The 285,943-nt window shown below is 39.4% G+C and overlaps 13 protein-coding genes across 27 annotated transcripts; 12 read left to right on the top strand and 1 right to left on the bottom strand.

Moving 5' to 3' along the window:
- Window positions 1-481: 481 nt before the first annotated feature.
- On the top strand, window positions 482-19,347 carry LOC137128841 (alpha-2-macroglobulin-like). Its single transcript, XM_067507458.1, has 36 exons — window positions 482-585; window positions 720-900; window positions 1,033-1,189; window positions 1,667-1,719; window positions 2,315-2,335; window positions 2,581-2,746; window positions 2,865-2,949; window positions 3,324-3,465; window positions 3,707-3,824; window positions 3,911-4,020; window positions 4,127-4,294; window positions 4,525-4,752; window positions 5,306-5,369; window positions 5,487-5,632; window positions 7,665-7,814; window positions 10,947-11,093; window positions 11,195-11,285; window positions 11,395-11,554; window positions 11,778-12,003; window positions 12,183-12,309; window positions 12,383-12,504; window positions 12,632-12,683; window positions 13,147-13,230; window positions 13,684-13,860; window positions 14,147-14,222; window positions 14,307-14,463; window positions 14,918-14,992; window positions 15,521-15,683; window positions 15,775-15,962; window positions 17,459-17,671; window positions 18,166-18,290; window positions 18,384-18,474; window positions 18,572-18,640; window positions 18,729-18,834; window positions 18,966-19,007; window positions 19,134-19,347. The coding sequence occupies exons 1-36, from the start codon at window positions 500-502 to the stop codon at window positions 19,136-19,138; spliced, it is 4,371 nt and encodes a 1,456-aa protein (XP_067363559.1). The 5' UTR covers window positions 482-499; the 3' UTR covers window positions 19,139-19,347.
- A 6,348-nt stretch (window positions 19,348-25,695) lies between these two features.
- Window positions 25,696-69,891, top strand: LOC137128839 (uncharacterized). Its single transcript, XM_067507453.1, has 69 exons — window positions 25,696-25,799; window positions 25,934-26,114; window positions 26,247-26,403; window positions 26,881-26,933; window positions 27,529-27,549; window positions 27,795-27,960; window positions 28,079-28,163; window positions 28,538-28,679; window positions 28,921-29,038; window positions 29,125-29,234; window positions 29,341-29,508; window positions 29,739-29,966; window positions 30,520-30,583; window positions 30,701-30,846; window positions 32,879-33,028; window positions 36,161-36,307; window positions 36,409-36,499; window positions 36,609-36,768; window positions 36,992-37,217; window positions 37,397-37,523; window positions 37,597-37,718; window positions 37,846-37,897; window positions 38,361-38,444; window positions 38,898-39,074; window positions 39,361-39,436; window positions 39,521-39,677; window positions 40,132-40,206; window positions 40,735-40,897; window positions 40,989-41,176; window positions 42,673-42,885; window positions 43,380-43,504; window positions 43,598-43,688; window positions 49,263-49,331; window positions 50,971-51,074; window positions 51,209-51,389; window positions 51,522-51,678; window positions 52,156-52,208; window positions 55,927-55,947; window positions 56,193-56,358; window positions 56,477-56,561; window positions 56,936-57,077; window positions 57,366-57,483; window positions 57,570-57,679; window positions 57,786-57,953; window positions 58,192-58,419; window positions 58,868-58,931; window positions 59,049-59,194; window positions 59,629-59,778; window positions 59,871-60,014; window positions 60,115-60,205; window positions 60,305-60,482; window positions 60,710-60,935; window positions 61,978-62,104; window positions 62,178-62,299; window positions 62,427-62,478; window positions 63,696-63,779; window positions 64,241-64,417; window positions 64,696-64,771; window positions 64,856-65,012; window positions 65,467-65,541; window positions 66,070-66,232; window positions 66,324-66,511; window positions 68,003-68,215; window positions 68,710-68,834; window positions 68,928-69,018; window positions 69,116-69,184; window positions 69,273-69,378; window positions 69,510-69,551; window positions 69,678-69,891. The coding sequence occupies exons 1-69, from the start codon at window positions 25,714-25,716 to the stop codon at window positions 69,680-69,682; spliced, it is 8,622 nt and encodes a 2,873-aa protein (XP_067363554.1). The 5' UTR covers window positions 25,696-25,713; the 3' UTR covers window positions 69,683-69,891.
- A 9,279-nt stretch (window positions 69,892-79,170) lies between these two features.
- On the top strand, window positions 79,171-95,563 carry LOC137128843 (alpha-2-macroglobulin-like). Its single transcript, XM_067507459.1, has 36 exons — window positions 79,171-79,274; window positions 79,408-79,588; window positions 79,721-79,877; window positions 80,355-80,407; window positions 81,000-81,020; window positions 81,266-81,431; window positions 81,550-81,634; window positions 82,016-82,157; window positions 82,431-82,548; window positions 82,635-82,744; window positions 82,851-83,018; window positions 83,245-83,472; window positions 83,763-83,826; window positions 83,944-84,089; window positions 84,606-84,755; window positions 86,039-86,185; window positions 86,286-86,376; window positions 86,486-86,663; window positions 86,875-87,100; window positions 88,310-88,436; window positions 88,512-88,633; window positions 88,761-88,812; window positions 89,266-89,349; window positions 89,810-89,986; window positions 90,365-90,440; window positions 90,525-90,681; window positions 91,137-91,211; window positions 91,738-91,900; window positions 91,992-92,179; window positions 93,673-93,885; window positions 94,380-94,504; window positions 94,598-94,688; window positions 94,786-94,854; window positions 94,943-95,048; window positions 95,180-95,221; window positions 95,348-95,563. Exons 1-36 carry the CDS (start codon window positions 79,189-79,191, stop codon window positions 95,350-95,352), a joined length of 4,389 nt encoding a protein of 1,462 aa, XP_067363560.1. The 5' UTR covers window positions 79,171-79,188; the 3' UTR covers window positions 95,353-95,563.
- Window positions 95,564-102,572: 7,009 nt separating this feature from the next.
- Window positions 102,573-119,803, top strand: LOC137128844 (alpha-2-macroglobulin-like). 3 transcript variants are annotated; one of them, XM_067507460.1, is made up of 36 exons: window positions 102,573-102,676; window positions 102,800-102,980; window positions 103,113-103,269; window positions 103,747-103,799; window positions 104,392-104,412; window positions 104,658-104,823; window positions 104,920-105,004; window positions 105,386-105,527; window positions 105,813-105,930; window positions 106,017-106,126; window positions 106,233-106,400; window positions 106,627-106,854; window positions 107,298-107,361; window positions 107,487-107,632; window positions 107,954-108,103; window positions 109,308-109,454; window positions 109,555-109,645; window positions 109,755-109,932; window positions 110,144-110,369; window positions 111,885-112,011; window positions 112,085-112,206; window positions 112,334-112,385; window positions 113,618-113,701; window positions 114,162-114,338; window positions 114,617-114,692; window positions 114,777-114,933; window positions 115,388-115,462; window positions 115,990-116,152; window positions 116,244-116,431; window positions 117,915-118,127; window positions 118,622-118,746; window positions 118,840-118,930; window positions 119,028-119,096; window positions 119,185-119,290; window positions 119,422-119,463; window positions 119,590-119,803. In XM_067507460.1, the coding sequence occupies exons 1-36, from the start codon at window positions 102,591-102,593 to the stop codon at window positions 119,592-119,594; spliced, it is 4,389 nt and encodes a 1,462-aa protein (XP_067363561.1). In that variant the 5' UTR covers window positions 102,573-102,590; the 3' UTR covers window positions 119,595-119,803. The 3 variants fall into 3 exon arrangements, with proteins under 3 accessions (XP_067363561.1, XP_067363564.1, XP_067363562.1); XM_067507463.1 differs by lacking the exons at window positions 102,573-102,676; window positions 102,800-102,980; window positions 103,113-103,269; ... (1 more) ...; window positions 104,392-104,412; window positions 104,658-104,823 and having other exon boundaries at window positions 105,386-105,571; XM_067507461.1 differs by lacking the exons at window positions 102,573-102,676; window positions 102,800-102,980; window positions 103,113-103,269; ... (1 more) ...; window positions 104,392-104,412; window positions 104,658-104,823 and having other exon boundaries at window positions 105,386-105,574.
- A 7,723-nt stretch (window positions 119,804-127,526) lies between these two features.
- LOC137128846 (alpha-2-macroglobulin-like) lies at window positions 127,527-142,829 on the top strand. The gene is made up of 36 exons (XM_067507465.1): window positions 127,527-127,645; window positions 127,769-127,949; window positions 128,082-128,238; window positions 128,716-128,768; window positions 129,355-129,375; window positions 129,621-129,786; window positions 129,905-129,989; window positions 130,364-130,505; window positions 130,700-130,817; window positions 130,904-131,013; window positions 131,120-131,287; window positions 131,514-131,741; window positions 132,032-132,095; window positions 132,213-132,358; window positions 132,790-132,939; window positions 133,030-133,176; window positions 133,278-133,362; window positions 133,472-133,643; window positions 133,855-134,080; window positions 135,495-135,621; window positions 135,693-135,814; window positions 135,942-135,993; window positions 136,456-136,539; window positions 137,167-137,343; window positions 137,622-137,697; window positions 137,782-137,938; window positions 138,393-138,467; window positions 138,996-139,158; window positions 139,250-139,437; window positions 140,937-141,149; window positions 141,645-141,769; window positions 141,863-141,953; window positions 142,051-142,119; window positions 142,208-142,313; window positions 142,445-142,486; window positions 142,616-142,829. The coding sequence occupies exons 1-36, from the start codon at window positions 127,560-127,562 to the stop codon at window positions 142,618-142,620; spliced, it is 4,377 nt and encodes a 1,458-aa protein (XP_067363566.1). The 5' UTR covers window positions 127,527-127,559; the 3' UTR covers window positions 142,621-142,829.
- A 2,079-nt stretch (window positions 142,830-144,908) lies between these two features.
- LOC137128845 (alpha-2-macroglobulin-like) lies at window positions 144,909-160,072 on the top strand. Its single transcript, XM_067507464.1, has 36 exons — window positions 144,909-145,067; window positions 145,191-145,371; window positions 145,504-145,660; window positions 146,138-146,190; window positions 146,788-146,808; window positions 147,054-147,219; window positions 147,316-147,400; window positions 147,775-147,916; window positions 148,137-148,254; window positions 148,341-148,450; window positions 148,557-148,724; window positions 148,955-149,182; window positions 149,628-149,691; window positions 149,809-149,954; window positions 150,251-150,400; window positions 151,589-151,735; window positions 151,940-152,030; window positions 152,140-152,305; window positions 152,523-152,748; window positions 153,958-154,084; window positions 154,160-154,281; window positions 154,409-154,460; window positions 154,914-154,997; window positions 155,443-155,619; window positions 155,907-155,982; window positions 156,067-156,223; window positions 156,678-156,752; window positions 157,281-157,443; window positions 157,535-157,722; window positions 158,184-158,396; window positions 158,891-159,015; window positions 159,109-159,199; window positions 159,297-159,365; window positions 159,454-159,559; window positions 159,691-159,732; window positions 159,859-160,072. The coding sequence occupies exons 1-36, from the start codon at window positions 144,982-144,984 to the stop codon at window positions 159,861-159,863; spliced, it is 4,377 nt and encodes a 1,458-aa protein (XP_067363565.1). The 5' UTR covers window positions 144,909-144,981; the 3' UTR covers window positions 159,864-160,072.
- Window positions 160,073-163,319: 3,247 nt separating this feature from the next.
- LOC137128849 (alpha-2-macroglobulin-like) lies at window positions 163,320-184,916 on the top strand. Of its 3 annotated transcripts, XM_067507467.1 has the most exons (36): window positions 163,320-163,474; window positions 163,616-163,796; window positions 163,993-164,149; window positions 164,344-164,396; window positions 165,731-165,751; window positions 165,941-166,106; window positions 166,206-166,290; window positions 166,409-166,559; window positions 167,162-167,279; window positions 167,355-167,464; window positions 167,565-167,732; window positions 167,913-168,140; window positions 168,592-168,655; window positions 170,431-170,576; window positions 171,807-171,956; window positions 172,307-172,447; window positions 172,547-172,598; window positions 173,158-173,323; window positions 173,515-173,740; window positions 177,388-177,514; window positions 177,664-177,785; window positions 177,927-177,978; window positions 178,287-178,370; window positions 178,823-178,999; window positions 179,302-179,377; window positions 179,462-179,618; window positions 180,073-180,147; window positions 180,678-180,840; window positions 180,932-181,119; window positions 182,410-182,622; window positions 183,652-183,776; window positions 183,861-183,951; window positions 184,063-184,134; window positions 184,219-184,324; window positions 184,505-184,546; window positions 184,779-184,916. In XM_067507467.1, exons 1-36 carry the CDS (start codon window positions 163,389-163,391, stop codon window positions 184,781-184,783), a joined length of 4,344 nt encoding a protein of 1,447 aa, XP_067363568.1. In that variant the 5' UTR covers window positions 163,320-163,388; the 3' UTR covers window positions 184,784-184,916. The 3 variants fall into 3 exon arrangements, with proteins under 3 accessions (XP_067363568.1, XP_067363569.1, XP_067363570.1); XM_067507468.1 differs by lacking the exons at window positions 163,616-163,796; window positions 163,993-164,149; window positions 164,344-164,396 and having other exon boundaries at window positions 163,403-163,474; XM_067507469.1 differs by lacking the exons at window positions 163,320-163,474; window positions 163,616-163,796; window positions 163,993-164,149; ... (1 more) ...; window positions 165,731-165,751; window positions 166,409-166,559 and having other exon boundaries at window positions 166,075-166,106.
- Window positions 184,917-185,888: 972 nt separating this feature from the next.
- On the top strand, window positions 185,889-204,766 carry LOC137128854 (alpha-2-macroglobulin-like). Its single transcript, XM_067507477.1, has 37 exons — window positions 185,889-185,919; window positions 187,142-187,242; window positions 187,387-187,567; window positions 188,506-188,662; window positions 188,987-189,039; window positions 189,727-189,747; window positions 190,517-190,682; window positions 190,771-190,855; window positions 190,948-191,053; window positions 191,656-191,773; window positions 191,903-192,012; window positions 192,099-192,266; window positions 192,490-192,717; window positions 192,936-192,999; window positions 193,415-193,560; window positions 194,317-194,466; window positions 194,626-194,769; window positions 194,864-194,954; window positions 195,065-195,221; window positions 195,564-195,789; window positions 196,474-196,600; window positions 196,749-196,870; window positions 197,449-197,500; window positions 197,586-197,669; window positions 198,150-198,326; window positions 199,417-199,492; window positions 199,693-199,849; window positions 199,981-200,055; window positions 200,552-200,714; window positions 200,792-200,979; window positions 201,570-201,782; window positions 203,067-203,191; window positions 203,606-203,696; window positions 203,776-203,844; window positions 203,934-204,039; window positions 204,262-204,303; window positions 204,471-204,766. The coding sequence occupies exons 2-37, from the start codon at window positions 187,160-187,162 to the stop codon at window positions 204,473-204,475; spliced, it is 4,326 nt and encodes a 1,441-aa protein (XP_067363578.1). The 5' UTR covers window positions 185,889-185,919; window positions 187,142-187,159; the 3' UTR covers window positions 204,476-204,766.
- A 1,151-nt stretch (window positions 204,767-205,917) lies between these two features.
- On the top strand, window positions 205,918-218,915 carry LOC137128851 (tubulin-specific chaperone cofactor E-like protein). Of its 3 annotated transcripts, none has more exons than XM_067507472.1 (11): window positions 205,918-205,998; window positions 207,229-207,306; window positions 207,407-207,477; window positions 209,292-209,471; window positions 211,252-211,391; window positions 211,893-212,074; window positions 214,034-214,290; window positions 215,695-215,821; window positions 215,983-216,099; window positions 216,510-216,621; window positions 217,086-218,915. In XM_067507472.1, exons 4-11 carry the CDS (start codon window positions 209,324-209,326, stop codon window positions 217,290-217,292), a joined length of 1,290 nt encoding a protein of 429 aa, XP_067363573.1. In that variant the 5' UTR covers window positions 205,918-205,998; window positions 207,229-207,306; window positions 207,407-207,477; window positions 209,292-209,323; the 3' UTR covers window positions 217,293-218,915. The 3 variants fall into 3 exon arrangements, with proteins under 3 accessions (XP_067363573.1, XP_067363574.1, XP_067363575.1); XM_067507473.1 differs by lacking the exon at window positions 205,918-205,998 and adding an exon at window positions 206,061-206,284; XM_067507474.1 differs by lacking the exons at window positions 205,918-205,998; window positions 207,229-207,306; window positions 207,407-207,477 and having other exon boundaries at window positions 209,289-209,471.
- A 4,889-nt stretch (window positions 218,916-223,804) lies between these two features.
- Window positions 223,805-261,257, top strand: usp2a (ubiquitin specific peptidase 2a). 7 transcript variants are annotated; one of them, XM_067506794.1, is made up of 14 exons: window positions 223,805-224,022; window positions 226,370-226,489; window positions 233,574-234,408; window positions 254,047-254,097; window positions 255,429-255,552; window positions 255,843-255,954; window positions 256,102-256,212; window positions 256,825-256,889; window positions 256,968-257,071; window positions 257,296-257,376; window positions 257,490-257,568; window positions 257,966-258,070; window positions 258,286-258,406; window positions 259,909-261,257. In XM_067506794.1, the coding sequence occupies exons 3-14, from the start codon at window positions 233,641-233,643 to the stop codon at window positions 259,991-259,993; spliced, it is 1,806 nt and encodes a 601-aa protein (XP_067362895.1). In that variant the 5' UTR covers window positions 223,805-224,022; window positions 226,370-226,489; window positions 233,574-233,640; the 3' UTR covers window positions 259,994-261,257. The 7 variants fall into 7 exon arrangements, with proteins under 7 accessions (XP_067362895.1, XP_067362898.1, XP_067362894.1 ...); XM_067506797.1 differs by lacking the exon at window positions 223,805-224,022 and adding an exon at window positions 225,568-225,654 and having other exon boundaries at window positions 257,299-257,376; XM_067506793.1 differs by lacking the exon at window positions 223,805-224,022 and adding an exon at window positions 225,568-225,654.
- A 135-nt stretch (window positions 261,258-261,392) lies between these two features.
- LOC137128567 (GTPase IMAP family member 8-like) lies at window positions 261,393-266,379 on the top strand. The gene is made up of 5 exons (XM_067506800.1): window positions 261,393-262,327; window positions 262,404-262,558; window positions 262,639-262,879; window positions 264,865-265,206; window positions 265,300-266,379. Exons 1-5 carry the CDS (start codon window positions 262,312-262,314, stop codon window positions 265,860-265,862), a joined length of 1,317 nt encoding a protein of 438 aa, XP_067362901.1. The 5' UTR covers window positions 261,393-262,311; the 3' UTR covers window positions 265,863-266,379.
- A 50-nt stretch (window positions 266,380-266,429) lies between these two features.
- On the bottom strand, window positions 266,430-272,949 carry gemin4 (gem (nuclear organelle) associated protein 4). Of its 3 annotated transcripts, none has more exons than XM_067506789.1 (6): window positions 272,816-272,949; window positions 269,809-271,851; window positions 268,915-269,071; window positions 268,516-268,786; window positions 266,929-267,654; window positions 266,430-266,828 (listed from the first exon to the last, which is right to left on the bottom strand). In XM_067506789.1, the coding sequence occupies exons 1-6, from the start codon at window positions 272,841-272,843 to the stop codon at window positions 266,607-266,609; spliced, it is 3,447 nt and encodes a 1,148-aa protein (XP_067362890.1). In that variant the 5' UTR covers window positions 272,844-272,949; the 3' UTR covers window positions 266,430-266,606. The 3 variants fall into 3 exon arrangements, with proteins under 3 accessions (XP_067362890.1, XP_067362892.1, XP_067362893.1); XM_067506791.1 differs by having other exon boundaries at window positions 266,929-267,651; XM_067506792.1 differs by lacking the exon at window positions 272,816-272,949 and adding an exon at window positions 272,221-272,493.
- A 3-nt stretch (window positions 272,950-272,952) lies between these two features.
- Window positions 272,953-278,612, top strand: dhrs13b.2 (dehydrogenase/reductase (SDR family) member 13b.2). The gene is made up of 8 exons (XM_067506801.1): window positions 272,953-273,093; window positions 274,926-275,102; window positions 275,184-275,459; window positions 275,619-275,948; window positions 276,064-276,411; window positions 277,310-277,402; window positions 277,536-277,552; window positions 277,705-278,612. The coding sequence occupies exons 1-8, from the start codon at window positions 273,048-273,050 to the stop codon at window positions 277,717-277,719; spliced, it is 1,302 nt and encodes a 433-aa protein (XP_067362902.1). The 5' UTR covers window positions 272,953-273,047; the 3' UTR covers window positions 277,720-278,612.
- Window positions 278,613-285,943: the final 7,331 nt, after the last annotated feature.

The following is a 285,943-nucleotide window of genomic DNA, read 5'->3' as shown; positions in this document are numbered from 1 at the left end:
ATACAGCTGCCCAACACTCACCTGGAGCCACTAAGTTGGGATTTAGTGTCTTGCTCAAGGACACTTTGACATGTGACTGAAGGAACCGGGGATTGAAACAACAACTGTGAGATTGGTTGACTACCTTCCTGCGTCCGTGTGTCTGTGTGCTGGTGTTTGTATGAACAGAATAAAAAAGACCAGTGTGAATTTTCTATCACAAGGACATTTCGAGAAAGTGAGGGCAGTTCTCACATTCTTACACCGCTTCAAAGAGCTGTTTGAAGGTTAACACCTGTTTTTAGTGTTAGTATTAGGTTTAGGTGAGGCACTGAGGGCGGCTCAAAAAACTGAGTTGGCACAGTTAAGTTAATTGATAGGAATTGCATTATGTCAGGAAATGTCCTTAGTTTCATGGCTAAAAAACGTCTGTGTTTGTGTTGGGGCGGGTCGGGGGTCGGTTTCTGTATTTGTGACTATTTAAATGTTGTTGACTCCCAAGGTTTCATGGCAATCAGCCATGGGTCTCAATGGGATTCAGATGTGCACGTGGACACTGTGTGTCTTTTTGAGCTGGATGTCTGTTTATCAAGTGCTGGCAGGACCGTAAGTTTGGCAGTACTGACTGAAAATACTACTTTTTAAAAAAGCTTTTTTTATGTTAACATTGAGTTTGCAGTTCTCCTGTCAGATTCTGTGAGGATAATATTAAACATGTGTTTATATGTTTCTGTCTGTAGACACTACATGGTTGCAGTTCCTGCTGTTATTCAAGCTGGAGCTGAAACCAAATTCTGTGCGAGTCTCCTGGAGCCAAGCGAGACTCTGGTCATGACTGTCACTTTATTGTCTGCGGAGAAAAGCAAAATTCTCCTCCAGAAGACATCGGACACAGCGTTTCATACCTGCACTGAGTTACAGGTCAGCTCTACAGGCTTAGTAATAAAATATTAATTATGTTGATTTCAGAACACATTAATAGAACATAACAAAGGCCAAATCATTTTACAATGCAATGTGCTTTTGTGTTTCAATAATAATTTTCTGTCACAGGCTCCTTCAGTGCAGCAAGAAGTGGTTCTGAACTTTGAGGTGGAGGTACGAGGTGACACGTTTTACTCAAAACAAAACAGGAAAGTTATGATCAAACCCTATCAACCAAAGACGTTTGTCCAAACGGATAAACCAATCTACCTCCCTGGACAAACAGGTAACCTTGACATAGAACATGCAGTCGCTTTCGAAAATTTCCAGAAACTTTTTAACATTTTGACAAACTGACATTCACTCGTTTACATAATTATTCAGGCGTTGAATCAATAGTTTGTAGAAGTCCCTCACAGCTCCAAATGTCAGAGTAAGTTGAGTAAGTGTCTACAGACGTCCCACACATGGGTTTGGGCAGTTTATCCCATTCTTCCTGACAGATCCTTGCATTTCTACAGTGTTTTATCTTTACACCACAGTGACACATATCTGACAGTTCTAGTTAGCTAACGTGGAAATTAAGACGGAGACATCGGCTGTTTACAGTAAAAAACCCAAACTACACAAAGTTAGCGGTACAAGGGGGCTGAATTGAAATGCATGTGTCCCAGTAATTAGTCAGTTGTTCTAGTAATCTGAGAGGATGTTTAACACTACTATAGATTCAATGTAAAAACTTATCCATTTGAATTTATCTCAGTGCATTTCAGGGCTGTCACACTGGACACCAAATTCAGACCTGTCAATCAGCCAGTGAGTATCTCTCCTTTCTTATGCATCTCCTATGTATTAGTATAACATTAGTTATGTAATACATGCCCCAGTGAAATAGGATACATAGACCAGCATGTTCAAAGCAAAGAGAGGTTATGCAATGAAGAGATGGACTTGTGTGTGTCCTGTTTAAACACAGTTACGTCACTAATCACTCAGCTCCTAAAGAAGGGTCAATAGTACAACCAGGGCTTCTAGTCAGACCATCTGTGCTGAGTTGACACATTTTTTATTCTTTTTTAAAAATGGAAAGGATGAAACCATACAAAAATATTAAATAGATGTATGTGTTTCCAGTCACTAATTTATAATGAATACAGATTCTCACAATGGCATTTTGTTTGTTGTGTGTTACATGCTTCATATTTTCATAAAGATAAGAGCTGAAGTCTAAACTGAGTGTGTTGGAGTCAGCAGTATATGTCTGTACAGTGATTGTAAAACACCTGAACACCTGCTGATTTTCACCAGTATCTGATTCCTTGGAAAAATGTTTTGTAAAAATGTTTAACCCAAATTGAGTAAACACTGTATGATGACAACTTGTCCTTCTCTCTGCCTTTTTCTTTTACAGTACAAGATCATTGAAATTGAGGTAAGAAAATGTCCTCACACAATTATTTCTCTTATAAATTCAGCATGTTAATCTTTTCGACACATGGAGAGCCCAAGACTTCTGAGTATGATGCTACTCTACAATTTATTTATGTTTTTGTTAATTCAGAGTAAATTTACAGTGAAGTAGTATTATTAGTTACAATACAATACAATCCTATTATTACTACTATTTCTTATTCAAACCATGAATACATGTTCCTTTCCATTTATTTCTTTAAACAGGATCCTAACAATAACCGGATTGGACGGTGGCTCAATGAAACATCCAACAGTAAAATATTGCAGCTTTCTTACTCCTTAAACTCTGAGGCTCGTGAAGGAATGTATGGAATTATTGTGTCAGTCGGTGAAGATAAAGTATATCATAACTTCAAAGTGGAGAAATATGGTATGTTAGAATTAATCTCTTCCTATTAATTTTCAACAATTTTAGATGAAAACTGAATTAAGTAAACCAAGTTGTCTCTAATGAAGCAAGAATGCTAATGACCATGTTTTGTCCACAGTTTTGCCTAAATTTGATGTTAAAATAGATGCACCTGATGCAGTGAGTATTGGGCAGGATGAAATCAAAGCTGAAATATGTGCAAAGTAAGAAAAATTTCTTTCTTCATAAATTCTAAATCACACTTTCAGAAGATCAGGAAACAGTTCCCTCACAAAGTATTGCAATGTCAGGCCGGTTTTTAGTATTGTATTTGCAGGCAATTGGGTTTAAGATCAAAATGAGACGTGAGCTAAGAATGTCAGCTTTCATTTGATACTATTTTCACATACTGTAGATTCATAAAACAATGTAGCAGCATTTGACTCAAATGACCAAAGATGTTAAACCCAAATGTCTTCAGTGCACAGCAAACACTATTGAATTGGCCTTGTCTTTTCAATACTTCTGGACAGGACTGTAGGTCATGTTTAGTGAGGGGATGACTTTTCAACAAAAATGATTGTCTTTATCTAATTAGATATACATATGGACAGTCTGTGCCTGGAAGTGTAAAAGTTGAGCTGTGCCGACCTCTTCAACATTATCCATTTATAATGTCCACTGAACATTCTGGGGAAGTCGATATTGTAACTGCCCCATGCCACAAGGAGACAAAGCAGGTACAGGTTTCTGCAAAGAGATTTAGGCTTTGACAGATCCAACATTCATGTTTTTAGATTGCACATATCTAAGATAATGTCCTTGTGTAGTTGTCAAGTCACAACCATCTAGTTTTCCTTAAACAGAAACTTTTCTTCAGAAATGTCCAGCAAAATATTAACATTTTAAATCAAATCTGTTTTTATGTTTTTCTATTTATTAATTCATGTACTTTATTTTTCTTTTTATTGTATTTTCTAGATGGACAAGAAAGGCTGTGCCACTTTTATTTTTGAGATGTCAACGTTTACAAAAATAGACCAAAAGTTACTTTTTGATGAACTGGTTCTCCTTGCTAATGTGGAAGAGGAGGGGACAGGCAAGTCTTATGTTATATTTATATATGAGTATTAATTAAAATACAGAACAGAAGCATGTATTTAAACAACATTTCCTCCCATACAGGTATTTCACACCCACAACAGAAGAAAATAACGATCTCATTTGTTGTTGGAAAGCTGTCTTTTATTGATACACCCAAGGTTTATCACCAAGGAACAAATGTGGAGGGAAAAGTGAGTTGGAAAATGTTAAATTGTTGTTCTGACTTTTCCAGTGTCACTCTGTAAACAAGGCAACTTTGTGGATCCCCTGATGACACAAACTTTGTGTTTTCAACAGGTTAAAGCAGTTTATTTCAATAATACACCCACCGCTGACATGGCAGTGTATCTGTTTGAGGGTGAGACGTGGTCATCACGTCTTTTACAAAATCTGACAACTGACAGCGATGGTGTTGCCACGTTCTCATTTAGCACAGCTAACTATAGTAGGGACATTGTGCTCGTGGTGAGTAAAGATTACACATAAAATGACTTTTTCACCATTATATGTCAGTGCCATGAAATTGCCTGCATGAATACCGGAGCCACAGCAGCTGGTGAACTGTTTGCTTTTTAACATTTTAAATAGCTTAATCTTACCCTGCTTGTATCTGAGCTCACTTTGCAGTATTTAGTTCACATCAACCACAATGACCTTGTGTATAATTTTTTATTTCTACATCTGTATCTGTGCAGATTAGCAACACACCAACATTTCAACACCATGGTTATAGAGTTGCAGATTATGAACGTGGAAATCACATACTTTCTCTGGCACAACAAGTCTCTCCTGATACTAAAACAGTCAGCTCCCTGGAGGTGAAGCAGAAAGATGAACCACTTTCCTGTGATGCAGAGGAAGAAATCTTCATTCAGTACACTATAGTTGGAGAGTCTCAAGGCTCTGTGGATGTGATGTATCTGGTGAGTGAATGGTTTTCATCAGTTCTATCTCAAACACTTGGATAATTTAAACATTATCCGAATTATTAAGGAATTGACACAACTAATCTAGATGAGTCAGGCTGGAGACACATAGGCCTAATATTTTCATAAAATTATGTTCAATGAGTATATTTAAAACATTTTTAGCATGACTTTGTTCATGTGTGAGAACAGGATCATGTACTTGTTGGTCAGATTGCTGAAGTTCACACTGAGTTCAGCTGTTGTGGTAACTAAAGCAGCAAAGAACTAGTTTTGTTTAGGATTTCAGTTTTTAGTATTTCAAAGGACTAGATCTTCATCAGTCATGTGTAAACTGTAGACAAGACTGAACTTGTTGCAAAGCAGTACAAAGACTTTGCATTTCATATTTATGTGCTATATGATATTTTATGCACTTTTTGAACCTTGGTTGAAGAGCAAAGAAGTAACATTCAACATACAACTATGTTTCATGGTGTATCCTGTTGAATGGACTGAAGGTTTAGTGTTACATTACTCATTATTTCTTATTATCTCTCAATTTCTCCAGGTTTTATCCAGAGGAGCCATAGCTTTGCAAGGACATACACATATTGAAGTGCAGGATAAATCAGGTGGGAACAGACTGGTTTTAATCATAAATTCGGGGTATTACATTTTTAAAGTGTTCTTTACATTAGCAGCGCCGTTGATCTATGGATGCATAAAAATGATCTGGTTTGTTGTTTTAGTGAATGAAGGTGAGGTGTCTTTCAAGCTGAAAGTGTCTCCAGACATGGCACCAGAAGTCCAGGTTGTAGTTTATGCCATTCTCCCCAGCGAGAGAGTCGTCGCAAAGAGTGCTGACTTCTCCACTGAGAAGTGCTTTGGTCACAAGGTCAGTGAGGCAAGAAGACTTTTGGCAACAACAGCTCATCAGATGTAGCTGTGGAATTAGTGTATGTTCTGTATTAGCTGCTTCAGAGTTAACACGTCAAACTGTTGATGTTCAGCACGTCACCATCATGTACCATGGAACATTTCTATAAATGCTTACTCTCAACTGTTGATTGTGTGAAAGTACAGGCACATGCAACTTTTCAATTCTACCATATTATTCCATCCATTCATATCAAAGTATGATCAAGACTTAAGAAACAGAGATACAGATATTGATTTTACTAATGTACACACGCCATCAGCATTGCTATAATTTGTTATTGGTAAAGATGTAAAGAGTAAAATTATTTTTTGATTCATGCTAATCTTATAACAAACACCAATTCAATTCAATTCAACTTTATTTATATAGCGCCAATTCACAACAATGTAATCTCAAGGCACTTTACAGAATAAAGTCAAGACTATAAAAATGTATAGAGAGAACCCATCATTTCCCCTTGAGCAAGCCCCAGGCTTCCTGGAAAGGAAAAACTCCCTTTAACAGAAGAAACCTCAAGCAGAACCAGACTCAGGGTGGACGGCCATCTGCCTTGACCGGTAAGGGAGAATGGAAAGTGAAGAGAGAAAATAAAAGAGCAACAAAATCAACAACAAAACATCGGGCGGGTTTGGTGGGACCAGTAGCTGCATGCTGTAAAACATCCAGCCTCAAAGCCGGGGACACCTGCAGAAAGGGACAGAGAGTGGGGGACAGCGAGGTCATTCTGTCATCACTAGTGTGGAGAGCTGGTTCTAGCTTGACAGATAGCTAACAGGTCCCTTCAGTAAACACCCAGCATGTAGTTTTTGAGTTTAGAACTTTACTGAAAAAAGCACTGTGAAACTGCAATACAAAATAAATATGAGTCACAAATAGTTTCATTTTTACACACATGCGAAGTCATTAAAAGAAAAAAATTAGGCTGGTTACAAATCAAAACTTATAACAGAAGTGCACTTAGCAGTTAAAGTCAACTCATAATTAGCCCGATGCTAACATACATGGAAAATCCCTTAGACATGCGACTGCAATTAGCAGCGTAACGTTTTATCATAATTGCAGATAAACCACAAAATAACCATCTTAATACGAGCATATGATATGAGTGTTAAACTTAACAGACTTCGTACTTACAGACATATGTTCTTTAGATTGTCTGCTGACTGTTGAACTAATCTTTTGAACTTCCGGTTACAATGTCAACTACAGTAAGCCAGATAAGACAATTTTAAGCAACCCATTCCCTCCTTATGAGTGGCAGCACAGAGGTAGAAAGACAACTACGGGAGAAAACACACAGAGTTAATGTCATACATTGGGGAGTTGGTCCCCCACAGTCTAAGCCTATAGCAGCATAACTGTAACTAACTAAGCCTTATTAAAGAAGAAGGTTTAGAGAGGGTGTCTGCTTCCTGAATTTGAACTAGGAGCTGGTTCCACAGGAGAGGAGCTTGATAGCTAAAGGCTCTGCCTCCCATTCTACCTTTGGAAATTCTGGGAACCACAAGTAGGCCTGCATTCTGAGATCGAAGTGGTCTACTGGGATGATATGGTGCTATGAGGTCTTCTATATATGATGGAGCCTGACCGTTAAGAGCTTTATATGTAAGAAGCAGGGTTTTAAATTCTATTATAGATTTAATGGGAAGCCAATGGAGAGAAGCTAGTGAAGGTGAAATATGATCTCTCTTGTTAGTTCCAGTCAGCACTCTTGCTGCAGCATTTTGCATTATTGCAGGCTCTTTAGGGAGTTACTGAGGCATCCTGAAAGTAGGGAATTACAGTAGTCCAACCTAGAAGTAACAAATGCATGGACCAGTTTTTTCCCCAACACTTTGAGATAGGATGCTCCTAATTTCTTTCCTAATCTGTCCCCTAATTTTACCAGTGTTCCATAGGTGGAAGAAGGCTATTCTAGAGATTTGTTTTATGTGTGAGGTAAAGGACACCACAATACTGAAATTTGTGTTATGTGTGTGTGTGTCAGGTGTCCTTGGAGTTTTCTCCATCCTCAGCTGTCCCAGGAGAGGAGACCACCATGCAGGTGACAGCTGAGCCCGACTCTCTGTGTGGTGTCAGTGCTGTCGACCAGAGTGTCCTCATCAAGGAACCATGGAAGATTCTGGATGCAGATAAGGTATCTCTACAATCAAACACAAACAGATGTTTACATACTTTAGGTTTAGTGTCCTCTACTTATTTTTATTTATATAATGCAACCGCAAGGGGGCACAAGCCAGTGTCTTCTTGTGCCAGTCCCAAGTCTGGATAAATGCAGAGGGTTGTGGCAGGAAGGGCATCCGACGTAAAACACATGTTTTACCATGGGTCAGATAGGAAGAGAAATGGAGTAGGAGTTATATTGAAAGAGGATTTTGTGAGGAATGTTTTAGAGGTGAAAAGAGTATCAGACAGGTTGATGAGTTTAAAGCTGGAAGTTGAAGGGGTGATGTTCAATGTTGTGAGTGGTTATGCCCCACAGGTAGGATGTGAGTTAGAAGAGAAGGAGAAATTCTGGAGTGAGTTAGATGAAGTGATGCAGAGCATCCCCAGAGGTGAGAGAGTTGTCATTGGTGCAGATTTCAATGGGCATGTAGGTGAAGGGAACAGAGGTGATGAGACTGTTATGGGCAGGACAAGAACGCAGAAGGTCAGATGGTGGTTGACTTTGCAAAGAGGATGGAAATGGCTGTAGTAAACACTTTCTTTCAGAAGAGGCAGGAACATAGGGTGACGTACAAGAGCGGAGGGAGAAGCACTCAGGTAGACTACATCTTGTGTAGACGTTGTAATCTGAAAGACATCAGTGACTGTAAAGCATTGGTAGGGGAGAGTGTAGCCAGACAACACAGGATGGTGGTGTGTAAAATGATGCTGGTGGTGAGGAAGATAAGGAGGACTAAGGCAGAGCAGAGGACGAAGTGGTGGAAGTTGAAAAAGGAAGAATGTCGTTTAGTTTTCAGGGAGGAGCTGAGACAGACTCTGGGTGGTTTGGAGGTGCTTCCAGATGACTGGACTACTACAGCTAATTTGATCAGGGAGACAGGTAGGAGGGTACTCGGTGTGTCATCTGGAAAGAGGAAAGCGGACAAGGAGACTTGGTGGTGGAACGAGGAAGTTCAGGAGTGTATACAGAGAAAGAGGTTAGCTAAGAAGAAGTGGGACACTGAGAGGACTGAAGAGAGTAGACAGGAGTACAGGGAGATACAGCGTAAGGTGAAGGTAGAGGTGGCAAAGGCCAAACGAAGAGCATATGAGGACTTGTATGCTAGGTTGGACACTAAAGAGGGAGAGGTGGATTTGTACAGGTTGGCCAGACAAAGAGATAGAGATGGAAAGGATGTGCAGCAGGTTAGGGTGATTAAAGATAAGGATGGAAATGTATTGACAGGTGCCAGGAGTGTGATGGGAAGATGGAAGGAGTACTTTGAAGAGTTGATGAACGAGGAAAATGAAAGGGAACGAAGAGTAGAAGAGGTGACTGGTGTGGAGCAGGAAGTAGCAAAGATTAGTAAGAGTGAAGTGAGGAGGACATTGAAGAGGATGAAGAGCAGAAAGGCAGTTGGTCCTGATGACATACCTGTGGAGGTATGGAAGTGTCTAGGAGAGGTGGCAGTAGAGTTTTTGACTAGTTTGTTTAACAAGATCTTGGAGAGTGAGAGGATGCCAGAGGACTGGAGGAAAAGTGTACTGGTACCAATTTTTAAGAACAAGGGAGATGTGCAGAGCTGTGGCAACTACAGAGGAATAAAGCTGATGAGTCACACAATGAAGTTGTGGGAAAGAGTAGTGGAAGCTCGGCTAAGGGCAGAGGTGAACATTTGTGAGCAGCAATATGGTATCATGCCAAGAAAGAGTCCAACAGATGCAGTATTTGCTTTGAGGACGCTGATGGAGAAGTACAGAGAGGGTCATAGGGAGTTGCATTGTGTCTTCGTAGATTTAGAAAAAGCGTATGACAGGGTGCCGAGAGAGGAGCTGTGGTATTGTATGAGGACGTCTGGAGTGGCAGAGAAGTATGTTAGAGTGGTGCAGGACATGTATGAGAGCTGTAGGACAGTGGTGAGGTGCTGTAGGTGTGACAGAGGAGTTCAAGGTGGAGGTGGGTCTGCATCAAGGATCGGCTTTGAGCCCCTTCTTGTTTGCTCTGGTGATGGACAGACTGACAGATGAGGTTAGACAAGAATCTCCATGGACTATGATGTTTGCAGATGACATTGTTATTTGTAGTGAGAGCAGGGAGCAGGTGGAGGAAAATCTAGAGAGGTGGAGGTTTGCTCTGGAAAACAGAGGAATGAAGCTAAGCCGCAGCAAGACAGAATACATGTGTGTCAATGAGAGGGACCCAGGTGGAATGGTGAGGTTACAGGGAGCAGAGGTGAAGAAGGTGCAGGACTTTAAGTACTCAGGGTCAACGGTTCAGAGCAACGGTGAGTGTGGAAAAGAGGTGAAGAGGCGAGTGCAGGCAGGTTGGAACGGGTGGAGAAAAGTTTCAGGTGTGTTGTGTGATAAAAGAGTATCAGCGAGAATGAAAGGAAAGGTGTTCAAGACGGTGGTGAGACCAGCAATGTTGTTCGGCTTAGAGACTGTTGCACTGAAGAAAAGACAGGAGGCAGAGCTGGAGGTAGCAGAGCTTAAGATGTTGAGGTTCTCTTTGGGAGTGACGAGGATGGACAGGATCAGGAATGAGGACATCAGAGGGACAGCTCATGTTAGATGTTTTGGAGATAAAGTCAGAGAGGCCAGATTGAGGTGGTTTGGACATGTTCAGAGGAGAAACTGTGAATATATCGGTAGAAGGATGCTGAGGTTGGAGCTGCCAGGCAGGAGGTCTAGAGGAAGACCAAAGAGGAGATGTATGGATGTAGTGAGGGAGGACATGAAGTTAGTTGGTGTGAGTGAAGAGGATGCAGAGGATAGAGTTAGATGGAGGCACATGATTCGCTGTGGCGACCCCTGAAAGGGAGCAGCCGAAAGGAAAAGAAGAAGACTTATTTTTTTTATATAGGTATTTTTTGTATTGGTAACATCAGTTCCTTAAAAAAAATGTTTTATTGTGCTTCTTGTTCTGTGACCCAGTTTTTTTGCCTGAACTTTTTTTTTACGATCATGTTACTGTAATTATAATGCTATAGAGAAGTTATTATTATGTATTTTTCTGATAGGCACTACACCGGTGGTAAATGATTAGGATTAAAAGATGTACTTATCAATCAGATCTTCTGACTGAGAAAGAGTTAAAATCCTTGGACTGTGTTTACATTTTCAGATCTTTAACTTGCTGCCTGTCAGGAAAGTTTCCCATATTCCATATGAGGTTAAAGATCCCGAAGAATGTTTGACTGTGAGAACAAGAAGATACATTATACCCTATGCTAGATATCGCCAGAGAAACGATGCTCAGACAATTTTCGAGGTATTTCTTTCACAAAAATCCATTTACAATATCAAGAATATTACCTTTATGTTTTACATTACAAGAGATAACTGATGTTTGTATATGGTTGGATTATCTAGAACATCGGACTGAAGATGGCAACAAACTTATTGATTCGAATGCCTTCATGTCTAAAGTACAAAGGAATCCATTACCACCGGGGACACTATGGTGACCTTTTTTGAGCTTTTTCACACACTCAATACCTACAAACATTAAAACAGTCGAATATGTTTTTGCTGTTCTCTGTTTGTGACTCAAAACTATTGATTTGTTTCAGGAATTCCAAACAGAGGTGACATAGCTGGAGGGGCAGTGGCAATGTTGGTTCCTGGTTTTGTTGCAGGAAGGATGGCACCATTTGTCCCTATTTCTACACCAGTAGTGACAGTTCGCACTTTCTTCCCTGAGACTTGGATATGGGACCTGGTGGAAGTTGGGTAAGATTTCTGAGTTTCTATCTGTCTGAGATCTCAAGAAATCTTTATATGAAATAATTTAATATTTAGATATTTTACATCAGATTAACTACGATATGTTAGTATTATCAGTGCATTTAATCCAAACCATTGAAAATATATACATACTGTGCTCTATTGATCTCAGTTAATAAAGTATGTTTTTCTAGCTAATAGATGTGATTCTGTGTAATTGCTGGTCCAGAGAGTCTGGAACAAAGGATGTGTCCCTCACTGTCCCAGACACCATCACTACATGGGAGACAGAGGCTTTCTGTTTGTCCCCTCAAGGATTTGGTTTGGCTCCGCGTAAAGAAATCAAGGTCTTCCAGCCGTTCTTCCTGGAGCTCACCCTGCCCTACTCCATCATCCGGGGGGAGCACTTTGAGCTGAAGGCGACTGTCTTCAACTACCTGACCAGCTGCATCATGGTAATCAGTGCTTGTGTTTCAATGTGAATATCAACATGTTAACATGCTCGTAACACCTGGCCATGTGATCTATGAACCTCACCTAGGGCTGCTGACATCTGGCTTTAGTACTGATCATTCTGAATCGTATTTAGCACAAGTCTCAAATTTGTAATCACATGATTGTGTCTTGTGAACAGGTCAGTGTGACTCCAGCACCCTCCTCAGATTACACCCTCACCCCTCTCTCTGCTGACCAGTACACATCCTGTCTGTGCGGCAATGAACGCAAGACTCTCAGCTGGAAAATGGCTCCCTCAGTCTTAGGTGAGAGTCAAACAGTCATTCACACCCACACTGAAATTTTCCAGATCTACAAGAGTGATTTTACTTTTTCTAGGGACCGTGAATGTGTCTGTGACTGCTGAGGCTGTGACTTCCCATGTTTCATGTGACAACGAGGTTGTGAGTGTGCCAGAAAGAGGTCGTGTTGATGTGGTCTCAAAATCTCTCATTGTAAAGGTTGGTGACATACAAACAATGATAAAGTCAGTTATAAACAATAAAACATTTTATTTAATTGGATTTAAAATATTTTTATTAATGGAACTGATACTTCAACTCCATTTCCAATCTTCTTCCATTGCAGGCTGAGGGAACAGAGATAACAAAGAACTACAACTGGCTCCTCTGTCCAAAAGGTCAGGATGGTTTATACCAGAAATGATCCCTCAAACTAAAATACATTAGGAAAAATAGACTCTTGCAGTATTATAAGATTATTTGAATTACACACTTATTTTAGCACATTTCATGAGTCCACTTTGGTAAAACAAGCCTGGAAATGGTGCTGTTAAGGTTATTGTTGGACACTTAAAGCACAAAGAGGTGGATTTGGTCTAACAGTACCACAGCTGACGTGGTGTGAAGAAACAGCATGTCAGGATAGAAGAAAACTAGTCATAAAGGAGACTCAGGGGCAAGAAGAGGCTGCTAGATTTTAAAGCACAGCAGGATGACTGGATAAAGTGGGGAAGTGTAGAAAAGAAACTTGCAGGGACACGTGATAAAAGAACATTTGTACTAGCTTGAATGTGCATTGTCATTAAGTTACATTAATTGAGTTTCCCATCTGTAAGGTGATTTTTTTATTTCTGTCCACAGAAGAAGTTTTGACAGAGGAAATTGACATACAACTCCCAGAGAATGTGATTGATGGATCTGCGCATGCTTCACTATCTGTTCTGGGTAAACCCATGTACACATTTTAATTGAGGGCTTTAACAAAAAGAAATAATGCAAGTTAACAGGATTCTCATTAAAAGGAGAATCAATATCTGCAAATTACTTCTGTAACTCGTTTGTTCTTCTGTGGATATCATGCTTTGCTTACCATGGTTGTTAAACATTTTTAAATTGTTGCACTTTCATACGATACAGAAAGCAAATTTATAAAGTAACAAATGTACTTGTCCTGTGCACATGTATAGAAACATCCAACTACTATCATGTAGCAGGACTGAATGTACTGGACAAAATTGTTATGCAAAATGTATCACAATTTTAACAATCAGATTTTAATTGAATTACTTGATTGATAACTCCACTTATTAAATTAGATTTTGAGGGAAAAAAAATGTCTTTTAGTGGTGTAACCGTGTAAAAACATAAACTTTGGTATGATCAAGTGTTTTCGTGCAGGTGACATCCTGGGTCGAGCCCTGCAGAACCTGGATGGACTGCTGCAGATGCCGTATGGATGTGGGGAGCAGAACATGGCGCTCCTAGCCCCCAACATCTACATCCTGCAGTACCTGAAAGGCACACAGCAGCTGACACCAGCCATCAGGGAAAAGGCCACTAACTTCCTCACTAGTGGTGAGTTAAACACTAAAGGCACATGAGAACCTGAAGCAGCCAGATCAGAATAAGAATGCATTGTGCATGTTGTGGTCCATATGCAGTCATACAAAAGTTGCATTAATGTGATGCATCATCATCACATCATCTTGACAAAAGGGAAGATTGTCAGAAGGTTTCTCTGTCAACTCCAATAAATGTATAAAATCCCCTAAACGATTACGTCTGAATCAAATTCCTTTCAAATTTGACAGTGAAGATAGTAATTAATTAATTAAGTTAATAAGCTTGTTTTTTTACACAGGCTACCAGAGACAACTGAACTACAAACATCCTGATGGTGCTTACAGCACATTTGGATCAGGAACAGGGAACACTTGGTGAGAACATCGCTGACCAATATATTTATACAATGTGTCTTAGTTTGTCACTTTATATATGAATTTAGTTTTACTTTTCCTCAGGTTGACCGCTTTTGTGCTGAGATCTTTTGCCAAAGCTCAGTCTTTCATCTACATTGACCCAACAAAGATTGAAGAGTCTAAAACTTGGCTGGAGGTTAAACAACAAGAAAATGGCTGTTTTGAACAGTCAGGCAAACTCTTTAACAACAGAATGAAGGTAAACTGACAGTACAGTTTGTAGACTAATGACTGATGCTACTTCAGACTAAGAACAAGTTAGAGATGTTTATTTTCATCTAGAGTTAAATGCAGATGCATCATCATGGCTTAAATCTACAACATAGTCATAACTAATGCCGGGGCAGCAGTGGCTCAGTTGTAGGCTCAATTGGTAGGGTGGCCCCCCACTGACCATAGGGTTGGAGGTTCCCGCCCTGCTCTTCCCAACCACATCTGAAAGGGTCCCTGGGCAAGACACTAAACCCCCAACAGCCCATCCCCATCCTCAACTGCAAAGTGCAGGTCCAACCCCAGTAGAAACATTTACATGCAGGCTAATAATTTGTGATCTGTGGTGACCCTAAACGATAAGACACAAGGACAAAAAATTCCATCCAGTATGTTGGAGGTCGAGTCATGATAAAGTCTGAATGGTGCCTTTCTCTCTACAGGGTGGTGTGTCTGATGAAGTGACTCTCAGTGCTTATATCACTGCTGCCTTCTTGGAGATGAACGTGTCAGCAAACGTGAGTAGACCCTGTAACCACATTACTAATCTTATTACAACAGCACATGCTGCATGTATAAACAGATTTTCAGTAACCATGTGTCTTAAGTGCTTGTAAACTGATTCCCTGCTTACCTGGTTAGCTGCAACTGGTAAAGACAGTAAAACTCTGTTCAGAACTGATGACATATTTTAAGAACTATATATAAAAAAAGTTGTTACTGGAATCAGGGCCTGTATCCACATTAACCAGTCCCTACAGGATTTCACTAACCTTTTTCTTATTGTTGGGACCTAAAATTCCAGATGTTATAAAATTGTGATGCTTTTTGCAATGTGTTTATGATGTTTTTAATGGGAAGGTTGCACAGAATCAGGGATCACAGTGTTACAGACAAAGAAGACTGCTACTGCTTAGTCGTGGTAACATTGATTCTTTTAAAATATATATTTGCCTTTGGTCCTTGAAAGGTAATAATGGATTATACAGTAATATTCAGGATAAGTTCACAGTTTAATAACCATATGATGGTTAAATCTATTACAGAGTCCTGTTATGACAAAGAGCCTGTTGTGCCTCAAGAAGTCCATCAATGACCTCAGCAACACCTACACTACAGCTCTGCTGGCGTACGTCTTCACCCTGGCAGGAGACATGGAGACGCGAGCTCATCTTCTGCAGCACCTAGACTCAGTAGCATTGGATGAAGGTGAGACATCACATTAAAGGAAATCATGGTGACTTCATTACTGTGACTGTGAGGGACATGACACCTGTTTGTCTGTGGGTGGTTGTTTTAGGAGGATTCCTGCACTGGTCTCAGACTGCAACAGAAACATCAGCCTCTCTGTCTGTGGAGATCAGCTCCTATGTGCTACTCGCCAAACTCAGTGCCTCCCCTACAGCTGAAGACTTGGGCTACAGCTCCCGTATCGTCAGGTGGCTGACGGGGCAGCAGAACCATTACGGAGGCTTCTCCTCCACACAGGTACAGGCCAAACAGTGAATTAAAAAGGCAATATTCTACAATTAAAGCAGGGCTAAAGAGTGAATTGGAAAATTTTTTCACACCTGTGATCTAAAGTTCAAGTTTAGCCACATCATTGTTTTGTGAACATCATGCACAGTGGCAGGAAAAATAACTGAAACATTTGAAATTTTGTGTAAATTGATCATAAAATGTGATCCGATCTGCAGCAAAGTTAGAAAAAATTACAGTAAACTCAATATTTCTAATCTGATAAGACAACTAGTCATCATCTATAATGGCTTTATTAAACACAGCCAATAAACAAAGAAAGTGGAAAGAGAAACAGCAATAGTGTTGTAACTACTGGTTGAATCAGCTTTGGCAGCAATAACCTCATGCAAGCACTTGCTGTAGCTGTGGATTAGACCTGCACAATGTTCAGGAGCAATTTTGGACTATTCTTCCGTAAAGACCTGCTTCAGTTCAGTCAAATCCTGGTGTGAACGGTTCTCTTGAGGTCATTCAATAGCAATCCACGCTCCTCCAGTGCTGCAGCCCTGCTCGTTTTGCAATATCCCTGCACTACTAGTCAATCAGAGGCTGGGGGAGCTGTGGGAGCACTGGTTTAGGGTATTTGTCCTGCTGCACCACGCAGCTCCTTCTTCTGAGCTTCTGTTACATTATCTGTGTTTTGTGTATCTTTAACTCATGAACAGAGGTGTCAACTAACTGAGTCTTTGAAGTCTTTAGCTGTTTCTCTGTGGCTCTTTTTACCTCATCGAAGATTCTGCTTTGTACGTCTGGAATGATCTTGGCTGGGTGGGCACTTATATAGAGAGACCCATACTACCAAATCATATCCAATGTGACAATGAGACAATGTGTCTGACACACTGACATTGAGCGTTTTTATGAGACACGTGACTCCAGTTGATATTTAGTGACATCAGAAGACTAGTGTCAGCATTACTTTATGTTTAGTGGGAATTTTTAAAAAAACACATGAAAGATCATCAACCTAGAAATATTGTGTTTGTTTACAGTAAATCAGTGACTGAAGATCTGATCACATTTTATAATCAATCGGGCAGAAAATTGTGAAGTGTTCACTTACTTTTTCTTGCCATTTTCTCTAAAATTGCAGCTTATTAAAACCGCCTCCATTTCATTGTAGTATTTTCAATTTCAGCCACTTTAAATGGATATAAAATGTTTCATTAAAATTCCCTACTTCATAATCGTAATCAAACTATAAAACAATGAATAAATCCTTTTCTTTTTGGAAAGACAAGAGACAGTTTAGACATATAAAGTTTCTGTAGAGCAAACGTTCTCCTGCTTTTCCCAGTGTCCATGAATGTTTCCACCCAAAACACAACTACACTGTGAGAAATAAGGGTCAGTGCTATACAGCTGTAGAAGTTTCTATTAAGAACTATTATTTATTTAACGTTTATATAGTTTCAGCCACATATTTTGTGTGTGTGTGTGTGTGTGTGTGTGTGTGTGTGTAGGACACAGTGGTGGCTCTCCAGGCTCTGGCTCTCTACTCCACTCTGGTGTTCAGTCCAGAAGGTTCCAGCACAGTGACGGTCCAGTCTCCCAGTGGCCAGCTGACATTTGATGTGAACCAGGACAACAAACTGCTCTACCAGGAGAAGATGCTGCAAGATGTGACAGGAAAGTACAGCCTGGAGGTGAAGGGCAGTGCATGTGCTTCAATGCAGGTCAGTCAACACTGGAAGTTTTCCTGTTTCTTTTTCTTTAATATACAGCACATACAATTATTTCAAACAAGGGATTAGCAACAAACCATATGTTTTATTTACATTCATTTTCTTACTACATTGTAATTTCAGGGCTGTGATACAAAGGGTGCCATGTTCTATGTTGTTTAATAATTTATAAATTGGAAAAATAATAATAATATATGTAAATAGGAGGAAATAGCTTAAAATATTCTTCACTCTTTTTGACTTGGCTTCCTGCATCATTCTTCATTTTCTCTCTGGTACATGAAACAACACATGCTCACCAACCCATAGCAAATTTCATGCAACATCCTGAAACAAGTATATGAAAAACGGAACACTTGTAAAAAAAAAAGGTGGTGCTTAAAGGAAACGTCATTAATCTGGTCATAAAACAATCTAATCAAAGATTATTATTGACATACTTGTTTTTATGAATATAAAACTTTGCTTGTGAACCTGTTTCCCAGCTTTCTCTTCACTATAACATCCCAACTCCTACTGATGTCACCACTCTGAGTGTGGAGGTCAAACCAAATGCCGACTGCACCAGTGAATCTCACAGACCTAGACTCACTCTGACTCTAAAATCCCTGTAAGATTCAAGTTACAGCAAACAAGTATCAGAACCATGAAAAACAAGGTGAAATCTCACTGAGTAACATCATTCTTTTATGGCTCATTACAGATACAGTGGAGAGGAGAACAGTACAAACATGGTGATCCTGGACATCAAAATGCTGTCTGGGTTTGTCCCACACCCAGACTCTTTGAAGAGTGTGAGTTAATACAGATACCTTTACTGGATGTTCTGGGAAAGTCATTGATGTTGATAAAGTTGATAAAAACCTAATATACTCATTGTAATATCATCAGCTCCAACGTGCCCTGCTGGTGGATCGTGTTGAACAAAAGGAAGATCATGTTCTGGTGTACATACGAGAGGTGAGAGGCATTTACAGCGAGGCTCAAAAGATGATGATCTGCAAATCTGTCTCTGATGTTGTCTGTCTTTTTTGTTTTTAACCAACAGTTACCAAAGGACATACCAATCAACCACAGCTTAGAGCTCGTACAGGAGGTCCCAGTGCAGAGCCTGAAGCCAGCTGTGGTCCAGATTTATGACTACTACCAGCCAAGTAAAGCAGACACTGTGATCTCCTATACAACCCTGAATCTTTTTACTGACAACAAAACACACAATGTGAATTCATTTGAAATGTTGGAAACACACACAAAACTTAACTTTTTGATTTTCTTTTTCTCTCAGGTGATCAGGCAGAGACAGAATACATCTACCCATGTGCTGCAGGTAAGAGTCCAAAATAACGTTTCTGATATGAATTTAAAGGCCAAAAGAGCACAAACAGCACGTTATCTACTGAATATATCATAAATTAGTCAGAACAACAGTTTTGATTTTTCTTTTCTTTTGCAGCTTAAAGAGGGACGTGTGGTCAGTCCTCATCAATGATTCACATATTTAAAAAGTCCATTTTACTAAAGCAATGTGCTTTGTGACTCCATGTCTGTTTGTGTAAACGTATACAGTTACTGTGTATTTCACAACAAACCTTTCAGCTGTGTGGCTATTTTTTTCTAGAATTACATTTATGCATATTGGACAATTAAACAATGTGAATCCCCCACTACACATGGTGTTGGTTGTTTTCTACAGGTTGGTGTTTCTTTGTATTTATCCCAGTATTTCATCCACTGATCAGAAACAAAGTTGTGCAGGTCAGCTTAGTCTGAGAAGTATAAATATATTCAAAAGTGTTCATATGACTTTTTAAGGAATAATTAATTTTGAATTTTAGACTTGGAGTTTAGTTATTAAAAGAAATGCATTTCTCACTGTTAGCTAACACACATGCAGTGGATACAAGAAGTCTACACACCGCTGTTAAAATGCCAGTATTTTGAGATGCAAAAAAATTGGTACAATATAAATCACTCCAGAATTATTTTCTAATTAATCTGTGCAATTCATATAAAAACAGACTAATAACGTTGGGTAAAGTGGTCAAAAAATATAAAATAAAACTATGTTTATGCTCTAGTATAAATATCCACTATAAACTAGCACCTTTTGATTTATGACAATATTCAGTCTTTTGAGACACATTTTGCTTTCGGGATCTTTTCCCACTTTACTAATAAAAGGATTCGAAAATATGTCAGACTGAATAATAATAATAATGGAATAATAATTTTATGGTTCCATTGCAAATACAGTGGACAGGAGAACAGTACAAACATGGTGATCCTTAACATCCAAATGCTCTCTGGGTTTGTCCCAAATGCAGAGTCTTTAAAAAGCGTGAGATAAAACCTGAAATATTAGGTATATTTAGGAATTTTGTGGTCTTTACAGTCTTTAGTGCAGCTGTACAAAAAATGAGATGAGACTTTATGAAAAAATTACCACAAACCCTAAACGTGTTGGACAAATGAATAAGCTTTGACTTTTTCATTGTGTTTTCCTTTCAGTTGTTTAGGCAGAGACACAATACATCTATCCTTGTGCTGCAGGTACATTAATGTAGGGAAATTATAGTTTCTCATTAATTTATCTTGATGAAAAAGAGCTGTAACACAGTGTATTATAATACAATAGTATTGTATATTTGCAATAGTCAGAATCTCACAATAACTAAACCAGCTTGGAAGTCACAACACTCATATGGTTAGTATTCTGCCACAAACCTTTTACAGGTGTGTATCTACTGCATGTTTTCAAGAAGAAAAGTCATGCATATTTGACAGAAAAATGTGTTTTCCACTACATAGTGGATTTGTTTCAACTATTGTTTCCCTCTGTTTTTCCGTTTACTTGCAGTACTCTGTGTACTGTATTTCATCCCCAGGCAAGAAACAAAGTTGTGCAAGTCAGCTTAGAGCTTCACGTAAGAATAATTCACAAATACTTTTTTTTTCTAATTTTGTCAGAAGAAGCTAATTCATCCCTCAGAATTCCAGTTTAAAACAAGTGGTAACCCTTACCTTACCATACAAACTTATAACGTGCATTTTGGAATTATGCTGTAAATTCCATACATCTTTGTAGCTACAGAGGAGTAATGTGCAAAGTTTGAGGAATAAGACGGGAATAAAATCGGACGGTTCTTCGTCGTTCTGTATTCAAAAACTTTAATGCGATTTCTCTAATGACATTTGGATTATTGTGGAAAATAAGCTCAGCGACCTACGTTCATTTATTTATGGTTTGGTTATCAAAATGATCTTTACAGCATAACACCACGTTTCCGATTTTCAAAGCTTAAATACAATCGCAGTAAGTAAAACGCTATAGACAAAAAGCGAACTACACCACGGTGCCATGACTCAAACGTCACTAATGTCCCCACCACTAAATTTTCGATCTGTAATTTGATTAAATGCGCTTATTCCTACAGAAGCTTTTCTTGTAGGGATCTGATAAACTTCCTGTCAACTGGGTTTTGTGTTGTGGTGGTTTAGCTGCAGTTGCCGAGTTTCAACAGCAGAGGGCAAAGTCTCACTGGGTGCACAGCGGTGCATTGCGCTAAGGTGGAGGGTTGGCGGGAAAAATACAGGAAGTGAATCCTTACGCGCTCAACGAGTGGGAATGACTTCAGTTGGAGACGGAGTGTAAATGCTTGTGGATCAAAAACACGCCACGCAGCGTGATATCAGTGAGTCAGCATAAACTAATGTTTTCAGAGTGTTTTTAGTATTTCATATACACTGTTTTGAAGAAATGGGAAATGTAAATGTTAATGAGCACCATACTATGTAGAGTTGTGAATGTTTTCTATTTCTTCTACAGAGATGCCACTGTTTTATTTGCACCTTATTTGTGTGAAGTTTTGAATCTAGTTGTCCTACAATTTGGATTAAATTCTTCTTTTTGAGGGTTGTTATCCTACTGTATCAGCCCTAGAACTTGCACTGGGCTTCTAGTGTTTTTTTTTTTCTTTTGAAATTTCTAATTTTATTAAAGTTCAGTCACTGTCCATCAGTGGGAAGAAAATGTTACACTTTTAAGAGATAAAGCTACATAGAAATAGTTATTTGAAGTGTGGAGTGTCATTTGCCCCGAATTCATTCAAGTATCCACCCGTCAGCCTCTTGTACATGGATCACTGTATCAGGTTTACCGCCACTCATCCCAAATGCACTTTTGGAGAACTGCAAGACTTCAGGAGATTCTGGGAACAGTGGAGGCTTCAGAAACCAAACTTTAGCTCTCTGAGGCAGTGGTGGGAGGTTGGAAAGGCACAAATACACGTGCATTGCCAACTGTACACGCCTCACTCCATCGCTAAGATTAAAACCGCAATCAGGGAGCTTGAGGCAGACATGACAAACTTTGAGAAAGAGCTAAGGCTGAGACTACAAGTGGATTGTAAGGGCTTAACCTCCTTCTGCTGCTCTGTACAGGCTTGGCAGGTTTTTAACATAACAGCGTGTCAGCAGTGATACCCCGGGTATGTGGGTGTTTGAGGAACCCTTATTTTTTAACAACTTCATAAGGATTCAAATGCTGCAGTCCACTAGCCTTCGAACCAGTTTCCAGGAGGCCGGCTGTACCAAGGTGGGACACCTTATCAAGATGTCAAGACCTTCTGTGGACAGTCTGAAAGAGGCCACCATAGTCCGATCAATCCGGTTACTATTAAAAGTCGTGGAGGACGTTTTGGCTGCTCTGCCACAATCCTTGAGAGTGTTCCTGGAACACAGTAAACCAGTGGAACGATGACTGCGAGTACAGTTTTCCTCCTCTACTGATCGTTCCAGCTGTGGGGGAGTGGCAGGAAGGAGAGGACCAGCTTCTGTCATTCAAGATCCCTCAACTGAGTACTTTTCAGAGCACAGGAAAGAAGGTGATTTATCAGATCTGCGTAAAAGTCTCGAACTTGCAGTTCCTGACAGGAGCAAAAGAGTCAAGGTGGACTTGGTTTTAGGGCATAGATGATTCCCTGAAAGGCAGCTGGTGGTGCCTGTACAAGTTGCCTTTTGAAAAGCGGACAGCAGACCTCCAGTGGAGGGTTATACATGGGGCAACAGCCACGAACAGATACAGAGCGCGGCTGGACTCTAGCTTAGCGAATCAGTGTGTCTTCTGTTCCCAGATGGAGACACTAGAACACATTTTTATCGAGTGTCCTTGGAGGAAAACGACCAGTTGATAGTGAACTTCTGACAAAACACTTAATAATATGTGTTAATAATTGTGTTGAATGTGTTGTTAGTGTTTTTGTTTGTATCTCTGTAATTTTGTTTTAAACTTGAGGATTTGACTGAGATTAGCTGTTGTATTGTAATGTCCAATAAAGGGACCTTAAAAATCAAATCTCATTGCCAGCTCTTCTGATAAGACCCTTTGCTCGGTGACTGTTTACTACGTCCATGTCTTAGACCTTGAACCTCATGTTTGCCAATTCATGTAAGGACGTTGTAATTGAAGTATTTTCTTGATTTTAACAGTCTGGCTTGTTAGAACATTTACTACTCTGCATTTGTTTTGTGTGAACTTTTTTGCTATTGTTTATGAGACTCAGCATCTACTTGAGGATTACTGAGAGGACGTTTGTTTTAATGAACCATTTTGCACTACCATCACCTGTCCAAGTCTTCTCCTTTTACAGTTTGCACTTGTCCTTGAGGGTTCTGGTGTTTTGTGTTTGTTTTTTACGGCTTCCCTTTCAGTTAATGCGAATTGTATCAACTACATTTCATCTTTTGTATTTTACCCAGTATTCTTTCATCTTCGTACATGATTGGGAGACACTGGAACAGCAGAGGGATGAGCAGCCTTGTAAAGAGACGAAAAGAAAGTACAGAGTTTGTTGACATTGTTTACCATTGCTTCAAATGTGTTTGGGAATTTCCTACATTATAAGAGTGGGACTCAATAATTGTGAGCAATTTCTGCAATCCGCCACTGAAATTCAGGACATGGAAATAAGTATTTAAATAACAAGACATAATAGCTTTGGGGCTGGATTATGGATTAATCTACTAGAAATATTAATATGGAGAACATCTTGCTGTGTGACACTAGGACTAACTTAACTTTTAACGTAGCCTTAAATGCAGCATTTAGAATCTACCATAGGTAAATGAGAAGCCCCTGAAAACAATTAGTACATCTCAAAAGATGCATCGCAAATTAATTAAGATAAAACTTTCTTTGTGAACCTGTTTTCCAAATTTCTCTTCACTATAACATCCCGACTCCTACTGATATCGACACTCAGTGTGAAGGTGATAATAACCTAATATACTGAATCTAATCTGCTCGCAGCTCCAACATGCCCTGCTGGTGGATCGTGTTGAACAAAAGGAAGATCATGTTCTGGTGCACATACGAGAGGTGAGAAAACTTTACAGCGAGGCACAAAAGATGATGATCCGCACATTTGTCTCTGATGTTTTCTGTCTTTTTGGACTTTCAGCCAAGTAAAGCAGACACCCTGAATCTTTTTACAGACACCACAACAAATAATGAATTCACTTTTCAAATGCAACAGTTATGAGAAAAGTACCACAAAGCCTAGAAGTGTTGGACAAATAAAGAAAGTTTGACTTTTCTTTTTCTCTCAGGTGATCAGGCAGAGACAGAATACATCTACCTAAATATGTAGGTGTTGTCTTGGATGAGTATCTCAGTTTTAAAAGTGGCATCGGTGTCCCAGTAAAATCTGTGGTACAGCAATGGTATCACTGCTGAACATTATCATACTCTGACTTTTGAGAGGGAACCCTCAGTGTGGCTGGTTTTATTTGTTAAGGATGCAACATAAAAGGTGATAATGCTGTGTTTTAGTTTGTTTTTTTGTATTTCCCCACTACAATTGTATTGGCTAACTGTAACCAGAAGGCTGTTTGAGAAGTTCATCAGTTTGCTGATGTTTACTTATTCGAAAAACTCTTTACTTTGGCTCCAGTAATCAGGACAAGAGCTGTTTGCAGGACAAAATCAAACACCCCACGCTGGGTAAAGGGCGATGTTGCAGCACTCAGTTTACTGTAACACTGAAACCTCCACTGACTTAAGAAAAACCTGTATCCTGCCATTGTAACCATAGAAGGAAAGGACAGGACAAAATGCTTAAATAGAAAATCACAGTTGGTAAAGCAGGACTTTTGACCAAAACACTAAACAAACCACAGAATTACCTTCAAATTATAGTGAAATAACCATAGACGATCTACACATAGTTATTTGCATACAAAGTTACATTATTTTTGAGACAGTGTCAGAAAGAGCTGGAGGCTCATATTATTTTGCATTCATTGCTGCTTTGACAATTAGGTGAAACAGTAAACTTTGAACCATCCCTGAACAAACAATGGATTGTTCAATATGCAATTTGTAAATGTTTTACATATGGTAAATGGTAAATGGGCTGCACTTATATAGTGCTTTTCTACCTGTTGGCAATCAAAGCGCTTTACACTGCTTCCTATTCACCCATCCTATTCCTATTCACAATCACACACACACACTCTCACACACCGATGGGGGAGCTGCTATGCAGCTGGCCAACACTCACCTGGAGCATCTAAGTTGGGGCTCAAGGACACATCGGCATGTGACTGGAGGAACCGGGGATTGAAACAACAACTGTGAGATTGGTGGACAACTGCTCTACCTTCCTGCGTCCGTGTGTCTGTGTGCTGGTGTTTGTATGAACAGAATAAAAAAGACCAGTGTGAATTTTCTATCACAAGGACATTTCGAGAAAGTGAGGGCAGTTCTCACATTCTTACACCGCTTCAAAGAGCTGTTTGAAGGTTAACACCTGTTTTTAGTGTTAGTATTAGGTTTAGGTGAGGCACTGAGGGCGGCTCAAAAAACTGAGTTGGCACAGTTAAGTTAATTGATAGGAATTGCATTATGTCAGGAAATGTCCTTAGTTTCATGGCTAAAAAACGTCTGTGTTTGTGTTGGGGCGGGTCGGGGGTCGGTTTCTGTATTTGTGACTATTTAAATGTTGTTGACTCCCAAGGTTTCATGGCAATCAGCCATGGGTCTCAATGGGATTCAGATGTGCACGTGGACACTGTGTGTCTTTTTGAGCTGGATGTCTGTTTATCAAGTGCTGGCAGGACCGTAAGTTTGGCAGTACTGACTGAAAATACTACTTTTTAAAAAAGCTTTTTTTATGTTAACATTGAGTTTGCAGTTCTCCTGTCAGATTCTGTGAGGATAATATTAAACATGTGTTTATATGTTTCTGTCTGTAGACACTACATGGTTGCAGTTCCTGCTGTTATTCAAGCTGGAGCTGAAACCAAATTCTGTGCGAGTCTCCTGGAGCCAAGCGAGACTCTGGTCATGACTGTCACTTTATTGTCTGCGGAGAAAAGCAAAATTCTCCTCCAGAAGACATCGGACACAGCGTTTCATACCTGCACTGAGTTACAGGTCAGCTCTACAGGCTTAGTAATAAAATATTAATTATGTTGATTTCAGAACACATTAATAGAACATAACAAAGGCCAAATCATTTTACAATGCAATGTGCTTTTGTGTTTCAATAATAATTTTCTGTCACAGGCTCCTTCAGTGCAGCAAGAAGTGGTTCTGAACTTTGAGGTGGAGGTACGAGGTGACACGTTTTACTCAAAACAAAACAGGAAAGTTATGATCAAACCCTATCAACCAAAGACGTTTGTCCAAACGGATAAACCAATCTACCTCCCTGGACAAACAGGTAACCTTGACATAGAACATGCAGTCGCTTTCGAAAATTTCCAGAAACTTTTTAACATTTTGACAAACTGACATTCACTCGTTTACATAATTATTCAGGCGTTGAATCAATAGTTTGTAGAAGTCCCTCACAGCTCCAAATGTCAGAGTAAGTTGAGTAAGTGTCTACAGACGTCCCACACATGGGTTTGGGCAGTTTATCCCATTCTTCCTGACAGATCCTTGCATTTCTACAGTGTTTTATCTTTACACCACAGTGACACATATCTGACAGTTCTAGTTAGCTAACGTGGAAATTAAGACGGAGACATCGGCTGTTTACAGTAAAAAACCCAAACTACACAAAGTTAGCGGTACAAGGGGGCTGAATTGAAATGCATGTGTCCCAGTAATTAGTCAGTTGTTCTAGTAATCTGAGAGGATGTTTAACACTACTATAGATTCAATGTAAAAACTTATCCATTTGAATTTATCTCAGTGCATTTCAGGGCTGTCACACTGGACACCAAATTCAGACCTGTCAATCAGCCAGTGAGTATCTCTCCTTTCTTATGCATCTCCTATGTATTAGTATAACATTAGTTATGTAATACATGCCCCAGTGAAATAGGATACATAGACCAGCATGTTCAAAGCAAAGAGAGGTTATGCAATGAAGAGATGGACTTGTGTGTGTCCTGTTTAAACACAGTTACGTCACTAATCACTCAGCTCCTAAAGAAGGGTCAATAGTACAACCAGGGCTTCTAGTCAGACCATCTGTGCTGAGTTGACACATTTTTTATTCTTTTTTAAAAATGGAAAGGATGAAACCATACAAAAATATTAAATAGATGTATGTGTTTCCAGTCACTAATTTATAATGAATACAGATTCTCACAATGGCATTTTGTTTGTTGTGTGTTACATGCTTCATATTTTCATAAAGATAAGAGCTGAAGTCTAAACTGAGTGTGTTGGAGTCAGCAGTATGTGTCTGTACAGTGATTGTAAAACACCTGAACACCTGCTGATTTTCACCAGTATCTGATTCCTTGGAAAAATGTTTTGTAAAAATGTTTAACCCAAATTGAGTAAACACTGTATGATGACAACTTGTCCTTCTCTCTGCCTTTTTCTTTTACAGTACAAGATCATTGAAATTGAGGTAAGAAAATGTCCTCACACAATTATTTCTCTTATAAATTCAGCATGTTAATCTTTTCGACACATGGAGAGCCCAAGACTTCTGAGTATGATGCTACTCTACAATTTATTTATGTTTTTGTTAATTCAGAGTAAATTTACAGTGAAGTAGTATTATTAGTTACAATACAATACAATCCTATTATTACTACTATTTCTTATTCAAACCATGAATACATGTTCCTTTCCATTTATTTCTTTAAACAGGATCCTAACAATAACCGGATTGGACGGTGGCTCAATGAAACATCCAACAGTAAAATATTGCAGCTTTCTTACTCCTTAAACTCTGAGGCTCGTGAAGGAATGTATGGAATTATTGTGTCAGTCGGTGAAGATAAAGTATATCATAACTTCAAAGTGGAGAAATATGGTATGTTAGAATTAATCTCTTCCTATTAATTTTCAACAATTTTAGATGAAAACTGAATTAAGTAAACCAAGTTGTCTCTAATGAAGCAAGAATGCTAATGACCATGTTTTGTCCACAGTTTTGCCTAAATTTGATGTTAAAATAGATGCACCTGATGCAGTGAGTATTGGGCAGGATGAAATCAAAGCTGAAATATGTGCAAAGTAAGAAAAATTTCTTTCTTCATAAATTCTAAATCACACTTTCAGAAGATCAGGAAACAGTTCCCTCACAAAGTATTGCAATGTCAGGCCGGTTTTTAGTATTGTATTTGCAGGCAATTGGGTTTAAGATCAAAATGAGACGTGAGCTAAGAATGTCAGCTTTCATTTGATACTATTTTCACATACTGTAGATTCATAAAACAATGTAGCAGCATTTGACTCAAATGACCAAAGATGTTAAACCCAAATGTCTTCAGTGCACAGCAAACACTATTGAATTGGCCTTGTCTTTTCAATACTTCTGGACAGGACTGTAGGTCATGTTTAGTGAGGGGATGACTTTTCAACAAAAATGATTGTCTTTATCTAATTAGATATACATATGGACAGTCTGTGCCTGGAAGTGTAAAAGTTGAGCTGTGCCGACCTCTTCAACATTATCCATTTATAATGTCCACTGAACATTCTGGGGAAGTCGATATTGTAACTGCCCCATGCCACAAGGAGACAAAGCAGGTACAGGTTTCTGCAAAGAGATTTAGGCTTTGACACATCCAACATTCATGTTTTTAGATTGCACATATCTAAGATAATGTCCTTGTGTAGTTGTCAAGTCACAACCATCTAGTTTTCCTTAAACAGAAACTTTTCTTCAGAAATGTCCAGCAAAATATTAACATTTTAAATCAAATCTGTTTTTATGTTTTTCTATTTATTAATTCATGTACTTTATTTTTCTTTTTATTGTATTTTCTAGATGGACAAGAAAGGCTGTGCCACTTTTATTTTTGAGATGTCAACGTTTACAAAAATAGACCAAAAGGTACTTTTTGATGAACTGGTTCTTCTTGCTAATGTGGAAGAGGAGGGGACAGGCAAGTCTTATGTTATATTTATATATGAGTATTAATTAAAATACAGAACAGAAGCATGTATTTAAACAACATTTCCTCCCATACAGGTATTTCACACCCACAACAGAAGAAAATAACGATCTCATTTGTTGTTGGAAAGCTGTCTTTTATTGATACACCCAAGGTTTATCACCAAGGAACAAATGTGGAGGGAAAAGTGAGTTGGAAAATGTTAAATTGTTGTTCTGACTTTTCCAGTGTCACTCTGTAAACAAGGCAACTTTGTGGATCCCCTGATGACACAAACTTTGTGTTTTCAACAGGTTAAAGCAGTTTATTTCAATAATACACCCACCGCTGACATGGCAGTGTATCTGTTTGAGGGTGAGACGTGGTCATCACGTCTTTTACAAAATCTGACAACTGACAGCGATGGTGTTGCCACGTTCTCATTTAGCACAGCTAACTATAGTAGGGACATTGTGCTCGTGGTGAGTAAAGATTACACATAAAATGACTTTTTCACCATTATATGTCAGTGCCATGAAATTGCCTGCATGAATACCGGAGCCACAGCAGCTGGTGAACTGTTTGCTTTTTAACATTTTAAATAGCTTAATCTTACCCTGCTTGTATCTGAGCTCACTTTGCAGTATTTAGTTCACATCAACCACAATGACCTTGTGTATAATTTTTTATTTCTACATCTGTATCTGTGCAGATTAGCAACACACCAACATTTCAACACCATGGTTATAGAGTTGCAGATTATGAACGTGGAAATCACATACTTTCTCTGGCACAACAAGTCTCTCCTGATACTAAAACAGTCAGCTCCCTGGAGGTGAAGCAGAAAGATGAACCACTTTCCTGTGATGCAGAGGAAGAAATCTTCATTCAGTACACTATAGTTGGAGAGTCTCAAGGCTCTGTGGATGTGATGTATCTGGTGAGTGAATGGTTTTCATCAGTTCTATCTCAAACACTTGGATAATTTAAACATTATCCGAATTATTAAGGAATTGACACAACTAATCTAGATGAGTCAGGCTGGAGACACATAGGCCTAATATTTTCATAAAATTATGTTCAATGAGTATATTTAAAACATTTTTAGCATGACTTTGTTCATGTGTGAGAACAGGATCATGTACTTGTTGGTCAGATTGCTGAAGTTCACACTGAGTTCAGCTGTTGTGGTAACTAAAGCAGCAAAGAACTAGTTTTGTTTAGGATTTCAGTTTTTAGTATTTCAAAGGACTAGATCTTCATCAGTCATGTGTAAACTGTAGACAAGACTGAACTTGTTGCAAAGCAGTACAAAGACTTTGCATTTCATATTTATGTGCTATATGATATTTTATGCACTTTTTGAACCTTGGTTGAAGAGCAAAGAAGTAACATTCAACATACAACTATGTTTCATGGTGTATCCTGTTGAATGGACTGAAGGTTTAGTGTTACATTACTCATTATTTCTTATTATCTCTCAATTTCTCCAGGTTTTATCCAGAGGAGCCATAGCTTTGCAAGGACATACACATATTGAAGTGCAGGATAAATCAGGTGGGAACAGACTGGTTTTAATCATAAATTCGGGGTATTACATTTTTAAAGTGTTCTTTACATTAGCAGCGCCGTTGATCTATGGATGCATAAAAATGATCTGGTTTGTTGTTTTAGTGAATGAAGGTGAGGTGTCTTTCAAGCTGAAAGTGTCTCCAGACATGGCACCAGAAGTCCAGGTTGTAGTTTATGCCATTCTCCCCAGCGAGAGAGTCGTCGCAAAGAGTGCTGACTTCTCCACTGAGAAGTGCTTTGGTCACAAGGTCAGTGAGGCAAGAAGACTTTTGGCAACAACAGCTCATCAGATGTAGCTGTGGAATTAGTGTATGTTCTGTATTAGCTGCTTCAGAGTTAACACGTCAAACTGTTGATGTTCAGCACGTCACCATCATGTACCATGGAACATTTCTATAAATGCTTACTCTCAACTGTTGATTGTGTGAAAGTACAGGCACATGCAACTTTTCAATTCTACCATATTATTCCATCCATTCATATCAAAGTATGATCAAGACTTAAGAAACAGAGATACAGATATTGATTTTACTAATGTACACACGCCATCAGCATTGCTATAATTTGTTATTGGTAAAGATGTAAAGAGTAAAATTATTTTTTGATTCATGCTAATCTTATAACAAACACCAATTCAATTCAATTCAACTTTATTTATATAGCGCCAATTCACAACAATGTAATCTCAAGGCACTTTACAGAATAAAGTCAAGACTATAAAAATGTATAGGGAGAACCCATCATTTCTCCTTGAGCAAGCCCCAGGCTTCCTGGAAAGGAAAAACTCCCTTTAACAGAAGAAACCTCAAGCAGAACCAGACTCAGGGTGGACGGCCATCTGCCTTGACCGGTAAGGGAGAATGGAAAGTGAAGAGAGAAAATAAAAGAGCAACAAAATCAACAACAAAACATCGGGCGGGTTTGGTGGGACCAGTAGCTGCATGCTGTAAAACATCCAGCCTCAAAGCCGGGGACACCTGCAGAAAGGGACAGAGAGTGGGGGACAGCGAGGTCATTCTGTCATCACTAGTGTGGAGAGCTGGTTCTAGCTTGACAGATAGCTAACAGGTCCCTTCAGTAAACACCCAGCATGTAGTTTTTGAGTTTAGAACTTTACTGAAAAAAGCACTGTGAAACTGCAATACAAAATAAATATGAGTCACAAATAGTTTCATTTTTACACACATGCGAAGTCATTAAAAGAAAAAAATTAGGCTGGTTACAAATCAAAACTTATAACAGAAGTGCACTTAGCAGTTAAAGTCAACTCATAATTAGCCCGATGCTAACATACATGGAAAATCCCTTAGACATGCGACTGCAATTAGCAGCGTAACGTTTTATCATAATTGCAGATAAACCACAAAATAACCATCTTAATACGAGCATATGATATGAGTGTTAAACTTAACAGACTTCGTACTTACAGACATATGTTCTTTAGATTGTCTGCTGACTGTTGAACTAATCTTTTGAACTTCCGGTTACAATGTCAACTACAGTAAGCCAGATAAGACAATTTTAAGCAACCCATTCCCTCCTTATGAGTGGCAGCACAGAGGTAGAAAGACAACTACGGGAGAAAACACACAGAGTTAATGTCATACATTGGGGAGTTGGTCCCCCACAGTCTAAGCCTATAGCAGCATAACTGTAACTAACTAAGCCTTATTAAAGAAGAAGGTTTAGAGAGGGTGTCTGCTTCCTGAATTTGAACTAGGAGCTGGTTCCACAGGAGAGGAGCTTGATAGCTAAAGGCTCTGCCTCCCATTCTACCTTTGGAAATTCTGGGAACCACAAGTAGGCCTGCATTCTGAGATCGAAGTGGTCTACTGGGATGATATGGTGCTATGAGGTCTTCTATATATGATGGAGCCTGACCGTTAAGAGCTTTATATGTAAGAAGCAGGGTTTTAAATTCTATTATAGATTTAATGGGAAGCCAATGGAGAGAAGCTAGTGAAGGTGAAATATGATCTCTCTTGTTAGTTCCAGTCAGCACTCTTGCTGCAGCATTTTGCATTATTGCAGGCTCTTTAGGGAGTTACTGAGGCATCCTGAAAGTAGGGAATTACAGTAGTCCAACCTAGAAGTAACAAATGCATGGACCAGTTTTTTCCCCAACACTTTGAGATAGGATGCTCCTAATTTCTTTCCTAATCTGTCCCCTAATTTTACCAGTGTTCCATAGGTGGAAGAAGGCTATTCTAGAGATTTGTTTTATGTGTGAGGTAAAGGACACCACAATACTGAAATTTGTGTTATGTGTGTGTGTGTCAGGTGTCCTTGGAGTTTTCTCCATCCTCAGCTGTCCCAGGAGAGGAGACCACCATGCAGGTGACAGCTGAGCCCGACTCTCTGTGTGGTGTCAGTGCTGTCGACCAGAGTGTCCTCATCAAGGAACCATGGAAGATTCTGGATGCAGATAAGGTATCTCTACAATCAAACACAAACAGATGTTTACATACTTTAGGTTTAGTGTCCTCTACTTATTTTTATTTATATAATGCAACCGCAAGGGGGCACAAGCCAGTGTCTTCTTGTGCCAGTCCCAAGTCTGGATAAATGCAGAGGGTTGTGGCAGGAAGGGCATCCGACGTAAAACACATGTTTTACCATGGGTCAGATAGGAAGAGAAATGGAGTAGGAGTTATATTGAAAGAGGATTTTGTGAGGAATGTTTTAGAGGTGAAAAGAGTATCAGACAGGTTGATGAGTTTAAAGCTGGAAGTTGAAGGGGTGATGTTCAATGTTGTGAGTGGTTATGCCCCACAGGTAGGATGTGAGTTAGAAGAGAAGGAGAAATTCTGGAGTGAGTTAGATGAAGTGATGCAGAGCATCCCCAGAGGTGAGAGAGTTGTCATTGGTGCAGATTTCAATGGGCATGTAGGTGAAGGGAACAGAGGTGATGAGACTGTTATGGGCAGGACAAGAACGCAGAAGGTCAGATGGTGGTTGACTTTGCAAAGAGGATGGAAATGGCTGTAGTAAACACTTTCTTTCAGAAGAGGCAGGAACATAGGGTGACGTACAAGAGCGGAGGGAGAAGCACTCAGGTAGACTACATCTTGTGTAGACGTTGTAATCTGAAAGACATCAGTGACTGTAAAGCATTGGTAGGGGAGAGTGTAGCCAGACAACACAGGATGGTGGTGTGTAAAATGATGCTGGTGGTGAGGAAGATAAGGAGGACTAAGGCAGAGCAGAGGACGAAGTGGTGGAAGTTGAAAAAGGAAGAATGTCGTTTAGTTTTCAGGGAGGAGCTGAGACAGACTCTGGGTGGTTTGGAGGTGCTTCCAGATGACTGGACTACTACAGCTAATTTGATCAGGGAGACAGGTAGGAGGGTACTCGGTGTGTCATCTGGAAAGAGGAAAGCGGACAAGGAGACTTGGTGGTGGAACGAGGAAGTTCAGGAGTGTATACAGAGAAAGAGGTTAGCTAAGAAGAAGTGGGACACTGAGAGGACTGAAGAGAGTAGACAGGAGTACAGGGAGATACAGCGTAAGGTGAAGGTAGAGGTGGCAAAGGCCAAACGAAGAGCATATGAGGACTTGTATGCTAGGTTGGACACTAAAGAGGGAGAGGTGGATTTGTACAGGTTGGCCAGACAAAGAGATAGAGATGGAAAGGATGTGCAGCAGGTTAGGGTGATTAAAGATAAGGATGGAAATGTATTGACAGGTGCCAGGAGTGTGATGGGAAGATGGAAGGAGTACTTTGAAGAGTTGATGAACGAGGAAAATGAAAGGGAACGAAGAGTAGAAGAGGTGACTGGTGTGGAGCAGGAAGTAGCAAAGATTAGTAAGAGTGAAGTGAGGAGGACATTGAAGAGGATGAAGAGCAGAAAGGCAGTTGGTCCTGATGACATACCTGTGGAGGTATGGAAGTGTCTAGGAGAGGTGGCAGTAGAGTTTTTGACTAGTTTGTTTAACAAGATCTTGGAGAGTGAGAGGATGCCAGAGGACTGGAGGAAAAGTGTACTGGTACCAATTTTTAAGAACAAGGGAGATGTGCAGAGCTGTGGCAACTACAGAGGAATAAAGCTGATGAGTCACACAATGAAGTTGTGGGAAAGAGTAGTGGAAGCTCGGCTAAGGGCAGAGGTGAACATTTGTGAGCAGCAATATGGTATCATGCCAAGAAAGAGTCCAACAGATGCAGTATTTGCTTTGAGGACGCTGATGGAGAAGTACAGAGAGGGTCATAGGGAGTTGCATTGTGTCTTCGTAGATTTAGAAAAAGCGTATGACAGGGTGCCGAGAGAGGAGCTGTGGTATTGTATGAGGACGTCTGGAGTGGCAGAGAAGTATGTTAGAGTGGTGCAGGACATGTATGAGAGCTGTAGGACAGTGGTGAGGTGCTGTAGGTGTGACAGAGGAGTTCAAGGTGGAGGTGGGTCTGCATCAAGGATCGGCTTTGAGCCCCTTCTTGTTTGCTCTGGTGATGGACAGACTGACAGATGAGGTTAGACAAGAATCTCCATGGACTATGATGTTTGCAGATGACATTGTTATTTGTAGTGAGAGCAGGGAGCAGGTGGAGGAAAATCTAGAGAGGTGGAGGTTTGCTCTGGAAAACAGAGGAATGAAGCTAAGCCGCAGCAAGACAGAATACATGTGTGTCAATGAGAGGGACCCAGGTGGAATGGTGAGGTTACAGGGAGCAGAGGTGAAGAAGGTGCAGGACTTTAAGTACTCAGGGTCAACGGTTCAGAGCAACGGTGAGTGTGGAAAAGAGGTGAAGAGGCGAGTGCTGGCAGGTTGGAACGGGTGGAGAAAAGTTTCAGGTGTGTTGTGTGATAAAAGAGTATCAGCGAGAATGAAAGGAAAGGTGTTCAAGACGGTGGTGAGACCAGCAATGTTGTTCGGCTTAGAGACTGTTGCACTGAAGAAAAGACAGGAGGCAGAGCTGGAGGTAGCAGAGCTTAAGATGTTGAGGTTCTCTTTGGGAGTGACGAGGATGGACAGGATCAGGAATGAGGACATCAGAGGGACAGCTCATGTTAGATGTTTTGGAGATAAAGTCAGAGAGGCCAGATTGAGGTGGTTTGGACATGTTCAGAGGAGAAACTGTGAATATATCGGTAGAAGGATGCTGAGGTTGGAGCTGCCAGGCAGGAGGTCTAGAGGAAGACCAAAGAGGAGATGTATGGATGTAGTGAGGGAGGACATGAAGTTAGTTGGTGTGAGTGAAGAGGATGCAGAGGATAGAGTTAGATGGAGGCACATGATTCGCTGTGGCGACCCCTGAAAGGGAGCAGCCGAAAGGAAAAGAAGAAGACTTATTTTTTTTATATAGGTATTTTTTGTATTGGTAACATCAGTTCCTTAAAAAAATTGTTTTATTGTGCTTCTTGTTCTGTGACCCAGTTTTTTTGCCTGAACTTTTTTTTTACGATCATGTTACTGTAATTATAATGCTATAGAGAAGTTATTATTATGTATTTTTCTGATAGGCACTACACCGGTGGTAAATGATTAGGATTAAAAGATGTACTTATCAATCAGATCTTCTGACTGAGAAAGAGTTAAAATCCTTGGACTGTGTTTACATTTTCAGATCTTTAACTTGCTGCCTGTCAGGAAAGTTTCCCATATTCCATATGAGGTTAAAGATCCCGAAGAATGTTTGACTGTGAGAACAAGAAGATACATTATACCCTATGCTAGATATCGCCAGAGAAACGATGCTCAGACAATTTTCGAGGTATTTCTTTCACAAAAATCCATTTACAATATCAAGAATATTACCTTTATGTTTTACATTACAAGAGATAACTGATGTTTGTATATGGTTGGATTATCTAGAACATCGGACTGAAGATGGCAACAAACTTATTGATTCGAATGCCTTCATGTCTAAAGTACAAAGGAATCCATTACCACCGGGGACACTATGGTGACCTTTTTTGAGCTTTTTCACACACTCAATACCTACAAACATTAAAACAGTCGAATATGTTTTTGCTGTTCTCTGTTTGTGACTCAAAACTATTGATTTGTTTCAGGAATTCCAAACAGAGGTGACATAGCTGGAGGGGCAGTGGCAATGTTGGTTCCTGGTTTTGTTGCAGGAAGGATGGCACCATTTGTCCCTATTTCTACACCAGTAGTGACAGTTCGCACTTTCTTCCCTGAGACTTGGATATGGGACCTGGTGGAAGTTGGGTAAGATTTCTGAGTTTCTATCTGTCTGAGATCTCAAGAAATCTTTATATGAAATAATTTAATATTTAGATATTTTACATCAGATTAACTACGATATGTTAGTATTATCAGTGCATTTAATCCAAACCATTGAAAATATATACATACTGTGCTCTATTGATCTCAGTTAATAAAGTATGTTTTTCTAGCTAATAGATGTGATTCTGTGTAATTGCTGGTCCAGAGAGTCTGGAACAAAGGATGTGTCCCTCACTGTCCCAGACACCATCACTACATGGGAGACAGAGGCTTTCTGTTTGTCCCCTCAAGGATTTGGTTTGGCTCCGCGTAAAGAAATCAAGGTCTTCCAGCCGTTCTTCCTGGAGCTCACCCTGCCCTACTCCATCATCCGGGGGGAGCACTTTGAGCTGAAGGCGACTGTCTTCAACTACCTGACCAGCTGCATCATGGTAATCAGTGCTTGTGTTTCAATGTGAATATCAACATGTTAACATGCTCGTAACACCTGGCCATGTGATCTATGAACCTCACCTAGGGCTGCTGACATCTGGCTTTAGTACTGATCATTCTGAATCGTATTTAGCACAAGTCTCAAATTTGTAATCACATGATTGTGTCTTGTGAACAGGTCAGTGTGACTCCAGCACCCTCCTCAGATTACACCCTCACCCCTCTCTCTGCTGACCAGTACACATCCTGTCTGTGCGGCAATGAACGCAAGACTCTCAGCTGGAAAATGGCTCCCTCAGTCTTAGGTGAGAGTCAAACAGTCATTCACACCCACACTGAAATTTTCCAGATCTACAAGAGTGATTTTACTTTTTCTAGGGACCGTGAATGTGTCTGTGACTGCTGAGGCTGTGACTTCCCATGTTTCATGTGACAACGAGGTTGTGAGTGTGCCAGAAAGAGGTCGTGTTGATGTGGTCTCAAAATCTCTCATTGTAAAGGTTGGTGACATACAAACAATGATAAAGTCAGTTATAAACAATAAAACATTTTATTTAATTGGATTTAAAATATTTTTATTAATGGAACTGATACTTCAACTCCATTTCCAATCTTCTTCCATTGCAGGCTGAGGGAACAGAGATAACAAAGAACTACAACTGGCTCCTCTGTCCAAAAGGTCAGGATGGTTTATACCAGAAATGATCCCTCAAACTAAAATACATTAGGAAAAATAGACTCTTGCAGTATTATAAGATTATTTGAATTACACACTTATTTTAGCACATTTCATGAGTCCACTTTGGTAAAACAAGCCTGGAAATGGTGCTGTTAAGGTTATTGTTGGACACTTAAAGCACAAAGAGGTGGATTTGGTCTAACAGTACCACAGCTGACGTGGTGTGAAGAAACAGCATGTCAGGATAGAAGAAAACTAGTCATAAAGGAGACTCAGGGGCAAGAAGAGGCTGCTAGATTTTAAAGCACAGCAGGATGACTGGATAAAGTGGGGAAGTGTAGAAAAGAAACTTGCAGGGACACGTGATAAAAGAACATTTGTACTAGCTTGAATGTGCATTGTCATTAAGTTACATTAATTGAGTTTCCCATCTGTAAGGTGATTTTTTTATTTCTGTCCACAGAAGAAGTTTTGACAGAGGAAATTGACATACAACTCCCAGAGAATGTGATTGATGGATCTGCGCATGCTTCATTATCTGTTCTGGGTAAACCCATGTACACATTTTAATTGAGGGCTTTAACAAAAAGAAATAATGCAAGTTAACAGGATTCTCATTAAAAGGAGAATCAATATCTGCAAATTACTTCTGTAACTCGTTTGTTCTTCTGTGGATATCATGCTTTGCTTACCATGGTTGTTAAACATTTTTAAATTGTTGCACTTTCATACGATACAGAAAGCAAATTTATAAAGTAACAAATGTACTTGTCCTGTGCACATGTATAGAAACATCCAACTACTATCATGTAGCAGGACTGAATGTACTGGACAAAATTGTTATGCAAAATGTATCACAATTTTAACAATCAGATTTTAATTGAATTACTTGATTGATAACTCCACTTATTAAATTAGATTTTGAGGGAAAAAAAATGTCTTTTAGTGGTGTAACCGTGTAAAAACATAAACTTTGGTATGATCAAGTGTTTTCGTGCAGGTGACATCCTGGGTCGAGCCCTGCAGAACCTGGATGGACTGCTGCAGATGCCGTATGGATGTGGGGAGCAGAACATGGCGCTCCTAGCCCCCAACATCTACATCCTGCAGTACCTGAAAGGCACACAGCAGCTGACACCAGCCATCAGGGAAAAGGCCACTAACTTCCTCACTAGTGGTGAGTTAAACACTAAAGGCACATGAGAACCTGAAGCAGCCAGATCAGAATAAGAATGCATTGTGCATGTTGTGGTCCATATGCAGTCATACAAAAGTTGCATTAATGTGATGCATCATCATCACATCATCTTGACAAAAGGGAAGATTGTCAGAAGGTTTCTCTGTCAACTCCAATAAATGTATAAAATCCCCTAAACGATTACGTCTGAATCAAATTCCTTTCAAATTTGACAGTGAAGATAGTAATTAATTAATTAAGTTAATAAGCTTGTTTTTTTACACAGGCTACCAGAGACAACTGAACTACAAACATCCTGATGGTGCTTACAGCACATTTGGATCAGGAACAGGGAACACTTGGTGAGAACATCGCTGACCAATATATTTATACAATGTGTCTTAGTTTGTCACTTTATATATGAATTTAGTTTTACTTTTCCTCAGGTTGACCGCTTTTGTGCTGAGATCTTTTGCCAAAGCTCAGTCTTTCATCTACATTGACCCAACAAAGATTGAAGAGTCTAAAACTTGGCTGGAGGTTAAACAACAAGTAAATGGCTGTTTTCAACAGTCAGGCAAACTCTTTAACAACAGAATGAAGGTAAACTGACAGTACAGTTTGTAGACTAATGACTGATGCTACTTCAGACTAAGAACAAGTTAGAGATGTTTATTTTCATCTAGAGTTAAATGCAGATGCATCATCATGGCTTAAATCTACAACATAGTCATAACTAATGCCGGGGCAGCAGTGGCTCAGTTGTAGGCTCAATTGGTAGGGTGGCCCCCCACTGACCATAGGGTTGGAGGTTCCCGCCCTGCTCTTCCCAACCACATCTGAAAGGGTCCCTGGGCAAGACACTAAACCCCCAACAGCCCATCCCCATCCTCAACTGCAAAGTGCAGGTCCAACCCCAGTAGAAACATTTACATGCAGGCTAATAATTTGTGATCTGTGGTGACCCTAAACGATAAGACACAAGGACAAAAAATTCCATCCAGTATGTTGGAGGTCGAGTCATGATAAAGTCTGAATGGTGCCTTTCTCTCTACAGGGTGGTGTGTCTGATGAAGTGACTCTCAGTGCTTATATCACTGCTGCCTTCTTGGAGATGAACGTGTCAGCAAACGTGAGTAGACCCTGTAACCACATTACTAATCTTATTACAACAGCACATGCTGCATGTATAAACAGATTTTCAGTAACCATGTGTCTTAAGTGCTTGTAAACTGATTCCCTGCTTACCTGGTTAGCTGCAACTGGTAAAGACAGTAAAACTCTGTTCAGAACTGATGACATATTTTAAGAACTATATATAAAAAAAGTTGTTACTGGAATCAGGGCCTGTATCCACATTAACCAGTCCCTACAGGATTTCACTAACCTTTTTCTTATTGTTGGGACCTAAAATTCCAGATGTTATAAAATTGTGATGCTTGTTGCAATGTGTTTATGATGTTTTTAATGGGAAGGTTGCACAGAATCAGGGATCACAGTGTTACAGACAAAGAAGACTGCTACTGCTTAGTCGTGGTAACATTGATTCTTTTAAAATATATATTTGCCTTTGGTCCTTGAAAGGTAATAATGGATTATACAGTAATATTCAGGATAAGTTCACAGTTTAATAACCATATGATGGTTAAATCTATTACAGAGTCCTGTTATGACAAAGAGCCTGTTGTGCCTCAAGAAGTCCATCAATGACCTCAGCAACACCTACACTACAGCTCTGCTGGCGTACGTCTTCACCCTGGCAGGAGACATGGAGACGCGAGCTCATCTTCTGCAGCACCTAGACTCAGTAGCATTGGATGAAGGTGAGACATCACATTAAAGGAAATCATGGTGACTTCATTACTGTGACTGTGAGGGACATGACACCTGTTTGTCTGTGGGTGGTTGTTTTAGGAGGATTCCTGCACTGGTCTCAGACTGCAACAGAAACATCAGCCTCTCTGTCTGTGGAGATCAGCTCCTATGTGCTACTCGCCAAACTCAGTGCCTCCCCTACAGCTGAAGACTTGGGCTACAGCTCCCGTATCGTCAGGTGGCTGACGGGGCAGCAGAACCATTACGGAGGCTTCTCCTCCACACAGGTACAGGCCAAACAGTGAATTAAAAAGGCAATATTCTACAATTAAAGCAGGGCTAAAGAGTGAATTGGAAAATTTTTTCACACCTGTGATCTAAAGTTCAAGTTTAGCCACATCATTGTTTTGTGAACATCATGCACAGTGGCAGGAAAAATAACTGAAACATTTGAAATTTTGTGTAAATTGATCATAAAATGTGATCCGATCTGCAGCAAAGTTAGAAAAAATTACAGTAAACTCAATATTTCTAATCTGATAAGACAACTAGTCATCATCTATAATGGCTTTATTAAACACAGCCAATAAACAAAGAAAGTGGAAAGAGAAACAGCAATAGTGTTGTAACTACTGGTTGAATCAGCTTTGGCAGCAATAACCTCATGCAAGCACTTGCTGTAGCTGTGGATTAGACCTGCACAATGTTCAGGAGCAATTTTGGACTATTCTTCCGTAAAGACCTGCTTCAGTTCAGTCAAATCCTGGTGTGAACGGTTCTCTTGAGGTCATTCAATAGCAATCCACGCTCCTCCAGTGCTGCAGCCCTGCTCGTTTTGCAATATCCCTGCACTACTAGTCAATCAGAGGCTGGGGGAGCTGTGGGAGCACTGGTTTAGGGTATTTGTCCTGCTGCACCACCCAGCTCCTTCTTCTGAGCTTCTGTTACATTATCTGTGTTTTGTGTATCTTTAACTCATGAACAGAGGTGTCAACTAACTGAGTCTTTAAAGTCTTTAGCTGTTTCTCTGTGGCTCTTTTTACCTCATCGAAGATTCTGCTTTGTACGTCTGGAATGATCTTGGCTGGGTGGGCACTTATATAGAGAGACCCATACTACCAAATCATATCCAATGTGACAATGAGACAATGTGTCTGACACACTGACATTGAGCGTTTTTATGAGACACGTGACTCCAGTTGATATTTAGTGACATCAGAAGACTAGTGTCAGCATTACTTTATGTTTAGTGGGAATTTTTAAAAAAACACATGAAAGATCATCAACCTAGAAATATTGTGTTTGTTTACAGTAAATCAGTGACTGAAGATCTGATCACATTTTATAATCAATCGGGCAGAAAATTGTGAAGTGTTCACTTACTTTTTCTTGCCATTTTCTCTAAAATTGCAGCTTATTAAAACCGCCTCCATTTCATTGTAGTATTTTCAATTTCAGCCACTTTAAATGGATATAAAATGTTTCATTAAAATTCCCTACTTCATAATCGTAATCAAACTATAAAACAATGAATAAATCCTTTTCTTTTTGGAAAGACAAGAGACAGTTTAGACATATAAAGTTTCTGTAGAGCAAACGTTCTCCTGCTTTTCCCAGTGTCCATGAATGTTTCCACCCAAAACACAACTACACTGTGAGAAATAAGGGTCAGTGCTATACAGCTGTAGAAGTTTCTATTAAGAACTATTATTTATTTAACGTTTATATAGTTTCAGCCACATATTTTGTGTGTGTGTGTGTGTGTGTGTGTGTGTGTGTGTAGGACACAGTGGTGGCTCTCCAGGCTCTGGCTCTCTACTCCACTCTGGTGTTCAGTCCAGAAGGTTCCAGCACAGTGACGGTCCAGTCTCCCAGTGGCCAGCTGACATTTGATGTGAACCAGGACAACAAACTGCTCTACCAGGAGAAGATGCTGCAAGATGTGACAGGAAAGTACAGCCTGGAGGTGAAGGGCAGTGCATGTGCTTCAATGCAGGTCAGTCAACACTGGAAGTTTTCCTGTTTCTTTTTCTTTAATATACAGCACATACAATTATTTCAAACAAGGGATTAGCAACAAACCATATGTTTTATTTACATTCATTTTCTTACTACATTGTAATTTCAGGGCTGTGATACAAAGGGTGCCATGTTCTATGTTGTTTAATAATTTATAAATTGGAAAAATAATAATAATATATGTAAATAGGAGGAAATAGCTTAAAATATTCTTCACTCTTTTTGACTTGGCTTCCTGCATCATTCTTCATTTTCTCTCTGGTACATGAAACAACACATGCTCACCAACCCATAGCAAATTTCATGCAACATCCTGAAACAAGTATATGAAAAACGGAACACTTGTAAAAAAAAAAGGTGGTGCTTAAAGGAAACGTCATTAATCTGGTCATAAAACAATCTAATCAAAGATTATTATTGACATACTTGTTTTTATGAATATAAAACTTTGCTTGTGAACCTGTTTCCCAGCTTTCTCTTCACTATAACATCCCAACTCCTACTGATGTCACCACTCTGAGTGTGGAGGTCAAACCAAATGCCGACTGCACCAGTGAATCTCACAGACCTAGACTCACTCTGACTCTAAAATCCCTGTAAGATTCAAGTTACAGCAAACAAGTATCAGAACCATGAAAAACAAGGTGAAATCTCACTGAGTAACATCATTCTTTTATGGCTCATTACAGATACAGTGGAGAGGAGAACAGTACAAACATGGTGATCCTGGACATCAAAATGCTGTCTGGGTTTGTCCCACACCCAGACTCTTTGAAGAGTGTGAGTTAATACAGATACCTTTACTGGATGTTCTGGGAAAGTCATTGATGTTGATAAAGTTGATAAAAACCTAATATACTCATTGTAATATCATCAGCTCCAACGTGCCCTGCTGGTGGATCGTGTTGAACAAAAGGAAGACCATGTTCTGGTGTACATACGAGAGGTGAGAGGCATTTACAGCGAGGCTCAAAAGATGATGATCTGCAAATCTGTCTCTGATGTTGTCTGTCTTTTTTGTTTTTAACCAACAGTTACCAAAGGACATACCAATCAACCACAGCTTAGAGCTCGTACAGGAGGTCCCAGTGCAGAGCCTGAAGCCAGCTGTGGTCCAGATTTATGACTACTACCAGCCAAGTAAAGCAGACACTGTGATCTCCTATACAACCCTGAATCTTTTTTCTGACAACAAAACACACAATGTGAATTCATTTGAAATGTTGGAAACACACACAAAACTTAACTTTTTGATTTTCTTTTTCTCTCAGGTGATCAGGCAGAGACAGAATACATCTACCCATGTGCTGCAGGTAAGAGTCCAAAATAATGTTTCTGATATGAATTTAAAGGCCAAAAGAGCACAAACAGCACGTTATCTACTGAATATATCATAAATTAGTCAGAACAACAGTTTTGATTTTTCTTGTCTTTTGCAGCTTAAAGAGGGACGTGTGGTCAGTCCTCATCAATGATTCACATATTTAAAAAGTCCATTTTACTAAAGCAATGTGCTTTGTGACTCCATGTCTGTTTGTGTAAACTCTTACAGTTACTGTGTATTTCACAACAAACCTTTCAGCTGTGTGGCTATTTTTTTCTAGAATTACATTTATGCATATTGGACAATTAAACAATGTGAATCCCCCACTACACATGGTGTTGGTTGTTTTCTACAGGTTGGTGTTTCTTTGTATTTATCCCAGTATTTCATCCACTGATCAGAAACAAAGTTGTGCAGGTCAGCTTAGTCTGAGAAGTATAAATATATTCAAAAGTGTTCATATGACTTTTTAAGGAATAATTAATTTTGAATTTTAGACTTGGAGTTTAGTTATTAAAAGAAATGCATTTCTCACTGTTAGCTAACACACATGCAGTGGATACAAGAAGTCTACACACCGCTGTTAAAATGCCAGTATTTTGAGATGCAAAAAAATTGGTACAATATAAATCACTCCAGAATTATTTTCTAATTAATCTGTGCAATTCATATAAAAACAGACTAATAACGTTGGGTAAAGTGGTCAAAAAATATAAAATAAAACTATGTTTATGCTCTAGTATAAATATCCACTATAAACTAGCACCTTTTGATTTATGACAATATTCAGTCTTTTGAGACACATTTTGCTTTCGGGATCTTTTCCCACTTTACTAATAAAAGGATTCGAAAATATGTCAGACTGAATAATAATAATAATGGAATAATAATTTTATGGTTCCATTGCAAATACAGTGGACAGGAGAACAGTACAAACATGGTGATCCTTAACATCCAAATGCTCTCTGGGTTTGTCCCAAATGCAGAGTCTTTAAAAAGCGTGAGATAAAACCTGAAATATTAGGTATATTTAGGAATTTTGTGGTCTTTACAGTCTTTAGTGCAGCTGTACAAAAAATGAGATGAGACTTTATGAAAAAATTACCACAAACCCTAAACGTGTTGGACAAATGAATAAGCTTTGACTTTTTCATTGTGTTTTCCTTTCAGTTGTTTAGGCAGAGACACAATACATCTATCCTTGTGCTGCAGGTACATTAATGTAGGGAAATTATAGTTTCTCATTAATTTATCTTGATGAAAAAGAGCTGTAACACAGTGTATTATAATACAATAGTATTGTATATTTGCAATAGTCAGAATCTCACAATAACTAAACCAGCTTGGAAGTCACAACACTCATATGGTTAGTATTCTGCCACAAACCTTTTACAGGTGTGTATCTACTGCATGTTTTCAAGAAGAAAAGTCATGCATATTTGACAGAAAAATGTGTTTTCCACTACATAGTGGATTTGTTTCAACTATTGTTTCCCTCTGTTTTTCCGTTTACTTGCAGTACTCTGTGTACTGTATTTCATCCCCAGGCAAGAAACAAAGTTGTGCAAGTCAGCTTAGAGCTTCACGTAAGAATAATTCACAAATACTTTTTTTTTCTAATTTTGTCAGAAGAAGCTAATTCATCCCTCAGAATTCCAGTTTAAAACAAGTGGTAACCCTTACCTTACCATACAAACTTATAACGTGCATTTTGGAATTATGCTGTAAATTCCATACATCTTTGTAGCTACAGAGGAGTAATGTGCAAAGTTTGAGGAATAAGACGGGAATAAAATCGGACGGTGGAACTTATTAAGTACAATATACAAGATAAACATTACTACAACTGAAATTCCTGAGAGAAACATTGTTCAATATGCATCTTCGTCGTTCTCTAGTCAAAAAAAATGACATTTGGATTATTGTGGAAAATAAGCTCAGCGACCTACGTTCATTTATTTATGGTTTGGTTATCAAAATGATCTTTACAGCATAACACCACGTTTCCGATTTTCAAAGCTTAAATACAATCGCAGTAAGTAAAACGCTATAGACAAAAAGCGAACTACACCACGGTGCCATGACTCAAACGTCACTAATGTCCCCACCACTAAATTTTCGATCTGTAATTTGATTAAATGCGCTTATTCCTACAGAAGCTTTTCTTGTAGGGATCTGATAAACTTCCTGTCAACTGGGTTTTGTGTTGTGGTGGTTTAGCTGCAGTTGCCGAGTTTCAACAGCAGAGGGCAAAGTCTCACTGGGTGCACAGCGGTGCATTGCGCTAAGGTGGAGGGTTGGCGGGAAAAATACAGGAAGTGAATCCTTACGCGCTCAACGAGTGGGAATGACTTCAGTTGGAGACGGAGTGTAAATGCTTGTGGATCAAAAACACGCCACGCAGCGTGATATCAGTGAGTCAGCATAAACTAATGTTTTCAGAGTGTTTTTAGTATTTCATATACACTGTTTTGAAGAAATGGGAAATGTAAATGTTAATGAGCACCATACTATGTAGAGTTGTGAATGTTTTCTATTTCTTCTACAGAGATGCCACTGTTTTATTTGCACCTTATTTGTGTGAAGTTTTGAATCTAGTTGTCCTACAATTTGGATTAAATTCTTCTTTTTGAGGGTTGTTATCCTACTGTATCAGCCCTAGAACTTGCACTGGGCTTCTAGTGTTTTTTTTTTTTCTTTTGAAATTTCTAATTTTATTAAAGTTCAGTCACTGTCCATCAGTGGGAAGAAAATGTTACACTTTTAAGAGATAAAGCTACATAGAAATAGTTATTTGAAGTGTGGAGTGTCATTTGCCCCGAATTCATTCAAGTATCCACCCATCAGCCTCTTGTACATGGATCACTGTATCAGGTTTACCGCCACTCATCCCAAATGCACTTTTGGAGAACTGCAAGACTTCAGGAGATTCTGGGAACAGTGGAGGCTTCAGAAACCAAACTTTAGCTCTCTGAGGCAGTGGTGGGAGGTTGGAAAGGCACAAATACACGTGCATTGCCAACTGTACACGCCTCACTCCATCGCTAAGATTAAAACCGCAATCAGGGAGCTTGAGGCAGACATGACAAACTTTGAGAAAGAGCTAAGGCTGAGACTACAAGTGGATTGTAAGGGCTTAACCTCCTTCTGCTGCTCTGTACAGGCTTGGCAGGTTTTTAACAGAACAGCGTGTCAGCAGTGATACCCCGGGTATGTGGGTGTTTGAGGAACCCTTATTTTTTAACAACTTCATAAGGATTCAAATGCTGCAGTCCACTAGCCTTCGAACCAGTTTCCAGGAGGCCGGCTGTACCAAGGTGGGACACCTTATCAAGATGTCAAGACCTTCTGTGGACACTCTGAAAGAGGCCACCATAGTCCGATCAATCCGGTTACTATTAAAAGTCGTGGAGGACATTTTGGCTGCTCTGCCACAATCCTTGAGAGTGTTCCTGGAACACAGTAAACCAGTGGAACGATGACTGCGAGTACAGTTTTCCTCCTCTACTGATCGTTCCAGCTGTGGGGGAGTGGCAGGAAGGAGAGGACCAGCTTCTGTCATTCAAGATCCCTCAACTGAGTACTTTTCAGAGCACAGGAAAGAAGGTGATTTATCAGATCTGCGTAAAAGTCTCGAACTTGCAGTTCCTGACAGGAGCAAAAGAGTCAAGGTGGACTTGGTTTTAGGGCATAGATGATTCCCTGAAAGGCAGCTGGTGGTGCCTGTACAAGTTGCCTTTTGAAAAGCGGACAGCAGACCTCCAGTGGAGGGTTATACATGGGGCAACAGCCACGAACAGATACAGAGCGCGGCTGGACTCTAGCTTAGCGAATCAGTGTGTCTTCTGTTCCCAGATGGAGACACTAGAACACATTTTTATCGAGTGTCCTTGGAGGAAAACGACCAGTTGATAGTGAACTTCTGACAAAACACTTAATAATATGTGTTAATAATTGTGTTGAATGTGTTGTTAGTGTTTTTGTTTGTATCTCTGTAATTTTGTTTTAAACTTGAGGATTTGACTGAGATTAGCTGTTGTATTGTAATGTCCAATAAAGGGACCTTAAAAATCAAATCTCATTGCCAGCTCTTCTGATAAGACCCTTTGCTCGGTGACTGTTTACTACGTCCATGTCTTAGACCTTGAACCTCATGTTTGCCAATTCATGTAAGGACGTTGTAATTGAAGTATTTTCTTGATTTTAACAGTCTGGCTTGTTAGAACATTTACTACTCTGCATTTGTTTTGTGTGAACTTTTTTGCTATTGTTTATGAGACTCAGCATCTACTTGAGGATTACTGAGAGGACGTTTGTTTTAATGAACCATTTTGCACTACCATCACCTGTCCAAGTCTTCTCCTTTTACAGTTTGCACTTGTCCTTGAGGGTTCTGGTGTTTTGTGTTTGTTTTTTACGGCTTCCCTTTCAGTTAATGCGAATTGTATCAACTACATTTCATCTTTTGTATTTTACCCAGTATTCTTTCATCTTCGTACATGATTGGGAGACACTGGAACAGCAGAGGGATGAGCAGCCTTGTAAAGAGACGAAAAGAAAGTACAGAGTTTGTTGACATTGTTTACCATTGCTTCAAATGTGTTTGGGAATTTCCTACATTATAAGAGTGGGACTCAATAATTGTGAGCAATTTCTGCAATCCGCCACTGAAATTCAGGACATGGAAATAAGTATTTAAATAACAAGACATAATAGCTTTGGGGCTGGATTATGGATTAATCTACTAGAAATATTAATATGGAGAACATCTTGCTGTGTGACACTAGGACTAACTTAACTTTTAACGTAGCCTTAAATGCAGCATTTAGAATCTACCATAGGTAAATGAGAAGCCCCTGAAAACAATTAGTACATCTCAAAAGATGCATCGCAAATTAATTAAGATAAAACTTTCTTTGTGAACCTGTTTTCCAAATTTCTCTTCACTATAACATCCCGACTCCTACTGATATCGACACTCAGTGTGAAGGTGATAATAACCTAATATACTGAATCTAATCTGCTCGCAGCTCCAACATGCCCTGCTGGTGGATCGTGTTGAACAAAAGGAAGATCATGTTCTGGTGCACATACGAGAGGTGAGAAAACTTTACAGCGAGGCACAAAAGATGATGATCCGCACATTTGTCTCTGATGTTTTCTGTCTTTTTGGACTTTCAGCCAAGTAAAGCAGACACCCTGAATCTTTTTACAGACACCACAACAAATAATGAATTCACTTTTCAAATGCAACAGTTATGAGAAAAGTACCACAAAGCCTAGAAGTGTTGGACAAATAAAGAAAGTTTGACTTTTCTTTTTCTCTCAGGTGATCAGGCAGAGACAGAATACATCTACCTAAATATGTAGGTGTTGTCTTGGATGAGTATCTCAGTTTTAAAAGTGGCATCGGTGTCCCAGTAAAATCTGTGGTACAGCAGTGGTATCACTGCTGAACATTATCATACTCTGACTTTTGAGAGGGAACCCTCAGTGTGGCTGGTTTTATTTGTTAAGGATGCAACATAAAAGGTGATAATGCTGTGTTTTAGTTTGTTTTTTTGTATTTCCCCACTACAATTGTATTGGCTAACTGTAACCAGAAGGCTGTTTGAGAAGTTCATCAGTTTGCTGATGTTTACTTATTCGAAAAACTCTTTACTTTGGCTCCAGTAATCAGGACAAGAGCTGTTTGCAGGACAAAATCAAACACCCCACGCTGGGTAAAGGGCGATGTTGCAGCACTCAGTTTACTGTAACACTGAAACCTCCACTGACTTAAGAAAAACCTGTATCCTGCCATTGTAACCATAGAAGGAAAGGACAGGACAAAATGCTTAAATAGAAAATCACAGTTGGTAAAGCAGGACTTTTGACCAAAACACTAAACAAACCACAGAATTACCTTCAAATTATAGTGAAATAACCATAGACGATCTACACATAGTTATTTGCATACAAAGTTACATTATTTTTGAGACAGTGTCAGAAAGAGCTGGAGGCTCATATTATTTTGCATTCATTGCTGCTTTTACAATTAGGTGAAACAGTAAACTTTGAACCATCCCTGAACAAACAATGGATTGTTCAATATGCAATTTGTAAATGTTTTACATATGGTAAATGGTAAATGGGCTGCACTTATATAGTGCTTTTCTACCTGTTGGCAATCAAAGCGCTTTACACTGCTTCCTATTCACCCATCCTATTCCTATTCACAATCACACACACACACTCTCACACACCGATGGGGGAGCTGCTATGCAGCTGGCCAACACTCACCTGGAGCATCTAAGTTGGGGCTCAAGGACACATCGGCATGTGACTGGAGGAACCGGGGATTGAAACAACAACTGTGAGATTGGTGGACAACTGCTCTACCTTCCTGCGTCCGTGTGTCTGTGTGCTGGTGTTTGTATGAACAGAATAAAAAAGACCAGTGTGAATTTTCTATCACAAGGACATTTCGAGAAAGTGAGGGCAGTTCTCACATTCTTACACCGCTTCAAAGAGCTGTTTGAAGGTTAACACCTGTTTGTAGTGTTAGTATTAGGTTTAGGTGAGGCACTGAGGGCGGCTCAAAAAACTGAGTTGGCACAGTTAAGTTAATTGATAGGAATTGCATTATGTCAGGAAATGTCCTTAGTTTCATGGCTAAAAAACGTCTGTGTTTGTGTTGGGGCGGGTCGGGGGTCGGTTTCTGTATTTGTGACTATTTAAATGTTGTTGACTCCCAAGGTTTCATGCCAATCAGCCATGGGTCTCAATGGGATTCAGATGTGCACGTGGACACTGTGTGTCTTTTTGAGCTGGATGTCTGTTTATCAAGTGCTGGCAGGACCGTAAGTTTGGCAGTACTGACTGAAAATACTACTTTTTAAAAAAGCTTTTTTTATGTTAACATTGAGTTTGCAGTTCTCCTGTCAGATTCTGTGAGGATAATATTAAACATGTGTTTATATGTTTCTGTCTGTAGACACTACATGGTTGCAGTTCCTGCTGTTATTCAAGCTGGAGCTGAAACCAAATTCTGTGCGAGTCTCCTGGAGCCAAACGAGACTCTGGTCATGACTGTCACTTTATTGTCTGCGGAGAAAAGCAAAATTCTCCTCCAGAAGACATCGGACACAGCGTTTCATACCTGCACTGAGTTACAGGTCAGCTCTACAGGCTTCATAATAAAAGATTAATTATGTTGATTTCAGAACACATTAATAGAACATAACAAAGGCCAAATCATTTTACAATGCAATGTGCATTTGTGTTTCACTAATAATTTTCTGTCACAGGCTCCTTCAGTGCAGCAAGAAGTGGTTCTGAACTTTGAGGTGGAGGTACGAGGTGACACGTTTTACTCAAAACAAAACAGGAAAGTTATGATCAAACCCTATCAACCAAAGACGTTTGTCCAAACGGATAAACCAATCTACCTCCCTGGACAAACAGGTAACCTTGAAATAGAACATGCAGTCGCTTTCGAAAATTTCCAGAAACTTTTTAACATTTTGACAAACTGACATTCACTCGTTTACATAATTATTCAGGCCTTGAATCAATAGTTTGTAGAAGTCCCTCACAGCTCCAAATGTCAGAGTAAGTTGAGTAAGTGTCTACAGACGTCCCACACATGGGTTTGGGCAGTTTATCCCATTCTTCCTGACAGATCCTTGCATTTCTACAGTGTTTTATCTTTACACCACAGTGACACATATCTGACAGTTCTAGTTAGCTAACGTGGAAATTAAGACGGAGACATCGGCTGTTTACAGTAAAAATCCCAAACTACACAAAGTTAGCGGTACAAGGGGGCTGAATTGAAATGCATGTGTCCCAGTAATTAGTCAGTTGTTCTAGTAATCTGAGAGGATGTTTAACACTACTATAGATTCAATGTAAAAACTTATCCATTTGAATTTATCTCAGTGCATTTCAGGGCTGTCACACTGGACACCAAGTTCAGACCTGTCAATCAGCCAGTGAGTATCTCTCCTTTCTTATGCATCTCCTATGTATTAGTATAACATTAGTTATGTAATACATGCCCCGGTGAAATAGGATACATAGACCAGCATGTTCAAAGCAAAGAGAGGTTATGCAATGAAGAGATGGACTTGTGTGTGTCCTGTTTAAACACAGTTACGTCACTAATCACTCAGCTCCTAAAGAAGGGTCAACCAGAGCTTCTAGTCAGACCATCTGTGCTGAGTTGACACATTTTTTATTCTGTTTTAAAAATGGAAAGGATGAAACCATACGAAAATATTAAATAGAAGTATGTGTTTCCAATCAATGCAACCGCAAGGGGGCACAAGCCAGTGTCTTCTTTTTCCAGTCCCAAGTCTGGATAAATGCAGAGGGTTGTGGCAGGAAGGGCATCTGACCTAAAAAACATGCCAAATCAACCATGCGAATCGTGACAATGACTTCCATACCGGATTGGTCGGGCCCGGGTTAACAACGACCGCCACTGGTGCTGTTGACCTACAGGGTACCGGTGGAAATTGGACTACTGTTGGTCGAAGACGAAGAAGGAGAGGAGGAGGGTGTGTTCGAAGGCAGAGAGAGAAGAGGAAAGCTAAGGAAGACTGACAGTAGGGACTATGAATGTTGGTACTATGACAGGGAAGGCTAGAAAGTTGATTGACATGATGCAGAGAAGGAAGGTGGACATAGTGTGTGTCCAGGAGACCAGGTGGAAAGGTAGCAAGGCTAGAAGCTTAGGAGCAGGGTTCAAGTTGTTCTACCATGGGTCAGATAGGAAGCGAAATGGAGTAGGAGTTATCCTGAAAGAGGAGTTGGTGAGGAATGTTCTAGAGGTGATTAGAGTATCAGACAGGTTGATGAGTCTGAAGCTGGAAATTGAAGGTGTAATGTTCAATGTTGTGAGTGGTTATGCCCCACAGGTAGGATGTGAGTTAGAAGAGAAGGAGAAATTCTGGAGTGAGTTAGATGAAGTGATGCAGAGCATCCCCAGAGGTGAGAGAGTGGTCATTGGTGCAGATTTCAATGGGCATGTAGGTGAAGGGAACAGAGGTGATGAGACTGTTATGGGCAGGTTTGGTCTTCAGGACAGGAATGCAGAAGGTCAGATGGTGGTTGACTTGCAAAGAGGATGGAAATGGCTGTTGTAAACACTTTCTTTCAGAAGAGGCAGGAACATAGGGTGACGTACAAGAGCGGAGGTAGAAGCACTCAGGTGGACTACATCTTGTGTAGACGTTGTAATCTGAAAGACATCAGTGACTGTAAAGCATTGGTAGGGGAGAGTCGAGCTAGACAACACAGGATGGTGGTGTGCAAAATGATGCTGGTGGTGAGGAAGATGAAGAGGACTAAGGCAGAGCAGAGGACGAAGTGGTGGAAGTTGAAAAAGGAAGAATGTGGTGTAGTTTTCAGGGAGGAGCTGAGACAGACTCTGGGTGGTTTGGACGTGCTTCCAGATGACTGGACTACTACAGCTAATTTGACCAGGGAGACAGGTAGGAGGGTACTCTGTGTTTCATCTGGAAAGAGGAAAGCGGACAAGGAGACTTGGTGGTGGAACGAGGAAGTTCAGGAGTGTATACAGAGAAAGAGGTTAGCTAAGAAGAAGTGGGACACTGAGAGGACTGAAGAGAGTAGACAGGAGTACAGGGAGATACAGCGTAAGGTGAAGGTAGAGGTGGCAAAGGCCAAACAAAGAGCATATGAGGACTTGTATGCTAGGTTGGACACTAAAGAGGGAGAGGTGGATTTGTACAGGTTGGCCAGACAAAGAGATAGAGATGGGAAGGATGTGCAGCAGGTTAGTGTGATTAAAGATAAGGATGGAAATGTATTGACAGGTGCCAGGAGTGTGATGGGAAGATGAAAGGAGAACTTTGAAGAGGTCATGAATGAGGAAAATGAAAGGGAACGAAGAGTAGAAGAGGTGACTGTGTGGAGCAGGAAGTAGCAAAGATTAGTAACAGTGAAGTGAGGAGGGCGTTGAAGAGGATGAAGAGTGGAAAGGCAGTTGGTCCTGATGTATGTATGGAAGTGTCTAGGAGAGGTGGCAGTAGAGTTTCTGACTAGTTTGTTTAACAAGATCCTGGAGAGTGAGAGGATGCCAGAGGACTGGAGGAGAAGTGTACTGTTGATAATTTTTAAGAACAAGGGAGATGTGCAGAGCTGTGGCAACTACAGAGGAATAAAGCTGATGAGCCACACAATGAAGTTGTGGGAAAGAGTAGTGGAAGCTGGGCTAAGGGCAGAGGTGAACATTTGTGAGCAGCAATATGGTTTCATGCCTAGAAAGAGTCCAACAGATGCAGTATTTGCTTTGAGGATGCTGATGGAGAAGTACAGAGAAGGTCAGAGGGAGTTGCATTGTGTCTTCGTAGATTTAAAGAAAGGGTATGACAGGGTGCCGAGAGAGGAACTGTGGTATTGTATGAGGACGTCTGGAGTGGCAGAGAAGTATGTAGAGTGGTGCAGGACATGTATGAGAGCTGTAAGACTGTGGTGAGGTCTCCTGTAGGTGTGACAGAGGAGTTCAAGGTGGAGGTGGGTCTGCATCAAGGATCGGCTCTGAGCCCCTTCTTGTTTGCTCTGGTGATGGACAGGCTGACAGATGAGGTTAGACAGAAATCTCCATGGACTATGATGTTTGCAGATGACATTGTGATTTGTAGTGAGAGCAGGTGGAGGAAAATCTAGAGAGGTGGAGGTTTGCTCTGGAAAACAGAGGAATGAAGCTTAGCCGCAGCAAGACAGAATACATGTGTGTCAATGAGAGGGACCCAGGTGGAACAGTGAGGTTACAGGGAGCAGAGGTGAAGAAGGTGCAGGACTTTAATTACTTAGGGTCAACGGTTCAGAGCAACGGTGAGTGTGGAAAAGAGGTGAAGAGGCGAGTGCAGGCAGGTTGGAACGTGTGGAGAAAAGTGTCAGGTGTGTTGTGTGATAAAAAAGTATCAGCAAGAATGAAAGGAAACATGTTCAAGACGGTGGTGAGACCAGCGATGTTGTTCGGCTTAGAGACAGTGGCACTGAAGAAAAGACAGGAGGCAGAGCTGGAGGTAGCAGAGCTTAAGATGTTGAGGTTCTCTTTGGGAGTGACGAGGATGGACAGGATCAGGAATGAGGACATCAGAGGGACAGCTCACGTTAGATGTTTCGGAGATAAAGTCAGAGGCCAGATTGAGGTGGTTTGGACATGTTTAGAGAAGACATTGTGAATATATCGGTAGAAGGATGCTGAGGTTGGAGCTGCCAAGCAGGAGGTCTAGAGGACGACCAAAGAGGAGATTTATGGATGTAGTGAGAGAGGACATGAAGTTAGTTGGTGTTAGTAAAGAGGATGCAGAGGATAGAGTTAGATGGAGGCACATGATTCGCTGTGGTGACCCCTGAAAGGGAGCAGCCGAAAGGAAAAGAAGAAGATGTGTTTCCAATCACTAATTTATAATGAATACATATTCTCACAATGGCTTTTTGTTTTTTGTGTGTTACATGCTTCATATTTTCATAAAGATAAGAGCTGAAGTCTAAACTGAGTGTGTTGGAGTCAGCAGTATGTGTCTGTACAGTGATTGTAAAACACCTGGACACCTGCCGATTTTCACCAGTATCTGATTCCTTGGAAAAATGTTTTGTAAAAATGTTTAACCCAAATTGAGTAAACACTGTATGATGACAACTTGTCCTTCTCTTTGCCTTTTTTTTTTTTTACAGTACAAGATCATTGAAATTAAGGTAAGAAAATGTCCTCACACAATTATTTCTCTTATAAATTCAGCATGTTAATCTTTTCGACACATGGAGAGCCCAAGACTTCTGAGTATGATGCTACTCTACAATTTATTTATGTTTTTGTTAATTCAGAGTAAATTTACAGTGAAGTAGTATTATTAGTTACAGTACAATACAATCCTATTATTACTACTATTTCTTATTCAAACCATGAATACATGTTCCTTTCCATTTATTTCTTTAAACAGGATCCTAACAATAACCGGATTGGACAGTGGCTCAATGAAACATCCAACAGTAAAATATTGCAGCTTTCTTACTCCTTAAACCCTGAGGCTCATGAAGGAACTTACAAAATCTGTGTTTCAGCTGGTAAAGATAAAGTATATCATAACTTCAAAGTGGAGAAATATGGTATGTTAGAATGAATCTCTTCCTATTCATTTTCAACTATTTTTAATGAAATCTGAATTAAGTAAACCAAGTTGTCTCTAATGAAGCAAGGATGCTAATGACCATGTTTTGTCCACAGTTTTGCCTAAATTTGATGTTAAAATAGATGCACCTGATGCAGTGAGTATTGGGCAGGATGAAATCAAAGCTGAAATATGTGCAAAGTAAGAAAAACTCCTTTCTTCATAAATTCTAAATCACACTTTCAGAAGATCAGGAAACAGTCCCTTCACTAAGTATTGCAATGTCAGGCCGGTTTTTAGTATTGTATTTGCAGGCAATTAGGTTTAAGATCAAAATGAGACGTGAGCTAAGAATGTCAGCTTTCATTTGATACTATTTTCACATACTGTAGATGCATAAAACAACATAGCAGCATTTGAATCACATGACCAAAGATGTTAAACCCAAATGTCTTCAGTGCACAGCAAACACTATTGAATTGGCCTTGTCTTTTCAATACTTCTGGACAGGACTGTAGGTCATGTTTAGTGAGGGGATGACTTTTAAACAAAAATGATTGTCTTTATCTAATTAGATATACATATGGACAGTCTGTGCCTGGAAGTGTAAAAGTTGAGCTGTGCCGACCTCTTGGACATTATCCATTTAAAATCTTAACTGAACATGGGGTCGAAATTGTGCAGATAACTGCTCCATGCCACAAGGAGACAAAGCAGGTACAGGTTTCTGCAAAGAGATTGAGGCTTTGTTCACATTACAGGTGGTAATGGTTCATTTTGAGTTTTTTTTTTTTTTTTTTTTTTGACAGATGCAACATTCATATTTTTAGATTGCACATATCTAAGATAATGTCCTTGTGTAGTAGTCAAGTCACAACCATCTAGTTTTCCTTAAACAGAAACTTTTCTTCAGAAATGTCCAGCAAAATATTAACATTTTAAATCAAATCTGTTTTTATGTTTTTCTTTTTTATTTATTTATTTTTATTTTATTTTATTTTATAGATGGACAAGAAAGGCTGTGCCACTTTTATTTTTGAGATGTCAACGTTTACAAAAATAGACCAAAAGGTACTTTTTGATGAACTGGATCTGCTTGCTAATGCGGAAGAGGAGGGGACAGGCAAGTCTTATGTTATATTTATATATGAGTATTAATTAAAATACAGTACAGAAGCATGTATTTAAACAGCAAAACCTCCCATACAGGTATTTCACACCCACGACAGAAGAAAATAACGATCTCTTATGTTGTTGGAAAGCTGTCTTTTATTGATACACCCAAGGTTTATCACCAAGGAACAAATGTGGAGGGAAAAGTGAGTTGGAAAATGTTAAATTGTTGTTCTGACCTTTTCAGTGTCACTCTGTAAACAAGGCAACTTTGTGGATCCCCTGATGACACAAACTTTGTGTTTTCAACAGGTTAAAGCAGTTTATTTCAATGATACACCCATCGCTGACATGGCAGTGTATCTGTTTGAGGGTGAGAAGTGGTCATCACGTCTTCTACAAAATCTGACAACTGACAGCGATGGTGTTGCCACGTTCTCATTTAGCACAGCTAACTATAGTAGGGACATTGTGCTCGTGGTGAGTAAAGATTACACATAAAATGACTTTTTCACCATTATATGTCAGTGCCATGAAATTGCCTGCATGAATACCGGAGCCACAGCAGCTGGTGAACTGTTTGCTATTTAAAAATTTCCATAGTTTTATCTTCTGCTTAACCCTGTTTGTAACTGAGCTCACTTTGCAGTATTTACTTTTACATCAACCATAATGACTTTATGTATAATTTTTTATTTCTACATCTGTATCTGTGCAGATTAGCAACACACCAACACGTCAACACCCTGGTTATAGAGCTGCATACTATGAACATGGACGTTACACACTGTCTCTGGCACAACAAGTCTCTCCTGATACTAAAACAGTCAGCTCCCTGGAGGTGAAGCAGAAAGATGAACCACTTTCCTGTGACGCAGAGGAAGAAATCTTCATCAAATACACTATAGTTGGAGAGTCTCAGGGCTCTGTGGATATGATGTATCTGGTCAGTCAAAGGTTTTCATCAGTTCTATCTCAAACACTTAGAAAATTTAAAAATGATCTGAATTATTAAGGAATTGGCACAACTGATCTAAACGAGTGAGGCTGAAAACACATACGTTCTATTTTAGCCATAGAACGTATGTAGCAAAACCATGCTGAGCGGCAAGGAACTAGTTTTATTCAGGATTTCTGTTTTCAGTACTTAAAAGGACCAGATCTTCAAGAATCATATGTGAACTGTAGACAAGACTGACCTCCTTGCAAACCAGTAAAAAGACATTTAATATTTATGTGCTATATGATACTTTATGCACTTTTTGAACATCGGTTGATGAGCAAAGAACTAACATCCAACATACAACTATGTTTCATGGTGTATCCTGTTGAATGGACTGAAGGTTTAGTGTTTACATTACTCATTATTTCTTATTATCTCTCAATTTCTCCAGGTTTTATCCAGAGGAGCCATAGCTTTGCAAGGACATACACAGATTGAAGTGCAGGATAAATCAGGTGGGAACAGACTGGTTTTAGTCATAAGTTCGGGGTATTACATTTTTAAAGTGTTCTTTAAATTGGCAGCGTTGTTGATCTATGGATGCATAAAAATGATCTGTTTTGTTGTTTTAGTGAATGAAGGTGAGGTGTCTTTCAAGCTGAAAGTGTCTCCAGACATGGCACCAGAAGTCCAGGTTGTAGTTTATGCCATTCTCCCCAGCGAGAGAGTCGTCGCCAAAAGTGCTGACTTCTCCACTGAGAAGTGCTTTGGTCACAAGGTCAGTGAGGCAAGAAGACTTTTGGCAACAACAGCTCATCAGATGTAGCTGTGGAATTAGTGTATGTTCTGTATTAGCTGCTTCAGAGTTAACACGTCAAACTGTTGATGTTCAGCACATCACCATCATGTACCATGGAACATTTCTATAAATGCTTACTCTCAACTGTTGATTGTGTGAAAGTACAGGCTCATGCAAATTTTCAATTCTGCCCATCCATATCAAAGTATGATCAAGACTTAAGAAACAGAAATACAGATATTGATTTTACTAATATACCTACGCCATCAGCCTTGCTGTCATTTGTTGTAATGATGTTAGAATAAAATTTTTATTTGCTTCATGCTCATCTAATAACAAACACCACAATACTGAAATAGCGTGCTTTGTGTGTTTTTTTTTTTTTTTTTTTTTTTTTTTGGTGTGTGTGTCAGGTGTCCTTGGAGTTTTCTCCATCCTCCGCTGTCCCAGGAGAGGAGACCACCATGCAGGTGACAGCTGAGCCCGACTCTCTGTGTGGTGTCAGCGCTGTCGACCAGAGTGTCCTCATCAAGGAACCAGGGAAGATTCTGGATGCAGATAAGGTATCTCTACAATCAAACAGAAACAGATGTTTACAATCAGATATTCTGACTGAGAAAGAGTTAAAATCCTTGGACTGTGTTTACATTTTCAGATCTTTAACTTGCTGCCTGTCAGGAAAGTTTCCCATATTCCATATGAGGTTAAAGATCATGAAGAATGTTTGACTGTGAGAACAATAGCATACATTATGCCCTATCGAAAAAGCAAGAGAGACGATGCTCAGACAATTTTCAAGGTATTTCTTTTACAAAATCAATTTACAATATCAAGAATATTACCTTTATGTTTTACATTACAAAAGATCACCGATGTTTGTATATTGTTGGATTATCTAGAACGTCGGACTGAAGATGGCAACAAACTTGAAGATTCAAGTGCCTTGTCTAAAGTACAGAGGAATACAACAATACCACCAGCGCCACTATGGTGACCTTTTTCTCACACTCAATACCTACAAACATTAAAACAGTTCACTGTGTTATTGCTGTCCTCTGTTTGTGACTCAAAACTATTGATTTGTTTCAGGAATTAAATATTTTAAAAGCAGTGCTGACATAGCCAGAACACGAAAAATAGTGGCAATGGATGCTCAACCTGATCTTGGTGGAGCAGTGAGTGCACCATTTGTGCCTGGTTCTACACCAGTAGTGACAGTTCGCACTTTCTTCCCTGAGACTTGGATATGGGACCTGGTGGAAGTTGGGTAAGATTTCTGAGTTTCTGTCTGAGATCTCAAGAAATCTTTATATGAAATAATTTAATATTTTAATATTTTACGTCATATTAACTACAATATGTTGTAGTATTATCAGTGCATTTAATCCAAACCATTGAAAATATATACATACTGTGCTCTATTGATCTCAGTTAATGTTTTTTAAGTATGTTTTTCTAGCTAATAGATGTGATTCTGTGTATTTACTGCTTCAGAGAGTCTGGAACAAAGGATGTGTCCCTCACTGTCCCAGACACCATCACTACCTGGGAGACGGAGGCTTTCTGTTTGTCCCCTCAGGGATTTGGTTTGGCTCCTCGTACAAAAATCAAGGTCTTCCAGCCGTTCTTCCTGGACCTCACCCTGCCCTACTCCATCGTCCGGGGGGAGCACTTTGAGCTGAAGGCGACTGTCTTCAACTACCTGACCAGCTGCATCATGGTAATCAGTGCTTCTATTTCAGCGTGAATGTCAACATGCTAACATGCTCGTAACACTTGGCCATGTGATCTATGAACCTCACCTAGGGCTGCTGACATCTGGCTTTAGTACTGCTCATTCTGAGTCCCAGTGGACCACATGAACTTCAGCCATTGACTGAGCTCTAGCGGGTTAAACCATAATTGTTTCTTAGATAATATCCAGGTCTCTCACCCTCTCCACTGAAGTGCCCCAGGGTTTTGTTCTCTGTCCTCATCTCTTCTCCATCCGTACCACATCTCTGGATTCATCATCCGCTCAGCATGTTTTTTTTCTATTCACTAGTTTACAGATGACACACAGCTCTTACTTTCTCATTGACTTATCTGCTTGGATAAAAGAAAAGCATCTTTAACTTAAGGCAGGCTTTTTCGTCAACATAGCATCTGTGTAAATGGTAAATGGTCTGCACTTATATAGAACTTTTGTACCTTACTTTAACCTGAAGCGCTTTACACTCCTTTCATTTATTCTTTTCATTCACACTCACAATCAATCAGCAATGATGGGGAACATTAAACTCTCTGGGAGCAACTAAGTTGGGATCCAGTGTCTTGCTCCATAACACTTTAAAATGTCACAGGAGGAATCGAACCAACAGCCCTGGGATTGGTATACGAATGGTTTACGACTTGAGCGACAGTCGTCATTCAGGATCTGCACTGACTGTCCCCACTAAGTCTGCTAGAAGCCTGGGGGACATCAGTGGTAACCAACTAACTTTTACTGACCATGCCCTCCATCTCTTGGACATGCGGATTTCCCCTAAACAAAATCATCTCATCTACTAACAGGGCAACAGCATTCACATTCAGCAGTGTGTCTGATTTTTGATCAGACACACTGCTGTGGAATGAAATGCCAAACTCTGCAAGCTCAGCAGCTTCAATCCCAATATTCAAAAACTTCCACAACTTTCTATGCACTTTTTGTGTTTGTCTACTTTTGTTGTATTTAGCACAAGTCTCAAATTTTTAATCACATGATTGTGTCTTGTGAACAGGTCAGTGTGACTCCAGCACCCTCCTCAGATTACACCCTCACCCCTCTCTCTGGTGACCAGTACACATCCTGTCTGTGCGGCAATGAACGCAAGACTCTCAGCTGGAAAATGGCTCCCTCAGTATTAGGTGAGAGTCAAACAGTCATTCACACCCACACTGAAATTTTCCAGATCTACAAGAGTGATTTTACTTTTTCTAGGGACCGTGAATGTGTCTGTGACTGCTGAGGCTGTGACTTCCCATGTTACATGTGACAACGAGGTTGTGAGTGTGCCAGAAAGAGGTCGTGTTGATGTGGTCACAAAATCTCTCATTGTAAAGGTTGGTGACTTACAAACAATGATACAGTCAGTTATAAACAATAAAACATTTTATTTAATGGGATTTAAAATATTTTTATTAATGGAACTGATACTTTAACTCCATTTCCAATCTTCTTCCATTGCAGGCTGAGGGAACAGAGATAACAAAGAACTACAACTGGCTCCTCTGTCCAAAAGGTCAGGATGGTTTATACCAGAAATGATCCCTCAAACTAAAATATATTAGGAAAAAATAGACTCTTGGAGTATTATAAGACGATTTGAATTACACACTTATTTTAGCATATTTCATGACTTCACTTGGGTAAAACAAGCCTGGAGATGGTGCTGTTAAGGTTAATGTTGGACACTTAAAGCACTGAGAGGTTGATTTGGTCTAACAATACCACAGCTGAAGTGATGTGAAGAAACAGCATGTCAGGATAGAAGAAAACTAGTCATAAAGGAGACTCAGGGGCAAGAAGAGGCTGCTTGATTTTAAAGCACAGCAGGATGACTGGATAAAGTGGGGAAGTGTAGAAAAGAAACTTGCAGGGACACATGATAAAACAACATTTGTACTAGCTTGAATGTGCATTGTCATTAAGTTACATTAAGGGTTGAGTTTGTATCCCCTTACATTGAAGTTGCATGTAATATTTAAATTTGGATGTAAATTTAGAATTTAGTTGGCTCTAGGCATTTTACTGCCATATCAGTAATGTCCCTGTTAAGTGAACTGAGAACAGCATCCAGTTTCACCAAATGGCTATAGGTAAGAATAAAGGTGGGTGAAAGTGGGAGAAGTAGAAATCACCAGTTACCATAAATACTTGATAACTTGAGAACATATTGTGTTACAAAGGTTTATTGTGCCCTACAAACTTCCAGTCTTAGGCCCATCAGCTTAGTGTTGAGGAGGGTCTCTTGGCCTAGTCTTTCAGGTTTGTTCCGCACTGTCAGCGCTAATCTGGATATAATCTGGAATTGGCCCATTGGTGAAAGACATCATGTTATGTGAGGCCTGTTCGGGGTTGTAATCAATGCATGAGCCGTCGATATTAACACCGCCAGTACAAATTGTAATTTCTTATCAGACAAATCCACAATTAGTCTGTGGTGAGTAAAAATGGTAATTAATGCTGCTTTGTTTACAGTTTGTACAACAGGTCCATGGTCCCAGGTCTTCCAGTTCTCTTCCTCTAATTTCAAGTTCAGAACATGCAGTGCTTCATGCACGAAAGTTGGTTTTCATCTTCACTGGTTGTGTGACATGTCTCGGCTCTTTAAATCATTCTGATCTGTTAGAATTCACAGACCAGTGACCCTCCTTTAAATATATGACCTCCTTGTTTTAGTACGGGCTGCTAATTGAGTTTCCCATCTGTAAGGTGATTTTTTATTTCTGTCCACAGAAGAAGTTTTGACAGAGGAAATTGACATACAACTCCCAGAGAATGTGATTGACGGATCTGCGCATGCTTCACTATCTGTTCTGGGTAAACCCATGTACACATTTTAATTGAGGGCTTTAAGAAAAAGAAATAATGCAAGTTAACAGGATTCTCATTAAAAGGAGAATCAATATCTGCAAATTACTTCTGTAACTCGTTTGTTCTTCTGTGGATATCATGCTTTGCTTACCATGGTTGTTAAACAATTTTAAATTGTTGCACTTTCATACGATACAGAAAGCAAATTTATAGAATAACAAATGTACTTGTCCTGTTCACATGTATAGAAACATCCAACTACTATCATGTAGCAGGACTGAATGTACTGGACAAAATTCTCATGCAAGTGTATAATAATTTTCAGATTTTATCAATTAGATTTTAATTGAATTACTTGATTGATAACTCCACTTATTAAATTAGATTTTGAGGGAATAAAAAATGTCTTTTAGTGGTGTAACAGTGTAAAAACATAAACTTTGGTATGATCAAGTGTTTCTCTGCAGGTGACATCCTGGGTCGAGCCCTGCAGAACCTGGATGGGCTGCTGAAGATGCCGTATGGATGTGGGGAGCAGAACATGGCGCTCCTAGCCCCCAACATCTACATCCTGCAGTACCTGAAAGGCACACAGCAGCTGACACCAGCCATCAGGGAAAAGGCCACTAACTTCCTCACTAGTGGTGAGTTAAACACTAAAGGCACATGAGAACCTGAAGCAGCCAGATCAGAATAAGAATGCATTGTGCATGTTGTGGTCCATATGCAGTCATACAAAAGTTGCATTAATGTGATGCATCATCATCACATCATCTTGACAAAAGGGAAGATTGTCAGAAGGTTTCTCTGTCAACTCCAATAAATGTATAAAATCCCCTAAACGATTACGTCTGAATCAAATTCCTTTCAAATTTGACAGTGAAGATATTAATGGGTTAATAAGCTTGTTTTTTTTACACAGGCTACCAGAGACAACTGAACTACAAACATCCTGATGGTGCTTACAGCACATTTGGATCAGGAACAGGGAACACTTGGTGAGAACATCGCTGACCAATATAATTATACAATGTGTCTTAGTTTGTCACTTTATATATGAATTTAGTTTTACTTTTCCTCAGGTTGACCGCTTTTGTGCTGAGATCTTTTGCCAAAGCTCAGTCTTTCATCTACATTGACCCAACAAAGATTGAAGAGTCTAAAACTTGGCTGGAGGTTAAACAACAAGAAAATGGCTGTTTTGAACAGTCAGGCAAACTCTTTAACAACAGAATGAAGGTAAACTGACAGTACAGTTTGTAGAGTAATGACTGATGCTACTTCAGACTAAGAACAAGTTAGAGATGTTTATTTTCATCTAGAGTTAAATGCAGATGCATCATCATGGCTTAAATCTACAACATAGTCATAACTAATGCCGGGGCAGCAGTGGCTCAGTTGTAGGCTCAATTGGTAGGGTGGCCCCCCACTGACCATAGGGTCGGAGGTTCCCGCCCTTCTCTTCCCAACCACATCTGAAAGGGTCCCTGGGCAAGACACTAAACCCCCAACAGCCCATCCCCATCCTCAACTGCAAAGTGCAGGTCCAACCCCAGTAGAAACATTTACATGCAGGCTAATAATTTGTGATCTGTGGTGACCCTAAACGATAAGACACAAGGACAAAAAATTCAGTCCAGTATGTTGGAGGTCCAGTCATGATAAAGTCTGAATGGTGCCTTTCTCTCTACAGGGTGGTGTGTCTGATGAAGTGACTCTCAGTGCTTATATCACTGCTGCCTTCTTGGAGATGAATGTGTCAGCAAACGTGAGTAGACCCTGTAACCACGTTACTAATCTTATTACAACAGCACATGCTGCATGTATAAACAGATTTTCAGTAACCATGTGTCTTAAGTGCTTGTAAACTGATTCCCTGCTTACCTGGTTAGCTGCAACTGGTAAAGACAGTAAAACTCTGTTCAGAACTGATGACATATTTTAAGAACTATATATAAAAAAAGTTGTTACTGGAATCAGGGCCTGTATCCACATTAACCAGTCCCTACAGGATTTCACTAACCTTTTTCTTATTGTTGGGACCTAAAATTCCAGATGTTATAAAATTGTGATGCTTTTTGCAATGTGTTTATGATGTTTTTAATGGGAAGGTTGCACAGAATCAGGGATCACAGTGTTACAGACAAAGAAGACTGCTACTGCTTAGTCGTGGTAACATTGATTCTTTTAAAATATATATTTGACTTTGGTCCTTGAAAGGTAATAATGGATTATACAGTAATATTCAGGATAAGTTCACAGTTTAATAACCATATGATGGTTAAATCTATTACAGAGTCCTGTTATGACAAAGAGCCTGTTGTGCCTCAAGAAGTCCATCAATGACCTCAGCAACACCTACACTACAGCTCTGCTGGCGTACGTCTTCACCCTGGCAGGAGACATGGAGACGCGAGCTCATCTTCTGCAGCACCTAGACTCAGTAGCATTGGATGAAGGTGAGACATCACATTAAAGGAAATCATGGTGACTTCATTACTGTGACTGTGAGGGACATGACACCTGTTTGTCTGTGGGTGGTTGTTTTAGGAGGATTCCTGCACTGGTCTCAGACTGCAACAGAAACATCAGCCTCTCTGTCTGTGGAGATCAGCTCCTATGTGCTACTCGCCAAACTCAGTGCCTCCCCTACAGCTGAAGACTTGGGCTACAGCTCCCGTATCGTCAGGTGGCTGACGGGGCAGCAGAACCATTATGGAGGCTTCTCCTCCACACAGGTACAGGCCAAACAGTGAATTAAAAAGGCAATATTCTACAATTAAAGCAGGGCTAAAGAGTGAATTGGAAAATTTTTTCACACCTGTGATCTAAAGTTCAAGTTTAGCCACATCATTGTTTTGTGAACATCATGCACAGTGGCAGGAAAAATAACTGAATCATTAAAATTTTCTCTCTAAATTGATCATAAAATGTGATTCGATCTGCAGCAAAGTTAGAAAAAAATACAGTAAACTCAATATTTCTAATCTGATAAGACAACTAGTCATCATCTATAATGGCTTTATTAAACACAGCCAATAAACAAAGAAAGTGGAAAGAGAAACAGCAATAGTGTTGTAACTACTGGTTGAATCAGCTTTGGCAGCAATAACCTCATGCAAGCACTTGCTGTAGCTGTGGATTAGACCTGCACAATGTTCAGGAGGAATTTTGGACTATTCTTCCGTAAAGACCTGCTTCAGTTCAGTCAAATTCTGGTGTGAACGGTTCTCTTGAGGTCATTCAATAGCAATCCACGCTCCTCCAGTGCTGCAGCCCTGCTCGTTTTGCAATATCCCTGCACTACTAGTCAATCAGAGGCTGGGGGAGCTGTGGGAGCACTGGTTTAGGGTATTTGTCCTGCTGCACCACCCAGCTCCTTCTTCTGAGCTTCTGTTACATTATCTGTGTTTTGTGTATCTTTAACTCATGAACAGAGGTGTCAACTAACTGAGTCTTTGAAGTCTTTAGCTGTTTCTCTGTGGCTCTTTTTACCTCATCGAAGATTCTGCTTTGTACGTCTGGAATGATCTTGGCTGGGTGGGCACTTATATAGAGAGACCCATACTACCAAATCATATCCAATGTGACAATGAGACAATGTGTCTGACACACTGACATTGAGCGTTTTTATGAGACACGTCCAGTTGATATTTAGTGACATCAGAAGACTAGTGTCAGCATTACTTTATGTTTAGTGGGAATTTTTAAAAAAACACATGAAAGATCATCAACCTAGAAATATTGTGTTTGTTTACAGTAAATCAGTGACTGAAGATCTGATCACATTTCATAATCAATCCGGCAGAAAATTGTGAAGTGTTCACTTACTTTTTCTTGCCATTTTCTCTAAAATTGCAGCTTATTAAAACCGCCTCTGTTTTATTGTAATATTGTCAATTTCAGCCACTTTAAATGGATTTTAATTCTTTGATTACGATTATGAAGTGTGGAATTTTACTCAAACTATAAAACAATGAATAAATCCTTTTCTTTTTGGAAAGACAAGAGACAGTTTAGACATATAAAGTTTCTGTAGAGCAAACGTTCGCCTGCTTTTCCCAGTGTCCATGAATGTTTCCACCCAAAACACAACTACATTGTGAGAAATAAGGGTCAGTGCTATACAGCTGTAGAAGTTTCTATTAAGAAATATTATTTATTTAACGTTTATATAGTTTCAGCCACATATTTGGTGTGTGTGTGTGTGTGTGTGTGTGTGTGTGTAGGACACAGTGGTGGCTCTCCAGGCTCTGGCTCTCTACTCCACTCTGGTGTTCAGTCCAGAAGGTTCCAGCACAGTGACGGTCCAGTCTCCCAGTGGCCAGCTGACATTTGATGTGAACCAGGACAACAAACTGCTCTACCAGGAGAAGATGCTGCAAGATGTGACAGGAAAGTACAGCCTGGAGGTGAAGGGCAGTGCATGTGCTTCAATGCAGGTCAGTCAACACTGGAAGTTTTCCTGTTTCTTTTTCTTTAATATACAGCACATACAATTATTTCAAACAAGGGATTAGCAACAAACCATATGTTTTATTTACATTCATTTTCTTACTACATTGTAATTTCAGGGCTGTGATACAAAGGGTGCCATGTTCTATGTTGTTTAATAATTTATAAATTCTAATAATAATAATAATATATGTAAATAGGAGGAAATAGCTTAAAATCTTCTTCACTCTTTTTGACTTGGCTTCCTGCGTCATTCTTCATTTTCTCTGTGGTACATGAAACAACACATGCTCACCAACCCATAGCAAATTTCATGCAACATCCTGAAACAAGTATATGAAAAACGGAACACTTGTAAAAAAAAAAGGTGGTGCTTAAAGGAAACGTCATTAATCTGGTCATAAAACAATCTAATCAAAGATTATTATTGACATACTTGTTTTTATGAAGATAAAACTTTGCTTGTGAACCTGTTTCCCAGCTTTCTCTTCACTATAACATCCCAACTCCTACTGATGTCACCACTCTGAGTGTGGAGGTCAAACCAAATGCCGACTGCACCAGTGAATCTCACAGACCTAGACTCACTCTGACTCTAAAATCCCTGTAAGATTCAAGTTACAGCAAACAAGTATCAGAACCATGAAAAACAAGGTGAAATCTCACTGAGTAACATCATTCTTTTATGGCTCATTACAGATACAGTGGAGAGGAGAACAGTACAAACATGGTGATCCTGGACATCAAAATGCTGTCTGGGTTTGTCCCACACCCAGACTCTTTGAAGAGTGTGAGTTAATACAGATACCTTTACTGGATGTTCTGGGAAAGTCATTGATGTTGATAAAGTTGATAAAAACCTAATATACTCATTGTAATATCATCAGCTCCAACGTGCCCTGCTGGTGGATCGTGTTGAACAAAAGGAAGACCATGTTCTGGTGTACATACGAGAGGTGAGAGGCATTTACAGCGAGGCTCAAAAGATGATGATCTGCAAATCTGTCTCTGATGTTGTCTGTCTTTTTTGTTTTTAACCAACAGTTACCAAAGGACATACCAATCAACCACAGCTTAGAGCTCGTACAGGAGGTCCCAGTGCAGAGCCTGAAGCCAGCTGTGGTCCAGATTTATGACTACTACCATCCAAGTAAAGCAGACACTGTGATCTCCTATACAACCCTGAATCTTTTTACTGACAACAAAACACACAATGTGAATTCATTTGAAATGTTGGAAACACACACAAAACTTAACTTTTGGATTTTCTTTTTCTCTCAGGTGATCAGGCAGAGACAGAATACATCTACCCATGTGCTGCAGGTAAGAGTCCAAAATAACGTTTCTGATATGAATTTAAAGGCCAAAAGAGCACATACAGCACGTTATCTACTGAATATATCATAAATTAGTCAGAACAACAGTTTTGATTTTTCTTTTCTTTTGCAGCTTAAAGAGGGACGTGTGGTCAGTCCTCATCAATGATTCACATATTTAAAAAGTCCATTTTACTAAAGCAATGTGCTTTGTGACTCCATGTCTGTTTGTGTAAACGTATACAGTTACTGTGTATTTCACAACAAACCTTTCAGCTGTGTGGCTATTTTTTTCTAGAATTACATTTATGCATATTGGACAATTAAACAATGTGAATCCCCCACTACACATGGTGTTGGTTGTTTTCTACAGGTTGGTGTTTCTTTGTATTTATCCCAGTATTTCATCCACTGATCAGAAACAAAGTTGTGCAGGTCAGCTTAGTCTGAAAAGTCTAAATATATTCAAAGGTTTTCATATGACTTTTTAAGGAATAATTAATTTCGAATTTTAGACTTGGAGTTTAGTTATTGAAAGAAATGCATTTCTCACTGTTAGCTAACACACATGCAGTGGATACAAGAAGTCTACACACCGCTGTTAAAATGCCAGTATTTTGAGATGCAAAAAAATCGGTACAATATAAATCAATTCAGAATTGTTTCCTAATTAATCTGTGCAATTCATATAAAAACAAACAAATAACGTTGGGGAAAATGTTAAATAAATATAAAATAACAGGACAGTTAACATGACAGGAGAACAGTACAAACATCGTGATCCTTCACATCCAAATGTTCTGTGGGTTTGAGTGTTTAAAAAGCGTGAGGTAATACAGTTACCTGAAATATTAGGTATATTTAGGAATGATATTAATCTTGATAAAGGTTATAATAAACCCATACACTGAATATAGTCTACTCGCAGCTACAACATGCTCTGCTGGTGAATCGTGTTGAACCAAAGGAAAATCATGTTCTGGTGTACATACGAGAGGTGAGTAAAATTTGCAGCGAGGCTCAAAAGATGATGATCTGCAGATTTGGCACTGATGTTGTTTTTTGTTTTGTTTTAAACCAACAGTTACCAGAGGACACAGCAGTCAACCACAGCTTAGAGCTCGTACAGGAGGTCCCAGTGCAGAGCCTGAAGCCAGCTGTGGTCCAGATTTATGACTACTACCAGCCAAGTAAACCAGACACTCTGACCTCCTATACAACTCTGAATCCTTTTACAGAGACCTCAGCACATGATGACACTACAGTCTTTAGTGCAGCTGTACAAAAAATGAGATGAGACTTTATGAAAAAAGTACCACAAACCCTAAACGTGTTGGACAAATGCAGAAGGTTTGACTTTTTCATTGTGTTTTCCTTTCAGGTGTTTAGGCAGAGACACAATACATCTATCCTTGTGCTGCAGGTACATTAATGTAGGAAAATTATAGTTTCTCATTAATTTATCTTGTAACACAGTGTATTATATTACAATAGTATTGTATATTTGCAATAGTCAGAATCTCACAATAACTAAACCAGCTTGGAAGTCAGAACACTCATTTGGTTAGTATTCTGCCACAAACCTTTTACAGGTGTGTATCTACTGCATGTTTTCAATAATAAAAGTCATGCATATTTGACAGTATAAATAATATAGTATAATAATTCAAAAATACCTTTTTTTTTCTAATTTTCTCAGAAGAAGCTAATTCATCCCTCAGAATTCCAGTTTAAAACAAGTGGTAACCCTTACCTTACCATACAAACTTATAACGTGCATTTTGGAATTATGCTGTAAATTCCATACATCTTTGTAGCTACAGAGGAGTAATGTGCAAAGTTTGAGGAATAAGACGGGAATAAAATCGGACGGTGGAACTTATTAAGTACAATATACAAGATAAACATTACTACAACTGAAATTCCTGAGAGAAACATTGTCCAATATGCATCTTCGTCGTTCTCTAGTCAAAAAAAATGACATTTGGATTATTGTGGAAAATAAGCTCAGCGACCTACGTTCATTTATTTATGGTTTGGTTATCAAAATGATCTTTACAGCATAACACCACGTTTCCGATTTTCAAAGCTTAAATACAATCGCAGTAAGTAAAACGCTATAGACAAAAAGCGAACTACACCACGGTGCCATGACTCAAACGTCACTAATGTCCCCACCACTAAATTTTCGATCTGTAATTTGATTAAATGCGCTTATTCCTACAGAAGCTTTTCTTGTAGGGATCTGATAAACTTCCTGTCAACTGGGTTTTGTGTTGTGGTGGTTTAGCTGCAGTTGCCGAGTTTCAACAGCAGAGGGCAAAGTCTCACTGGGTGCACAGCGGTGCATTGCGCTCAGGTGAAGGGTTGGCGGGAAAAATACAGGAAGTGAATCATTACGCGCTCAACGAGTGGGAATGACTTCAGTTGGAGACGGAGTGTAAATGCTTGTGGATCAAAAACACGCCACGCAGCGTGATATCAGTGAGTCAGCATAAACTAATGTTTTCAGAGTGTTTTTAGTATTTCATATACACTGTTTTGAAGAAATGGGAAATGTAAATGTAAATGTTAATGAGCACCATACTATGTAGAGTTGTGAATGTTTTCTATTTCTTCTACAGAGATGCCACTGTTTTATTTGCACCTTATCTGTGTGAAGTTTTGAATCTGGTTGTCCTACAATTTGGATTAAATTCTTCTTTTTGAGGGTTGTTATCCTACTGTATCAGCCCTAGAACTTGCACTGGGCTTCTAGTGTTTTTTTTTTCTTTTGAAATTTCTAATTTTATTAAAGTTCAGTCACTGTCCATCAGTGGGAAGAAAATGTTACACTTTTAAGAGATAAAGAAGCTACATAGAAATAGTTATTTGAAGTGTGGAGTGTCATTTGCCCCGAATTCATACAAGTATCCACCCGTGAGCCTCTTCTACATGGATCACTGTATCAGGTTTACCGCCACTCATCCCAAATGCACTTTTGGAGAACTGCAAGACTTCAGGAGATTCTGGGAACAGTGGAGGCTTCAGAAACCAAACTTTAGCTTTCTGAGGCAGTGGTGGGAGGTTGGAAAGGCACAAATAAAGGGGGCCCTCGTGAGGTCTCCCTTCCTTCAACTGAAGGACATGGATGGCCCAAGCTTCTTTTTCTCCAACCTGGAGAAATTGGTAGTCAAAGGAAGCAAATGATAAGTCTCAAACTTTCAGGATGCAGGGTGCAAGGTTCCAGAGCGAAATGCGACGTCATGCAGTGGATTTTTATTCCGACCTCTTTTCCGCGGACGATTGCAACATAAAGCATCGTAAGGATGCTGTTAAGCAAATGGCAACAGCCTTGTCATTGAGCCTTTCCTGTGCAGGCTGAGCCAGGCTTCTCCAGCATGACCCCCCCCCTACAAGTGGATTGTAAGGGCTTAACCTCCTTCTGCTGCTCAGTACTACAGGCTTGGCAGGTTTTTAACAGAACAGCGTGTCAGCAGTGATACCCCGGGTATGTGGGTGTTTGAGGAACCTTTATTTTTTAACAACTTCATAAGGATTCAAATGCTGCAGTCCACTAACATTCGAACCAGTTTCCAGGAGGCCGGCTGTACCTAGGTGGGACACCTTATCAAGATGTCAAGACCTTCTGTGGACACTCTGAGAGAGGCCACCATAGTCCGATCAATCCGGTTACTATGAAAAGTCGTGGAGGACATTTTGGCAGCTCTGCCACAATCCTTGAGAGTGTTCCTGGAACACAGTAAACCAGTGGAACGATGACTGCGAGTACAGTTTTCCTCCTCTACTGATCGTTCCAGCTGTGGGGGAGTGGCAGGAAGGAGAGGGCCAGCTTCTGTCATTCAAGATCCCTCAACTGAGTACTTTTCAGAGCACAGGAAAGAAGGTGATGTATCAGATCTGCGTAAAAGTCTCGAACTTGCGCTTCCTGACAGAAGATTCAAGGTGGACTGGGTTTTAGGGCATAGATGATTCCCTGAAAGGCAGCTGGTGGTGCCTGTACAAGTTGCCTTTTGAAAAGCGGACAGCAGACCTCCAGTGGAGGGTTATACATGGGGCAACAGCCACGAACAGATACAGAGCGCGGCTGGACTCTAGCTTAGCGAATCAGTGTGTCTTCTGTTCCCAGATGGAGACACTAGAACACATTTTTATCGAGTGTCCTTGGAGGAAAACGACCATTTGATAGTGAACTTCTGACAAAACGCTTAATAATATGTGTTAATAATTGTGTTGAATGTGTTGTTAGTGTTTTTGTTTGTATTTCTGTATTTTTGTTTTAAACTTGAGGATTTGACTGAGATTAGCTGTTGTATTGTAATGTCCAATAAAGGGACCTTAAAAATCAAATCTCATTGCCAGCTCTTCTGATAAGACCCTTTGCTCGGTGACTGTTTACTACGTCCATGTCTTAGACCTTGAACCTCATGTTTGCCAATTCATGTAAGGACGTTGTAATTCACTCAGCTACTAAAGAAGATTCAATAGTACAATAGTACAGTATCTGATTTCTTGGACATGGGTTAAAAATCTGCTTTTCCTTTCGGCTGTTCCCTTTCAGGTGTCGCCACAGCGAATCATGTGTCTCCATCTAACTCTATCCTCTGCATCCTCTTCACTCACACCAACTTACTTCATGTCCTCTCTCACTACATCCATAAATCTCCTCTTTGGTCTTCCTCTAGACCTCCTGCCTGGCAGCTCCAACCTCAGCATCCTTCTACCGATATATTCGCGATGTTTTCTCTGAACATGTCCGAACCACCTCTATCTGGCCTCTCTGACGTTATCTCCAAAACATCTAACATGAGCTGTCCCTCTGATGTCCTCATTTGTTAAGCTCTGCTACCTCCAGCTCTGCCTCCTGTCTTTTCTTCAGTGCCACTGTCTCTAAGCCGAACAACATCGCTGGTCTCACCACCGTCTTGAACATGTTTCCTTTCATTCTTGCTGATACTCTTTTATCACACAACACACCTGACACTTTTCTCCACACGTTCCAACCTGCCTGCACTCGCCTCTTCACCTCTTTTCCACACTCACCGTTGCTCTGAACCGTTGACCCTAAGTAATTAAAGTCCTGCACCTTCTTCACCTCTGCTCCCTGTAACCTCACCGTTCCACCAGGGTCCCTCTCATTGACACACATGTATTCTGTCTTGCTGCAGCTAAGCTTCATTCCTCTGTTTTCCAGAGCAAACCTCCACCTCTCTAGATTTTCCTCCACCTGCTCTCTGCTCTCACTACAAATCACAATGTCATCTGCAAACATCATAGTCCATGGAGATTCTTGTCTAAGCTCATCTGTCAGCCTGTCCATCACCAGAGCAAACAAGAAGGGGCTCAGAGCCGATTCTTGATGCAGACCCACCTCCACCTTGAACTCCTCTGTCACACCTACAGGAGACCTCACCACAGTCTTACAGCTCTCATACATGTCCTGCACCACTCTACATACTTCTCTGCCACTCCAGACGTCCTCATACAATACCACAGTTCCTCTCTCGGCACCCTGTCATACCCTTTCTCTAAATCTACGAAGACACAATGCAACTCCCTCTGACCTTCTCTGTACTTCTCCATCAGCATCCTCAAAGCAAATGCTGCATCTGTTGGACTCTTTCTTGGCATGATACCATATTGCTGCTCACAAATGTTCACCTCTGCCCTTAGCCGAGCTTCCACTACTCTTTCCCACAACTTCATTGTTTGGCTCATCAGCTTTATTCCTCTGTAGTTGCCACAGCTCTGCACATCTCCCTTGTTCTTAAAAATTGTCAACAGTACACTTTTCCTCCAGTCCTCTGGCATCCTCTCACTCTCCAAGATGTTGTTAAACAAACTAGTCAGAAACTCTACTGCCATCTCTCCTAGACACTTCCATACATACATCAGGACCAACTGCCTTTCCACTCTTCATCCTCTTCAACGCCCTCCTCACTTCACTGTTACTAATCTTTGCTACTTCCTGCTCCACACAGTCACCTCTTCTACTCTTCGTTCCCTTTCATTTTCCTCATTCATGACCTCTTCAAAGTTCTCCTTTCATCTTCCCATCACACTCCTGGCACCTGTCAATACATTTCCATCCTTATCTTTAATCACACTAACCTGCTGCACATCCTTCCCATCTCTATCTCTTTGTCTGGCCAACCTGTACAAATCCACCTCTCCCTCTTTAGTGTCCAACCTAGCATACAAATCCTCATATGCTCTTTGTTTGGCCTTTGCCACCTCTACCTTCACCTTACGCTGTATCTCCCTGTACTCCTGTCTACTCTCTTCAGTCCTCTCAGTGTCCCACTTCTTCTTAGCTAACCTCTTTCTCTGTATACACTCCTGAACTTCCTCGTTCCACCACCAAGTCTCCTTGTCCGCTTTCCTCTTTCCAGATGAAACACAGAGTACCCTCCTACCTGTCTCCCTGGTCAAATTAGCTGTAGTAGTCCAGTCATCTGGAAGCACGTCCAAACCACCCAGAGTCTGTCTCAGCTCCTCCCTGAAAACTACACCACATTCTTCCTTTTTCAACTTCCACCACTTCGTCCTCTGCTCTGCCTTAGTCCTCTTCATCTTCCTCACCACCAGCATCATTTTGCACACCACCATCCTGTGTTGTCTAGCTCGACTCTCCCCTACCAATGCTTTACAGTCACTGATGTCTTTCAGATTACAACGTCTACACAAGATGTAGTCCACCTGAGTGCTTCTACCTCCGCTCTTGTACGTCACCCTATGTTCCTGCCTCTTCTGAAAGAAAGTGTTTACAACAGCCATTTCCATCCTCTTTGCAAGTCAACCACCATCTGACCTTCTGCATTCCTGTCCTGAAGACCAAACCTGCCCATAACAGTCTCATCACCTCTGTTCCCTTCACCTACATGCCCATTGAAATCTGCACCAATGACCACTCTCTCACCTCTGGGGATGCTCTGCATCACTTCATCTAACTCACTCCAGAATTTCTCCTTCTCTTCTAACTCACATCCTACCTGTGGGGCATAACCACTCACAACATTGAACATCACCCCTTCAACTTCCAGCTTTAGACTCATCAACCTGTCTGATACTCTAATCACCTCTAGAACATTCCTCGCCAACTACTCTTTCAGGATAACTCCTACTCCATTTGTCTTCCTATCTGACCCATGGTAGACCAACTTGAACCCTGCTCCTAAGCTTCTACCCTTGCTACCTTTCCACCTGGTCTCCTGGACACACAGTATGTCCACCTTCCTTCTCTGCATCGTGTCGATGAACTCTCTAGCCTTCCCTGTCATAGTACCAACATTCAAAGTCCCTACTGTCAGTCCTACATTCTTAGCTTTCCTCTTCTCTCTCTGCCTTCGTACCTTCGTCCTCTTCTTCTTCGTCCTCGACCAACAGTAGTCCAATTTTCACCGGTACCCTGTAGGTCAACAGCACCGGTGGCGGTCGTTGTTAACCCGGGCCCCGACCAATCCGGTATGGAAGTCTTTGTCACGATTCGCATGTTTGATTTGGCATGTGTTTTACGTCGGATGCCCTTCCTGCCACAACCCTCTGCATTTATCCAGACTTGGGACTGGCACAAGAAGACACTGGCTTGTGCCCCCTTGTGGTTGCATTGTGATAATAACCTAATATACTGAATCTTATCTGCTCGCAGCTCCAACGTGCCCTGCTTGTGGATGGTGTTGAACAAAACGAAGATCATGTTCTGGTGCACATACGAGAGGTGAGAAAACTTTACAGCGAGGCACAAAAGATGATGATCCGCACATTTGGCTCTGATTTCTGTCTTTTTGGACTACCAGCCAAGTAAAGCAGACACCCTGAATCTTTTTACAGACACCACAACAAATAATGAATTCACTTTTCAAATGCAACAGTGAGAAAAGTACCACAAAGCCTAGAAGTGTTTGACAAATAAAGAAAGTTTGACTTTTCTTTTTCTCTCACGTGATCAGGCAGAGACAGAATACATCTACCTGAATATGTAGGTGCTGTCTTGGATGAGTATCTCAGTTTTAAAAGTGGCATCGGTGTCCCAGTAAAATCTGTGGTACAGCAATGGTATCACTGCTGAACATTATCATACTCTGACTTTTGAGAGGGAACCCTCAGTGTGGCTGGTTTTATTTGTTAAGGATGCAACATAAAAGGTGATAATGCTGTGTTTTTGTTTTTGTTTTTATTTCCCCACTACAATTGTATTGGCTAACTGTAACCAGAAGGCTGTTTGAGAAGTTCATCAGTTTGCTGATGTTTACTTATTCGAAAAACTCTTTACTTTGGCTCCAGTAATCAGAACAAGAGCTGTTTGCAGGACAAAATCAAACACCCCACGCTGGGTAAAGGGCGATGTTGCAGCACTCAGTTTACTGTAACACTGAAACCTCCACTGACTTAAGAAAAACCTATATCCTGCCATTGTAACCATAGAAGGAAAGGACAGGACAAAATGCTTAAATAGAAAATCAAAGTTGGTAAAGCAGGACTTTTGACAAAAACACTAAACAAACCACAGAATTACCTTCAAATTATAGTGAAATAACCATAGACGATCTACACATAGTTATTTGCATACAAAGTTACATTATTTTTGAGACAGTGTCAGAAAGAGCTGGAGGCTCATATTATTTTGCATTCATTGCTGCTTTTACAATTAGGTGAAACAGTAAACTTTGAACCATCCCTGAACAAACAATGGATTGTTCAATATGCAATTTGTAAATGTTTTACATATGGTAAATGGTAAATGGGCTGCACTTATATAGTGCTTTTCTACCTGTTGGCAATCAAAGCGCTTTACACTGCTTCCTATTCACCCATCCTATTCCTATTCACAATCACACACACACACTCTCACACACCGATGGGGGAGCTGCTATGCAGCTGGCCAACACTCACCTGGAGCATCTAAGTTGGGGTTCAGTGTCTTGCTCAAGGACACTTCGAAATGTGACTGGAGGAACCGAGGATTGAAACAACAACTGTGAGATTGGTGGACAACTGCTCTACCTTCCTGCGTCTGTGTGTCTTTGCGTTGGTGTTTGTATAAACAGAATAAAAAAGACCAGTGTGAATTTATTACGAGGACATTTCGAAAAAAGTGAGGGCAGTTCTCACATTCTTACACCGCTTCAAAGAGCTGTTTGAGGGTTAAGACCTGTTTTTAGTGTTAGTTTCAGGTTTAGGTGAGGCACTGAGGGCGGCGGTGTAGTTCAAGGGGCGGCTGTAGCTCAGTTGGTAAAGGCAGTTGGTGAGTGGTTCGAACCCTGGGCAAGAGACTGAACCCCTAACAGCCCATTCCCCTTCCCAGCTGTGCGATGCAGGTCTAAGCCCGGTAGAAATTGGGGAGGGTTGCGTCAGTTAGGGCATCTGGTGTAAAAACTGTGCCAAATCAACAATGATCCACTGTGGCGACCCTGAACTCACGGGATAAGTCGAAAGGACCAAAAAAACAAAAAAACAACTGAGTTGGCACAGTTAGAGTAATTGATAGGAATTGCATTATGTCAGGAAATGTCCTCAGTTTCATGGCTACAAACGTGTGGGTGTGTGTCTGTGTTTGTGTTTGTGTTGGGGCGGGTCGGGGGTCGGTTTCTGTATTGGGGACTATTTAACAGTTGTTGACTCCCAAGGTTTCATCCCAATCAGCCATGGGTCTCCCTAGGATTCAGATGTGGACGTGGACACTGTGTGTCTTTTTGAGCTGGATGTCTGTTTATCAAGTGCTGGCAGGACCGTAAGTTTGGCAGTACTGACTGAAAATACTACTTTTAAAAAAGCTTGTTTTATGTTAACATTGAGTTTGCAGTTCTCCTGTCAGATTCTGTGAGGATAATATTAAACATGTGTTTATATGTTTCTGTCTGTAGACACTACATGGTTGCAGTTCCTGCTGTTATTCAAGCTGGAGCTGAAACCAAATTCTGTGCGAGTCTCCTGGAGCCAAACGAGACTCTGGTCATGACTGTCACTTTATTGTCTGCGGAAAAAAGCAAAATTCTCCTCCAGAAGACATCGGACACAGAGTTTCATACATGCACTGAGTTACAGGTCAGCTCTGCAGGCTTCATAATAAAAGATTGATTAGGGTGATTCCAGAACACATTAATAGAACGTAACAAAGGCCAAATCATTTTACAATGCAATGTGCATTTGTGTTTCAATAATAATTTTCTGTCACAGGCTCCTTCAGTGCAGCAAGAAGTGGTTCTGAACTTTGAGGTGGAGGTACGAGGTGACACGTTTTACTCAAAACAAAACAGGAAAGTTATGATCAAACCCTATCAACCAAAGACGTTTGTCCAAACGGATAAACCAATCTACCTCCCTGGACAAACAGGTAACCTTGAAATAGAACATGCAGTCGCTTTCGAAAATTTCCAGAAACTTTTTAACATTTTGACAAACTGACATTCACTCGTTTACATAATTATTCAGGCGTTGAATCAATAGTTTGTAGAAGTCCCTCACAGCTCCAAATGTCAGAGTAAGTTGAGTAAGTGTCTACAGACGTCCCACACATGGGTTTGGGCAGTTTATCCCATTCTTCCTGACAGATCCTTGCATTTCTACAGTGTTTTATCTTTACACCACAGTGACACATATCTGACAGTTCTAGTTAGCTAACGTGGAAATTAAGACGGAGACATCGGCTGTTTACAGTAAAAATCCCAAACTACACAAAGTTAGCGGTACAAGGGGGCTGAATTGAAATGCATGTGTCCCAGTAATTAGTCAGTTGTTCTAGTAATCTGAGAGGATGTTTAACACTACTATAGATTCAATGTAAAAACTTATCCATTTGAATTTATCTCAGTGCATTTCAGGGCTGTCACACTGGACACCAAATTCAGACCTGTCAATCAGCCAGTGAGTATCTCTCCTTTCTTATGCATCTCCTATGTATTAGTATAACATTAGTTATGTAATACATGCCCCAGTGAAATAGGATACATAGACCAGCATGTTCAAAGCAAAGAGAGGTTATGCAATGAAGAGATGGACTTGTGTGTGTCCTGTTTAAACACAGTTACGTCACTAATCACTCAGCTCCTAAAGAAGGGTCAATAGTACAACCAGGGCTTCTAGTCAGACCATCTGTGCTGAGTTGACACATTTTTTATTCTTTTTTAGAAATGGAAAGGATGAAACCATACAAAAATATTAAATAGATGTATGTGTTTCCAGTCACTAATTTATAATGAATACAGATTCTCACAGTGGCATTTTGTTTGTTGTGTGTTACATGCTTCATATTTTCATAAAGATAAGAGCTGAAGTCTAAACTGAGTGTGTTGGAGTCAGCAGTATGTGTCTGTACAGTAATTGTAAAACACCTGCTGATTTTCACCAGTATCTGATTCCTTGGAAAAATGTTTTGTAAAAATGTTTAACCCAAATTGAGTAAACACTGTATGATGACAACTTGTCCTTCTCTCTGCCTTTTTTTTTTTTTTTACAGTACAAGATCATTGAAATTGAGGTAAGAAAATGTCCTCACACAATTATTTCTCTTATAAATTCAGCATGTTAATCTTTTCGACACATGGAGAGCCCAAGACTTCTGAGTATGATGCTACTCTACAATTTATTTATGTTTTTGTTAATTCAGAGTAAATTTACAGTGAAGTAGTATTATTAGTTACAGTACAATACAATCCTATTATTACTACTATTTCTTATTCAAACCATGAATACATGTTCCTTTCCATTTATTTCTTTAAACAGGATCCTAACAATAACCGGATTGGACAGTGGCTCAATGAAACATCCAACAGTAAAATATTGCAGCTTTCTTATTCCTTAAACTCTGAGGCTCTTGAAGGAATGTATGAAATTATTGTGTCAGTCGGTGAAGATAAAGTATCTCATAACTTCAAAGTGGAGAAATATGGTATGTTAGAATTAATCTCTTCCTATTAATTTTAAACTATTTTTAATGAAATCTGAATTAAGTAAACCAAGTTGTCTCTAATGAAGCAAGGATGCTAATGACCATGTTTTGTCCACAGTTTTGCCTAAATTTGATGTTAAAATAGATGCACCTGATGCAGTGAGTATTGGGCAGGATGAAATCAAAGCTGAAATATGTGCAAAGTAAGAAAAACTCCTTTCTTCATAAATTCTAAATCACACTTTCAGAAGATCAGGAAACAGTCCCTTCACAAAGTATTGCAATGTCAGGCCGGTTTTTAGTATTGTATTTGCAGGCAATTGGGTTTAAGATCAAAATGAGACGTGAGCTAAGAATGTCAGCTTTCATTTGATACTATTTTCACATACTGTAGATGCATAAAACAACATGGAACAGAGCAGCATTTGAATCACATGACCAAAGATGTTAAACCCAAATGTCTTCAGTGCACAGCAAACACTATTGAATTGGCCTTGTCTTTTCAATACTTCTGGACAGGACTGTAGGTCATGTTTGCTGAGGGAATGACTTTTCAACAAAAATGATTTTCTTTATCTAATTAGATATACATATGGACAGTCTGTGCCTGGAAGTGTAAAAGTTGAGCTGTGCAGACCTCTTCAACTTTATCCATTTATAATCTCCACTGAACATTCTGGGGAAGTCACTTTTGTAACTGCCCCATGCCACAAGGAGACAAAGCAGGTACAGGTTTCTGCAAAGAGATTAAGGCTTTGTTCACATTACAGGTGGTAATGGTTCATTTTAAGTTTTTTTTTTGTTGGTTTTTTTTTGACAGATCCAACATTCATGTTTTTAGATTGCACACATCTAAGATAATGTCCTTGTGTAGTAGTCAAGTCACAACCATTTCTTCAGAAATGTCCAGCAGAATATTAAAACTTTAAATCAAATTTGTTTTTATGTTTTTTATGTATTACTTCATGTACTTTATTTTTCTTTTATTGTATTTTCTAGATGGACAAGAAAGGCTGTGCCACTTTTATTTTTGAGATGTCAACGTTTACAAAAATAGACCAAAAGGTACTTTTTGATGAACTGGTTCTCCTTGCTAATGTGGAAGAGGAGGGGACAGGCAAGTCTTATGTTATATTTATATATGAGTATTAATTAAAATACAGTACAGAAGCATGTATTTAAACAACAAAACCTCCCATACAGGTATTTCACACCCACAACAGAAGAAAATAACGATCTCTTATGTTGTTGGAAAGCTGTCTTTTATTGATACACCCAAGGTTTATCACCAAGGATCAAATGTGGAGGGAAAAGTGAGTTGGAAAATGTTAAATTGTTGTTCTGACTTTTTCAGTGTCACTCTGTAAACAAGGCAACTTTGTGGATCCCCTGATGACACAAACTTTGTGTTTTCAACAGGTTAAAGCAGTTTATTTCAATGATACACCCATCGCTGACATGGCAGTGTATCTGTTTGAGGGTGAGACGTGGTCATCATGTCTTCTACAAAATCTGACAACTGACAGCGATGGTGTTGCCACGTTCTCATTTAGCACAGCTAACTTTAGTAGGGACATTGTGCTCGTGGTGAGTAAAGATTACACATAAAATTTTTCACCATTATATGTCAGTGCCATGAAATTGCCTGCATGAATACCGGAGCCACAGCAGCTGGTGAACTGTTTGCTATTTAACATTTTAAATAGCTTAATCTTACCCTGCTTGTATCTGAGCTCACTTTGCAGTATTTAGTTCACATCAACCACAATGACCTTGTGTATAATTTTTAATTGCTACATCTGTATCTGTGCAGGTTAGCAACACACCAACACGTCAATACCCAGGTTATAGAGCTGCATACTATGAACATGGACGTTACACACTGTCTCTGGCACAACAAGTCTCTCCTGATACTAAAACAGTCAGCTCCCTGGAGGTGAAGCAGAAAGATGAACCACTTTCCTGTGAAGCAGAGGAAGAAATCTTCATCGAGTACACTATAGTTGGAGAGTCTCAAGGCTCTGTGGATATGATGTATCTGGTGAGTGAAAGGTTTTCATCGGTTCTCTCCCAAACACTTTCAGTACTTAAAAGGACCAGATCTTCATCAGTCATACGTAAACAAGACTGAACTCGTTGCAAAGCAGTACAAAGACTTTGCATTTAATATTTATATGCTATATGATATTTTATGCACTTTTTGAACCTTGGTTGAAGAGCAAAGAACTAACATCCAACATACAACAGTGTTTCATGGTGTATCCTGTTGAATGGACTGAATGTTTAGTGTTACATTACTCATTATTTCTTATTATCTCTCAATTTCTCCAGGTTTTATCCAGAGGAGCCATAGCTTTGCAAGGACATACACATATTGAAGTGCGGGATAAATCAGGTGGGAACAGACTGGTTTTAATCATAAATTCGGGGTATTACATTTTTAAAGTGTTCTTTACATTAGCAGCGCCGTTGATCTATGGATGCATAAAAATGATCTGGTTTGTTGTTTTAGTGAATGAAGGTGAGGTGTCCTTCAAGCTGAAAGTGTCTCCAGACATGGCACCAGAAGTCCAGGTTGTAGTTTATGCCATTCTCCCCAGTGAGACAGTCGTCGCCAAGAGTGCTGACTTCTCCACTGAGAAGTGCTTTGGTCACAAGGTCAGTGAGGCAAGAAGACTTTTGGCAAAAACAGCTCATCAGATGTAGCTGTGGAATTAGTGTATGTTCTGTATTAGCTGCTTCAGAGTTAACACGTCAAACTGTTGATGTTCAGCACGTCACCATCATGTACCATGGAACATTTCTATAAATGCTTACTCTCAACTGTTGATTGTGTGAAAGTACAGGCACATACAACTTTTCATTTCTACCCATCCATATCAAAGTATGATCAAGACTTAAGAAACACAGATGCAGATATTGATTTTACTAATGTACATACGCCATCAGCATTGCTGTCATTTGTTGTGTGTAATGTTAGAGTAAAATTATTATTTGCTTCATGCTCATCTTATAACAAACACCACAATACTAAAATAGCGTGCTTTGTGTTTTTGTGTGTGTGTGTGTGTGTGTGTGTGTGTGTGTGTGTGTGTGTGTGTGTGTGTGTGTGTGTGTGTGTGTGTGTGTGTGTGTGTGTGTGTGTGTGTGTGTGTGTGTGTGTGTGTGTGTCAGGTGTCCTTGGAGTTTTCTCCGTCCTCAGCTGTCCCAGGAGAGGAGACCACCATGCAGGTGACAGCTGAACCCGACTCTCTGTGTGGTGTCAGCGCTGTCGACCAGAGTGTCCTCATCAAGGAACCAGGGAAGATTCTGGATGCAGATAAGGTATCTCTACAATCAAACACAAACAGATGTTTACATACTTTAGTTTTAGTTTCCTCTGCTTGTTTTGACAAGCTAGTAAGAGATGCCTATATGTTAGAATTAATCAATGAAAAAGTGAGGTTGGCTTACAAAAAATTGTATTTATTTAATCAAATTTCCCAAATCAATGGTAAACAAAATGTGAACCTTTGTGAAACTTTTTTTTAAAAACATTTGTAGCTTATTCTAGTGAACATTTTCAGTCACATTCACTCCAAAACACATTTTGAGCATCAAATACTGTTGGAAAGAGGATCTTAGCACTCTACAGACGTCACAATATTGTCTCTGTGCTCCAAACATTAAGCAGGACACATCATATTGAACTAACTGAACTGTGATTTTGAGAAAAAGGCTTCCAAAGAAAGTGTCCCAGTTCACTGCTAGTTGCTGCCTTTACATGCCTACATTTGTAGTCTAATCACCTTATTTTTGCCTTTCTTCTCACAAAACTCTCGAATCTCTGCTTTCAGGTCCAAAACTCTTTTTAGCATTTTGCCCAGGCTGAGCCATCCGACAGCTGTGTGGTAGCCGTCTCATGCTCCTCCAAAAGTGCGACAAACTGTCTGTGATTCAATGCCCGTGCCCTGACAAAGTTTACTGTTTTAGCAACAGCATCAATAACATGGTTAATTTTCAGCACTGACTTGCACAACACATGTTGCTGTATAATACAATGCAAAAATACCAATTTCTGATCTGCGTTGATTTCTGTCACTTTATCTTGCACACATTTTAAAAGTCCAAGATTTTTCCCTGTAACCGTCGTTGTGACACCTGACAGTCTGTCCCATTTCAATCCCAGAGTGTCCATGCCGACTCAAATTCTAGTCCTTAAAGACGGCGATCTGCTCCCTGCAAACTAAACACACGGCTTTACCTCCGACTCCAGTAAACAAATACTTAACAGTCCAATTTTTGTTGAAAAGCCTTCATTCGGCATCTACCTTTTCTTTTTTTAGCATGAGGGACATTTTTGAGGGCTAAAGTCATCTTGCGACGATCATAATTATATATATAAGTTGCTATGTATCGCGTTATTATGTACCTGAATGAAAAACAACTTCAAAATAAAAACAATGCAGCTTTAGTCCATGCATGAGGTAAAATGAGAAAATATGTTTATTTTGTAATTTCCAACTAACCTTACACAGCCGGTCAGAGTTAACCAAAGGGCCGTATGTGGCCTGCATGTACAATGCCCAGGTCTGGTTAAAATCCTTGGATTATGTTTTCATTTTCAGATCTTTAACTTGCTGCCTGTCAGGAAAGTTTCCCATATTCCATATGAGGTTCAAGATCCTGAAGAATGTTTGACTGTGAGAACAAGAAGATACATTATGCCCTATCCTGGAAATCACGAGAGAAATGATGCTCATTCAATTTTCGAGGTATTTCTTTTACAATATCCGTTTACAATATCAAGAATATTACCTTTATGTTTTACATTATTAGAGATCAATGATGTTTGTATATTGTTGGATTATCTAGAACGTCGGACTAAAGATGGCAACAAACTTGTTGATTCGAGTTCCTTCATGTCTAAAGTACAAAGGAATCCATTACCACCAGCGCCACTATGGTGACCTTTTTGGAGCTTTTTCACACACTTAATACCTACAAACATTAAAACAGTTCACTGTGTTATTGCTGTTCTCTGTTTGTGACTCAAAACTATTGATTTGTTTCAGAAATTAATTATTATAGAAGCAGTGATGACCTAGCCAGAACAGGAGAAATAATGGGAATGGCTGGTCCACCTGGTCTTGGTTTAGGAGGGATGGCACCATTTGTCCCTATTTCTATACCAGTAGTGACAGTTCGCACTTTCTTCCCTGAGACTTGGATATGGGACCTGGTGGAAGTTGGGTAAGATTTCTGAGTTTCTGTCTGTCTGAGATCTCAAGAAATCTTTATATGAAATAACTTACTAACATTATTTACTGCGATATGTTGTAGTATTATCAGTGCATTTCATCCAAACCATTGAAAATATATACATACTGTGCTCTTTTGATCTAAGTTAATAAAGTATGTTTTTCTAGCTAACAGATGTGATTCTTTGTATTTGCTGGTCCAGAGAGTCTGGAACAAAGGATGTGTCCCTCACTGTCCCAGACACCATCACTACCTGGGAGACGGAGGCTTTCTGTTTGTCCCCTCAGGGATTTGGTTTGGCTCCTCGTAAAGAAATCAAGGTCTTCCAGCCGTTCTTCCTGGAGCTCACCCTGCCCTACTCCATCATCCGGGGGGAGCACTTTGAGCTGAAGGCGACTGTCTTCAACTACCTGACCAGCTGCATCATGGTAATCATTCATCATCCGCTCAGCATATTTTTTTTTTGTCACTACTTTACAGATGACACACAGCTCTTACTTTCTTATTGACATATCTGCTTGGATAAGAGAAAAGCATCTTCAACTTAAGGCAGGCTTTTTTGTCAACAAAGCATCTGTGTAAATGGTAAATGGTCTGCACTTACATAGAACTTTTGTACCTTACTTTAACCTAAAGCGCTTTACACTCCTTTCATTTATTCTTTTCATTCACACTCACAATCACTCAGCAATGATGGGGAACACTAAACTCTCTGGGAACAGCTAAGTTGGGATCCAGTGTCTTTCTCCATAACACTTTAAAATGTCACAGGAGGAATCGAACCAACAGCCCTGGGATTGGTATACGAATGGTTTACGTCTTGAGCGGAAGTCGTCATTCAGGATCTGCACTGACTGTCCCCACTAAGTCTGCTAGAAGCTTGGGGGTCATCAGTAGTAACCAACTAACTTTTACTGACCATGCCCTCCATCTCTTGGACATGCAGATTTCCCCTAAACAAAATCATCTACCATCTCATCTACTAACAGGGCAACAGCATTCACATTCAGCAGTGTGTCTGATTTTTGATCAACCAAACACGGACATATCAGACCACTGTTTAGATCTCTACACTGGGCTCCAGTAGCTGCCATATCAGTTTAAACCTACAGTGTGGTGAACTCAGCGTCACTTTTCTAACTAAACACCCTCATCCAGGTCTACAATTGCTCTCACCCACTGCTCTGTCAACTAGGCGGATGTAGCTCAGTTAGTGGAGCAGTTGTCCTTGTCCTTGGGCAACAAACTGAACTCCAAGCTGTTCTCAATAGGTCACGGAAGCCCCTTGCATGGCAGCTGCCATCCTTGGTTTGTGTGTGTGTGTGTGTGTGTGTGTGTGTGTGTGTGTGTGTGAATGAGAAACAACATTGTTAAGCACTGTGGATCAAAGAGCTATATAAGCAGACCATTTACTAACAAACCGTGTTCAGTGGTCCTTATACCACACAGCAAAGCTCTTCAGCTCAGTGGTTCCAAGATTGTGGAACGAACTACCAAACTCTGCAAGCTCAGCAGCTTCAGTCCCAATATTCAAAAACTCTTCCACAACTTTCTGTGCACTTTTTGTGTTTGTCTACTTATGTTGCATTTAGCACAAGTCTCAAATTTTTAATCACATGATTGTGTCTTGTGAACAGGTCAGTGTGACTCCAGCACCCTCCTCAGATTACACCCTCACCCCTCTCTCTGCTGACCAGTACACATCCTGTCTGTGCGGCAATGAACGCAAGACTCTCAGCTGGAAAATGGCTCCCTCAGTATTAGGTGAGAGTCAAACAGTCATTCACACCCATACTGAAATTTTCCAAATCTACAAGAGTGATTTAACTTTTTTTTTAGGGACCGTGAATGTGTCTGTGACTGCTGAGGCTGTGACTTCCCATGTTTCATGTGACAACGAGGTTGTGAGTGTGCCAGAAAGAGGTCGTGTTGATGTGGTCACAAAATCTCTCATTGTAAAGGTTGGTGACTTACAAACAATGATACAGTCAGTTATGAACAATAAAACATTTTATTTAATTGGATTTAAAATATTTTTATTAATGGAACTGATACTTTAACTCCATTTCCAATCTTCTTCCATTGCAGGCTGAGGGAACAGAGATAACAAAGAACTACAACTGGCTCCTCTGTCCAAAAGGTCAGGATGGTTTATACCAGAAATGATCCCTCAAACTAAAATACATTAGGAAAAATAGACTCTTGCAGTATTATAAGATTATTTGAATTACACACTTATTTTAGCACATTTCATGAGTCCACTTTGGTAAAACAAGCCTGGAGATGGCGTTGTTAAGGTTATTGTTGGACACTTAAAGCACAAAGAGGTGGATTAGGTACCATTCTGACGTGGTGTGAAGAAACAGCATGTCAGGATAGAAGAAAACTAGTCATAAAGGAGACTCAGGGGCGAGAAGAGGCTGCTAGATTTTAAAGCACAGCAGGATGACTGGATAAAGTGGGGAATTGTAGAAAAGAAACTTGCAGGGACACGTGATAAAAGAACATTTGTACTAGCTTGAATATGCATTGTCATTAAGTTACATTAATTGAGTTTCCCATCTGTAAGGTGATTTTTTATTTCTGTCCACAGAAGAAGTTTTGACAGAGGAAATTGACATACAACTCCCAGAGAATGTGATTGATGGATCTGCGCATGCTTCACTATCTGTTCTGGGTAAACCCATGTACACATTTTAATTGAGGGCTTTAAGAAAAAGAAATAATGCAAGTTAACAGGATTCTCATTAAAAAGAGCATCAATATCTGCAAGTTACTTCTGTAACCGGTTTGTTCTTCTGTGGATATCATGCTTTGCTTACCATGGTTGTTAAACAATTTTAAATTGTTGCACTTTCATACGATACAGAAAGCAAATTTATAGAATAACAAATGTACTTGTCCTGTGCACATGTATAGAAACATCCAACTACTATCATGTAGCAGGACTGAATGTACTGGACAAAATTCTCATGCAAGTGTATAATAATTTTCAGATTTTATTAATTAGATTTTAATTGAATTACTTGATTGATGACTCCACTTATTAAATTAGATTTTGAGGGAATAAAAATGTCTTTTAGTGGTGTAACAGTGTAAAAACATAAACTTTGGTATGATCAAGTGTTTCTGTGCAGGTGACATCCTGGGTCGAGCCCTGCAGAACCTGGATGGACTGCTGCAGATGCCGTATGGATGTGGGGAGCAGAACATGGCGCTCCTAGCCCCCAACATCTACATCCTGCAGTACCTGAAAGGCACACAGCAGCTGACACCAGCCATCAGGGAAAAGGCCACTAACTTCCTCACTAGTGGTGAGTTAAACACTAAAGGCACATGAGAACCTGAAGCAGCCAGATCAGAATAAGAATGCATTTTGCTTGTTGTGGTCCATATGCAGTCATACAAAATTTGCTAATGTGATGCATCAGATTTGGTTTTGGGCAAGAATCTTTGTCAGAGACAGAGTGGACCTACACCTTGTTGTCTAACGCATTTAGAAAAGTGTGAATCTTTGTCCTAATGGATCACATCATCTTGACAAAAGGGAAGATTGTCAGAAGGTTTCTCTGTCAACTCCAATAAATGTATAAAATCCCCTAAACGATTACGTCTGAATCAAATTCCTTTCAAATTTGACAGTGAAGATATTAATTAATTAATTAAGTTAATAAGCTTGTTTTTTTACACAGGCTACCAGAGACAACTGAACTACAAACATCCTGATGGTGCTTACAGCACATTTGGATCAGGAACAGGCAACACTTGGTGAGAACATCGCTGAGCAATATATTTATACAATGTGTCTTAGTTTGTCACTTTATATATGAATTTAGTTTTACTTTTCCTCAGGTTGACCGCTTTTGTGCTGAGATCTTTTGCCAAAGCTCAGTCTTTCATCTACATTGACCCAACAAAGATTGAAGAGTCTAAAACTTGGCTGGAGGTTAAACAACAAGAAAATGGCTGTTTTGAACAGTCAGGCAAACTCTTTAACAACAGAATGAAGGTAAACTGACAGTACAGTTTGTAGACTAATGACTGATGCTACTTCAGACTAAGAACAAGTTAGAGATGTTTATTTTCATCTAGAGTTAAATGCAGATGCATCATCATGGCTTAAATCTACAACATAGTCATAACTAATGCCGGGGCAGCAGTGGCTCAGTTGTAGGCTCAATTGGTAGGGTGGCCCCCCACTGACCATAGGGTCGGAGGTTCCCGCCCTTCTCTTCCCAACCACATCTGAAAGGGTCCCTGGGCAAGACACTAAACCCCCAACAGCCCATCCCCATCCTCAACTGCAAAGTGCAGGTCCAACCCCAGTAGAAACATTTACATGCAGACTAATAATTTGTGATCTGTGGTGACCCTAAACGATAACGACACAAGGACAAAAAATTCAGTCCAGTATGTTGGAGGTCCAGTCATGATAAAGTCTGAATGGTGCCTTTCTCTCTACAGGGTGGTGTGTCTGATGAAGTGACTCTCAGTGCTTATATCACTGCTGCCTTCTTGGAGATGAATGTGTCAGCAAACGTGAGTAGACCCTGTAACCACGTTACTAATCTTTTTACAACAGCACATGCTGCATGTATAAACAGATTTTCAGTAACCATGTGTCTTAAGTGCTTGTAAACTGATTCCCTGCTTACCTGGTTAGCTGCAACTGGTAAAGACAGTAAAACTCTCTTCAGAACTGGTGACATATTTTAAGAACTATATATAAAAAAAGTTGTTACTGTAATCAGGGCCTGTATCCACATTAACCAGTCCCTACAGGATTTCATTAACATTTCTCTTATTGTTGGGACCTAAAATTCCAGATGTTATAAAATTGTGATGCTTTTTGCAATGTGTTTATGATGTTTTTAATGGGAAGGTTGCACAGAATCAGGGATCACAGTGTTACAGACAAAGAAGACTGCTACTGCTTAGTCGTGGTAACATTGATTCTTTTAAAATATATATTTGACTTTGGTCCTTGAAAGGTAATAATGGATTATACAGTAATATTCAGGATAAGTTCACAGTTTAATAACCATATGATGGTTAAATCTATTAGAGTCCTGTTATGACAAAGAGCCTGTTGTGCCTCAAGAAGTCCATCAATGACCTCAGCAACACCTACACTACAGCTCTGCTGGCGTACGTCTTCACCCTGGCAGGAGACATGGAGACGCGAGCTCATCTTCTGCAGCACCTAGACTCAGTAGCATTGGATGAAGGTGAGACATCACATTAAAGGAAATCATGGTGACTTCATTACTGTGACTGTGAGGGACATGACACCTGTTTGTCTGTGGGTGGTTGTTTTAGGAGGATTCCTGCACTGGTCTCAGACTGCAACAGAAACATCAGCCTCTTTGTCTGTAGAGATCAGCTCCTATGTGCTACTCGCCAAACTCAGTGCCTCCCCTACAGCTGAAGACTTGGGCTACAGCTCCCGTATCGTCAGGTGGCTGACGGGGCAGCAGAACCATTATGGAGGCTTCTCCTCCACACAGGTACAGGCCAAACAGTGAATTAAAAAGGCAATATTCTACAATTAAAGCAGGGCTAAAGAGTGAATTGGAAAATTTTTTCACACCTGTGATCTAAAGTTCAAGTTTAGCCACATCATTGTTTTGTGAACATCATGCACAGTGGCAGGAAAAATAACTGAATCATTAAAATTTTCTCTCTAAATTGATCATAAAATGTGATTCGATCTGCAGCAAAGTTAGAAAAAAATACAGTAAACTCAATATTTCTAATCTGATAAGACAACTAGCCATCATCTATTATGGCTTTATTAAACACAGCCAATAAACAAAGAAAGTGGAAAGAGAAACAGCAATAGTGTTGTAACTACTGGTTGAATCAGCTTTGGCAGCAATAACCTCATGCAAGCACTTGCTGTAGCTGTGGATTAGACCTGCACAATGTTCAGGAGGAATTTTGGACTATTCTTCCGTAAAGACCTGCTTCAGTTCAGTCAAATTCTGGTGTGAACGGTTCTCTTGAGGTCATTCAATAGCAATCCACGCTCCTCCAGTGCTGCAGCCCTGCTCGTTTTGCAATATCCCTGCACTACTAGTCAATCAGAGGCTGGGGGAGCTGTGGGAGCACTGGTTTAGGGTATTTGTCCTGCTGCACCACCCAGCTCCTTCTTCTGAGCTTCTGTTACATTATCTGTGTTTTGTGTATCTTTAACTCATGAACAGAGGTGTCAACTAACTGAGTCTTTGAAGTCTTTAGCTGTTTCTCTGTGGCTCTTTTTACCTCATCGAAGATTCTGCTTTGTACGTCTGGAATGATCTTGGCTGGGTGGGCACTTATATAGAGAGACCCATACTACCAAATCATATCCAATGTGACAATGAGACAATGTGTCTGACACACTGACATTGAGCGTTTTTATGAGACACGTCCAGTTGATATTTAGTGACATCAGAAGACTAGTGTCAGCATTACTTTATGTTTAGTGGGAATTTTTAAAAAAACACATGAAAGATCATCAACCTAGAAATATTGTGTTTGTTTACAGTAAATCAGTGACTGAAGATCTGATCACATTTCATAATCAATCCGGCAGAAAATTGTGAAGTGTTCACTTACTTTTTCTTGCCATTTTCTCTAAAATTGCAGCTTATTAAAACCGCCTCTGTTTTATTGTAATATTGTCAATTTCAGCCACTTTAAATGGATTTTAATTCTTTGATTACGATTATGAAGTGTGGAATTTTACTCAAACTATAAAACAATGAATAAATCCTTTTCTTTTTGGAAAGACAAGAGACAGTTTAGACATATAAAGTTTCTGTAGAGCAAACGTTCGCCTGCTTTTCCCAGTGTCCATGAATGTTTCCACCCAAAACACAACTACATTGTGAGAAATAAGGGTCAGTGCTATACAGCTGTAGAAGTTTCTATTAAGAAATATTATTTATTTAACGTTTATATAGTTTCAGCCACATATTTGGTGTGTGTGTGTGTGTGTGTGTGTGTGTGTGTGTAGGACACAGTGGTGGCTCTCCAGGCTCTGGCTCTCTACTCCACTCTGGTGTTCAGTCCAGAAGGTTCCAGCACAGTGACGGTCCAGTCTCCCAGTGGCCAGCTGACATTTGATGTGAACCAGGACAACAAACTGCTCTACCAGGAGAAGATGCTGCAAGATGTGACAGGAAAGTACAGCCTGGAGGTGAAGGGCAGTGCATGTGCTTCAATGCAGGTCAGTCAACACTGGAAGTTTTCCTGTTTCTTTTTCTTTAATATACAGCACATACAATTATTTCAAACAAGGGATTAGCAACAAACCATATGTTTTATTTACATTCATTTTCTTACTACATTGTAATTTCAGGGCTGTGATACAAAGGGTGCCATGTTCTATGTTGTTTAATAATTTATAAATTCTAATAATAATAATAATATATGTAAATAGGAGGAAATAGCTTAAAATCTTCTTCACTCTTTTTGACTTGGCTTCCTGCGTCATTCTTCATTTTCTCTGTGGTACATGAAACAACACATGCTCACCAACCCATAGCAAATTTCATGCAACATCCTGAAAAGAGTATATGAAAAACGGAACACTTGTAAAAAAAAAGATGGTGCTTTAAGGAGACGTCATTAATCTGGTCATGAAAAAAATCTAAGCAAAGATTATTATTGACATACTTGTTTTTATGAATATAAAACTTTGCTTGTGAACCTGTTTCCCAGCTTTCTCTTCACTATAACATCCCAACTCCTACTGATGTCACCACTCTGAGTGTGGAGGTCAAACCAAATGCCGACTGCACCAGTGAATCTCACAGACCTAGACTCACTCTGACTCTAAAATCCCTGTAAGATTCAAGTTACAGCAAACAAGTATCAGAACCATGAAAAACAAGGTGAAATCTCACTGAGTAACATCATTCTTTTATGGCTCATTACAGATACAGTGGAGAGGAGAACAGTACAAACATGGTGATCCTGGACATCAAAATGCTGTCTGGGTTTGTCCCACACCCAGACTCTTTGAAGAGTGTGAGTTAATACAGATACCTTTACTGGATGTTCTGGGAAAGTCATTGATGTTGATAAAGTTGATAAAAACCTAATATACTCATTGTAATATCATCAGCTCCAACGTGCCCTGCTGGTGGATCGTGTTGAACAAAAGGAAGACCATGTTCTGGTGTACATACGAGAGGTGAGAGGCATTTACAGCGAGGCTCAAAAGATGATGATCTGCAAATCTGTCTCTGATGTTGTCTGTCTTTTTTGTTTTTAACCAACAGTTACCAAAGGACATACCAATCAACCACAGCTTAGAGCTCGTACAGGAGGTCCCAGTGCAGAGCCTGAAGCCAGCTGTGGTCCAGATTTATGACTACTACCATCCAAGTAAAGCAGACACTGTGATCTCCTATACAACCCTGAATCTTTTTACTGACAACAAAACACACAATGTGAATTCATTTGAAATGTTGGAAACACACACAAAACTTAACTTTTGGATTTTCTTTTTCTCTCAGGTGATCAGGCAGAGACAGAATACATCTACCCATGTGCTGCAGGTAAGAGTCCAAAATAACGTTTCTGATATGAATTTAAAGGCCAAAAGAGCACATACAGCACGTTATCTACTGAATATATCATAAATTAGTCAAAACAACAGTTTTGATTTTTCTTTTCTTTTGCAGCTTAAAGAGGGACGTGTGGTCAGTCCTCATCAATGATTCACATATTTAAAAAGTCCATTTTACTAAAGCAATGTGCTTTGTGACTCCATGTCTGTTTGTGTAAACGTATACAGTTACTGTGTATTTCACAACAATCCTTTCAGCTGTGTGTCTATTTTTTTCTAGAATTACATTTATGCATATTGGACAATTAAACAATGTGAATCCCCCACTCCACATGGTGTTGGTTGTTTTCTACAGGTTGGTGTTTCTTTGTATTTATCCCAGTATTTCATCCACTGATCAGAAACAAAGTTGTGCAGGTCAGCTTAGTCTGAAAAGTCTAAATATATTCAAAGGTTTTCATATGACTTTTTAAGGAATAATTAATTTCGAATTTTAGACTTGGAGTTTAGTTATTGAAAGAAATGCATTTCTCACTGTTAGCTAACACACATGCAGTGGATACAAGAAGTCTACACACCGCTGTTAAAATGCCAGTATTTTGAGATGCAAAAAAATCGGTACAATATAAATCAATTCAGAATTGTTTCCTAATTAATCTGTGCAATTCATATAAAAACAAACAAATAACGTTGGGGAAAATGTTAAATAAATATAAAATAACAGGACAGTTAACATGACAGGAGAACAGTACAAACATCGTGATCCTTCACATCCAAATGTTCTGTGGGTTTGAGTGTTTAAAAAGCGTGAGGTAATACAGTTACCTGAAATATTAGGTATATTTAGGAATGATATTAATCTTGATAAAGGTTATAATAAACCCATACACTGAATATAGTCTACTCGCAGCTACAACATGCTCTGCTGGTGAATCGTGTTGAACCAAAGGAAAATCATGTTCTGGTGTACATACGAGAGGTGAGTAAAATTTGCAGCGAGGCTCAAAAGATGATGATCTGCAGATTTGGCACTGATGTTGTTTTTTGTTTTGTTTTAAACCAACAGTTACCAGAGGACACAGCAGTCAACCACAGCTTAGAGCTCGTACAGGAGGTCCCAGTGCAGAGCCTGAAGCCAGCTGTGGTCCAGATTTATGACTACTACCAGCCAAGTAAACCAGACACTCTGACCTCCTATACAACTCTGAATCCTTTTACAGAGACCTCAGCACATGATGACACTACAGTCTTTAGTGCAGCTGTACAAAAAATGAGATGAGACTTTATGAAAAAAGTACCACAAACCCTAAACGTGTTGGACAAATGCAGAAGGTTTGACTTTTTCATTGTGTTTTCCTTTCAGGTGTTTAGGCAGAGACACAATACATCTATCCTTGTGCTGCAGGTACATTAATGTAGGAAAATTATAGTTTCTCATTAATTTATCTTGTAACACAGTGTATTATATTACAATAGTATTGTATATTTGCAATAGTCAGAATCTCACAATAACTAAACCAGCTTGGAAGTCAGAACACTCATTTGGTTAGTATTCTGCCACAAACCTTTTACAGGTGTGTATCTACTGCATGTTTTCAATAATAAAAGTCATGCATATTTGACAGTATAAATAATATAGTATAATAATTCAAAAATACCTTTTTTTTTCTAATTTTCTCAGAAGAAGCTAATTCATCCCTCAGAATTCCAGTTTAAAACAAGTGGTAACCCTTACCTTACCATACAAACTTATAACGTGCATTTTGGAATTATGCTGTAAATTCCATACATCTTTGTAGCTACAGAGGAGTAATGTGCAAAGTTTGAGGAATAAGACGGGAATAAAATCGGACGGTGGAACTTATTAAGTACAATATACAAGATAAACATTACTACAACTGAAATTCCTGAGAGAAACATTGTCCAATATGCATCTTCGTCGTTCTCTAGTCAAAAAAAATGACATTTGGATTATTGTGGAAAATAAGCTCAGCGACCTACGTTCATTTATTTATGGTTTGGTTATCAAAATGATCTTTACAGCATAACACCACGTTTATGATTTTCAAAGCTTAAATACAATCGCAGTAAGTAAAACGCTATAGACAAAAAGCGAACTACACCACGGTGCCATGACTCAAACGTCACTAATGTCCCCACCACTAAATTTTCGATCTGTAATTTGATTAAATGCGCTTATTCCTACAGAAGCTTTTCTTGTAGGGATCTGATAAACTTCCTGTCAACTGGGTTTTGTGTTGTGGTGGTTTAGCTGCAGTTGCCGAGTTTCAACAGCAGAGGGCAAAGTCTCACTGGGTGCACAGCGGTGCATTGCGCTCAGGTGAAGGGTTGGCGGGAAAAATACAGGAAGTGAATCCTTACGCGCTCAACGAGTGGGAATGACTTCAGTTGGAGACGGAGTGTAAATGCTTGTGGATCAAAAACACGCCACGCAGCGTGATATCAGTGAGTCAGCATAAACTAATGTTTTCAGAGTGTTTTTAGTATTTCATATACACTGTTTTGAAGAAATGGGAAATGTAAATGTAAATGTTAATGAGCACCATACTATGTAGAGTTGTGAATGTTTTCTATTTCTTCTACAGAGATGCCACTGTTTTATTTGCACCTTATCTGTGTGAAGTTTTGAATCTGGTTGTCCTACAATTTGGATTAAATTCTTCTTTTTGAGGGTTGTTATCCTACTGTATCAGCCCTAGAACTTGCACTGGGCTTCTAGTGTTTTTTTTTTCTTTTGAAATTTCTAATTTTATTAAAGTTCAGTCACTGTCCATCAGTGGGAAGAAAATGTTACACTTTTAAGAGATAAAGCTACATAGAAATAGTTATTTGAAGTGTGGAGTGTCATTTGCCCCGAATTCATACAAGTATCCACCCATCAGCCTCTTCTACATGGATCACTGTATCAGGTTTACCGCCACTCATCCCAAATACACTTTTGGAGAACTGCAAGACTTCAGGAGATTCTGGGAACAGTGGAGGCTTCAGAAACCAAACTTTAGCTCTCTGAGGCAGTGGTGGGAGGTTGGAAAGGCACAAATACACGTGCATTGCCAACTGTACACGTCTCACTCCATCGCTAAGATTAAGACTGCAGCCAGGGAGCTTGAGACAGACATGACAAACTTTGAGAAAGAGCTAGAGAATAAAGGGGGCCCTCGTGAGGTCTCACCTCCTTCAACTGGAACACATGGATGGCCAAAGCTCCTTTTTCTCCAACCTGGAGAAATTGGTAGTCAACGAAAGCAAATGATCAGTCTCAAACTTTCAGGATGCAGGATGCAAGGTTCCAGAGCGAAATGCGACGTCATGCAGTGGATTTTTTTCCAACCTCTTTTTCGCGGACGATTGCAACATAGAGCATCGTAAGGATGCTGTTAAGCAAATGGCAACAGCCTTGTCATTGAGCCTTTCCTGTGCAGGCTGAGCCAGGCTTCTCCAGCATGACCCCCCCCCTACAAGTGGATTGTAAGGGCTTAACCTCCTTCTGCTGCTCAGTACTACAGGCTTGGCAGGTTTTTAACATAACAGCGTGTCAGCAGTGATACCCCGGGTATGTGGTGTTTGAGGAACCTTTATTTTTTAACAACTTCATAAGGATTCAAATGCTGCAGTCCACTAACATTCGAACCAGTTTCCAGGAGGCCGGCTGTACCTAGGTGGGACACCTTATCAAGATGTCAAGACCTTCTGTGGACACTCTGAGAGAGGCCACCATAGTCCGATCAATCCGGTTACTATGAAAAGTCGTGGAGGACATTTTGGCAGCTCTGCCACAATCCTTGAGAGTGTTCCTGGAACACAGTAAACCTGTGGAACGATGACTGCGAGTACAGTTTTCCTCCTCTACTGATCGTTCCAGCTGTGGGGGAGTGGCAGGAAGGAGAGGACCAGCTTCTGTTATTCAAAATCCCTCAACTGAGTACTTTTCAGAGCACAGGAAAGAAGGTGATTTATCAGATCTGCGTAAAAGTCTCGAACTTGCGCTTCCTGACAGAAGAGTCAAGGTGGACTGGGTTTTAGGGCATAGATGATTCCCTGAAAGGCAGCTGGTGGTGCCTGTACAAGTTGCCTTTTGAAAAGCGGACAGCAGACCTCCAGTGGAGGGTTATACATGGGGCAACAGCCACGAACAGATACAGAGCGCGGCTGGACTCTAGCTTAGCGAATCAGTGTGTCTTCTGTTCCCAGATGGAGACACTAGAACACATTTTTATCGAGTGTCCTTGGAGGAAAACGACCAGTTGATAGTGAACTTCTGACAAAACACTTAATAATATGTGTTAATAATTGTGTTGAATGTGTTGTTAGTGTTTTTGTTTGTATCTTTGTATTTTTGTTTTAATTTATTTATTATTATTTGACTGCGATTAACTGTTGTATTGTAATGTCCAATAAAGGGACCTTAAAAATCAAATCTCTTCACTTTCCTTCATTGCCAGCTCTTCTGATAAAACCCTTTGCTCGGTGACTGTTTACTACGTCCATGTCTTAGACCTTGAACCTCATGTTTGCCAGTTCATGTAAGGACGTTGTAATTGAAGTATTTTCTTGATTTTAACAGTCTGGCTTGAACATCTACTACTCTGCATTTGTTTTGTGTGAACTTTTTTGCTATTGTTTATGAGACTCAGTATCTACTTGAGGTTTACTGAGAGGACGTTTGTTTTAATGAACCATTTTGCACTACCATCACCTGTCCAAGTCTTCTCCTTTTACAGTTTGCACTTGTCCTTGAGGGTTCTGGTGTTTTTTGTTTGTTTTTTACGGCTTCCCTTTCAGTTAATGCGAATTGTATCAACTACATTTCATCTTTTGTATTTTAGCCAGTATTCTTTCATCTTCGTACATGATTGGGAGACACTGTAACAGCAGAGGGATGAGCAGCCTTGTAAAGAGACGAAAAGAAAGTACAGAGTTTGTTGACATTGTTTACCATTGCTTCAAATGTGTTTGGGAATTTCCTACATTATAAGAGTGGGACTCAATAATTGTGAGCAATTTCTGCAATCCGCCACTGAAATTCAGGACATGGAAATAAGTATTTAAATAACAAGACATAATAGCTTTGGGGCTGGATTATGGATTACTCTACTAGAAATATTAATATGGAGAACATCCTGCTGTGTGACACTAGGACTAACTTAACTTCAACGTAGCCTTAAATGCAGCATTTAGAATCTATCATAGGTAAATGAGACCCCCCCTGAAAATAATTAGTACATCTGAAAAGATGCATTGCAAATTAAATAATATAAAACTTTCTTTGTGAACCTGTTTTCCAAATTTCTCTTCACTATAACATCCCGACTCCTACTGATATCGACACTCAGTGTGAAGGTGATAATAACCTAATATACTGAATCTAATCTGCTCGCAGCTCCAACATGCCCTGCTGGTGGATCGTGTTGAGCAAAAGGAAGATCATGTTCTGGTGCACATACGAGAGGTGAGAAAACTTTACAGCGAGGCACAAAAGATGATGATCTGCACATTTGTCTCTAATGTTTTCTGTCTTTTTGGACTACCAGCCAAGTAAAGCAGACACTCTGAATCTTTTAAAAGACACCACAACAAATAATGAATTCACTTTTCACACTTTATGAGAAAAGTACCACAAAGCCTAGAAGTGTTGGACAAATAAAGAAAGTTTGACTTTTCTTTTTCTCTCAGGTGATCAGGCAGAGACAGAATACATCTACCTAAATATGTAGGTGTTGTCTTGGATGAGTATCTCAGTTTTAAAAGTGACATCGGTGTCCCAGTAAAATCTGTGGTACAGCAATGGTATCACTGCTGAACATTATCATACTCTGACTTTTGAGAGGGAACCCTCAGTGTGGCTGGTTTTATTTGTTAAGGATGTAACATAAAAGGTGATAATGCTGTGGTTTATTTATTTATTTATTTTTTTGTATTTCCCCACTACAATTGTATTGGCTAACTGTAACCAGAAGGCTGTTTGAGAAGTTCATCAGTTTGCTGATGTTTACTTATTCGAAAAACTCTTTACTTTGGCTCCAGTAATCAGAACAAGAGCTGTTTGCAGGACAAAATCAAACACCCCACGCTGGGTAAAGGGCGATGTTGCAGCACTCAGTTTACTGTAACACTGAAACCTCCACTGACTTAAGAAAAACCTGTATCCTGCCATTGTAACCATAGAAGGAAAGGACAGGACAAAATGCTTAAATAGAAAATCACAGTTGGTAAAGCAGGACTTTTGACAAAAACACAAAACAAATCACAGAATTACCTTCAAATTATAGTGAAATAACCATAGACGATCTACACATAGTTATTTGCATACAAAGTTACATTATTTTTGAGACAGTGTCAGAAAGAGCTGGAGGCTCATATTATTTTGCATTCATTGCTGCTTTGACAATTAGGTGAAACAGTAAACTTTGAACCATCCCTGAACAAACAATGGATTGTTCAATATGCAATTTGTAAATGTTTTACATATGGTAAATGGTAAATGGGCTGCACTTATATAGTGCTTTTCTACCTGTTGGCAATCAAAGCGCTTTACACTGCTTCCTATGCTGCTATGCAGCTGGCCAACACTAACCTAGAGCCACTAAGTCGGGGTTCAGTGCCTTACTCAAGGACACTTCGACATGTGACTGAAGGAACCGGGGATCGAAACAACAACTGTGAGATTGGTGGACAATCGCTCTACCTTCCTGCATCCGTGTGTCTGTGTGCTGGTGTTTCTATGAAAAGAATAAAAAAGCCCAGTGTGAATTTTCTATGACGAGGACATTTTCAGAAATTGAGGGCAGTTCTCACATTTTTACACCGCTTTAAAGAGCTGTTTGAGGGTTAAGACCTGGTTTTAGTGTTAGTATTAGGTTTAGGTGAGGCACTGAGGGCAGCTGTGTAGCTCAATGGGTGGCTGTAGCTCCGTTGGTAAAGGTAGTCGTCCACGGACCACAGCGTGAGTGGTTCGATCCCCGGGCAATGAACACTGAACCCCTAACAGCCTAGTCCCCTTCCCAGCTGTGCGATACAGGTCTAAGCCCGGTAGAAATTGGGGAGGATTGCGTCAGGAAGGGCATCTGGTGTAAAAACTGTGCCAAATCAACAATGATCCTCTGTGGTGGGAACTCACGGGATAAGTCGAAAGGACAAAAAAAACAAAAAAACAACTGAGTTGGCACAGTTAAGGTAATTGATAGGAATTGCATTATGTCAGGAAATGTCCTCAGTTTCATGGCTACAAACGTGTGGGGTTGTGTGTCTGTGTTTGTGTTGGGGCGGGTCGGGGGTCGGTTTCTGTATTGGGGACTATTTAACAGTTGTTGACTCCCAAGGTTTCATCCCAATCAGCCATGGGTCTCCCTAGGATTCAGATGTGGACGTGGACACTGTGTGTCTTTTTGAGCTGGATGTCTGTTTATCAAGTGCTGGCAGGACCGTAAGTTTGGCAGTACTGACTGAAAATACTACTTTTAAAAAAGCTTGTTTTATGTTAACATTGAGTTTGCAGTTCTCCTGTCAGATTCTGTGAGGATAATATTAAACATGTTTCTGTCTGTAGACACTACATGGTTGCAGTTCCTGCTGTTATTCAAGCTGGAGCTGAAACCAAATTCTGTGCGAGTCTCCTGGAGCCAAACGAGACTCTGGTCATGACTGTCACTTTATTGTCTGCGGAGAAAAGCAAAATTCTCCTCCAGAAGACATCGGACACAGAGTTTCATACCTGCACTGAGTTACAGGTCAGCTCTACAGGCTTCATAATAAAAGATTGATTAGGGTGATTCCAGAACACATTAATAGAACGTAACAAAGGCCAAATCATTTTACAATGCAATGTGCATTTGTGTTTCAATAATAATTTTCTGTCACAGGCTCCTTCAGTGCAGCAAGAAGTGGTTCTGAACTTTGAGGTGGAGGTACGAGGTGACACGTTTTACTCAAAACAAAACAGGAAAGTTATGATCAAACCCTATCAACCAAAGACGTTTGTCCAAACGGATAAACCAATCTACCTCCCTGGACAAACAGGTAACCTTGACATAGAACATGCAGTCGCTTTCGAAAATTTCCAGAAACTTTTTAACATTTTGACAAACTGACATTCACTCGTTTACATAATTATTCAGGCCTTGAATCAATAGTTTGTAGAAGTCCCTCACAGCTCCAAATGTCAGAGTAAGTTGAGTAAGTGTCTACAGACGTCCCACACATGGGTTTGGGCAGTTTATCCCATTCTTCCTGACAGATCCTTGCATTTCTACAGTGTTTTATCTTTACACCACAGTGACACATATCTGACAGTTCTAGTTAGCTAACGTGGAAATTAAGACGGAGACATCGGCTGTTTACAGTAAAAATCCCAAACTACACAAAGTTAGCGGTACAAGGGGGCTGAATTGAAATGCATGTGTCCCAGTAATTAGTCAGTTGTTCTAGTAATCTGAGAGGATGTTTAACACTACTATAGATTCAATGTAAAAACTTATCCATTTGAATTTATCTCAGTGCATTTCAGGGCTGTCACACTGGACACCAAATTCAGACCTGTCAATCAGCCAGTGAGTATCTCTCCTTTCTTATGCATCTCCTATGTATTAGTATAACATTAGTTATGTAATACATGCCCCAGTGAAATAGGATACATAGACCAGCATGTTCAAAGCAAAGAGAGGTTATGCAATGAAGAGATGGACTTGTGTGTGTCCTGTTTAAACACAGTTACGTCACTAATCACTCAGCTCCTAAAGAAGGGTCAATAGTACAACCAGGGCTTCTAGTCAGACCATCTGTGCTGAGTTGACACATTTTTTATTCTTTTTTAGAAATGGAAACGATGAAACCATACAAAAATATTAAATAGATGTATGTGTTTCCAGTCACTAATTTATAATGAATACAGATTCTCACAGTGGCATTTTGTTTGTTGTGTGTTACATGCTTCATATTTTCATAAAGATAAGAACTGAAGTCTAAACTGAGTGTCTTGGAGTCAGCAGTATGTGTCTGTACAGTAATTGTAAAACACCTGCTGATTTTCACCAGTATCTGATTCCTTGGAAAAATGTTTTGTAAAAATGTTTAACCCAAATTGAGTAAACACTGTATGATGACAACTTGTCCTTCTCTCTGCCTTTTTTTTTTTTTTTACAGTACAAGATCATTGAAATTGAGGTAAGAAAATGTCCTCACACAATTATTTCTCTTATAAATTCAGCATGTTAATCTTTTCGACACATGGAGAGCCCAAGACTTCTGAGTATGATGCTACTCTACAATTTATTTATGTTTTTGTTAATTCAGAGTAAATTTACAGTGAAGTAGTATTATTAGTTACAGTACAATACAATCCTATTATTACTACTATTTCTTATTCAAACCATGAATACATGTTCCTTTCCATTTATTTCTTTAAACAGGATCCTAACAATAACCGGATTGGACAGTGGCTCAATAAAACATCCAACAGTAAAATATTGCAGCTTTCTTATTCCTTAAACTCTGAGGCTCGTGAAGGAATGTATGGAATTATTGTGTCAGTCGGTGAAGATAAAGTATCTCATAACTTCAAAGTGGAGAAATATGGTATGTTAGAATGAATCTCTTCGATGAAAACTGAATTAAGTAAACCAAGTTGTCTCTAATGAAGCAAGGATGCTAATGACCATGTTTTGTCCACAGTTTTGCCTAAATTTGATGTTAAAATAGATGCACCTGATGCAGTGAGTATTGGGCAGGATGAAATCAAAGCTGAAATATGTGCAAAGTAAGAAAAACTCCTTTCTTCATAAATTCTAAATCACACTTTCAGAAGATCAGGAAACAGTCCCTTCACAAAGTATTGCAATGTCAGGCCGGTTTTTAGTATTGTATTTGCAGGCAATTGGGTTTAAGATCAAAATGAGACGTGAGCTAAGAATGTCAGCTTTCATTTGATACTATTTTCACATACTGTAGATGCATAAAACAACATGGAACAGAGCAGCATTTGAATCACATGACCAAAGATGTTAAACCCAAATGTCTTCAGTGCACAGCAAACACTATTGAATTGGCCTTGTCTTTTCAATACTTCTGGACAGGACTGTAGGTCATGTTTGCTGAGGGAATGACTTTTCAACAAAAATGATTTTCTTTATCTAATTAGATATACATATGGACAGTCTGTGCCTGGAAGTGTAAAAGTTGAGCTGTGCAGACCTCTTCAACTTTATCCATTTATAATCTCCACTGAACATTCTGGGGAAGTCGATATTGTTTCTGCCCCATGCCACAAGGAGACAAAGCAGGTACAGGTTTCTGCAAAGAGATTGAGGCTTTCTTCACATTACAGGTGGTAATGGTTCATTTTGAGTTTTGTTTTTTTTACAGATCCAAAATTCATGTTTTTAGATTGCACATATCTAAGATAATGTCCTTGTGTAGTTTTCAAGTCACAACCATCTAGTTTTTCTTAAACAGAAACGTTTTTCAGAAATGTCCAGCAAAATATTAAAATTTTAAATCAAATCTGTTTTTATGTTTTTCTATTTATTAATTCATGTACTTTATTTTTCTTTTATTGTATTTTCTAGATGGACAAGAAAGGCTGTGCCACTTTTATTTTTGAGATGTCAACGTTTACAAAAATGGACCAAAAGGTACTTTTTGATGAACTGGATCTGCTTGCTAATGTGGAAGAGGAGGGGACAGGCAAGTCTTATGTTATATTTATATATGAGTATTAATTAAAATACAGAACAGAAGCATGTATTTAAACAACAAAACCTCCCATACAGGTATTTCACACCCACGACAGAAGAAAATAACGATCTCTTATGTTGTTGGAAAGCTGTCTTTTATTGATACACCCAAGGTTTATTACCAAGGAACAAATGTGGAGGGAAAAGTGAGTTGGAAAATGTTAAATTGTTGTTCTGACCTTTTCAGTGTCACTCTGTAAACAAGGCAACTTTGTGGATCCCCTGATGACACAAACTTTGTGTTTTCAACAGGTTAAAGCAGTTTATTTCAATGATACACCCATCGCTGACATGGCAGTGTATCTGTTTGAGGGTGAGACGTGGTCATCACGTCTTCTACAAAATCTGACAACTGACAGCGATGGTGTTGCCACGTTCTCATTTAGCACAGCTAACTTTAGTAAGGACATTGTGCTCGTGGTGAGTAAAGATTACACATAAAATTTTTCACCATTATATGTCAGTGCCATGAAATTGCCTGCATGAATACTGGAGCCACAGCAGCTGGTGAACTGTTTGCTATTTAACATTTTAAATAGCTTAATCTTACCCTGCTTGTATCTGAGCTCACTTTGCAGTATTTAGTTCACATCAACCACAATGACCCCGTATATAATTTTTAATTTCTACATCTGTATCTGTGCAGGTTAGCAACACACCAACACGTCTATACCCAGGTTATAGAGCTGCATACTATGAACATGGACGTTACACACTGTCTCTGGCACAACAAGTCTCTCCTGATACTAAAACAGTCAGCTCCCTGGAGGTGAAGCAGAAAGATGAACCACTTTCCTGTGATGCAGAGGAAGAAATTTTCATCAAATACACTATAGTTGGAGAGTCTCAGGGCTCTGTGGATATGATGTATCTGGTGAGTGAAAGGTTTTCATCAGTTCTCTCTCACACACTTGGAAAATTTAAAAATGATCTGAATTATTAAGGAATTGGCACAACTAATCTAAACGAGTGAGGCTGAAAACACATACGTTCTATTTTAGCCATAGAACGTATGTAGCAAAACCATGCTGAGCGGCAAGGAACTAGTTTTATTCAGGATTTCTGTTTTCAGTACTTAAAAGGACCAGATCTTCATCAGTCATACGTAAACAAGACTGAACTCGTTGAAGCAGTACAAAGACTTTGCATTTCATATTTATGTGCTATATGATATTTTATGCACTTTTTGAACCTTGGTTGAAGAGCAAAGAAGTAACATTCAACATACAACTATGTTTCATGGTGTATCCTGTTGAATGGACTGAAGGTTTAGTGTTACATTACTCATTATTTCTTATTATCTCTCAATTTCTCCAGGTTTTATCCAGAGGAGCCATAGCTTTGCAAGGACATACACATATTGAAGTGCAGGATAAATCAGGTGGGAACAGACTGGTTTTAATCATAAATTCGGGGTATTACATTTTTAAAGTGTTCTTTACATTAGCAGCGCCGTTGATCTATGGATGCATAAAAATGATCTGGTTTGTTGTTTTGTTGTTTTAGTGAATGAAGGTGAGGTGTCTTTCAAGCTGAAAGTGTCTCCAGACATGGCACCAGAACTCCAGGTTGTAGTTTATGCCACACTCCCAAGTAAAAGAGTCGTCGCCAAGAGTGCTGACTTCTCCACTGAGAAGTGCTTTGGTCACAAGGTTAGTGAGGCAAGAAGACTTTTGGCAACAACAGCTCATCAGATGTAGCTGTGGAATTAGTGTATGTTCTGTATTAGCTGCTTCAGAGTTAACACGTCAAACTGTTGATGTTCAGCACGTCACCATCATGTACCATGGAACATTTCTATAAATGCTTACTCTCAACTGTTGATTGTGTGAAAGTACAGGCACATGCAACTTTTCAATTCTACCATATTATTCCATCCATTCATATCAAAGTATGATCAAGATTTAAGAAACAGAGATATTTTGTGTTTTTGTGTGTGTGTGTGTGCGTGTGTGTGTGTGTGTGTGTGTCAGGTGTCCTTGGAGTTTTCTCCGTCCTCAGCTGTCCCAGGAGAGGAGACCACCATGCAGGTGACAGCTGAACCCGACTCTCTGTGTGGTGTCAGCGCTGTCGACCAGAGTGTCCTCATCAAGGAACCAGGGAAGATTCTGGATGCAGATAAGGTATCTCTACAATCAAACACAAACAGATGTTTACATACTTTAGTTTTAGTTTCGTCTGCTTATTTATTTATTTTATTTATTTATTAATTTTACATAGTTAAAAGCAGGGGTGGGTAATAATTTTCCACATAAGAAACAGAAAATATTGTGGAGGGCCAAAAGGCTAAACTCAATTCTGCATAATATTATTTGTATTTCTTTATAAAAACATTTTCAGTCACATTCACTCCAAAACATATTTTGAGCATCAAATACTGTTGGAAAGAGGTTCTTAGCATTCTGAAGACGTCACAATATTGTCTTTGTGCTCCAAACATTAAGCAGGACACATCATATTGAACTAACTGAACTGAACTGAACATCACTGAACTGTGATTTTGAGAAAAAGGCTTCCAAAGAAAGTGTCCCATTTCACTGCTAGTTGCTGCCTTTACATGCCTACATTTGTAGTCTAACCCAGCCCAGGCTGAGCCATCCGACAGCTGTGTGGTAGCCGTCTCATGCTCCTCCAAAAGTGCGACAAACTGTCTGTGATTCAATGCCCGTGCCCTGATAAAGTTTACTGTTTTAGCAACAGCATCAATAACATGGTTAATTTTCAGCACTGACTTGCACAACACATGTTGCTGTATAATACAATGCAAAAATACCAATTTCTGATCTGCGTTGATTTCTGTCACTTTATCTTGCACACATTTTAAAAGTCCAAGATTTTTCCCTGTAACCGTCGTTGTGACACCTGACAGTCTGTCCCATTTCAATCCCAGAGTGTCCATGCCGACTCAAATTCTAGTCCTTAAAGACGGCGATCTGCTCCCCGGAACTAAACACACGGCTTTACCTCCGACTCCAGTAAACAAATACTTAACAGTCCAGTTTTTGTTGAAAAGCCTGCATTCGGCATCTACCTTTTCTTTTTTAGCATGAGGGACATTTTTGAGGGCTAAAGTCATCTTGTCACGATCATAAATATATATATAAGTTGCTATGTATCGCGTTATTATGTACCTGAATGAAAAACAACTTCAAAATAAAAACAATGCAGCTTTAGTCCATGCATGAGGTAAAATGAGAAAATATGTTTATTTTGTAATTTCCAACTAACCTTACACAGCCGGTCAGAGTTAACCAAAGGGCCGTATGTGGCCTGCATGTACAATGCCCAGGTCTGGTTAAAATCCTTGGATTATGTTTTCATTTTCAGATCTTTAACTTGCTGCCTGTCAGGAAAGTTTCCCATATTCCATATGAGGTTCAAGATCCTGAAGAATGTTTGACTGTGAGAACAAGAAGATACATTATGCCCTATCCTGGAAATCACGAGAGAAATGATGCTCATTCAATTTTCGAGGTATTTCTTTTACAATATCCGTTTACAATATCAAGAATATTACCTTTATGTTTTACATTATTAGAGATCAATGATGTTTGTATATTGTTGGATTATCTAGAACGTCGGACTAAAGATGGCAACAAACTTGTTGATTCGAGTTCCTTCATGTCTAAAGTACAAAGGAATCCATTACCACCAGCGCCACTATGGTGACCTTTTTGGAGCTTTTTCACACACTTAATACCTACAAACATTAAAACAGTTCACTGTGTTATCTCTGTTCTCTGTTTGTGACTCAAAACTATTGATTTGTTTCAGAAATTAATTATTATAGAAGCAGTGATGACCTAGCCAGAACAGGAGAAATAATGGGAATGGCTGGTCCACCTGGTCTTGGTTTAGGAGGGATGGCACCATTTGTCCCTATTTCTATACCAGTAGTGACAGTTCGCACTTTCTTCCCTGAGACTTGGATATGGGACCTGGTGGAAGTTGGGTAAGATTTCTGAGTTTTTGTCTGTCTGAGATCTCAAGAAATCTTTATATGAAATAACTTACTAACATTATTTACTGCGATATGTTGTAGTATTATCAGTGCATTTAATCCAAACCATTGAAAATATATACATACTGTGCTCTTTTGATCTAAGTTAATAAAGTATGTTTTTCTAGCTAATAGATGTGATTCTTTGTATTTGCTGGTCCAGAGAGTCTGGAACAAAGGATGTGTCCCTCACTGTCCCAGACACCATCACTACCTGGGAGACGGAGGCTTTCTGTTTGTCCCCTCAAGGATTTGGTTTGGCTCCTCGTAAAGAAATCAAGGTCTTCCAGCCGTTCTTCCTGGAGCTCACCCTGCCCTACTCCATCATCCGGGGGGAGCACTTTGAGCTGAAGGCGACTGTCTTCAACTACCTGACCAGCTGCATCATGGTAATCAGTGCTTCTATTTCAGCATGAATGTCAACATGCTAACATGCTTGTAACACCTGGCCATGTGATCTATGAACCTCACCTAGGGCTGCTGACATCTGGCTTTAGTACTGATCATTCTGAGTCCCATTGGACCACATGAACTTCAGCCTTTGACTGAGTTCTATCGGGTTAAGCCATAATTGTTTCTTGGATAATATCCAGGCATATCAACCTCTCCTCTGAAGTGCCCCAGGGTTTCGTTCTCGGTCCTCTTCTCTTCTCCATCCGTACCACATCTCTGGATTCATCATCCACTCAGCCTGCTTTTTTTTTCTATTCACTAGTTTACAGATGACACACAGCTCTTACTTTCTTATTGACATATCTGCTTGGATAAGAGAAAAGCATCTTCAACTTAAGGCAGGCTTTTTTGTCAACAAAGCATCTGTGTAAATGGTAAATGGTCTGCACTTACATAGAACTTTTGTACCTTACTTTAACCTAAAGCGCTTTACACTCCTTTCATTTATTCTTTTCATTCACACTCACAATCACTCAGCAATGATGGGGAACACTACACTCTCTGGGAGCAGCTTTCTCCATAACACTTTAAAATGTCACAGGAGGAGCCGGGAATCGAACCAACAGCCCTGGGATTGGTATACGAATGGTTTACCTCTTGAGCGAAAGTCGTCATTCAGGATCTGCACTGACTGTCCCCACTAAGTCTGCTAGAAGCCTGGGGGTCATCAGTATTAACCAACTAACTTTTACTGACCATGCCCTCCATCTCTTGGACATGCAGATTTCCCCTAAAAAAAATCATCTACCATCTCATCTACGAACAGGGCAACAGCATTCACATTCAGCACTCTCTACACTGGGCTCCAGTAGCTGCCATATCAGTTTAAACCTACAGTGTGGTGAACTCAGCGGCACTTTCCTACCTAAACACCCTCATCCAGGTCTACAATTGCTCTCACCCACTGCTCTGTCAACTAGGCGGATGTAGCTCAGTTAGTGGAGCAGTTGTCCTTGTCCTTGGGCAAGAAACTGAACTCCAAGCTGTTCTCAATAGGTCACGGAAGCCCCTTGCATGGCAGCTGCCATCTTTGGTGTGTGTGTGTGTGTGTGTATGTGTATGTGTATGTGAATGAGAAACAACATTGTTAAGCACTGTGGATCAAAGAGCTATATAAGCAGACCATTTACTAACAAACCGTGTTCAGTGGTCCTTATACCACACAGCAAAGCTCTTCAGCTCAGTGGTTCCAAGATTGTGGAACGAACTACCAAACTCGTCAAGCTCAGCAGCTTCAGTCCGAATATTCTCTTAATAACTCTTCCACAACTTTCTGCGCACTTTTTGTGTTTGAAGATACATTATACCCTATGGTAGATATCGCCAGAGAAACGATGCTCATTCAATTTTCGAGGTATTTCTTTTACAATGGTCTTTTTGTGTTTGTCTACTTTTGTTGCATTTAGCACAAGTCTCAAATTTTTAATCACATGATTGTGTCTTGTGAACAGGTCAGTGTGACTCCAGCACCCTCCTCAGATTACACCCTCACCCCTCTCTCTACTGACCAGTACACATCCTGTCTGTGCGGCAATGAACGCAAGACTCTCAGCTGGAAAATGGCTCCCTCAGTATTAGGTGAGAGTCAAACAGTCATTCACACCCACACTGAAATTTTCCAGATCTACAAGAGTGATTTTACTTTTTCTAGGGACCGTGAATGTGTCTGTGACTGCTGAGGCTGTGACTTCCCATGTTACATGTGACAACGAGGTTGTGAGTGTGCCAGAAAGAGGTCGTGTTGATGTGGTCACAAAATCTCTCATTGTAAAGGTTGGTGACTTACAAACAATGATACAGTCAGTTATAAACAATAAAACATTTAATTTAATGGGATTTAAAATATTTTTATTATTGGAACTGATACTTTAACTCCATTTCCAATCTTCTTCCATTGCAGGCTGAGGGAACAGAGATAACAAAGAACTACAACTGGCTCCTCTGTCCAAAAGGTCAGGATGGTTTATACCAGAAATGATCCCTCAAACTAAAATACATTAGGAAAAAATAGATTCTTTCAGTATTATAAGATTATTTGAATTACACACTTATTTTAGCATATTTCATGAGTCCACTTTGGTAAAGCAAGCCTGGAGATGGCGTTGTTAAGGTTATTGTTGAACACTTAAAGCACAAAGAGGTGGATTTGGTCTAACAATACCACAGCTGAAGTGATGTGAAGAAACAGCATGTCAGGATAGAAGAAAACTAGTCATAAAGGAGACTCAGGGGCAAGAAGAGGCTGCTAGATTTTAAAGCACAGCAGGATGACTGGATAAAGTGGGGAAGTGTAGAAAAGAAACTTGCAGGGACACGTGATAAAAGAACATTTGTACCAGCTTGAATGTGCATTGTCATTAAGTTACATAAAGGGTTGAGTTTGTATCCCCTTACACTGAAGTTGCATGTAATATTTAAATTTGGATGTAAATTTAGAATTTAGTTGGCTCTAGGCATTTTAATGGCATATCAGTAATGTCCCTGTTAAGTGAACTGAGAACAACATCCAGTTTCACCAAATGGCTATAGGTAAGAATAAAGGTGGGTGAAAGTGGGAGAAGTACAAATCATCAATTAACATAAATACTTGATAACTTGAGAACATATTGTGTTACAAAGGTTTAATGTGCCCTACAAACTTCCAGTCTTAGGCCCATCAGCTTAGTGTTGAGGAGGGTCTCTTGGCCTAGTCTTTCAGGTGTGTTCCACACTGTCAGCGCTAATCTGATCCCTGTCAGAGGCTTTTCGGTCAATTTCTCGCCATGAAATTGGCCCATTAGTGAAAGACACCGATGTGATGTAATGTGAGGGCTGTTCGGGGTTGTTATTGATGCATCAGAAAAGATGCTGGTATTAACACCGCAGTACAAATTGTAACTTCTTATGAGTAAAAATGGTAATTAATGCTGCTTTGTTTACAGTTTGTACAGCATGTCCATGGTCCCAGGTCTTCCAGTTCTCTTCCTCTAATTTCAAGTTCAGAACATGCAGTGCTTCATGCATGAAAGTTGGTTTTCATCTGCACTGGTTGTGTGACATGTCTCTGCTCTTTAAATCATTCTGATCTGTTAGAATTCACAGACCAGTGACCCTCCTTTAAATATATGACCTCCTTGTTTTAGTACTGGCTGCTAATTGAGTTTCCCATCTGTAAGGTGATTTTTTTTTTTATTTCTGTCCACAGAAGAAGTTTTGACAGAGGAAATTGACATACAACTCCCAGAGAATGTGATTGATGGATCTGCGCATGCTTCACTATCTGTTCTGGGTAAACCCATGTACACATTTTAATTGAGGGCTTTAAGAAAAAGAAATAATGCAAGTTAACAGGATTCTCATTAAAAAGAGCATCAATATCTGCAAGTTACTTCTGTAACCGGTTTGTTCTTCTGTGGATATCATGCTTTGCTTACCATGGTTGTTAAACAATTTTAAATTGTTGCACTTTCATACGATACAGAAAGCAAATTTATAGAATAACAAATGTACTTGTCCTGTTCACATGTATAGAAACATCCAACTACTATCATGTAGCAGGACTGAATGTACTGGACAAAATTCTCATGCAAGTGTATAATAATTTTCAGATTTTATCAATTAGATTTTAATTGAATTACTTGATTGATAACTCCACTTATTAAATTAGATTTTGAGGGAATAAAAATGTCTTTTAGTGGTGTAACCGTGTAAAAACATAAACTTTGGTATGATCAAGTGTTTTCGTGCAGGTGACATCCTGGGTCGAGCCCTGCAGAACCTGGATGGACTGCTGCAGATGCCGTATGGATGTGGGGAGCAGAACATGGCGCTCCTAGCCCCCAACATCTACATCCTGCAGTACCTGAAAGGCACACAGCAGCTGACACCAGCCATCAGGGAAAAGGCCACTAACTTCCTCACTAGTGGTGAGTTAAACACTAAAGGCACATGAGAACCTGAAGCAGCCAGATCAGAATAAGAATGCATTGTGCATGTTGTGGTCCATATGCAGTCATACAAAAGTTGCATTAATGTGATGCATCATCATCACATCATCTTGACAAAAGGGAAGATTGTCAGAAGGTTTCTCTGTCAACTCCAATAAATGTATAAAATCCCCTAAACGATTACGTCTGAATCAAATTCCTTTCAAATTTGACAGTGAAGATATTAATGGGTTAATAAGCTTGTTTTTTTTACACAGGCTACCAGAGACAACTGAACTACAAACATCCTGATGGTGCTTACAGCACATTTGGATCAGGAACAGGCAACACTTGGTGAGAACATCGCTGACCAATATATTTATACAATGTGTCTTAGTTTGTAACTTTATATATGAATTTAGTTTTACTTTTCCTCAGGTTGACCGCTTTTGTGCTGAGATCTTTTGCCAAAGCTCAGTCTTTCATCTACATTGACCCAACAAAGATTGAAGAGTCTAAAACTTGGCTGGAGGTTAAACAACAAGTAAATGGCTGTTTTCAACAGTCAGGCAAACTCTTTAACAACAGAATGAAGGTAAACTGACAGTACAGTTTGTAGACTAATGACTGATGCTACTTCAGACTAAGAACAAGTTAGAGATGTTTATTTTCATCTAGAGTTAAATGCAGATGCATCATCATGGCTTAAATCTACAACATAGTCATAACTAATGCCGGGGCAGCAGTGGCTCAGTTGTAGGCTCAATTGGTAGGGTGGCCCCCCACTGACCATAGGGTTGGAGGTTCCCGCCCTGCTCTTCCCAACCACATGTCAAAGTGTCCCTGGGCAGAACACTAAAACCCCAACAGCCCATCCCCATCCTCAACTGCACAGTGCAGGTCTAACCCCAGTAGAAACATTTACATGCAGACTAATAATTTGTGATCTGTGGTGACCCTAAACGATAAGACACAAGGACAAAAAATTCCATCCAGTATGTTGGAGGTCGAGTCATGATAAAGTCTGAATGGTGCCTTTCTCTCTACAGGGTGGTGTGTCTGATGAAGTGACTCTCAGTGCTTATATCACTGCTGCCTTCTTGGAGATGAATGTGTCAGCAAACGTGAGTAGACCCTGTAACCACATTACTAATCTTATTACAACAGCACATGCTGCATGTATATACAGATTGTCAGTAACCATGTGTCTTAAGTGCTTGTAAACTGATTCCCTGCTTACCTGGTTAGCTGCAACTGGTAAAGACAGTAAAACTCTCTTCAGAACTGGTGACATATTTTAAGAACTATATATAAAAAAGTATTTACTGGAATCAGGGTCTGTATCCACATTAACCAGTCCCTACAGGATTTCATTAACATTTCTCTTATTGTTGGGACCTAAAATTCTAGATGTTATAAAATTGTGATGCTTTTTGCAATGTGTTTATGATATTTTTAATGGGAAGGTTGCACAGAATCATGGATCACAGTGTTACAGACAAAGAAGACTGCTACTGCTTAGTCGTGGTAACATTGATTCTTTTAAAATATATATTTGACTTTGGTCCTTGAAAGGTAATAATGGATTATACAGTAATATTCAGGATAAGTTCACAGTTTAATAACCATATGATGGTTAAATCTATTACAGAGTCCTGTTATGACAAAGAGCCTGTTGTGCCTCAAGAAGTCCATCAATGACCTCAGCAACACCTACACTACAGCTCTGCTGGCATACGTCTTCACCCTGGCAGGAGACATGGAGACGCGAGCTCATCTTCTGCAGCACCTAGACTCAGTAGCATTGGATGAAGGTGAGACATCACATTAAAGGAAATCATGGTGACTTCATTACTGTGACTGTGAGGGACATGACACCTGTTTGTCTGTGGGTGGTTGTTTTAGGAGGATTCCTGCACTGGTCTCAGACTGCAACAGAAACATCAGCCTCTCTGTCTGTGGAGATCAGCTCCTATGTGCTACTCGCCAAACTCAGTGCCTCCCCTACAGCTGAAGACTTGGGCTACAGCTCCCGTATCGTCAGGTGGCTGACGGGGCAGCAGAACCATTATGGAGGCTTCTCCTCCACACAGGTACAGGCCAAACAGTGAATTAAAAAGGCAATATTCTACAATTAAAGCAGGGCTAAAGAGTGAATTGGAAAATTTTTTTACACCTGTGATCTAAAGTTCAAGTTTAGCCTCATCATTGTTTTGTGAACATCATGCACAGTGGAAGGAAAAATAACTGAATCGTTAGAATTTTCTCTCTAAATTGATCATATAATGTGATTCAATCTGCAGCAAAGTTAGAAAAAATTACAGTAAACTCAATATTTCTAATCTGATAAGACAACTAGTCATCATCTATTATGGCTTTATTAAACACAGCCAATAAACAAAGAAAGTGGAAAGAGAAACAGCAATAGTGTTGTAACTACTGGTTGAATCAGCTTTGGCAGCAATAACCTCATGCAAGCACTTGCTGTAGCTGTGGATTAGACCTGCACAATGTTCAGGAGCAATTTTGGACTATTCTTCCGTAAAGACCTGCTTCAGTTCAGTCAAATCCTGGTGTGAACGGTTCTCTTGAGGTCATTCAATAGCAATCCACGCTCCTCCAGTGCTGCAGCCCTGCTCGTTTTGCAATATCCCTGCACTACTAGTCAATCAGAGGCTGGGGGAGCTGTGGGAGCACTGGTTTAGGGTATTTGTCCTGCTGCACCACCCAGCTCCTTCTTCTGAGCTTCTGTTACATTATCTGTGTTTTGTGTATCTTTAACTCATGAACAGAGGTGTCAACTAACTGAGTCTTTAAAGTCTTTAGCTGTTTCTCTGTGGCTCTTTTTACCTCATCGAAGATTCTGCTTTGTACGTCTGGAATGATCTTGGCTGGGTGGGCACTTATATAGAGAGACCCATACTACCAAATCATATCCAATGTGACAATGAGACAATGTGTCTGACACACTGACATTGAGCGTTTTTATGAGACACGTGACTCCAGTTGATATTTAGTGACATCAGAAGACTAGTGTCAGCATTACTTTATGTTTAGTGGGAATTTTTAAAAAAACACATGAAAGATCATCAACCTAGAAATATTGTGTTTGTTTACAGTAAATCAGTGACTGAAGATCTGATCACATTTCATAATCAATCCGGCAGAAAATTGTGAACTGTTCACTTACTTTTTCTTGCCATTTTCTCTAAAATTGCAGCTTATTAAAACCGCCTCTGTTTTATTGTAGTATTGTCAATTTCAGCCACTTTAAATGGATTTAAAATGTTTGATTATGATTATGAAGTGGGGAATTTTACTCAAACTGTAAAACAATGAATAAATCCTTTTCTTTTTGGAAAGACAAGAGACAGTTTAGACATATAAAGTTTCTGTAGAGCAAACGTTTTCCTGCTTTTCCCAGTGTCCATGAATGTTTCCACCCAAAACACAACTACACTGTGAGAAATAAGGGTCAGTGCTATACAGCTGTAGAAGTTTCTATTAAGAAATATTATTTATTTAACGTTTATATAGTTTCAGCCACATATTTGGTGTGTGTGTGTGTGTGTGTAGGACACAGTGGTGGCTCTCCAGGCTCTGGCTCTCTACTCCACTCTGGTGTTCAGTCCAGAAGGTTCCAGCACAGTGACGGTCCAGTCTCCCAGTGGCCAGCTGACATTTGATGTGAACCAGGACAACAAACTGCTCTACCAGGAGAAGATGCTGCAAGATGTGACAGGAAAGTACAGCCTGGAGGTGAAGGGCAGTGCATGTGCTTCAATGCAGGTCAGTCAACACTGGAAGTTTTCCTGTTTCTTTTTCTTTAATATACAGCACATACAATTATTTCAAACAAGGGATTAGCAACAAACCATATGTTTTATTTACATTCATTTTCTTACTACATTGTAATTTCAGGGCTGTGATACAAAGGGTGCCATGTTCTATGTTGTTTAATAATTTATAAATTCTAATAATAATAATAATATATGTAAATAGGAGGAAATAGCTTAAAATCTTCTTCACTCTTTTTGACTTGGCTTCCTGCGTCATTCTTCATTTTCTCTGTGGTACATGAAACAACACATGCTCACCAACCCATAGCAAATTTCATGCAACATCCTGAAACAAGTATATGAAAAACGGAACACTTGTAAAAAAAAAAGGTGGTGCTTAAAGGAAACGTCATTAATCTGGTCATAAAACAATCTAATCAAAGATTATTATTGACATACTTGTTTTTATGAAGATAAAACTTTGCTTGTGAACCTGTTTCCCAGCTTTCTCTTCACTATAACATCCCAACTCCTACTGATGTCACCACTCTGAGTGTGGAGGTCAAACCAAATGCCGACTGCACCAGTGAATCTCACAGACCTAGACTCACTCTGACTCTAAAATCCCTGTAAGATTCAAGTTACAGCAAACAAGTATCAGAACCATGAAAAACAAGGTGAAATCTCACTGAGTAACATCATTCTTTTATGGCTCATTACAGATACAGTGGAGAGGAGAACAGTACAAACATGGTGATCCTGGACATCAAAATGCTGTCTGGGTTTGTCCCACACCCAGACTCTTTGAAGAGTGTGAGTTAATACAGATACCTTTACTGGATGTTCTGGGAAAGTCATTGATGTTGATAAAGTTGATAAAAACCTAATATACTCATTGTAATATCATCAGCTCCAACGTGCCCTGCTGGTGGATCGTGTTGAACAAAAGGAAGACCATGTTCTGGTGTACATACGAGAGGTGAGAGGCATTTACAGCGAGGCTCAAAAGATGATGATCTGCAAATCTGTCTCTGATGTTGTCTGTCTTTTTTGTTTTTAACCAACAGTTACCAAAGGACATACCAATCAACCACAGCTTAGAGCTCGTACAGGAGGTCCCAGTGCAGAGCCTGAAGCCAGCTGTGGTCCAGATTTATGACTACTACCATCCAAGTAAAGCAGACACTGTGATCTCCTATACAACCCTGAATCTTTTTACTGACAACAAAACACACAATGTGAATTCATTTGACATGTTGGAAACACACACAAAACTTAACTTTTGGATTTTCTTTTTCTCTCAGGTGATCAGGCAGAGACAGAATACATCTACCCATGTGCTGCAGGTAAGAGTCCAAAATAACGTTTCTGATATGAATTTAAAGGCCAAAAGAGCACATACAGCACGTTATCTACTGAATATATCATAAATTAGTCAGAACAACAGTTTTGATTTTTCTTTTCTTTTGCAGCTTAAAGAGGGACGTGTGGTCAGTCCTCATCAATGATTCACATATTTAAAAAGTCCATTTTACTAAAGCAATGTGCTTTGTGACTCCATGTCTGTTTGTGTAAACGTATACAGTTACTGTGTATTTCACAACAAACCTTTCAGCTGTGTGGCTATTTTTTTCTAGAATTACATTTATGCATATTGGACAATTAAACAATGTGAATCCCCCACTACACATGGTGTTGGTTGTTTTCTACAGGTTGGTGTTTCTTTGTATTTATCCCAGTATTTCATCCACTGATCAGAAACAAAGTTGTGCAGGTCAGCTTAGTCTGAAAAGTCTAAATATATTCAAAGGTTTTCATATGACTTTTTAAGGAATAATTAATTTCGAATTTTAGACTTGGAGTTTAGTTATTGAAAGAAATGCATTTCTCACTGTTAGCTAACACACATGCAGTGGATACAAGAAGTCTACACACCGCTGTTAAAATGCCAGTATTTTGAGATGCAAAAAAATCGGTACAATATAAATCAATTCAGAATTGTTTCCTAATTAATCTGTGCAATTCATATAAAAACAAACAAATAACGTTGGGGAAAATGTTAAATAAATATAAAATAACAGGACAGTTAACATGACAGGAGAACAGTACAAACATCGTGATCCTTCACATCCAAATGTTCTGTGGGTTTGAGTGTTTAAAAAGCGTAAGGTAATACAGTTACCTGAAATATTAGGTATATTTAGGAATGATATTAATCTTGATAAAGGTTATAATAAACCCATACACTGAATATAGTCTACTCGCAGCTACAACATGCTCTGCTGGTGAATCGTGTTGAACCAAAGGAAAATCATGTTCTGGTGTACATACGAGAGGTGAGTAAAATTTGCAGCGAGGCTCAAAAGATGATGATCTGCAGATTTGGCACTGATGTTGTTTTTTGTTTTGTTTTAAACCAACAGTTACCAGAGGACACAGCAGTCAACCACAGCTTAGAGCTCGTACAGGAGGTCCCAGTGCAGAGCCTGAAGCCAGCTGTGGTCCAGATTTATGACTACTACCAGCCAAGTAAACCAGACACTCTGACCTCCTATACAACTCTGAATCCTTTTACAGAGACCTCAGCACATGATGACACTACAGTCTTTAGTGCAGCTGTACAAAAAATGAGATGAGACTTTATGAAAAAAGTACCACAAACCCTAAACGTGTTGGACAAATGCAGAAGGTTTGACTTTTTCATTGTGTTTTCCTTTCAGGTGTTTAGGCAGAGACACAATACATCTATCCTTGTGCTGCAGGTACATTAATGTAGGAAAATTATAGTTTCTCATTAATTTATCTTGTAACACAGTGTATTATATTACAATAGTATTGTATATTTGCAATAGTCAGAATCTCACAATAACTAAACCAGCTTGGAAGTCAGAACACTCATTTGGTTAGTATTCTGCCACAAACCTTTTACAGGTGTGTATCTACTGCATGTTTTCAATAATAAAAGTCATGCATATTTGACAGTATAAATAATATAGTATAATAATTCAAAAATACCTTTTTTTTTCTAATTTTCTCAGAAGAAGCTAATTCATCCCTCAGAATTCCAGTTTAAAACAAGTGGTAACCCTTACCTTACCATACAAACTTATAACGTGCATTTTGGAATTATGCTGTAAATTCCATACATCTTTGTAGCTACAGAGGAGTAATGTGCAAAGTTTGAGGAATAAGACGGGAATAAAATCGGACGGTGGAACTTATTAAGTACAATATACAAGATAAACATTACTACAACTGAAATTCCTGAGAGAAACATTGTCCAATATGCATCTTCGTCGTTCTCTAGTCAAAAAAAAATGACATTTGGATTATTGTGGAAAATAAGCTCAACGACCTACGTTCATTTATTTATGGTTTGGTTATCAAAATGATCTTTACAGCATAACACCACGTTTATGATTTTCAAAGCTTAAATACAATCGCAGTAAGTAAAACGCTATAGACAAAAAGCGAACTACACCACGGTGCCATGACTCAAACGTCACTAATGTCCCCACCACTAAATTTTCGATCTGTAATTTGATTAAATGCGCTTATTCCTACAGAAGCTTTTCTTGTAGGGATCTGATAAACTTCCTGTCAACTGGGTTTTGTGTTGTGGTGGTTTAGCTGCAGTTGCCGAGTTTCAACAGCAGAGGGCAAAGTCTCACTGGGTGCACAGCGGTGCATTGCGCTCAGGTGAAGGGTTGGCGGGAAAAATACAGGAAGTGAATCCTTACGCGCTCAACGAGTGGGAATGACTTCAGTTGGAGACGGAGTGTAAATGCTTGTGGATCAAAAACACGCCACGCAGCGTGATATCAGTGAGTCAGCATAAACTAATGTTTTCAGAGTGTTTTTAGTATTTCATATACACTGTTTTGAAGAAATGGGAAATGTAAATGTAAATGTTAATGAGCACCATACTATGTAGAGTTGTGAATGTTTTCTATTTCTTCTACAGAGATGCCACTGTTTTATTTGCACCTTATCTGTGTGAAGTTTTGAATCTGGTTGTCCTACAATTTGGATTAAATTCTTCTTTTTGAGGGTTGTTATCCTACTGTATCAGCCCTAGAACTTGCACTGGGCTTCTAGTGTTTTTTTTTTCTTTTGAAATTTCTAATTTTATTAAAGTTCAGTCACTGTCCATCAGTGGGAAGAAAATGTTACACTTTTAAGAGATAAAGAAGCTACATAGAAATAGTTATTTGAAGTGTGGAGTGTCATTTGCCCCGAATTCATACAAGTATCCACCCGTGAGCCTCTTCTACATGGATCACTGTATCAGGTTTACCGCCACTCATCCCAAATGCACTTTTGGAGAACTGCAAGACTTCAGGAGATTCTGGGAACAGTGGAGGCTTCAGAAACCAAACTTTAGCTCTCTGAGGCAGTGGTGGGAGGTTGGAAAGGCACAAATACACGTGCATTGCCAACTGTACACGTCTCACTCCATCGCTAAGATTAAAACCGCAATCAGGGAGCTTGAGGCAGACAAAACAAACATTGAGAAAGAGCTAGAGAATATAGGGGGCCCTCGTGAGGTCTCACCTCCTTCAACTGGAAGACATGGATGGGCCAAGCTTCTTTTTCTTCAACCTGGAGAAATCGGTAGTCAAATGATCTGTCTCAAACTTTCAGGATGCAGGGTGCAAGGTTCCAGAGCGAAATGCGATGTCATGCAGTGGATTTTTATTCCGACCTCTTTTCCGCGGACAATTGCAACATAGAGCATCGAAAGGATGCTGTTAAGCAAATGGCAACAGGACGGGCACCTGGGATTGATGGTCTCTCCAGTAACTTTGTAAAGCTGTTTTGGAACATAATTGGTCCAGACTTGCACGCAGTATTTATGGAATGTCTAGATAACGGATCTCTTCCTGTTTCTTGTCAGTAGGCAGTACTCTCCCTGCTGCCCAAGAAGGGAGACCTGGCCTTCTTAAGAACTGAAGACCTGTGGCCCTACTTTGCACAGACTATAAGGTGCTCTCCAGAGCCTTATCTAACAGGCCCAAAGATTATCTAGGAATACTTCTTGTAATACATATTGTATACCGGACAGGACCATTATGAACCAGCGTTTTCCTTATACGTGATCTGATTGATTTATGTAACACTTTGGTTTCCAGAGGAAAAATTTGGAAGGAGTTAGGGAGAAGTTTTGTGCTCCATTGTCTAAATGGAAATATTTTCTACCTCAGATGTCATATAGATGAAGAGTTCTTGTTTCCAACAACTTGGTTGCCTTGACTCTGTGGCACAAACTCACTGCCATGACACCACCAAGCGGCCTGATAGAGGACATCCAGAGAATCATTGTGGACTTTTTCTGGTCTGGCAGACACTGGGTCGGGGCGGCAGGTCTCTACCGGCATGTGGCTGAAGGGGGTCAAGGCCTGATTGACATTCACTACAAGATCACCTCTTTCATACTTTATTCTGCACAGAAACTACTTTACGGCTGTGGATCACGCTGGCTCGATACCTGTTGCCTACTACCGAGGAGAGTAGGGCGATTTGGGTATGATAGACCTTTTCTTCCTGGAGGCTGAAGAGGTAGATTGTACAGGCTTAACCTCCTTCTGCTGCTCTGTACTACAGGCGTGGCAGGTTTTTAACATAACAGCGTGTCAGCAGTGATACCCCAGGTATGTGGGTTTTTGAGGAACCCTTATTTTTTAACAACTTCGTAAGGATTCAAACGCTGCAGTCCACTAGCCTTTGAACCAGTTTCCGGGAGGCTGGCTGTACCAAGGTGGGACACCTTATCAAGATGTCAAGACCTTCTGTGGACACTCTGAGAGAGGCAACCAGAGTCCAGTCAATCCGGTTACTATTAAAAGTCGTGGAGGACGTTTTGGCAGCTCTGCCACAATCCTTGAGAGTGTTCCTGGAACACAGTAAACCAGTGGAACGATGACTGCGAGTACAGTTTTCCTCCTCTACTGATCGTTCCAGCTGTGGGGGAGTGGCAGGAAGGAGAGGACCAGCTTCTGTCATTCAAGATCCCTCAACTGAGTACTTTTCAGAGCACAGGAAAGAAGGTGATTTATCAGATCTGCGTAAAAGTCTCGAACTTGCAGTTCCTGACAGGAGCAAAAGAGTCAAGGTGGACTTGGTTTTAGGGCATAGATGATTCCCTGAAAGGCAGCTGGTGGTGCCTGTACAAGTTGCCTTTTGAAAAGCGGACAGCAGACCTCCAGTGGAGGGTTATACATGGGGCAACAGCCACGAACAGATACAGAGCGCGGCTGGACTCTAGCTTAGCGAATCAGTGTGTCTTCTGTTCCCAGATGGAGACACTAGAACACATTTTTATCGAGTGTCCTTGGAGGAAAACGACCAGTTGATAGTGAACTTCTGACAAAACACTTAATAATATGTGTTAATAATTGTGTTGAATGTGTTGTTAGTGTTTTTGTTTGTATCTTTGTATTTTTGTTTTAATTTATTTATTATTATTTGACTGCGATTAACTGTTGTATTGTAATGTCCAATAAAGGGACCTTAAAAATCAAATCTCTTCACTTTCCTTCATTGCCAGCTCTTCTGATAAAACCCTTTGCTCGGTGACTGTTTACTACGTCCATGTCTTAGACCTTGAACCTCATGTTTGCCAGTTCATGTAAGGACGTTGTAATTGAAGTATTTTCTTGATTTTAACAGTCTGGCTTGAACATCTACTACTCTGCATTTGTTTTGTGTGAACTTTTTTGCTATTGTTTATGAGACTCAGTATCTACTTGAGGTTTACTGAGAGGACGTTTGTTTTAATGAACCATTTTGCACTACCATCACCTGTCCAAGTCTTCTCCTTTTACAGTTTGCACTTGTCCTTGAGGGTTCTGGTGTTTTTTGTTTGTTTTTTACGGCTTCCCTTTCAGTTAATGCGAATTGTATCAACTACATTTCATCTTTTGTATTTTAGCCAGTATTCTTTCATCTTCGTACATGATTGGGAGACACTGTAACAGCAGAGGGATGAGCAGCCTTGTAAAGAGACGAAAAGAAAGTACAGAGTTTGTTGACATTGTTTACCATTGCTTCAAATGTGTTTGGGAATTTCCTACATTATAAGAGTGGGACTCAATAATTGTGAGCAATTTCTGCAATCCGCCACTGAAATTCAGGACATGGAAATAAGTATTTAAATAACAAGACATAATAGCTTTGGGGCTGGATTATGGATTACTCTACTAGAAATATTAATATGGAGAACATCCTGCTGTGTGACACTAGGACTAACTTAACTTCAACGTAGCCTTAAATGCAGCATTTAGAATCTATCATAGGTAAATGAGACCCCCCCTGAAAATAATTAGTACATCTGAAAAGATGCATTGCAAATTAAATAATATAAAACTTTCTTTGTGAACCTGTTTTCCAAATTTCTCTTCACTATAACATCCCGACTCCTACTGATATCGACACTCAGTGTGAAGGTGATAATAACCTAATATACTGAATCTAATCTGCTCGCAGCTCCAACATGCCCTGCTGGTGGATCGTGTTGAGCAAAAGGAAGATCATGTTCTGGTGCACATACGAGAGGTGAGAAAACTTTACAGCGAGGCACAAAAGATGATGATCTGCACATTTGTCTCTAATGTTTTCTGTCTTTTTGGACTACCAGCCAAGTAAAGCAGACACTCTGAATCTTTTAAAAGACACCACAACAAATAATGAATTCACTTTTCACACTTTATGAGAAAAGTACCACAAAGCCTAGAAGTGTTGGACAAATAAAGAAAGTTTGACTTTTCTTTTTCTCTCAGGTGATCAGGCAGAGACAGAATACATCTACCTAAATATGTAGGTGTTGTCTTGGATGAGTATCTCAGTTTTAAAAGTGACATCGGTGTCCCAGTAAAATCTGTGGTACAGCAATGGTATCACTGCTGAACATTATCATACTCTGACTTTTGAGAGGGAACCCTCAGTGTGGCTGGTTTTATTTGTTAAGGATGTAACATAAAAGGTGATAATGCTGTGGTTTATTTATTTATTTATTTTTTTGTATTTCCCCACTACAATTGTATTGGCTAACTGTAACCAGAAGGCTGTTTGAGAAGTTCATCAGTTTGCTGATGTTTACTTATTCGAAAAACTCTTTACTTTGGCTCCAGTAATCAGAACAAGAGCTGTTTGCAGGACAAAATCAAACACCCCACGCTGGGTAAAGGGCGATGTTGCAGCACTCAGTTTACTGTAACACTGAAACCTCCACTGACTTAAGAAAAACCTGTATCCTGCCATTGTAACCATAGAAGGAAAGGACAGGACAAAATGCTTAAATAGAAAATCACAGTTGGTAAAGCAGGACTTTTGACAAAAACACAAAACAAATCACAGAATTACCTTCAAATTATAGTGAAATAACCATAGACGATCTACACATAGTTATTTGCATACAAAGTTACATTATTTTTGAGACAGTGTCAGAAAGAGCTGGAGGCTCATATTATTTTGCATTCATTGCTGCTTTGACAATTAGGTGAAACAGTAAACTTTGAACCATCCCTGAACAAACAATGGATTGTTCAATATGCAATTTGTAAATGTTTTACATATGGTAAATGGTAAATGGGCTGCACTTATATAGTGCTTTTCTACCTGTTGGCAATCAAAGCGCTTTACACTGCTTCCTATGCTGCTATGCAGCTGGCCAACACTAACCTAGAGCCACTAAGTCGGGGTTCAGTGCCTTACTCAAGGACACTTCGACATGTGACTGAAGGAACCGGGGATCGAAACAACAACTGTGAGATTGGTGGACAATCGCTCTACCTTCCTGCATCCGTGTGTCTGTGTGCTGGTGTTTCTATGAAAAGAATAAAAAAGCCCAGTGTGAATTTTCTATGACGAGGACATTTTCAGAAATTGAGGGCAGTTCTCACATTTTTACACCGCTTTAAAGAGCTGTTTGAGGGTTAAGACCTGGTTTTAGTGTTAGTATTAGGTTTAGGTGAGGCACTGAGGGCAGCTGTGTAGCTCAATGGGTGGCTGTAGCTCCGTTGGTAAAGGTAGTCGTCCACGGACCACAGCGTGAGTGGTTCGATCCCCGGGCAATGAACACTGAACCCCTAACAGCCTAGTCCCCTTCCCAGCTGTGCGATACAGGTCTAAGCCCGGTAGAAATTGGGGAGGATTGCGTCAGGAAGGGCATCTGGTGTAAAAACTGTGCCAAATCAACAATGATCCTCTGTGGTGGGAACTCACGGGATAAGTCGAAAGGACAAAAAAAACAAAAAAACAACTGAGTTGGCACAGTTAAGGTAATTGATAGGAATTGCATTATGTCAGGAAATGTCCTCAGTTTCATGGCTACAAACGTGTGGGGTTGTGTGTCTGTGTTTGTGTTGGGGCGGGTCGGGGGTCGGTTTCTGTATTGGGGACTATTTAACAGTTGTTGACTCCCAAGGTTTCATCCCAATCAGCCATGGGTCTCCCTAGGATTCAGATGTGGACGTGGACACTGTGTGTCTTTTTGAGCTGGATGTCTGTTTATCAAGTGCTGGCAGGACCGTAAGTTTGGCAGTACTGACTGAAAATACTACTTTTAAAAAAGCTTGTTTTATGTTAACATTGAGTTTGCAGTTCTCCTGTCAGATTCTGTGAGGATAATATTAAACATGTTTCTGTCTGTAGACACTACATGGTTGCAGTTCCTGCTGTTATTCAAGCTGGAGCTGAAACCAAATTCTGTGCGAGTCTCCTGGAGCCAAACGAGACTCTGGTCATGACTGTCACTTTATTGTCTGCGGAGAAAAGCAAAATTCTCCTCCAGAAGACATCGGACACAGAGTTTCATACCTGCACTGAGTTACAGGTCAGCTCTACAGGCTTCATAATAAAAGATTGATTAGGGTGATTCCAGAACACATTAATAGAACGTAACAAAGGCCAAATCATTTTACAATGCAATGTGCATTTGTGTTTCAATAATAATTTTCTGTCACAGGCTCCTTCAGTGCAGCAAGAAGTGGTTCTGAACTTTGAGGTGGAGGTACGAGGTGACACGTTTTACTCAAAACAAAACAGGAAAGTTATGATCAAACCCTATCAACCAAAGACGTTTGTCCAAACGGATAAACCAATCTACCTCCCTGGACAAACAGGTAACCTTGACATAGAACATGCAGTCGCTTTCGAAAATTTCCAGAAACTTTTTAACATTTTGACAAACTGACATTCACTCGTTTACATAATTATTCAGGCCTTGAATCAATAGTTTGTAGAAGTCCCTCACAGCTCCAAATGTCAGAGTAAGTTGAGTAAGTGTCTACAGACGTCCCACACATGGGTTTGGGCAGTTTATCCCATTCTTCCTGACAGATCCTTGCATTTCTACAGTGTTTTATCTTTACACCACAGTGACACATATCTGACAGTTCTAGTTAGCTAACGTGGAAATTAAGACGGAGACATCGGCTGTTTACAGTAAAAATCCCAAACTACACAAAGTTAGCGGTACAAGGGGGCTGAATTGAAATGCATGTGTCCCAGTAATTAGTCAGTTGTTCTAGTAATCTGAGAGGATGTTTAACACTACTATAGATTCAATGTAAAAACTTATCCATTTGAATTTATCTCAGTGCATTTCAGGGCTGTCACACTGGACACCAAATTCAGACCTGTCAATCAGCCAGTGAGTATCTCTCCTTTCTTATGCATCTCCTATGTATTAGTATAACATTAGTTATGTAATACATGCCCCAGTGAAATAGGATACATAGACCAGCATGTTCAAAGCAAAGAGAGGTTATGCAATGAAGAGATGGACTTGTGTGTGTCCTGTTTAAACACAGTTACGTCACTAATCACTCAGCTCCTAAAGAAGGGTCAATAGTACAACCAGGGCTTCTAGTCAGACCATCTGTGCTGAGTTGACACATTTTTTATTCTTTTTTAGAAATGGAAACGATGAAACCATACAAAAATATTAAATAGATGTATGTGTTTCCAGTCACTAATTTATAATGAATACAGATTCTCACAGTGGCATTTTGTTTGTTGTGTGTTACATGCTTCATATTTTCATAAAGATAAGAACTGAAGTCTAAACTGAGTGTCTTGGAGTCAGCAGTATGTGTCTGTACAGTAATTGTAAAACACCTGCTGATTTTCACCAGTATCTGATTCCTTGGAAAAGTGTTTTGTAAAAATGTTTAACCCAAATTGAGTAAACACTGTATGATGACAACTTGTCCTTCTCTCTGCCTTTTCTTTTACAGTACAAGATCATTGAAATTGAGGTAAGAAAATGTCCTCACACAATTATTTCTCTTATAAATTCAGCATGTTAATCTTTTCGACACATGGAGAGCCCAAGACTTCTGAGTATGATGCTACTCTACAATTTATTTATGTTTTTGTTAATTCAGAGTAAATTTACAGTGAAGTAGTATTATTAGTTACAATACAATACAATCCTATTATTACTACTATTTCTTATTCAAACCATGAATACATGTTCCTTTCCATTTATTTCTTTAAACAGGATCCTAACAATAACCGGATTGGACAGTGGCTCAATAAAACATCCAACAGTAAAATATTGCAGCTTTCTTACTTCTTAAACTCTGAGGCTCGTGAAGGAATGTATGGAATTATTGTGTCAGTCGGTGAAGATAAAGTATATCATAACTTCAAAGTGGAGAAATATGGTATGTTAGAATTAATCTCTTCCTATTAATTCTCAACAATTTTAGATGAAAACTGAATTAAGTAAACCAAGTTGTCTCTAATGAAGCAAGAATGCTAATAACCATGTTTTGTCCACAGTTTTGCCTAAATTTGATGTTAAAATAGATGCACCTGATGCAGTGAGTATTGGGCAGGATGAAATCAAAGCTGAAATATGTGCAAAGTAAGAAAAACTCCTTTCTTCATAAATTCTAAATCACACTTTCAGAAGATCAGGAAACAGTTCCCTCACAAAGTATTGCAATGTCAGGCCGGTTTTTAGTATTGTATTTGCAGGCAATTGGGTTTAAGATACAAATGAGACGTGAGCTAAGAATGTCAGCTTTCATTTGATACTATTTTCACATACTGTAGATGCATAAAACAATGTAGCAGCATTTGAATCAAATGACCAAAGATGTTAAACCCAAATGTCTTCAGTGCACAGCAAACACTATTGAATTGGCCTTGTCTTTTCAATACTTCTGGACAGGACTGTAGGTCATGTTTGGTGAGGGAATGACTTTTCAACAAAAATGATTGTCTTTATCTAATTAGATATACATATGGACAGTCTGTGCCTGGAAGTGTAAAAGTTGAGCTGTGCCGACCTCTTCGACATTATCCATTTATAATCTCCACTGAACATTCTGGGGAAGTCACTATTGTAACTGCCCCATGCCACAAGGAGACAAAGCAGGTACAGGTTTCTGCAAAGAGATTTAGGCTTTGTTCACATTACAGGTGTTAATGGTTCATTTTGAGTTTTTTTTGTTTGTTTTTTTGACAGATCCAACATTCATGTTTTTAGATTGCACATATCTAAGATAATGATAATGTCCTTGTGTAGTAGTCAAGTCACAACCATATAGTTTCTTTTATTGTATTTTCTAGATGGACAAGAAAGGCTGTACCACTTTTATTTTTGAGATGTCAACGTTTACAAAAATAGACCAAAAGGTACTTTTTGATGAACTGGTTCTCCTTGCTAATGTGGAAGAGGAGGGGACAGGCAAGTCTTATGTTATATTTATATATGAGTATTAATTAAAATACAGTACAGAAGCATGTATTTAAACAACAATTCCTCCCATACAGGTATTTCACACCCACAACAGAAGAAAATAACAATCTCATATATTGTTGGAAAGCTGTCTTTTATTGATACACCCAAGGTTTATCACCAAGGATCAAATGTGGAGGGAAAAGTGAGTTGGAAAATGTTAAATTGTTGTTCTGACTTTTTCAGTGTCACTCTGTAAACAAGGCAACTTTGTGGATCCCCTGATGACACAAACTTTGTGTTTTCAACAGGTTAAAGCAGTTTATTTCAATGATACACCCATCGCTGACATGGCAGTGTATCTGTTTGAGGGTGAGACGTGGTCATCACGTCTTCTACAAAATCTGACAACTGACAGCGATGGTGTTGCCACGTTCTCATTTAGCACAGCTAACTTTAGTAGGGACATTGTGCTCGTGGTGAGTAAAGATTACACATAAAATTTTTCACCATTATATGTCAGTGCCATGAAATTGCCTGCATGAATACCGGAGCCACAGCAGCTGGTGAACTGTTTGCTATTTAACATTTTAAATAGCTTAATCTTACCCTGCTTGTATCTGAGCTCACTTTGCAGTATTTAGTTCACATCAACCACAATGACCTTGTGTATAATATTTTATTTCTACATCTGTATCTGTGCAGGTTATTAACACACCAACACTTCAATACCCAGGTTATAGAGCTGCATACTATGAACATGGACGTTACACACTGTCTCTTGCACAACAAGTCTCTCCTGTTACTAAAACAGTCAGCTCCCTGGAGGTGAAGCAGAAAGATGAACCACTTTCCTGTGACGCAGAGGAAGAAATTTTCATCAACTACACTATAGTTGGAGAGTCTCAAGGCTCTGTGGATATGATGTATCTGGTGAGTGAAAGGTTTTCATCAGTTCTCTCCCAAACACTTTCAGTACTTAAAAGGACCAGATCTTCATCAGTCATACGTAAACAAGACTGAACTCGTTGCAAAGCAGTACAAAGACTTTGCATTTCATATTCATGCGCTATATGATATTTCATGCACTTTTTGAACCTCGGTTGAAGAGCAAAGAACTAACATGCAACATACAACTATGTTTCATGGTGTATCCTGTTGAATGGACTGAAGGTTTAGTGTTACATTACTCATTATTTCTTATTATCTCTCAATTTCTCCAGGTTTTATCCAGAGGAGCCATAGCTTTGCAAGGACATACACATATTGAAGTGCAGGATAAATCAGGTGGGAACAGACTGGTTTTAATCATAAATTCGGGGTATTACATTTTTAAAGTGTTCTTTACATTAGCAGCGCCGTTGATCTATGGATGCATAAAAATGATCTGGTTTGTTGTTTTAGTGAATGAAGGTGAGGTGTCCTTCAAGCTGAAAGTGTCTCCAGACATGGCACCAGAAGTTCAGGTTGTAGTTTATGCCATTCTCCCCAGCGAGAGAGTCGTCGCCAAGAGTGCTGACTTCTCCACTGAGAAGTGCTTTGGTCACAAGGTTAGTGAGGCAAGAAGACTTTTGGCAAAAACAGCTCATCAGATGTAGCTGTGGAATTAGTGTATGTTCTGTATTAGCTGCTTCAGAGTTAACACGTCAAACTGTTGATGTTCAGCACGTCACCATCATGTACCATGGAACATTTCTATAAATGCTTACTCTCAACTGTTGAAAGTACAGGCACATACAACTTTTCATTTCTACCCATCTATATCAAAGTATGATCAAGACTTAAGAAACAGAGATGCAGATATTGATTTTACTAATGTACATACGCCATCAGCATTGCTGTCATTTGTTGTGTAATGTTAAAAGTAAAATTATTATTTGCTTCATGCTCATCTTATAACAAACACCACAATACTAAAATAGCATGCTTTGTGTTTTTCTGTGTGTGTGTGTGTGTGTGTGTGTGTGTGTGTGTGTGTCAGGTGTCTTTGGAGTTTTCTCCATCCTCCGCTGTCCCAGGAGAGGAGGCCACCATGCAGGTGACAGCTGAACCCGACTCTCTGTGTGGTGTCAGCGCTGTCGACCAGAGTGTCCTCATCAAGGAACCAGGGAAGATTCTGGATGCAGATAAGGTATCTCTACAATCAAACAGAAACAGATGTTTACAATCAGATATTCTGACTGAGAAAGAGTTAAAAACCTTAGTGTTTTTTCATTTTCAGATCTTTAACTTGCTGCCTGTCAGCAAAGTTTCCCATATTCCATATGAGGTTGAAGATCCTGAAGAATGTTTGACTGTGAGAACAAGAAGATACATTATACCCTATGCTAGATATCGCCAGAGAAACGATGCTCTGACAATTTTCGAGGTATTTCTTTTACAAAAATCCATTTACAATATCAAGAATATTACCTTTATGTTTTACGTTACAAGAGATCAGTGATGTTTGTATATTGTTGGATTATCTAGAACGTCGGACTGAAGATGGCAACAAACTTGTTGATTCCTTCATGTCTAAAGTACAAAGGAATCGATTACCACCAGCGCGACTATGGTGACCTTTTTTGAGCTTTTTCACACACTTAATACCTACAAACATTAAAACAGTTCACTGTGTTATTGCTTTCCTCTGTTTGCGACTCAAAACTATTGATTTGTTTCAGTAATTCATTATTATAGAAGCAGTGATGACAGAGCAGGACAAACAATGGCAATGGCTGCTCGACCTGGTCTTGGTGGAGCAGTGAGTGCACCATTTGTGCCTGGTTCTACACCAGTAGTGACAGTTCGCACTTTCTTCCCTGAGACTTGGATATGGGACCTGGTGGAAGTTGGGTAAGATTTCTGAGTTTCTGTCTGTCTGAGATCTCAAGAAATCTTTATATGAAATAACATACTAACATTATTAACTACGATATGTTGTAGTATTATCAGTGCATTTAATCCAAACCATTGAAAATATATACATACTGTGCTCTTTTGATCTAAGTTAATAAAGTATGTTTTTCTAGCTAATAGATGTGATTCTTTGTATTTGCTGGTCCAGAGAGTCTGGAACAAAGGATGTGTCCCTCACTGTCCCAGACACCATCACTACCTGGGAGACGGAGGCTTTCTGTTTGTCCCCTCAAGGATTTGGTTTGGCTCCTCGTAAAGAAATCAAGGTCTTCCAGCCGTTCTTCCTGGAGCTCACCCTGCCCTACTCCATCATCCGGGGGGAGCACTTTGAGCTGAAGGCGACTGTCTTCAACTACCTGACCAGCTGCATCATGGTAATCAGTGCTTCTATTTCAGCATGAATGTCAACATGCTAACATGCTTGTAACACCTGGCCATGTGATCTATGAACCTCACCTAGGGCTGCTGACATCTGGCTTTAGTACTGATCATTCTGAGTCCCATTGGACCACATGAACTTCAGCCTTTGACTGAGTTCTATCGGGTTAAGCCATAATTGTTTCTTGGATAATATCCAGGCATATCAACCTCTCCTCTGAAGTGCCCCAGGGTTTCGTTCTCGGTCCTCTTCTCTTCTCCATCCGTACCACATCTCTGGATTCATCATCCACTCAGCCTGCTTTTTTTTTCTATTCACTAGTTTACAGATGACACACAGCTCTTACTTTCTTATTGACATATCTGCTTGGATAAGAGAAAAGCATCTTCAACTTAAGGCAGGCTTTTTTGTCAACAAAGCATCTGTGTAAATGGTAAATGGTCTGCACTTACATAGAACTTTTGTACCTTACTTTAACCTAAAGCGCTTTACACTCCTTTCATTTATTCTCTTCATTCACACTCACAATCACTCAGCAATGATGGGGAACACTACACTCTCTGGGAGCAGCTTTCTCCATAACACTTTAAAATGTCACAGGAGGAGCCGGGAATCGAACCAACAGCCCTGGGATTGGTATACGAATGGTTTACCTCTTGAGCGAAAGTCGTCATTCAGGATCTGCACTGACTGTCCCCACTAAGTCTGCTAGAAGCCTGGGGGTCATCAGTATTAACCAACTAACTTTTACTGACCATGCCCTCCATCTCTTGGACATGCAGATTTCCCCTAAAAAAAATCATCTACCATCTCATCTACGAACAGGGCAACAGCATTCACATTCAGCACTCTCTACACTGGGCTCCAGTAGCTGCCATATCAGTTTAAACCTACAGTGTGGTGAACTCAGCGGCACTTTCCTACCTAAACACCCTCATCCAGGTCTACAATTGCTCTCACCCACTGCTCTGTCAACTAGGCGGATGTAGCTCAGTTAGTGGAGCAGTTGTCCTTGTCCTTGGGCAAGAAACTGAACTCCAAGCTGTTCTCAATAGGTCACGGAAGCCCCTTGCATGGCAGCTGCCATCTTTGGTGTGTGTGTGTGTGTATGTGTATGTGTATGTGAATGAGAAACAACATTGTTAAGCACTGTGGATCAAAGAGCTATATAAGCAGACCATTTACTAACAAACCGTGTTCAGTGGTCCTTATACCACACAGCAAAGCTCTTCAGCTCAGTGGTTCCAAGATTGTGGAACGAACTACCAAACTCTGCAAGTTCAGCAGCCTCAATCCCAATATTCAAAAACTCTTCCACAACTTTCTGTGCACTTTTTGTGTTTGTCTACTTTTGTTGTGTTTAGCACAAGTCTCAAATTTTTAATCACATCATTGTGTCTTGTGAACAGGTCAGTGTGACTCCAGCACCCTCCTCAGATTACACCCTCACCCCTCTCTCTACTGACCAGTACACATCCTGTCTGTGCGGCAATGAACGCAAGACTCTCAGCTGGAAAATGGCTCCCTCAGTCTTAGGTGAGAGTCACAGTCATTCACACCCACACTGAAATTTTCCAGATCTACAAGAGTGATTTTACTTTTTCTAGGGACCGTGAATGTGTCTGTGACTGCTGAGGCTGTGACTTCCCATGTTTCATGTGACAACGAGGTTGTGAGTGTGCCAGAAAGAGGTCGTGTTGATGTGGTCACAAAATCTCTCATTGTAAAGGTTGGTGACTTACAAACAATGATACAGTCAGTTATGAACAATAAAAATTTTATTTAATGGGATTTAAAATATTTTTATTAATGGAACTGATACTTTTTGATACATTTCCAATCTTCTTCCATTGCAGGCTGAGGGAACAGAGATAACAAAGAACTACAACTGGCTCCTCTGTCCAAAAGGTCAGGATGGTTTATACCAGAAATGATCCCTCAAACTAAAATACATTAGGAAAAATAGACTCTTTCAGTATTATAAGATTATTTGAATTACACACTTATTTTAGCACATTTCATGAGTTCATGAGTCCACTTTGGTAAAGCAAGCCTGGAGATGGCGCTGTTAAGGTTATTGTTGGACACTTAAAGCACAAAGAGGTGGATTTTGGTACCAGTCTGACGTGGTGTGAAGAAACAGCATGTCAGGATGCAAGAAAACTAGTTATAAAGGAGACTCAGGGGCAAGAAGAGGCTGCTAGATTTTAAAGCACAGCAGGATGACTGGATAAAGTGGGGAAGTGTAGAAAAGAAACTTGCAGGGACACGTGATAAAAGAACATTTGTACTAGCTTGAATGTGCATTGTCATTAAGTTACATTAATTGAGTTTCCCATCTGTAAGGTGATTTTTTATTTCTGTCCACAGAAGAAGTTTTGACAGAGGAAATTGACATACAACTCCCAGAGAATGTGATTGATGGATCTGCGCATGCTTCACTATCTGTTCTGGGTAAACCCATGTACACATTTTAATTGAGGGCTTTAACAAAAAGAAATAATGCAAGTTAACAGGATTCTCATTAAAAGGAGAATCAATATCTGCAAATTACTTCTGTAACCGGTTTGTTCTTCTGTGGATATCATGCTTTGCTTACCATGGTTGTTAAACATTTTTCAAATTGTTGCACTTTCATACGATACAGAAAGCAAATTTATAGAATAACAAATGTACTTGTCCTGTTCACATGTATAGAAACATCCAACTACTATCATTTATCAGGACTGAATGTACTGGACAAAATGTATCATAATTTTCAGATTTTATCAATTAGATTTTAATTGAATTATTTGATAACTCCACTTATTAAATTAGATTTTGAGGGAATAAAAATGTCTTTTAGTGGTGTAACAGTGTAAAAACATAAACTTTGGTATGATCAAGTGTTTCTGTGCAGGTGACATCCTGGGTCTCATGCAAGTGTATAATAATTTTCAGATTTTATTAATTAGATTTTAATTGAATTACTTGATTGATGACTCCACTTATTAAATTAGATTTTGAGGGAATAAAAATGTCTTTTAGTGGTGTAACAGTGTAAAATCATAAACTTTGGTATGATCAAGTGTTTCTGTGCAGGTGACATCCTGGGTCGAGCCCTGCAGAACCTGGATGGACTGCTGCAGATGCCGTATGGATGTGGGGAGCAGAACATGGCGCTCCTAGCCCCCAACATCTACATCCTGCAGTACCTGAAAGGCACACAGCAGCTGACACCAGCCATCAGGGAAAAGGCCACTAACTTCCTCACTAGTGGTGAGTTAAACACTAAAGGCACATGAGAACCTGAAGCAGCCAGATCAGAATAAGAATGCATTGTGCATGTTGTGGTCCATATGCAGTCATACAAAAGTTGCATTAATGTGATGCATCATCATCACATCATCTTGACAAAAGGGAAGATTGTCAGAAGGTTTCTCTGTCAACTCCAATAAATGTATAAAATCCCCTAAACGATTACGTCTGAATCAAATTCCTTTCAAATTTGACAGTGAAGATATTAATGGGTTAATAAGCTTGTTTTTTTTACACAGGCTACCAGAGACAACTGAACTACAAACATCCTGATGGTGCTTACAGCACATTTGGATCAGGAACAGGGAACACTTGGTGAGAACATCGCTGACCAATATATTTATACAATGTGTCTTAGTTTGTCACTTTATATATGAATTTAGTTTTACTTTTCCTCAGGTTGACCGCTTTTGTGCTGAGATCTTTTGCCAAAGCTCAGTCTTTCATCTACATTGACCCAACAAAGATTGAAGAGTCTAAAACTTGGCTGGAGGTTAAACAACAAGAAAATGGCTGTTTTGAACAGTCAGGCAAACTCTTTAACAACAGAATGAAGGTAAACTGACAGTACAGTTTGTAGACTAATGACTGATGCTACTTCAGACTAAGAACAAGTTAGAGATGTTTATTTTCATCTAGAGTTAAATGCAGATGCATCATCATGGCTTAAATCTACAACATAGTCATAACTAATGCCGGGGCAGCAGTGGCTCAGTTGTAGGCTCAATTGGTAGGGTGGCCCCCCACTGACCATAGGGTCGGAGGTTCCCGCCCTTCTCTTCCCAACCACATCTGAAAGGGTCCCTGGGCAAGACACTAAACCCCCAACAGCCCATCCCCATCCTCAACTGCAAAGTGCAGGTCCAACCCCAGTAGAAACATTTACATGCAGGCTAATAATTTGTGATCTGTGGTGACCCTAAACGATAAGACACAAGGACAAAAAATTCAGTCCAGTATGTTGGAGGTCCAGTCATGATAAAGTCTGAATGGTGCCTTTCTCTCTACAGGGTGGTGTGTCTGATGAAGTGACTCTCAGTGCTTATATCACTGCTGCCTTCTTGGAGATGAACGTGTCAGCAAACGTGAGTAGACCCTGTAACCACGTTACTAATCTTTTTACAACAGCACATGCTGCATGTATAAACAGATTTTCAGTAACCATGTGTCTTAAGTGCTTGTAAACTGATTCCCTGCTTACCTGGTTAGCTGCAACTGGTAAAGACAGTAAAACTCTCTTCAGAACTGGTGACATATTTTAAGAACTATATATAAAAAAAGTTGTTACTGTAATCAGGGCCTGTATCCACATTAACCAGTCCCTACAGGATTTCACTAACCTTTTTCTTATTGTTGGGACCTAAAATTCCAGATGTTATAAAATTGTGATGCTTGTTGCAATGTGTTTATGATGTTTTTAATGGGAAGGTTGCACAGAATCAGGGATCACAGTGTTACAGACAAAGAAGACTGCTACTGCTTAGTCGTGGTAACATTGATTCTTTTAAAATATATATTTGCCTTTGGTCCTTGAAAGGTAATAATGGATTATACAGTAATATTCAGGATAAGTTCACAGTTTAATAACAATATGATGGTTAAATCTATTACAGAGTCCTGTTATGACAAAGAGCCTGTTGTGCCTCAAGAAGTCCATCAATGACCTCAGCAACACCTACACTACAGCTCTGCTGGCGTACGTCTTCACCCTGGCAGGAGACATGGAGACGCGAGCTCATCTTCTGCAGCACCTAGACTCAGTAGCATTGGATGAAGGTGAGACATCACATTAAAGGAAATCATGGTGACTTCATTACTGTGACTGTGAGGGACATGACACCTGTTTGTCTGTGGGTGGTTGTTTTAGGAGGATTCCTGCACTGGTCTCAGACTGCAACAGAAACATCAGCCTCTCTGTCTGTGGAGATCAGCTCCTATGTGCTACTCGCCAAACTCAGTGCCTCCCCTACAGCTGAAGACTTGGGCTACAGCTCCCGTATCGTCAGGTGGCTGACGGGGCAGCAGAACCATTACGGAGGCTTCTCCTCCACACAGGTACAGGCCAAACAGTGAATTAAAAAGGCAATATTCTACAATTAAAGCAGGGCTAAAGAGTGAATTGGAAAATTTTTTCACACCTGTGATCTAAAGTTCAAGTTTAGCCACATCATTGTTTTGTGAACATCATGCACAGTGGCAGGAAAAATAACTGAAACATTTGAAATTTTTGTGTAAATTGATCATAAAATGTGATCCGATCTGCAGCAAAGTTAGAAAAAATTACAGTAAACTCAATACTTCTAATCTGATAAGACAACTAGTCATCATCTATAATGGCTTTATTAAACACAGCCAATAAACAAAGAAAGTGGAAAGAGAAACAGCAATAGTGTTGTAACTACTGGTTGAATCAGCTTTGGCAGCAATAACCTCATGCAAGCACTTGCTGTAGCTGTGGATTAGACCTGCATAATGTTCAGGAGCAATTTTGGACTATTCTTCCGTAAAGACCTGCTTCAGTTCAGTCAAATCCTGGTGTGAACGGTTCTCTTGAGGTCATTCAATAGCAATCCACGCTCCTCCAGTGCTGCAGCCCTGCTCGTTTTGCAATATCCCTGCACTACTAGTCAATCAGAGGCTGGGGGAGCTGTGGGAGCACTGGTTTAGGGTATTTGTCCTGCTGCACCACCCAGCTCCTTCTTCTGAGCTTCTGTTACATTATCTGTGTTTTGTGTATCTTTAACTCATGAACAGAGGTGTCAACTAACTGAGTCTTTGAAGTCTTTAGCTGTTTCTCTGTGGCTCTTTTTACCTCATCGAAGATTCTGCTTTGTACGTCTGGAATGATCTTGGCTGGGTGGGCACTTATATAGAGAGACCCATACTACCAAATCATATCCAATGTGACAATGAGACAATGTGTCTGACACACTGACATTGAGCGTTTTTATGAGACACGTGACTCCAGTTGATATTTAGTGACATCAGAAGACTAGTGTCAGCATTACTTTATGTTTAGTGGGAATTTTTAAAAAAACACATGAAAGATCATCAACCTAGAAATATTGTGTTTGTTTACAGTAAATCAGTGACTGAAAATCTGATCACATTTTATAATCAATCCGGCAGAAAATTGTGAAGTGTTCACTTACTTTTTCTTGCCATTTTCTCTAAAATTGCAGCTTATTAAAACCGCCTCTGTTTTATTGTAATATTGTCAATTTCAGCCACTTTAAATGGATTTTAATTCTTTGATTACGATTATGAAGTGTGGAATTTTACTCAAACTATAAAACAATGAATAAATCCTTTTCTTTTTGGAAAGACAAGAGACAGTTTAGACATATAAAGTTTCTGTAGAGCAAACGTTCGCCTGCTTTTCCCAGTGTCCATGAATGTTTCCACCCAAAACACAACTACACTGTGAGAAATAAGGGTCAGTGCTATACAGCTGTAGAAGTTTCTATTAAGAACTATTATTTATTTAACGTTTATATAGTTTCAGCCACATATTTTGTGTGTGTGTGTGTGTGTGTGTGTGTGTGTGTGTGTAGGACACAGTGGTGGCTCTCCAGGCTCTGGCTCTCTACTCCACTCTGGTGTTCAGTCCAGAAGGTTCCAGCACAGTGACGGTCCAGTCTCCCAGTGGCCAGCTGACATTTGATGTGAACCAGGACAACAAACTGCTCTACCAGGAGAAGATGCTGCAAGATGTGACAGGAAAGTACAGCCTGGAGGTGAAGGGCAGTGCATGTGCTTCAATGCAGGTCAGTCAACACTGGAAGTTTTCCTGTTTCTTTTTCTTTAATATACAGCACATACAATTATTTCAAACAAGGGATTAGCAACAAACCATATGTTTTATTTACATTCATTTTCTTACTACATTGTAATTTCAGGGCTGTGATACAAAGGGTGCCATGTTCTATGTTGTTTAATAATTTATAAATTGGAAAAATAATAATAATATATGTAAATAGGAGGAAATAGCTTAAAATATTCTTCACTCTTTTTGACTTGGCTTCCTGCATCATTCTTCATTTTCTCTCTGGTACATGAAACAACACATGCTCACCAACCCATAGCAAATTTCATGCAACATCCTGAAACAAGTATATGAAAAACGGAACACTTGTAAAAAAAAAAAGGTGGTGCTTAAAGGAAACGTCATTAATCTGGTCATAAAACAATCTAATCAAAGATTATTATTGACATACTTGTTTTTATGAAGATAAAACTTTGCTTGTGAACCTGTTTCCCAGCTTTCTCTTCACTATAACATCCCAACTCCTACTGATGTCACCACTCTGAGTGTGGAGGTCAAACCAAATGCCGACTGCACCAGTGAATCTCACAGACCTAGACTCACTCTGACTCTAAAATCCCTGTAAGATTCAAGTTACAGCAAACAAGTATCAGAACCATGAAAAACAAGGTGAAATCTCACTGAGTAACATCATTCTTTTATGGCTCATTACAGATACAGTGGAGAGGAGAACAGTACAAACATGGTGATCCTGGACATCAAAATGCTCTCTGGGTTTGTCCCACACCCAGACTCTTTGCAGAGTGTGAGTTAACACAGATTCCTTTACTGGATGTTCTGGGAGAGTTATTGATGTTGATAAAGTTGATAAAAACCTAATTTACTCATTGTAATATCATCAGCTCCAACATGCACTGCTGGTGGATCGTGTTGAACAAAAGGAAGATCATGTTCTGGTGTACATACGAGAGGTGAGAGGCATTTACAGCGAGGCTCAAAAAATGATGATCTGCAAATCTGTCTCTGATGTTGTCTGTCTTTTTTGTTTTTAACCAACAGTTACCAAAGGACATACCAATCAACCACAGCTTAGAGCTCGTACAGGAGGTCCCAGTGCAGAGCCTGAAGCCAGCTGTGGTCCAGATTTATGACTACTACCAGCCAAGTAAAGCAGACACTGTGATCTCCTATACAACCCTGAATCTTTTTACTGACAACAAAACACACAATGTGAATTCATTTGAAATGTTGGAAACACACACAAAACTTAACTTTTTGATTTTCTTTTTCTCTCAGGTGATCAGGCAGAGACAGAATACATCTACCCATGTGCTGCAGGTAAGAGTCCAAAATAACGTTTCTGATATGAATTTAAAGGCCAAAAGAGCACATACAGCACGTTATCTGCTGAATATATCATAAATAAGTCAGTCATACAACAGTTTTGATTTTTCTTTTCTTTTGCAGCTTAAAGAGGGACGTGTGGTCAGTCCTCATCAATGATTCTCATATTTAAAAAGTCAATTTTATTAAAGCATTGTGCTTTGTGACTCCATGTCTGTTTGTGTAAACTCTTACAGTTACTGTGTATTTCACAACAAACCTTTCAGCTGTGTGGCTATTTTTTTCTAGAATTACATTTATGCATATTGGACAATTAAACAATGTGAATCCCCCACTACACATGGTGTTGGTTGTTTTCTACAGGTTGGTGTTTCTTTGTATTTATCCCAGTATTTCATCCACTGATCAGAAACAAAGTTGTGCAGGTCAGCTTAGTCTGAGAAGTATAAATATATTCAAAACTGTTCATATGACTTTTTAAGGAATAATTAATTTAGAATTTCAGACTTGGAGTTTAGTTATTGAAAGAAATGCATTTCTCACTGTTAGCTAACACACATGCAGTGGATACAAGAAGTCTACACACCGCTGTTAAAATGCCAGTATTTTGAGATGCAAAAAATCGGTACAATATAAATCACTCCAGAATTGTTTCCTAATTAATCTGTGCAATTCATATAAAAACAGACAAATAACGTTGGGGAAAGTGGTCAAAAAAATATAAAATGAATCTATATTTATGCTCTAGTATAAATATCCACTATAAACTGTGCTAGTTTATAGTGGATATTTATACTAGAGCATAGAGAGAGTGGTGGGAGGTAAGAAAGAAAGTTTGACTTTTCTTTTTCTCTCACGTGATCAGGCAGAGACAGAATACATCTACCTAAATATGTAGGTGTTGTCTTGGATGAGTATCTCAGTTTTAAAAGTGGCATCGGTGTCCCAGTAAAATCTGTGGTACAGCAATGGTATCACTGCTGAACATTATCGTACTCAGACTTTTGAGAGGGAACCCTCAGTGTGGCTGGTTTTATTTGTTAAGGATGCAACATAAAAGGTGATAATGCTGTGTTTTTGTTTTTGTTTTTATTTCCCCACTACAATTGTATTGGCTAACTGTAACCAGAAGGCTGTTTGAGAAGTTCATCAGTTTGCTGATGTTTACTTATTCGAAAAACTCTTTACTTTGGCTCCAGTAATCAGAACAAGAGCTGTTTGCAGGACAAAATCAAACACCCCACGCTGGGTAAAGGGCGATGTTGCAGCATTCAGTTTACTGTAACACTGAAACCTCCACTGACTTAAGAAAAACCTGTATCCTGCCATTGTAACCATAGAAGGAAAGGACAGGACAAAATGCTTAAATAGAAAATCACAGTTGGTAAAGCAGGACTTTTGACAAAAACACTAAACAAACCACAGAATTACCTTCAAATTATAGTGAAATAACCATAGACGATCTACACATAGTTATTTGCATACAAAGTTACATTATTTTTGAGACAGTGTCAGAAAGAGCTGGAGGCTCATATTATTTTGCATTCATTGCTGCTTTGACAATTAGGTGAAACAGTAAACTTTGAACCATCCCTGAACAAACAATGGATTGTTCAATATGCAATTTGTAAATGTTTTACATATGGTAAATGGTAAATGGGCTGCACTTATATAGTGCTTTTCTACCTATTGGCAATCAAAGCGCTTTACACTGCTTCCTATGCTGCTATACAGCTGCCCAACACTCACCTGGAGCCACTAAGTTGGGATTTAGTGTCTTGCTCAAGGACACTTTGACATGTGACTGAAGGAACCGGGGATTGAAACAACAACTGTGAGATTGGTTGACTACCTTCCTGCGTCCGTGTGTCTGTGTGCTGGTGTTTGTATGAACAGAATAAAAATGACCAGTGTGAATTTTCTATCACAAGGACATTTTGAGAAACTGAGGGCAGTTCTCACATTCTTACACCATTTCAAAAAGCTGTTTGAGGGTTAAGACCTGGTTTTAGTGTTAGTATTAGGTTTAGGTGAGGCACTCAGGGGGGCTGTGTAGCTCAAGGGGCGGCTGTAGCTCCGTTGGTAAAGGCAGTTGTTAAATGGTTCAATCACCAGGCAAGAGACTGAACCCCTAACAGCCCATTCCCCTTCCCAGCTGTGCGATGCAGGTCTAAGCCTGGTAGAAATTGGGGAGGGCTGCGTCAGGAAGGGCATCTGGTGTAAAAACTGTGCCAAATCAACAATGAGCCACTGTGGCGACCCTGAACTCACGGGATAAGTCGAAAGGACCAAAAAAACAACTGAGTTGGCACAGTTAGAGTAATTGATAGGAATTGCATTATGTCAGGAAATGTCCTCAGTTTCATGGCTACAAACGTGTGGGGTTGTGTGTCTGTGTTTGTGTTTGTGTTGGGGCGGGTCGGGGGTCGGTTTCTGTATTGGGGACTATTTAACAGTTGTTGACTCCCAAGGTTTCATCCCAATCAGCCATGGGTCTCCCTAGGATTCAGATGTGGACGTGGACACTGTGTGTCTTTTTGAGCTGGATGTCTGTTTATCAAGTGCTGGCAGGACCGTAAGTTTGGCAGTACTGACTGAAAATACTACTTTTAAAAAAGCTTGTTTTATGTTAACATTGAGTTTGCAGTTCTCCTGTCAGATTCTGTGAGGATAATATTAAACATGTTTCTGTCTGTAGACACTACATGGTTGCAGTTCCTGCTGTTATTCAAGCTGGAGCTGAAACCAAATTCTGTGCGAGTCTCCTGGAGCCAAACGAGACTCTGGTCATGACTGTCACTTTATTGTCTGCGGAAAAAAGCAAAATTCTCCTCCAGAAGACATCGGACACAGAGTTTCATACATGCACTGAGTTACAGGTCAGCTCTACAGGCTTAGTAATAAAAGATTAATTATGTTGATTTCAGAACACATTAATAGAACATAACAAAGGCCAAATCATTTTACAATGCAATGTGCATTTGTGTTTCAATAATAATTTTCTGTCACAGGCTCCTTCAGTGCAGCAAGAAGTGGTTCTGAACTTTGAGGTGGAGGTACGAGGTGACACGTTTTACTCAAAACAAAACAGGAAAGTTATGATCAAACCCTATCAACCAAAGACGTTTGTCCAAACGGATAAACCAATCTACCTCCCTGGACAAACAGGTAACCTTGAAATAGAACATGCAGTCGCTTTCGAAAATTTCCAGAAACTTTTTAACATTTTGACAAACTGACATTCACTCGTTTACATAATTATTCAGGCCTTGAATCAATAGTTTGTAGAAGTCCCTCACAGCTCCAAATGTCAGAGTAAGTTGAGTAAGTGTCTACAGACGTCCCACACATGGGTTTGGACAGTTTATCCCATTCTTCCTGACAGATCCTTGCATTTCTACAGTGTTTTATCTTTACACCACAGTGACACATATCTGACAGTTCTAGTTAGCTAACGTGGAAATTAAGACGGAGACATCGGCTGTTTACAGTAAAAATCCCAAACTACACAAAGTTAGCGGTACAAGGGGGCTGAATTGAAATGCATGTGTCCCAGTAATTAGTCAGTTGTTCTAGTAATCTGAGAGGATGTTTAACACTACTATAGATTCAATGTAAAAACTTATCCATTTGAATTTATCTCAGTGCATTTCAGGGCTGTCACACTGGACACCAAATTCAGACCTGTCAATCAGCCAGTGAGTATCTCTCCTTTCTTATGCATCTCCTATGTATTAGTATAACATTAGTTATGTAATACATGCCCCAGTGAAATAGGATACATAGACCAGCATGTTCAAAGCAAAGAGAGGTTATGCAATGAAGAGATGGACTTGTGTGTGTCCTGTTTAAACACAGTTACGTCACTAATCACTCAGCTCCTAAAGAAGGGTCAATAGTACAACCAGGGCTTCTAGTCAGACCATCTGTGCTGAGTTGACACATTTTTTATTCTTTTTTAGAAATGGAAAGGATGAAACCATACAAAAATATTAAATAGATGTATGTGTTTCCAGTCACTAATTTATAATGAATACAGATTCTCACAGTGGCATTTTGTTTGTTGTGTGTTACATGCTTCATATTTTCATAAAGATAAGAACTGAAGTCTAAACTGAGTGTGTTGGAGTCAGCAGTATGTGTCTGTACAGTAATTGTAAAACACCTGGACACCTGCTGATTTTCACCAGTATCTGATTTCTTGGAAAAATGTTTTGTAAAAAAGTTTAACTCAAATTGAGTAAACACTGTATGATGACAACTTGTCCTTCTCTCTGCCTTTTTTTTTTTTACAGTACAAAATCATTGAAATTAAGGTAAGAAAATGTCCTCACACAATTATTTCTCTTATAAATTCAGCATGTTAATCTTTTCGACACATGGAGAGCCCAAGACTTCTGAGTATGATGCTACTCTACAATTTATTTATGTTTTTGTTAATTCAGAGTAAATTTACAGTGAAGTAGTATTATTAGTTACAGTACAATACAATCCTATTATTACTACTATTTCTTATTCAAACCATGAATACATGTTCCTTTCCATTTATTTCTTTAAACAGGATCCTAACAATAACCGGATTGGACAGTGGCTCAATGAAACAGCCAACAGTAAAATATTGCAGCTTTCTTATTCCTTAAACTCTGAGGCTCGTGAAGGAATGTATGGAATTATTGTGTCAGTCGGTGAAGATAAAGTATCTCATAACTTCAAAGTGGAGAAATATGGTATGTTAGAATGAATCTCTTCGATGAAAACTGAATTAAGTAAACCAAGTTGTCTCTAATGAAGCAAGGATGCTAATGACCATGTTTTGTCCACAGTTTTGCCTAAATTTGATGTTAAAATAGATGCACCTGATGCAGTGAGTATTGGGCAGGATGAAATCAAAGCTGAAATATGTGCAAAGTAAGAAAAACTCCTTTCTTCATTAATTCTAAATCACACTTTCAGAAGACCAGGAAACAGTCCCTTCACAAAGTATTGCAATGTCAGGCCGGTTTTTAGTATTGTATTTGCAGGCAATTGGGTTTAAGATCAAAATGAGACGTGAGCTAAGAATGTCAGCTTTCATTTGATACTATTTTCACATAATGTAGATGCATAAAACAATGTAGCAGCATTTGAATCAAATGACCAAAGATGTTAAACCCAAATGTCTTCAGTGCACAGCAAACACTATTGAATTGGCCTTGTCTTTTCAATACTTCTGGACAGGACTGTAGGTCATGTTTGGTGAGGGAATGACTTTTCAACAAAAATGATTGTCTTTATCTAATTAGATATACATATGGACAGTCTGTGCCTGGAAGTGTAAAAGTTGAGCTGTGCCGACCTCTTCAACATTATCCATTTATAATGTCCACTGAACATTCTGGGGAAGTCGATATTGTAACTGCCCCATGCCACAAGGAGACAAAGCAGGTACAGGTTTCTGCAAAGAGATTTAGGCTTTGACAGATCCAACATTCATGTTTTTAGATTGCACATATCTAAGATAATGTCCTTGTGTAGTAGTCAAGTCACAACCATTTCTTCAGAAATGTCCAGCAGAATATTAAATTTAAATTTAAATCAAATTTGTTTTTATGTTTTTTATGTATTACTTCATGTTCTTTATTTTTCTTTTTATTGTATTTTCTAGATGGACAAGAAAGGCTGTGGCACTTTTATTTTTGAGATGTCAACGTTTACAAAAATAGACCAAAAGGTACTTTTTGATGAACTGGTTCTCCTTGCTAATGTGGAAGAGGAGGGGACAGGCAAGTCTTATGTTATATTTATATATGAGTATTAATTAAAATACAGAACAGAAGCATGTATTTAAACAACATTTCCTCCCATACAGGTATTTCACACCCACAACAGAAGAAAATAACGATCTCATTTGTTGTTGGAAAGCTGTCTTTTATTGATACACCCAAGGTTTATCACCAAGGAACAAATGTGGAGGGAAAAGTGAGTTGGAAAATGTTAAATTGTTGTTCTGACTTTTCCAGTGTCACTCTGTAAACAAGGCAACTTTGTGGATCCCCTGATGACACAAACTTTGTGTTTTCAACAGGTTAAAGCAGTTTATTTCAATAATACACCCACCGCTGACATGGCAGTGTATCTGTTTGAGGGTGACAGGTGGTCAACACGTCTTCTACACAATCTGACAACTGACAGCGATGGTGTTGCCACATTCTCATTTAGCACAGCTAACTATAGTAGGGACATTGTGCTCGTGGTGAGTAAAGATTACACATAAAATGACTTTTTCACCATTATATGTCAGTGCCATGAAATTGCCTGCATGAATACCGGAGCCACAGCAGCTGGTGAACTGTTTGCTATTTAACATTTTAAATAGCTTAATCTTACCCTGCTTGTATCTGAGCTCACTTTGCAGTATTTAGTTCACATCAACCACAATGACCTTGTGTATAATTTTTAATTGCTACATCTGTATCTGTGCAGGTTAGCAACACACCAACACTTCAACACCCTGGTTATAGAGCTGCATACTATGAACATGGACGTTACACACTGTCTCTGGCACAACAAGTCTCTCCTGATACTAAAACAGTCAGCTCCCTGGAGGTGAAGCAGAAATATAAACCACTTTCCTGTGACGCAGAGGAAGAAATCTTCATCAAATACACTATAGTTGGAGAGTCTCAGGGCTCTGTGGATGTGATGTATCTGGTGAGTGAAAGGTTTTCATCAGTTTTCTCTCACACACTTGGAAAATTTAAAAATGATCTGAATTATTAAGGAATTGGCACAACTAATCTAAATGAGTGAGGCTGAAAACACATACGTTCTATTTTAGCCATAGAACGTATGTAGCAAAACCATGCTGAGCGGCAAGGAACTAGTTTTATTCAGGATTTCTGTTTTCAGTACTTAAAAGGACCAGATCTTCATCAGTCATACGTAAACAAGACTGAACTCGTTGCAAAGCAGTACAAAGACTTTGCATTTCATATTTATGTGCTATATGATATTTTATGCACTTTTTGAACCTTGGTTGAAGAGCAAAGAAGTAACATTCAACATACAACTATGTTTCATGGTGTATCCTGTTGAATGGACTGAAGGTTTAGTGTTACATTACTCATTATTTCTTATTATCTCTCAATTTCTCCAGGTTTTATCCAGAGGAGCCATAGCTTTGCAAGGACATACACATATTGAAGTGCAGGATAAATCAGGTGGGAACAGACTGGTTTTAATCATAAATTCGGGGTATTACATTTTTAAAGTGTTCTTTACATTAGCAGCGCCGTTGATCTATGGATGCATAAAAATGATCTGGTTTGTTGTTTTAGTGAATGAAGGTGAGGTGTCTTTCAAGCTGAAAGTGTCTCCAGACATGGCACCAGAAGTCCAGGTTGTAGTTTATGCCATTCTCCCCAGCGAGAGAGTCGTCGCAAAGAGTGCTGACTTCTCCACTGAGAAGTGCTTTGGTCACAAGGTCAGTGAGGCAAGAAGACTTTTGGCAACAACAGCTCATCAGATGTAGCTGTGGAATTAGTGTATGTTCTGTATTAGCTGCTTCAGAGTTAACACGTCAAACTGTTGATGTTCAGCACATCACCATCATGTACCATGGAACATTTCTATAAATGCTTACTCTCAACTGTTGATTGTGTGAAAGTACAGGCTCATGCAAATTTTCAATTCTGCCCATCCATATCAAAGTATGATCAAGACTTAAGAAACAGAGATATTTTGTGTTTTTTTGTGTGTGTGTGTTTGTGTGTGTGTCAGGTGTCCTTGGAGTTTTCTCCGTCCTCAGCTGTCCCAGGAGAGGAGACCACCATGCAGGTGACAGCTGAACCCGACTCTCTGTGTGGTGTCAGCGCTGTCGACCAGAGTGTCCTCATCAAGGAACCAGGAAAGATTCTGGATGCAGATAAGGTATCTCTACAATCAAACACAAACAGATGTTTACATACTTTAGTTTTATTTTCTTCTGCTTAATTATTTATTTTATTTATTTATTAATTTTACATAGTTAAAAGCAGGGGTGGGTAATAATTTTCCACATGAGAAACAGAAAATATTGTGGAGGGCCAAAAGGCTAAACTCAATTCTGCATAATATTATTTGTATTTCTTTATAAAAACATTCACTCCAAAACATATTTTGAGCATCAAATACTGTTGGAAAGAGGATCTTAGCACTCTACAGACGTCACAATATTGTCTTTGTGCTCCAAACATTAAGCAGGACACATCATATTGAACTAACTGAACTGAACATCACTGAACTGTGATTTTGAGAAAAAGGCTTCCAAAGAAAGTGTCCCATTTCACTGCTAGTTGCTGCCTTTACATGCCTACATTTGTAGTCTAACCCAGCCCAGGCTGAGCCATCCGACAGCTGTGTGGTAGCCGTCTCATGCTCCTCCAAAAGTGCGACAAACTGTCTGTGATTCAATGCCCGTGCCCTGATAAAGTTTACTGTTTTAGCAACAGCATCAATAACATGGTTAATTTTCAGCACTGACTTGCACAACACATGTTGCTGTATAATACAATGCAAAAATACCAATTTCTGATCTGCGTTGATTTCTGTCACTTTATCTTGCACACATTTTAAAAGTCCAAGATTTTTCCCTGTAACCGTCGTTGTGACACCTGACAGTCTGTCCCATTTCAATCCCAGAGTGTCCATGCCGACTCAAATTCTAGTCCTTAAAGACGGCGATCTGCTCCCCGGAACTAAACACACGGCTTTACCTCCGACTCCAGTAAACAAATACTTAACAGTCCAGTTTTTGTTGAAAAGCCTGCATTCGGCATCTACCTTTTCCTTTTTTAGCATGAGGGACATTTTTGAGGGCTAAAGTCATCTTGTGACGATCATAAATATATATATAAGTTGCTATGTATCGCGTTATTATGTACCTGAATAAAAAACAACTTCAAAATAAAAACAATGCAGCTTTAGTCCATGCATGAGGTAAAATGAGAAAATACGTTTATTTTGTAATTTCCAACTAACCTTACACAGCCGGTCAGAGTTAACCAAAGGGCCGTATGTGGCCTGCATGTACAATGCCCAGGTCTGGTTAAAATCCTTGGACTATGTTTTCATTTTCAGATCTTTAACTTGCTGCCTGTCAGGAAAGTTTCCCATATTCCATATGAGGTTCAAGATCCTGAAGAATGTTTGACTGTGAGAACAAGAAGATACATTATGCCCTATCCTAGAAATCGCGAGAGAAATGATGCTCATTCAATTTTCGAGGTATTTCTTTTACAAAAATCCGTTTACAATATCAAGAATATTACCTTTATGTTTTACATTGCAAGAGATCAGTGATGTTTGTATATTTCCTCTGCTTATTTATTTTATTTATTTATTTATTAATTTTACATAGTTAAAAGCAGGGGTGGGCAATTATTTTTTCCATGGGGATCAATGATGTTTGTATATTGTTGGATTATCTAGAACGTCGGACTGAAGATGGCAACAAACTTGTTTATTCGAGTGCCTTTATGTGTAAAGTTCAATGGAATCCGTTACATCCAGGACTATTATGGTGACCTTTTTTGAGCTTTTTCACACACTCAATACCTACAAACATTAAAACAGTCCACTATGTTTTTGCTTTTCTCTGTTTGTTACTCAAAACCATTGAATTGTTTCAGGACTTTATCATCGAAGCCGTTCTAGCATAGCCAGACAAGATGTGGCATTTGCAGTGTCAATGGATTCTCAACCTGGTCTTGGTGGAGCGCACCCTATTTCCACACCAGTAGTGACAGTTCGCACTTTCTTCCCTGAGACTTGGATATGGGACCTGGTGGAAGTTGGGTAAGGTTTCTCTCTGTCTGAGATCTCAAGAAATCTTTATATGAAATAACTTAATATTTAGATATTTTACATCAGATTAACTACGATATGTTGTAGTATTATCAGTGCATTTCATCCAAACCATTGAAAATATATACATACTGTGCTCTTTTGATCTAAGTTAATAAAGTATGTTTTTCTAGCTAACAGATGTGATTCTTTGTATTTGCTGGTCCAGAGAGTCTGGAACAAAGGATGTGTCCCTCACTGTCCCAGACACCATCACTACCTGGGAGACGGAGGCTTTCTGTTTGTCCCCTCAGGGATTTGGTTTGGCTCCTCGTAAAGAAATCAAGGTCTTCCAGCCGTTCTTCCTGGAGCTCACCCTGCCCTACTCCATCATCCGGGGGGAGCACTTTGAGCTGAAGGCGACTGTCTTCAACTACCTGACCAGCTGCATCATGGTAATCATTCATCATCCGCTCAGCATATTTTTTTTTTGTCACTACTTTACAGATGACACACAGCTCTTACTTTCTTATTGACATATCTGCTTGGATAAGAGAAAAGCATCTTCAACTTAAGGCAGGCTTTTTTGTCAACAAAGCATCTGTGTAAATGGTAAATGGTCTGTACTTACATAGAACTTTTGTACCTTACTTTAACCTAAAGCGCTTTACACTCCTTTCATTTATTCTTTTCATTCACACTCACAATCACTCAGCAATGATGGGGAACACTAAACTCTCTGGGAACAGCTAAGTTGGGATCCAGTGTCTTTCTCCATAACACTTTAAAATGTCACAGGAGGAATCGAACCAACAGCCCTGGGATTGGTATACGAATGGTTTACGTCTTGAGCGGAAGTCGTCATTCAGGATCTGCACTGACTGTCCCCACTAAGTCTGCTAGAAGCTTGGGGGTCATCAGTAGTAACCAACTAACTTTTACTGACCATGCCCTCCATCTCTTGGACATGCAGATTTCCCCTAAACAAAATCATCTACCATCTCATCTACTAACAGGGCAACAGCATTCACATTCAGCAGTGTGTCTGATTTTTGATCAACCAAACACGGACATATCAGACCACTGTTTAGATCTCTACACTGGGCTCCAGTAGCTGCCATATCAGTTTAAACCTACAGTGTGGTGAACTCAGCGTCACTTTTCTAACTAAACACCCTCATCCAGGTCTACAATTGCTCTCACCCACTGTGCTCTGTCAACCGGGCGGATGTCGTTCAGTCGGCAGAGCAGTTGTCCTTGTCCTTGGGCAACAAACTGAACTCCAAGCTGTTCTCAATAGGTCACGGAAGCCCCTTGCATGGCAGCTGCCATCCTTGGTTTGTGTGTGTGTGTGTGTGTGTGTGTGTGTGTGTGTGTGTGAATGAGAAACAACATTGTTAAGCACTGTGGATCAAAGAGCTATATAAGCAGACCATTTACTAACAAACCGTGTTCAGTGGTCCTTATACCACACAGCAAAGCTCTTCAGCTCAGTGGTTCCAAGATTGTGGAACGAACTACCAAACTCTGCAAGCTCAGCAGCTTCAGTCCCAATATTCGAAAACTCTTCCACAACTTTCTGTGCACTTTTTGTGTTTGTCTACTTTTGTTGCATTTAGCACAAGTCTCAAATTTTTAATCACATGATTGTGTCTTGTGAACAGGTCAGTGTGACTCCAGCACCCTCCTCAGATTACACCCTCACCCCTCTCTCTGCTGACCAGTACACATCCTGTCTGTGCGGCAATGAACGCAAGACTCTCAGCTGGAAAATGGCTCCCTCAGTATTAGGTGAGAGTCAAACAGTCATTCACACCCATACTGAAATTTTCCAGATCTACAAGAGTGATTTTACTTTTTTTTTAGGGACCGTGAATGTGTCTGTGACTGCTGAGGCTGTGACTTCCCATGTTTCATGTGACAACGAGGTTGTGAGTGTGCCAGAAAGAGGTCGTGTTGATGTGGTCACAAAATCTCTCATTGTAAAGGTTGGTGACTTACAAACAATGATACAGTCAGTTATGAACAATAAAACATTTTATTTAATTGGATTTAAAATATTTTTATTAATGGAACTGATACTTTAACTCCATTTCCAATCTTCTTCCATTGCAGGCTGAGGGAACAGAGATAACAAAGAACTACAACTGGCTCCTCTGTCCAAAAGGTCAGGATGGTTTATACCAGAAATGATCCCTCAAACTAAAATACATTAGGAAAAATAGACTCTTGCAGTATTATAAGATTATTTGAATTACACACTTATTTTAGCACATTTCATGAGTCCACTTTGGTAAAACAAGCCTGGAGATGGCGTTGTTAATGTTATTGTTGGACACTTAAAGCACAAAGAGGTGGATTAGGTACCAGTCTGACGTGGTGTGAAGAAACAGCATGTCAGGATAGAAGAAAACTAGTCATAAAGGAGACTCAGGGGCGAGAAGAGGCTGCTAGATTTTAAAGCACAGCAGGATGACTGGATAAAGTGGGGAAGTGTAGAAAAGAAACTTGCAGGGACACGTGATAAAAGAACATTTGTACTAGCTTGAATGTGCATTGTCATTAAGTTACATTAATTGAGTTTCCCATCTGTAAGGTGATTTTTTATTTCTGTCCACAGAAGAAGTTTTGACAGAGGAAATTGACATACAACTCCCAGAGAATGTGATTGATGGATCTGCGCATGCTTCACTATCTGTTCTGGGTAAACCCATGTACACATTTTAATTGAGGGCTTTAACAAAAAGAAATAATGCAAGTTAACAGGATTCTCATTAAAAGGAGAATCAATATCTGCAAATTACTTCTGTAACCGGTTTGTTCTTCTGTGGATATCATGCTTTGCTTACCATGGTTGTTAAACATTTTTCAAATTGTTGCACTTTCATACGATACAGAAAGCAAATTTATAGAATAACAAATGTACTTGTCCTGTTCACATGTATAGAAACATCCAACTACTATCATTTATCAGGACTGAATGTACTGGACAAAATGTATCATAATTTTCAGATTTTATCAATTAGATTTTAATTGAATTATTTGATAACTCCACTTATTAAATTAGATTTTGAGGGAATAAAAATGTCTTTTAGTGGTGTAACAGTGTAAAAACATAAACTTTGGTATGATCAAGTGTTTCTGTGCAGGTGACATCCTGGGTCGGGCCCTGCAGAACCTGGATGGGCTGCTGAAGATGCCGTATGGATGTGGGGAGCAGAACATGGCGCTCCTAGCCCCCAACATCTACATCCTGCAGTACCTGAAAGGCACACAGCAGCTGACACCAGCCATCAGGGAAAAGGCCACTAACTTCCTCACTAGTGGTGAGTTAAACACTAAAGGCACATGAGAACCTGAAGCAGCCAGATCAGAATAAAAATGCATTGTGCATGTTGTGGTCCATATGCAGTCATACAAAAGTTGGTAATGTGATGCATCATCACCACATCATCTTTATAAAAGGGAAGATTGTCAGAAAGTGTCTCTAATGTCAGCTGTCCAATAAATGTATAAAATCCCGTAAACTATTACTAATTACATCTGCATCAAATTCCTATCACATTTGACAATTAATACATTAATATCTTAATAAGCTTGTTTTTTTACACAGGCTACCAGAGACAACTGAACTACAAACATCCTGATGGTGCTTACAGCACATTTGGATCAGGAACAGGCAACACTTGGTGAGAACATCGCTGACCAATATATTTATACAATGTGTCTTAGTTTGTCACTGTATATATGAATTTAGTTTTACTTTTCCTCAGGTTGACCGCTTTTGTGCTGAGATCTTTTGCCAAAGCTCAGTCTTTCATCTACATTGACCCAACAAAGATTGCAGAGTCTAAAAGTTGGCTGGAGGTTAAACAACAAGAAAATGGCTGTTTTGAACAGTCAGGCAAACTCTTTAACAACAGAATGAAGGTAAACTGACAGTACAGTTTGTAGAGTAATGACTGATGCTACTTCAGACTAAGAACAAGTTAGAGATGTTTATTTTCATCTAGAGTTAAATGCAGATGCATCATCATGGCTTAAATCTACAACATAGTCATAACTAATGCCGGGGCAGCAGTGGCTCAGTTGTAGGCTCAATTGGTAGGGTGGCCCCCCACTGACCATAGGGTTGGAGGTTCCCGCCCTGCTCTTCCCAACCACATGTCAAAGTGTCCCTGGGCAGAACACTAAAACCCCAACAGCCCATCCCCATCCTCAACTGCACAGTGCAGGTCTAACCCCAGTAGAAACATTTACATGCAGACTAATAATTTGTGATCTGTGGTGACCCTAAACGATAAGACACAAGGACAAAAAATTCCATCCAGTATGTTGGAGGTCGAGTCATGATAAAGTCTGAATGGTGCCTTTCTCTCTACAGGGTGGTGTGTCTGATGAAGTGACTCTCAGTGCTTATATCACTGCTGCCTTCTTGGAGATGAACGTGTCAGCAAACGTGAGTAGACCCTGTAACCACGTTACTAATCTTTTTACAACAGCACATGCTGCATGTATAAACAGATTTTCAGTAACCATGTGTCTTAAGTGCTTGTAAACTGATTCCCTGCTTACCTGGTTAGCTGCAACTGGTAAAGACAGTAAAACTCTCTTCAGAACTGGTGACATATTTTAAGAACTATATATAAAAAAAGTTGTTACTGTAATCAGGGCCTGTATCCACATTAACCAGTCCCTACAGGATTTCATTAACATTTCTCTTATTGTTGGGACCTAAAATTCCAGATGTTATAAAATTGTGATGCTTTTTGCAATGTGTTTATGATGTTTTTAATGGGAAGGTTGCACAGAATCAGGGATCACAGTGTTACAGACAAAGAAGACTGCTACTGCTTAGTCGTGGTAACATTGATTCTTTTAAAATATATATTTGACTTTGGTCCTTGAAAGGTAATAATGGATTATACAGTAATATTCAGGATAAGTTCACAGTTTAATAACCATATGATGGTTAAATCTATTACAGAGTCCTGTTATGACAAAGAGCCTGTTGTGCCTCAAGAAGTCCATCAATGACCTCAGCAACACCTACACTACAGCTCTGCTGGCGTACGTCTTCACCCTGGCAGGAGACATGGAGACGCGAGCTCATCTTCTGCAGCACTTAGACTCAGTAGCATTGGATGAAGGTGAGACATCACATTAAAGGAAATCATGGTGACTTCATTACTGTGACTGTGAGGGACATGACACCTGTTTGTCTGTGGGTGGTTGTTTTAGGAGGATTCCTGCACTGGTCTCAGACTGCAACAGAAACATCAGCCTCTCTGTCTGTGGAGATCAGCTCCTATGTGCTACTCGCCAAACTCAGTGCCTCCCCTACAGCTGAAGACTTGGGCTACAGCTCCCGTATCGTCAGGTGGCTGACGGGGCAGCAGAACCATTACGGAGGCTTCTCCTCCACACAGGTACAGGCCAAACAGTGAATTAAAAAGGCAATATTCTACAATTAAAGCAGGGCTAAAGAGTGAATTGGAAAATTTTTTTACACCTGTGATCTAAAGTTCAAGTTTAGCCACATCATTGTTTTGTGGACATCATGCACAGTGTCAGGAAAAATAACTGAAACATTTGAATCTTCTCTCTAAATTGATCATAAAATGTGATTCGATCTGCAGCAAAGTTAGAAAAAAATACAGTAAACTCAATATTTTCTAATCTGATTATGAATTGGGGAATTTTACTCAAACTGTAAAACAATGAACAAATCCTTTTCTTTTTGGAAAGACAAGAGACAGTTTAGACATATAAAGTTTCTGTAGAGCAAATGTTTTCCTGCTTTTCCCAGTGTAATATAGTTTCAACCACATATTTGGTGTTTGTGCGTGTGTGTGTCTGTGTGTGTGTGTGTTTGTCTGTGTGTGTGTAGGACACAGTGGTGGCTCTCCAGGCTCTGGCTCTCTACTCCACTCTGGTGTTCAGTCCAGAAGGTTCCAGCACAGTGACGGTCCAGTCTCCCAGTGGCCAGCTGACATTTGATGTGAACCAGGACAACAAACTGCTCTACCAGGAGAAGATGCTGCAAGATGTGACAGGAAAGTACAGCCTGGAGGTGAAGGGCAGTGCATGTGCTTCAATGCAGGTCAGTCAACACTGGAAGTTTTCCTGTTTCTTTTTCTTTAATATACAGCACATACAATTATTTCAAACAAGGGATTAGCAACAAACCATATGTTTTATTTACATTCATTTTCTTACTACATTGTAATTTCAGGGCTGTGATACAAAGGGTGCCATGTTCTATGTTGTTTAATAATTTATAAATTGGAAAAATAATAATAATATATGTAAATAGGAGGAAATAGCTTAAAATCTTCTTCACTCTTTTTGACTTGGCTTCCTGCGTCATTCTTCATTTTCTCTCTGGTACATGAAACAACACATGCTCACCAACCCATAGCAAATTTCATGCAACATCCTGAAACAAGTATATGAAAAACGGAACACTTGTAAAAAAAAAAGGTGGTGCTTAAAGGAAACGTCATTAATCTGGTCATAAAACAATCTAATCAAAGATTATTATTGACATACTTGTTTTTATGAATATAAAACTTTGCTTGTGAACCTGTTTCCCAGCTTTCTCTTCACTATAACATCCCAACTCCTACTGATGTCACCACTCTGAGTGTGGAGGTCAAACCAAATGCCGACTGCACCAGTGAATCTCACAGACCTAGACTCACTCTGACTCTAAAATCCCTGTAAGATTCAAGTTACAGCAAACAACTATCAGAACTATGAAAAACAAGGTGAAATCTCACTGAGTAACATCATTCTTTTATGGCTCATTACAGATACAGTGGAGAGGAGAACAGTACAAACATGGTGATCCTGGACATCAAAATGCTGTCTGGGTTTGTCCCACACCCAGACTCTTTGAAGAGTGTGAGTTAATACAGATACCTTTACTGGATGTTCTGGGAAAGTCATTGATGTTGATAAAGTTGATAAAAACCTAATATACTCATTGTAATATCATCAGCTCCAACGTGCCCTGCTGGTGGATCGTGTTGAACAAAAGGAAGATCATGTTCTGGTGTACATACGAGAGGTGAGAGGCATTTACAGCGAGGCTCAAAAGATGATGATCTGCAAATCTGTCTCTGATGTTGTCTGTCTTTTTTGTTTTTAACCAACAGTTACCAAAGGACATACCAATCAACCACAGCTTAGAGCTCGTACAGGAGGTCCCAGTGCAGAGCCTGAAGCCAGCTGTGGTCCAGATTTATGACTACTACCATCCAAGTAAAGCAGACACTGTGATCTCCTATACAACCCTGAATCTTTTTACTGACAACAAAACACACAATGTGAATTCATTTGAAATGTTGGAAACACACACAAAACTTAACTTTTTGATTTTCTTTTTCTCTCAGGTGATCAGGCAGAGACAGAATACATCTACCCATGTGCTGCAGGTAAGAGTCCAAAATAACGTTTCTGATATGAATTTAAAGGCCAAAAGAGCACATACAGCACGTTATCTACTGAATATATCATAAATTAGTCAGAACAACAGTTTTGATTTTTCTTTTCTTTTGCAGCTTAAAGAGGGACGTGTGGTCAGTCCTCATCAATGATTCTCATATTTAAAAAGTCCATTTTACTAAAGCAATGTGCTTTGTGACTCCATGTCTGTTTGTGTAAACGTATACAGTTACTGTGTATTTCACAACAAACCTTTCAGCTGTGTGGCTATTTTTTTCTAGAATTACATTTATGCATATTGGACAATTAAACAATGTGAATCCCCCACTACACATGGTGTTGGTTGTTTTCTACAGGTTGGTGTTTCTTTGTATTTATCCCAGTATTTCATCCACTGATCAGAAACAAAGTTGTGCAGGTCAGCTTAGTCTGAGAAGTATAAATATATTCAAAGGTTTTCATATGAATTTTTAAGGAATAATTAATTTCGAATTTTAGACTTGGAGTTTAGTTATTGAAAGAAATGCATTTCTCACTGTTAGCTAACACACATGCAGTGGATACAAGAAGTCTACACACCGCTGTTAAAATGCCAGTATTTTGAAAAATCGGTACAATATAAATCACTTCAGAATTGTTTCCATTTTTTTTTTCTTTTTTTAAATTTTGTATTAATTCTTATAAAAACAAACCAATAATGTTTGATGAAAGAAGTCAAAATAAAGGTCAAAATAAAAAAGTGACAATAAAGTGGTTGCATAAATATCCAGTATAAACTAGCACCTTTTGATTTATGACAATATTCAGTCTTTTGGGGCACATTTTGCTTTGGGGATCTTTTGCCACTTTACTTATAAAAGGATTCCAAATCTGTCAGACTGTGAGGACCTTTTTTTTTTTATGAAGTATGCTTTGGGTTGTTGTCAAGATGAAAGGTGAAATCCTCTTCATTTTCAGCTTATTAGCAAAGGCCTGAAGATTTTGTGTCAGAATTGACTAATTATATGAACTTTTCATAATTCCCTCCACCTTGACTAAAGCCCCAGTTCCAACTGAAGGAAAATAGCCCCAACTACAATTCACTGTGAATATGAAGTTCCTTTGAGTAGAATAGAAGCATTTTTCCCATCATTAAGAGCATTTACTATGAGGATGTGAACACCAGCTGCTGTATTAATGAAATTTATAAAGCCAAATCAACATGCGGACAATGATCCGCTGTGGCAACCCTGAACTCATGGGATAAGTCGAAAGGACAAAAAAAAAAAAAAACACAAAACCACCATGTAATGCAAACAACATCCATAGTTAATTTTTCTTAGTGCAGATGGTGGTAGACTGGAAATGTAGTAGTGAATACTTCCAGAAGAGGCAGGAACATAGGGTGACATATAGGGCAGCTGTGGGGCAGGAGGTAGAGCGGTCGTCTACCTGCAGTTGTTGGTTCGATCCCCAGCTTAGAAGTTTCCTGTCTCCTCAAGTGTCCTTGAGCAAGACACTAAACCCCAACTTAGTTACTATAGGTGCAGATCATTTAAAAGACAGTAGTTAAAAGCATTCAGTTGGACTAGATCTTGTGTAGACAGTGACTGTTACGTATTGGTAGAGAAACAAAATGACATTGGTGAAGAGGACTAACACAGAGCAGAGGACAAAGTGACAAAGGTGAAAGTTGAGCTTTTAGGGAGAATTGACACAGGCTCTGGGTGGCCAAGAGATGGTTCCAGATGACTGGACCACTACAGCTAATGTGATCAGGGAGACAGATAGGAGGGTACTTGGCGTGTCATCTGGAAAGAGGAAAGTGGACAAGGAGACTTGATGGTGGAACAAGGAAGTTCAGGATTGTATACAGAGAAAGAGGTTAGCAAAGAAGAAGTGGGACACTGAGAGGACTGAAGTGAGTGGACAGGAGTACAGCGAAATGCAGCGTAAGGTGAAAGTAGAGGAGGCAAAGGTCAAACAAAGAGCATAGGAGGACTTGTACTTTAGGTTGGACACTAAAGAGGGAGAGGTGCATTTGTACAGGTTGGTGAGACAAAGAGATAGAGATGTAAAGGATGTGCAGCTGGTTAGTGTGATTAAAGATAAGGATGGATGGTGGAGCAGGAAGTAGCAAAGATTAGTAAGAGTGAAGTGAGGATGAAGAGTGGAAAGGCAGCTGGTCCTGATGACATACCTGTGGACGTATGGATGTGTGAGAGGAAGTGTGTGAGGGAGATTGAGAGGATGTCTGAGGAATGGAGAAGTATACTGGTGCCTATTTTTAAGAACATGGGAGATGTGCAGAGCTGTGGCAACTACAGAGGAATAAAGCTGATGAGCCAAACAATGAAGTTGTGGGAAAGAGCAGTGGAAGCTGGGCTAAGGGCAGAGGTGAACATTTATGAGCAGCAATATGATTTCATGCCTAGAAAGAGAACAACAGATGCAGTATTTGCTTTGAAGAAGCTGATGGAGAAGTACAGAGAAGGTCAGAGGGAGTTGCATTGTGTCTTCGTAGATTTAGAGAAAGCGTATGACAGGGTGCCAAGAGAGGAGCTGTGGTATTGTATGAGGACGTCTGGAGTGGAAGAGAAGTATGTAGAGTGGTGCAGGACATGTATGAGAGCTGTAAGACAGTGGTGAGGTCTCCTGTAGGTGTGACAGAGGAGTTCAAGGTGGAGGTGGGTCTGCATCCGTGTGTAATCAGCTCTTTGCTTGGGCACTATTCAGAAGTGCCCATAAAACTGTTGTTGTAGTCTCATGGTCTTGATGGACAGAGGTTTGTGAAAGAGTTTGTGTCCGGGATGAGAGGGGTCCATCCTGCCGCATATATGGAGATCTACAGCTCCTGTCAAGATGGGAGGCTCACCAGAGTGGATGACACGCTGCAGCTTGGTCTTGCCCCTGGCCGTGGCTACAGAGAACCAGACTGTGATGGATGAGTGTGAGAATCGATATGAAATAAAATTCAGCATCAACTCCACTGTCTTGAGAGTGTTGAGCTCCGGGTTCTTCCTTTGTTGTTTAAACTCCGTCGTTCTAAATTTGCAGTTTCAAGTTATGTCAGAGAAAATTGGGGCTGCTTCTCTTTTTGTCAAATGACTTCTGATAATATAATGGATGTAAATTCAAAGTGTAACAGTAACTTCCACAGGTACAGGAAGATGTCAATGTTGAGCATTGTCAACTTATCTGGGATTTTATAATTCTCTACGGGAAACGTTTTTCTTGCTGATTTTATTTATAAAGTGTGGAACAGAACAACTGTTTGTTTCAACGCTCAAACTGTTGAAACAGCATTTGAATAAGTTATCAGTTCACTAAGGTTTACTTATTGAAAATTTCTCTACTTTGGCCCCAGTAATCAGCTGTTTGCATGACAAAATCCAACATCCCACGCTGGGTAAAGGGCGATGTTGCAGCACTCAGTTAAATGTAGCTCACTACACATCCTGACACTAAATGGTAAATCATTGCCTACATAAACTGTTAAATGTGAGGGTTTATTTAGGGTCAGCCTTGGGTACTATGTTTTACTTAATATGAAACCTGTAAATGTTTGCTTCATGTGATACAAAGCAAATATTTGGTATATGTAAGTGAGACTGTGTATCAGCAGAATTTAACAGACTTTGACTCCAAAGGTTCATTGCAGTCAATCATGGGTCTCCCTGGGATTCAGATGTGGACATGGACACTTTGTGTCTTCTTGAGTTGGATGCGTGTGGATCAAGCGTTAGCAGGACCGTAAGAAGTATTATTATTTGTATGTGTGCGTGTGAGAGAGAGACTTGGAATTAAATCGTGAATAGTGGGTTTGTGGTTCTGCTCTGTCAGATCAAGTGACTTAGCAGAACGTCAAACTACTGTGAACTTTTCCATCTTTAGACAGTACTTTGTGGCCATTCCTGCAGTTCTTGAAGCTGGAGCTGAAACCAAATTCTGTGCAAGTCTCCTGAAACCCAGTGAGACTCTGGTCATGACTGTAACTTTGATTTCTGAAGAGAAAAACACAACACTTCTCAAACTCTCATCCAGTGAGGAGTTTCATGCCTGCACTCAGTTTAAGGTCAGCTTTTATAAAACCTTGTTGTGTGTTGACAGAAATCTGGAACAGTGAATTTTACAACTTACTAAGATACACATAAAAAAGCCAGAAGAGCTTTACAGTATAAAGTCACTGTGGTGTTCAATAACTGCCACTTTTTAAAACACAGCACTTGTTCAGCAATTGCCCCCTGTCTATAAATGTGTTTTTGTCACAGGTTCCTTTAGTTCAGAATCCAGAGGTCCAGAAGTTTGAGGTGGAGGTACGAGGTGACACATTTTACTCAAAAGAAGTCAGGAAAGTTATGATCAAAGCCTATCAGCCAATGACGTTTGTCCAAACAGATAAACCGATTTATCTCCCCGGACAAACAGGTAACTTTGAGATGAAGGGTTTTCCTTCTCCTAGTTAAATACACTGTACACACACAGCTCTGTTGTATATTTGGATGATGCCCTATGTAAAATAGAACAATATTCTGGGAACAAGTCATATTTACCTTTACTTAAATTGCATGTATCCACACAGATGAGATGTATAAGCATGTTTTGATTTAAATTTATCTCAGTGCATTTCAGAGTTATCACATTGGACACCAAGTTCAGACCTGTCAATCAGCGGGTGTGTATTTCTCCTTTCTTTTGCATTTCCTATGGATTTGTGGAGCGATCAGATGTCACTAATCACTCAGCTTCTATAGAAGGGTCAATAGTGGACTCAGGACCTGTAACCTGAATTAATTATTGATCATAATTACAGACACTTTGTGAGAATGGTTTTTGCTTGTTGTGTCTTACATGTATCACCTTTTCATAATTAGAGCTTAAATCTACACTGACTGGATTGGACTTTGAAGCAGAAGCTGAAGTTTGTACACTGATTTCAAAACAACGGGGACCAAGTTCACAAAGCTTCCTAAGTTAAAAAAAAAAAAACGCTTAAAAGTGATAAAATTTTAAGAAAGTTATGTTGTGCCCTAAAATTAAGATTAGATCCTTCTAATGCTAAAGGTTTTTCAAAAGTTACTCACAAAGCATCTTAGCCCTTAAAGGAGCTTTTAGGATGAAAACTGGTCAGAGTAGAGCAGAGGGACTTTTAATGGGCTTAATATTTTTTTTAAGCAGAGGGAGACGGGGAAGAAATACTAAGTTAGAGAAATATTCTAAATGCTGAACGACCGTTAGCTAATGAAACGCTACACATTAGATTGAGCAGAAATGATGTTTGTGTTCCATCTCATTATAGTTGTGCCGGCTCAACGCAGTAATGGCCAGAACATTATAATAGTTGCACAGGAAAATGCAACAGTGCAGCAGTGATGATTTTCTGTCATAACCTTCCTTCCATCAGTGGAGTAATCGCACAAATTAATACACACAGTTGATTTATTTCCACGGGACCTTTGCACCTTACATAGCGGCCTGCCTCCTGTTTTAGCTTTAACTCAGGTGCTTCATTCCAACCAGCGTTTGTTTTTCCCTCTGATTATTGTGTGTGTGTGTGCGTGTGTGTGTGTGTGTGTGTGTGTGTCCTTGTTTGGATTTGGTTAAATAAACCCTTTCTTTTCAATTAGCCCTCCATTCCCTCTCACTGCCTCCTAGGTCCTAATCTAAAAAAATAGCTCCACTGACCAGGGCCACTAAATGCTATCTTAATCGAGGTGTTAAATTTGATTTTAGGAACAACGACACACACTAGACCATCCCAAGCACAAAGGTCATCTACACCTCCTCAATGAGATGAAAGTTTGACTCATTCTTGCTCTGAAAAGTTTCCTTAATCTCTCCTAAATTAAAGGACCATTAGCTGGACTTTATTAGGCTTTGTTCAATTGCAAAAGAAAAATGAATTGTTTGCGAATATGGTCCCAGAATCCTGACTGATCATCACTAATGTCCCTGATTTCTGGAGAAAGACACTGTATGATAACTTTTTGTTTTCTCTCTTTTTTACAGTACGATGTTATTGAAATTGAGGTAAGAAAAAAAAACACACTTTTTTTCTCTTGTTAATTTACCATGTTGATCTTTTAATCTCAAGAAAACTTTCAGAGATTATATCTACACATTTTTACATTTAGTGTTCAGTAATAAAACACTATTATAAATGAGTTTTCCTTTTCATGCAATGAATACATGTTCCTTCCCATTTACTTATTTTAATAGAATGGTAACAATAACCGTATTGGACAATGGCTGAATGAAACATCCAACAGTAAAATATTGCAGCTTTCTTACTCTTTGAACTCTGAGGCTTGGCAAGGAATTTATAGAATTATTGTGTCAATCGGTAAAGATAAAATACATCAAAACTTCATAGTGGAGAAATATGGTATGTTCTATCTCTTTCTCTTTCTATTTGTCATCAGTGTCAAATAATTAAATTGTCTTTAATGAAGCAGAAATGTTAATGACTATGTTTTGTCCCCAGTTTTGCCCAAATTTCATGTGGAAATAAATGCACCTGATGAAGTAAGCATTGGGCAGGATGAAATCAAAGCTGAAATATGTGGAAAGTAAGCAAAGTCTTTTCTTTATAAATTACTAATTACTCATTTTCTAAAGACCAGAAGAAGTAGTGTTCAGTTAATGAAAAGTGTCTTTTTTTGTGGGGGGGGATTTTAATCTATTTAGGTATACATATGGCCAATCTGTTTCAGGGAGTTTTAATGCTGAGGTGTGCCGACCTCTGCAAGACCATGTTCCCATTATATTTGTATTAGACGATGCAACTTCTGTGGTAACCATTGAACCAGCTGTCCCATGCCACAAGGAGACACAGCAGGTACAGTTTCTGCAAAAGGGTAAAGGCTACATTCATGTTACACGCCTGAATGGTCAATTTTGAGACAGAATTTTCTTTAGATTCCTCACAAATCTGCGATCAAGATTTGTTTATTGGCATGTAGAGTAGCTTGTAAGGGTTACAGAGAAATCTCAACGATTTTAGGTTTTCATCATTCGACAGATATTGTCTGTAAAAGAAAATGTTTGGCTACTGTGGCTACTTTCCATATAAGTGGGCACCCAGCTGGTAGCACAAAGCAGAATGCTCAATGGCATAGAAGAGCCGTAGAGTAACACAAGACTTGAAGGATTCATTCAAGTTGCTTCATGACTCCACCGTAACCCAAACATCGACCATTCGTGGTGTCCATGGCAGGACACCACAGAAAAAGCCATAACTCTCCAAATCAACACTGCATGACACCTTGGGATCCGTGCGTGCACAGCCCTGCCTTTATGCCCTTTTTATGCTGTGCAACTAAATCTGTGGTCTAAGAGCATGTCATGAAAGCATTATTCAGTGGAAACTTATTTTGATTGTTATTTTTGACGAGTTATGCTATTGTTTTTATTAAATTTCTTGTTTATTGTACTGTCTAGACTGACAAGAGAGGCTGTGCCACTTTTACTTTCAAGATGTCGACTTTTACAAAAACTGACCAACACTTGATTCAAGATAAACTGTATCTCAAGGCCAGTCTAGAAGAAGAGGGGACAGGCAAGTTATACTGTCTGTGCATTTAAAAACAAAAACTGCATACACCTTGTTGTAACATGGACTCCTCTCATGCAGGTATTTCACACCCACAACAGAAGAAAATTGACATTTCATATGTTGTTGGAAAGCTGTCTTTTATCGATACACCTACCATTTATGAGAAAGGATCAAATGTGGAGGGAAAAGTAAGTAACAAGTTGGCTTTAGCTCTTCAGTGTCACTCTGTAAACAAGGCAACAGGAGCTTTGTGGACCCACAGTGACACAAACTTTGTGCTTCCAACAGGTTAAAGCAGTTTATTTCAATGATACACCCATCGCTGACATGGTAGTGTATCTGTTCGAGGGTGAAATGTGCTCATCATGTCTTCTACAAAATCTGACAACTGACGACGATGGTGTTGCCACGTTCTCATTTAGCACAGCTAACTTTAGTAGGGGCATCCACCTCTACGTAAGTAAAAATTAGCCAGAAAAGTACAACCTTTCTTTCAATATTTGCTTGCTTCATCAAAACACTTTCATGAAAATGAACACAAAACATAGAAGTGACCTCACTTTCCAGTATCAACTTTTACGTCAACCACAATGACACCATTTGTAGTTTTTCATTTCTACATCTGTGTCTGTGCAGGTTAGCAACACACCAACACTTAAAGAACATTCTCAAAGAATTGCACATTACAAAACTGAAGATCATAGACTGTCTCTGGCACAAAAAGTCTCTCCTGATACTAAAACAGTCAGCTCCCTGGAGGTGAAGCAGAAAAATAAACCACTTTCCTGTGACACAGAAGAGGAAATCTTCATCAAGTACACTATAGTTGGAGAGTCTCAGGGCTCTGTGGATATGATGTATCTGGTGAGTGAAAGCTAGTTATCAGTTTTCTCAGACGGAGTTTGAAAGATAATCTCATGCAGTCAGTGTTTGATATCACATTTTGAGGAGATGGCACCAATGATCAACTTACTATGTGCTGATACATTATATTACATTTTAGCATTTATGTAAGAACAGGAGCAAGTACTTGTTGGTCTGCAAGACTGCAGTGCAGGGTCCACTCTGAGTTCAGGTGTTGTGGTAACTAAAGCAGCTAGGAACCTGTGTTGTTGTAAATATTTGAAAGGACAACACGGATCAGATGTCAGGAAAAAACAGAGTCAACATTGCTACAGGATCCCAGGATGGTCAAAGTGCTGCATTTATACCAGAGCAAAAAGACTGACATCCTTATAAAGTAATCAGCTGTTAAACAAACTGAAGTTTAGTATTATTACATTACTCACTCTTTATTATCTTTCCATTTCTCCAGGTTTTATCCAAAGGATCCATTGTGTTACACGGACAGACACAGGTTGAAGTGCCAGATAAACGAGGTGGGAACGGGCTGCCTTTGGTCACGAGTTCAATGAATTAAATCTTACATTTACATTGACATTTAGTCATTTAGCAGACGCTTTTATCCAAAGCGACTTACGAGTGAGGTACAAGGCAGCAAAAATCTAAGTCAAGGAGAAAACATCAAAGCAAAGGGGATGCAAGTGTGAGAAAGGGCAGAAAGGAAGTTTGTTTGTTTGTTTGTTTGTTTTAAATAGATTTAATTGCATAGGAAGATGCAGAAGAGTTCTGTTTTCAGCAGTTTTTTTGAATATTGGGAGTGAGTTTGTTGAGTGTGTAGAGTTTGGTAGCTCGTTCCACCATCGTGGGATCATTACGCTGAAGAGTTTTGCTTGGTGTCTTCTGTGTGGTGCTGGGACCACCAGACGTCGTTCGTTGGCAGACTGCAGCGGACGGAAAGATTGTAGACTTGAATGAGTGAGTTGAGGTAAGAAGGAGCTGTTGAGTTAACCACCCTGTGAGCAAGAGACAGAGCTTTGAACTTGATGTGAGCAGCTACAGGAAGCCAGTGTAGAGATCTAAAGAGTGGTGTGACATGAGTCCTTTTTGGCTGATTAAAAATGAGGCGAGCTGCTGCGTTTGGATCATCTGCAAGGGTTTGATTGTGGATATCGGTAACCCCATTAATAACGCATTGGAGTAATCAAGACGAGATATGACTAGCGCCTGTACAATGAGTTGGGTTGTATATTCCGTGATGTAGGGTCTGATCTTCCTGATGTTGAACAGGGCAAATCTGCATGCCCCAGAGACTGAGGAGATGTCCTTAAAGCACGGTCGTCGACGATGACCCCCAGATTTTCACTTAGTGGGGACAATCACTGTAACTCCAATATTGATGTTGATGTTGTGTTGCGTCGAAGGTCTGGCTGGGAAGGGAAGGACTTGGGTCTTGGAGAGGTTGAGCTGAAGATATCTCTCTCTCATCCAGGCAGAGACGTCTGAGAAACAGGCATAAATTCGTGATGAGACAGTGGAGTTATCCGGTGGAAAGGACAGGAAGAGCTGTATGTCATCGGCATAGCAGTGATAGGAAAAACCATGTGAGAGAATGATAGAACCCAGGGATGCAGTATAGACAGAAAAAGAAGAGGACCAAGAACTGTGGCACACTGGTAGAGAGGCTATGAGAGTGAGAAACATGCCCCCGCCAGGATTCCTTGAAGATTCGTCCCGATAGGTAAGAATGAAGCCAGGCTAGAGCTGATCCAGACACGCCTAAGTCACAGAGTGTGGACAAGAGGATCTGATGGTTCACAGTCAAAGGCTGAAGATAGATCAAGTAGGATTAAGACAGACGACTGAGCTGTGGCTTTTGCAGCTCGAAGACTTTCCACAACAGTCAGGAGTGCCATTTCTGTGGAGTGACCCCTCTTGAAGCCAGACTGGTTGACATCGAGGAGGTTGTTCTTGGAAAGAAAGTCTGAGAATTGATTGAAAACTGCTCGTTCCATTGTCTTGGCAAGAAATGGAGGAAGGGAGACGGGTCGGTAATTCTCTGCAACGGAGGTAGGAAGAGAAGGGTTCCTGAGCAGTAGAGTAATCTGGGCCTGCTTGAATGAGGTTGGAAAAGTCCCTGTTGTGAGAGATGTGTATATGACTTGTGTAACAGCTGGCATTAGTGCAGGTGCACGTGCTTGAAGAAATCTTACATCTTAGCATAGTCAGATCATTTGATCTGATCTGCTGTTTTGTTGAACTGTGGATACAAGCACACAAAAGCAGATGTTTTACAGTTGGTTTGTTCTTGCAGTGAATGAAGGTGAAGTGTCCTTCAAGCTGAAAGTCTCTCCAGAGATGGCACCAGACTTCCAGTTTGTAGCTTACGCTGTCCTCCCCAGTGAGAGCGTGATCGCCAAGAGTGCCAACTTCATTACTGAGAAATGCTTCAGCCACAAGGTCAGAAAGACCAGAAGACTTTAGCTTCAGCAGCTCATCAGATGTAGCTGTAGAATCAGTTTTAATTCAGTTCAATTCAACTACATTTATAAAGTGCCAATTATCAAATATTACAAAGAGCTTTACATCGTATAGTCAAGACCCTAGAATTATACGGTAAAACCAGCCACTGCCTGCTGAGTAGGCACTATGAGACAGTGGTATGTGAAAACCCCCTTTACTGTCAAAAACTGCAGAGAAGAAGGTGGGCAGCTACCTGACAAGCAACTAGGAGATGTCACAACCAGATATATTATACAACTTCTTCACCATCATAAAGAATTGGAAAAAGGACAGATTGTGAAAGAGAGAGGGAGAGACACATGGGCTTAAGAATAAAACCAAAGCCTAGAGATAAAGTGATTTTCATAAGTACAATAACCTTGTCTCATTAGCAGGACGACATGGAATATGCTATACACTGTATCACTAACTAAACAATGTGGTGTGGGTCTTTCTACGTCCTGCTGTAGCAGTTGTGACAAGTCACTAGAGGTGCTTGTGAGATGCAGTCTTCTGCTTGTAGTCGACAGAAGAGACATAAACATCTGTGCTCTGCCTTCACAGATGAAAAAAATCCATCTTCTGATTGACTGAACACATTTATATTTACATTTACATTCAGTCATTTGGCAGCCGCTATTATCCAAGCGACAAACTGCACAAGTGAAGTACCATCCAAAGTCCTATCAGAAGAAGTGTTTCCGTTTCATGTAATCACTCCTTAGGGCAGGGATCTTTGAGGACCAGGTTTGGGAACCTCTGGGGTGGATCATACCAATGCTTACCATCTCAGCAACACTGCTTCCCTGTCATTCCCTTTTACCTTTACCATGCAGCTTCTCCTGCTCCACTCGGCTCAGGTGCTGCCTTATCACCCCTGTCTTACTGCCATCATCCACCACATATAGGAAAAGGGAAGCAACCTCACACCTGCCACTCCCAGGGCCTTGCAACTACATAGTGTTACTGTACATATCCTCTGAGAATCAATGTCCACATCATTGGCTAAATATTATTTTCTGTCAGATAACATGTCCAACAGAGTCTAAGACAGATCTAAGATCTGCTTGGAATTCTGAGCTTCACCCATTATAAGCAACTTAAATAGATCAGATGTGCTACACTGAAATACACATTTGTGTCACGTTGATCTTTTTTGACATGTGCAATGTGTGTTGGGTGTATCAGGTATCGTTGGAGTTTTCTCCATCCTCAGCTGTCCCAGGAGAGGGGACCACTATGCATGTCACGGCTGAACCCTACTCTCTGTGTGGTATCAGCGCAGTGGACCAGAGTGTCCTCATTAAGGAGCCAGGGAAGATTCTGGATGCAGGAAAGGTATCTCCACAATCAACCACAAAGTGACAAACAAGTTACATACTTTAATTTTAATGTTCTTTGCTTCTTTTTTAAGTCCTTTGTAATAAAAGTGGAATAAGAATTCAGTGCCAATGACATCTGACTCCAGAGAACACAGTATGTTTTAGATGGGATGTGACTTGTACTGAATGATTATTTGCTGAGACTGATCTGTCTTGAGATGCTAGATGAATTTCAAGTAGGATTGTATTATGTATGTGGAGTGTATTCTGTGGGAGTCTACAACATGGTGAAAACACTGTTTAGACAGTGATACTTTACAGCCATGTTTTTCGAATAAAAGATTATGTCTTAGCTTTTTTTTTCAGTTATTTAACTTGCTGCCTGTGAGGAACGTTTCCAGTATTCCATTGGAGCTTCAAGATCCTATCGAATGTTTGACTGTGAATACAAGAAGATATGATTTGCCCAATTCCAAATATGATAAAGACGCCCACACAGTTTTCCAGGTACTTCTACTACAATAATTAACATGCACATTAAATAATATGTTTCTTCATACGAGCAATGATAATTTTGTGATGTTTGTGTATTGTTGGATTATCTAGAACAATGGACTGAAGATTGCAACAAACTTGTTTTCCTGTGTGCCTATATATGGTAATTGTTTTAATGTGTGTTACATACTAAGTACGGCCCCAATTCCAAAGAAGTTGGGACGGTCTGTAAAACCTAAATTAAAAACAGGATGCAATGATTTGCAATCTCATCAACCCATATTTTATTCACAGAACATAAACGACATATTAGATGCTGAAACTGAGACATTTTACCATTACATGGAAAGTATTAGCTTTGACAAGAATGGGACAACATTCCACTTCTGCAACTGGTCTCCTCACTTCCCAGATGTTTACAGAGTTGTTAAATAAGAGGGGAAGCTACACAATGGTAAACATCACACTGTTCCAACTTTCTTGACATTTGCCATCATAAAATTCAAAATGAGCTGATATTTTCCATGAAATGGAAAAATGTCTGTTTCAACATCTTATTTGATTGTTTAATTGTAATATAATATGGGTTGATGAGATTGGCAAATCATTGCATTCTGTTATTTATGTTTTACATACTTGTATTTACCAAAAATAAAACATTATTTCAAAACAGTAGTTTCTGTGCTTTGCTTGAGACTGTGTATTTTCTGGTTTGGTTTCAGATTGTAATGGATGCGTTGTGCATATTCTTCATATACCAGGGGACAAAATCAGTCAATCAGTCAATCATATTAAAGTAGGGCATTTAATGACTCTTTCACATTCACTAGTAGTGACACCCCGCACTTTCTTCCCTGAGACTTGGATATGGAACCTGGTGGAAGTTGGGTAAGCTTCTGCTGCTTTTAGTGTCATGAAACAGGGAGAGTGAGAGACAAAATGCTTCTAACTTTTTAATTAATATTTTTTGCCACAAAGCTTAAATAAATTGTGTATATAATTAATATTTTAGACGAAAATAACTGCTGCATACTACTACCCAGTGCACAAAATGCATTTCCTTGTATCTGCTGATCCAGAGAGTCTGGAACAAAGGATGTGTCCCTCACTGTCCCAGACACCATCACTACCTGGGAGACGGAGGCTTTCTGTTTGTCCCCTCAGGGATTTGGTTTGGCTCCGCGTAAAGAAATCAAGGTCTTCCAGCCGTTCTTCCTGGAGCTCACCCTGCCCTACTCCATCATCCGGGGGGAGCACTTTGAGCTGAAGGCGACTGTCTTCAACTACCTGACCAGCTGCTTCATGGTAATAAGACCTAAGTTCACTGGTTGATGTAGTGTTACACTATTTAGAATACATTTTACTATTCTCAATTGATTTCTGGATATTTAATAATATCTGAATATGTGGTTTTGTTTTTTATTCCATTTTGGATATCTGACAAAATTATGTTTTTATAAATTGGATTGAGTTCTTCCTAGTGCTGCTTGCCCTGCTTGTTTCTGATTTCTGCTAGTTCTGTGAGTCGAAACTAAATGTGGTGTAGGTACTTTTACCTCCAATGCTGCTCAAAAGTGCAAAAAACGTTGAGGCAGTGCTGACTAAATGACCACATTTCCCTGCTTGTTAGGTAAACCAACAACCTGTCTGCTAGACCCTATTCCACCTAAGCTGCTCAAGGAAGCCTTACCCTTAATAGATACATTCATATTAGATATCATCAGTCTATCTTTAGAAACAAGCTATGTACCACAGGCCTATAAGGTAGCTGTAATTAAACCATTACTTAAAAAACCCTGTCTTGACCCAGGTGTTTTAGCTAATTACAGACCAAAATCTAATCTCCCCTTTATTTCTAAAATAATTGAAAAAGTAGTCGCAAAACAATTATGTGATCACCTTCATAGGAATAATTTGTATGAAGACTTTTAGTCAGGATTCAGAGTTTATCATAGTACAGAAACAGCACTGGTAAAAGTCACCAACGATCTTCTCATGGCCTCAGATAATGGACTCATCTCTATACTTGTTCTGTTAGATCTTAGTGCTGCATTTGATACCATTGATCATAACATTTTATTACAGAGACTGGAAGATGAAATTGGGATTAAAGGAACTGCACTAGTTTGGTTTAAATCTTATCTATCTGATAGATTTCAATTTGTTCATATTAATGATGAAAAAACTGAAGTCATAGTATTTGGGCCCAGAAATCTCAGAGATATGATGTCCAACCATATTGTTACCCTAGATGGCATAAGTCTGGCCTCCAGTACTACTGCAAGGAACCTTGGAGTTATTTTTGATCAGGATCTGTACTTTAACTCACATATAAAACAAATCTCTAGAACAGCCTTCTTCCACCTACGGAACATTGCCAAAATTAGGAGCATCCTGTCTCAAAGTGATGCCGAAAAACTGGTCCATGCATTTGTTACCTCTAGGTTGGACTACTGTAATTCCCTACTTTCAGGATGCCTCAGTAACTCCCTAAAGAGCCTGCAATAATGCAAAATGCTGCAGCAAGAGTGCTGACTGGAACTAACAAGAGAGATCATATTTCACCTTCACTAGCTTCTCTCCATTGGCTTCCCATTAAATTTAGAATAGAATTTAAAACCCTGCTTCTTACATATAAAGCTCTGAATGGTCAGGCTCCATCATATATAGAAGACCTCATAGCACCATATCATCCCAGTAGACCACTTCGCTCTCAGAGAACAGGCCTACTTGTGGTTCCCAGAATTTCCAAAAGTAGAATGGGAGGCAGAGCCTTTAGCTATCAAGCTCCTCTCTTGTGGAACCAGCTCCCAGTTCAGATTCGGGAAGCAGACACCCTCTCTACTTTTAAGTCTAGGCTTAAAACCTTCCTCTTTAATAAAGCATATAGTTAGTTATAGTTATGCTGCCATAGGCTTAGACTGCTGGGGGACCCACCCCCCAATGCACTGAGCTCCTTTCCTCCTCTTGATCATCTCTCCTCTCCTCTCACCCCGCAATTGTCACCACTGTATGTCATTAACTCTGTGTGTTCTCTCCCGTAGTTGTCTTTGTCCTCCTCTGTCCCCCTCTCTCTGTCCCTTTCTGCAGGTGTCCCCCGGCTTTGAAGCTGTTTGTCTTCCAGCGTGCAGCTACTGGTCCTACCAATCTGCCCAATGTTTTGTTGTTGCTTTTTGTTGCTCTGTTCTTTTCTCTCTCCCCTTTCCACTCACCCCAACCGGTCGAGGCAGATGGCCGTCCACCCTGAGCCTGGTTCTGCTGGAGGTTACTTCCGTTAAAGGGAGTTTTTCCTCTCCACTGTTGCCTGTGGCTTGCTCCAGGGGGAATTGTTGGGTTCTCTTTATATATCTTTATAATCTTCACTTTATTCTGTAAAGTGGCCTGAGATGACTTTGTTGTGAATTGGCGCTATATAAATAAAGTTGAATTGAATTGAATTAAATTTGCTGTCATTTATGTCTGATATATAGTTTTAAAAACGAACTTGCACTTTTTTATCATTGTCACCCTGCTTCTACAGACGGCCTCACTTCACTCTTACTAATCTTTGCTACTTCCTGCTCCACACAGTCACCTCTTCTACTCTTCGTTCCCTTTCATTTTCCTCATTCATCAATTCTTCAAAGTTCTCCTTCCATCGTACCATCACACTCCTGGCACCTGTCAATACATTTAATTCCTTATCTTTAATCACCCTAACCTGCTGCACATCCTTCCCATCTCTATCTCTTTGTCTGGCCAACCTGTACAAATCCACCTCTCCCTCTTTAGTGTCCAACCTAGCATACAAGTGCTCATATGCTCTTTGTTTGGACTTTGCCACCTCTACCTTCACCTTACGCTGTATCTCCCTGTATTCCTGTCTACTCTCTACAGTCCTCTCAGTGTCCCACTTCTTCTTTGCTAACCTCTTTCTCTGTATACACTACTGAACTTCCTTGTTCCACCACCAAGTCTCCTTGTCCACTTTCCTCTTTCCTGATGACACACCGAGTACCCTCCTACCTGTCTCCCTGATCACAGCTCTCAGAAGAAATGTTTACTACAGCCATTTCCATCCTCTTTGCAAAATTTACCACCATCTGTCCTGCATTCCTGTCCTGAAGAACAAATCTGCCCATCACATTCTTATCACCTCTGTTCCCTTCACCTACATGTCCATTGAAATCTGCACCAATGACCATTTTCTCACCTCTGGGGATGTTCTGAATCCTTTCATCTAACTCACTCCAGAATTTCTCCTTCTTTTCTAATTTACATCCTACCTGTGGGGCAGAACCACTAACAACATTAAACATCACGCGTTCAATTTCTAGGTTCAGTCTCATCAAATTGTCTGATACTCCAATCACCTCTAGAACATTCTTTACCAACTCCTCTTTCAGGATAACTCCTACTCCATTTCTCTTCCTACCTGACCCATTGTAGAAAAACTTGAACCCTACTCCTAAGCTTCCATCCTTGCTACCTTTCCACCAGGTCTCCTGGACAAACAGGGTTTCTTTCTTTCTTTCTTTCTTGCTTTCTTCTCTGCATCATGTCAATCAACTCTCTAGCCTAGTCTGTCATAGTACCAACATTCAAAGTCCCTACTCTCAGTCCTACATTCTTAGCTTTCCTCTTCTCACTCTGCCTACGAACACACCTTCCTCCTCTCCTTCTTCGACCAACTATAGTCCAATTTCCACTGGTACACTGTAGGTAAACAGCACCGGTGGCGGTCGTTGTTAACCCGTGCCCCAACCGATCCGGTATGGGAGTCATTTTCAGTGTGAAAGTCATGATTCACATTTTTTATTTGGCATGTGTTTCATGTCGGATGCCCTTCCTGACACAACCCTCTGCATTTCTCCAGACTTGGGACTGGCACAAGAAGACACTGGCTTGTGTTCTCTTGCGGTTGCATTTGCCAAAAATTTCCAGGTTTAAAATAAATTGCTGTCTCTTGACAGATCAGAGTGACTCCAGCACTCTCCTCAGATTACACCCTAACCCCTCTCTCTGGTGACCAGTATATATCCTGTCTGTGCGGCAATGAACGCAAGACTCTGAGCTGGAAAATGGTGCCTTCAGTCTTAGGTGAGGATCTACATTTGTGTTAGATGTTAAAGGATCTGTAGCAAATTCTTTTTCATCACAATGAAATCAGGGAGATCTGCCTCTTTAATGTTTTGACAAAAATGATGATTTTTGTTTTTAGTATTGTTTTGATATTTGAATCCATCCAGGGACCGTGAATGTGTCTGTGACTGCTGAGGCTGTGGCTTTTCCTGTTTCATGTGACAATGAGATTGTGACTGTGCCAGACAGAGGTCGTATTGATACGGTCACAAAATCTCTCATTGTAAAGGTTGGTGACTTACAAACAATGACAGAATGAATCCATTAATGTTAAGGGTTGGCATTTTATTTAATTTATTTTTTACTGCTACCACTGACACTGTACATCTAATTCAAATATTTTTCCCTTTTATTCTCTTCTCTCTTTCAGGCTGAGGGAACAGAGATAATACAGAACTACAACTGGCTTCTTTGTCCAGAAGGTCAGGATGGTTTAAACCAGCAATTATCCCTCAAATATTTTGAGAAAGCTAGAGTGAGATACAGTAAGGACCGGGAGGGGTTTGAAAAAGAAATATTGGTCTTGACTACTTACAAACAGTACAGTAGCATTTGCATGGTGTTAAAGTAATGTTTAGTACAGGTATCCAAGATTCAATCCAGTTATTAATCTTATTTCCACTCTATTACAATTTACCTTATGTCACCTTAAAATCAGTAACATGTAAACGTAACTTTGTAAATGTAAATCTTTGTTTTAGCTGTAAGGTGATTTTTCTATTTCACACAGGAGAGGCTTTGACAGAGAAAATACACTTACAACTCCCTGAGGATGTTATTGATGGATCTGCCCGTGCTTCAGTTTCTGTTCTGGGTAAAATGATGTCTTTATTTTCACTGATTCCTTCATCCAAAAAAATTCAGACAAGTGAAAAGTTTTCTCACTGATGAGAAGTCAATGACATTAAGGAAAACAGTTTCTTCTTTGGCAGCAAAATGACATTTTTCATTTATACCATAGTTGCTATTACTGCATTTTCATGTAGTATAGAAATCTATAACATTAAAATCTGTATGTCCTGTGCACACATGGGTACCATTTATCAGAAGTAAACACAAGACTTATTGTACCATAAAAAGTTTTAAGTTGAGATTTAAACACATTAGTATCGGAATACTTTGGCTGATTAAAATACAGCATTCCAAATTAGATTCTAATGGGATGGCAAAAATATATTTATAATTGGTTTATATTGATTTATCATCATCCACTAAGTTAAGTGTTGGTTTCATTTCTGCTCTCAGTGACTCAGTCTTTCTGTGCAGGTGACATCCTGGGTCGATCCCTGCAGAACCTGGATGGACTGCTGCAGATGCCGTATGGATGTGGGGAGCAGAACATGGCGCTCCTAGCCCCCAACATCTACATCCTGCAGTACCTGAAAGGCACACAGCAGCTGACACCAGCCATCAGGGAAAAGGTCACTAACTTCCTCACTAGTGGTGAGTTAAACACTAAAGGCACATAAGAACCTGAACCAGCCAGATCAGTATAAGAATGCATTGTGCATGTTGTGGTCCGTATGCAGTCATACAAAAGTTGCTAATGTGATGCATCAGATTTGGTTTTGGGCAAGAATCTGTGTCAGAATCAGAGTGGACCTACACCTAGTTGTCCAACAGCATGTCCAACATATCATCTTGACAAAAGGGAAAATTGTCAGATTGTCACATCTTAATCAAATTCCTTTCAAATTTGACAATTAATACATTAATGCCTAATATGCTTGTTTTTTTTTACACAGGCTACCAGAGACAACTGAACTACAAACATTATGATGGTGCTTACAGCACATTTGGATCAGGAACAGGAAACACTTGGTGAGAACATCGCTGAGCAATATATTTATACAATGTGTCTTAGTTTGTCACTTTATATATGAATTTAGTTTTACTTTTCCTCAGGTTGACCACTTTTGTGCTGAGATCTTTTGTCAAAGCACAGTCTTTCATCTACATTGACCCAACAAAGATTAAAAAGTCTAAGACTTGGCTGAAGCGTAAACAACAAGAAAATGGCTGTTTTGAACAGTCGGGCAAACGCTTTAACAACAGAATGAAGGTAAACTGACAGTACAGTTTGTAGAGTAATGACTGATGCTACTTCAGACTAATAACAAGTTAGAGATGTTTATTTTCATCTAGAGTTAAATGCAGATGCATCATCGTGGCTTAAATCTACAACATAGTCATAACTAATGCCGGGGCAGCAGTGGCTCAGTTGTAGGCTCAATTGGTAGGGGGGCCCCCCACTGACCATAGGGTTGGAGGTTCCCGCCCTTCTCTTCCCAACCACATGTGAAAGGGTCCCTGGGCAAGACACTAAACCCCCAACAGCCCATCCCCATCCTCAACTGCACAGTGTGGGTCTAAGCCCAGTAGAAACATTTACATGCAGACTAATAATTTGTGATCTGTGGTGACCCTAAACGATAAGACACAAGGACAAAAAATTCAGTCCAGTATGTTGGAGGTCCAGTCATGATAAAGTCTGAATGGTGCCTTTCTCTCTACAGGGTGGTGTGTCTGATGAAGTGACTCTCAGTGCTTATATCACTGCTGCCTTCTTGGAGATGAACGTGTCAGCAAACGTGAGTAGACCCTGTAACCACATTACTAATCTTATTACAACAGCACATGCTGCATGTATAAACAGATTTTCAGTAACCATGTGTCTTAAGTGCTTGTAAACTGATTCCCTGCTTACCTGGTTAGCTGCAACTGGTAAAGACAGTAAAACTTTCTTAAGAACTGATATATTTTAGTGACATAGTAACTTTTAGTAACTGACATATTTTAAGAACTATATATAAAAAAGTTGTTACTGGAATCAGGGCCTGTATCCACATTAACCAGTCCCTACAGGATTTCACTAACCTTTTTCTTATTGTTGGGACCTAAAATTCCAGATGTTATAAAATTGTGATGCTTTTTGCAATGTGTTTATGATGTTTTTAATGGGAAGGTTGTACAGAATCAGGGATCACAGTGTTACAGACAAAGAAGACTGCTACTGCTTAGTCGTGGTAACATTGATTCTTTTAAAATATATATTTGCCTTTGTTCCTTGAAAGGTAATAATGGATTATACAGTAATATTCAGTGGTTAAACCTATTACAGAGACCTATGGTGAGAAAGAGCCTGTTGTGCCTCAAGAAGTCCATCAATGACCTCAGCAACACCTACACTACAGCTCTGCTGGCGTACGTCTTCACCCTGGCAGGAGACATGGAGACGCGAGCTCATCTTCTGCAGCACTTAGACTCAGTAGCATTGGATGAAGGTAAGACATCACATTAAAGGAAATCATGGTGACTTCATTACTGTGACTGTGAGGGACATGACACCTGTTTGTCTGTGGGTGGTTGTTTTAGGAGGATTCCTGCACTGGTCTCAGACTGCAACAGAAACATCAGCCTCTCTGTCTGTGGAGATCAGCTCCTATGTGCTACTCGCCAAACTCAGTGCCTCCCCTACAGCTGAAGACTTGGGCTACAGCTCCCGTATCGTCAGGTGGCTGACGGGGCAGCAGAACCATTACGGAGGCTTCTCCTCCACACAGGTACTGACCAAACCTTCAGCGCCTCCTAGCTAGTGTTGTCCTTTGCTTCATCTATGAAAGTCTCCCTCATTCATTTTACACAGTTTCAAGTTGACAGTTTCAACCTAAAAACTGAGAAAATATAACATTGTAAAAGTAGAATTCAGGGCAGAGTCACTGTTTTGGATTGCTATAAATTGCGCAGATGGTCATAATGTTATGCCAATGTTATATCAAACCAAGGAACCTTCTTCCAGTTCCTTCCTTCCAGGTACTGACCATACTGTGTAAAAGTTGATTAGTATCCTGCAATGACAACAGTTAATTAAAATATCCAGCTGTAATAAAAATCTCAAGATTAACATGGTACAAGCTACCAGTTGTGTTGGAGTTTACATGTCAGTGGTGAAGCCTGCATGTAGTGTATGAACCAGAATACACAGAAGAGGGAGGTAAACTCATAAAAACGTAAATGCATATCCTAGTCTCTCTAACCACAAAGCTGAAGCAGCTATGATACAGTAGTTACAACAAAGCTTATGTCCATTTTTGTTCGGGGACTCTGGGCTGGAGCTTCCTGCTGTTATTAGGCGAGAGGCGGGCTACACCCTGGACAGGTCTCTAGTCTATCTCAGGGCCAACACAGAGGGACATACACAGACAGAAAATCATTCGCACTCACATTTACACCTACGGTCAATTTAGAGTCACCAGTTAACCTGACATGCATGTCTTTGGTCTGAGGAAGGAAACCCACATGGGCACGGAGAGAAAATGCAAACTCCACAAAGAAAGTCCACAGTCAGCCAAGGATTTAAACCCACAACCTTCTAGCTGTGATGTGGCAGCACTACCTACTCCACCGCCATGCTTCACTATGCCTATGTAAACTGCTAATTGTAACGCAAGTATTACAGCTTTTTAGCAACAATGTTTATTTCTTTGCACTTGCTCGTCAGCAATGCTACAGCCCTGCTATACAGAATTTGTCACAGCAAAGAAACGAACCAATTGGGTCTGGATAACAACACATGAAACTGTGAGAAGACGTCCACATTTTCGGGGCACAGTGATGTTACACAATCCAATACCTCAATAATGTAATGTCAGACAGTGGTGTATCAGCCCATCATAGTATACAATCCTTTTTTAGATCACAGTCCTGTTTGTAATTTTCTAAAAAAGCCCATTAGAAGAGTTGTGTATGAAAAACAACATTTAGAGTACAAAAAACAAACACATTTTTGTATAAATGTGCTCATATCGTCTGTGTGTTTGTGTGTGTTTGTGTGTGTGTGTGTGTGTGTGTAGGACACAGCGGTGGCTCTCCAGGCTCTGGCTCTCTACTCCACTCTGGTGTTCAGTCCAGAAGGTTCCAGCACAGTGACGGTCCAGTCTCCCAGTGGCCAGCTGACATTTGATGTGAACCAGGACAACAAACTGCTCTACCAGGAGAAGATGCTGCAAGATGTGACAGGAAAGTACAGCCTGGAGGTGAAGGGCAGTGCATGTGCTTCAATGCAGGTCAGTCAACACTGGAGTTTTTCCTTTTGCATCTTGACAATTGTAAACTATGACAAACACTAGTAATATATCGTAATAATTCTCCTGTGTTACCAGTGCAGTGGTAATACAGAAAGGACATTTGCTATTTATGCTGATTAAAAGTGTACCATGTTTAATCTGAAGTTGTTTTTCATTAGAATGAAAAGACTGAATACACAACTTTCCACATTCCAGCTTTTAACTTTTTATTATAACATCTTAAAAAAAACATTGTTGAGGAAAATACATGAGATGAAACTTCAGATCAGGCGGCAGTCAGTAGGTCATCCATACAAATTGTATTTCTGATTAGTGCCGTTACTTTTTCATTATTTGTACTTAAAAAGTGCTTTAGACTGAATAACCCCAAGAGTTAGTCAAAATTAATTTTCTGAAGAGATGTTAGAAAGGCTAATTTAGGAGTCAATATAAATAATGTGTCATTAGCATGAAGTAAAACATTATGATCTATGTCTACATGGATAAGAAATACACTTTTATGGGCATTATATTAATATCCTGTGCTATAGAACACATAAATACAAACCTTATTTGGTAATTGGGTTGACAGTCAAGACAATGGTTGTGATAGTAACCAGCTTGAAGATACAGTGCAATTATTTTACTAAAATGTGATTCCCAGCTTCCTGTCTATTTTGGGATCTATTTATCGCTCCTAATTAAAGTTACGGAGTGAGGCTTTACCTTCTAAACATTCACAGAATTTCAGTTATTTCTGCATGAAACACTGCACAGAGTGCAGCACTGCAGGGGGAACGAGGGATATGCAGATCAGTGGATAACTTCTGAGTCTCATGCTAGCGCTAGCCAGCGTTGCATATTGTAGTTTTATTGAGTATAACTAATCTGCTTCCTGACTAATCTGCCATTACTTTATAACACTAGTTCTGCTTTGCAGCTGTAGCTGTTCCCATCAAACAGTACTTGTATTTCTAAAGTTTTATGTTATAATGAATATGAAACCTTCTTTTGGACTTGCTCCCCCAGATTTCTCTTCACTATAACATCCCAACTCCTACTGATGCCACCATACTGAGTGTGGGGTTACACGTAGAGGCCGACTGCACCAGTGAATCTCACAGACCAAAACTCACTCTGGAGCTAACATCTCTGTGAGTTACCAGCAGGCAGATCCACGTTACAGCACGAAACACAGTGAAATTTTACTAAGGAACATTTTTATGGTTCCACTGCAGATACCGTGGAGAGGAGAGCAGTACAAACATGGTGATCCTGGACATCAAAATGCTCTCTGGGTTCGTCCCAGACCCAAAGTCTTTGAAGAATGTGAGTTAATTCTTAGTGGTGGGAGTGTTGTAATGGGGATCTTGTAGGAATGTCATTTTTTAACGTGATGGTGAAGGTAATAATACCCCCCTTTGAATATTAATCGTATAGTTCCCACATAATCCAACGTTGGTGGATCGTGTTGAACAAAAGGAAGATCATGTTCTGCTGTACATACGAGAGGTGAGAGGCATTTACAGTGGGGAACAACAAATGATGATCTCCGCCTTGGTCAATGATTTCGTCTGCTCTTTTTTTAACCAACAGTTACCAAAGGACACACCAGTCAACCACAGCTTAGAGCTCGTACAGGAGGTCCCAGTGCAGAGCCTGAAGCCAGCTGTGGTCCAGATTTATGACTACTACCAGCCAAGTAAAGCAGACACTGTGATCTCCCACACAACTCTGAATCCTTTTACAGAGACCACGACACATAATAACACTACACTCTTTAGTGGTGATGTACTACAAACTAAATACTCTGAAAATAATCAGAAAATAAAAGTCTTAAAAGTGTTGGACAAGTTTGACTTTTACATTTTTCTTCCCCAAGGTGACAAAGCAGAGACAGAATACACCTACCCCTGTGCAGCAGGTAATAGTCCACATGACTGTAGGAGCACATTAAGTTATTAAATTAAAGCCACAAAAGATACAATATAGAAAATTGTTCAAACACCCTCTTAAGTACAAGTACAACATTGTGGAAATCCAATGATTCAGTAGATGAGGATAAATAATAATTAAAATAAAGTTTAATTTTGTATTGAACTTTTTATATAATCTTCACAGTGACCTATTATTTAGAATTTGTTTTTGTCTTGCAGCTTGAAAAATGAACTTCCTTCAGGTCTCTCCTGATTCCAGTATCAATTTTAAAAAGACCTTCTTTTTCTTAAACATAAATTTAACAAATGTACATTTCATGCATATTGGTCAATAAAATATAATTAATGGCCCATCAATACTGGTCTTGTGTTATTTGGTTTTTCTTCCCCATGGTTAATCAATTTATCCATTTAGAAAGCATGGCAGCTTAGTGTAAAAAGCAGAAATACATTTACAAAGTCTTCTCTTATGGCTTTTTAGGAATTATTACTAACAGTAATCAACTAACATGTAAAACACAAATGACACAGGTGCTAAGGATTTGGACCGACCTGTTTTTTTTTTTATTCAGGTTCTGTTCAAAAGTACACTATGTTTAAGAAATACTAACAATAAAATATCTCTTTACGTGAATATAAAATGCACTTTAATTCACTTCATGTACATGTTTTGTTTGAAAAATGAGGGAATATTTAGCTTCGAGCACAAGTGGTCTAAATAAATATCTTTTGGGGGGTTACAAAGATTTATTCCTATTGTTGCACCACTGTAGTCACATCAGTACATTTCTACTGTGTTGTAAAGTAGATTGTGGTCATTTTTTACAGCAGTCATCAGAGAAAGAATTGGAAAAGAGATGTCAGTGTTTTAAAGATTAATTGGTATCTGGAGAGGATGAGAACATCAGGTATGACATGGTATTCAGACAATATAAAAAAATCTTTTGTTTGCTTATAAAAATATTCACCCCCCTTGTAAGTTTTTACATTTACAATTTTATGACACTGAATTGTTTTTGGTCTGTTAAGTACAAAGCTAAATACAAACACATTGTCAGATGAATTATAAAGACCGAACAAAATTGTTGGCACCGAAAACAAAAAATGTTTTTAAATAAATCACAGAAAAATAAATAACGCAAATCCAAATATAATATATGCCCAATTAAAAAGTCTGATTTGTAAGTGTGAAATGAATTTTGTCCGTTTTGTTTTTTTATGTTGTATCCCTTTTATGTCGGGGGGTGGGCAGCTTGTAGCCATGGTTTAGCCGGAGACCTGAGGGTAAGGAGGTGCCAGTTCATCCCATAAACAAACTGGTGGTGAAAGGAGTTGGCGTAGTTTGGACAACGTTTCCCAGGTCAGTAGCAACGTGCAGCTTGAATGTAAACATACAAAACTTTACACACTAGCGTTTTATGAAGTTGTTTATGAGCGTTTGTAAAATGATGCGAGCGAAGGCGCCGTTTCATGTACGTGTGGGTGCCGTCTACGTGCTGGAGAATCACACAACGCTCTAGCGGACGTGCTCACTGACGCTGAGTAATGTACAGTAAACCTTTCAGGGAGGTTCACGGTCGTGATGTGTTCGGAGATGTGCTTCAGTAGTTAAGACATGTCAGGACAAATAAATCCATTGTGAAATAAACAACTGTTGAAGGTTTAAAGTTGTTATGCCTTAAGAAAAACCTGGTTGTGTTTATGTGCATGGAAGTCCCGTCCACACCATGTTTCTAGTGTCTATTGTCTCATGTCTCCCTGTGCACACATTTGTATTTGTATTAATACAAACATAATTACAATCATTTGTGCAGAACAAGGTCACATGCAGTATAGTTAAGTGAAACTGAAAGTAAATTTGAGAGGAATTTGAACTAATTACAACCAAATTCACCATAAGTAAAATAAAAGTAAAATGTATGCCCTGTTTCTGAAACAAAGAAATGACAAAATAGGTTTTAAATAGTTTCAAACAAAACAGCGTGCAAGACATAAACTTGGGAGACTCCAGTTCAGGAGAAAAAGGGGGGTTATTTCCCGCAAGCTCCTCTCTGTGTACCAGATGTTACTGGGACCCTGTTCACCAAGAATTTCCAATACTGTCAGTGTGCAGGCAGTTTTAATGGGAAACAGCAGATCCAACTTGAACAATGAGTGTTTCTCAAAATCAACAGGAAAAGTGTATCTGAGGGAAGAATACCAGGAGCTGTTTGTTGTGACATAACATGCACTACCATTTATGTATCAACATTCATACAACATAAAGTTGTATTTTTTGTTTTGAGCATCTCACCTGTGTGTGCATGCTCACTGTCATCATCAGAAGATCACCACCAAAGATGGTTAAAAAAAGAGGGGACTGAGGTTCAGATTCATCAGAAGCTTTTGCTCAAAGCAAAATGAAAGGAACATATTGTGATTAAACAGTCTTTGAGGAAACTGCGAGATTTGACTTTCGCACTTATGTTGTTGCTGTTGTTATTGTACACAAGGCCCACGTTTCAATCAAACGTGTTCACTTATGTGTGTAAATCCTATTTTTGGATCATAGATCATTTGACAGACACACATTTGCCCCTTAGGGTCCACTCCAGTCAGTCATGGGTCATCCTGGGATTAAGATGTGGACATGGACACTGTGTCTCTTGAGCTGGATGTGTGTGGATCAAGTGTTGGCAGGACCGTAAGTTTGCTTTTGCTGTCTGAAATATTTAAGAATAACTGATCTGATCTGATTAATCTGATTTTCATTAATATTCGGTTTGTCGTTCTTCTGTGTCAAATGCAGTGAGGAAAATTCTGTATTTGTGAATTCTTCTGTCTGTAGGCAGTACATGGTGGTCATTCCCGCAGTTCTTGAAGCTGGAGCTGAAGCCAAATTCTGTGCAAGTCTCCTGCAGCCCAGCAAGACTCTGGTCATGACTGTAACTTTGATTTCTAAAGAAAAAAGCACCAGACTCCTTAAGCAGACATCAACTGAAACGTTTCATTCCTGCTTTCAATTTAAGGTCAGGATCATCAGTCAGTAAGGCACCTACAAGAAGTTACCTGGCACAAGTAGGCAGTTTTCTGGGGGGGTTCCTTGAGGCCAACTAGCTATTGTTTATGGATTAGCTGTGTGCTGGTAGGGGGGGGCAGTCTGTCTCATTTAGTGGTAGCTGGACTCTATATATTACCTAATCTAGTCTCTCTAGGATACTACTGTACAAGGCTCTGCCCCCCTCACTGGGAGGACAGGTTTGGGACATCTGCCCTTCATTCCTTTATCCATCCATTTTGTGTTACTTACCTGGTATCCAGCTGCGAAGGCAACGAGTCTAGCAAAGGTTGAGGTGTTGAGATCCTACCTCTCTCTAAAGTCCATCTACCCTACGTATTTGCAGCAACATTTTTTGGTCATTCACCACATCTGCCCACTGTGATACTGTACCTGTTTACCTGTCAGTGGTTAACTTATTAACAAAGAATACCTAAACAACTCAGTGGAATCCCGATTCCTTCTCTTAAATCTGAGGTCCAACAATTGGTTTGAGCCTTATGAAGCAAGATGTTCCCAATTCATCCTTTTAACACGTTTATGGTTTGAATTTAACAGCTCTGTGAGCCGCTAAGCAAAATCCTTCTTTAGTGCCCAACATTAAGCTTCATAGTCACTCCTGTCATCCAGCCTTGGTAGCAGATTTGACAGAGCATCCCCAGTGAGACATTGGTAACAGGAGGACTATCTCTTCAATGGACAACTTATCTACATGTAACTCAACATGTTATCCTTAAGTCCATATTTTTAGCACTAAGATAAACAACGCACAATAAACATTAATCACAATCTGAACTGCGTTTATAGAACAATGCTTACACAACATACATTTGTAATTAGTTTGATGTTTTATGTATTTATATAGTAAAATTAAGGTCTTTCTTCTCTTTTGTTTTTTTTTTTTCACAGGCTCCTTTCGTGCACAAAGAAGAAGTGCAGAAGTTTGAGGTGGAGGTACGAGGTGGCACATTTTACTCAAAACAAATCAAGAAAGTTATGATCAGAGCCTATCAACCAATGACATTCATCCAGACAAATAAACCGATCTACATCCCTGGACAAACAGGTAACCTTTAAATGATGATCCCACAGCTGTGACTCATCTTTTATATATTTCCAATACTTAATCATAAACCGATATGGTGAAATCCAGTAAGTGACTATTTAGTATATTTGTATGAAGAATTTTTTCCCCCACATTTTACTACAATCCACCCTGATCTACAAGGTCTAGTCAGTTAACATGATGTATGAATATCATGTGGGAACAGATCATAGCACAGGAATTACAGAAAGGAATCACATAAAAGCCAAAATAAGAAATGTTATCTTTCCTAATGTGATGTAGATGTCACGTTAAATATCTGTTATCATTTTAATTTTCTTTCAGTGCATTTCAGAGTTGTCACACTAGACACGAAGTTCAGACCTGCCAATCCGCTGGTGAGTCTCCCCTGTCTTCTGGATTTTATATATATATTACCATAGCATTGCTTAAGGCTGGGGTGGAATAAAGACACTAAGTTGTCTGTAATTATTAAATGTGTAATGTGTAACCCTCACTAATGCTGCACCAGGTAAAGGTGAAACTAAATTAAATGAATTGACAACTACTTCATCCATTGTAATACATCAGCATCTATGAGTATTTAGAAGTACAATATTTCCTTCTGAATTGTAGCCAAGTTAAAAAATTTATAAAATTCTTAGGTAAAGTAGGCTACAAGTTATACTTAGTCAAGTATGTTACATTTGAGTAAATTAGTACATTTTCATACTTCTTTAACAGCTGTGGACAACAGATCATGGCAGTAGGATTATTTAAATGCACAGAGTGCATCACAGAGTTCCAGCTTTGTTAAATTTATTTAACATTTTGAACATCATTCTGCTGCCTTTAGTTTGTGACTGAACAAAGCACAGACCATTCTCCAAACTGCTTTTTTTCTCCGTGCAAAAACCTTTCTGGCTACTGTCAGGAAAGTGCAGTGTCACAGCGGAAGTTTAAAATAAAAATATTTAAGTTACCACCACTACAGTGTATGATCACAGAGTAATCACCACAGTGGCACTGGTTTCTTCATTAAAACAAGACAGACTAACTTGTCTTTGTCTCACTACTTTTTACAGTATAATACCATCACGATTGAGGTAAGACAAGATCCACAGATAATTTTTAATGTCTTATAAATTTATGCACAAATCTTAAAAGGTTAAAAAATGTTATTCAGAACAGTATCCATTTATCAATTTTTATGTTAATTATTATGTCAGTGTTTATAGTTAAAAGATTTCATTTCATCATAACAACTGACAATGGCACATTGAACAGTGTGATAATCACATGGACTAAATCGACTGCCCTTACAATACTCAGCAAGCCAGCAGGTGGACAGGCACTGTGTTCTGACTTGTTGATCATAGCCAGGATTATAGTCCTACCTGCCCACAGGAGCATAACACCACCATGTGGTTGTTGTTTATATGAAATGTATTGTGGTAATAAACTTTACACTAAACAGCAGAAACAAAGTATTTGCAACAGCAAGCTTGACAAATTTAAATACTTACCAGGGAAACTACCAGGCAGAACAGTTTAGTAAACTGTCCTTAAAGGCCAAATTTTAGTGTTTCATTTTATTAGTACAACTAGTGCTTTACGCTTCCTAAATCATGGTTATGTAGCTTGAACGTAGTCTATGAGCTTTAGTCAACGTCCACTTACTAGCTTTTTTCTTTTTCATGTATTTATGTTTTGACTGTTTATCACTGCACAAAATCTATCCCAAGTATAGCTTAGTTTTATCTGCTGTTTTGTTGTAGGAGAAAAGAAAACTATGCAGCATGGTTTACACTATTTCAATGTTCAGTGTTTCCTGTTTGTGCCATAAATACTCATTTCTTCTTTTTATTTTACCAGGATGTTAAGAAGAATCGAATTGCACAGTGGTTGAATGAAACATCCGATAGTAAAATTTTGCAGCTTTCTTACTCCTTGAACTCAGAGGCTCGAGAAGGAAATTACAGTATCATTGTGGGGGTTGGTGAAGGCAAAGTATACCACAACTTCAAGGTGGAGAAATATGGTACATTATGACTAATCTTTCGATATTCCCCTTCAGCCAGTTTATAACTGAGCAAGAATGCTGACAACCCTGCTTTGTCCCTCTGCAGTGTTGCCTAAGTTTAATGTTAAGTTAGATGCACCTGATGAAGTAAGTATTGCACAGGAAGAAATCAAAGCTGAAGTATGTGCAAAGTGAGTAAACCTACTTACTTTAAAAGGTCATGTTTGGTGGGGGAATGACCTCTTTTCACCAACATGCTGATGTTTTTTCCCAATCTTATTAGGTATACATATGGACAGCCTGTACCAGGAAGTGTTAAAGTTGAAGTGTGTCGACCTCCTGAACACCATGGTATTGCTGAAGCTCCATGCTACAAGGAGACAAAGAAGGTACAATGGCTATAATCTAATCTTTCAAAGCATGCTGCATATACTGCAAAGGAAGCATGTTCTCCAAACCCAAATAACTCTATGCATTGTTTGTCCAAAATGGCAGCTACTGCAACACAATTCTTTGTCTTAGCCAAAGATTCTGCTTCACAACTGTGCAAACGTGGTTTGGGTGGGTTTGACCACAAAGACACATGGGTTAGACACTAAATAACCATGGTTAGGTTTACTTTGATATAATTGGTTTGGCTAAAATAACTCAATAACTTGCTTACTTTACTTTGTATGACATACCTTTGCTATACATTATGTTACATATGTAAATGTGTAGTCCCTGTGTGTGCTCCAGTATGGTATCGATAACCTTAAGATTATAGTTAGGGCACAATACATAACATTGCTAGGGATACTTGCAGTATCTTACTCTAAGGAATAACAATTCACAATAATCTAAATATCAGAAAGGTGGTGAAAATAATATTACAAATAAAGAATTTTGAAAAAGATGAATGAATAGCAGAAAGCGGTAGGATTTGTTAAACGTTTTAATGACATTACATGCTGTATGTGTGTATTTTAACACATGTTATTGTCCTTTATAGATGGACAAGAAAGGCTGTGCCACTTTTTCTTTTAATATGTCATATTTCCCTGAAGACGACCAAATTATGTTTTTAAATGCACTGGATTTTCGTGCCAAAGTGGAAGAGGAGGGGACAGGCAAGTTTAATTACACTTTTTATTTTAAACACCCCTGCTGCCTCACTGAATATTCAAATAATACCTTAACATACTATATTGAGACATTATGGCATATACATTGTTGTAACATGAAGGCTTCTCATACAGGTATTTCACACACTCAAGAGAAGAAAATAGGGATCTCATATGTTGTTGGAAAGCTGTATTTTATTGATACACCCAAGGTTTATCACAAAGGATCAAATGTGGAGGGAAAAGTAAGTTGGAAAATGTTGTCTTCACTTCTTTGGTGAAGCAACTGAAGCTTTGTGCCTTCTCTGATATAAATTAATGCTTCCAACAGATTAAAGCAGTTTATTACAACAACACACCCATTCCTGACATGCCAGTGTATCTGTTTGAGTGGGAAAACTGGTCCTTACGTCAGCTACAGGCTCTCACTACTCACAGCGATGGTGTTGCCACTTTCTCTCTTAACACAGCTGGCTATAATCGGGACATCAATCTCCGTGTAAGTTAAAACCATATTGCCAATATTTGTCAGTTACATCAAAACGGAATGTGAACAAGACAGTAGATGAGGTACAAAAGATGAAACCTTAAACGAAACCTTACATTTCTATGCAAACAGCTGGACAAGGCACCATGTCACTACAGCTCCTATTCTTTTGTTCTGGGCCAACTAAAGTTACCATGTTTATGATGCGTTTTTTTCTACATGTGTGTATGTGCAGGTTAAGAACACACCATCGCATCAATATCAAGGGGAAAGTACTGCTCATTATGAGGCTGGAGAACACAGACTGTCTCTAGTGCAACTTTCTGCTCCTGTCACTAAAACGGTCAGCTCCCTGAAGGTGCAGGAGAAGAATAAACCACTTTCCTGCGACATGGAAGAGACAATCTTAATTCAGTACACCATAATCGCAGAAAACCAGGGTTCTGTGGGTGTGATGTGTCTGGTGAGTGATTCAGTAGGTGGACTATTCTGCTCCTTGTCACTAGCTCTTTTTTTTTTATATAAACTTAAAGGAACACTTTCAGGTTTAAGGAGATGGAATGTGTCACAAATTCGTTCTTAGTTTCAGAGCCATTGAACCCCTACTATTGAATGACAATGAACTGAGGTTTTTGTCTTACAAAGCGTCCTCTTTGTGTCTTTTTCTGTCAAATGCCCTAGGTTTTATCCAGAGGAGCCATTGCACTCCAAGAACTTAAATATGTTGAAGTACAAGAAAAAGCAGGTAGGCAAAGATGTTAATGTCTTTAATGTCTGTAGAAACTGTCAATTGTCAGTTGACTGACAATTTTAACAATTTTAACAATTGTTAAAAACAGTTTTTGGTTATTCCAAAGGTGCTACCAAGTGGAAACTAGAATTGCATGATGTTCTTGGAGTTAGTCAATTCCCCTAGGAAGTTGCAATTTCTGAATTCTGACAATTTAATCGATCCCCTATGATTTCTTTCCTATGACCTTGCCATTTGAAAAGCATTACAATTTTTTGGTTTTGTTTAGCCAATCTATTTTGATAAATAAAGGTTGCTTCTCATACAAAATGTTTCCTCAGTCCTACCTTAGTGATGTGGAGTCTTTAAGCATGTAAAATGATTGTTAACTAGAAGTGGGTGGATTGTAATATTTGGTTTGTTGTTTCAGTGAATGAGGGTCAAGTGTCCTTTAACGTGACAGTGATACCAGACATGGCACCAGAAATCCAGGTTATGGCTTACGCTGTCCTTCCCAGTAAGAAAGTGATCACCGCCGCTGCTGACTTCCCCACTGAGAAGTGCTTCAATCACAAGGTCAGTAGGACATTTGGATACAACGGCTCGACATAAACAGGTGAAGATCAATGTTTTCATTATTTGGTAATTAAGAATGTTAGGTTATTGGTGACTCCGATTGCTAGTTGATGAGAATGGGAGCGTGACTGGTTGTCTGTCTGTGTATGTCTCTCTGTGTTGGCCCTGAGATAGACTGGCAACATGTCTAGGGTATACCGCACCTTTTGCCCAATGACAACGCTCCAGCCCCCCATGACCCTGGGTTGATTAATAACATGAATTTGCAAATTACTTTCTTGTGAACAGCGTTATAAATCGATGACATTAAGGATTAAATTGAATATGTAGTAGTTTGCAGGGAGATGGGATAAATAAACAGCTAAGGGCTTCTTGCAGAGAATACAATATTCTTCTGGAGAAATTGTATTTTACCAATTTAATAAGAACCTGATAAAATAAACTTCAATCATCAAGTTAATTAAACATTAACATTGTGGTAAACATCCTTGTATTCTGGCAGATGTGGTTGCCCAAAGGTGATGCCAACCAGGTGTCCCAGCTATGCATGCAGTTGGGTGCAAAGGTTTGCTTCTCCTTATTTTGACATAGCAAAAAGAGGGTATAAGTAAAAGTTATAGTAAAATATATTGTTGCAAAAGTTTGTTTTGTTTGTTTGTTTTTTGTGTAGCATTGTACAACATTTAAATAAAATGCCCATTTGTTGCATTCATCTTATACTAGTCCTGATGGTGCAAGGTGCTTTGTGTGTGTCAGGTGTCTTTGGAGTTTTCTCGGTCCTCAGCTGTCCCAAGAGAGGAGACCACTATTCAAGTCACAGCTGATCCAGAGTCTTTGTGTGGTGTCAGCACTGTCGACCAGAGTATCCTCATTAAGGAGCCGGGGAAGAGTCTGGATGCAGACAAGGCACACTACAAACAAATGATGAGATGCTTTAAAGATAGGATACACGTGACTGTCATGTCACACATGTCTTAAATCCAAAGATTTACTCAACTGTCAGATCATCATACAGTGGAAGTTAGTTAGTTAGATAGTTAGTTTGAACCTTATTTTCTTTTTCAGATTTTTAACTTGCTGCCTGTCAGGAAACTTTCAAATGTACCATTTGAGGTTCGGGATCGTAGAAAATGTCCGATCCATGCAATAGGAAGAAATTATATTTTTGACTTTCGAAGGCAAGGCAACAATATATATACGGTTTTCCAGGTACTTCTTTAACAATTTGAGTATTATAAAAAAGTGGTAAAAGGTTTCATTGTTATACATGTAAATAATTCTTTATCATATTTGGTTTATCTAGAAAAGAGGACTACAGCTGGCAACAAACGTGCCCAACCGATCACCTCCATGCACCTTCCTAGAAAGAAGGCCATACCTCTTTCACCACTACGGTGACAACATTGTTTTAATTGCCAAGCTTCATATTAGCCAACATTAAAACTGTTCACTGTGAAGTTGCTCTCCTTTGCTTGTGATTGAATATTTTCTGTTTTTTTTCCAGATCCAGATCTTATTTACATGCATTCTTATAAAAGGTTTGCACGCAGAAATAGGATTTATGGTAAATTTAGCAGATCATCTTCTACTAATACTCCGCCAGTTGTGACAATCCACTCTTTCTTCCCTGAAACATGGATATGGGACCTGATGGAAGTTGGGTACGCTTCTGCTGTCTCCACTTAGCGCTAAATTATTTTTCACTTCTCTTAAAGACTTTTTTTTTTAATTTCATTTGAACGCCTAAAACTGTTAACACTAAGAGCCATTTGAGGGCTGTGACTCTTAGGTATCTTAGGTAAGCAGTATCTCACAAATGTTGTTTTTATTATTAAGCTGTATGGTCTGCAATCCTTGTGGGCCATTATGCATCATATTTTATAAATATTCAACTACTGTAACCGTAGTGTTTTTGTGCAGTTTATTCTACCCATGTATTTCTTTTAAATTGACTTATATAAGTGTATTTTTACAGCTGTGTTTCTGTGTATTTGTTGGTCCAGAGAGTCTGGAACAAGGGATGTGTCCCTCACTGTCCCAGACACCATCACCACCTGGGAGACGGAGGCTTTCTGTTTGTCCCCTCGGGGATTTGGTTTGGCTCATCGTAACGAAATCACCGTTTTCCAGCCCTTTTTCCTGGAGCTCATCCTGCCCTATTCCATCATCCGGGGGGAGCACTTTGAGCTGAATGCATCCATCTTCAACTACCTAAACAGATGCTTCATGGTAATCAATGTTTTTAAGTGCAGATGTGAGCAAGTTACTATGCTCATGTAATGCCACATTGTTTGACATCATAGCTGTCCACGTTAGCACAATAATGTTTTCTAATTAGCTCCAATCCAAAGTGATGATGAACAGCTTAATAAGTGCATTAAAACATTTATGCAAATTAAACAGTTTGTTAAAATTCCAGTTACAGCTTTCCTATCTCATCCAAACTCTGGTCATTTTCTAAATTAATCACATTTTAAACCATCCCCATTCTTTATCGGTCATATTATTGGTTATAGCGGCACGCAAGTGTCATATAGAACTGCCATATCAACACATAGATGGGAAGTGCAGAAAATCGCCACAGGTGACGCATGTCTAATCTTTTCACTCTCTGTGTTTTGTTTACAATAAACATTTTTATATTTTTGTCAATAAAAAAAATAGAGAAAATCACAGGCCTTATTCTTTCAGCATTTGCCTTACTCAAAATAAATAGGTCAATTTTACATTACAGAGGAGCTTTTCATTACAGAGGAGCAAAAAAATGACAATGTGGTTTTCCAAATTCTGTAATCACAGATTAAAATTTATGATGGTGAATAGTTATATTGACCCAAAACAAATCAGATTAGTATATTTACGCTGTGTTTGTAATACGTATTTGTGTTATTTGTAAATGTGTTTTTGCAACAGGTCAGTGTGACTCCAGAGCCTTCTTCAGATTATACCCTCACCCCTCTCTCTGGTGACCACAACACATTCTGTCTTTGCAGCAATGAACGCAAGATCCTCAGCTGGACCATGGTCCCCTCATCCCTAGGTGAAAATCAAACCTTTATCCATACTGGTCAAAAATATTAGGGAAAAGACAATTCCTCATCATCCTTATGAAATCAGTGAGATTTGTCCTAAGTTACTAAATGCCATGACAAGATATAAAAAAGTGATCTTTTGTGATCTATTTTTAGGGACTGTGAATGTGTCTGTGACTGCTGAGGCTGTGGTATCCTATGCTTCGTGTGACAATGAGATTGTGAACGTGCCAGATAGAGGTCGAATTAATGTTGTCAAAAAATCTCTCATTGTAAAGGTTGGTGATTTAATTTCAACCATTATATAGTTTATATTTGGCATAGTTCAACCATTACCATTACTGGTTGTATTAATGAGATTAAATAATACTGATTAGCACAAACACTGTTGTATACATTAAGTATTCAGTAATCATCTGTGGGCCGAGCAGGGATTGATGAGGGTCTTGAGAAAACCATTTCGCTAGAGCTTGACTGAGGTCCACCTGTGGAAAATTGAACTGATTAGCCATAGTTCTGTAAGGTTCATATCTTTGTTTATAAAGTCCCACAGTGCATGATTGACAAAAAACTAAAGCTATGATGCCAAGGAACTCATATAGCATGATCTCTGGTATGGAATGTGCACTTTGTTGTCCACACCTGCTATCCAAGACTAATTTTAAAAAGGTAAATTTTCAAAATTATTAATTACTTTTCAATTAAATTTTTTTTAACTTTGTTATTATGGATTGTGTGTATATTGATTGTCAAAATTGCAACATATTCCATTTAAACTTAAACACACAACATAGCAAAATGTGCAAAAACTGAAACTGTGAATACTCTGACTCTACAATATTTTTTTCCCACTCAGGCTGAGGGAACTGAGACGACAAATACTTACAATAGGCTGCTCTGTCCAAAAAGTCAGTATGGAGCTGATTGCATACTTTAATACTTGCAAAAGCATTCATATACAAAATGTTAAAAGTTGAGTTTGTTTGTACACAGGAGACGGTCTAACAGAGGAAATAAACATACATCTCCCTGGGAATGTGATTGATGGATCTGCCCGTGCTTCACTATCTGTCCTAGGTATACTAATTTTTTTTTTAATCAGTGCTTTAATCAACAAACTCAAATACAGTCAGTTACAGGAACATGTTTCTTTCTTTTGAAGCCTCATGAGCATGGGTATCAAAAGTAAAAAATTGACTTCTGCAACTACATCTAAGTGTCAGTAGACCGTTTCAGACTGTTGCACTTTCGTGAACACTGTCCTGGTACGTGACAAAGTTGCTCTCTGCATCTCTTTACACTTGTGAAATCTGTGACGCATACTGTGGATTTTGTTGTCATGCAATATGCTGTATAGGTGCACATCAAAACTAAAACAGCAGTCGGCAACGTCGTTCCCAGTGTGCCATATGTCGGTACATGTGCAATGTCACATAGAGCTCTGTTCACAAACGTAGAGCTCTGTTCACAAACGTTGAGTGTTGTTTGGAGTGATATTTATAAATCTTTTTAAACAACGGGTATTAAAGCATTTTTCTTTCTACACTATATGTGCAGGTGACGTCCTGGGTCGAGCACTGAACAACCTGGATGGACTGCTGCAGATGCCATTTGGATGTGGGGAGCAGAACATGGCGCGCCTAGCCTCCAACATCTACATCCTGCAGTACCTGAAAGACACACATCAGCTGACCCCAGCCATCATTGAAAAGGCTACTGAAATTCTCACTAGCGGTGAGTTGGTATTGCTAATTATTCCTGCATTTAAAAAACCCTGGCATGTGAGAACATCATGTATGGCAGGTCCAGAATTGATAAACTTGGTATTGGCTGTACAAAATATACATGTAAGCAGACGAGCTCCAAAAAGACTTAAAGGCTGCCATATAGCCTAGAGTTTGTAGCACAAATTGCCAAACATATAGCGGCGGGCAAGGGCCATTTAAGGAAATTAAAAAAAATAAAAGAATAATAAAATAATATTTTATAAACTCCTAGATAGACCGGCAGCCAGAGCAACGAGGCTAAGCCTAGAGTAATGTGCTCTCTCTTCTGTGTTCCGATTAACAATCGTTTAAGCAGCATTTGAAGACAGGACAGGGACAAGTGAGAGAAACCAAAATACAGAGAAATGCAGCAATTTAGCCGAGTTGTAACACAAGCATGGGTTGCAGTCTCAAAGTGCTTTTTTTTGACAAATATGATTTAACTTTTGCCGACTGTCTTAACTGAAAGAAGCTGGATTTCACCAGTGCACTAACCTGCCCTACCAAGCTAAAACCACAATAAATTGTGTCAAGGGCCCGAAGTTGTAGGGAGGACCCACTGCTGGTGCTTGGACCAAAGACAATACCTCTGTCCTTTGGTTAGAGGCAGATTCGATTTGTGAGTCAGTTTGATTAGATTGTTTTTTTTTCCCTGGGACAATAAGTTCCACTGTTCTTGAACCTATTAGTAGTCTGTAGGGGCTAAACTATTGCATAAAGGGAAGAAAACAACCATCTGGAGCGACTTTTAAAGTATTCAGTAAAAATATTGTTCAAGCTGTTGGAGGGCCCACAATCCTCCTCCCCTCCCTCTGACATTAGATTCATCCTGCCTGTGTCCATCCATCCATTATATGTAACCGCTTATTCAGTTTAGGTTCCCAGGGGGCTGGGGCTTATCCCAGCTGTCATTGGGGCACACAGCCCAGAAATATCACCAGTCTATCTTCGGGCCAATACAGAGAGACATACACAGACAGGAAACCATTGTTTGAAATGGGACCTTCAAACCATAGAATGCCCTAATAATAAGCATGTGTACATTTATTGTTTCACAGGCTACCAGAGACAGCTGAACTACGAACATTACGATGGTACTTACAGCCCATTTGGATCAGGAGCAGGGAACACTTGGTGAGAACATTGCTGATTAGTCATCCATACAAAATTTTTATTTAGAGTGCAGTATTTAGCCTCAGAAAAAAAAAAAAAACTTTTATACCTACACCATAGAAAACAGTATGATTACACAGTGGAGCACACTGCCCAACAGAGCTACTGTCGTTATAGCATACACACGTATACAAACATAATTCTACATAAATTCTATCCAGGTTGACCGCATTTGTGCTGAGATCTTTTGCTAAAGCTCAGTCTTTCATCTACATTGACCCAACAAAGATTGAAGAGGCTAAGACTTGGCTGGAGGTTAAACAACAAGAAAATGGCTGTTTTGAACAGTCGGGGAAATTCTTTAACAACCGAATGAGGGTAAGCTGACAGTACCTGCACAGTTTGTATGAAAGTGACTCATGCTAATGATGACATCTTGCCAGTGTTAACTAGCCTGTATGTTATAGGTCCCATCTATATAATGTCTGAATGATGTCTTCTCTCTACAGGGTGGTGTGTCTGATGAAGTGACTCTCAGTGCTTATATCACTGCTGCCTTCTTGGAGATGAACGTGTCAGCGGATGTGAGTAGATTGGTCTTTCCTGTACCATTAATCTAGAAAGAATTTCTTTGACTGTATGCAAATTAAATAGGCTTTATACTAATTATATAGAAAAAAATCCAAATTCATGCACTTCTTCGATACATCTACTAGTAATAGTGCTTTCTTTCCAGCAATTTCCCCTTTTCACCACATCTTCCTACTATTATTTCTTATTTGTTATTAGTATGTTTTGAATTGTGTTACATTCTCGCTGTTGGGAATATGTGAGAAAATGTCTGCTCAGGGCAGACGTTTGTTGTAAGCTGTAAGTGTAATAGTAACAGTAGATGTCCAGTAAAGTAGAGCGTTAAAAGTGGTTCCACCAACACAACACCAGGATGCCAAGATTATTTCCCCATTTATATACATTTTAGGTTTCAAAATATTTCTCTTTGTTCACTAGAAAAATCATCTAAGAAAACTCAATCAGTCCTAAAAGGATATTTTTAAATTGTGTTCTTCTGATATTTCATAGACTCCTGTGGTGAGAAAGAGCCTGTTGTGCCTCAAGAAGTCCATCAATGACCTCAGCAACACCTACACTACAGCTCTGCTGGCGTACGTCTTCACCCTGGCAGGAGACATGGAGACGCGAGCTCATCTTCTGCAGCACCTAGACTCAGTAGCATTGGATGAAGGTGAGACATCACATTAAAGGAAATCATGGTGACTGTAAGGGACATGACACCTGTTTGTCTGTGGGTGGTTGTTTTAGGAGGATTCCTGCACTGGTCTCAGACTGCAACAGAAACATCAGCCTCTCTGTCTGTGGAGATCAGCTCCTATGTGCTACTCGCCAAACTCAGTGCCTCCCCTACAGCTGAAGACTTGGGCTACAGCTCCCGTATCGTCAGGTGGCTGACGGGGCAGCAGAACCATTACGGAGGCTTCTCCTCCACACAGGTACAGGCCAAACCTTCAGCGCCTCCTAGCTAGTGTAGTCCTTTGCTTCATCTATGAAAGTCTCCCTCATTCATTTTAAATAGGGTGGCCAAAACATTAGAACCCCCTGTTCTTATAATGCACTCCAGTACAACTCCACTACTTTGACCTCAATAATAAGTGTGTAGAAATAGTGGAATTCTCACTATTCCGACAGTTTCAACCTAAAAACTGAGAAAATATAACATTGTAAAAGTAGAATTCAGGGCAGAGCCGCTGTTTTGGATTGCAATAAATTGCACAGGTGATCATAATGTTATGCCAATGTTATATCAAATCAAGGAACCTTCTTTCAGTTTACTTCAGACTGTGACTTGACATTCTTATTTTGTCTGTAATTTAATTTCAAATTTAATGTGTCCAGTGGCCCGAGCCTGGAATTAAAAAAAAAAAAAAATAGTCCTAGTTCCTCTGATCAGCAATGTATGTGTCGTCAAGTATGCTTTTTTTGTCAAAAATTGAACTTTGTGCTGAGTTACTTCACGACAATAACGTTCTTATCTTACATACATACAAGTGTGTAATGCAGTATGTGCCTGTGTGTGTTGCAGGACACAGTGGTGGCTCTCCAGGCTCTGGCTCTCTACTCCACTCTGGTGTTCAGTCCAGAAGGTTCCAGTACAGTGACGGTCCAGTCTCCCAGTGGCCAGCTGACATTTGATGTGAACCAGGACAACAAACTGCTCTACCAGGAGAAGATGCTGCAAGATGTGACAGGAAAGTACAGCCTGGAGGTGAAGGGCAGTGCATGTGCTTCAGTGCAGGTCAGTGGACTGTTGAAAGCAAGGTCACAGGTTTGGTTTCAGTTTTTGTGGTCAGATGGTTAATTGTATGTGCACTTAGTCTATGTTTCTCTTTGCACACATTGATGTACACAAACTATTTTAGTTTTTAAATTGCCATGTGGTGGACTTTTAAGAAAGTGAACAAAACTAATGTTTTAAAAGCTGTGGGTTGTGTGCTGTTCTGAGCTCTGTGACTCTCTTCTGTTTTTGGTTTGTTAAAGATAACCGAACGATTTTTGTGACAGAGCTACAGCAATGTTCCAATCTATTCTTAAATCATCTTATTTTATTCCCAATAATTTTCATTCAGCTTCAGACTCTCTGGGAAGATCTTTCATTATGACATCTTAGCTCAATTGAAAGACAACATTTCACCTGTCTCTGTGTTGTTCACACTGTAGTTAACAAGATTTTTGCCACAAATCTAATCATTTCATCGTTTTGTTTAAGTGAATACTTGTGAAAAATGTGGAGAAATTCCCTCAGGCCCTTGCATACGACTACACTGTAGCCAGAGCACTGGCTTCTAGACTGAGTAAGAGCTGCAGGAGCCAGTTCTCTTTTTAATGGATTTTGTAGGCCCAGAATGCAAAATGCATTAGACTCTGGTGATTAAATTAGACTCTGGTGATTGAATTGGCTTTGCAGAACATTACTGCCCCGAAAAAAAGAATAAAAAGGTCTTGTGTTGCTTTCATTGTATGCTTTATATTATTGTCCTTCTGCACTTAGAAACACTGTTCAATGAGGTTTAAAGCATTTAGCTGAATGTGAGCAGATAATATTTCCATAAAGACTTCATCCTGCTGCTTTCGTCTGCAGTCACATCATCAATAAATATGGACAAAGTTTATTTGGCAGGTATACATGCACAAACCATAACACCACCTCCACCATGCTTTAGCAATGAGGTGGTAATCTTTATATAATGAACAGTTAATTCCATTCTCTACATTTTTCCCCCATCCTTCTGGTAAAAGGTGATCTTTGTGTCATGTTTCAGTGCAATGACGTTTTCTTGAGTTTTTTTTTTTGCATCATCTCAGTTTTGTCTAAATACACTTGAGCTCCTAAATTTGTGATACACATTTAAACATTTTATAATTATATAATAATTATGTCATTCCTTAAATATGTATTATTATTGGTGCTTCTATTTTTGGACCTTAGAATAAAATTACTTAAAAACAATAAGAGCCACAAATAGCTGCCTCAGCATTGTCTTTACTACAATACCAAAATGGTTCAAAATCTGTTTCCCAGCTTTCTCTTCACTATAACATCCCACCACCTGCTGATGTCTTTGAGCTGAGTGTGGAGGTCAAACCAGAGGCAAACTGCAGCAGCATGTCTCACAGACCAAAACTCACTGTGAAGTTCACCTACTTGTAAGTAATCAACTAGCAGATCTATCACCAGTTACAGAGGAAAACTGCAATTCTGGACAAATGGTCTGTTGGACATTTGGAGAATGTTTACAACCCAGTAGCCTCCACTAAAAAATTTTACTATCATATAATTAATGCAGCTGTACAAAGTATGAAAGGAGGGGACCTGATGGATCAGTGGTAGAGCATTGGGTTGGGATGTAGAAAGCCGCGGGTTCAAATCCTACCCCACCGTGTGTTGCCCTGAGCCAGAATAAAAAATGGGAGGGTTGTGGCAGGAAGGGCATCTGGCGTAAAAACTAATGCCAAATCAACGTGTGAAGGGACAAGCTGAAAGCCATTGATCTTTTTTAGAAAGTATGAAAGGCTGGGTGTGATTATTTTTTTTTTTTTTTTTTTTTGGTTCCATTGCAGATACAGTGGAAAGGAGAGCAGTACAAACATGGTGATCCTGGATGTCAAAATGCTTTCTGGATTTGTCCCACACCCAGAGTCTCTCAGGAGGGTGAGTAAATTAGGATAACGTTTAGTTTAGTAGCAGCTAATCATTTGTAATGATTGTAATAATCATCGTCTGTTTACAGCTCCAGCATGCCTCGCTGGTGGATCGTGTTGAACAAAAGGAAGATCGTGTTCTGGTGTACATACGAGAGGTGAGAGGAATCTACAGTGGAGAATAATAGCTTATTATTTTCATATTTGTTGATATGAGTTTTATTTGGTTTGGGGTTTTTTTTTGCAGTTAACAAAGGACACACCAATCAACCACAGCTTAGAGCTCGTACAGGAGGTCCCAGTGCAGAGCCTGAAGCCAGCTGTGGTCCAGATTTATGACTACTACCAGCCAAGTAAAGCAGACACTGTATTGGGAATCATTACATTTATTTTCAGATACTACTGAAACCTTTGTCTGCAGTTTAACTGGATAGATACAATTTTTAGAGTTTAGAAAACTTTTTTTATTCAGTATATTTGTTTATAGATATAGAAACAGTTCACATGTACATTAAACACAGGGTAAAGTTGTCTGTTCGGTCGCTCTTTGTTTAATTCTCCTTTTTAAATCTCAGGTGACCAGGCAGAGACAGAATATATCTACCCCTGTGCTGCAGGTAACAGTCTGAATTACCATAGTGTGCAAAGTATAACAAAATTAATTTAATTACAAAAGGATTAAACATATTTACATTAAAATAAGTTTTAATTTGTAGGAAAATCTGTTTTAACAAACAGGTGTAAAGAAGAGATTTTTTTAAAATGTATTTTCTTTTTTTTGCAGCTTAAAGCCTGAAGTGTTCCCTATAATTCCAGTCAACGGCTTTCGGCTTGTCCCTTCAGGGGTCGCCACAGCGGAACATGTTCCGCACGTTGATTTGGCATGTTTGTTTTACACCAGATGCCCTTCCTGCTGCAACCTTCCCCTTTTTTTTATGTCCAGGCTTGGGACCAGCCACCAGCCACCTGGGGCCACACCTGGTGGGGTGGGATCCCAGTCCAATGCTCTAGCGCTGAGCCTCCAGGCCCTGTATTCTATAATTCTAGTAAAATGTTAAATAAATCTTTGTTTTAAAAATGTGTAAATTGTTTATTTCCATGTCTGTTTGTGTATGTGCTTGCATTAGATTGCATTAGTTCATTTTACTCAAATAGTGGAACAAGCTTTAGTTGATGAAGTGCTGCTGAATTTTCAGTTTCAACTTCTAAGTCACAGAATACTAGACAGAATACAATATGAGTGGGGGAGGGGATGGGTATGGACCATTTTATAAAAGCCGCAGAGTACATTTTTAATGTAAATAGTAGGATTTTTAAAAAACGAGTTTATTGTTTTTTTGGTGAGTAATTTTAATGCAGTACTGCTTCATTGTCCTCTGCACAGGGGAGAACGACATCAGAAACACATAACCACTAGAGGACTCTGTTGCACAGAGCGAGGGGAAGCTTAACTCTAACAATGAAGTTTTTCATAATGGTGACTGGATGAGGAAAATACTTTGAAGTCCACATGTTGTCTGTTTTAAGAAAATAGAATTAGACCGATAAAAGCTACTAATGTAAGAAGATTGCTGATTCACGAATTACAAAGGACTAATTACAAAGAACAAGTTGTAAGAAGAGATGTAACAATGCAATCACCCCCTTACGATGACAGTTTTATCGGTTGCTAAGAAACACAAACACAAGCTCCAGATAAAAGACACTTTCTTTAGGTTGCAATTTGTTTAGCGCCACAGTAGTCCCCTTTTTTCAGGGACATTTTGACATAGCAGGAAACAGTATTACTAATGATATTAATGGTGGCTCAAGTATAAATATGAGTATGTTAGAGTAGTGACAGTGAGCCAGCATACCACCTGTTTTGTTGCATCAACTGAACATAGTCATTATTTTTTAGCCCTATTATACCGTTTTACACCTTTAGTATAATGTGCGAGATTTCTGCATCTAAAAGTTACACAGAAATCAATGTAAGTTAACATTAGTTTGTTTCTTTTTTTAGTCACGTTTATCATCAGCAGTGACTCCAGTAGCACAGTGACATCATAATAGGTAATCTCCTCAGGGGGGATACCTCATCTACTGTTTTTTGGTTTTTTTTATTTATTTGTACAGCATGTCATAAAATTAAACGCTAAAGAAAAATTGTGTTTTACTTAAATATAGTACTACTTAAAATAAATACATTAAATAAGAACGTAAAAAAACGTTTTCGGCCATAATGATACGTCACTTCCGGGATGTAGGATAAGCAAAATGACAGCTGGTTTGTTTTCATCAACAAGATAAATACAAAGTAGATATTGAAGGTATGTTGGAAGGCGACGTTTTATCTGACTGCCAGGTTTTGACACATTTTCTTACCGTACTGTCATTAACTGCTGATCCCTGAAAGTATATTATATCGTTGTCATCTGTGATCCAGCTCGGCTCCATCGAGCTGCTTCTGAGGTTTACACTGATGCTGAACTGGACTCTGTCTGCTGCACGGATGTTTGGATAATCTTATAATCCCCCAGTTTAAAGTTGTTCACTTTAGCTAGGGTTATACTGGGAGTTTTTTTTTTTTTTTATTGTGCGCACTCGGGTAATAAGGTATATGCTATTTTTTTTCAAAGCCAGACTCCGTACCGAAAGCTTTTAATTGTGAGCCTCCTGCGCTTTATCGGCTTTATATAATACGTAACTATACCACATCCTTGTATTTTTCTGATCAGCAAGAGTAATGAATCAGTCCGGCTTGATTCCCAAAGAAAACGCAGCATGTATAAAAGTAAAATGTCCACTTTTGTAGTGGGTTTGCCAGTTGTTGCTAGGTCCGATTTTCACCAGATTGACGTAACTCTGGGAGGCAGTTTAGCTGGTAAAGCACTTATAAAAAGGGGAGATTTTGTCTAAAAGGACATTGTTTTGTGAAAAAAGATATATGCCGAATTAATAAGATCTTTATGTTGAATGGAACTTGTATGCAAATGTTACAAACTGGTTATGTATACATTTATCCAGACGCAAATACTAATGAAATCACGAAACTTTTCAATGGTGTTTGGCCGAGCGATGTCAAATTAATGCCGTTCCAAAATGTTATTTATAGTCGCTTGTACGTTATTGACTGACGTAAATCTAAAATATAATTTTCAAAATCAATTAAAAAAAATGCATTTAGGATATAAAATTTGGTATTTTGTTTGTCAACAAGATAATGCCAAATTAATGAGAGGACCGTGTCAGTCCTTTATTCAGTGTGTGATTTGTGCTAAATCCCAGGAAATATAAAATTGTCAAAGTTGCCAGAGGCGTTTGGCTATCAGGATGCTTTTGTGAATTTAACCTTGTGAATAACTTGGTCTTTCTGGTTTATATCAGTATTGTGAGGACAGTTTGGCTTCTCACTCTGTGTAATATTTAACTAATGTCTTTCCAACTTCTTTGGATTATACTGATACTGGCAAGTCAACAAAACGGAAACAAATTGATCTTTGAACCTAATGTTCTCCAATGTCATGCGGTGAACACCATCCCTTTTCTGGCCTGTGCAGACCAAATCCTGACAACTGATCCAAGAGGGACCAGTGTTTTTTCTGGGAACGTCTGTCAGATCTATCAGCCACTCTGGAGTAAGACAGAACTGATTTCCCAATAATTGTACATTACATAAATGAACAAATATATGTGTCAGGGTATAGAAGTCAAGTTTCTCTGTATTTTTTCCAACAGGCCGTCAGTACAGAAGCAAAAGAAGACAGACTGCAGTGATAGAGGTCAAATCAAGGGAGACATCTCTTCGGGTAAGAGGCCTTCTGCCACATCTGTAGAACTGTAACCATAAACAATATAAGATTACAGGAATAGCTGCAAAACTCAAACACTGTCACTGGGTCACATGCTTAATGTCTAGGTTGTATTTGTTCTGTCTACATTTTATTTGTCTTTACCTCTAAAAATAACAACCAAAGTAACAAATTGCTTTCGTACATTACCGCAATTTACTGCAGCCCATTTTTTTCAAGTACGATATTGTAACTGGATCCTTTTATTTTTTTATTTCAGCAAAGCCACTACATAATTTATGTTTTCTTTGCAAGCAGACTCCACAGTGAGGCTCAGTTCTCCGAGCATTTTAAGCGTCACACACACTCTGTATGTAGAAACTTAAGTGATAAGTTAGGTCAAAAGGGCCTTCCTCACTTGTTTTTTTAGCATGACTATTAGTTTCCTTGTTTCTCCCCTTTAGGCAAATTCAGGCTTATTTAAATGGGCCAGTGAGTCCCTGGTTTGCTGCTAAAAAGCTGAGGATTCATGCTTGTCCACCTCTATGCTTCTACTGTCATTATGCAACTCTCTGAAAAAGAAATGCAGACATTAATCAGACTGACCAGCCTTGTGTCATCTGGGAGGGGGCAGCAGTTATGTCTCTCCAGTGCAGATATAAGAGTGTGTTGTTCTGCTGAATACACACAGTTTGCATTCTACGAGGTACACCAAGCTAAAACTAATGCGGTCTAATACACGAGTACTGCAGTAAATCCTCCTTCATGAACTTGGGAATGTTCAGTATTTGTTGAATCTGTTTCAGAAAGGAGTTGATTTATGGTTTTTAGTATTATTTTTTGAAATGCAATGGACACAATAGAAACACCTGTTAATATTTCTATTATTGTGTTTCTCTAATAGTGTTTCTGAGGTTTTAATGTTCGGATACAGAACACAATCTCAAATCACAAAGTACATTTAAATTAACACCTTTCTAAAACAGTGTAAATAGCTAATTTGTTTTGGTGTGTTTATTAATCAAATATTAATGACATATATTCTGATGTTCACTCTTTTTCTAATGGCTGTCTAATGGAATTAAGACCTATAACCAAAACACAAATGACTCACTAAATGAGTGGCTGATGATTGTCATCTGAATACTTTAGCATTGTACTAGTGCTGAGTGGTAGAACAATATGTCTATACAAGGTGTGTAATTTTAGACTTACCTTTCACTAAGTGAGACCAGCTGATAAACTGCTACATGAGGTCAAACAAAACACTGAGCTGCAGTTTCCTGCTGGTCAAGGACTTTGTTAAAGGTTTCAGAACTTTGAAGAAGCATGGGAGGGGGTGACATTTTATAGCCAATTTGAATCTCACTTTCCTTTGTGTGCACTGTGTTGGCAGAGCATTTTATAATTAGATGCTGTGGTAAAAGTGGCAATATTGTGCAAAAAAGGACATGCATGGAAATCATAAAGCTTTCAGACAATATTTACCTCCTAAACAACAATTAATGACACTGCAACAATGAGTTGAGTAATCAATTTGTTTATAAGCTAAATCTAACCTAAGGGATTTAAATGATGTTAAAGAATCTGTGGTTCTAATTTTTTGTTTTAAGATGATTTAAATAATTTGCTCTGTTTTAGTTAAAAATCTAGTGAGGTGATCTGCTCTGGAAAGCAGAGGAATGAAGGTTAGCCGCAGCAAGACAGAATAAGTGTATGTGTGAATGAGAGGGACTCAAGTAGAACGGTGAGGTTACAGGGAGCAGAGATGAAGAAGTTGCAGGACTTTTAAACACTGTCGATGTCTGTTTCTCTCCCACACTACTGACCAGCTGAGGGAGAACCTGGTCCGCTACACAGAACCATGGAGCCACCGGAGTGTAAAGATGGCCGTAGCTTTGTGGAGGTCCTCAGTGAAAAGTACAGCCCAGAGAACTTCCCGTACTGCAAAGGACCTGGTATGGGGATGGTTGTTGTTCCAACCACTGTTCCTCAAGGTTCCCCAATGAAAGGTGAGGTGGAGATGGAAAATCACAGGTTTTGTTAAAGTAAGTGAGACTTTGTACTAACCTCACTCTAGGGAAGTTGTAACAGCAATTGTGAGACATGTTACAGACCGTTTTAATATTGAAAATACCTTGCCCTCATTGACCTACAGTCACTTCGAAAAGTATACATCCCCCTTCACTTTATGCACATATTACTGTATTGTAAATTTATTTTGAAATTGAGTCTACTCAAAAACCCATAATGACAAAGTCAAGAAAATCTTTGAGCTTTTATTTACTCAAACTTGTTCATATCCCTTAAATCGTATCTTATCCCTCCTGACAACTCCATCATATTGGATAGAAAGTATCTGTGAGGCATCATCTTTGGGTTTGATGTTGTGTGGGGTTTAAGTCTGGTCTTAAAGCTCGATCACTTAGTCAGAGACTTGTTGTGAAGCCACTCCAGCTTTTTCTTGGCTTTATACTTTGCAACTTTGTCATACTGAAAGGTACATTTTTGGCCCAGTCTCAGACCTAATACAACCTCAAGCGTGTTTTTTCTGGAACCCCCTATGTAGTTGGCTGCATTGATGTCATTGACCCATCTCCCTGTCACTGCCTCCATTGTGCTTAACTGCAGAGCTGGAGTGTGGAGTGTTACTAAGAAGGTTAGAATTCCAACAGGTTTTTCTCATTTCTGCAGATTTCTGAACCAATGACGAGTTCTGGTGGTTCCACACTTCTTCCATTTCACAGCTACTGAGGCCACTGTGCTCCAGGGAACACTCAGAGCTATAAAAATGATTTCAGACTGTTGTCCTGATCTGTGCCGACCACAAAATGTCATTGTTCAGTTCCTTGGACTTCATAGCTTGATTTTTGTCCTGACATTAAATTAAAGCAAACAGGATGAACCAGTGTGCAAACAATATGAATATATTTCCATCCATCCATTATCTGTCACTGATTATCCTATGTGTGTCACAGGGAGGCTGGAGCCTTTCCCAGCTGTCATCAGGCGAGAGGTCACCATTCTATTTCAGGGCCACAGAGACCTAAACAGAGACAACTATTCACACTAACATTCAAACCTACGGGCAATTTTTTTTGATTCACTAATTAACCTAACATGTATGTTTTTGGACTGTGGGAGGAATCAATATATTTGTAAATGAGAAATTTACATTTCAACATTGTACTAAATTGGCAAAAAAAAATCTAAAAGTGTTGTTTTTACATTATTATTGTTTACTTAATTTAATATTTTTCTCGTTATTAGAATACCATTTATCTTTTTTCTTTTCAAAATAAATTTGCACTGTAAAATGTGCAGAAAGTAAAGGGGTCTGAATACTTTCTGGAGCTGCTTTACCTGTTCACTGTTAAATGTTCAATTTTTTTCTATCATTCTGTTCATTTTACTACAAACTATGGGTCATCATCTTAGCACATTCTGGTGAAGTCTGCACATTACATGCAATTCTGATAGAGTTCCCTTATAGAGTTGACCAGTTGGGTTGTTGTTTTGAGGTTCCAATAGTGGAATAATAAATGCAGGATTTCACCCTGTCTTCGCTGCTACTCCTCGCATTGGTAACTTATAGCTTATTCCAAGAACTTGATGTTATCATGAAACTTATTGTCTCTATTGTCCTTTTGGTTCGTAGCATTGAAGGCTGTATGGATTCACAATTGTGTCACATTTGTTTTTAGCAAAAAGGAAATTCGCAGCTTTCTTCGCCTCCTTATATTAATCCTGTTTTTCCTGTGTGAATCTTCCCATCTGACTAATCATCTTCAGAGCGTCTGAACCTGCCCAGTATCCTGGTGTTGAACAGCTGTGGGATCAGCCGGGCAGGAGACCAGGGTGGGATTGCTGCTTTCTGTGCCCATGTCATGGAGCTGGACCTGTCTCATAACAAGCTGCAGGACTGGCATGAGGTACTGGCATTGGGTTTCTGAGTTTATTATAGTAGTTAGTCATTGAATGATACAGAAGTCTGGTGCTTTTCTATATTTTCTTGTCCATGAAAAAAATAAATTAAAACTAACAATGAATAGATCCTTCTAACAAGTATTTGTGCCCTGGTGCTCCACTGTTGCCCAAAAACTGTAGTTTATATTGACTCTATCACATACAGGTTCTTCTGCCAATGCATTCACTGTGTATTAATCCTCAATAAAAATCCAATTTCCTATTATTTAACCAAAGGCTGTTAAAGATTACAGTGCCTCACTGGCATAAAGTACTTCCGGCCTCATCCTTTACCAGGTCAATGTGCCGACAAAGAGGGGGAAGAGTCGTAGAGGTTGTTCTGGGGTGTGTCGTGTAAAATGTAAAGCTCAATGATCACACTGTTGTCCAATAAGTCCAATCAAGTTATGTCTTTTAAAAGGTTCTGAAGTCAAAATGTAAAAGCCCACATTATCATTTTGTTTCAGATTAGTAAAATTGTGTCCAACATCCCTAACTTGGAGTTCCTGAACCTGAGCTCCAACCCCCTGGCAGGAATGACCCTGGAGCCACGGTGTGCCGAAGCCTTTTCCCGGGTCCGACGCCTCGTGCTCAACAACACGCAAGTGTCCTGGAACACTGTGCTGCTTCTCACTCGGGAGATGCCTGAGTAAGAAAATAGTCACTCTAGATCTGTACTGCTGAGACCCAAGAATGAGTTGCCCATTTGCTTGTTTTAAACTATTCTTGACCAACAAAATGCTGTAAGTGGTCCTTACAAAATGCTGTAAGGACCACTTACAGTGTAAGGACCACTTACACTGTAAGTGGTCCTGTAACCATAAAGGAGGATTCTTCCAGAATTACAAAAGAAAATTGGATATAACTTAATTCCAGTAGCCCTGTTTTAGCATATTTCCATTTGAGATGACCATACAACCACAAACAGTACGTTTCTAAATATAACATCACTATTATTTTGGATAATCCGTAGTGTACAATGTCAACGGTTTGATATGAAAGAGTTTCTTATTAGTTTTTGCAGATGTACCTTTTCCGTCATAAATCCTCATACCCAGAACACCCTTACAATAAGCCCAGAGAAGTAATTTGGGGTTGAAGTCCTGCGGGCGGGCTGGGTGCATGAGCAAAGAAATAAAAAAGCCCATCTACGGCCCGGGCTAGTGTTCTAAATGGACACCTGCGACACCATCAGAATTCCTCTGGGGGCCGGGCCAAAGACTGGGCTGGAGGCCGGCGGCTGAACCCCGGCCCAGGTGCGGGACTGGCCCGACCCGGGGACGGTAACAGAACCAGGATCTGACTGAGTGTTGACCTGGGTGGGCCCCTCCAAATCTCTTGCGGTGTCGACCTGGGTGGACGTCGACCCGCTTGGGAAGCAGAACAAAGGTGGCGGTGTAGGTTGAGCCAGGAACACTAACAGAAGAGGTAGCGAGTAGCTGCATAATGACGGGGCACCGTTCACACAGGTCAGAGTGTGGATTTGGTTCATATGGCAAGGGGGAATGGATTGAATAGGAGTCTGGAAGGGTCTGACAAATGAGGTTAGATATGTAATGTTTGGCAGACCCTGGTTGTGCAACTGGTACGTCATCTGGTTCAGGAACAGACACAGGCTCTGAAGTAGACAGAGGACCAGGGGCTGTGGTAACAGTGATGACACGACTGAGAGGGGGGACAGGAACAGCACTTTCAGTTATGTGTCAAGGAGTAGGAACAGGCAGAACGGACAGGGAGGCCTGGTTGGTGAGCAACAGGGGCGGTGATTATTGGAGGTGGGGCCCTGACGTATTTTCTGGATCTGAGTTTTGTTCTGAGGTTTAGACTTATTTTTGCGTATGGAGCCCAGGCAGCGAGAAGAAATAACGAGGCGAGAACCCTCAAACTCATCCCTAACACAAGGCTGGTTTTCTGACTGTGGCCGTAACCTAGTCAACGCTTAAAGGCCTTAGTGACAGCCATTGCACGGCTCAGGGTCCTAGGGTATCCAGGTCATAATGTTACAGATTTAGTATTTTGTTTTTGAAGGACCGATTAAGGAGATGCCAAAAGGCGGGTTAAATTAACTGAAAATCACTCCACAAGGAGGACAGAAAAACACGTGCAGTAAAGACAGCAACTAAATAAACACAGTAAAACAGAACATTAACTTCAATGCGGAGGAGAGGTAAGACACTAAAGACAGGAAATAAGCTGAGGCGCTAAAAAATAAAAGCTGGAGACAGAAAGTGAAGCAGGGGAAAACAGGGACATACTAAACACAGGGAACAGAATCATCACAAACAGTACTGCAGTCAGTGATGCACCATCTCCAAGTATCAGATGTATACATCCGGATACTGGAGGGACAAAGATCTCCATAAGAAAGTCCATCGAAAGGCAAAAACCAGCACTACTAAAAACCCATAATGTAGTTTTATGGTGTAAAAGAAATGGTGAAAAAGAAAGAAATGGAGTGTGGGAGCGAGGTTAATTACTGAAGAAGAATTTTATTTTAACTGGAGGAAGGCGGGGTCCATAAGTTGTTAAGCAACTACTCTCTACTGCATTGTCCTCAGAAAAGCAAAATTAGTGCCTGAACCATGATTTCTCCTGTTTCACCCTGCAGGCTGGAAGAGTTGTTTCTGTGCCTTAATGAGTACAGCTGTGTGAGTGCCTCCAGTGTGGCCTGCCCCACCTTGCACCTGCTTCACATCACCGACAACAGCCTCCACGATTGGGCTGAAGTCCGCAAAATTGGCTCCATGTTCCCTGCCCTGGACACGCTGGTCATGGCCAACAATAACTTAGACTCCATTCAGGATAGCAAGGACGTCCTTCAACGGCTCTTCCCCAACCTACGCAGCATCAACCTGCACAACTCAGGTCAGGGATGTGACTGCTTGATCGGTATGTGTGTGCTGGTAGATTAAAGTTAGAATGGGGTGTTTTACTGAGTCCTGATGGTTTATATTCCAGAACTAAAACTGAAATGGTTTACAGTTTATAGAATCCTTCTGAGTCTGTCCAGGACAGCAGTAGCATAATAACATCTGATAAAATTAGCACAGACAAACATGTCACTGTAGCATAAAAGCTTTGAGTTATTTGTAGAGTACTACGACTAATTCAACCATAAGGCAGCTTTTATCTCAGGAATGATTGTTTCTATTTTAGAGAGCGTCAGTGGTGAATCTATTTTTAGAATTCTGTTAAGAGCAGAAGGGACAATAACAATGTTTGAACCCTTGGATTCGGAGTTACTTCAATGCATTACTTAAAAAAAAAATAAAAATCCTCATCCTACATTTAGGCTTTGAGACTAAAAGAAGATTTTTTTTTTTTTTCTCCACAGACTGTGGTAAGATTTCTAATTACCAGTTTCTCTTCTTTCAGGGATTTGTAACATTGAGTTCTGTTCCTTTGTCTGGAGACAAGAGATAATTAGGCAGCAATCATTGCACACTAGAATTAGGATTTTGACATGCTTAAATTAAAATTTTATATTGTCAACAAATCCCATGAAAACAAAAACCAAAAATGCATCTCTCTTTTTTTACACTACTTTCTGACCCTTACCCTGTCCGTGGCACTCGGCCCCAAATCCCCTAAAAACGCTCATTATGGTTCAGAAACAGCTGTGTACTGCAGTTTTAAACAAATGTTACTGAAACAAAGTCATTAGTTGAGTTTTTTTGGGCATGTTTTTTTAGCATATCCGTTGAGGATTTTCAGCAGCCAGATGGTGTACAGTACGTAGGATTTACCCAAAATGAGTCAGGCGAAACTTAACCATCTAAGGTTATGCTATTTTCTTTTTGAGCAAATGTGAGCTAGATCTACTGTACCTACATTACTGTATGTGCCTGCCAAAATATGTAGGTTCTAGTGATGTGGACCATTTAGGCTTAGAAAAGTGATCAAAGAGACAACAAAGTGACGTTTCTTTTGATTTTTGTTTCAACAGAATATTTTTAATAATACAAGCGAGTGGAAACTTTCTCCAGTAGGAGAAATAGGCCTAATGACTAATTACTGGACTCTGAAATATATCATTATGATCCAAATATTTATAATCTGTCCAGTTAAATTTCATTTATTTGTTATAATTAAGAAAAAGTAATTCTCACTTTTTCTAACTCTACTAACTCTAAAGTCATGCCCTGTACAAACCTGCAAAACTTTATTCAAAGATACGCCACACACCTTATTTCGATACTTTGGCGCTTCTGTCTGTTTCTTTGCCCTGACTATCTGAAATATTACTTACTTCTTTATGTGTATAATCAGGTCTTAACCGATGGGAGGACATTGAAAAGCTGAACTTCTTCCCCAAGCTGGAGGAGGTGCGACTGCAGGGCATTCCCTTGCTGCAAACCTACACCAACGCAGAGCGACGCTGCCTCATGATAGCTCAGTAAGTCCCATCTGTGTCAATGAACTTCCTCAGCTGTTTTTGGTTCTGTTCAGTGACATCTGAAGTATTACAACACAATAATTTCAGATTTTACATTCACACAGTGTCACAGTTAGCTGCTACTCAGCTGCATATTAGAGTTTGAATGTACTTCTCCTCAGGCTTCCTTCAATTTCACTACTGAATGGCAGTGTTGTGACCGATAGTGAAAGAGAGGATGCGGAGAGGTTCTTCATCCGTTACCACTTGGACTACCCTGAGGAGGAGCTGCCTTATAGGTATACTTCTCTCATTGCCCATACTACATATCAGTATTTGTGTCAGCCACAGCATTAATACCACCGGTGTTTTAAAATATATAAATATGGTAGTTAAAATATGTATGATAATCAACAATAATCTCTGACCCTTATTTTTATTAATTATTGTACATGTTTTGCCATAATTGCTATAATCAGTATTGTTTAAAATACATTGTTTTCTCTGTGGAATACTTTTACTTTAGTACATTAAGTCACAGACACGCTGTACCACATTTTGCTGTGTATAGGGTTGTGCAGCCAAAAGCTGCTCCGAGTGGCCATGCTGATCCTTAATCACATCATTAAGACCACCAGTGGTAACATTGTGGCTGATTAGTGCATGTATTTGTATTGGTAAGACTGACAACACATCTTTCCCTCTCAAGATACCATTCCCTGGTAACCAAGTATGGGAAGCTGGAGCCACTTGCCGAGATTGACCTCCGACCTCGCTACCATGCTCAGGTGGAGGTTCACTGTGAAGAAAAGGTGGAACAGGTGTGTTAAGCATATGATAGGCTCTTCATTAACATATAGCAACTAAAGGGGCCGAGCTGTGAGTGATATCACTCCTCTGTTTATAATTCAATCTGGTCGAGTCTCTCTGTTGTAGGTTATTATTGTTTCAGCCTCAGTACTGCGTCCTTGACTCTTATGATCCTTGTCAACCAGTAAATTACTCATGATACAGCATCACCAATAGATACAGCTGTCTAGATATACTTAAATAATACTTAATGAACTTTTGCAGTCTGTAATCAATCAGGCATTTAGTTACAACATCATTAAACCATAGAAACTTCCATGTTCCCTTTGCTTTGGAACACAGAATTCACTGATACATGTTTAATCCTAAACGGATAAACATTAGGTTTTGCCTTGTTAAAGTTGTTTACTTATTCTGCATAAAACAAGTGTCACTTTAATGTCTAAAATGTGAGAGCTGTTTCTCTTTGTGTCAGTTGAGCATCCGTTTGGACCAGACCGTAGCTGAGCTGAAGAAGCAGTTGACCACAGTGGTCCAATTGTCCACCAACAGCATGAGGCTCTACTATATCGACAAGTGTAGCATCTTCGGTCCGGAGGAAATGAAGTACAACACCCGGGCTCTCCACTCCTACAGCATCCAAGACGGTGATGAAATACTAGTGGTACCCAAGAAAAAATGAGCAGCAGGTGTCCAGTTGTCTGATTAGAGCAACTAGTTGACTGAGTGATTAATTTACTGGATTATCGGAGATTGCAGAATAAATGGAACACGCATATGAAACAGCATTGCCTGACCTACTTGGACTGGACAGAGTAAACCAAAAGAAGTTGGAAGTGAGGAGAACACTGGTATGGAGACTGCACACAGGATTACAGTGGACTGCTGGGTGGCTGTGATTGAGAAAACACAGAGATCTGGAGAATGTTACGTCCTAATTTATTTCAGCTTTATTTGAGGGCATCTGCTGGAGTTAGTGGACACATCTGTCACAGTGGAGGACACGGCGAGAGCAACTCACAGTCAGCTAGTGGCTTAAGCAGATTGGAAGGCACAGCTATACCAGCAAAGCTTCACTGCAGCTCTGTCTCTTATTACACGGCATGTACCATAGCACCTGCAAAGGCAAGTATCCAACAACATGGGTGTGCTCACTGGTCGTAAAATACCTTTCCTGATTAGTGGTGAGGCAGCGCTGTTGAGTGAACTGCACTCCTATTCTGGTTTTCACTTCTGCTGTACAGTATGCACAATATCGGGAGAACAGCATCTGTTAAAGGAAAAAATCTAATAGAGTCCATTTTGTTGTTAGGTGGTGTTTTGTTTTTTTTATATTTCTGTGCATAGTTAGTTATTCTTAATATTACAATTGATTGTGTGGCAAAATATTTAAAGATCAATGTGAAATTTATCATATAATAAACCGTTTTTAATTACAATTCCCTCCCAAAAGGCGTTTTAAGACCTTTAAAATGCTCTTCTCTGACTAATTTAATAATTTGATTATGGCCTGGTTTCTACAAAAAACATAGTAAAAACAGCAACTTCTCCTTCTCCCTCACTGCAAAATCCAGAAGTTGTGAATATGCAAGTTAATTCAAAGTGAAAACTATTAGCAGTATATGTTCCCCCCCCAGAGGCTTCAACCTCACATGTAAATTTAGTTAAGACCACAATTGGCTTCCAAACTACATGTGATGACACAAAATCATCTCATACCTACATGTGTTGAATTGTACGGAGTCTCTGAAAGGTCACAGTGGGGATTTTTAAATTAGTGTGCCACTCCAGTCCAGTTACCATACACTGCTAGTTTAGGCAAACACACTGCAGATACAACAGAATAGGCAGAGGATGCGACAACTTACATGCATTTATTGCTTATTGGTTCTTTCAAAAGGTCGAGCTCCAATTGTCTAGAGTGAAACCCCTGGCTGTGAGTGTAGCTGCAGGTGCTGTGTCCATGGGTATGATATCTGTCTAATTAGTGATCATCATAAACTGTTGTATCACAGCTAGAATACTAAACACAGTTACAGCCAAACTTACAGCCACACTTACAGCGATAGTGGTGGTGGTGGATGGGGGGGGGGAAGAGTGAAAAATCATAAACACATAATACCTACTTTTTAATGTTGGTGTTTCCTTATCACTGATCAGAATCGGATGTGTTTCCTTTCACAAAACTCATACTATAGGCATACATGGGTGCACGCACACACACACACACACACACACACACACACACACACACACACACACACACACACACACACACACACACACACACACACACACACACACAGCCACAAAGCAGCTGTTGTAATGTGCTGCCCCCTAGGGACTGTGTTTCTGATTAAAAAGTGTTCTGCCACTCCAGCAAGGTGAAAGTGAGGGGTTTTGTGAGGAAAGAAGTGACAGAAGGACATGCACAGATACAACAGGGAACCTTAAGGACAATCTTTTGGAACATGTCTAGCATAGGATCAATACAAGGGGGTAACATCTAATTTACAAAAGAGTTTATTTCATTTTAGCTGACCACACTGCTGAGGAAGAAGAGTTTTTCATAAATATATGAATGTTTCTGGCTGTTTTGAAATACAGTAGCAGTGCAGTTTCAGCAGTACCCCTGATTTTTTGTGCAGGGTGATGAATGAGTGCTGTTAAAAGTTTCAGGTCATTATTATGCATTAAGAGGACAGGCCCCTGTTTTAAGAAATCGGCCCTTACCAGTGGCTTATGCCATTTCTTGGCTTCTGCTGCTTGAATTGTGATATTTTGGACCCTGTCTCTTGTGAATCCCACTGACTTTATGAAAGTACACCACCGATTGGGTATGGTGCCCCTTTAAAACCCACATTTATTTGTGGATGTTCCTTTTATCCTTTACATCAGCATTTCATCTCCTAAATAACAGGAGGTAGGCAGGTGTACTGTAGGTGTATTTACATTTCAGGTCATCCTGCACAGTAGTACTTCCACCAAAGATAGTATATTATTAAGATAATGCAGAATAAATACCAGATGTGCTGCTTTGCACCCAGCATCCACCTTGTATAAGGGGAGCATTGCTGTTGGATGTCCACTGGATGGTGATTTTTCCTATAGCAAGCAACTTAGCAGAGTAGGGGAGTCCTGTTGTAGTTTTCCATCTAAGGAAAGAGCCACAAAATATGTGTCATCAGTATCTGTGCTATGGTTTTATTTACTTGTTGTATAAAATTCAGCTGTGTACTTTAGTCTTTCTTTTTTTACATTGTTGCTGCCATTCAAAAGCATTAATATAAGTATCCACTGTCAAATGTTACAATATTTCCCTCACTATTGTAAGTTAGTAATTTATTTTCTGACAGTACTACTATACTTGAATATCACTAGGTATAATATAACTAAGGAGTCGGTATGAAGGTGTAGCAATGGTGAATGGCAGATCAGGTGAATGTAGTTATAACACTGAAACAGGTTTCTCCATTTCATCAGTGCTGAATTTACGTTAGTGTAGCATGAACCACCGCCGTAGAAACCAGCACAAACAGGCCACAGGGCACCGCTGGCACCGACATCTATGTCTCAAGTGTTTTCAGTTTTCCATTTAATGTAAGATTTGTTTGAAGGGAGAACATGTAGTATGCAACAGATTTATTTTTCAGATTTATTAAACAATGCACTTTAAAGGAACTTTTTGATTAGGCCTGAGGAAAATGTCTGTTCTAATATAAGTGTATGGTTTACCTGCTGAGTTCACACAGATTTATTTATTTTTTTGTCTGAGGATTGAATCATATCAAATGGACTTCTTTCTTCTTGGTTAGAAATGTTTTGCTACTTATCCAAGCAGCTTCTTGAGTCTGGCTGGGGAACCCAGTTATATCCTCCAGAGTAGGTTTTTGTCCCACCCTGGCCGGAATAGGCTTGTTAAAGTGGCGCAGATAACCAAACCTGGATGACTGAGAAGCTTTACAGACATTATTTATTGTGTTTCCCTTACCGTTCAACCCATGAAAAAGAAATGTTTGCAACTGTTAAAGCCCCTGAAAGTTTAAATTCAGAGTATTTCTCTGTAACATTAGTCATTATTATTAATATTATTATTATTATTAAAGCAATTATCAATCCATTTTCTATACCAGATATCAGTTTAAGTTTATTTTAAAAAATTCATATTTGTTATTTATCAGGAGTTGGCTTTATCAGGTCTGTGTGGGTATATTTTGGTCAGACTTGATTGACAGTGTCATGGAAACATAAACAAGCACAAGTCATTACATTTTGATCCAAATTCTGATTCACCCAGTACGCTTAGTTGCAAAAGTTTGCATATCAATAATAAAAGGCTAAAAGAGTAAAACAAATATTTTTGAAATAAATCTAACGTTTAATGCATTCGGCTACTACAAATATTGCTTCATCATCAAAAGTAACAAAAAGTCAAGGAGTGCATAAAAAGAAAGTTCTCCTTTGATACATGAATTAATAAAACAATAAAAAACATGTACTAGCTAAATACATGCAATTTTTTTTACTCTTTTTGTTTTTTGTTTTTAAAGAATGCAAACATTTGCACCCAACTGTACGTGACGTCACACTTTTTAAAAATGCTTTGAGACTCATCTTTTCAAACGAGTGAACAAAAAACAGAAACTAACAAACAGAAAACAGATGGTTCCAACTTGAACAGTAAATGGAGAGTTTATGTAGAACCTTATCACTCATACTAAGAAACTGAGTCAGAACATGAGGCCTTTTAAAGAAAACTGCATCATAATAGTACTTGAGCAGGTATTGTAAATGTATTTTTTGATTGTTTATTGGGTTGTTTTTGGCAGTTGTATTTCTCTGATCTCAAGTCAGATGGACATCATATCCACACATTTCCAATGCAGCTAAGCATCAGGATTTGGTGCCAAAGATTTTAACTTTGAGGCCCTCTAGCACTGCCTCTAAGTCTGATACATACAGGAAAACCCGTTTTAGAGGCAGTGACTTAAAAGTTCCATCAGCAGCATCCCCTATGGATAACAATGCAGTGGAGCCATATGAAGTGTTGTACTTGTAGCCTGAGTAAGAAGTGACTGTCCCTTTTAAAAACACACCATTTGCTCTCATCACCAGTACCATTCACATTGCTTTCTGCTTATTTATATTTTATGATTTAAAGAAATTTATCCACATTTTGAGAATAGGCTTTGTTTCCTCTTGCTGAGACTCTAGATAAGTAAAATTTATACCATTCTCATGGCTATGGTCTTTAGACTTGCTGATAGGCAGATTTTGTTTTCAGACAGAGCCTGGCTGGCTCATGTTCTGACTACTGTAAATTTATTCTGCTAAGCTATTGGTTGTTGCCATTTTTATGTTTATTGTACAAACGTGAGACTGGTTAGTATCCGTATCTGTTAATCTAATTCTCCAGTGAATAAGTCAGGAAATCTAAATATGTTTCCAAGAATTTCAGGCCATCGTTCAAATAAGTGTTCTAAAAACAAAATTAACACAAAGAGCAACCGAAAGTGGAATCTTCCTTTGAATTCAGTCAGGTATAACCTAATATGTTCTTTCTCCTCCCCAAAATTGGTGCCATCTGTTGTTAGTTTAAGCAATTAAACAAATGAAAAGTAGACATTCTTGTTGAAGTACTAAGAATCTCAGAAAAGTAATAAACTGATAACATGCCAGTTTAACAAAAACGAAACACTCTTCTGTTTTATTAGCGCTTGTCTGCTGAAATAGAGAAAATGTACCCATTGAAAAGATCCACATTTACTTTGCTTAAATACTCAACACATAATGCTAGACATCTGGCAGCTTTAGTGCAGAGCATCCGGTTTAAAAATGGAGATCTGTTAAACTAAATAGATCTGCTATTCTGGATACATTGGTAAATACACTGCTTGTGTAATCATCTGCCTCTAAAAGTAGTGTGCCAGAGCTCACATGTATCTCAGAAGGTTATATTTGTCTTTGATTATTGTGTTATATATTATATGGTTTGAATAAATATGCAGGATGCACAGGTTTCATCCCTGCTCACACTCGTACACCAATATTTAAGCTAATCTGTTCACTCAGTCATGTAACATGGGACTGTTAATATTTGCCATATAACACAAAATCGTTTTTTGTAGGAACCTACTGCATATGAAGTATTGAATGAAACTGATTGGGCCATCTTTCATGTGTTAGTATATGTAGAGAAAGATGATTATTCAATGGTAATAAATGACAGTTTCCCTCATCTGTGTGTGACTTTGTTTTATTCACAGCAGCTGTGTTGGAGCCACGTCAGGGGTCCTGATGTGTTCTATACAGATATTACAGTGTGATTTCTATTGCTCATTCAGTTTGGTGCAGACACACACATCCCAGCATGAATGACTACACAAGTGCTGTAACCATTTATCAGATCTCCCTAAATATTTGATCCAACCAACAATGAACACAGCAAGAAATGTGTTCTTATCATGAACTGTGATATTGCAAGTCTTCTTTAATGCAGTATTAACCGCACATAAAAATAGAATGGTTCAAATGGCAAAATTATAACAACAAACCTAGTAAGCAAGATTTGTATTTATTACCTCTTAGGCACCTACAAAATGTAAGAGTGGTAGCAATTAAAATTCGTTTGTGGATGAATCAAAGGCCTGTCTTAATGCTTGGAAGTTTACACCCGATTAGATATTTTTTAACTTTATACATATTACAATTATTGTGTAAAATGTCTGTTCAGCTTTGCAGGGTTCACATATACATCAGCGTACACATACTGCAAAAAAATAAATCTCTCATTAAATAAAAAAAAACAAAAACGTAGGCCTACATACAGTTTAAATGTGAGCAAACCTATTTAAATCCACGAACACTTAGTGGGTGGAGTAAACAATTTATAATTCTTGCCAGCGAAAAGCTGATATTTTAGTTGGTATGTAGGTCTACACGGGGGGGAGGCTGGGGGGTCGGAGACCTAAAATACTTAATGGAAAGAAGTGTCCGTCTGTCCCATATGCTTGAATATATCATTTATTCAATGAAAGAAATCTCTTATGTTTACGTTCGTCGCCATGGCGACGGTGCAGGAGGCTGCTCGCGGCTCTGGCATGTGACCTTGGCAGAGCAGAATGAACCAATCGGAAATCAGCTCCGTTGCCGGACTGACGTCACAGTTAAAGAGAAAAGAACCGTTACTCGGTCGCTGGAACTCTACAACTGCAGGGGACAGGAGATATGGCTGAATACCAGCGTACACTTGACTAAAACACCGTGGCGGTGTAACGTTAGTCTTCGGTCCAACTTTCATACTTTACGGGAACTTAAGTAAAGGCCAACAAAAGCAACACAACCCGGCCAGAAAGACACTTTCTGGGGGCGTTTCTGTGCCCGCTTGGATCTGGACGATCTCCAACTGTGGGGTGAGTGAATGCAGTTACCTTTCACCACCGTGTCCCTGGTAGGTGCTGTTCTCTTCCAAGGACAGAATCACCAGGCAAACTCTAGCCGTGGTATGTTCCCTCGCTTGTTGGGAATAAATCCAGAATTTACCGAGCACCGTTTAAAACGTTTTAAAAGTCACAATGAATCGCCAAAGTATTCGGCAAAAACGGGGCTGCGAAGCGACTCGTTATTTGAGTATAATGTCAAGTTTTAAGGCGGCAAGTTGGGGTACACCTACTGCCCTGCGGTGTGTTCAAGGGGAAGAGTAAAGCGGGACCAATCTCAAAAGTTCAGCTTTTGTCGAATGAAGTCTTGCTTATCTTCCTAATAAGAAGGGGTTGATTTCAGGTTCCTAGCTATGTTGTTACCAGTTTGATGTGCGAGGTTTGCCCATAACCAGTGTCACACAAATGTACACACTAATGTTAAGTTACAGTTTGTGGCAAGGTGGTCTGCCTTCAAACACTGCCCCTGTCTTGGCTAGTGAACAGTACACTACTTGAGTTACCTTGCTTCATAGCTAGTCAACTGAGGTTGACCGATGCAGGCCGATCACTAGGGTCACTCGCATCAGCTCTGGCCTTGCAGGCTGTCAATAAGCGCAGTGCTAATCTTATAATTCACTACTCCCCATTTCAAGTTTCTCACTGAGAGTCTCCTCTCCGGCCCCTTCACGGACAGTGTTCCCTCTTCCATCATCGAGCAGCGCTGGTAAAATAGGAGTGGTTGTCAAATCACGTGTGGAATACGATGTCCCTGTTCTTTATGTGGATGTGTTTGAATTGCATTTAGTTTTGCCTCATATCAAAAACCGCAAAGAAAGGGTCATGCTGCAGTGCATCGACCATGGCTTTTGACCGGGCCATTGTCGTCCCATCTCCTGTCAGTGTCATGTAATGCCATACCTCTCACTAACACTAGCCTGTCTTTTTCCATTGTCTTGTATACACACGTCAACTGTTTTCCTGTGCTACAAAACACTGTTATGTGGGAGTTTGCTGGTTAAATTGTTTCTGGCATACGCATGTATTGTGACTATTTTATATACACGTGGCCGGAACAAGAGAGACCAGGTGGAAAATGACTTTAATTTTGAAAAAATCAATATATATGTAAATACATGTAGATGTCATGTAATGAAATGCATTTAGTACTGTCAGCATTAAAACTGAATTTTAAAATTCACAGCATGACAGCAGCCTATGCAGTAACGAGGCCACTTTAAAGAGGCACTATTACTGGAGCAGTTATTACTATAGAGATGCCTGTGGATGAATCCGGATCCTGTGAAGCTTGCCCCCCTTAGAGGTTTAATTTCTAAGAAAGCAGACAATCTGCTGGCTACAGCAGTGTGGTGAACTTGTTGCCTACCCAGCTTGACTTATAAAAAGTCTTATTGGCAGTCCTTTAGGAGCAAATTGGAATGCCACTGAGTGTTGAGTGACCTGTAGAGGTCATAGGCATCTGCTATATTTACCAGTTCTGTAACTTGATCTGTGCCATTCTGGTCCGCTGTGCTCATAATATCCTCTCACACTCTGGGGCCACAGCCTCCCAAGTAGTACCCCATTGCTTTCAGTCCATTGGCCCGACCACTCAGAACAACAAGGGTGAGCCTCTTATGGACCAAATTAACTGCCACTCTTCCTCCCTTTTCTTCTTTTAGGTGCCTAGTTGTTAGTTGAGTACGTAAGGTGTGGGCTCAGATGTAGAATATGTCTTTCCAAGGAGATGATCATGGAAGATTGGTGATAATGTTTGGGAAAGTTTTGGAGTTTTCTAGCTTGAGTAGAAGACCTGAGAACGTATTTCTTCAGTAGAGCATAACATGAGTTTATACGCATGATGTTTTTCTTTGTAGTGAATGTATATACAGACTAGTACCTGATTGTACTGGCAAAATTTGATGCAGTCAAACTTTCTCTTTACCTTGAGCTTTATATTTGAGCAGCTTTTGCTTTGTATTTGAAATTACGAGTTTGTTGATGGCCTGACATTAAATCGCGGCATGTATGCTCACTTTATGCCGAGCATATCTGCTGTTATGTGTCAAAGTGTGCTGTGAGGGACAGCATAAAATAGAAAAAGAGACACTGACTCCATCTGTCTTCGTAATTTTTGGGCTCTAGGCAATATATTTCTCATGCGTTGCATTTTCCTCTTTGTCAGACAAGGATTGTTGTGATGATAGCTGTTGTTTAACAGCATATATCTAGTGATGTTTTCCTATTTCAGATTACACTTCTCACACATCTCATGTCGCAATTTTATTGTATCTTAATGTATTGATGGTTTGACATGTAGTGTGTCTGTGTGTTTCCACAGATTTGATCACTGTCGCAAAACCTGCGTGTATGTGCATTGTGGGGTAGCAACAGTAGGATGAGCTGCCCAAAAACGATCACAGCCAGGGGTGACTGACGCACAGCTACAAAAATACAGCAGGTAACTACTACACACACAAGCTGTTATACACATACAAACAGTGTTCAGGTGATGGTCAGTATCCCTCATAATACATGTAGTTCACAATGTATTCCTGTTGTTTCATATAAGAGTTTTACTACTTGTATAGTTAAGATGACTCGTCTAAAAAGTTAGTAAAATAACTATGTTTTATGTTTAAATGACTCACAGAAATGACTAAATTGGAAAGGTGGTGTTGTGCGTCAGTTCTTTCTCAGTTTACAGCATTACTGCCCTGTAGACATTTAAACTATGACACTAATTGGTCTTTTAAAATGCTGCCTACACTGCTATAAGTCTCAATCAGAGTAGAAAAACAAGTCTAAGATAATTCCAGATTTGATAAAAACCGATTTGTTTCCCCAGACACAGTATCAACACATATATCTTTGTATTAGACACCCAAACTACATTGAAATGTATGTGTTATATAGTGATGGTAATATTCAGATGCCTACAGGAGAGCTTTTAGTAATAGAAAAATGCTCTATAAAATATCTAAATGTTGAGAGGTACTGTCAAAGCCTCCTATCACACGCATTGATTGAACAGCACTGGCAGCAATACCGACATAGCCTTTCTGAATGTTTAGAATGAGGCTCGCTCTACTGACCAATCAGAAATAAGAACAGATTTTCTGCTGCAGAGCTGTGCAGGGCATGGTAGAGCATAAAGAGCAAAGCAAATTTTTTTCAGAGAAGGCAATGATTTGTTGTCATGCCTCAAAATTATGCATCCAGATGAGTCCATCATCAATTTATTTCATTTGACAAACATAGTTTTATTTGGCATTCATTCCTGTCCCAAACCTGTACATTGCTTTACTTTAATTTCTTTTTCCCTTTAGTATCAAAATACTAAATAATATACATTTTATTGCACCCCACTAGACTTGACTATAGGGGAAAACGGAAATGTTGGTAAAGTATTAAGTAGACTTTAAATAGTATGGCTTTAAAAGACATTTCAAATTTATTTCAGATTGATAGATTTTGTTGCAGAGGGACAGAATGTAAATGCAAACAATGCAAGTTAATGAGACTATTGGAAAAATGTTTATAATAAAATAACACATTTGGTTGTAATAATGTAGAAATATATGTTAAATGTCTGTTTAAAATTATAGAGTTACTAATTGGCCAACTAATAAGTTCAGTAAATAAAGGATTAAGCTAATCAGCAGCAGGGGCTGGTGAATCAGTCACCGAAGGCTGCAGATTAAGAACTCTCTGAGGTCATTGCTGGCATCATGGCCTCTTACATGAGTCACTAACATATGGTGATGATGCGAAATGCAAATTTGTTTTTAAAACTTGGTTTTGTAATGAAGAATTGGAATGAGGGTAAAATCTTCAAGGAATTTTCTTCTTCAAGAATATCAATTTGAAATGTGAAAAAGGTACAAAATTTGAATGCAGTGCTTGGGGATGTGACCTGTTTTTGAGAGTTTAATATTATGCTCGATAATGTAAATACAAAGATGACTGTGCTGTTACAGTCAGAGCTCCAGTTTTCTGCCGGAGGTGCCAAGACAAGTGAAAACCATTGATAAAATCTCTTCTTCAATATCATTTTCATAAACCATATGTTTTTAGTTGTCATTTTAATTTAATTGTTTTGTTTGGCAATAATTCTTGTGCTAGCACAGTATGTTCCGCTACCTACTTTTTTCCCTTTATTTAAATACAGAATTATATTGTCCTGCTACACCCTAAACTTTACTGCTGAAAACTTCAAGGAGTTGATTTTAACTAGTAGCTAGTGAATGGATTGAATATGTCAAACTACCAGGCAGAGAGAAAGGGGCAGAGGCGTCAGTGTGGCCCTTCACAGACAGTCCCTTATCTGCTCACATTTCAGGGTATATATATAGCCTCCTGTAAGGCTGAGCCAAACCCAACACAGCTCAGGGAACACCGAATAGCCCCCATGTTGATTTCTAACATTATTCCCCATGCAAACACTATGTATAATGTATGTTATGGTAATTTTAGGCCCGTAGGTAAGTGTCCATGTGTGCCACTACAGCTATTTGAATTTTTTGAAGTGATTGTAGGTTTAGAGTGTATACAATTGACAAAAGTAGCAATTGTTCAAATTTATTAACTATTATTTACTATTTTCTTGCAACAAACTATGGTATGTATATTATGGCAAAAGTCATTGAAGGTTATTTCCAAATCTTAGACCAAATAAAATAAAAATGTCCAGTGTCAAAGGTTTATTTTGTAGTGACAAATTATTAGAAATTTATCACACAGGTCTTTAGTTTTCTGATAGTTCTATGGAGCATCTTAGTAGTTCATAGCTTCTTGTCATAAATTTACAGCCCTCATGTGATTGCTTTGATTTAGTCCCACTTTCAACTCCCGAAGCAGGAGATACTTGTTTTCAGTAAAAACAAAAGCTCTGGAAAACCATTTTACTGTACCATTCTAACCCTATACACAAAGTTTAGCGAGCAGCCACTATATGGAGAAGACAGTGGAGTACTATTTATCTGCAAATGAGCAATGTATTTCCCTGAAGAGTTACAAGGAGGGAAAACTGCACTTTTCACAGCTAGAAGTGAATATTTCTGTTGCTCTGTGTCCGCTAAATCTGAAAATAGGCAACTGTTTCATTAACATGTTTAACTTAAAATAGTCTGAAAAATACAGTCTGAAACATGTGGGAGTAAGATCACGTACAGTGACTGTTCTTAAAAAGAAATTACAACTGTTAAATCAATGTCATTTCTGGATCAGCAGGAAAATATTTAGTACTCCTAACTGCAACTTCAGTTTCTGCAAATTAGCAACGACTGCTGGACTATTAGAGCAGTGCAAAACTGCTCCCCCTCATGTAGGCTGAATAAAAGTAGGAAAAATGAAAATGCCATTCAATCAGATTTGTAGGGTGTTGATGATATGCTTTGTTAGATCCATATAGTTGTTTATTTCTTTTTTATTTTGTAGAAATAATCCTTTTGATTCACTAAAGATACACTACACAGTACAGGTATGGGCAAGTTTTTCTGTAATGGTGTAAAATAATAAGCTTATTGTGACACATTTATTTTACTGTCTTCATAGTGTTAGATGTATCTGATTTTACATAGACTTTTACACTCACGGTTCTCGTCTCACTTACTCGGCTGAGATTGAGCTAACAATTTACTACGGTAGAACACTTCCACACACTCACAGACGCACATACTTTCACTCCAAAATCACAAGAGAGCGTCCATCCTGATGCGCCATTCATGCAATGTCACCCTGGGGCATGCTAGCTCTGCTATCCCTGCGTCATCACACACTCTCCCAACACAGTTGAGATTGGCTCTGCTCTCTAATAGACCAGGGGGAGAACAATGTGACTGACTCATTAGAATGATTGATTTTCAACAGAAGCATATTTTATTGGAATAATAGGTGTAATGAAAATTAACAAATCTCTTTTCCCATACATTTATTTACAATATTTATTACTTTATAAAGTTCCTTAGTATATCCTCCATTTTTTCCGTTTTTTAATCTAATGTTTATTTAAATCTAAACTTCAAAAAAAATCTTTCTAAAGTACTTGTATGTTGCTTAAAGCTCCTCAAAAGGAAATGTAATTTTACCTTGTGTTGTCCACCAGATGAATGTAAGTCCAATAATCCAAGTTGATTAAGAGTGCTGATACCAAAATTTACCAAAATTTGGAGGCTGTAAAGCCAAATCAATGAGAAACTTCATAGTGACATGGTATTTATCTGTGGGCTGGTCACTATAGACAACCACTATATCATTACGCACCCATTTATTCCATTAATTAAGTAAACAAATATTGAAGGGTGCAACTTTAAATTGAAAATGTATTGACATTATTACTTTGTGAATAGACAGGGAACATGTTTACTGAAAAGTAAAACACTACTTCTAGTGATAATTACCACTTTAAGTACTACTTGCTTGTTTTTTCAGTCATCTTTGTTTTATGTTCCTGTGCTTTGTGTTTTTAGTTGCGCTAGAATCATATTCCAAAAAGTTAAAGTAAGCAGACAAGTTAAGTTTTGATCTTGGTTTTCTGAAACATGCCTTGTAAGTGAAACTTCATCTCTTCAGCTCATTGCCAAAGACTGCCAGCAGTCAGCTGCTAAAATCTTCTCCTCCTGTACTCCTTGCACTCACTTCTTCCACTCTGTTGACAGCTCTTCTAATACAGATTTACCAGAAGCTCTGTAGTGGAATATTTTTCCTTTTGTTTTTCTTTGACCTCATATTTAATCCTATTTTATCCTGTTCTGTCATTTTCCAGATACACAGGCTTGTTAGGTAGAGTTTTCATTTCCTTGGTGGTTCTCTACAGGAAGGAAGGGAGTAAAGAGCATTAAGTGCAGCCACTAGGCTCTAGCTCTCATAGTAAGTGTAAATTGGTCATGGAATGTGTCCTGCTGCTACTTTTAAGTCCTTTATGCGTTGGTAGCAAGCAAACAAATGCAGTTTGTGGATGGTAACTATGGTAACTACTGGTTAGCACAACCTCAGGGGAGGCTGAAAATGCAGAGTAGCCTGTGTGTGTGTGTGTGTGTGTGTGTGTGTGTGTGTGTGTGTGTGTGTGTGTGTTTGCGGGTGTGCGTGTTTGCAAGAATGCCGCATTCTCGTGCCTGTGCATGTGTTGTTGTTTCCGTGGAGACGTCTCCTCTCAGGAGTGAAAACCATAGTTTGCTATCATTTTATCAATCCTGTGTGTCCATGTTGTGTAGTGTTACTCCCACGGGTGTAACTAGCTGCTTGCACTTCACTCTCAGCAGCTCACCCACCAGACTAGCCCAAGCTTGTTTTGCTCAGCTGGCCTGAATCTTTGGATATGACACAGCTTTGGGAATACAGAGAGGTGTATACATAAGCCAGTTACAGTTAGATTCAGCAAGGCCACAGTAGCAAAGGCAAGGGTTCAAAATACATCTATGCATCCCTTATTTGACAGTTACAGCATTCCATTATATGATCAAATCCCAAATAAATGGAAGACAACCACAGACCTCAATTTGTTAAGAATTTGTAATTGTTAAAATATCTTGTTTACACAGTGGGACTTACAGTTTTGTCAGATACAACATGCCTCATTGTGTCATAGATCATTCAGGATTCTCGCTGTGATTTCCCTCACACATTTTTATCCATGTGCTTACACAGTGTGAGCAGTCACATAATGAAGGCTTGAGCTAGTGTGATGATAAGAATGTGGTGGGCTTACCAACTGCAGCTAGTGGAATTAGCAGTAATGAATAATTTTTGCCTCAAAGTCAAACACAAGCTTTGAGAACAGTGCTTGGCCAATGTTCCTACTGCCTTCAGGCAGCAAATTACAAGCTCAGATTACAAGACACTGGAAAAAAATAACTGGACAGAAATTTTGCCTAGGAGTAGTAGTTTTATTAGTATTTCAGCTTGTGCATTTTCCTCAAATTATAAGCTTATTTAAGGCTTAAGTACACAGATAAATGCCTATTTTCTAAAATATAAAACCCAATAGTATTTGAAATGAATGCATTAGATCCTGGAAAGCTGAATATTTATGAGTATTTTAGAAAATATTTGAGTTCAACATTTTTGTCCATGGCTGATGCTGATCCAACTATCTAGCTGTCCATTATCTTTAACCTTTTCAGAGTTGAGCAAGAAGCAGGGTACACCTTGGACAGGACAGCTAATGTTCATATATATATTTAATTACATACATATTACATACCTATGCATATTTAACAGGTATATTGATGCTACTAAGCAACTAAAAAAGGGCCATTGCCAATTAACTATGTAGTTGCCAAGTGCATTTCAGTCCACAAAACCAAAATATTTCTCTAGTTCATCTGCTGCCAAATTAAATAAACAATCTCATAGATCGACCAAGCCTGGCTTTAGATAGCTGACTGAAAGTAAGTGTTAGATGCCTTTAGTCTCATTGGCTTAGCAGTACCCAACTGAATAGCCGCAGCTGCCTGGCCTGCCTATGTGTGTTGGCCAGAAGTGTTTGTTGGCCTGACTCTGGCCCGTGGCCTGTCTACCTACCCCAGATCCAATATACTGAATTATTGATAAACCTGTGGTCACAGAGACAGGCAAAAGGAGAAAGCAATAGAGACCCTGAAAGAGAGAAATTACACTGAGGAGAAGTAAGTGCCCTCAGAGAGAAGGCATGGTGCCGAGCAGCAACCAAGAGAGCAAGAGGGGATAAGGAGCAGTAAGAGAGAGAGGAGGAGAGAGAGGCAGATTAAAGAAACAGGAGCCTCCTCTACTGAATTCAACACTGATAGCAACACCAGATACTTTCATTTATTCAGATGCTGATGTCTATGTGAAGAAGAGCCTCTGTCCCTCAGCCACTTCATCCAGCTGGACTCTCCTATTGTAACCGTGGGAGAGGCACAATATACTGAGACACAGAGGAGTGGTGAAGCTGGTGGCCTGTAAGAGCGAGGATTTCCATTCTGAGATGTCAAAATATTGTTCCTATTTACTTCTTTGATTTAGGACAAGGGCTTCAGGGGGTGTCTCCTTTTTTTAAACTTAAGTTAACTCTCTCTCCCTACTGCATTATATAGGTTGCCATGAAGAAACAACACAGTTTGACAGTTAAGGATATAATCTACAACCTGAAACATTACCTACATATTGGAAGTATCAAGTTATTGTAACTTTATTTTAATGATGCGGCTAATAGCTGCCTGCATATCAGAAATACACAGAAAAACAGTATGATTTGTAAATTGGTCAAAGTAATATAGACTACATGCAGTTTGTAGAAATTAAAATGTGACAAAATCGTACCCAGTGTTTTAAATAATTATCTTTGTTTTTGAGTCACCAGTTTGAGGAATTCATAAGTTTATAGGTTCTCATGATTTATGCCAAAAGGATTGAATTTTAATGGAAGATCAATATTGAATCATTTAGTGTTAAAAACAGATTATTGCTTAGAGAAGAGAGAGTAAATGATGCCCTATCTACATCCTGCATTGCTGCTATAGTGTAAGCATTGATTTGATTCTTGCTGATGAACTAATGCTTGTGTCACTTTGCTGTGGCTACAGTCGATGCGGTCTTCCAGAGACTCTCCATCCCTGTGGCTGAGAAACCACCAGCAGCAGCAGCAGCAGCATGTCCCGCGTCTCCTCTACCGCCAAGCGCTACGCTGGCCCCTCCTACACCAGCCACTACGGTTCTTACAGCTCCTCCCTGACCCCAGGTCTTACTTCCTACAGTGAGCGGGACAGGCTGTCCGGCTATAAGCCCTCTGCCACCTCCACCTCTTCCTCAGGTTACTCCTCCAGTTATCTGAGCAGCTCCGCCACCCGCAGCCGCAACTACAGCACCTCATCAGACCCAGATCGTGACCGGGGTCGAACCATCCCACGCACCGACATACTTGGAAGCAGCAGCAGTCGCCGGAGCGAGAGCCTCAGCAGAACCCCCGTCAAGAGCTATGGGGGATCAGGGCTGAGTGGGGGGTCAGCTTACCCCAGCTACAGCACCTTCTCTTCGTCCTCAGCCCAGTCCAGCTACCTCTCTTCTTCACCGGTGGCCTCCAGCATAGCCCTCAGTCGACGAAAATCTGTATCCCAGAGTGACTTGAGCAGGGACCTGGCCTCTCTGGGCCTCAACAACACCTCCTCCTCTTCTTCATCCATCACATCCTCCTCCACCAGTGCCCTGCGGAACTACCGCAGTCGCAACAGTGATGTGGCCGACTCATATGGCACTAGCTCACGCCCTGGCTACTCAGGCCTGTCACGGAGCTCTACTCAGGAGGCCCTCTCGCGGAGCTCCACCCAGGAGGCTTTCAGCAGCAGCAGCAGAGGGTTCAGCTCTTCTACATGGGATCCTAGCAGTAATAGGGTGTCTGACTCCCCCTCCAGGGACTCCACGGTAAGATAATGACGTCTGTTCTTGCAAATGTTTGCTTGAAGCTTGCTGCTTTTATTTGTGGTGTACTTCACATGAGGGGATCAATATCCACAGCCTGAGTAAGGAGAATAGAATCAAAGCTGCAGTCATTACCAGAGAGGCATACTTTCATGCTTTTAGTTTCACATACATGACAGAGCCCAGCTTCTGAGTGTACTGGTATTTACCAAATGGGGGCACTGTCGCTCAAATCAATTACAATACACTTAAAGTACACACTGTACAACAATATAGCAGACATGTTACACTCTCTCACATTCCTTTAACCTGTTCTTTAGTGGGAGAATTATTTTCCCTTAACATAATAAGAAACTGTCCAAAGTTCACTGTTTCAGTGTATGTATGTAACTCCATGCTTACTTGACAAATAAACTCTTCGCACAGATACCTGACCCCTGCTAAACCAGCAATAAGCTCACTTACACTCACTTACCTCTCTGATGGTGCTGTTGATGGAGGCACGATAAGCTGGGTCTGCGGGCCACTAGCCTCGTTTATATGCTCAGCATTAAAGACCAAAGTTTTGTCCTTGCAAGTCAGAAAGCACATGTAACCCACTTTTCATCCTGATTAGTCCCAGTAATGACTCACACTGGCAGCAGTTGAACAGGTGTAACTAATAATGTTACTAGTGAGTGTTTCAGTGTTTGCAGTTTTGTTCTCGACACGTGATTTTTACGGATCTAGGTTTGTAATAACCAATGAAGAAATACTTCCTTTTGTTGTATGCACATTCACACAGGTGTTTTCACTTCTTCTGGCTGATTTGATCTCTGCTCAGGCTGAAAGCGGGTGACACTATACTAGGAATTATGTGAAGTCAATGGAAACTGTATACTGTACTAATCAAAATGTATGTACACACTCCTGAGGAGCACTCTAATCAGTCAAATTATAATCAGCTTTGTGGGCTTACCATGGGTGACAACATCAGAAAAATTATCAGTTTTGGCATAAATGTGTGGTACTAGCCAGGTTACTGTACAAAAAAGTATTTATGTTTAGTGATGCAGCCCTTGTACAGTGATGACTAACGCTGTGAACTTTGTTATATGCACTTATTTACTTTACCATATCAAGTAAAGGAGATTTAGCAATCTAAACAAACTTGTCTTGTGACAGGACTGCTCGCTGTCATCATGACGTATATGTACTGTAAATAAAGTAAACTCAGCTGGAACTCAGTCAGATGCTAATATTAAGCTCATACAAATTGCCATTCACAAATAGCTTAACCTGACCTAACATGACATGCATGTTACAAAATCCTGGGCTTTTATGAGTCAGAGAAAAAGATCACTTTACCACCTATGAGACTACTGAATAACAGAGTAGAATAACAGAGATGTGTTTGTACTAAAGCTATTACGGTTAGATAAAAAAAGATGCCTTGTTCATCCTTAAAAACACTAATGTGGAATTGAACTGTATATGAGCCTTATCACTGAGAGACTTTTCTTATTCATGGTTCATGACCTATGCATCAAGGTCAGGTTGGTACAGTAACTCATACAGTACCAGCTCATGTCAAAACACATTGGTCAGTGAAGAAAATTACTTATTAGTGAGGAGCATTTAGAAAAGAAGACCAGTTTGTTTCGTGTAGTGGAAATGGCAAGTTTGAACCTACTTTTACTCTTATTTAACCTGTAAAGCAATCAGCACCTATCCATCATATCACGTGGCTGGATGTCACCAATATTGTTAATTAACCCCAGGCCTCTGTTATTCCAGGCACATTTAATTACATTCTCCTCCTAGGGCTGGGCTTCTGCACTGATATAGAACCCAGAAATGAGGATCATGGCTTTTATACTGTATTGCTTAGAAATAGTGCTGAAGTTTTCATTGTTTCCAAATCGACACTGCAATAACTATTGTTTAAAGTAAAACAAAGAAGCAAACTTTATTGGAATATACATCAACGGTAAAAAAAAAACTTTGTCAATAAAATTGGTTTATTACCACAAACTTAACTGCAATACACACCTCATGTGTATTGCAGTTAAGACGTGTGTGTGTGTGTTGTACTGTGTGAATGCATGTAAATATGTATCATTCATTAGAAATCCTTCAGATTGTGACCGTGATATGGAGTGGGTGTGCACTGTGTGCTGTTCCTTGTCGGGTGTGCCTAATGTGTACTGTCTGATACATTTTGGGCGGGAAATGTCAGAAATTAGCTCACAACCGATGTGCATCACAATGACAGTCCCTGTGACCATCTAGTGAACTCTGATCATTTTGTATTAGGTTAGCTTTCCTCAAACAATACAGTGGAGTGGTGCCTTGTTTTCATGACACTGAAGCTGATGAAAGATAAAGAGTAGAGACTCTTGTCATTCACCTTCCATGCCAAGCGTCTTCAGCATATAGTCAAAGATACAGTACATACTTTTAGGGCTTCAGGTATTAGTTATTTTCATTATCATTCATCAATTTAACCATAGACTATTTGACAAATCTGTCAGTTTTCCAGTATTACAAAATTTTATTTAAACAGCAATAATAAAGCAAATACTGTGCTAAAAGTGCAATTTTATTATTATATTATAGATATATATTATATTTTATAAGTATCAGTGAAATTCCACATCATTTAATACCTACCACAGTAACATAGCTTTCATTACAACATAGTTTGAAAAACATTACAGTGAAGATAAAATTATCTACACCATGTCAAAATTGCATGAGACATGCCTCTGTTACAGCTCTATTGTTCCAAATGATAATTGCCCAACCCAAACTCCAGCTTTCTAGTCATCGGTCATGTATTGAGTGTAAACAACTACAAATCACCTAAACACAGGTTGATCACATCATCCTTCCAACTGCTCTGTTTAACTATGAAAATACCCATTGTGTTATTCTTATTCCAAAGTTTACTGAACACGCACACTGATACACAACTTAAGCTCCAGTTTTGCAAGTCACATTAAGTAAGAATTTAAACTCAATCCAATTTTTTTTCTTTATGCTGTTTAAGTTTTTCCAGTTTCCAGGGATCCACGAAATGCAATGATTACAACCCTACAGAATGACAAAAAGAGGAGATGAATCAACACACACTCTCTCCTCTTGCTCTAATGTGAATTTTTAAACTCACTTATGCCAGTGTTATGCCATGGGCTCTTAAAATAGCCTTGGCAAGGTAACCCCAATGCTGATAGTTTCTCAGAAGCTTGCAACACAAAAACAACACAAAAATAGCATCTGCTGGTGCCTCATGTCTTGTTCATCTTCTGCCAGTTTTGTGAGTAAGGCAGGCTGGTTAACATGACTCCTATCATCACCCTTGTTTTTCATGTTCATAATGCACAATGTTCAAATCATACTAGGACTTATGATGTAACTATTTCTATGCCTTTACTAAGCATAAAATTGGCATGTTCTGACTTGGTGTGTGCAGTCTTACTCTAAGTCAAACACCACAAATACATCTTTGAATTCTATAACTTTTTTATTAATCAGATACTTTATTATTTATTTATTAACCGGTCATAGCTTGTGTCTTGGATTTGCCGCTTCTGTGACAGTCACAGCTAATAGAAAAGACTGATGGCACTGTCCTTTCACACATCCGTTGGATTAGCTTCTGAGCAGGCTAACTAGCACTTGTTAGTATTGATATAAACTGGGTCACCTCCTGTGGAAACTTTTCTCCAATTAAAGTAAACTACTGTAAATGACTGATGACAAAATTGAAGACATGTAATTGCAGGAAATATGTATCACTATAATCCAATAATTTGACAATTTTCTTTGTTGCATTTTTAGAATATTCTTTAGAATCAAAAATTAAACTCAATGTCTGATTTCTTTTACTACTTTTGCCATAAAATGTATTTAAAAGATAACAGAATAGCCCAAACTCTGACTAACTGTACTTGATATAATTCTGTGCATTCAGACTCTGTATTATTTGGATTATTGATAAGCTCATTGTTTTTTGCTGTCTGTTTAATCATCATCTTCATATTGGCTTCAAAGTCTGTCCATTTCTCTTTAAAACTTCTAAACAAGGTCAAGGTACCTCAGATTCTGGAACAACATTTCATTCACACCTTCTCCTATCTGGTACTTTACTTGGCAAATAGTGGTCAGTACTTGAGTGCCTCAGTTTTCATCATTCATTTTATGGGTGCTTTCAATACTTAAACATTTTTAATTATACACAATGAGCAGTATTAGTACTTTAAAGAATATTATATAGTATCTGTCCATGTGTTCATTTACAGAATTTTTTAGCTTCTTGTGCAGGTTAGGGTCATGGTGTAGCTGTGCAGTTTATGACTTCATCCACTTGTTCTGGAGGTCCCTATACACTTGAAAGCCTTACTATACACTATTTGTGCTTGTTAGACTGAAGTTATTTGTCTGATAAACTAGGTGAACCCTGGGTTTCTATCATGGTCAAGATTTCTTCAATATGCACAGTGAGTCTATTGACCAGCTTATGATTTTTATTTCGGAATATTTGTTCACGACCCAAAGTGAGAACGAAGTAGTCCAGGGTTGATAAATACTACACTTTAATAAATCAAGATATTTGGCCTGTGTTGGAAAGTTGCAAACAAATTCTGTAGAAAGGAAAATGTAACATTTATAATTTGCAACAAAGGGGTAGTGTGTGTTTCGGGGGTAACAGTTGTTTTAAGTTAGTGAGAGCAGGCCTCATCTAAGAAACTAAAAGGGTCAGTTTTGTCATGTTGCTAGTGTAATGAATTTGAAGCCAACTTGAAACTTTATCTGATATGCAGTTGTAGAGTGACTAAACAAGACATTCTGTTCTAGGACTTTCACACATACTCGCATGAACTCTCCCGCATACATGTTGTTATCAGCATATAGCATCAGTGTTTGCGAGCTAAAAATTATTATGTACTTTGTAGTAATGTAAAATAAAGGCCAGGGTCTGCCATCAAGAACAATGAATTGTTTTAGTTTCCCTTTAACACAATATGTTGCACCTAGGTTAAATTTAAACACTCAAGTGAATAAAGTGTCAGCCTAATGTGCCTATTATAGTTTATGGAATAGAACAGCTATCCCTTGCTAATTGTACTCTGACTTCTCCTAGATAACATTGCTCAGAGACTACTTTTGTCCCACTTTTATACCAGCCTGTAGCCTCATATATCAGAATATAAACACTTTTCCCCCTTCTCATATTTTTTGTCTTCCTTCTTAAGGATTGACACACATGATGAACCAGGTGATGGAATGTGCGTCTGAGCTATTTGTTTTGTCCACAGGCTTGAGGCTAGGTCACGAGATTGCTCCTGGGTATATGTACATGTCTGTCACTCCAGACATCAGTCCCACTAAATTCAGGTAGCAGAGTGTAAATTACAATTCTTTCTCTAAAGACAAGTTAGGAAATAACCAGTACGTGATCACATAAATGAAGGGAAATAAAGAAATGGAAAAACTTTACTTTCCCACAAAGATTTAGTAATGGGTGGGGTGGGTTTTTTAAGCTTGTTTGGTATTTTGGCAAGTCCGCCTGTACGTGGGAGGTGAGGTACAGCACATTCTGTTGTCTTTGTTATTAATTAGTTTAGTGGTGATAGTTTTAGGCCTTGTGGTAAATCACTGGCTTACAGTATACTGAGCTGCATTGTTTCAGAAGCTTCTCTAAAAAAATCTTAGCAAGGTCCAGCCTCATTTATCATCAGTGACTTCAACATTCATTGGGTGCACTTTGTGGCTGTGTGTGGCCAACAACTAGCCTCCTTCAGCCCATTTTCCCTCAACAGTTCTTTGTCAACACAAACTGTTTTACCCTGGCAAAAATGTCAAAACATACAGTCGCTCCCATTTACTAGAAACAGATGTAACATAATTTCAGTCTTTTCCAATTAAGTGCAGTCTTAGGTTTTATTTGTTGACCTTGGAACATGTTTTTTATTTATGCTGTTTATTTTGACTAATGTTAGCAATAATTTAAGTCTTTTAAGACTTAAGTATTTTCTCCCAGATGGTGTGTGTCTTGGGTCTAAGGTAATGTTGTTCAAAAGTACTTTAAAAGCATCTTTTCTAACCAATTATATTCGCACAAAGTTATTAGCGATATAATTAGGCAGCATTAGTTAGTCTGACCATCTAACTAGTAAATGATCTGCTTCCATAGCACTTTACAGTGTTGTTTCTCATTCACCCCTAAACACCACTCACACACAAATGACACCACCTGCCTTGCAAGGTGCTCACCTGACTCACTGGAAGTTAAATCATTGACCCTTTAGTTTGTAGATGACTGCTCTAACTACTGAGCTACAGCCACTACATCTGATGTTTTCTAGTCCTACTGTATAGCTTTTATGCTAAAGTTAACTGGTTTTAACCTGTCATTGACAGTTGACTCCTGAAGACTTAAATATTTCTTGTCTTTCATGCAGCTGTTTGCAGATGGTGTAACAAGTTAGTTGTTGAGGTGACCTTAACAGAAACCAATTTCTGACATAGCTTGCAGATTGTTGTCTTTTTAAAGTTCAATCACCTCGATGTGACTGAGGATGATCCACGTTTAGCAAACAAATCTAATAATGTTTATTGAGAAGGATGGTGGTGTCTGTATTTTGTCTCCTGTTAGTGTTTATTTGATGAATATTAATTTTAGCGTTTATGCAGCTACACTAGCTTAACTTGTACTGCAAACCTGCAGTATATTCTATAGATATAGTATTATGTATGTCTCCAGATGCAGAAGGATGTAGAAGAATTTGCATTTCTTATTAGGTAGCAATCTGATTTTCAGGGATTGAACCTGGTGGCCACAAATCCAACCTATTGGAGAAGGTGGTTTTAAATAGTGCAGATTTCAGGTTGAACAGTCTAATGGGGGACAAATAGCAGTCTATGTGTTATGAAAGATGCATTTATAAAATTCTATTGGTGAAGAAAATGTCACAAACTACTCTTTGTATGTAAAAATGAATTAAGGGGCTAATATAAGCTCTTTAAATTACTAGCTTTTCTCGTGTCTGGTGTCAAGATAACAGTTCCTTTTTTTAATAGTAGTACAATAAATAGCTTGTAAATGTAAATGATGTAAATGTCATCACATGGGTTGACAAAGCAACTTTTTTTTCTCAAAATATTGTGTAACCGCATTTCTTTGTGTTGTGGGTGAACCTTTTAGCACTGCTGTTCCTAATTTTAGAGGCACTGGGAAAGATTGTTCTTGAAATAATTTCTTGTATACACCCCTTTTGTAACCTACTGCAGTGTGTCTTTTATTTATTGTGTTGTCATTTTGTATCTGATGGAACATATTGTGGCATATAAGCCATGGCCTGGATGACTTAGGCTAGTGTTCTGTGTGATGAGCAGTCTCCTTGGACCACAGCATTAGTCCTTCAGACTGTTACAGGAGCGTGGAGAAGGATGGACTTTGACGTAGACATCACGGATGGAGGCGGTCTCTGACGTTTGTTGTAGGCCGGCTTTAACCCGAGCCAAAAGGGGCGGAGCTCCACTCCTGTAATAACGGAAAGGGAACACAATTTAGTTTTGTTGCCATTTACAGAGCCGCTCAAATGACTGGGTGCGCGCATTAACCTGAGTAGAATGATGCACTTATCAGTGTATCAGTGGCTCGATTGACATTAGACTGATATTTTCTCCATTTTACCTGTGCTCCCATGTTGTTGTTATTCTCTTAGTATCATTTGAAGGGAAACCCACACGTCAAATTGGCGAGATTTGTGAGGTTGGTGCTGTTGTATGAATGAATGAGGACCGGCAGACAGCCTGTCAGAAACGGGAGTGAAACATCAAAATCGCCGCCTGCAGTAGAATAAGGTTCAATTAACCAAAGAGCAGGAGAAAAAACATTAGCTGTCGTTTGGGTCGCTCGCACCGGTAGCCAGTTTCAGTTATCCGCCAGCATGCCGAGCATGCGACAGTCCTACACGGTGACCGTACCCGAGGAGCCGCCAAGCGCCGCTTTTCCGTTCCTGAAGCAGGAGATGCGGAGGAAAGGCAGCATGTCCGGGTCCGTGCTGGTGTCAACTTTCGTAGGGCTTCTCATCAACCAAGCCAAGGTAAGAGAGAGATGGTGGCTGTGTTCCGCTCTCTGAAAACTCCATTCAACAATAGCTCAATTTGGTCTTAAACATATGAATTGATGTATTATTACTTTGCGATTGGTGGAACTACAAAACTCTTAAGACAGTAAGCAGTTATTTCTATTCGGTTACATAGAAATTGGTGCTTGTGTGGGAAAACGATGTCCAGTTAGTGCAAATGACTCGTGTGGCTCGCAGCAAACGGCATGAACGTACAATAAACGTACAGTAAACGTACAGTGAGTGCTGCTTTACGGCCATTATTATTGTGAATGTCACGTTAGTGAAACTCAGTACGCACTCAGTTTGAGAGGTTTTATTTCACATCCGAGCTTCATGTGACCAAGAATTGGGCCAACGCTGCAAAGGATTTGTAACGTTATGAGTGCCGCTGGCAGAAGTGGGCCTTTTTGTTCTTACAAAGCCGACACAGATTTTTATTTGATTGACAGTATTATGTATCTTGTAATAGATGATGTGAGTTTAGCTGTTAACGTTGAAGTGAGTCATTTGCAGAGGTAAGCCGCTCTCATAAGCCGCTCTCATAAGCCGCTGCACTGTGCTGTGCCAGGATCAGTAGGCCTGCACTGGCAGGTCACTGGTTATATAACCACTGTTTAATCCCTCTCATACATTACAGCTCTCACTTTACTGCACTTGTGTTACAGTGTTGGCATATCATGGAAATTAATAAAGAAATGCCCTGTCTCATGGGGCTTTCTTTATTCATTGGAAAAACTAGGATATGTAAGGTACTGTCTGTTTCCATATGAATGAGGCCACAAATACAGATAAATGTAGTGCTGGATACATAATAATAATAATAATAATAATAATAGTAATACATTTTATTTATAGGTGCCTTTTATGGCACTCAAGGTCACAGATAAAACAGATACAGATAAAAAGCAAAATAGATTAATAAGATACAATAAAACTCAAATAAAGCCACCGTACAGCAAAATAAAATAATCATGATAATAATAAAATACAATATAATGTATTATGTACAGCAATCATTGACTTTCAAGTGAGGACTTATGGAAACACATTTTTGCTCAAGATTTGCTCATGTTCCAATTTCCACTACAGTATATTTTTTCCTGGTAGACAAGCCTCTTTACAATGATTTAAACAAAATACATTAACATGGCTCTGACTTTACTGAACCAATATATTGACATAAACTGTGTATTGATGTAATGGTAAATGTTTCCGTTGGTTACCATGTAGCCTTACTTACAGTGAGAGACAGTGTTAAATTCTTAGATAAATTATTCACTGTAAAGCTGCCACTGCTGTCCACATCTTGTGTAGATAAACAGAGTTTAATAATACATGTTGGCGAAAGTAAGATTTACAAGCCTACTTATCAGCTTTATTGGTTTTCATATCAGAAGAAGATGAATAACTTTGATTTTGATGTCACTTTCTGCTGCTACTGTGTGTGTTTGTATATATGTGTAGAGTTGGTGTGTGACTGCTACTGGCATGTAATGAGAAATCACATTAGAGTACATTTTTCCTGCCGTGGCATGGCTGATTGGCACGTTTTCTGTTTTGTTGTCACCATCCACCTGCTCCTCATGTCCTGTTCTTCCCCATCTGCTATTGCTCATTATATGTCCTCCACCACTCCCTCATTACAGACCATCACACGCATGGCAAAAAAACGTGCCGTAGGTCTCTATTTGAATGTGTACTGCATATGAGTATGGGAATGGTAGAAGTATGAGTGCAAGTGTGCATGACTGTTAAACTTGGTGTATATGATAGTGTGTTTATGGTTATCTGACATCGTGCACATGTTTCTGCACAACAGGTTCACAGCTTGACCTCCGAATGCTTGCTCACAGTGATCAAAATTCAATGTGAAACGATTGATTGTTACACAGAAAATGAATATCCAATAACTATGATAATCAGTTAATTATTCACAGAGTTTTTGTTTTTTATTATAATTTTATATTTATTTATTATTAATATTTCTATAAATATTAACACTGTATGAAATTAAATTGTTTGCAAAATTACTTAAAATATATGCCTTCAATTACATTGAATGATAACGCTGTTACTTTAGGCTTGGATGCGACTAGCATCTATTTTTAGTGACTAAACGATGTGTGACTTAATACAAAATACCTTATTAGAGAAAATAATTTTTAATTCAGTGTGAAAATAACATTTTGTTTGTAATATTTACTTTAAAATATAGTGTCCTGTCAAAGTATGGTGTTTAGTTTTTTAAGGTTAGTAGTTGTTCGTAGTTGCTAAAATGAACTTATTTACTCATGCGGCGTGTCCTGTTATTAATGTATTATTGTAACTAGGCCAGTCTCCTGAAAGATGCAGTGTTACTCAGCCAAAGACACATATTATGAGGATGTGGTATTGGGTGAGGGTTTATTTCATATCCTAAGAGTACCACATAGGTTTTCAGTTCAGTGGAAATAACTTCTGGATATTATGTGGTATTTCTGCAGGATTCAGTTGGGATGGAAGTACTTCATTCCAAAGTAGTATTCAGTTATCTCCATTGTACTTGTGGAGGGCTATGCTGTGATCTTTCAGTGTAGTACCTTAGTGACTGAAACGCATACCAATGGATACGTGTGAAAATGAGCAGAGCAACAGCATAAGACACCAACACATTGCTTTATGGCCACATGCTGTCAAGCTGCTATCTAACAATGTTGGGTTTTAGCTTGATACCCACAGTGGGTGAAGATGGTGTTAGAGTGTCTTCTCACACTGTCTTGGTCTAGAGCAATGCAAAAAGGGGCCAGTTCATATGATCATAGCTATATATATTTGTATTTCTCAGAAAGGCAGCCTTTCTTCTGAGTAAGAGGATCTCGTCGTTTACTTGTTTGCATTTGAGCAAGAGAGAGAGATGATCTGTGGGGCTACGTCACCGGGCACTGGCTCTACCACCTCTGATGCCTAAATTCATCTCACTACTGTTAAGAACAGTCAGACAGCCTTTTTTGTCCATCAAACACTGAGTATATTTGTGGGAGTGAACATGTCATTTTAGCTCACATGGAAGAAATGCAATGGTAGAATAAGAGGTAACCCACAGAGAGTACGAGAGAGATCATTTATGATGGCCTAGCAAACAGGGAGACAGGTCAGAACAGACTGTTCTGTTGCTCTCTCTCTCACGCTGCTTTGCCAGCCAATCAGCAGTTGGCATTCTGCACTGCCAGGTGGACCCAGGCATCCTGCCGCTGTTGTGTGAAGTTTAGTTTACAGCCCCAGAGACCCACACGGAGCAGACAGGGGAAAGAGGCACTTGTTATTGCTTTGTCACTAGGCAGCATGTTCTTATACCATTGCCAATACTGCAATTAGAAATTACTCACCCTTAATGATTTTTGATTTTGTATTTTGAGCCCCTATTGATTCCATGGAATATTTATTTATTTACTTGTTTATTTGTTTGTTTTGAACTTTTTTATTAATCAGAAACATTTGTAATTAAATTATGTGATATAGATGATATGGTAGTATACACTTAAACACAATTGCCATATTAATTATAGTGTCTTAGCTAGCCCTTAAATACTGTATCTCTCAATGTATTGCAGTAAGTCATTTGATAAAATTCATTGCTTCATTGTGGTATGTATAATAATATGTGTGAAAATAAAAAAAACATACATTATTAGCCAAATTAATAGTTTCCCTATAAGAGTACAACATGAACAATGACTGATGATCTGTTTTATATTTTGTTTCTCTCAGTATGTAAAGATATCAATACTGTCAATATATCAACAGCTTCAGTTGAAAATAGATCACTCTTGTTGTCAACCCATTGCTTAAATTCTATACATCTATAAAAGTACATAGATGTAATACTGTCACATTCTTTGCCCAAACTATGCAGAGCAGTTAAACGTATTAGCAGATGGTACAGAGTTTTTCAGAATGCTCCCTTGCACTCATTCGTAGTTTGAAATAAGCTTCCTTTTGGGATTTCATTAGGCTATGTCACTCATGCACCGAACTTGTTATTTTCCCACGCCATGTACAGCCTCCACAAGTTTTGAATTACTAAGGAGATGCTGCAACAACAAGTGTGTGCAGTACTGTAGATCTCTCTTTAAAAGGTTATGTTTCATGTTAACTTCACATCTGTTCAAACAGGAATTATCATTATTTTCCACTGACCCTAGAAAATATACATAAAAAAATTCAACATACACTTAATTTGACCAGGCGAGTAAAACCCTTAAAGTAGCCTTGGAACCTCTGCTCAACCTCTCCTTTTTGTTGTCACCTTAAGATTTTATCATCGAGTGCCTTACGTCAAGCGGTTGCATATCAGCATGAAAGCATGTTAAACTGGATTCCGGGATTAAGTTTGATGTAAACAAAGAATGCGTGATACAGTGGTGTGGGAGAGTTCACTGAGGTAATGCACATTTGTGCACCGAGTAAAAAAAAAGTTTTATTTGTTGTCTTGCTCTGTTTTCTGTTTTCCTGCTTTTATTCACCTCTAAAAGCAGAGCCACGATCAGAGATTATTCATTTGTCCCTGCCTCTTCACCTTGCTTTGACCCATTTCCTTTGCTTCAATGCCACCCTCGATCTCTCAGGCCAGCAGTTCTACAGCTTTGATTTAATTGAGCACAGTGGATGGATAAATTTGACTTTCAGCAAGTTGGGTATATGCCAGAGGGACATTTCCGCTGTCTCTTATTCCCGGCTTTAAAAAGCAGCTCAACCTGGCCTCTGGAATGCCTTTTAATGTCGCCTCTCTTCATGATGCTTTTAGCCTCAAAGGAGTAGCTTTTCTAAAGTAGTTCACCAGTTGCCAGTGTTGCTTCTGACATTTATGAATAGAGCATTTATACAAAGTTATCCCCCTGGGCTGCCTGTTTTGTGTGCACTATGAATCTTTTCACTCACATGGAACAACTGGGAATATTAATGGTGGATGTATGTTTCCTCATGTGACTGTTGTTATAATCTATCTGCTCTGCTCCCTTAATTTCTCCTTTCATCTCTTCCTCTATCAAAGTCCTTAACTATGATTCCTTTTCTTGATGTAACATCTCTGCTTTAGTTTAATTAATTGCCAACAGCTTAGACAGATGCACTGAATAGTGACTGTGTTATGCAAGGTACTAAGGTGGTTATTTAAACCATCTTATAATATTGCTAAATACTTCAGACACATAAGTAGATGGCACATATAATAACTATTTTGATCCACTGTTGGCTCCTGATCAACCAACACTTCCCTGCTCTTACGTTCTGTGGGTTACTTTAAGTCAAACATCAAACAAAATCTAACAAATGTAATGTTGCCAAAGTGATACCTGTAAGAAAAACAAGGAGCATGTAATATTGCAGGTTTGGTGCTGCAACAAGTACTTAGCTATGATTAAAAACCTTTAAGGATCCACGTTACTCTCATTTTAAGCTTCATATTTTTATTCGGTTTCAAATTTGAAACCTCTTTTTACGCTGTGCCTGAAACGCTCTGTTTTACATTGTGTCTCTTTAATTCCCACTCCCAATAAGTCCAGTCTGCTCTGATTGGTCAGCTTCCACAGCACTGAGCAGGAACCAGCTCCAAATACACAGAGCGCTGTGTTTCCGGGCTTCCACGATCACTGCCTAAACTTTGTCAGCAGAGCATAGCTACACATGTAGGATGAATATTACCAAAATAAACACTTTCAAACCAAGAACTAAACAACCACACGTTTGACTACAAGCTTTATATGAAATCAAGAAGAAATTAACAACACATTGAACCAAGATTACATACTCCCCCAAAGTTTTCATTGGTAAATACTGCTTTTTATAGCTTTTTGTCACATATGTGTGTCATGTATTCATACCTAAACTCTTTGATCCATAAACACAGACACTGCTTCACGTTTGTTGATACAGCAACATCTGTGAAAGATGACGAACACTAGAGCCTATTGAAGCATTTATTATGAAGAGATACAGAGGTAGCGTGTCAGGAGTAATAATAGCATTTCCAAAACTCACTATGTAATGTAAACAATTAGTAATTGTCAGGATGTGGGTGGAAAGTTTATGTATGTGTATGTGCAATGGTTTTTTTGTGTTTATGTCAAGCACTCATCTCTAGTAAAAAGATTTATGTAAATTTATTCAAGAAATTCAATCAATAGTATAGTAGTACAGACAGTACTATAATATTTAACATGGAATAGACTTTATTTTTTTGTAAGCAATTTGCTTTGACTTGGACTTGGACTGTAAATATTTGCAGCTTCTGTGAGCTGTGCACTATGTTCATGTTTCAAAGTAACTTTGGTGTTTTCACTTTTTATCTTTGTAGCCATTCAGATTGTTTGTATGATACCGTTTTAAAATACTAGAGTTTGTACTTTATTATTATACATCAGCCGCAACATTAATACCGGTGGTCTAAAAAATGTCATGGAGGACAAGGGTCAACATGGCCACTCTACGCAGTCTGCAACTACACAGCCCCATACACAGAAAAATGTAATACACTGTTTGCAGAGGTAGTTTAAGCACACAAACTCAAGACTCAAGTAAAAGCTACTTACAAAGTACTTACAAAAACAAGTCAAAGTAACCAGTAAAAGGTAAAGGTAAAGTGCTTTATTTGTCATTATATAGGTGCACAACAAAATTGCATAAGATGGAGGGTTAGTCCTGAGCTGCTGTGTCTCAGGGCTCCCACTAATGGTCAACTTGACTTGGTCCCTAACAGTATGATTATGGTAATTATGGCAAAATGTGTACAGCAATTATCAAACAAATGAGGGTCAAAGATTCCTAATGGTGTAGGAGGAGCAATCCCTTTATGTGCTGACAGTTGATTAACCCATAATGAGACATAATATTTAAAAACTAAACTTACACAGTAATATTTTTATATTAAAACCCCCAGGGGGTTGTTAATGTGGTGGCTGATCAGTGTATAGTCTAATCAGTCATCCGTTGCTTTACAGTTTTTTTTTTTTATATTCCTAGTAAACAATAACTAGGAAACCCCTAATTCACATTTGCCTTTTCCTGCTTTCTACAATGTGCATAGCTGATTGAAAGTAGTATGAAACGTAGAAGACCCTACCAAACACCCATGAAAACCACTATCCAACCTATGCTGTTTACTAATGTGTATGTTGAGCAGCTGGTCAATTTGTTCTAGAATTTTAATTTTGGATTTTAAGGTTCGCAGGAAGGTTATTGTGGAGGAATTGGGCATTATAACAAAAGGCCCTGCAGCTAGCTGAGAAGCAAGTTCAAATGAAATGGCCAATGAATCAAAGCTAATATGTAAATGAAAAGGTTGCCTCTTTGCTGTCTTTAATGTGCTCATCCAATTATATGGCAAGATGTAATCTGACAACAGTATTCTTGGTTGTCAAATATTGGTTCCTTTTTGTTGAATATTGGTCGATTTATGCATCATAGATCACTAATTTAGGCTATGAAAAGGGTAAAGTATTTTAACTATTATAAAGATGTCTTTACTGTTAGCTCAAATGGAAGAAATGTACTGATAAAAGCAAAATATGATGAAGATGACCAAGAAGAAGATTCTTAAATATATAATAACTGATTAGAGTAATAGTATAACGTGGAAGGTGTCCCTCATAAGTTTGTGAAAACTATTTCCTTGGCCCTGAGGAAGTGTTAACTCACAAAATATAATGTAATTACTATGCCTTTTAGGGGAAAGCATTAGTGGCCCATGATGCACTAAAAACCATAAATCTTGCCACGCTAAATTGTTTTTGTTAATGTGGCAGAATTAAAATGGAAATGCTGAATGTTAGAACAAAATATTGGCTGATTTCAGCTTCCGTCTAAAAATATTCAAGTCTCAAACTCACATCTCCACCAAGTCATTCACAGCTAGCTCCTCACACTGTTAACTCTCTCACACTGAGTCACTCGCACAGTCACTCCATGCTCAGCTCCATCACTGTGATATCACTATGTCCTCCAGCTTTTCAGCCACAAAATATAAGAAAAGCGTTGCTACGGAGACAGAACTGAGATGTTTCATTGTTGTGACGTGTGCCAGACTGGCCAAAGGCACAGCCAATTGGGAATGGACTAGCAGGCGTTATTAAAAGCAGAGCTACTATTTTTGGGACCAGCTGTGGCATTACTCAGCAGAGTGCAGCAAGATCAGACGTAGACATCCACACATTCCAGCGGTGGAGGAAGTGTGTGTGTATGTTTGTGTTATGAAATCAATTGGGAGGGACCAGAGGATTTGTCTTGCATCCTGTCATAATAACCACTGTGAGGCAGCTGGACGTGGCAGTTTGTGTGTTTACTTATGTCACAGCACGCTGTCGTGGCTAATAAAGTTCTTCATGTATTCAGTAAAGGGAAATGTACAGAAAGGAGGATTTAGATAAACCATGTTTTTTCCCTCCACATGCTGTACTGATGCCCTTTTCCTTGAATAAATAACAGATGGTAGAGGTTATTTATATAATAGTAAAAAGCCCTTCCCTTATCAGTATGCATAAGTAGATAAGGTGCAGGCTCACCTTATTTATGAACAGAAGGCCGACCTAAAATCATGTGAACTTCCAGAAGGCCAAGCGCAGGACAGGACTTATTACTTCCATTTCTGTTGTCACTTTCAGTGTTTTTTCTCTAAACCTGCAATGCAACAGATACTTCTGTTAAAGCTGAAACTACTGAAAATCATAATTATTTAAATATTTCAAGCTGCACGAGTTACCAAATGTGCACTTCATATTAGGCCAAAGCATTTTAGTGGCTGTCAGTTCAATGTGTCAGTTTTTTCACTTTCAGTACTTCTCCTTTTTAATTTCTTGCAGCAGCAAGAAAAAGCTCCTATTAACTAATACTAAACAGTTGAATAATTAATTGATATTCTGTGTTACACTGAGCATTCTTATCATTTATAGCTTGTCTGCACTGAATAATACAGAAGTAGCAAATTTTTTTAAATATTGCAATTGCAATATTGCCCAAGAAAATCGCAATTTCATTATTTTCTTATATCCTTTAGCCCTACTGCTAACTGACTTTAACTGATTACCATCACTAGACATGAAACAGAGAAAGTTAGCGATATTGTTTATCAGTGACAGAGACAGATATTTTCATCAGGAGTTACTTTAAAACAAATAAAAGTCCAGATGAATGTTGATGTTCTGCTGTGTCTGCTTGATGTGGATAATAATTTAACAAGGCAGTAGTATGTCACTGTTTTGTTTACAGGTTGTTTTGGTGCCCCCAGGTGGTTTATAAATTAATAAAAGCAGCTTTAAAAGTCTGTGGTGAATTGTTTTGGGCTTTGGACTACTGCAGTTCAAATGTGATATGTGAAAGACTGCATAGCTCTAGAAAGTGCAAAGAGAGATTTTTGTTAAATTTTTTAATTGATTGATCTGAAAAGTAATAATTAACAAATTATTCGATAAAACTCATTTTGTGCAAGTCCATGTCCACTGCTTAGTATTGATGCAAACACAATTGGCACCAATTACTACCTGTATTATATGTGTAAAACTCTGTTAGTGTCATTGATTATAATGATTATGTTGATGGTTAAAGGTTCTGTAACAATTCAGGAAATGGTGCAGCACATTCATAGGTCCCTTCACCTAAAGACCATTTTAAATGTGTGATCACAGAGGAGTGTAGTCCAGAGTATGGTAGTCATATACAGTATGCAAATGAACATATGCAGAACTGTGGTGCTTATCGGGTGAAGCTGCTAACTGCAGGGATCAGTATCTATGAGCTGTATTCAGCCTCTCTACCCTATATTATAAATGATATTTGCATCCTCTTAACAATTCTCAGTTTAGAAAAGCTGAAACCACTTTCAGTGTCATTTTAGCCAAATATTTGTTTTTACAAATACAAATAATATTTTTTACACACTTTATTTGATTTAGTCAGGGAATGGTTAAATGATTGCAGGTATCAGTCGTCTCACCTTGGATTTTTCCCATTTTCACGGTGGTCTGGATACACAGTAGACTCTCAGTGAATGTGCTCTTGGCTCACCAAACGCTGAACACGAGTGAGATAGATTTCAACTGCCAGTGAGATTAGGTGACTGGTGCTCTCTGTCTAGAAAATGCAAGCTCAAGTTACCAGGGTTTTAGTTTTTTGTGCTGGACACTAGTTGGTTTATCCATTTATTTGAATTCATATTTTAAATCACTATATTGTAGTTACTGTCTCTTCTGTAGTAACAGTTTTTGAAAAGGTTGGGGCAGTAAGAAAATATTATCTTAGTTATCACACCACTACCAACAACTTTATCAACTTTCTTTGACAGGGCACAAATTTGTGTTTAGTGATTCTTGTAGATGTGGAAAAATGAATTAAATTTGGCATAGCTCATGTTTTCTATAGCATAATTATCAGCTGCATCTGCTTCTTAGCTGCAGGCACAAGTGCATTCCTTACCCACCCCCACATTCTTTGTTGGTTCTTCCTCCAGCTACTCAATTATATAACCACTCAACTTATGTAATGAAATCTAACCACAGCAAGTGATGACATAAGTTCTGCAAAGCATTTGCACTATTATGAGAATTTAAAAATATAATATGCTTTTCCATCTGTTGTGTTCCACTGAGCTAAAATTAATGTATTACATGCTTTCTTAGAAATTGCAACATTAAAAGCTACATCGTATAAACTTCTCAAGGTACAGTGATTCTGTGTTAACCTAGTGTTGTTGATCAGGTCTCTGCCATCTGGGAGGAATTACCTCAAAAGAAACTGACAGCAAAGTAACAAAAACAAGTTCCTCTCTAAAGATAATGCTGACCAGGAAAAAAACTCTTTTTTTTCAGTTTTTCCCAGACAGACACAACACACATTCAGTTGCAGTGTGGATAGGTCACATTTTAATAGCATTTCCTGGGTTTGCTCATTTTCAAGATATTGTTAAAGTACAAGTCCATGCTAAAACACTTCAGCAGTGTTAGAAAAACGTGGCATATATTATATGTATAATATAATCTGGCATAGTCAGTGAAAAGCTGAATGCAAACTATAAAAAAATACAAGGATTAATTTTATCCTTGATAACTCAAGAAATATAAGAAATTTCAACACTGGAGGTGAGAAGATTGTTTCTTATTTAAATATAATTATTTAGTAATATTTAGTAATTTACAATGCAGTTATTTGTGTGTTCCATTTATTTTAGAGGTTAAGAGAGGAAAGAGAGGTAGCACAGGGATCAGAAAGGAGATAAATTATAAAAACAATCTTTGCATCATAATGCAACACTATTAAAAATGCATATATAAAGAGTGCAATAGACATTTTAAATGCTTCTTTCTTCATGGGTCCTGGAATAAAAAAGCCAGGCTCTGAACATGTAAGTATTTCAGCGTTATTAGATTATGGTATAACAAGATGAAGATTTCTTTATTTTGGGGTGAATTTCTCAAATAAATCTACAGCAGTTGTCATTGCAGAGGATTATAAGTTGGATTTGCCGTTTGATCTTAATATTGTGTCCTCTGTTTTTCAGAATTCAAAGAGTGCCCAAGGCCTGGTAGGACTCAAGAACCTAGGAAACACTGTAAGTACTGCTGAAACATATGCATTTAGTTACATCTTTATAGAGCTGATGTCTTATTGTTTACAGCAGTGAAGAAGGCTCACGTGAAATTCTTAAAATCCAAAACATTCCTTAACCTCAGTGAGATTGTTGATCTCAAGGAGTCCACACAAGAATAATATTGCAGCAGAGGGTATTTGCCAGGCAACAACCAGAAGGATGCCTCCTAAAATAAACAACATGAGCTGTGGTGTGTGTGTGGTTGTGTGTGTTACTGTCAGTGTGTTTGTACAGTAACCTAATCATAGAGATTTGACCTATGGACCAGGGTGGACGCTGTCTCTCTCTCTCTCTCTCTCTCTCTCTCTCTCTCTCTCTCTCTCTCTCTCTCTCTCTCTCTCTCTCTCTCTCTCTCTCTCTCTCTCTGTGACTGGTTTGATCCTACCAAATCGCACGTGTGTCATGTGGACACATGTCAGGAGCAGTGTATACACAGCCTTTGACAACCTGAGTCTGTGTATGTGATACTTATTAATCTTACTCAGCAGTTATACTGAGATTTTTTCACTTTGTCTAGAAAAAAGTTACAGTAAAATAATTAAAATAATAATTAGGTGCATTAATAACAAAGTATCAAAGCAATATATGAATCCATTAATGTGAACATAAATAAGCTTAAAGGAATAGTTAGCCATTTTGGAAACGTATATGGTTACTGTCTCGTAGAGAAGATACATTTGTTTTATCCATACAAAACTCTAGGTGTAGAAATGAAACAAAAAAGTTATAAATGTAGTGGTTTTTTGGAGGAATGTCTGCAGGACTATTCACATACTATTTCACAGTTCTTCACTTGGAGTGTCACCTTGAGGTTGCCAGACAAGCAACAGAGACTCAGAAACCAAGATAAGAATTAACCTATACAACCACAATGTGTCTGTGTTACTCTTTGGCTTTTGCGTAGATAAAACATATAATTTGTCAGTTAATTAGTGACATTGTGTCCTCTTGCTCTTAGTGTTTATGCTACTTTAAGCTTTACCTTGTGGTTTTAGGTTCATACTTAGTGTACAAATACGGGTGTTTTATCAGATTCTCAACAAGAAAACAACAATTTCCCATAATGTGGAACTTTAATTTGCCAGATTCAGCTACATTATGAGTAGTATGTCGATCCGTAAACCAGTTATCCTGCAAAAAATAACACATTACATTACAAAGCAAATTTTAATTCTACTAGCATTCTAATTTGTTTCCAGCAAAAAGAGTCACCAATACATGAGGAAGAGTTGAACTTGTTGCTTTTTCTTCTGAATCTGAATGACATTGTTTTTGTTGTTGTTTCCTTGCAGTGCTTCATGAACAGTATCCTGCAGTGTCTCAGCAACACGCAAAGCCTGAGAGACTACTGCTTGCACAACTCGCACCGCAGAGACCTTAACAACAACAGCCGCACTAACACAGCCCTCATGGAAGGTAAGAGATGTGTCATGCAGGCCCCCTAGAGTCCAAAACCAACATTCCTCGGTGCCACTTACAAGTAAAACTCTTTACCTTTGGATTAAATATGAGGAAACAATGAGGAAACTAGTTCTTATTATTTAGGTTTGGATACAAAGTGAGAATGTTTTTATAGGCATTTGGGTCGAAAAGTGAGTTGCACCCTCAATTCATTCCTGTTAACCCAAATACTTCGTTGCAAAATAAGTTTAGTGTTTAGTGTATATCTCGACATGTGAGTAACTTGAGTGTTTTTGTGTTGGTAGAATTTGCCAAGCTGATACAGACCATGTGGACATCATCCAGCAGTGAGGCCGTCAGCCCTTCTGAATTCAAAACTCAGATCCAGAGATATGCTCCCAGATTTGTGGGATACAAGTAAGCTCTGTTACTTTCTTTACTCTGGGTTTTACAAGCTGATTATCTTTATTGTGATTTCTGAGTTTTAGTTTTGCCTGAGAAATATGTCTACAGATTTAGCGGTGGATGTTTCTGGTTCTTAGTGATTGATTGCGTGTTTTGCAGCCAACAGGACGCTCAGGAGTTCCTACGCTTCCTCCTAGATGGTCTGCACAACGAAGTCAACAGGGTCACTGTCAGGCCGAGAGGCACCGTGGAAGACTTTGACCACCTGCCGTAAGTAATCAGCCTGACAAAAAGTGTGTGTGTATCATCCCACATATGATTATCAGCTACAAACAACAGCTTAATTGAGGGTCACATTTAATCTCTGCAACTTTCAGCATTTCCAAACAGGTCCACTCTTTGAGGAAATACTGGGTTTGGGGGTAAAAAAAAGATTTTGGGCAGTCATATTGTCCAAAATCACCATACAGACACAAAATCTTCTCCACCTATGTTTAGTTGTTGTTCAGTCTACAGACTGGATTCGCTTCATTCTTAATGCCATAGTCCTCTGTTCTCCAAAAAACAAATAAAAAACACCAGCCAGACACATTTCTACTGGGTGACATGTTTTGTGTCTTCATTCTGGAAACCAAGACCCCTGTAAACATTGTCCATTGTCTTTGGAGTCTCCACAATTTCACCTTGAATGTTGCATGGTGCTTGTGGACAGTACAACTGATTTAGACAATGATCGAAATTATCCTTTATTCCCACATTCTGCAACCTAATCTGAATAAAGTTGGTCAGGTCCAACCTTTAGATTATTTTACTGTAGCAGAAAAACTTAGCGTGTGTGTTCCTCTGTCATGGTAACCTTCTCAACCACTCTGTGCTGTTCAGGGATGAAGAGAAAGGGAAGAAGATGTGGAGTAAATACCTGGAGAGAGAAGACAGTAAGATAGTCGGTAAGTCAAACACAAGCATGTCACTCGATCCAGTGAAGTATTGTATTTGGTTTGATGTCACGTTTCCTGCTCTTCCAGACCTGTTTGTAGGGCAGCTGAAAAGCTCTCTGACCTGCAGCCACTGTGGTTTCTGCTCCACTGTCTTCGACCCCTTCTGGGATCTCTCTCTACCTATCGCCAAGGTTAGAAAAGACACACACATTACATGTTTTATCGCACATGACTTTCAGTTCTGAGTCGGTGGACTTTACTATCTCATGATGAAATACTTTTAATACAAGCTTTTTGGTTTCCTCTCTGTCTCTCTGTGTGCTTTGCTTTGCTTTGCTTTGTGTTTGTGTGTGTATGTGTTGTATGGTTGTTTCTGTGTATGCTAATTTTTAAATGCATCTATGTTTATGCTCAGAAGGGCTATGGTGAGGTGAGTCTAATGGACTGCATGCGGCTCTTCACCAAAGAAGACGTTCTTGATGGTGACGAAAAGCCGGTAGGTATCCAGTTGGTTAACAAATTCTATGCGATTGAACAATGTAACTTTTCTATTCTGCCTGTTCAGTTTCGGAATTATTAGTGAACAAACTCTGTACTTGCTCCATACAGACGTGCTACAGGTGTAAAGCTCGGAGGAGATGCACTAAGAAGTTCACAATACAGAAGTTCCCCAAGATCTTAGTGCTGCGTATCCTTTCTACTAGAAATTGTTTTTTTATCGGATTATAGAAACGTCAGCTTCCTGGCTAATCTGAGTGAGTCAGTGTTTTGTGAGATTTGAAACCAGTTGTCAAGACTCAGTTATTGCAAGTATGGTGGAAATTTAAGAAAACCCTGATGTGTTTGAATCCCAGTAATGAGCACTGACATCTGCAAATACCCAAGGGTTTGTGAACTGGAAATTGAACCTAATTTCATTGACAGGGTAAAGCCTAAGTAACTTGTGTCTATGCAATGAACAAAGATAATGTGAGAATTTCACCTGGTAACAAAAATTGCGTTCAACTGTAGAAAATGCCGGTGTAATGTACCGAGTGGTACATATAGTATAGAGAAGTTGTTCCTTGACTCCAGCTGCTGCCCAGACCTGAAACGCTTCTCTGAAGCACGAAGAACCAGCAAACTGTCCACTTTTGTTAACTTCCCCATGAAGGATCTCGACCTGCGAGAGTTCGCCTCAGAAAACAGTAGTAAGTACCAATTAATGGATGCAGGTCTGGTTTTAAATAATATGATTATCATGGGCATGAAAGAAAAACACTGTATTAAATGCTCATGTTTTGTAATATTAAACAAAATTATCATCTGCTTGACATGTATCATAATTGAGAGGCTCTCATATATTGGTATAAAGGAACTTGTAACTATGAGATTCTATTTTGTTTCTCTTTCTATCCTGTTGCAGTAAATGCAGTGTACAACTTGTATGCAGTGTCCAACCACTCAGGCACCACTATGGGCGGTCACTACACAGCCTACTGTCGCAACCCCAACTTGGGAGAATGGTACACATTTAATGACTCCAGGTGGGTCTGAGCGCTTGTTCAACCAAGATATGAGTTTGTTAGTTTACATCATGACCAAAAAAAAAAAAAACTTGCAAGATTACAGTCACAAAACTAAGCTGTTTCCTGAAATTATATCAGAAAAAACTAAAGTTGCTTTTTTGGACAAATGTCATCAAAGGACATACATTCACGTTTCTACTAGAATGGAACAGCAGTATGATGTATTAAAAATATTTAAATTCAAGAAACACATAATGTAAACAAATAAAGGAAAACTTCCCAAAATTTAAATTTGCATTGAATATTTATCTGTAGGATGACTGGAAAAGAATCGCGCAGAAGTATATTTATTGCCTAGTATTTAATGCTAATTTTTTTGGATTACATTACATATTGTTTACATATATTATAAATATATTATACTGAAGCTTTTAACATGTCAAAATGTCTTATGTCGGCAAACTGATCGTGGTACTAGTTACCATGGCCTCACTGTGGTTGAAAAGATAAAAGGTACCAAATGGAATTATACTGAGTGAAACAAGCAGAGTATTAATGAGGAATAACTGAAGCAGGATATAATGCTCTGCTCCTCCTTTAACTCCACTGCTCCCTTCTAAGCATTCACAGTCATTCTCTTCGGGCGTCTTTTAGCTACGCTACACTTAGTCCCAACGCACCATTTTACTCTCTCACAATCCTACTCAACTATATATACTGTAAAAGAAGTCTCGTGCGTTTCCACATTCACTCTTTAATGCGCACTGTTGTATCACTGCAACAGTAATACAGCACCATGGCTCTTTGCACACAACTTCACACATCTGCTGCTCCAGCTGTTTGTAATGAATAACTCAATGAGTAATGAGTCGGTGTTGGTACTGCACTGTGAGGATGAAGGGTTTAATATGGAAAGATGTTACCATGAAAGCTGTTTATCTGGTATCTTCTTTTGCATTAATTTTATCTATTAATCTCTTAATTACGTTTTATCAAATGGCTTTGAAATGTCAGAAGGTGACTTTTCTTTTTATGATTAAAAGTCCAAAAGATGTTTCTAGAGATGGAAACTGTTTTGTTGCAGCAGTACTTACTGTTTGCATGTGTTTTCTGTACATAAAATCTGATTATGAATAGATTCTATTCAGATTTAGATTCAGATTTCAGATTTAATTTCATTTAGGTATTTAAGCGTTAAACATTTGCATTGGAAGAATATTTGTCATTGTTTTCAAATTTTTATTATGGATGTTCCTTTTAGGTTCATAAATTGTATTAGAAACCCTCTAAAAGGTATTTGCATTTATGCCTTTATATGTTCAACAACTTAATCACCATGTTAACATAAAATTTAATCCCTGATATTGTGCACAAAACAAAATCATACCGTAAGAGGGAATTTTGCTAAACTAGCTTTGTGGTTTTTAAATGTAGTTTGGATTCTTTCTTTTTACAGATGCTAAATGGCCTATTTCAGTTGTTTTGTCTTAATCTTAACTTTTCTGTCTCTTTTCTACCAGAGTAACGCCAATGTCCTCCAGCCAAGTGCGCAGCAGTGATGCCTACGTCCTGTTCTACGAGCTTGTGTCATCCTCACGGCTGTGAGGTCTTTCAGAGGACAGCGGGCCACGGACGGACGGGTGATTGGAAGCAGAGTGTACTGGTGGAGCTCAGACCTGTTTGGCCCTTATATTCTGACTTGCATCGCGCACCCCCACACACACGTGAAAGCACACACCCCCACCACCCTGGAGGCTGCTTTTTTCCAGAGAGAGCTAGAGAGGGGAGCACCACAAAAACCTGATCAACCAGCCCTGCTTTCTTTCTCTCTCTGTCTTTACTCTTGTGTCTTGTTCATACTGGGTGGAGGTGTGTATTTATTCGGTATGTGTGAGTGTGTGAGTGTGTGTTTGTGTGCCAGGCTGAAACGGCAATAATTCCATCTGATCGACCAACCGGTGAATCCGTCTCCATCTCAGAAGTCCCTCTCTATGCACTGCAAATGAACTCTCACCCTGACTGCGCCTTCGCTTATTTTTCTCGTTTGCCTCAAACCATTAAAACAGACTTGATGCATTTTTTGGGGGACTTTTTTTCTGCTTTTAATTTATGTTTTTGTGGGGTTGGGGGGGCACCATGAGCATCATGATCATCACCACCACTTTGGACTGAGGATAAACTGTATTTAGAGTGAAAAAGAACTGGTCATGGTTGCGAGAAGCTTTCAGCCCACCGGCCTGCTTGGTTCATGGTTTTCCCTTCCACTCCACCACAACACTCCCACGTCTCTGTTAGCCTCTTCCTCGCCTGTGCTTTCTTTCTCTGAAAGTGGTTGGGAGGCCGGTGGCACTGTGAGCGAGGACAACCCTCTAACTCGTGTTATATTTTATGTGTTTCTCCCACGTGTGGCTGCTACTGACACTTTCAAAGTGCTGTGAATGGATGAATGAACTGTTAAGTACAGATTTGCTAAGGATTAATAATAAAATGATAATAATGGTAACAATCCTCATCATCTGCATGAGGTCTTTTCTTCCTCTCTTGTTTCATGCCATTGAACAACATGGAAAGAATGTTTTAAAGAAGAAAAAAAACACTATATCTGTATATTTTTATATCTTGATGCAATATAGAGAATGTACTATTCAATGGTGCTGAAAATGACCCATAACTGTTTTCAGTTGGTTGATTTACCAGGTTTCAAGAGAGAAACAAAAGTTATTATTTATGCTTACAGGTGATAATGTGATGAGTCACACTTTCTAACAGTGGCAGTCAAACACATGAGTATATAAATATATAAATACATAAATTATATATATATACATATATATATATATGAATAAAGATCAACAAAATAGTGATTTTACTTTGAGTCTGTCTTTCTTAAGTTCACTTTCTTGGTGGCTAAACTTGATGGCTGAATATTAGCGTAATCCTTAAGCTTGTTTGTCCCGTGGGAATTGACTATAATACTTCTGTATTTAAATATCACCCATCCACCAAATAGATTCATAATGACACAAGTACTGTGCATGAGAAAAACTGAGTATTCATGTAATTCACAGCTCATCCTGATTAACAGAACAATTTTGTTCTGATGCATAATCATTATGAAAATGTAGTTGTCCGATCAACTTCCTGCTGCTCTATTATCTCTGCACTACTTATTTGTGTGGTTTGACATTTGTGGCCCCACAGTATGATGATGTGAGGGCATGAAAGGGTCCAACAGCCTGGCACAGTTGTATATAGGTTGAACCTCAGGAGGCCTCCACATCACACTGAAGAATTCTATCCTGTTAGACAAGTAAAAATAGAAACTCAACAAACATGAAAACACACAGATTTTCCCTTAAACTTGGACAGCATTATATTTCCACTTTTCTCTACTTTGTGGAACTTGTTAAGAAATAATTGAATTTAAAAAAAACATACAGCATAAAGTGTCATCATCCTAAATCATCAGCTCCTGCTCATATCAGATGATGTAAAACTGTATGATTGCTAAAGAATTTTACGTCATTTGTACAGGAATGAAATGAGTCAGTTTCTCTCTAAGAGGTTCTAGTAGAGTTACTTTTAAAAGTTTTGTTAAATTTAATATGATGACAACGTTAACTTTTCCATGTAGGCTGAGTTTAATGTCAGTTTCAAACAAATCACTGCTGTATGTGGTTTCATAACTTCGGCTTGTTTGTTGGGTCTGAGTCATTTTGCGGTCGTAAATCTCAGGAATCTCCCTGCTGTACTTTGAAACTATATCTCACATGGACCTGGCCCAGCCCTAAAACATAAAGCCAAGGTTTATTTACACATTTGTCCTGTTCCACAGAACAGTGAATCAGCAGTAGCAGAATGTAAATGTCAAGCTGGACTCACTGAAAAAAGACTGAAGCTTCGAACTTTCTAAAACCAGTTTTATGGCAGCCTTCCGTGGTATGTTTGAAGCTTATTTCAAACACTCTGGACAACTGTACTTGATCATGTATGGGATTTAACAAATGTTTTTCAGGTCGAGAGCTGAGCCTGTCCCCTGTGGCTGTGCTGTTACTGGGTGAGAAACTAAGTGGGAAGAGCTCAGCAGGAAACACCATCCTGGGCAAACAAGCCTTTAATAAGAAAACAACTCACAGCTCCAAGGAGAATGGCACCGTCTTTGGAAAACAGGTGGGTATATAAGGTTAGGCTTTGGTTATAATAATTCAAACTTTTTTACAGACCTTGACTACATTTATTAAATTAACCAGGTGACAGTGGTAGATACCCCAGGGTGGCTGTCCCACTCTGCCACTCCAGACAGAGTGTCCCAGGAGCTCTCCAGAGGTCTCACCTTCTCCCAATCAGAACGCCAAGTCATTCTGTTGGTGCTGCCCATCACGACCACCTTTGGACAGGTGGAATGGAAGGCAATGGAAGTCCAACTCAGACTGCTCCAAACCCCCATCTGGCAGCAGGCCATTGTCCTCTTTACACATGGAGACAAGTTAGGTAAGAAAATGATTTTTTTGTTTATAATGTTCGTATATAAGCCTCCTCCCAACATGAAGTTAGCGCCACTCTCTGAAGCAGTGGTGGGTCAAGTTGTAAACCTTTACCAGACAGCACGGTGAAGGAGTGGTTAGTGGTTAGGAGGTGCCTCAAAGCTAGAGGGTCCCCAGTTTGAATCCCTGGCCAACCATTGCCCGTGTGGAGTTTGAGTGTTCTTTCCCTGCTTGCATGGGTTTCCTCCCACTACCCAAAGACATGGGCGTGGACTGTGGTGCAGGAGGTAGAGCGGTCATCCACCAATCCCGTAGTTGTTGGATCCATCCCCGACTCCTCCGGTCACATGTTGAAGTGTCCTTGAGCAAGACACTGAACCCCAACTTAGTAGCTTAGTGTTGGGCCCCCATTGGTGTGTGAGTGTAAATGGGTGAATGAAAAGTCCTTTGATTAGCAATAGGACAAAAGCACTATATAAATTTAGACCATTTACCATTTACATGCATGTTAGGTTCATTAGTGACTCTAAATTACCTGTAAGTGAATGATTGTATATGAATGTGTCTCTGTGTTGGCCATGAGATAAGTCTGTTTCAGACATGAACTCCGGACATTTTTAGAAGAATCCAGCATCGGACATTATCCGGAGTGGCCTTTCAGACAGGTAACCCCTCAGCGGGGAATCACCCGAGTGAGAAGCGTCCTCAGGTGTGAGAATCAGGATGAGCAGTTACTGATAATAGATGGATAAACTACTACAAGAGTATTATCATCAAAATGCATTGAAGTATCAAACGTGCTGGTACTCATACCCTCTGACTGATAAATGATATTCCAATGCATTATGGAATAACCAACATGAATGCATCAGTGCATATGAAGTTTACTGTAATAGATGCTCAGCTACTTTATTTATGGATAGTTTAGTCCAGTGGTTCACAAGATAAATCTGAAGAATTGGAAGATTGTCACTGGGGGTTAAAAGAAAGTTTGGTTTCATAAAACAGTCAAAACAAAATTTGTTTGATTTTTACTAACAATTTACTAACAAAAAAATATTTATTAAATATAAAATCCTGGGAGAATGGAAATGTCTCTTTATTAGAACTGTCTGCTAAAATCCCAAAGACGTCTGAAACAAACAAAAAAAGTTGATGGTGCTTTTTTGTAAACAGCCAAAAGGAAAAGATTTTTTAAATTTACTGTACAGCATTAATTCGCATAGTAATTTGTAATTTGTCAGCGGTTAGAAAAATGCAGTAAATGAGTAAAGAGTGTCATGTTGTAAACATAAAATTAAAATATTCAAGTAAAGTACTTCAAAATTGTAGTGCAGTACTTCAGTAAGTACAACTTGCAAGATACTCAACATACCGTATGCATCTTTGTGTTTAAGTTCTCTAACTTTTTCAGATTTCAGATTTTGTGGTATTAATTGAAATTTGAGTTATATTTGTGTAAAAAGCACAGTATGTGTGTGTGCTAAAATCATATAATTCATTAAACCAGTCATAAACATTTTAACATGAGAAAACATGGGATCTGCAGCTCATTGTAATTACAATGTGCACCAGTGGTAGCATGCTAACATTTTGCTAAAAAAACCCACCCAGAACGTCCGTGGACAAGTGTGAGCTGACCACAAATCCACAGTGGTGCTACAGGAGAAGTCAGGGTTTTACTATATTCATGCTTTGAGCAACATTATTCAGTTCCATCTTGTAATTGCAACAACTGATTCAACCAGTCACCAATGCATTCTGTGCAAAACTGCAGTTTAAAACATAAAAAACAATTCAATATGCGTCAGCAGCAACAATCACAAAGATAAACTTGAAATCCTATGGATTATTTTTTTCTCAAGTAATGGCTGTCCAACTCTTTGGTTCAGAATAAATCCAGTTGAATCTTTAGCTGTTGAAGTACTACTAAACAAACTTAAGCGTTTGTTGACTAAAGTTATCAATGGTTTTCTGTTACATATGCTGCAGGAAGCCTTTCTATCCACGAGCACATAAGGCAACAAAGCCGGACTCTTCACTGGCTGCTGGAGCGATGTGGGAACAGGTACCAGATTATGAGCAATCAGTCCAGAGATTCACAGGCTCAGGTTACTGAGCTCTTTGAGAAGATCCACAGGATGATGCTGGCTAATGAGCGTTCAAGGGAGATTCAGTACAGGATGTACACCAAGCTGAGACAAGATGTGTGCATGAAGGAGGAGAGAAGGGGGCGGGACAGACAGGAGGAGATAGAAATGACTGGGATGCATGATGTGCAAGATGGGAGGCAGAGGAAGCAGATATTCTCAGGATGGCTAAATCTGCCAAGAAGTATGTAGAAATTACTGACAAGCAAAAAAATTACATTAAATATGCAAAGTTGTTTAAAATGTAAAATCCACTGCACTGTGTTATCTCCATCAGCTGCAGCAGGACTCATTGATTACAAACCTGACCTTGGCCTCATCCTGCTGGGAAGGAGGAAGTCAGGAAAGAGCACAGCGGGCAACATGATCCTGGACAAAGAAGAGTTCCAGACTGACACAAAGACCACCAGGTGCTCTCAAGGCCACGGGACAATGTCAGGGTGGTCGGTCACAGTGGTGGACACCCCCGGGTGGAGTCTGTTTGGACTGGCTAATCCTGAGCAGGTCAAGAGAGAAATCAGTCAAAGCCTTTCGCTCCTTCCTGTGAGAAGCAAAGCAGCATTTCTGTTGGTGATACCAGTGGACTCATTCAGAGAGAAAGACCGGAGAGCTGTAGAAATGTACCTCAGCGTTCTTGGGGGTAAAGTGTGGGGAAGCGCTGTGGTGGTGTTCACCTATGGAGAAGAGCTGAGAGGGAAGACAGTGGAGAAACACATCGAGACGATGGGAAAACCTCTGCAGTGGGTGCTGGACAGATGTGGCCAGCGGCATTGTGTGTTTCGCAATGAAAGAGACAAAACTGAAGTAACTCAGCTGCTGGAGATGGTGAAACAACTGTAGGGACGATATGAATTAGTAATCATAAGGAGCCCACCCTGGGGGGTCTGCAAATCCAAATTTCACAATGTACATTTCTTTGTGATCATCATAACATACAATGGTGCAAATTGCACAAAAATACAGCACCAACTCGATTGAAAACCAGAGTATAGGAGGTGTGGAATATATGAATATAATGCTTCCATTACAAATTAGGGAATATAACGGTTCATAACTTGTAAATGTAAACCATGTACATGTAAATACACTAATGGATCTGTCTTCAATAATCTTTACACAGAAGATATTTATAAGAAATTAAGTTTCACAGTCGGAGTTTATCATTAATATTGATGTTATGCTTTTTTACAGAGAATATATTTATAGTAATTAAAATATGTATTTTAGTAATTCTGTGCTCCTGAAGGGGTTCATGATGATGAGGGGATACACAGGGCTAATGTACAGTCCAGACCACAAGGTGTGTTCATGTAACCAGAAAATACATTTGAAATAAAACTTACTTTTTGTTATTACAGTTATGTTTCACTGTAGAAATGAATTTTACTGAGGAAGCACAAAAAGACATTTGCTGTGAAAAGTTGCCCTTTATTCACTCCTGACACATCACTTATGCAGTAACTTCATAAATTAGCTGAGTACAGTGTGACTCTGCCAACCTAAGATTATCTCACTGACTCCTCAGCAGACAGATTTTTGAGTGTTTAAATAAAAATGTTTCACTGAATATGGATGAAGAAAGTGTCAAGCTGCTGATGATACAAGCTGAGCGATCTTCTGCTGGAGCACAGCCTTCATCTCCTGGTTCTCCAGGTTGTCTGTGATGGTGGTGAAGAAGTGCCGGGTGTTGTCACTCTCCAGTGGACTGCTGCTGTCTGGAAAGGCAGACATGACGGCTTCGTAGTGACTGAGAATCTCCAGACTGGACAGGAACAGTGGTTCACACTGGCCTCCTGGCATCATCACCTGGGAGAAGAAAATTTGGCCAGAGGCTTTAGGTTATTATCTTACACTAGTCCATTTGTTTGTGTTTGTGTACAGACTGAAACAATTCCTTCCTACATACCTGGATGTGCTGAACGTGGCAGAAGACCTGACTAAGAACAAAAAGGACTTCCTGGCTGGAAACTATCCCCATCTCCTCTTCAACTTGTGAGTCTTTCGATTTCAGAGTAGAGCCTCCTGCTTCTTTGAGAGAGTCTTTGGACATTTTAGAAACTTGGACTGAAGAGCAGGAAGGATTTGAGTCTCTTTTCTCTGGTGTTTTAGGAGGCATTAAAGCAGACGGGATCGATGCACCAGATAGAGGAAGAGGCAACTTGGCTCTTACCGAGCTCATCATTTCCCTCACAGCATGGGCATACAACCTGCCCAAGTGTGCCCACCCGTCCTCTGACAGCCAGTGCGAGCAGCTGGACCCACAGAGCAACTGGAGGACTCGGAGCAGAAGTACTGAAAGACGGAGCTCGCATGAAAATCTCCTCAGATCCAGAAGGGGCAGATGGTCCACATACTCGAGTGTGAAAGGCACATAGAGGCGACCCGAGGTGATCAACTCCCTCAGGGTACGCAGCAGCCTGGACCACTGAGAGATGGAGCACCAGGGCAGGATCTGGGTCAGAGCAACCAGCAGTCCTTTGCTGAACATACGGACGTGGTCAACTCGACGCTGGTCCAGAGAGAGACAGGACAACATGGTGCACTGCAGGGAGTCTGAAATAGAGCAGCACTCCATCCAGGCCAAAAGACCGGTGCCTGGGCCATACTGAGGGAGGTCCAAACCAGACCACTGCTACAGAGGAGGGGGAGGGTATACAGAGAAAAACACACTGGTTCACTTTGCCACAGAATGAAACAGAAACAAAAGCAAGGCTGCACTAAACCCAAAGAAATGATGCAATGCTGCAGCCAGGTGGACAGCTCCAGAACATCTCAAAGACAAGGGTCACACACCTGCGACTGTAGGAGAATAATGTCAACATTACAAAATAAAATGTTGTTAAAGTCACATATAATAGGAAATAACATAATAGGAAAAGCCTTAATGAAAGAAAGGGCACTTTTAGATTCTAGTTATATTTTAAGAAAAAACTACAAGTTAGTTTTAGAAGAAAAATTGCTTTCTTGCAATGTGTTGTAACCTATTTACAATGTTAGATATTCTACAAGTTTAGAACTTTTTGTCTTTTGCCTATGTAGGATAGGCAAATATAAGCATTATGCTTTAGCGTATACCCCGTCAGTCATTAATTAGATATTAACTAGTTTTCTCTTATCTTGAAGTGATGTGTCAGGTCTTAAAAACCTATTTAGTTTATAAGCAGAAAACAGCCACTAGTCCTCACAATTAAAGAATTTGTGACAATTTAGCTTGAAATAAGACTGAAATAGTTATCAGATTTTATGGACTGATGAATATTTTTAGTTTTTAAAATTGAGTGGTGGAAAACAGCTTTTAGATCAGGGTACTTTTTAAAATAATGGCTCATGGGCTGCTTTCATGTGTGTATATGCATAATTCTTGTGATTTGATACGATAACATGATGATGAACCCTAATGATGTAGTAATATTTAATAAAAAAATGGGTCTTTCTTAATGCTGAAATATGGTTATACCATAGCTCAAGATCAAGTCAAATCCAATGTTCTTACTTGCTCAGGTAGATCACACACAGTCAGCAGAGATGAGGGAACTTCGTTTTTGAAGTGCTCCCTCCACAGAGGCTTTAGGTGGAACCTCACTGTCCAGTCCAGTTCCTCCATCTTGTTATAGAGCCAGAACAGAGCTCTGGACCAGCTGCTGGGGGTTGCTGCCAACTCTGCACCAACCACCTGCCCAAGTGTGATCAGTGCAGACACCAGCAGCTCCTTTGTGTCCATGGACCAGGAGAGGACAGCGCTCTCTGCTGGCTGTTCCCAACACCTACAAGAGATTTAAATTAATGTTGAATTTAAAGGTGAGTCTCAGTGATTACTTAAGTAAGTTGCTATAAAAGATTCTGGAGAAGTAGGTATCTGGACTGAGTTTAAAAGAACACTATTCCTACAAACCTCAGAGCCTGGTCGTGTAGCTGGGCTAGAATGTAAAGGAGGGGAAAGGGAGAGCAGTCCAACACCCAGTGAGGAGAGAGGGCCGACTCCTGGACATCCACACACAAAGCAGTGTGAAGAAGCTGCACACTCAGTTCTATGTCGAAGAAGCTGTGACCTGCAGGGAAATTTTTGAAAGTTTTGATAGAGACACACCTTGACTTACAAAATATAATGTAAGGACACCCTTAGCCCTGCACTAATCAACATTTTATGCCTAAATAATGGATAAAACCTACAGATTATCATCACCTGACAGTCGCCCTACAAACATTTTTTTAGCATATTGGTTTTATGGTGCCGGTCCCTTTCCCAGATAAAAAAAATGGTAAAGTTGTGGAAGTAAGGGCATCCGGTGTAAAAACTCGTGCCAATTTAAGGGGCGGAACACTTTCCACTGTGGCGACCTCTGAAGGGAACAGTTGATCTTTTTGCCCTATATAACAAATTTATGGTGACATTTATGTATCTGTGCAGCATTTGTGAAAGTTCATTCTTGGCCTTGGAAAATATTTTTTCACTTTTGTTATTCGTCTTTTTAATCAAATGATTTCACAGGTTTGCATTAACAAATAGTTTGAACCTTGTTAACAAAACTGTAACCGTGCCCTTTATTTAAACCAGCTTCCATGGCATCTTAACAAATGTTATTTGTTAACAAAGGCTGAGAGATGAGGTTCCAGTAAAGTCTCAACCGAGTTGAGACTATTTTCTCAAACCGGTGCTGAGACCTATTAATTGAAATTGACAATAGCAAATACAGTAACTGAAAACTCTGGCCAATCTAGACATTTCAGCCTTAAAATGAGTACATGTCCATAATTAGTTCAAACATAGGTGTCACAATAAGCTTACCTGTAGTGGAAAGGTTAGGCAGGACAAAAATGTTGACAACCTCCTGAGGTGGCAGAAAACTCTGCCTCCTTTCGTCGCCCTCAACTGTAATAACTGGCATCATCAGCAGACCCAGGAACTTAAGAAACTGCTCTTTTTCATTAGCTGACCATGATTTGGTCTTAATAGTCTCTTGTAGACACCTGCAGAGCAGACTGCTACCACTCAAAGCATATTTTCCTTCACTTGTATTTTCATCTGCATCCTCTCTTTCTCCATGACTTTGAGCGTCATCTTTTATCCCTGTCTGTCCTCTGAGACCAGGTAGCTGCTGCAAGATCTTAGCCATATGAGAGAAAGCCCCCTTGTTGAAAATAGCTGAATGACAACATGACCTCAAAGCAGCCTCTGGGTTCTGAAAAGCCACTCTCGCTACTAAAGAGGCTGCTGTGTATAGACTGCCCTGTGACGCTCCACCCCCTCCTTGTATAATGCAGTTGAAGGCCATGTTGAGCTCCTGTTCGAACCCATCAGTAACTGCAGAGGGGACAGAACACCCAAAGAACCCCCTGCTGGATAATGTCATCATGGCAGCCAGTGATTTGTTCTTGTTTTCTAACGAAAGCGCAGAGAAAAGGTCAGCAATAACCTTCATCAGCTTCCTGCACTGGCTCACATCTGAGCTCTCACTGTGGAGTTTACTCATGAGGGTGGAAGAGAGATTGATTAGTATGTCATGTTGCTGAAACGCTGCTTGGTTTTTTTGCAGGCAGTCAAGCCAACGCTCATCACAAGCTGCCCATGACATTTCAGTGGCAAATAAAAGAGCAAAGCTCTGATAGTCTTCCAGGCGGTGGCTGATGATTATTATAGCGATTTCTAGGTTTACTTCAGGTTTACTCTCTATGGTCGGGAAAGCCAGCAAGTCGAGCAGTCCTCTGAGTACGTTTGTCTCAGCCTCTTGAGCAGGAATTTCCGCTTCCTCTAGGGCTGTCAGGACTCTCAGGACACTTTGTTGTAGTTTAAATGCAGAGTAACTAGAGTAACTTGGACTAGAGTCCTCACACACTTTGAGAAGCCCACTGTTAAGCCAAAAGTGAGCAAGCTCTGTTACAATCTTCAAGGCTTCAATAAGCTTCATTCTGTTGAGCTGAAAATGAGATGGTGTGTAGGAAGCATTTAAATCTCTCTGAACCTGTCGAATTAGTTCAGGGCCAAGTTTCTCCTCCTTGTTTTTTTTTAAGCTGACAATTTTAGACAGCATGGACATCTTCTCTTTAGTTGGAAGTATAACTTCTTGGTCTATTAGGAAGGATGTGTAAAGTGAATCAAGAGAAATGGAGAGGGTTAGCAGGCATAGGTCTGTTGACAATATGTGATCTCTCATGTCTTTAAGTGCATAAAAGAGAATATGCAGGACATCAGTGGTTGGTGATATTGCTGACTGATCTGATGTGTCCAGCTTTAACTTCTTTGCAGCCTGAGGGGACAAACCGGAGGACTTGGAGAAAAGACGAGCAAACTGGTTAGCAAACATTGCCTCTATGCTGTTGTCTCCTCCTGCTTTCTGTTCCTCTCTGCCTTTCCACAGTTCCCACCACACATCCATAAAAAGCCTCATATCATCTTCTCTGACAGGACTTCTCGTCACGTGCTGAGTCAGCCTTTTAAGTTCAGTGGAGATCTGAGATGGAGGAAGATGCAACAAGAATTGGGCAAAAATATCTACTGCTGCTGTTGACTTCACTAGTTCCAGCAAGACAACATGGTTGACATCAGGGAGTCCCCTCTGAAGAGGAAAAAATGGGTTCTCCCTCCATTCTGTCTCTACATCCTCTCCAGTCTCCCTGGACAAGAGCTTTAGCCACACAACACAGACCATCTTCTTTTTCCAGGAGCGAGACCTCGTGTCCCCATCAAATCCCTCCTGTCTACAGATTTCTCTGACTGCCTCCACAACTGGATGTCCCACCCTGAACCAGTCCTCTTTCTCAAGGGAGGACAGGGATGCAGGTTGACAGAGCTTATTAGCCAGGAGGAAAGCACCCTGAAGAATGGCTGAATCTGAAAACACAAGAGAAAAGAGCCACAACTAATGTGATAAGCAAAAGCGTATTGATCAATTGACAATTTCTTAGCTCTTACAGATACGAGGTCAACATGTGTTAGTGCAACTAGTGCTGCCATTAAAAATCCATTTCAATATTGATTAATCAAATTATTATGGTCAATTAGTCTTATTTGTTTGTTTTCTCAAGAAGAGAAGCCCGTGGAGAACCATATTAAAAATAGATTTCAGTCTTACTTTGGGAATTCAACGACAATATAAAAGACTAATTTGGTGTAAAACACGTTCAATGAAATGTAGCGTGATGTTATTGTACAGGAAAATGTGTTCGAAAACTCGCCTTTATATAAAAAAAATAACTTTACCTTTATCCATCATTAGTGGGTGAGCTCAGTTAGCCACTGACTAGCAAAATGAAGTTAGTTAATTTTAGTCCAGTTATTAATCCCCTTTCATCAGCTATAACGCAGCGTATCGGTCAGAAAATATTTTTTTTATCAAATAAACAACTGGCGCTTCAAAATACGCAACAAAAACTGTATCCAGTAAATAAATACGCGTTTTACATGTTTTCAACAGCACGACAACAATTCGTATAAAGGGCTTCCGCCTTTTTGCGTCAACGTGTTTAGAGACAAGAGGGAGCCGCGGCTGTCAGATAATGTGTACACAGCGCCACGATAGGACGAAGAGGGTACTGCAACACTCAAATTACTGTGGAATGACGATTGCGTTTACATGGACTCAAGTAAGCGGGGTACTCAGAGAAATCTGCTTTCTCGAGTAACGGTACGGTGTTTAAACGCACTTTAAGTATCCTGGTTACGTAATCTACTTCATTCATTCTTTCACTCCTTTTGCAAACCTATTATTACGCACATGCGCAGTTGGAGAAACGACTAGAAAGCTGGTCAGATGTGTATATGGCAGAATAATCGGCGTTCTCCGACAGAAATCTACCTGCGGAAATCAGCTTTCCCATATACATGACACTCAAGAAATCAGCTTTCCTGAGAAAGTACCATGGTTACTAAAGTCCACGCCTCAGTGATATCTGATCAAACCATCACGTGATAGAAAGAGCCGCATCCAAAGCAGGTTTTGTTTGTCATGTGAAGTGAAAGTGAAAGTGTCCATCCAACGAACCAAACTGGTCCACAAGCAACACGGCGATTTCTACTAATGAATAACCATGGGTTTAATCCTACAGATACTAGTTTACCTATATCTACTTACAGGTACGTAACCGACTTCAGTTTTGTTAGATTACAGCGTTTGTGTAGATAATATGTGTCACTAAGTTTTGTTATTAACCCAACAATGAAGTTGCCCTCTCTATGCTGCTATGAATCCTAAATGGCGGAGAAGTACCCAGGTCTAAGTAAAAGTAGCAATGCAGTTTAAAAATAGGCTGCTCTGTTACAAGCCTGGCATTCTTGCTGTTACTTAAGTCAAAGTACAACATATCATCAGCAAAATGGGATTAAAGTGCAAAAGTACTCAAGAAAAATGACTGATGTAACTGTTATGCGTTGCATTAATGGACTATTGACACTAGTATATTCCTAGTGTATTCACTTTAGTGCTGCAGAGCTACTGATGGGTTACTTTATGTTACTGCTGAGTCTGTGTATGTCCCTTTCTGTGTGGAGTTTGCATGTGCTTGCGTGAGTTTCCTCCCACAGACCAAAGATATGCATTAATCTGGATAGGATAACCTGTTAAACTAATGATTTGTTTCGCTAGCTGATCCAACTTGACCTTTCTTGTGTCTATCAGATTTGGCAAAGATTCTCCATGGCTTTGATACTTGGCTTTGCCTGTTGTAATTTTCTCCTTCAATTATTCGGTGAGAAGTGTTTAGCCTGGGTAGAGAAGGTTTGTTACTAATGTAGAGGCGGTCTTACGCGTATCTGATGGTCCTTAGTTCACTCTGGAGATCGTTGCATGACAAACATTGAAGATTTATTGTATTTGCTTCTCAACTTAGCTGATGACGAACTATTTGTACATACCGAACAGTAATCTCACAAACACAGTTTCATCAAAGAAGCTTCTCAAAGTATTTAAACCACGGAATCCATTTCTGAAAGTATACATTGCCCACAAAACCCGTTTCTCAAAGTATGGCTGAAACCACAGGACTCGGTAAGAAAGCGTGCACCTCCACAGCTACACACTGAACCATTCACTTGTACCTTCATGTGGTGGCCACCGCCTTGTAGTGAGTTCCACGTCTGCTCCCTTCAGTAGCTGAGCCAAACTTTTGCTTCTCTTGTAACAAAACCTTTGCTATGTATTGTTTCCTTGACAACTGGATAAAAATCTTAAAAGGTAAATTACAAGGGCAAACATCAAAGGCAACATTAACGCCACATGATGTTATTAATCAGTACAACGTAACACAAAAAACAATACAGTACAGTACACAATACACAATACACAACATAAACAGAAATGGGAAACCCTGGTTGGCTCATACAATTATTATTGATATTATTAACATTTTAATTCTTTGCCATATATATTTATGTGTGTATATGTGTGTTTTTCACTTTATTTATTTATTTATTTAGTCTCTCTTTTTATTCTGAGAAAATGCTTAGAACATGTTTATATCCTTAGTATATATACTCCTACTCTGTACTTTCCCATCCTCATCCCACCTGTTGTTTCTTTTATGATTATACCCTTTCTGCTCATCCTCACTACCCCTCCTCACTTCTCCAACCCCGATGTACCTTTACAAGCAAACATACACTGTACATAGGTAACACATGTTTATGTCATATTTCACACTGTTGTTATGCTGTTATGTTTTGTATTGTGTGGTTTTTACAGTTTTTTGTGTTGAATTAGAAAAACTACATTATACTATACCATGCTATGTTTCTATATGGTAACTATGTATTACTATTCTATTACCACATTTCTCTTCACTGTACTATGATCAATGTTATACTACACCTAACTGTGCTGTTAAAAAATACTATATCATATATTCAACCTTACTCCATTATACTATACTTTGCTGTTAGCTGCCTGTACTGATTGATGTGTGTTGTCTCAGGTGTCCGGGGTGTCCATCAGATGGCCTGGCTGCCCTGTCAGTTCGTCGATGAGCATGTAAGTGTGAACAATGAGGGACACACAGAGACTCGACTCATCCACAGAGAGGCCATGCTGCAGTTTGGACAGAAAGGAGATGTCCCTGTTAACCCACATGCTATCACTTTCCTGCTCACAGGTACGACCTGGATCCTGCTAGCTTTACAGACTGAGAACTGTTCTGGTCTCTCATATTCTAATGTGTTCTCCTCCGTTCTAGGATCCAAGCTGGACCTGCGGCGCTATGTGGAGGGGCTGGAGGCAGAGCAGTTGGAGTGTGAGCTGCGTAGGTACAGCACAGAAGGCATCCATGTTCACTGGCCCTTCCAGGGAGCCCAGGAGTACAACCGCTGGTTCAGCTGCACCCTCAAACACAGCAATGGTCTTTTAATCGTCACTGGCTTCCTTAGGCAACCATCTGACCAACCCCCCCCAGGACAGCAGGACTACCACCACTGGCCTGCTATCGGGGACAGAGAGATACTCACAACATCAGGTAGCCCACTGGCTTTAAATATCTAAATACAATATTCTGTACCACAATATTATATGAATTCTATATTCTATAACTTATTCCATTATTTTGTTACATGCAGAGTATATATGGTGCTTATCTGTCTGATTTGCCTCTGTTTTGTCACATCTGTTTCCACAGTTGCCATGGTCATTAAAACACAGTCGTCAACAGTGAAAGCAGGTCTGGGCTCCCAACAAAAGCTCCACTGCCAGTTTGCTCTGGACCACAAGAAGGAGAACGTCACTGTGGGTTGGCAATGGCAGCATCGAGGAGAGAGAATCAAATTATTTAGCCACAACAGCCTCTCAGGACAGACTCAGGGGTCTGGGGTTGCGGTAAAGAGCCTCCTGGTTGGGGATGCATCCTACACTCTCCCCTTCACCAAGATGGCCAGCGAAGGGATGTACATTTGTTCAGTGTCAGTGAATCCACTGTTTGCTCATGTGGACATAAATCTGCATGTTGAAGGTGAGAAAGCACAGTGATACCATCTTCTAGTCTTTAGGCCAAGCAGAGCTAACTTCCTACTGAACATGAGACTGCTATCGATTTTACTTTATTTTTCTCTCTCATGTCTCCTCAGAGCCGCCCCGTGTCTCCATTAATGTTGGACCGATTCTTTCACTGCTGGAGGGTGAGGAGCAGAAGATTATCTGTGATGCAGAGAAGTACTACCCCCTGGACGTGGAGATAGTTTGGCACGTACAGGATCGAGCAATGTCCGGCCAGAGGGTCGGCGTTCCTCTCCCCGAGGCCATCCCAAACATTCTGTTGTCCAGCCACAAACACAACAACGACAAGACCTACTCGCTTTCCGCTTTCTTCTACCTCAAGGCGTCGCTCCGGGACTCAGCAAGACAGTTTACATGCAGCGTCTTCCACAAGTCGCTGAGAGTTCCCATCAAGAAAAGCTTCATCTTAAATGTGCAAGGTGTGTGCAGTATTTAGGTCCTAAAGGTAACTAAAAGTACTAATGCCACACCATAGAAGTGTGGCATTAAATAAAATAAAGAACAATGTAAGGACACTTCGATGAAAGATTTATAGAACAATGTCATCAGAGTTCTGTCAACCTGAAACTTGGGCAGCTGCTGCAGACCATAAAGAGATTGTTGACTTTTCTTACCCAGCACATTCATACGTTGTACAAATTGACAGTTTTTCATTAATTATGTTGTCTTCACTGTTTCTACAGTCTGGCCATTTCTTACTTGTGGCTGAAATTAATGCATATCATTATTTTTGGTTACAGTCAACTCAAGTAAGGGTTCGTAGCAACATTTTGAAAAGTCATTCCTTACAGGACCACAAGAAACCTCATCATTGTTAAACACAATGCATACAGCTGTGTCATCTGCAAATTTCAAGATAAAACGATTCTAAAACTTAGTCATAAGTGTACAAAATGTGTAAGAGGGGAGAGAGGACACAGCCCTGTGGAGAACCAGTTGATAAAGTTATCCGGTTTACAAGTGTGTGTTGACTCCCACTCCCTGAGCCCTGCAGGCTAAATAGATCAGCCTACAACATCATTATTCAAATGAAACAGTATTCTGAGTTCCTCTAGCATCACGTGAGGCTGGATGGTGTGAAAAGCTGACGGGTTGAACATGATCTCCCCCCCCCTCTAAGTGCTCATTGATGAGATTGAGGGACAGTTGAACAGTTAGCTGGATTATTGGACCACAAAGGTTGTAGAATCAGATACATTTATTATTTATATTTTTCCACCAAGGAGCTGGTCCCCCTGTAGTACTCTGCCTGGCCACACAGTGGCAGCAGAGAAGCATTTCTGATCTCTTTAATATCTGGTTTTTTTCTCTGCTCAGAGCCCAGCAGCTGGTTGTTTTACCTCAGTGTTGTCTTCTTTGTGGTCGCAGCGGTGCTCGTCCTGCGCTTCATGCTGCGCTACTTGCACTCAGGTGGGTGCGGAAATCATATCAGAGATAACAATGTGAATAAAGGAATAATAAAGTGAATAATGCTAGACAAGGCTAAATCTTTTATAACCACTATGTTCATTATGTCAAGTAATTATTATTTCTTTCTCTACAGTAAGGAGGGCAGAGCAGGTAAGATCATTTTAGAACTAAATTGTTGCTTCCTATTGTTTAATTATTTTTGGTTTATTCATCAATATGATACCATATAATGCAACATTATAAACACCATCAGTATGGGTGCAAACTAATATTTATTCTGTCTGTGTGTGTTTTCTGAACAGAAAAAACCATACTGAGCACCTTCACTGGCCCCAGTCGAACATCCCATCACAGTGAAGGCCATTGTTTTTTGTTTCAGAGCGTCCTAGATGTTCAAAAAGTGAATTCGGGTTTCTGTGAAACTGCTTGGATTTTCTTTTAATTTGTTAATGTTAAAAGCTTGACATTGAAGAGTCTGAAAGAAGTCTATACATTGGCTGATTTGTTATCATGGAAAAAATTAATGTAACTAGAACCTTGCTTATTTAAGAGAAGTCCAAATAAAATTTCTAAAACACATCTAGCTGTAGTGAGTCTGAAAATGTCAGAAAAGCTGCTGATATGTTTTTCAGTAATGTAATAACTTGAAAAATACAAACTCTGTACATATAATAAACAAAGATGCACATTGAAATTAAAACACGACATAACATAAATTGTGATAAATATTTAAAATTGATTTTAAAAGGTATAAATTATCAGTTGGTGTTTATATTTTTGAATAAATGCAGAGTTTTTGGAGTAATAACATTGTTGGAAATGTCTTTTTGCCTTGTTTCATCTCTAAGCTAAACTTGTGAATGTGAATATTCCTGAGGTGTCAGAGCGACTGAACAGTGAATTATTGGATTCTGGGTATTTGTAGTCCACTATTCCTAGTTACTTTTGTGTTTTCACAAACATTAGAACTCTAGGTTTTACCTATGTTACCCGTCACAAAAATTACAAGAATATTCTGTAACTTTGGGTGTCATCACTTTACATCCATCTTTATGGTTTATACTTCTCACTGCTGACATTCACTTTTTGTCTCTTTCCTTTGACACTCTACTGTCTACTACTCAGAGCAGAATTCTCTGTCATTTTTCTGAACAAAATTGTTGTAAATTCATGTGCCATTTGCTCCTGGAGATAAAAATATACCTGGATACATTTGTTTAATTAATTCTTACTCCGTCACTTTCTCCTCTACAGCACTCAACTCATAACCTCTGCCCTCACGAAACCCTCCGTTTTCTTGTGCAATGCTCTTTGTGGCCTCGTCATCCTTGTAAAACATCCTGACCCCTCACGGCTGGTGCACGTCAGCTGTCAGCTTTGAAGAAGAATGATGAAGAGGAACTAAAAGACAGAGTCCATAGAGACCATTCAGCTCAACTGCTCGGTCAAGTCTGAATCCATTTACAGAAATAAACAGAGCTTCAGTTAGACTGATGCCAGATGTGTGTCTGTGTGTGCTGACAGCACCCTGTGCCCTGCAGGGTGTGTGTGTGTGTATGTGTGTGGCCCAGATTTGTTCACAGAACACAAACAATGATAAACCAGTCTTGAATGCATGGAGGGCAGAATGAGAGAGAGCAGGGGAGAAGACAATTAAATAAAACCACAACCTTAATGTTTGATATTTTTTTAAATAAATACCTCGACAAAACAGAAGAGACAGAACAAATAGTGGTCACAGGCAGCTGCTGGTTGTTTGATATACAGATATGACCAGCATTTCAAAATAGGTACAGATAATTACCGTGAACTCTCTTCTCTTCTGCAAGAGGTTGAATATGATCAATATTAGTGCTTCTGTGTTTTTTCAAAATCACAAATTTCAGTCTGAACTGGCAATATAGAGGTATTATATAATATTATATTGTATCATATTTAAATCCACCTGGTGGTGTTAATATGTTGAAAAGGGTTCAGAATAGGAAACATTTCAAGTTAACCATGATTCAAGTGTCAGAACACAAAATGCATCCAAATGCCAATCACAACCAAATGGCCAGGTGGATTTAATGTTTTGAAAACCACGCTTTACATCTATGGATTGATTATTGAATGGGCCTACTGGGCACAGGCCCAGGGACCCAACAAGTCAGGAAGGCCAAGCACAACAGCCTCTGAAGTTACTGTTTACGTTTCCTGTTTAAAAAGCTCAGTTAAAATAGACAAAAGGAAAAACCACAAAGTGATGTGCAACCATGAAAAAACAAGTGGAAAATGACAAACTATGAGGTAAAACCATCCAAAAGTGGCACAAAATGGTAAAAACAACAGACACACAAACATCAAACACACACAAAATGAAAAGAATTACACACAAATGACAAAACAGCTTAAAATGTACAAAATTACAACAAAATGACCGAAAAGAAGAAGCTGAGTGCCATTTTATCATAGTGTGTCCATGGTGTTAATACAGATGTTTTCACTGTGGAAAACAAGTGTGGGTCTCTTACTGTTTGGGGAAACAATAAAACATCCAGCAGATTGTCCACAGAATCTGATATAATAATGTTAAATGCAGAGTAGAAGCCAAAACAAATCAGTCAATGATGATGTCATTTTTATAGACAAATGTCTGTGGATTGATGCCATACAATTGGATTTCACGGTCAACGCTGAGTGTGTTGCCACACATTGTGCAACACCTACAAATTATTAAAAATGACACATCATTTATGAGAAACGTTGTGTGCAAAGGTTTCAAACTGATTTACAGGATGTAAGTATCTGAAATACTTTCACGGTCGATTTAGCACGACCAAAGCCCAAATGGAGCAACATAAACAAGATACTTGATGTTATTACTGAGAAACATATGACTAAAGAATTAATTGCCCTGCACAGATCATGTATCCTGATCTCCCACATGACACTGACAATGTTGAAATACTGTGGGTCCACGAAATATTATATTTGTCCTGAAACGTGTCCAATTTAGAAATAATAAAACAGGGTGAAATCATGGCTGTGGCGGCATCAGTAGAAAATGCAGTGATACTGATACCAGCCTTTAAAGAGCAAACAAATTCTGTGTGGGACTGCTTTGTCCCTGACATGTGAACACAGGTTTACAGCTACAGTGTAAAGCCCTGCTGGCAGCCTCACGCTTTATTAGACAAAAAAATAATAGACCATAGTAGTTACACAAAGTCAGGCCCAGGGAGAAGACGACGACAACAACAACAACAGGATCTGTCTGTTACAGATAATTATTCCGGAGAAACTGATGAATGCGACAGCCGAGGCACAACACAGTGCTTCAGTTTTGCGTAATTACAGTGACTTCATCCAGACACAGATCTTGAGATGACAAGCTGGTTTTGTGGGACAGGAGGCAAGCCAGGACCAGTGCTGGAGGTTGGCTGATTTCACTGCAGATACAGGGAAGCACAGACACTCCGGGATGTGCAGAAAACAATGAGTTCAGCCTCTTTGTCGTTCAACTGTGAGATATGACTTTGCTGTAATGAGCCTTTTGTTTTGCTTTTGTTGCATTATTTTAATGATTATACTGTACAACTTCCAAAGTAAGAGCAAACATCATCTTCATAGATTGCTCACCTGCTCACCGGTGTTTACATGAAACATCTAAGTGGTCAGTAGCATTTTTAGTTTCTCTCTGCTCAGTCTGATGCAGCTGATGACTGTGTCCACTTTTGCTTGTAGTATGTCGATATCTGTAATAGATGAAAAGCAGTAGCACGTAAAGACCGACAGCTGCAATGTTTGAGTTGGCTGACGCTCACAAAATGTAAACTTGGGGACCTTTTCAATCAGTACCTTCCTCAGACGGTAGTCGTGGTCAGCCACAAACCCTAGCACCCACAAACCGCCCTACAACAGTTTCCTAATGAGGTATCTAAAAATAATGAATGTCTAACTGTGACATTACCATAAAGGACAGCTGGGTATAAATTAATCTGACTGTCCAAAAAAACTAAATTCATCATGTGATGGTTTTACTAGGTTTTCACTGAACTCATGCACCTCCTGAATTTTGTCCTTCGGTCAAAGGTTTGAATGGGTTTTTCAAAAATGTCTGTTGATTTTATCTTTCATTCTTAAAGTGATTGTTGTTATAACACGACTCTTACTGCAGTATAATAAGTGCTACACACATTGATAGCTGGAAAAGAAAAGCAATTTATTAAATGTTGATCGAGAGGGGCTGAGCATGGCGTCAGGAGTTAACAAACTGACCCTTTGATGCTTCTGTGTCCTCACAGATAAACTGTAACTAAAACTTAGTGGAAATTTCAAGAGCAAAGAATATCCGATTAATGTTTTGTGTGTGCGCCAAACCACTGGCCACACGCTTAGCTCATGCACATAGAATGAGGATCCATGTAAAGCTGCAGGGAAATTCACTATCTAAGAAGCGTTTTGTGTGTGTGTGTGTGTGTGTGTGTGTGTGTGTGTGTGTCTGTGTGTCTGTGTGTCTGTTAGGGCTTGGGTCTCCAACTTTCCCCATCATCATTATTGCTCTTTTTTCTCAAACCACAAATACTTTTGTTTCTTCTTCGCTGTTCATTCTTCTTCTGACTCCAGCTCGGAGCTAGGAGCACAGCTTTCCTGTGATCTTTGAATAATAAACAGCTCTAATGAACGTCTGCCTGTCTGGCTCTCCTCTCCTGAGCTGTTGTGACAGATCAGGAATAACACCAGCCTGATTTTCGACACAAGCGGGTGTTTGGAAAAGCAAAGCAGCTAATTGCCGTCACTGTTGTCAGTGACAGATCTCGGCTCACTCAACTCTCTACCCTGCCAGTTCCTCTGGTGAGGTCAGGTTGCATAAGTCTCACTAAGTTTAAAAAAAAATGAATGCAGAAACGCGGAGGCGATGAGGTCATGCTTGCAGTTTCTGGCCTGGCTGATGAAAACCTCCAATCAGCCAGCAGCTTTGAATTCTCGGGGTTTGCATGTTGCAACATCAGAGGTGCATAAAAGAGTGAGTGTAACATGATTTATACAGTGCAGCAAACCCGCATTTAAGTCATCGTAAAAAAGAGATGCGTCATTGCACAGCTATGCAGCAAGCCTCATGAAAATGTTCAAAGAAAAAACAAGTTGGATCTGTTCACAAGCGAATTTCTTGGTTGGGAAAACGTTTCCAACAGAGATTGTCCATGTGTTTGTGTAGCGCTATCATAAGCAAAAAGCAATTCAGTTTATGTGGTGACAGTGTAGAGATAAGAGTTGGCGACTTACTGGGCAACAAAGTGGGATGTGATTGAGAAGGAGTTGTTCTACTGAGAGTATTTTTAACTTTTATTTCTCCCTCTGTTTGTGTTTACATGGAAACTAAACTGCAATCGATAGTGGACCTCAAAGACAGCAGTGTGCGTGTCTTTTGGTCCTCGGTGCAGTTTTAAATGCTTTCACTGTGGTATCATATCAGCTCCAAGGATGAAACTCACACATACACACTCACATAGACACACACACTCTCTCTCGCTCTCACACACACACACACACACACACATACAGGGTACATGGTGTAAACACTCTGGATTTTATTGTTGGGTATAGTTTGACAATACTGGCATCCACTGAGGGGAAAAGCAGATGAAGGGGAGGATCCATGGATAGCATATGCTCTGTCTGGTTTGTTGATGCCAGCACAGAAACAGGAACATTAGTATTTAAACATTGAACTTTGAGCTGCCTGGTCAGATTGGAAAATAATGACAGTCACTCGCTTGTGTTTGTGCACAAGTGGCAATTACAGGTTAACTGCAAATTACATTTATTTCCGAAGAGTCCTTTGGGTGTATTAGTCATTGTCAGGCGGTGAAAAAATTCTAAAGCAACAAACAACCAACACAACTGCTGTGAGGTGTTAATTGACACTGATCACACCCAACATTAACACTGGTGATCTTAATAACGTCATGGAGGACAGGGGTCAGCAAGGCTACTCTGAGCAGTCAAATAAAAGCTCTCCACTAAGAAAACAATGCATTTTGATTATGGTAATTACAACAAAACACTGACACTAATTAATAAAATAATGTGTTGTTAAAGGTGGAGCAGATTTTAACCATTTTCTTTGCTGATTATAATACTTCAGCATTTATTTGTTCATAATATTTTTTATAAAACCCATAAGATATTTTTATATTAAACCACCAGGTAGTGTTAAGGAATTTGAGCAAATAAACTCTGTGATAAGCACAAACATCCATAGTTGAAGAACTTCAGGTCAAATCTGACAAAACCTGAGAACACACCTGCTCTTGAGTAGGTTTGAGATTGTGGATCTGTTGTCTGGAAAACAAGCTCAACATCACTTTGCTCAGTGAGCTGAACCAACAGACCTGGGACCGTGTCAAATCAAGGTAATCTAAGTTAAAGAACAGGGCCCAGGTTGTCATGTTCAGTTATTGGATTCTCACTGTTCTGTATTTTCTTATTCAGAGTCCAGCTCAATGGCTTTCAGCTTGTCCCTTCAGGGGTCGCCACAGCAACTGCACGTTGATTTGGCATGCGTTTTTACGCCAGATGCCCTTCCCCCTGCAACCGTCCCATTTCGATCCGGGCTTGGGACTGGCAGCAAGGTTGCCCTTGGTGGCTTGGCAGGGCCACACCTGGAAGGGTGGGATTCAAACGAACCCAAATCCAAACCCATTGCTCTACCACTGAGCCATCAGGCACCATTGGCACGTAGCTTTTATTCAGATTAACCAACCTAATAACAGTGCTCTCAGTCACTGGTGTGCGACCTTCCTGCTATTGCTGTCACGACAGTGGCAGTTCAGCACATTCAGTTCAGTTTTGGGATTAATCAGGTCACCTGGTATGTTGACACATAACTAGAGAGGACCATGATTGACAACAGCTGCACAGTCTGTAAACCAAGAGGAGGGAATAACAGAAAATCCAATAACAAACAGGTGGAATTTCCATGACAGATGGCAAATGTGAAAACAGGTTTAATACAAGGTGTCAGGAAACTGGCAGGTGTGACACTGTGACTAACAACAACTCAACAGACAGTCTGGCAGCCGACTGAGGGAGAGTGACTGATGGTTATATGTAACGAGAACTGGGGAGGAGGCTGTTGATATTCATTAATTAAAACCAGGTGTGTGTGTGTGTGTGAGTCAGGTAACAGAGAACGGGGAGGAAAATGGTAAAGAAAAACATGACACTTAAAGTCTCAGCGCTTCAGAGCCAGATCTTTTCTTGCCAAAAGAAGAGTTAATACTGGACTTAAGCTGTGTGTTTAGGGCTTATTTCTGAAAAGCTGCACACAAATGGCACCATGCAGTGTTGGCCTCTAAAACCTGGGAGGCCTCTAGAGTATCTGTGCTAACTTTGCTTCCTCCAAGGACCTGAGTTTTCAGATGAAATAAAATTAAGTTTTGTTTTGTGAACAATATAAAATTATTTCCGCCTGTGTGACAATGCAGTTTCTGATCGTTCACTAAGCTACTTTAAGGTTTTAATATCTACCAGCTGTTCCAGCTCAAAAATAGCAAATCGCATCTGTCTCCTGTCCAGCTGAAAAAAATCGACCATATCTCAAGACACTTCAAATGATGGACAAAAATAGCTTCATCTTCTTCAACACTTACCCAAGGCTACACATTTATCTGTGTGTGAATAGTTAAGTTTTGACATAAACATATCTATACAGTTTCCAAGGCTTTACACAGAAACCTCCCTAAATCCAACATTCAATGTCCAATCTCTTATTAAAGCAGCCTCGTCAGCAGGAAGAATGACGTCCAAAGAAAGACGAGCTTGAAAGATGGACTCCTCTATTCCGAACGGCATCTCTCCTCATCTTGTACACTATAATTTAAAATCAGACATTCAACTACTACTTAAGTGGAATCTGTTGCTAAATTTATGAGTAGGTGGTATTCAACATAAATCCATACTGAGAGATCTGAAAGGGTTGGCGGTTCAGAGAAGAACAAATACTTTGTGGTGTTGGAGCATGTGCCAACCACACGGTAAGCCCTACTGACACCAGGATTAAGCTCAGTTTTAATTTGTAATGAGGTGGCCAGATGTGTGTGTGTGTGTGTGTGTGTGTGTGTGCGTGTGTGTGTGTCACAGTCAGGGGAGATCCCCAACAGTGTAACACGGGAAAGGTCGGCAGGACAGATTCCCAGACCGTTAAACAGCAAGAAAGAGCATTAGGAAAATGCAATTCTTGGGTTCACTCTCTGCATGTCTGTGTCTATGTTTTAAACACACGCACACACACACACAATTGTAAATTATTGGCTCTCCAGGGCCCTGATAAAACTCATCCTGAATGACCTAATTTGTGCTTGTACAAGCTGGAACAGAAAGACACTTACTGTGTGTGTGTGTGTGTGTGTGTGTGTGAGAGTGAGTTAGTGTTAGTGTGTTAATGTCATTTTTTGCAAAACTTGCAAAACACATGTTTTGGATAATTAGAAGTGACACCACTCATTGTCATGACGTAATAAATCAGTGTTTTCTGCTACTGCCTCCTCCTCTTTT

Source organism: Channa argus, chromosome 6 (genome assembly GCF_033026475.1).
Source record: "Channa argus isolate prfri chromosome 6, Channa argus male v1.0, whole genome shotgun sequence".
NCBI lineage: Eukaryota > Metazoa > Chordata > Actinopteri > Anabantiformes > Channidae > Channa > Channa argus.
The sequence above is the reverse complement of the archived record's forward strand: the minus strand, read 5'-3'. Positions and strand labels throughout refer to the sequence as shown.

Excerpts from the sequence above, each read along its gene's own strand:
- LOC137128841 (XM_067507458.1), top strand. The coding sequence starts at position 500 with ATGGGTCTCAATGGGATTCAGATGTGCACGTGGACACTGTGTGTCTTT. Across the intron at positions 11,286-11,394 it reads TTACCACCGGGGACACTATG|GAATTCCAAACAGAGGTGAC; the intron begins GTGACCTTTTTT and ends GATTTGTTTCAG. Across the intron at positions 12,684-13,146 it reads CTGGCTCCTCTGTCCAAAAG|AAGAAGTTTTGACAGAGGAA; the intron begins GTCAGGATGGTT and ends TTCTGTCCACAG.
- LOC137128839 (XM_067507453.1), top strand. The coding sequence starts at position 25,714 with ATGGGTCTCAATGGGATTCAGATGTGCACGTGGACACTGTGTGTCTTT. Across the intron at positions 26,404-26,880 it reads CTACCTCCCTGGACAAACAG|TGCATTTCAGGGCTGTCACA; the intron begins GTAACCTTGACA and ends AATTTATCTCAG. Across the intron at positions 37,218-37,396 it reads ACCTGACCAGCTGCATCATG|GTCAGTGTGACTCCAGCACC; the intron begins GTAATCAGTGCT and ends TCTTGTGAACAG.
- LOC137128843 (XM_067507459.1), top strand. The coding sequence starts at position 79,189 with ATGGGTCTCCCTAGGATTCAGATGTGGACGTGGACACTGTGTGTCTTT. Across the intron at positions 83,473-83,762 it reads CTGTGGATATGATGTATCTG|GTTTTATCCAGAGGAGCCAT; the intron begins GTGAGTGAAAGG and ends CAATTTCTCCAG. Across the intron at positions 89,987-90,364 it reads CACTAACTTCCTCACTAGTG|GCTACCAGAGACAACTGAAC; the intron begins GTGAGTTAAACA and ends TTTTTTACACAG.
- LOC137128844 (XM_067507460.1), top strand. The coding sequence starts at position 102,591 with ATGGGTCTCCCTAGGATTCAGATGTGGACGTGGACACTGTGTGTCTTT. Across the intron at positions 105,528-105,812 it reads GCCACAAGGAGACAAAGCAG|ATGGACAAGAAAGGCTGTGC; the intron begins GTACAGGTTTCT and ends TGTATTTTCTAG. Across the intron at positions 107,633-107,953 it reads AGAAGTGCTTTGGTCACAAG|GTGTCCTTGGAGTTTTCTCC; the intron begins GTTAGTGAGGCA and ends TGTGTGTGTCAG.
- LOC137128846 (XM_067507465.1), top strand. The coding sequence starts at position 127,560 with ATGGGTCTCCCTAGGATTCAGATGTGGACGTGGACACTGTGTGTCTTT. Across the intron at positions 132,940-133,029 it reads AGATTCTGGATGCAGATAAG|ATCTTTAACTTGCTGCCTGT; the intron begins GTATCTCTACAA and ends TTTCATTTTCAG. Across the intron at positions 141,770-141,862 it reads ACTCTGACTCTAAAATCCCT|ATACAGTGGAGAGGAGAACA; the intron begins GTAAGATTCAAG and ends GGCTCATTACAG.
- LOC137128845 (XM_067507464.1), top strand. The coding sequence starts at position 144,982 with ATGGGTCTCCCTAGGATTCAGATGTGGACGTGGACACTGTGTGTCTTT. Across the intron at positions 147,401-147,774 it reads AAAGCTGAAATATGTGCAAA|ATATACATATGGACAGTCTG; the intron begins GTAAGAAAAACT and ends TTATCTAATTAG. Across the intron at positions 156,224-156,677 it reads TCTTTAACAACAGAATGAAG|GGTGGTGTGTCTGATGAAGT; the intron begins GTAAACTGACAG and ends TTCTCTCTACAG.
- LOC137128849 (XM_067507467.1), top strand. The coding sequence starts at position 163,389 with ATGGGTCTCCCTGGGATTCAGATGTGGACATGGACACTTTGTGTCTTC. Across the intron at positions 166,291-166,408 it reads AAAGCTGAAATATGTGGAAA|GTATACATATGGCCAATCTG; the intron begins GTAAGCAAAGTC and ends TAATCTATTTAG. Across the intron at positions 172,599-173,157 it reads TTCCTGTGTGCCTATATATG|ATTGTAATGGATGCGTTGTG; the intron begins GTAATTGTTTTA and ends GTTTGGTTTCAG.
- LOC137128854 (XM_067507477.1), top strand. The coding sequence starts at position 187,160 with ATGGGTCATCCTGGGATTAAGATGTGGACATGGACACTGTGTCTCTTG. Across the intron at positions 189,040-189,726 it reads TCAGACCTGCCAATCCGCTG|TATAATACCATCACGATTGA; the intron begins GTGAGTCTCCCC and ends TACTTTTTACAG. Across the intron at positions 200,980-201,569 it reads GAGGCTTCTCCTCCACACAG|GACACAGTGGTGGCTCTCCA; the intron begins GTACAGGCCAAA and ends TGTGTGTTGCAG.
- LOC137128851 (XM_067507472.1), top strand. The coding sequence starts at position 209,324 with ATGGAGCCACCGGAGTGTAAAGATGGCCGTAGCTTTGTGGAGGTCCTC. Across the intron at positions 211,392-211,892 it reads AGCTGCAGGACTGGCATGAG|ATTAGTAAAATTGTGTCCAA; the intron begins GTACTGGCATTG and ends ATTTTGTTTCAG. Across the intron at positions 216,100-216,509 it reads GAGGAGGAGCTGCCTTATAG|ATACCATTCCCTGGTAACCA; the intron begins GTATACTTCTCT and ends TTCCCTCTCAAG.
- usp2a (XM_067506794.1), top strand. The coding sequence starts at position 233,641 with ATGTCCCGCGTCTCCTCTACCGCCAAGCGCTACGCTGGCCCCTCCTAC. Across the intron at positions 234,409-254,046 it reads CCCCCTCCAGGGACTCCACG|AATTCAAAGAGTGCCCAAGG; the intron begins GTAAGATAATGA and ends TCTGTTTTTCAG. Across the intron at positions 258,071-258,285 it reads GTTCGCCTCAGAAAACAGTA|TAAATGCAGTGTACAACTTG; the intron begins GTAAGTACCAAT and ends ATCCTGTTGCAG.
- LOC137128567 (XM_067506800.1), top strand. Across the intron at positions 262,559-262,638 it reads GCACCGTCTTTGGAAAACAG|GTGACAGTGGTAGATACCCC; the intron begins GTGGGTATATAA and ends TAAATTAACCAG. Across the intron at positions 265,207-265,299 it reads ATGGCTAAATCTGCCAAGAA|CTGCAGCAGGACTCATTGAT; the intron begins GTATGTAGAAAT and ends TATCTCCATCAG.
- gemin4 (XM_067506789.1), bottom strand. The coding sequence starts at position 272,843 with ATGTATATGGGAAAGCTGATTTCCGCAG. Across the intron at positions 269,072-269,808 it reads GCCTAACCTTTCCACTACAG|GTCACAGCTTCTTCGACATA; the intron begins GTAAGCTTATTG and ends ATTTCCCTGCAG. Across the intron at positions 266,829-266,928 it reads GCCACGTTCAGCACATCCAG|GTGATGATGCCAGGAGGCCA; the intron begins GTATGTAGGAAG and ends TTCTTCTCCCAG.
- dhrs13b.2 (XM_067506801.1), top strand. The coding sequence starts at position 273,048 with ATGGGTTTAATCCTACAGATACTAGTTTACCTATATCTACTTACAG. Across the intron at positions 275,103-275,183 it reads TATCACTTTCCTGCTCACAG|GATCCAAGCTGGACCTGCGG; the intron begins GTACGACCTGGA and ends CCTCCGTTCTAG. Across the intron at positions 275,460-275,618 it reads AGAGATACTCACAACATCAG|TTGCCATGGTCATTAAAACA; the intron begins GTAGCCCACTGG and ends CTGTTTCCACAG.